General features: G+C 23.7%; 10 protein-coding genes across 19 annotated transcripts; 5 read left to right on the top strand and 5 right to left on the bottom strand.

The window, feature by feature from the left end:
* The first annotated feature begins 69067 nt into the window (after positions 1 to 69067).
* Positions 69068 to 156493, top strand: LOC129605278 (uncharacterized). 2 transcript variants are annotated; one of them, XM_055514931.1, is made up of 8 exons: positions 69068 to 69448; positions 135704 to 135816; positions 146083 to 146231; positions 146322 to 146526; positions 146595 to 146841; positions 147549 to 147657; positions 147856 to 148009; positions 154529 to 156493. In XM_055514931.1, the coding sequence occupies exons 1-8, from the start codon at positions 69163 to 69165 to the stop codon at positions 156152 to 156154; spliced, it is 2889 nt and encodes a 962-aa protein (XP_055370906.1). In that variant the 5' UTR covers positions 69068 to 69162; the 3' UTR covers positions 156155 to 156493. The 2 variants fall into 2 exon arrangements, with proteins under 2 accessions (XP_055370906.1, XP_055370907.1); XM_055514932.1 differs by lacking the exon at positions 69068 to 69448 and adding an exon at positions 135398 to 135529 and having other exon boundaries at positions 154529 to 156492.
* Positions 156494 to 159197: 2704 nt separating this feature from the next.
* Positions 159198 to 162143, top strand: LOC129605321 (ubiquitin carboxyl-terminal hydrolase 30 homolog). The gene is made up of 6 exons (XM_055515005.1): positions 159198 to 159394; positions 159457 to 159490; positions 159947 to 160725; positions 160777 to 161190; positions 161247 to 161530; positions 161595 to 162143. Exons 1-6 carry the CDS (start codon positions 159347 to 159349, stop codon positions 161707 to 161709), a joined length of 1674 nt encoding a protein of 557 aa, XP_055370980.1. The 5' UTR covers positions 159198 to 159346; the 3' UTR covers positions 161710 to 162143.
* Positions 162144 to 163336: 1193 nt separating this feature from the next.
* Positions 163337 to 164918, bottom strand: LOC129605552 (ADP-ribosylation factor-related protein 1). The gene is made up of 4 exons (XM_055515383.1): positions 164684 to 164918; positions 164363 to 164615; positions 163776 to 163947; positions 163337 to 163700 (listed from the first exon to the last, which is right to left on the bottom strand). The coding sequence occupies exons 1-4, from the start codon at positions 164774 to 164776 to the stop codon at positions 163616 to 163618; spliced, it is 603 nt and encodes a 200-aa protein (XP_055371358.1). The 5' UTR covers positions 164777 to 164918; the 3' UTR covers positions 163337 to 163615.
* Positions 164919 to 165681: 763 nt separating this feature from the next.
* LOC129605260 (uncharacterized) lies at positions 165682 to 168848 on the top strand. Its single transcript, XM_055514902.1, has 2 exons — positions 165682 to 167823; positions 167890 to 168848. The coding sequence occupies exons 1-2, from the start codon at positions 165870 to 165872 to the stop codon at positions 168717 to 168719; spliced, it is 2784 nt and encodes a 927-aa protein (XP_055370877.1). The 5' UTR covers positions 165682 to 165869; the 3' UTR covers positions 168720 to 168848.
* On the bottom strand, positions 168832 to 169539 carry LOC129605261 (50S ribosomal protein L27). The gene has a single exon (XM_055514903.1). It carries the CDS (start codon positions 169342 to 169344, stop codon positions 168931 to 168933), a length of 414 nt encoding a protein of 137 aa, XP_055370878.1. The 5' UTR covers positions 169345 to 169539; the 3' UTR covers positions 168832 to 168930.
* A 2263-nt stretch (positions 169540 to 171802) lies between these two features.
* On the bottom strand, positions 171803 to 188100 carry LOC129605651 (uncharacterized). The gene is made up of 4 exons (XM_055515544.1): positions 187781 to 188100; positions 184885 to 187454; positions 178681 to 182343; positions 171803 to 175645 (listed from the first exon to the last, which is right to left on the bottom strand). Exons 1-4 carry the CDS (start codon positions 187995 to 187997, stop codon positions 171971 to 171973), a joined length of 10125 nt encoding a protein of 3374 aa, XP_055371519.1. The 5' UTR covers positions 187998 to 188100; the 3' UTR covers positions 171803 to 171970.
* A 798-nt stretch (positions 188101 to 188898) lies between these two features.
* On the top strand, positions 188899 to 190375 carry LOC129605514 (sugar transporter SWEET1). 2 transcript variants are annotated; one of them, XM_055515317.1, is made up of 4 exons: positions 188899 to 189113; positions 189176 to 189439; positions 189509 to 189914; positions 189975 to 190375. In XM_055515317.1, the coding sequence occupies exons 2-4, from the start codon at positions 189267 to 189269 to the stop codon at positions 190083 to 190085; spliced, it is 690 nt and encodes a 229-aa protein (XP_055371292.1). In that variant the 5' UTR covers positions 188899 to 189113; positions 189176 to 189266; the 3' UTR covers positions 190086 to 190375. The 2 variants fall into 2 exon arrangements, with proteins under 2 accessions (XP_055371292.1, XP_055371291.1); XM_055515316.1 differs by having other exon boundaries at positions 189173 to 189439; positions 189975 to 190374.
* A 2718-nt stretch (positions 190376 to 193093) lies between these two features.
* Positions 193094 to 204737, bottom strand: LOC129605385 (AP-1 complex subunit gamma-1). Of its 8 annotated transcripts, XM_055515109.1 has the most exons (16): positions 202115 to 202347; positions 200923 to 201019; positions 199089 to 199150; positions 198730 to 198871; positions 198475 to 198663; positions 198031 to 198269; positions 197887 to 197963; positions 196781 to 196798; positions 196238 to 196494; positions 195779 to 196163; positions 195498 to 195708; positions 195271 to 195409; positions 194594 to 195215; positions 194386 to 194526; positions 194172 to 194279; positions 193698 to 194070 (listed from the first exon to the last, which is right to left on the bottom strand). In XM_055515109.1, the coding sequence occupies exons 2-16, from the start codon at positions 200937 to 200939 to the stop codon at positions 193969 to 193971; spliced, it is 2709 nt and encodes a 902-aa protein (XP_055371084.1). In that variant the 5' UTR covers positions 200940 to 201019; positions 202115 to 202347; the 3' UTR covers positions 193698 to 193968. The 8 variants fall into 8 exon arrangements, with proteins under 8 accessions (XP_055371082.1, XP_055371084.1, XP_055371088.1 ...); XM_055515107.1 differs by lacking the exons at positions 200923 to 201019; positions 202115 to 202347 and adding an exon at positions 204613 to 204737 and having other exon boundaries at positions 193094 to 194070; XM_055515113.1 differs by lacking the exons at positions 200923 to 201019; positions 202115 to 202347 and adding an exon at positions 202553 to 202628.
* A 1433-nt stretch (positions 204738 to 206170) lies between these two features.
* On the bottom strand, positions 206171 to 208275 carry LOC129605471 (negative elongation factor B). The gene is made up of 4 exons (XM_055515254.1): positions 208054 to 208275; positions 207893 to 207991; positions 206637 to 207836; positions 206171 to 206567 (listed from the first exon to the last, which is right to left on the bottom strand). Exons 1-4 carry the CDS (start codon positions 208174 to 208176, stop codon positions 206220 to 206222), a joined length of 1770 nt encoding a protein of 589 aa, XP_055371229.1. The 5' UTR covers positions 208177 to 208275; the 3' UTR covers positions 206171 to 206219.
* A 620-nt stretch (positions 208276 to 208895) lies between these two features.
* On the top strand, positions 208896 to 210743 carry LOC129605523 (zinc finger protein ubi-d4 A). Its single transcript, XM_055515339.1, has 4 exons — positions 208896 to 209368; positions 209434 to 209488; positions 209543 to 209624; positions 209720 to 210743. Exons 1-4 carry the CDS (start codon positions 209204 to 209206, stop codon positions 210336 to 210338), a joined length of 921 nt encoding a protein of 306 aa, XP_055371314.1. The 5' UTR covers positions 208896 to 209203; the 3' UTR covers positions 210339 to 210743.
* The last annotated feature ends 77615 nt before the right edge of the window (positions 210744 to 288358 follow it).

A 288358-nucleotide genomic window follows, 5' to 3' on the forward strand; every position in this document is an offset into this window, starting at 1 on the left:
TCTGGCGAGGGGAACTGTATTAGAAATTAAGAATATTAACGAGTGTTAATATCTTAATAAAAGCATAAGATTTCAATAACCTTAATGTAGTTTTGCATAATTTATATGTCAACCTGCATACATGGGAGCCACTTTAAGCGAATAAGCAAAATAGAGGGTCAGTTAAAAAACTAACTGAGGCAGGCCAAGGAGCTTCTGGGAAATCATGACATTCTGGGCAAATCGTGATAGGTGGAGAAATTGGAGAAGGCACAATAGATCTACCTCTAGGTGTTGGTCGTCGAATAGATAACTATAACTAACCACATGATTAGCTTAGGCAACTACAAAATTTTCTCATTTTTTTACAAACCTACTAAACATAAAATACACCAAATACATACATATGTATATATTTAAAGTATTTTAATTCATTTGTATACATAATATTACAAGTATATAAAAAATATTATGTATGTACATTAGAATTGCGTTTAAAAAATCAATACACTTTATGTTACATGTAGTAGATAGAGTACAGCTGAGTGTGGGTGGTAAATTATGAGCTACAATTTACTTACTTTACTATTATTTTTTCAAAATAAATAAATTAAAAATAAAAATTTTCAAAAAGTCAAATATTTACAGTATTTTATAAGATAAGAAAAAAGAAAAGCACACACAAAAAAAATTCATTATAAAAATTTTGTTTTTGGTGAATTTTTAATCTATGAAGTCTGGTGCTCTTTAATCAAAATCAAAATTATAATTTAAAAGCCAATTAAAATAAAATAAATGAGAATTTTTTTTTTCGTTTAATATTTTCTATATATGAGCAAACTGCACTGATTTGTAATTAAACATTTATGGCAAGTGAAATGTTTCCAATATTTTTATACATTAATAGTAATTTTATAATGGAAATAGGCAGATATTTGCGCACTCTATTGAATTGCGACTGCAAAATTCTTCCAAAATTTAAGGAAAATCCGATGTATAAATATTCAATTTGAAAGGTGGATTTGCAATCTGACATTTGTTTTAATTTTTTATTTAGTAGAAGAATTAATTGCTAAGATTTCTACGTTCACGGTATTTACAAATTGCTTTTGCTTTGGACGTAATTTGATTATTAAATAAATACTCTGAATATTTTGAATAACATACTTACGACAGCATAATTATAAAACACTAGAAAGGAAATTTGACCCGTCTCTTTTTATACTATAAAATCTAAAATTATATCTACGATGATTGTTTACTTATCAGACTTAAATTATGTAACACAGCTAGAGATGTAATAGAGAAAATCAGTTGATCGCTGATCCAAGCTCCCCCAAAAAATTAGCCGCCATCAGTTAGCCTGATGAGAATAGAATAATTTCTATTATTTACCGTAGGAATAATTCTCATGTCAAATAGTGTTTACATATACAAATTTCATCTGACCCACAATAAATAATAAATTTTCTCGTATTTTTGAACACCACCTAGCATTACTTTTCTAAACTTTTGTGATTTACCATACATTTTTAGCAAAGCAAATAAACATCATTCGATATTAAAAACTCATCCACTTTCATTAGGTATTAAGACCATTCATAAACCACAACACATATTTAGTATATTAAATATGTAAATAAAAAAAAAAGTATATCAGTAGTTAGTTACTAAGTTTAGAAAAATAAAAAAAAAAATTATTTTTGACTTGCACTTTCAAATGAAAAATAAATAGAAAGAAAACCAAAGAAATAATAAACATTTCATTGCATATAAGGAGATTGTAATTGCGACCAATCGAAATATTGAAATAAAATCTATTAGCTGCATATTTGGTAAGAAGTACGTCTTAAAATATAAATTCACTATGAAGCTATGTGCATATACATATATGTTGGAAATGTGAATCTATATATTATGTAGATAGATATGTTTCTTTATTTACAAATCAACATATAAATATAAAAACATACTTATGTTGTTTACAAATTTTATCATTCACTTGTTCAATTCATTAAATTAGTTCGTTTATTCGTTCATAGAGTTCATTCGCTTCTTTTGATCCTTTTTGTTTTTCTTGTGTTTTTGTGTTTGAAGTGAAGGCGAATGTCATTTTAAAAAAGTGAATTGTGGCATGAATAAAAAAAAAAAAGTGAATTTTTATTTAGTTTTGTTTTTCATAAAAATGTCGTAATTGGATTAATTTTTTTTTTTATTTTTTGAATACTTAAAGAGAAAAAATTTTTTTTTCCTAAATTTTTAACCTGTCTAAACTATTTTGTTTTTATCTTTTATCTGTCTGTATATAGTTTTTTCTGTCTTTTCTTTATTTTGACTTGTCAATATTTTTAATAGACTAGATACACGCAAATTTCTTTAAAATCAAATAAAATTTTGATTTTAATTTCGATATTGCAGTTTAAAATTCTTGTTAAGTCTAGTAAATTTTATACATACATACAAATATGATAAAGATTATCTAAAAAGTGAAAATTTACTGTTTTTTCCTTTATAATAAGGCAAATACTTTTTGTCAAATATTTGAAAATCGTCATTTGATCGAAATGAACAAAATAATTTCTAATATTTTACCAAATTAAGTACATATACAAATATACACATATATATCAATATAGAAATAGAAATAACTGCATAAATCATAGACTTATTACAATTAATTGTAATTTGACATTAATTTAAATGTCACTGGTTTGAAAGATCATTTTCATATAAGTTGACGAATTTTAAATATACTTAATTATATTTAAATAATTATTTGGTATTTATTAAAATTATTTAAAAAAATGTTTTAGAACTCGTTTTGGGTATTTCATTTGTAACATTGAATGAATCGATTATAGAGATTTTTTTTGTATAATTAAAAATTAAATGGAAAACATGAGCAAAAATATCAATGACGTTTTAAAAAAATATGAAATAAAATTAGAAAGTGAACGATAAAATTATTGATAAATTTTTTTTAGTGTGCATTAAAGCAATATGCAGTTAGGTATGCGTTTATCTTTTATCATAAATAAATGTTCATTATGTTGATTTCAACTATAGATAATATAGTTGAAATCAACACTAAAATTTTGTGGAATTCATTTTATTAATTCATTTCGTCTGTGTTTAACAGCTCTCATAATAGTTATAGTTTCTCTCATAATATTAACATTCTCTTCAGTTATTATTTGACAAACTGCTTTAATTTATGTCAAGTTTTGCAATCATACATTCAAAATTCTTGTAATTTGAAATAGTATCGGAATTTTCGTTTGTAAATAGTTAGTAAATATGATTGGTTCTATGTAGAAAAATATCGGCTTTGATCAAACGCTTGAATTCTTTGACACTAATAAAAGATGTTCATACCAAGTGGGTACTACGAATTACACGAAATTAAACAAAAATTTATTCTAAACGTCATTTAAATGTCAGACAATTATTTTATGACTTTTATTATTTCATAATTATGATTGATATCTTTAGAATTTTTATAATACCTTTAATATTTTGAATATAAAATTTAAAAAAAAAAACAACAATTTAAATTTTCTCATATAAATAACAAATTAAAAAAAAAAACAAATAAATATTCAGAAAAAAAAATATATAAACAGAAAATAAACAAAATGAAAATTGTTTTCCTAAGCTCTTAAATTCTTTCCTATACTTTTTAAAAATCAATTTTCTTTTCTCTCTCTACATACCTACAAGATAATTTTCGTTTTTTTTTTTTTTTTTATGTGCACATCTTCGCCGAACATTATAAACATGAAATAAACTTTAAAATCGTGTAATTCACTTGAAAATAATTTCACATGTCATTCATTTCAAAATGCCAGTTACTTATCGTTTTAGTTATTTACAATAGTAATGTAACCAACCGTATGCACATTTTACGATAATACTGTGATAATATGAAAAAACATAAAAAATCACAATAGTATAAAAAAGTTTTCAAAATAAAACAAAAATTATTGCTATGTTTAAATTGTAGTTAAAATAAATTCGATTCAACATTTTAAATTTAATTTGATTTAAAGGTAGTAGAAGAGTTTTCAATTCGTTTATGAATTCAAAATAAATTTTATGTCGTTTTGGAAATTAAGTTTTGACATATAATGAAACTAGAAATCATTATCAAAATTTAGTGTTCCGAAAGCCAACTAAGCGTAGAGTTAAAATTCTTCTGTTTAAGATCTTTCTGTTAATTTGTTAAGTGGAATTCTAAGTCGAAATCTACTTCAAATCTAAGAAATTTTCATGTAAAAAAATTCAAATAATTAAATTAAACTTGAAATCTATTTCAATCATATAACGGTGCAGTAAATGTCGAAAAGTTTGACATATAAATGTCATTTTCTTATAAATGAATGAAAAATGATTATCAATCAATCAAAAAGAAAACAGTAAAATCGAATAGATTAATTATTAAAATCTAAATTATAAAAACAGGCAATCTAAAATATCAAAATATGAAAATTAAATGCTATACTAATTATACGTATAGTTCGACTCAATCTCAACTTAATTTCTATTCAAAATTCATACTTCCATAATATGACACTGTAGTAGAAACGCATTGTAGTAGGAATTTTAAATTATAGAAAACAAATTGTAAAAATAATTTCATCTCAATCAAATTCAATGTAATATTAAAGTACATTTGCATATTACACATTTATATTTTATATTACTTTATTAAATTCTATACATTTATGTATGTAAAATTCGATATATGCATGTAAATAATTTGTACGTAATTTTATTTTTACGTACATACATTTTTATTTTTATAAAAATTATTGTGTTGAAAAAAATTATTTTTCAATATAAAAAATAAAATCTTATGTCATGGTCCACAGTTCAATGTGATTATCGATTTTTAAATATTTTAGTCAACTTTAACTCCCACCAAGAATTTTCACAGTCGGTTCTTTTTATAACGAACTATATAAAATAGTGATTCATCACTCAGCTTATAAGAATATTATTTATACGCATGCATAAGTGCATTAGAGGTATTAGAATAAAGCTATGACAATTAATGAAATATTAAAATAGGTTCTATTTAAGCAAAACATATAAGTTACTGGATATTAGTAATTTAAATTGCAAATTATTGAGCATTTGTCTTATGACTAATTGTAACAAACAAGTTTTGAAAGTAAACCAACCAGTAAGTGTGACTGGTTCAAAAGTTCATTACATGTAAAATTAAAAATTAATATTAATTATCAAAATATTTTTCTTAATCTAAAAATAAAAATGGCAACCAGACGGATAAACAAGTAATAAATTGGAAATAATTTTTTAAAATTAAAAATTAATAATCGGTATTGTTATTCAAATATTAAATTGGAGGCTATGGAACTTTGGTAATATATTTTTAAATTTCCAGATTTCAAAATCAAATTTATGCAAATATTGAACCTTATAAAAATAAAAATTTAATTCAAAAGAAATCATAAAATCTAAAGAAAATATTTTAATATTGAAAATTGGCCACCTATATTATAAAGTGACTTTCACTTTCTCAGAATTAATATTAAGAAAATGTTTACTTTATAGAAAATTCTATAGTCACTATTCTCACCAGCTAATAAACGGAATGCTCGTACCACTATTATTAAAAACAGCATCTGTCTAATTAAATAGTTAATTTTTAATAATTAGTAAATATTGAATATTAATTAAGTAATTGAAAAATTAAAAATAAACAATAGACTTAACAATTCTAATATTTTAATGAGGTAATTATAACAAGAAAGAAACAAGTCTGAAAAAAAAAAATTCAGTGTTGCCAACCTATTTTTATTTCGTACATAATCATAGCTCTAAATCGCAAGAATTTGTTTCGAGCTTTGAATAAAGCATAAATTTAGATTTAGAACATTCGAATTTTAAACAAAAGAAAAACTGTCATACTCATTTAGTCAAACTTTTGCTGATATTTTGCTAGAACTTTGTTATATAGCTAATTTTTAAATTTTCCCCAAATACCCAGAGAAATTTGTCAATAGCAAATAGAGCACAAACTTCTTTAAAATCTAAGTATATTACATTGTATAAAAACATTCATTTGTACATGTACTCGTAAAAATCCCGAATTTCTAATTACATATTTAAATTTTCAAACATTTTCTTTCATACTAACAAAAGTGTTTTTCATTAAAAAAATATCTTTGATAATTTCGGTAACTAATCAATTAGATAGACATTATTATTAAAAAATAATAATTTAGTAATAAAATTATAATTCGGTTATATGTATTATACCTGCAATTTGTTCATAAATAACTTGTATTTGTATTAAAGTATATATAAAAGCTTTCTTTCTCTCTTTCTGTCTCTCTCCCTCTCTGTCACTCTATAAAAATAAATCAATTTTAGAGCTATCATAAAATTTTAGATTTTTCATAATGAACACTTTAGTGCTTTAATGAACTGTTAAATGTCAAGTTCATATTATGTCTACAATTTATGTATAAATATATACACGCCTGTTATTGGTATAATTGTGTGTATATTTTTATAGCCTACAAATCTATTTGTATTTTATAATAAAGATTGTGACATTAATGCCAAGCAATTATAATTTAAATTGTTATTATTGAATTTGTTTTTTATATACATACAGACATATAATTACATAGGTATAAATAAAATATAACAAAAATAAATTAAAAGTATTAAAAAATTTATAAAAAAATAATAAACTTTTCGATAACTATAAGTAAGTAAGACCGGGTGTTACGGTCGCTGATTTTATCGTATTATTATGATTATAAAAAATAATTATGAAAATAATTATTATTCTTTGTATTTGTTATTATCATTTTTATTTAAAATTAATAATAATAATAAAAAAAAATTACCTGTGTCATGATAGCATTTTGTGTCAAAAGTTTATTTACACATAGGCATTTTATTGTCATTAAAATAGCATGATATAGTTAAATCAAATTAAACGGTATGATAGAAGTCTTTGCAGTTTGTAAGTATATGGAAAGGAAAAACTATTAGTATGTATATACACATATACTTTTAGTTATAATTACATAAATTTTCAATTAATTATGTTTTCGCTTTATTGATACAAAATGCTAAACAAAAACACCGCCATAATATGGACGATAATGTATGCGTAGATTGTTTGTGTGCAAAAAATTGATAAGCATAACAAATAACATTATTTTATTCAGGTGTAGTGTAGGTAAACATATCGTACGAAAAATAGTCATCAAAATAACTCTTATATAAAAGTGTATGTATATATGTATTTACATGAAATACGAGTATAAGTGCGAACCTGGACCTTGATAGTTCGTTGTCTCAAGCTGAAATACATGCAATAGAGATCTGCCTGAAAGTCAATTTAAAAAGGAGATATAAAAACCGCAGCAAAACCGAACTCCAGTCGGCTCAGATTAAATTCAAGCTGAATTGGGGCAGTGTTCTCGCACTAGTAAACCTGGCATCAACAAACAAAATAACGCTCATTTGGGTGCCGAGGCAAAATTCGAATATCCGATTCGTTCGGGCCGTCCCATTTCCAACATTAAGGACAGACTTAACGTTCTGTTTGAATGGGAATCAAATCTTTGCTAGGGGTTACTTAAGGTTGATATGTCCGGGTGTTTACTTGGAACCAAAATAGAATAAGTGGGATATGGGGACACTACAATAAACCAAGGCTGGTTACGCTGGTCGTAAGAGAGGTGTTCCTTTGCCTATATCTTTCTTCAGTAATCTAAAATTTAAAATCTATTTACAATCTACAACCTATTCAGGATTATAGTTATTATTAGTAGATATTTGTTGGGAAACGTCGAAAATTTCGTTCTGTTGAAAGAGGGGTCACTTTCGAATTTATTTCACTGTCTTTAGTCGGATTAAATTTTAATCCATCGGAAACTTATTGTTTTATTGATAGATAATTGAATGCGTTTTTGATTCTATATTGCATTCAACTTGAATTTGTATGCTACGAACGCTTTGTACAACAGATGAAAAAATTATGAAATGTTAATTGAATTTCTTAACTCACAATTTTTTTTTTTGCAAAAATTATTCATTTTCTTACTTTTTTGTATTTGTAGACTTCTCATATGGCCCTGTATCGCAATTCTAATTAAAATTCCACAAAAATAAACAATTTTTTAATTTAAAACTTGAGATTTTATCTGTTTATTGTCAAACAAATTTCATATTTTCAAATATTTTATTTTGAAATTCCTAAAATTTATTCAAGTTTTTGAAATAAAGATTTTAAAATTCATATTAATTTGTTGCTTATTTACAGGGTTATTTGAAATTTAAATGATTAAAATTTACATAAGCAACATAAAAAGAAAACAAAAACATAAAGCCTTCGTATCACATCATCACTATTACAAATAAAGCTGAAAATAAATTTAGCATTTTTGATTTTCTTCCATTATCTTATGATTCAAATATTCAGAATTCCAAAAGTAAAGTTTTAAATTAAAATTCCAAATATGTTTGCAGCATTTAGAAATATTAATAAGAATACATTAGCGATGACAGTAAAGAAAAAAGGGAATTGATTAAAAAATGAAGTAGAAGGTGAGGTTATGCAAAACAACATTAAGTAAAATATTTTAAAAAAAGCATAGCATAAATAATTGAGATTGTTGACTGCGACATTGAGGTAACTAACAAAAGAAAGGATCTGTTTATTTCAGATCCATATTACGTCTAAAACTTATTCTTCTAACAAATAAGCGTATCTACCAAATGCGCTCGATTTGTCACAGCCCACGACAGTCACCTCTCAAAGGTGCTTTGTTTTTATTAGATTAGCGATTAAATTATCCGCAAACCTCTACAAATCCATAATGTAATAAAAAACTTGTATTATGGAAACATAGTGGAAGAAAACATCATAATTTAGAACTTCAGCTATATAATACCATTCTTAATATTGCAATAAATGTGATAATTTTTCATTCTTTTTTAAAGAACAAAAATATTTAGCATTCTTACATTTTTTTTAAAGTTAAAAACGGACGACACGTCATACGATTAAGAGTGTCTCACCGGATATGCCCAATACGTCTACGTGCCAAATACGTACATCGTGTAAGTATGTTGGTCAAGATCAGTATAACTAAGTCTAATTGCCACGACATACATGTATGTGTGTTCATTTAATTATAAATATGTAAATAAGTTTTACCAACACATTCTAAATGTGATATTATATTTTTAACATGATTTTTTTAACGCTTAAGAAACATAAAAAAGTCATAAATACATAAGTGAATACATGAAATTTGAGTTGGATTTAAAATAATAGATCTGCTTACCATTCAGTAAGCAGATAAAATTTGCAAAAAAAAAAAATATTTTAGTTGTAGATTTTTAGAAATCATTATGAATTTCTTGTGAATTTGAAAAATTCCAAACCAAAATAAAATTTGCAGACATTTGAATCAAGAAAATTAAAGTTGATGACCTTTAATAAAACTCAAATGTTTCTGGGATCGACGTAAAGAATTTTTTATTTTAACATTTTTTTAACGTAGGAACGCACTCTGTACGTACATGCACAGTTACTGTCACAGTATTGCAGTACACAGTAGCAATATTGCTGCATATTGTGACATCGAACCATTTAATTTTCTTACAAATACTCTGTTAGAGGTATCCAAGAATGTATGTACTTTCACACTCACATAAAAAAATTATATAGTAATAGAATATTAAAATAAATATTTAAAGGTAATCAATATTTAAAAAAAAAATCAGCTGACAACAAACAATTTTGACAACAGTTTTTCTATTTTTATTGTATAAAAACACGAACAATGTTGTCAATGTGTGCATTTGTATTGCATTCATGTTATTCACCCTTATAATTCGTATAAAGTGGTATTATATAGTCATAAAAGCATTTTACTTATTTAACAATAATGATGACACTCAAATCCAAATAAATAGAAAGGAAAGAATACAGTAAAGCAAAATAAAAATGTCTCACTTTACAGTTTTAATTATTATGCCATATGTCGCACACATATTTTTTTTCTCTTTCCTTTTTAGTTTATTTTTACATACATACGAATATAATTTGAATAACCGTATGTATTAAATTTTTCATTCGTAATGCTTAAAAATATTTTATATTAGAAATTGATATTAATGTTACTGTTTACTATGAAATTCTAAACCAAATTATTTATAAACAATGTGACTTATGGTGGGATAACTAGCACAGTCTGCATTCCCAGCTTAAAAATGTATATTTTTAAAGATGTGAGTTTTCAATTGATTGCAAAAAGAAAACTCTTTAAATATGCTTAAATACCAAACATATTCTTTAATATCCACGCTAATATTTGCTGGAGTATTCCTCACGGAACCCGACATATTTGGGTCGCAATTAATTTTTTCAAGTTTTTATTTCAATTTTGTTCCCGCCCGATCACAAAAAATTTTTGTGTCCTATTCATGTGTAAGATTATTTCAGGATTCCACACTGATTTCGGATTTTTTATTTCGGATTGGTATATACCACCACCAATTTCACCATGTTTACGTTTGAATCAAATATCAATGTCAATCTCGTCGTTTATTTGCCTCCACAGTCATTGCTCTAATTTTGATTCCATATCTGCATCGTCTTTAGTCTTATCTTTGCTACTACTTTTACTCTGCTGGTGCAGAGTAAAAGTAGTAGATAAGTTATCATTCAGTATAAAGTAAAGGGTTTTTTGAGATATCTTACACTAGAGCCAGTTGCATCGTCGAGCACATTCTTTAAATTTAATTTTTCTTCGTCTTTTATTCATTGTTATTATAATTCATATACAAAAATACATATTTGGTTTGTTGTCAGTTACTCTTCTCACATTTTTAATATATTTTAAATGTTTAATTCATGAAAAAAATTTTTTATATACACATGTACATATGTATATACATATGAAGTGATATCATAATTATACACAAATTTATAGCAAATATATAAACAAATATATACATAAATAGGTACATTTTTTCAACCCCACTAAATTTCAAGGGTCAATATAGAGCTTTAGTGTTCGAGTATTTTGTATATATGTATGTTTGTTTATTATATTTTGTATATATGCTCATCAAAACACATAAAACGAAAAAAAAAACAAATACAGTAATAAATAAATAAAAAAATGACATAAAATAAATAATGACAACAATAAAAAAAAATGATATTATCAAAAAATAATAATAGCAACAACAACGTTGCAGTTAGTTATAATGACAAATGTCACTACCATATGGAGCTGGCTACGTTACACAGTTATTTTTATCGTTTAATATGAACTTTTTTAGTTAGTTTGATCATCGTATTCTTTTCTGAATGCACACCGATACTAAAATTTCGCGTAAAATTTTCTCGCAAAAATTTAAAATTCGGTTATAGTTTTCGGTTTTTAATTTGATGGCTGTCTATTTTGATTTGTTTTTTTTTTTTAATTTTTTAATACTAACAAAAAAGCACAAACTATGCGTAATAAAAGTAAAAATTGTTAATTTTTTTTTTGCCTATTTGACTTTGTTGTTTTATTTTAACAAGTTTTTTTTTTGTGATAAAAGAAATAGATTTTTATGTGAGGAAGGAAGGAAGGAAGTATGGAAGATTTTGTTTTTTAATTAATTATTTTTGGAAATTTTGTGTAATATTTAATTTAATGTTTTGGTTATTTTTTTTTTGCTTTTGTATTGAAAAGTGAAGAAAAAATTTTATTAATTAATTAAAGGTATAGATGGTGATATAAAGACATAATGGAAGAGATTCCAAATTTAAGATTTTATTTGTGCATAAAAAAAAAAGCAAAACAAAACGTTGAATACTTTTTTCGAAAATCGTAAAACTTAATTGAGAAACTTAATTTTGAGATTAACTGCTTCCATGGCTGCAAATTGTCTTAATTTTAACGGTAAATATTTAACCTGTTAAGAGATTATGTCGTATATATGCGTCAATTTGAAAAGTTCATATAGTTAATGTAGTATATGTATGTGCGTGATGCCGAAAAAGAAAATTGCATTTGCTATGAAATTTAAAGTTAAGCAAAAAACGAAAATTTTACTGTTAATAAGATTTTGTAAATACGTGTCTTTGCTTGAAATTAATTCAGCACAGTAAATCGAGCTGTCTAAGAAAAACTAATCGCTTAACAGATTAAGAGCGTTATCCATCGATTTTGTGAGAAGCCACTCTAATATATCTCAATTTCGTTTTCAGCAAGATCGTAAAAAAAATATCATCAAATCTATGTTTAGGGCTGTATCCACTCTATGTCAAGGAAGTATTATACTTTGTGCGCCTCTTCTTACAACTCACTCAGTAATTTTAAAATAAAATTAGATCTAATTAAGAGTTCCTATTATTAACACATAACGTTATTAATTAATCTTTCAATAATATCCCGCAAAAACTATTAAAAAAATTCTTTATTTCAAGTCTTCCAACTCTTCTTAGAAGTTTTCATTGTCCAATATTATTAGCAAGTGGTGAAAGTGAATTTAAAAAAAAAAATAAAATCTTCGAAAATTAATTAGAAAATCACCTTTATGTGATTTATAAAAATTAATTCTCATATAAATGTTGAATCGCTTAACATTATTGTAGAGAGAAAAAACAAAAATGAAAATTAGGAGTCGTAAACAAAGAAAAAACCCTACAAGTAAAAGTGATGATTTTTAATCTGAAATCATAATAGTAGTTATTTAAAAATCTTTTTTTTTTTTCTTCAACAGAATTTGATCTTGATTAATTATATTAAATAAATTGTATCGAAATTTGAAATTGATTTTTGCTTTTAAAATTCGTAGGTGCTTTTCCAAATCATTTACTTTTGATTTTTTTTTCTTTTGTGTTCCATTTCTTTTCATTTAATTAATGAAATAAATATGTGATCAAAGGAAAAAGAGTAATTTACATGTTGTTAAATTGTGAAAGATGATCAGATTTATGTTTTATTATTGAGTTTTTGATTTATGAAAAAAAATGCGAGAAAAAAACGATATGAAAGTGAGATGATATTAGGTGATTGATAACGTTAAAATAACCATTAATACCGTTAGCAATAATGATATTATGTTGAATGAAATAAACATGGAGATTGTTATTTGGATGTTTTACGTATATGTATAGGTATATATGAGTGAATTTTTAATTTCAAATAAAAAATCACCAACATTTTTTGTACTTAAAGTCGTGGATTATCGAGCTGGGGAATCATTATTATATTCAAGTTCCAGTAGCAAGTACTTTTAATTAAAAGATTATCAATATTGCGTAAATCATACTAATTAGAATGCGTCACGAAATTCATTTAACATTAACGTTCTTAAGGGATAATCCAGTTTTTCTGCATGATTCCCTAGCTCGGGCGACATTTTAATCAAACAAATCGCCAATTAATTGCATTTCTGTTAGAAATCGATTGGCATGTGCTTTCCAATCCTTTGCATGTAATATACAATTCAATATAGAGTTCACATTTTATATTATATGTCTTATAAGAAAAACCTAATCTCAGAGGAAAACAAAAAACAGAGATCATCCCACGCATTGAAAGTGAAATGAAGAAAAAAAAATGCAACATCTTAAGAAAATAATTTTTTACATAATATTATATAAATAATAAATAATTTAGAGCTCATTGAACTCTGAAAATTAAAATTGTAATATCAAAAAAAAAAAAAAACAATGAAAAAAAAAATTCTTCACAATTTAAAATTGCATAATATCGCGCATTTAAAATCGCATTTTCAATTTAATTTTGTGATTTTTTTTTCTTGTCTTCACTTAAGTCGTCTAGATTACTTTCGATAAAATTGAAATTTTTTTTCCTTATCTCAAGAAAAGTTTAATATAGAAGAAAAAATTTTAATATAAAAAAAAAATTTATGGCAATTTTCAATTTTTCATTTTTATTTATTGACACTATACAAGTCTCACGTTGCTTCTGAGTCTCTATGCATTAAATAAATGTTTTCATTTTTGTATGTACTTTACATTTCAATTTACATGAAATACAAAAATATATATATATATACATATGTATATGTATTTTAATTTTACCATGAACTTTATGAAATCTTTATAAAAATTTATTCCCGATCCAAATTCAATTTTGAATGGGGACCGGTTTCATTTGAACAAAAAAAAAACATGAATCAGTCGATTGCGTTTTTCTTACAATTTCTTGCATTGTAATATTTTTAATAATGTAGAGTACAAAATACGCGATTCCAGACAAAAATAAAAAATAGAAGCAAAATTATATTTGTAGGAAATTTTCTTTTTTTCGTAATCTATATGCAAATATAATGCAACAAAACACTACAAGTAACAATGAAAGAAAATATTATAATATTAGAATAAATTGTCATAGCAAAATCATAGGGTAACACCAACTTAAAAGTAAACAAAGTAACCTCTCAAAAAAATCGTCGTAGTTTAGAAAAATATGGAAGAATGTTATGAAAATGTAATCTGAGATCATTTCTGAGCAAGAATCCTTATTTAATCTTATATTGCATATCTTTAGGCTAAATGTATGATTTTACACATAAAATTAAAGGTAACAACTTTTACCGTTACATCCAAAATTTACACGTTTATTTTTTAATAGTAACTATAAAAATTTTTTTCAATTTGTGTGTGGGAAAAAAAAGGAGTTCAATAAATTTTGTGTTTTTTTTTTTCTTGCTCCCATTTATTTTTTTTTTGCTTCGGAAAATTTACAATAAAAAGCGAAAGTGATTCTGATCTGTTTTTTAAAATTTTTCAACGAATGTACACAACATGATTTCAAAGTATTAAGAAAAACTCGATTAAAATATAGATTGAGGAAAGTTTTATTCTTTAAAAATTCGAGGGAAAATTTTAAGTTTAAGTAATTTAAGTTTAATGTAAACAAACTTAAAATCTAATGTAACCTGATGATTCTCATAATTATCAAAAAATTTAACTATTTTAAGTGAAAATTACTTAAAATTTTTCCAGAATTTTGTTTATTCCTGAATTATGAAGTCTATTATGAATCATTTGTATTATGACAAAAAATCTGCCATCTGTAACATTGACTTTTTATTTTATGATTGAATGTGTTTACACTGCTTGACATAGAGTTCATTACATACACATACGCGTTTTTAATAATATTTTTTTTATTTATTCAAAATTGCGTTCGGAGTTAAATTTAATTAAATAAATTTATACAAATCTTTTTCTTGTTTAGATTTAATTACAAAAGATGGTAAATTTTAATAAAATTACATTTGAAAAATGAAAAAATTTATAAAATTAAATTCAATAGGATTGGAATATTATAAAAATAAATAAAACACTAATGGGAAAATTACTAAATAAGGTGACTAATTAAATAAAATTTACAAGTTTTAAATGAATGTTTTAAAGTTATAAAACGAAATATTATAAAAAAAAATTTTAATTAAGTATTAAAAAAAAAGAAAAAATATCAGTATTATCTTAAATAAAATATTGTTGATTGCTCCAGTTTGTGTTCTGTGAAAAATTTTGATCTTCACAAAGCCATAAAAAGTGAAAATTTCAGAAAGTCAGTAAAGTGGAATTACCACTAAATAAATATTCACTCATATTACTAGATAACTGATATATAAAGAATAAACTTTGTCTTCTGAACTAATCATGGCTGTTTATAGCAATGAAACATTTTTAACTAGTGGGCCACCCGATGAAGATGAATCCCGATATATGCTTGATGGTAAGATTTAATTTTTATATTTAATTTTCGTTTTTATTTACAAAATGTGACAAAAATTTTATTCTTATAAAATGACTTTCCAATTTCAATAGCATGTAATTTACACACATAAACATTATTTTTCTTATTAAAATACATGATTGCTTGATTGAGATGAAATAGAATTAGAGTATCCAAGAATTTCATATATATAAATTAATATTGTTTTTCCTTATAATTTAGCTTAGATATATACATTCCAGAATTGCTGAATACATATTTTAATATAGAAGTAAGAGTGTAAAGTGTCCTGTGCATTGTGAATATTATAATAAATGTTAAACTATAACTGTAATCATTAATGACAAACTATTAAGATGTTGATGTAAGTGTGACCGTGTAGTTAACAATTATTACTCAATATAATTTAAATATTGATATCATAAAATGGCGAATGTATAGAAGAGAATTATACTAAAACGCCATCTACTCTATAAACAATTGAAAGTTTATCATCGTATATTTTCGTTTACTTCAAATTATTTATTAGTAATTGTCGCAAGTCAACGTCAAATAAAAATAAATTTGCAATTTAAATTAATTGATCCTATTAATTTTAGAAAAAAATATAAATAATAAATTATAAATGAAAAATATTTAAATTTTTTTCATATACATAAAATATTTAAAATATATGAAAAATTATCTAGCATTCATTTATAATATTTCAACGTATAGATCGAATGCATTGCAAAAAAACAAGAGAAGAAAAATTAAAAAAAAAAAAACACTAACTAAATTTAGGAAAAACTCATTATCTTTACTCTAAAACTTTTATTATAAAAGCCTCAAACCATATATAAAAATATTAAAACAATTTATTTTACTTCAAATTTTATCTATATTTCATAAATGATGAAAAACTTTTATGGTATTTATGAAAAACAAAAAAAAAAAAAACAATGAACCTTCAAAAGATTTTCCTCCGATTTGGCCTCCCTTTTCAAAATATTATGCTGGAATATTGCTACCAATCTGTGTAGACTACTAAAATTTCTATAAAATTAAATACAACAAATGCACAATAGGTACGAGAGTGGCATGTAAATTTAATAAAAAAAAGTGAAAAACAAGTAAAGACAAAAAAAAAAATATTGTAAACAAATACTGTTAAACAGTGTTGATCGAATTATGTCGGTCATATGAAATCGTGACGATCTAAACGATTAACAGCAGCCTTTTCTGTTTTTGCTTATTTTTTCTTTGTCGACTTTTATATTCATTCTATATTTTATCTCAATCTTATTTAAATATGTACACATTCATTCGACAACCGGTATTAAATTGTTGTAACTCAAAAATGTAAAATTTTCAGGTTTCGCATTGAAGTAATTAGAGTCACTTCCATTAAATAGATGTAATGAAATAGCTTTAATTCTGCTAGAAGAGAGTATAATAGAGTATAATTTAATTAATATTATAAATTATATGTTCCGTTAATTTTATACATCTTATTCCGTTATACGAGAGAATAATTAAGCCTATAAATTATAATTATTAAAAATTTCAAATTTAACCCCCTAATATATGCAAGAAAAACATTAAAATTTTAAATTCGATTGAATTTTATTACTATATAATATATACTTTCAATAAATTAGATATCAATTTAACCGTGTTAGCATTATTCTATTACCAAAACTACTTATGTAATTATAATAACACGAATTTACTAATCATGGTGTAAATTACGATTAGTTAACCTAGAGACGATTTATTGCATTTTTATGTGAATATCTCGGATAAGTAAGTTAAGATAAGAAGATACATGAATTATTGAAAAATTTGAAACTAGAGCAAAAGAATACAATTTAATTTTTGAAGACACAAGAATTCTTTCTAAAATTGTGCCTAATTTATTTAGAATACGATTATATGATATTCTATTTTTTTAGTTACAACATTTTAATAAACGCCCATGTGCGACATATTTTTTTTACTCTATATGTATACTTAACTTAATCTTACATAATTTTTATAAAAATATTTTGAGTAAATAAAAATAAAAGCATAATGAAAAGATTGCATTATAAAAAAAAATGTATTTTTGTTTGCGCTATGGGAAATCTTGTAAAGCAACAGAGCCGCTCAGCAGCAGCAGCAGAAACAACATATATAGAACTACAAGATAAGTTACACGTTTAATAAATACCAGGTGGAGTTTAATTTTTATTCACACTGTTCATTTCAATTTTTTTTAACCCATTAAATTATAAGATTATTATAATTTTTTTTTTGTCTTGAATGGAATTAAAATGACATAAATACGTTTCACTTCAGATTTAAAAATCTAATTAAAAAACAGAAAAAAGCAGAAAAAAAAAATAAATCCAACTTGGAATTTAAAATATTTTAAAGTTGGTATTTTTTAACTTTTATAAATTATGACTTAAACTTAGTTTGTTTTATTTGTTTTTGTCGATTTGAAGTGCAGTTCTTATATTGAACAAAAAAATTGGGAAAGAGAAAAAATTCTTGTTTAATTTTTGTGAATATTCAGAATTCAACTCAGTAACTTCATTAATAAACCAAAGTATACAAAATTAAAATTTAAAAACAAAAAATGTGGAAAACACTTCATATGCAATGCTGTTAACAATTCTATATATTATAGCTCATAGTTCTATAGTATACTAGTATTTTTTTTGTATATACTTGGGACAATGATATTATATTTGGGAGCGTGGGGAAGCTACAAAGAGTCTGGAATGGCTGCAGTAGCTCGGGGCGTTTTCTCACCCCACTCGGTTCCCTTGAAAACTGCAATTTACAATCTATGTATTGTAGCTTATTGGGAATTGAATTTTGGATTTAGTTTTTACAATATGCGATTTTGTGGCAATAAATAATGAATTTTTACACTTGTTTTCTGCATGTACTTTTCAACTTAATTCAAATTGTAGCAAATACAGCTTAAATAGTATATAAAAACTCAACATCATCTGTTTGAGAACTATTAAAATTTGTTTTTGTTTTCTGTTTCTTCCTTGCATTATTTTCTAGACTAGACAGCATACAACTGCCATATTTTCTTTTCAATTTTCTCTATTTTGTGTCTGTCGTGAAATAGAATCAAGTATTAAGTATTTCATTAAAATCAGCCTACGAATTTCACCCTAGAAATCTTAGCGGTCGTTTTAGAATGTAGCTCCATCCATTTCCATATTGGTTATTGATTTGTTCTTAACCAGATTAATATGTTTGTATGTTAAAGTTTATCAGTTAAAAAAAAGTGGGCCGTCACAGGAAATTTAAAAGATAAAAGCTGACAATAAATAACAACAAGCTTTAGTTGACTGTCGACTTCTCGAATCAAACAAAATATTTTAACAGAAAATGTGATTTTTTGATTTCACAATTAAAAATCAAAAAATTTTTACTATTTTTGCAATCATTTAAACAACCATATAACCACAATAGGGTTAATAAATTTTCATTTACGTAAAAAAATTATGAACAATTTTTTTTTAACTCTTTTTCATAAACAATATCGACGTTGATCTTTCACAAATAATTTTTTGGTATTGTTGTATTATAATTTTTTTTTTTTTTTTATTTAACAACTTTAGACTATCGAGACATTTTAAATTTTTTATTTTTCCAAAAATGATTAAATTTGTTAAAGTTTTTTGAATGTTTTGGTTGTTTTTTTTTTGTTTTATTTTGATTTAGTAGCCATCTATTATCTATTATGTTAATTAATTAAACAAAAACAGTATTCAATGGCGGACAGAAGTTAACAATCTCTTGTTTTAATAAATTTTTGTTTTCATTGTTCAAGTTGAAAAAATTTTCATCGCCAATTTGTTTGATATTGCCATCAAACTGATTTTTATAAAAATTAGATATAAGACATTTAAGTTGAAAGGTGTTTTAATCTATTTCACCCCAAAAAATAATGATTACATTTTTTTATTCATTTATATCAAAAATAATTTTTCTTCTTTTTACGTTATATTATTTATAAAGTGTCTCGGTTATTAGTCGTCAAAGTTAGTTGATATTGCGTTTAATGAAATTTTAAATAAATTATTGACAAAATGTGTACGATTAAGCATACTGCCAGTTTGTAATTCTGAATTCTGAGGAACAGGATTGTAATAAACTAGAAATATGTTATTTTAGTAGTAATATCGATTTCAGGCTAATCGCCTACCTAGTTAAAACTCTATGACGCAATGAAACTGGGACATGAGTACCTATTATACTATGCACTAGCTCTATACTCCTCCTAGGTGTGAAGAAGGAAAAAAATAGTAATTTCCCCAATATAAGTTATTGACATTAAAAAAATTTAAGGCTCAGTTGACTTAACGTAAAACGGGAAAATATTTCAAAAAATTATATTATCACTAAAAGATGTTAGTTTTAAGAAACGACTGTTTACTAAATTCGGATGCTTTAAGTAATTCATTAAGAATCAGAATTCGTTCAATAAATTGCAGTTTAATCTAAACTTTAAACATAAATAATAATTTGACAAATTGGCTAAAAACACCCATAAACATGTCTAAGCATATTAATAACCCCATTATCATAAAATAAACTTAATCACAATATAAAAGTGTCACTAGTGTCAATATTTTTTTTTTAAACTCTAAGAAACTTTTGACAGTTATATAAGTTATGTATGACATATACATTTTATACAATCGTAATACACTACATCCAAAACGTGATACGAGTATGGCAGTCAAATTGTAATTGACTTTATTAACGACAGACCTTGTACTCAGTCGACTAAAATTAACTTCTTGGCGGACAATTGCGTTGCTTTTAATCTTTTTTATTTTATTATAGGGCAAAATATTGTTGTGGCCTTTTCTCGCATATAAAGAAATGCTCAAGAGGTTAATTTGGCAAGTAAAATGTTAGAAAGGAGATTTCAAAAAAAAAAAAAAAAACAAAAACAAAAATTATTAACTTAAATTTTACAAAAACAAGTAAAAATACTTTGAAATTAAAAGCAATTTCTCATTAAATCGATTGGTGAGCGGGAGTTGCCTTATACTTGTAATTTATATTTAGTTTTAGTAAACCTAAATAATCATCTGTTTCATATTTGGTATTGAAAATATTAATCAATATTTTTATGCAATTTTATTTTTGCTTTCATAATCAAGAAGTTTGAAAAAAATGTCTGGGTAAAGATTTTTTGTATTTTTTTTCTTCTTTTTTTTTAATTTAATCTTTGATGACTTTTAATAAATCATAAATGTTTTAAGTTATGAAATCTATTAAAAATATTTGCCAGAAAAGAAGAAATATATGATAAATATGAAAATTAGTACTTTTAGGTGTTAAAGTGTGACAGCTAAAGAATATTTTAATGCGATGAATGAATGAATGGCAAGAATGTCATCATTAAAAATTTAAATTCAATAAATTTTCATACTATTACTTATCGGTGCATATGGCTACTTTTAATTTATCAAAATTAATTGAATTTCTTGTTGACAAACACTACAAAATGGAGAGTTTATTATGTCAAACTAAATCGTTTTTAATTTTTCATTAAAATGGAGACAATTTATATTAGTACTGTATGTCAAGTATGTAGTGACGCTGTTTTACTGAAAGTTATGTGTATAAGATATTTATACGTAACATTTTTACGATTCGGCAACTCGTGTGAGTGTTACTGTTATGCGAGTGCATAATAGAAACTATGCAAAAAATATTCTCTTAATGAAATTTCTCTTTATAGGTGATACTTCTCTTTACATTCGACATTCCTACCGTTCTTGAATCTTAAATTTTATAATTTGGTTATGCCTTTTACTTTTGATAAATTTAAGCAATTTATTAAAATCTTAAATGCTTAAAACTTGTGTTTTCTATGAATTGCTTGATGTCCACTACAGCTATAAGAAATTCAATATATGAACTACAATATAAAGAAGAAATATAATATTAAAATCTTATTCAAAACACAATAATAAAAATTCATGTGGAAAATTTAAAATCTTGATAAAAACTTTTATAATATATTTGACTTCTAATTTTTCACATACTCTTTATATAATCTGTAATTTATTTTATATTTAAAAAAAAAAAAAATAGGAAACTTCCCAACAATTTTTTTTTTTAATATTTTATCATTATAATTTTCATTTTAAAGACGTAGTTTTTATGCATTTCACTTCCTTTCACATTCTTTTAACCAATTGACGGCGCCTTTATGTTTTTTTTTATTATGTTGAATTTGGAAAATTTTTATCTAGAACTTGTAATGTTAAAAGTCAGAACGTTCAAATGTTAAATAAATTACAAATTTTTAAAACATGAAATAAAAATTTTAGTGAAGTGATTATATGCGATTACTATTTATTTATACACGACGACACGAAATTTCATTATTATAAGACGAGAGAACTATAATAATTGACAGTCTAATGACAGTGGTTGATGATTAAATTTCAAATATTTTAAAATTTTCAAGTTTAAAGTTAGCCATTATCATAATTCAATAGAAGAAACACTGAAATATTCATAGTATAAAAACATTTATAACATTCATATCGATTAGATTAGTCTTATAATTATAGGTCTTCCTAATAATTATACTTGAACAACATATTTCTAGATACAAAAACTGCTATACCGCAGTTCCAGCCTATTCACAGCTGTAATTTCGAATATGATCCAAAATAAAAATTATTAACGAATTTTAAAATAATATCACATTTGCATGTCATCCCTCAATGGGTTAAAAATAAAGATGTAAACAACTGATACGTTAAACATATAAAACTTACATTTATTTCTCTCTCTCACTCAACACATTTTGTTGCAAATAAAACAACGATGAAAAACGATTTCTATACATAAAATATTACTTTTTCTTACACAAAAAGTTGAAAAGAAGATCCAATATTTCAAAGATATACAATGTAAGGTACTCATGTAATATAATACACGTGCCAATTCCCATAATATTTTACTGGACACACATACAAAATATGATGATCATAATCTATTTAAGAAAACGTACATTAAATATGGTAGATAACAAGAAAAACATACAAAAACGACTGGAATGTAATTCGATGATTTCAATTCGAAAGAAAGTAATCAAATCCTCATGTAAAAGTTTTCAAAAACATTTCTCTATACGCGCAAGGGATATTTTTGTAACAAGAATGCTTGTAATGATAGCCACAATATCATTTTGTTCACAAGCATTCACAAAACTCTTCTGATTAGGTTGACTGAATTTTAATGTGGGTATTTTTGTTTTTCTTTATTTTCAAATCTAATCAAAAAATATTAAAAGAGAAAAAAAAAAATTATTATTTTTATATGAAAATGTTGAAAATATCTACCGTAACCATAAAAGCATTGTTTTTGGTTTATTTATGAAAAACTTATTATTTTACAACACTATTGTTTTAATGGACAACTTACTGGTAACAGTCATCAAAGAAATAAAAATAACAAATGATAAAAATAGGAGAAAAAATATAAAATAATTTTTTTTGAAATTTTGTAAAATGTAAAATGAGATTTTTTTTAAAGTTTATTTTGTCACGAATGAGAAATCTTTGATGATGTCTTGAGAATTTTACACTGTTATTTAGTGCATTTTATTAACCCATATACAAGAGCTTAATTTCATCGGAATTTCAAAAATAAATGAAATATTAGTACACATACATTTGAACGCATACAATTAACAAGTAAAATGTGACCATTGTTGTCATTTATAAAAAAAAAATACTAAATTTTCCTTTTTGTTGCATTTTTTCTCACGGTGTGTGACATTATGCAGTTTCAAAATGAATTTCTATTATCTAATACATGAGCATGCATATACAAAAAAATTACCGGCTGAAAACTCATAACATGGATAACCTTGGTATATTTTAAAATTATAAATTGTATTTACGCAAATAATAAAAATATTAGTTCTTAAAAAAAAAAAAAAATTTAAAATTATAAACGCAAAATGAAATTAGAATGAAAAAGTGACATCTGTATACAGGAATGTAAATCAGGTGACATCTGTATACTGGGGAAAAAAATTAATTATTACTTGAAGAATTATAAATTCTGATTGCAGAACGAAATTTTAAAAACACCAAATCTGATCAAAGTTGCATGAATGTAGCACTGATAGGTTATCCTGTATAAACTGTAAGTTACGTACTTAAATCGACGACTTATATACAAATTAAATTTTAATAATTTTTATAGCGTTCTTCAATTGTGAATTTATTCAGAATGATTTGATTAAACTAATTTTAGTGATTATAAAACTTATTGGCTGACACTAATTGGTTAATCTATGACAATTACAAATTAGTCGAAATGTATCGTACGTAAATTTACGACTAATTTTCAAATTGAATTTTGACAATTTTGAATATGGATGTTCAATTGTAAATTTTATTTAGATTGGTTTGATTAAACTGATTGGAAATATTAGTAATTATAAAACTGACATTCATAATCGGTCCTAATAAAAACCGATTATAAAAATTAGCGAATTTTGATAGGCTGTTTGACAGCTATAGTCGTTTTGTAAGTTCGAAGTAGGAAAACAGTCTTTATTCACATTATTTAATAGCAAATGTCAAAAATTCCTAATTATTTCTGTAAATATTGAAAGCACAATTTATATATTTTATTATTTCGTAAAAATTAGAATTAATACCATTTTTCTCCCATGAAATTGCAATATTGATCCCAGCAATATTGATTTTTTAATAGACTTACGAATGATTTCATTTTAAAATAATTAAAAACATGTTGAAAAATTATTGAAATTATTTTTTAGTTCAAAAACATTTTTTGCCATTTTCATTTTCGGGTTCAAGTTCGAAAAAATTTGTAAATTTTATATTTGGGTAAAAAAAAAAACAAAATGATTTATTTATTTTTTTGTAGATATTTTTTGTTGTTGTGGTTTTTTTTTATAAATTTTGTAATCGAAATTTCATGTTAATTTTTATTTTATTTTTTTATTCATTGGTTTTTTTTTTTAGTAGAGCTATTGTTGAGTATTGTTTTTCGTTTGAAAACTACAATTAATAAATTTATTAAAAAAAATATAACAAAAAGTATATGTATATTGTAAGACGGACCTAGATTGCAAATTTTAATATGACCAAACCCAAATGCAATAATAATGAAAGATAAACAAGAAAATATAATATGTGTATGTAAGTATGAACATGTATATGTATAAATATTTTATATTGTTTTTTTTTTGTAATATTTGGGAAACAAGCCAACAAACAAAAACTGGCTTAACAAATTTCCATATTAAACTCATATAAATTTCGTTTCGTTTATTCTTTTTTGTTATTCTTGTTTTGTTTGTGATTTTTAATCTTATTTGCTTTTATTTTCATTTGTTATTTTAATATACCGTATACGACAACAATAATCTAGTAGACATCTTGGAGAATTTTGCCACCTGTTTTTCTTTTTTCTGTTAAAGTTCAAATTCGAGCATTTTGACCGTACCTATATAATATGCTTTTATTATCTATTTGCGCGACATCTAGATATTTACATGTGAAATATTTACTTTTATTATTTTTGTTATTTTATTCAAAATAAAAATAAAAAAAGAGATGGGAACCATTGATTTATGAAAAAAATGAAAACGAAAAAAATGTTCAAAACTTTGTATTGTGGGAAAAAAGTCTCTTTTTTTTTAAACTGTTTTTTTAATTTAAACAAACTGACAAATGGTTGTTAAAAGCAAACTGCGCGCTCTTAAAAAAAATTCACTCTTTTTTTTTTTTTTTGGTTTGTTTTTTAATTAATGCATAAAATTTCACTTCTGTTATACAAATTTGTTAATTTGGTAATTGTTTTTTTTTTGTAATGTTGCCCTCGTCCATCTTTAAAAATAATGCGACTAATTTATTATAAAATCGATTTTATATATTTTAGATTGTATATTTTTTGTCATTATCAATATTATAATATGGTATAAGTTAATGTTGAAATATTATGTAAAAAAAAATGTTAATCATAATATAAAATAAAATTTATAATAGTAGTAAACGGTAATCGTTATTATTATTAGTAACACAATTGATTATCATGAATGTTTGTGAATTAAAATAAAATATGGTAATCTGTCAACTGTCAAAACATTTTTTGTTGTTATTGAAATGTTGATTGTATTGTAGAGTAAATAGCTACTTATGCATTCATAAAAATTGAGAATATTACATTTCTCAATTTCATTGTTTTATAGAGTTTAGCCAGAAGAGGAGTGTAAAACTCATATTTAATCGTAATTCTTTGTATAGTACTTTTACAGCTTTGGAGTAAGTTTTCAAAAATTCTTATAAGAAACTTATATGTAAGCCATTATACAGGAAAAGAAAAATTTTAAAAAGTTTTAAAATTTCTCATTTTAGGAATATACTTAATCGTGTTTTGGTGGAGTTTTAAAGAGTTTCGTTATTATAAAACCTTCACCTTTTTTATTTTAGCTGTTCCTTGTTAGCAGTACTACAGTTGTGTTGGTAGAGCTTTGAAAAACTCGTTTATAAAGCTCTTCTCTTATCTATCGCAATTTAGTCAGAAACCTTTTTTTTCTGACCACTCATAAACCCCTGCTTATCAAATTTTTTTAAAATTTTGTTTCAATTTTTATGTCAAAACAAATACTTTATAATTAGTGTATTTTTAAAGTCTTTGGTCAAAATCATATCTTGCTTAAAACTCCTTTGCTAATATTCATGTTTCAAAATCTATAACAATAATTTTTATTGAAAATTTAATGTTATGTAACAATATTGAAATTTTAAGCTTTTCATTCATTAAATTTATCGACTCTCTAATAATATACAACCCCTTATTTAATTGGTATAATAAACTTTAAATAATAAAATTCGATTGCATTTAGAGACGAACAAACTTGCAATAATGATTGAATTTTAATTGCCATTAGAACCAACCCATAATTTATAATTTAAGTATAATTGTTACTCGTATTTTTTTTTTTCAAATTATTACATAGATTTTGAATAGGTACGAAATATAGATTAAAATCATAATTTTTTTTTTCTTTCCATTATTCTTTTTACCATTTTTAAAGAATCTCTTAAATACCCAATTAATAAGGTTATTAAATTAAAGTTTCAAGATCTTTCGTTAAAAAAAGTAGAAATAATTATTAATAAAAAATTTGAAATTTTTTTACTAAATACATTTTAAATGCCATTTTTACTCCTTTCATGAAATGATTAAAGGAGACACCTAAAATGGTTTCGCTTCAACAAAATGAAAAAAAAAAAAATTTTTTAAATGCACGCTACTTAAGAAAATTTTATTGCTGCAATTTTTAAAATGTTCACATCAATCAATTGTTTCGTTATTATTTTTCAAAATCATAATTGGGATCAAGATTACGGACAAAAAAAATACATAATTCTTTGCAGTTCTTAAATGTTTCAATTTTTTTTACACTACATGCAATTTGGGTGCAGAAAATATAACATCAAAACTGTAATTTTGTATCGTAATTTGGAATAGTCACTTTGAAATCAAATATTTGGAATATTAAAAGCAATGTTCTCTATTATACGGAAAGATTGTAAATATGGCACAGAGTTTAAGGTTTGATAGGGAATAGGAAAATACGATCGATTCCAAAATTACATTCATTGACATTTTGACAATTTTGACGTTTCTGCAAAAACAAATTATAAATAATAATAAACTAATGTCCCCATCAAGCAGCAAAGCTCAGTTTTTCAACGAATAACTTAGAATGAATTTCTTATGTTGTTCCTTCAACCATTCTAAAAGGTACACAAATACTGGGTTTAATAAATCGAATGTTGTATGAGAAATAGGAAATCCAACATAACCCCTATATCTGTTATACTGTCTTCTTTATCTTTATTAAGTGAATTCGAGCCAGGAATTTCCTTTAATTAAAAACATCTTGAAGTTCAAGTAGGATCGCTTACCTCATCGCGAAGATTGACTGACTATATAGCTTCTTTGCTGTTCAATTTTTCACTTGATAGAAGCCACCACATCAGACTGCTCTTGCATAAGTAGTGCCTGTCGAAGAGCTTGCGAGAACCATTTATTCTTCTTGAGGTTATCGTTCCTATCTAAAACACAATATATACCAATACAAATATATTATTGTTAGGGATACATTAAAATTGTTATACATTATAGTTATACAACTGCGGACAGTATGCATTCTTTAAAATTAAAAACAAAAAATAAAATCAACCATTCAATGTTTTTAACATTCTTTTTTTTTTAATTTACTGACTTTTAACTTGTATAGATTTTTTTAATCAAAGTTTTATAATCAGCATGATTTCATGCATTCTTTTATACATCCATTAACATTTTAATAGTCGAAAACATTAATAAATAATTTGAAATTTTTTGTCTCTACATAATTTTATTAAAGCTCATAATAATATTGGTATATTGGCTTGTTAAACTTTTGGTACATATCAGCCTACATAATCTATTTTTATTGTTAAATTAAAAGAAAAACAAAAATTAAATTCGGTCAAAAATGCATTAAGGTTTTAATTTCTTAAACTTATAATGTTCTTATATTTTAACTTAAATTTTCGTTCATTAGACTTAGAAGATATTATTCATTCGTATATATGAATATACAATATGTATATATAAATATAAATATAAGTATGTTATTATTATGTTGAAATTTGATCTTATTCGGGCAAAACAAAAATAACAAATAAAATAAAAACAACGCATTAATTTAATCACAATTTCAACTGATTTTAGTGTAACTTTTTTCTGAACTTTATTTACTGCCCACCTTTTTATAATATTTATAAACCAAGAAGCTTAAGATTTAAATTTTATAATATTAAAATAGCTATTCCATTTGTAACACCATGGTAAAAATTAACATATATATAAATTTAAATATTGAATATTTGACATTCAAAATCAGTACAAAAAAATACAGAGTCATTTGCGTCCCTTAAATGGAACGCTAATTAAATGAATGCGACATCTGTTTCTAAGACAGAGTACTATACGATAGACCAATGCAATATATGGTCACAGGTAAACATTTCGGCAAAAACGATTAGATTTGCAAAGGAAGTTTTCAGCGCCTGCTTGTAAATTTAGAAAATGCATCAAAATCTAACATCAGAGTAGAAAAATAACAGATGACTATTGTCGTTAACCACATAAAATTACAAGAATTAACCAGATAAAATTACGTAAATTATGGTCTCATTCTGCATGATTATGAGAGAATATTTGACCACAGACATTCTTAAGGTTATCTTCTAGTTGGCATATTCAGCTTCTCAACTACATTCATTGAATGTATAGTATAAAAACAATTTTATATTTTTTGTGCAACAACAAAATTTATGATCTGAATAGTTGAAAAAAAAAAAATAACGCTCTTTCTTTTAATTTAGATTAAAAGGTATATACATAAGCGACCCACGACAATAAACTATGAAAGATGTCGTGGGAATTAATTCTAATACTATTTCTATATGCTTAATCAAGTACCTAAGTATTCGAGTCAAAAGATGCCCAAAATGGCTTGAGGTTCCTAATTTTTGTTTTTTTATTTTCAATTTCAGTTGTTTTCCTTGATGTTTTTATGCTTTGGTTATTTTGATTGCATTTTATGACGATTTTTATTTTTCTATATTTTTTTCCCCCCTAAAAAAAAAAAAATGTATAACAAAACAATAAATTTAAATTGAGATTTGCAACAATTGTGGAAATCTTTTTCTTTTTAAAAAATTTTATCATAAAAAAATAAATTTAAAACAATTTTCTTTGCTTCAGGACAATTTAAATAAATCATCGAAAAAGAAAAAAATATTTTAGAATTTGAAATATTTTGGAATTTTGAAAAATCTCTTGCATACTAACTGTTGTAAACGTCGTATAGTAAGTTAACTGGACTGGAATAGTTATGGCAGTAGATTTTTTAAGGAAAATTTTGTTTTATTTTTATAATTTATAGTTGTTATTGCTGTTGAAAGGAAATATGTTTTAAAAATATAAATTTTAAATTAAATAAAAAAAGGGAGTTACGTAAAACAAATTATTTTCGTGTAAAGAAAAATAGTAATAAAATTTAAAGCGTGAAAAAAACACGCTGTTCAATTTTTCCTAATCATATTTTCTAATTTTGGAGAAAATGACATTATGCGTTCTACATATTTAAACATAAAAGAAGAGAATGTTAATTCTGTCATATTGGAGAAAAATCTAACTTACAATTGTAAATATAGAAAATTTTTCATTTAATATATATATCTTAACAATATAAGTTAGATTCGTATACTAGAAAAATAATCGCAATCATTTCTTAAATAGGTATAAGATTTTTTTATATTTAGAACAAATACTAGTACTCTTATTTTCTATCCCAGTGAAAATATTGAAACTTTCAACGAATTAGAAAAGTCATAATGCAATAAAGATAAACAAATACAATTTCACAAAATTTCGATGTGACTAAAATTACAAACAACAACACATTGCAATTAAACACATTGCAAAGGTATTCAAAGAACATTCAATTACTCAATTAAAATTTCTTATAATTTTCCCAGGAAATCGTTCTCTCAACGCATCTCAATAATAATAGTAAAAGTGTTCGTACGCTATAAAAATAAAAAAATAATTGAATTATAATGAAAGTGATATGAAAATTTTATTGTTACTTCCGTTCTGTGATCACACGTTAGGAGCAATTTAAACAAAATTTAATTTGTTATTTTTACGAACCTTAATTTCTGGTATTCAAAATAGACGAAGATATTGAGAAATTTTAGTACAGTGCCTGGTATAAATTATACGTTATGAGCAATAAGTGAAAAATTTATTTCTTTTTATTTAAAAATAAAAATTTATTTATTATATATAAATTTATTTATTTTAGACCTTACACTGATCATAGGTGATGTCACATATCTCAAACGGTTTTAGTACAAAAATACATTTTACCATTAGTTACTTAAACTGAAATCTGTGCCCTAATCAAAAATCTTAACTGAAATTTTTATTTTCTACAATAATTGCTGAGATTTCTCAATTTTAACAAAATGTCAACCGCCATCTGAGATTTGTGACAGCATTTTGTTTTAGGAAATTGAGTAATTCAAGAAACCACATCAATATTGCCACTGTGGTAAATTTTATTGCGTCTTGTTAATAGCAAATTTTACAATTACTTTCAACGGGATAAATTAAGCGATTAAAATTTATTTAATATTCTATTTTTTGTAAAATATCAAATATAAATTTTTTTCGGCAAAATCATAGAATGACTTGCGAAAATAATTTGTTTTCGTTTTTTTAGTTTATTAACACACAAGTAAATAATATCGACGTTTAAAAATACAAACTTTAACCATTAATTTAATCTATAAGAACAAAATATTTTACTTGTTTTTTTGGAGTTTTTTTTTAATATCATTTTAGTGTATACATAGTTGGCAATTATGATAACTATTATTTATAAACAATGACATAAAGAATAATATTATAAGAGTCAATAACTGAGTATTAAATTTTAATTTGTTTTTAACCACATTATGGCTAACTTACATTTTTTTTTCTCTTTTTTTTATTTCAGGTAAGTTAATAACATTCAATTTGGTGTTATATAAACAACCGGATATTTGGGATTATAAATTTAATACTTATTTTTTCTCAACATTACATTGTACGTAAGTATGTGCAGTTTATATATACAAAAATATATTTCTCAGACCATATCATAGATAATTGAAATCCAATATATCCAAGTTATTGAAATTCATCCAACTATTCGCGAAATATAAATGCGAATTCATTCCATCTATTTAACACAAGGAAAAAATTATTATACATTCATTTTTTCAATTAAACAAGATATAAATTAATTATACTAAACATATTGCATACATACATATAAATATGAAATAATAACAATAAATATAACAGTAAATTGTAATAATATTACTGATACGTATATTTTTTTGTATATTATGTAAATGACCACTGTGTATAATAAAAATTTTTTTAATTGAATAAATTATATGTGAAAAATAATTGTCAGTTTTCACACAATGATTATTATGTAGTTTATGTATTTATATGTATGGTGGCGTTCGTTGTATTGCCTTTTGGCAATATTTCTATAAAATTATTATCCTGTCTCAATTATTTTTCTATTTTGCATATTTTGATTTTATTTGGAATTTTTAAAATTACATACCTTTTTTTTAATATAAATTTGTATTTTTTCTTTATAACTATTAATAAATTTATGAGATCAGATTAAGAGTAATCGGAGTATAATGGAACTAAATTTATATGAAAGAAAATGACAGTGACAAATGAAATTAATTGAGTGTGTGTTAAAATTTTTAATTGTCTAGAGAATTTTTATTTTGTTTGTGTCTTGAATACTATACGCATATTGTTAAATTTTTAATTTTAAAATTGTGAGAATTTTAAAATGTCATAGAAAATTTATTTTTTTATATTACATGTATACATTATATATGTGCATGTGTACAATTTATTGAAACGAGATATTACGGTATGAAAATTTTGTAATATAATTAAAAAATTTAATTGTACAAGAATTTACTAGAATCGAATTGATTTAAAGTGCTTATTTTTATGTCAGTTTGAATAATATTAGTTTGGTGTAAACATACTTATTATGAGCAATATAAATTACTTGCTACAAAAAAAAACTATTATTTTCTAGTTTTTGACAAATTTCCAAAGAATGTTACCTATTTTTGTTCTGTCCGTTTTTCCGTATGTTTAATTCACTTTTTCTAAAATAATTTTTCTATTTCGTTAAACACAAGTTTTAGTCTGTCGAATTAACATCACAAATTGACATAGAGTTCAAACATGATTTTCTCTAATAAAGCATATTCTGAATGGTCTCAAATTTAAAAATTTTAGAGATATTTTGGCTGATTATTCCTTAAAATTTACAAAATTTCCATGTAAATTTGTGATCTGCTATCTTTTCGATATAGTAAATACTGTCGCAAATACGTAACCGATCGCAAATAAAAGCAAATTCGTAACCGATCGCTTCGACAAAAGTCTACTCTTATACCTTAATCCAAGTTTTATATTAGTGCAGGTTTTCGGAAATGATTCCTTAAGTCTACGATGTTTGTTTAAATATACATATATATATGTTAATATGAGAATTTTTGTAATAGATCATTTTGAATTTTTAGAATTTTGACCTAAAATTATACAAAAATTTGTTCTAGACTAAAAACTCTATATAAAAATAGAAATGTGTATGCCTTTTACAAATGGCATGGGATTGTTTGACTACATTTTAGTTTTTCAATATCTACAATTAGAACTCGGTTATAGCCATAACTTCAATCCACTTAGAACGAAAATTAAAAGCATTCATTCTTACATTAACAAAAGGTTTCCACCGAGATTGGTTCAGGGGTATCATAAGGTTAATTTTTTTTGAAACATGATTTAAACAACTCGATAAGTTTTTTTTATAATAGCACATATTAATGAGACAGAATTTTACACCAAAAGGTGGCGTTTTAATAAACAAATAGAATGTAAGTTTTCAATTTTTTAATACAGGAATTTTATTACAAACTGCGCTTAACTAAGAGGCGCCACTCTTTAAATATTACAAACAAAAACAGAAAAAATTAATTTTTAATTAAGTATAATCTTATTTACCAACAGCATTTCCGAAAGAAAACAACAGCAACAATTTTATTGTTTTTAAACTAAACAACATAATTTAAAAAATTTAAATCTAATTTAAAATCTTATAAAAATATTATGAAAAGGTAACAATGTTATAAAAAAAACAACAACCATTTTTTTTATTTGTAACAAGGTAAGCACCGGATATACTAAAGGAGAGAAAAAAATTCCCAGAGATCAGAGAAGACAAGGTATAAAAAATAATCTTTACACTTTTATAAAATAATACTCGTATTTTAAGTTTACTCAAACACATACAAACGTGTGTGTAGATAAGGAAAGTAAAGTTGCAGCATAGCTATGCAAGTACCTTAATATATGCAACTAAAGTATAAGCGGGAAATGCATCGTTATAAAATGATTACTTATACAATCACGGAGGAAAAAAACAGTTTCATTTTTCTTACTGTTTGCTTATTTTATAATTTTATTTTGCTTTTTTTTTTAAACTAAGGTGTGGGATTTTACCAGGTGAATTGTGTTATACTCAAATAAAACATTTTTTTTTCTTTTTATTTTTTTTTTTGATGAACTGCGCCAATATAAGTTAAGTGTTCCATAATTATGTTTAAGTCCATCATTTTTTTTTTATTATTGTTGGTATATATAAAAAATAAAATCATAATTGTGTATGAATTCTGAATGTGTATGTATGTATGTATTTAAAAAAAATATACGGTAACTTTTTTATTTTTTATTATCATCATAATTAAAAGAAATTGCATTTAAGATATAAGGTAGGTTAAGGTGTAATGTACAAAATAAAAAATGTCAAATGCTTTCCCAGTCAATAATAGGATTCAAATGACAAATGCATACACCAGACTGCAATATCGGAGTTTGACTGTATCAACAAAATTTTTCTAAGAGAATAGTTATACTTACATTCCACATTCAGAAGCAGAAGAACCATTCAGAATATAAATTTCTAAATTTACACACAATTTAATTTTTTTTTCTCATGAAATTCTCTCTCACAAAATGTTAACTCAATAAATGATTTCAAAGAGTGCGACAACTTTTAAAAAAAAGTTCGAAATAATTTCTTATTGTTTAAGTATAACAGCAATTTTAATTTTTCACATTTATTTATTGTTATTATATTATTTTATTAAAGATGTAAGAAAGTCATTTCAGAGAACGCAGCAGTGACAATAGTGTCAAATGTCACCGCACATGATATTTATTTATGTATATTGTAACAAAGTACGTATAGCGATCTCAAACACTAGAATATTCGAACTTCAAACTCGATTAGATAAATGCACAGCTTTGTTATATACATATGCGACATCTATGTTAAGATATCTCAAACTAAATGAGAAAATCATTATTAACAATGATTTCGTATTGAAATAAAGAAGGAAAAATGATTTCCTCATAAAAATATTATTCATCATCAATACAACACAATTTTAACAATTTACAGATAAATAAAAGTTAACTTGCATTTTCTAATTTAAATTCATCATTAAATCGAGACCTAAAACCTAAAATTATAAATAGAGGAAAAACAGAAGAGGATTTTTATTTCTTTTTACATTTTTCTTATTGTTTTTAATTTAATTTTTTAAATTATTTTTAAATTTGATGGATGAACAATCAAACATTTAGTTTGGTACAATAATAATTAAAGATACCCACAACATACAAGTAAAAATTTCATTTGTATCTACATATATGTACAGGTATAAAGCTATGTAAACAATATTAAAAATAATATACACAGATAGATGAAGTTTTAAAGAAAATAGAATTGTTTCACATCAATTTAATAGGTTGTTGAATTAATCATTTTTTTATAACATAAAATTTTACGGCACTTATTGTTTTTCTCATTATGCTCGAAACAAGGCATTTACTCGAATAAGATACTGCATTTTCAATACGGAATTTTTGACAAACCAATTCAACAAAATTATAATGAAAAATAATCACTCACAATGATAGGAGCACAGAAAATTAAATTTTAATTAACAAAGACTTGGATTTTTCTTGCAGGCTATTACATATATGAAAATCGATGATAGTGTTCACATAAGTTGCACTTTTTACGAAAATATATAGATATGTTTATTTAATTTTTTTAGGTCTACAATATAATAAGTACTGAATTTAATAAATACGAGTGAATTAAAGCTTGTCGTTGCTGGCATACATTGGATTTTTCTTAGAAAACAGTTAAGGTTTCTTATTAGTACAAGAAAACAGCACAGATAATAAAAGTCAGTAAATAGTCACAGATAAAGAAATTTGCTTGAAGAACTTTTTTTTTCATATATGTTCTTTTGCTTGCGTCGATTTATATGTTATTTCCGGCGTTATTTTTCGGAATTCACTCAATTTATTTGAGTTCAATTAATCAGAGTTATAAACAACATTTTTTCACTAATGAAATTTCATGTCATTCAAAATAACACTCACTCATGTTTCAAAATCAAAAATTACTGCCAAAGAAATTGTTCGTATTATCTATTAGTTTTAACAGTTCGTATTATCGCCAAGTGATAGCTTACTTTAAACACTTAGTACTGTGCCATAACACATAGTAAAGCGAAAAACCTTAAAGCAAAACGATGGCATATGAGTACAATTCTTTCGTTTGACCGTGGGGTTTACTAAGGATGATCAATTCGGTTATTCCTATGACCAGATATCCAATAGTTGTATTATTCAACTATATACTTATATGTACGTTCATAAAAATTTTCTCTTTCTTTAACATTATTCAATGCGGTATTTTTAATTTTATTTGATGGTATGGTCTAAATGTTAAGATAATAACTGCAATTCTCTTTTTCAATATTTTAATGAAAAAAATTTTGTGTAAAAAGAAGATTTTTGAAATTCCACAAATGCTTATACATACATAACTGCATAATAAAGGAAACTCTTTAAATGTTAAGCACAACACATAATATGTAAAAATAATTTTGTATAACAAGTGAAGTCAAGTGAAATAAGAGTGAAATACACTCGAATATAACACTTGAATAAATGGTGATATACAAAAGCACCATACCATATTTTTTGTTTCATTTTCTCTCTAATGATTAATACAGCTTAAAAAATGCTATTATCATTACTTTTTCTTTTTATTTAAATTAATGCTGTTTTTCTATACTATATAAGAAAAATGTTCACGTTCTTTTGTATGCAAATTTCATTGATAAAACAAAAAAGTTGATTATGATAGCCCGAACTTAATTACAAAATTTTTCCGATATTTTTTAATATACAATTACGAATTAAATTAATTGAATGCAATTTTTGTTGCAAAACTTTTATTTGATTTCTGTTTAACATTCAATTTTAATTTCATTCATTTTTGACTTGATATTCATTTATTGAAGTGACAGTATTGAGTATTCGCGATAATTAACTTTAAATGCTCCAAATGTTTAGTAAATAAATTTGCATATTATAATTTTTGTATTGTAGAAAAAAAAAATATAAATATAAAAAAACATGTTAAATTAAAATAGAAGAAATTCAAAAAGAAGATAAAAAGAAGTGGCAACACTTGTTCACCATTTAAAATTTCAACAATATTGTTATAGTGCATTCATGTTGCATTTTAATAAACGTTAGTGATAGCAGGGATTCGAATTAGAAATTTAATTGAATAAATTTTAAATGGAATACGTAATTGAACAATTAAAGATTTTTACCTGATTTGTGTATGAATTATTTGTCGCAAAAGATGTTATTAAGTAAACCCGGAAGATTTTAACTGCAAGATTAAAAAATGAGCTCAATTCAAATTCGAAAATTTGAAAATACTATTTAGGAATTCTTATTACAGTTTCTTATTACCCAGTTGTTAAGCCTAAATTAGTTGGCTTCATTAAAAAACTTTGTAGTAACTCAGAGTAAAGTAAGTTTGAAGAAACTACGAACGTCTTACAATCAAATAAAGAACTTTCTTAACAATGTTGTGTTCAAAATTCGCACGTATCTAGTGCAGTCTAGTCTTTTGATTAGTCCGATATGTATTTTGTTAATTCAGCATTATTCAAATTTTCTAAAAAAAAAATTTTGTCTAATTTAAAATTCATAATGTAATTTTTTATTTACAATTTCTTAATATTTACAATTATTCCTATTAATACCAAACTCCTGCTGATATTAAATTAACACTAAAATTTTATAGACTTTTGCAAAAAAAAAAAATAAATACCATTTATTATTCATAAAACATCGGGTGTTTATTCACCCAAGAAAATTCATAAGTATTAAACAATATCATGTGTTTATGTTCCAAGAAGGATCAAATGAAAATATTATTGATTATGATTAATAACAGGTTTAAATTATTATTTAAATAATTTAAATAAAAAAAATTTCATAATTGATTAAAAAGCAAGATATTCAAATGGAGAAAAATTTGTATAAACAAGTTAAGTATCTTACTTATATCACTTTCTTATACAAATTTGATAATAAGAATTTGATTGTATGACATGCGATAACAGCAAAAATTATTATAAAAATAATTATAAAATAAAAGGTACACTTTACATTCGATTACAAGATACTTGTTTTTTTAAGTATGCTCGATTGAACTTGAAATTTTAAAATATAAACGCAAAAAATTAAACTAATAAATTTTTTTTTTACTTACTGAAAGATAAGTCGTGCAATTGCAGCAGCATTTTAAAATAATTTATGACATACATACATAATGTATATGTACGTTTGTATGCGTTTATTCGTAAGAGATTGCTTGGAGTTCCTAATTTTGGGCCACCTTCACATATTCCTACATGTAATAATTAAGAAGAGTTAAATCACACGAAAGGAAATTGCTAAATTCATTTCAGAATTGCAAACATCAATCGATATTTACTACCCTCGTGTTGCATATAACACAATCTTCTAGAAAATACATCTTGTTCAGATTAGTGTCACCCATATTTTTAAATAGTACCAAATTAAAGCTTATTTGACAGTTGACTTTGTAAATTTTTTGTAAAACCTTTTACGTTGTAAAATAATCTATTACGGCATTCAATATTTCAATCCTATGTCAATACTTAATTACCATTTAATGTTAACAAATAATTTCAGTTTATTTATTTTTTAACATAGAACAGTAAAACATATAGAATTTAATACCCTAATGTCTGGTGATCGTTATAGCATAAATTTAAAAAATAAAATCTAATTCATACTTATATACAATAAAATATTATATTTCCTGTCTTAGTTGCAAATAAAAAATGTGTAAGATTATTCTTGTAATAATTTACAACACTATTCTTATTATCATTAAGCTTTAAATACTTTTTTGATCCAATATTCTTAATATAAGTCAAACTGTAAAGCAACATAAAAAAAATTATTCTAGACTGAAAAATTCTTGTCTGCGGTTTTTTTAATTCTAATAAAATCACACAATATACACATCGAACGAAATAAGCACGAACGTTAACAAATTCTTAGACATAAGCAAGGTATTAAAAATGCCGTTTATAAACATGTACTCGTATAGTAATATCGTGGATTTTTTGTACAATTTATTGTACATTTATTGTTGAATGTTCATTAATTAATCGATTGTATTCGAGTGGAAACTGAGTAAATTTTTTTTCATTAAAACATGGTGGCATATACAAAAAAGTTTTTCCTATCCTTATTCCAAATATTTAATTCATACTAAAAATATTTAGAAAATTCTTTTAAAATCATGGGGAAACAAAAATAAGAAAAAATAAAATGTGTGCTTGCAAACAATAATGAAGTAGGCACTTCACATTCTTGAGAGTGTGTAAAAGCTTATAGATAAAGATCAAATTTCGTTTCTTCGAGCATAGTATACAAAATACACTAGAGAACATAATTGGATTTATTATTAATACTTATGTGAATTTGGAATACAGGAAAGGAATTTATTATTTAACAAATTTTCATTATTATTTTTATTATTTTTGTACTTTTTATAATAAATAGCTATATTCAGTTTTGTTTTTCATTGTATTTTATATATAAACAACTTGTGCTTTCACGAAAAACCTGCTTTAATAAATAGTGTTAATCTATTTTACTATATTACTTAATATATATTTAAATAATACAAAAGGAAATTGAAATTGCTGATATTCGACGAATAACTTTAAAACTATTGGTATGCACATGTATTGTGTACCTATTTAAAATAAAATTGAAAATTTATTTATAAAAATAAATTATTGTTTCCATTACTTATATAATTGCAATATCTTCTATTAATTCTAGTAATTTGTGCTTATTTATCATGAATTGCTTCCTACTGTATTTAATTTTATGCGTTTTGCTTAAGAATTAACCTCATTTTTTACTTTAATTTTTAATTGTAAATAATTTTTAATCACAATTAAGTAATACAGGAGCACATACCTAAACTAGTAATTCACTATGTAGAAAATAAGAAAGCTAATGTCTAGCAAATTCGGTTGTTTTATTGTTTGCTGCTGCGGAGTGCGAAAAATATTATGAAGTGACAATTTTCGGAAAATTTCTTATTGCAAAAGTTTTACGAGTTTAAAAATTCGATGTAGCCTCACTCACGATCTATCCATGTTTTCTTCCACGCAAACAAGTCTTTAAATACATATATTGTTCTCTAGTTTTCCTCTTAAATTTTTGATTCAAATATTTAATATCAAGAAAAATTTACATTTTTATCTTTTTTATATTTAAAGTCACTACTCAATATGCATAAAAATCTTTAAATAAAAGTAAAAACTTTTTGATAAGAGAAAGTTTGACCCTCATTTATAATCACCATTATTATTATTATTATCTTTTATTATAGCAAAGTCAAAGATATAATTTTCACAGCATCTTCAACGATTCAAATAAGAAAAAAGCCGTTTCCTTCCGATATTCCACTAAAGTAAAAGCCCTATTCAAGAAAACAAACAAAATCGATATATAGATTTTCTCATCAAGATCATTAACATATTATAAAAATTGATCTTAAATCTACACGTAATTAAAATAAGAGAGACCATTCATATACGGATTCTTGTCTAAACAAGTGATAAAATTGGTGAATATGAATTAAAATTTTCAATAATTAGGTGAGTACAGCTATATTCATTATCATGAGCTAATTTATTTAAAAACTCATTAGTATCTTTAGCAAGGCTGCATATCCATCGACCAACCAGTAACGAATGTAATGGAAATAACATCTAAAATTTTAGCATATCAAATTGTTATGCAATTTAGTATAATTACATAATTTTTATACAATATAATTCACTTACAAATATATATGTTTGTGAATTTATTTATGAATCTAACTCTAATAATTATGGAATATAAAAAATATTATATACTTACATATTTTTGTGTTCCGTTTTCATATCAAATCTCGCTACTCCAAAATTTCCATTATGGTCACTTAAAATATGAATGTCTGTATAGTATAGAGTTTTATTGAAAAACGTCTTCTTGTTAAATGTTCATAAAAATGTAATTAAGCAAGTTCCTATACAAAAGGTAAAACATTATACTTTCGTTATCTTTCAACAGCTTGACAAAAAAAACGAAGGCTTCCTCTGAGGTATATCTAGATGTGGTTTTATTCCCGCTCGTATTCATTTTAAAATCTTCATTTTATGACTGCACTTTTATTATGGAAATTTAGTTTTCACATCTTAATTCCACGCACTAACTTTTAAAACAGCAAAAAAATGCCATTGGAAAATACCTACATGATGCAGGTATTTAGGTACAACTTCTCTTTACATTTTGCTTTTTTCCAATTTGTCATCTTTTTTCAAATAGTTTTCGTTAATAAATGATTTGTTTTAGCTTTTTAATTTTCATTTTACATTTGATTTTAATTCGGATTAAATTTTATGCATTTTATTGGCCTTCAGCGGAAATTGCAGCACACAATACAAGATTAAAAAAGCAAAGCAAGTCCAATTTCCCAATGAGAAATTTTATAAGAGTCAACCTCGAAAAAAGTAAAAAAAAAAAAAGTCTATTTAAACGTATTTATGCAAATTTGATGTGAAAAATAAATGATTTTCATTTTTATTACGACATTAAACAAAAAAAAATCACACAATAATGAAGCCAACTTTTCTGTTTTAATTTTTTAAAATGACATATAAATAGGCGCATAAATTTTTTTTTCTTTGAATATCAATTTGGCATATGAATTGTGATAGATCATCGGTGGGTGAATTTTGTATGGAATCTGACTGAGTTTGTTCTGCAGTCAGAATCGTGGGCCTATTAGATTAATTGACTGACGTAACAGAGTCTATCTTTCCTTTTTTCTAATTAGATTTTCTATCTATCTATTTTCCGCAAAAAACATGTTATACTTTAGGAGCTTAGATGGATTTGGAAATTCATTACGTTAGTAAAAAATATGTAGAAATCAGAACAAATTTCTTACAAGAATTTTATAAAATATAAATACAGTTTAATATACATACAGAATTAAAATGATTCTTTTTTCATGAAAATTTGGTAGGTAACTCAGCATTTACACGTACAAGTTACTTGCAAGAAAGTTGCAATACATACAAAAATTTTACTAACACATTGAAATATTTCTACTTGCTTTAATTTGAGCAAGTAATTTGACATATTCAGAAATTCACAAAAAAAAATTTGTTGTTTTGATTTTTTTTTTTTTTTTAATTTAAAATTTTTGAATTTTGTTTTGAAAAAATTAAACTTAGCAAACTTATGGTTTCTAAAATTTATAAACAATTATTATTGCTAGTTGTTTTCTTCTCAAAGACATTTTCAAAAATTAACTTGCTAAACGCCTACGTCATAATAGCAAGTAATTTGACATTTCGAAAAACTAATTGACAATTAATATTATACAAACTTGCTTGCAAGTAACTTGTATGTGTAAATGCTGGGTAAGTATTCTAAGATAATATAAAAATGGGGATTTAACTGTTTTTGTTGTTTTTGGGTAGAAAATATTTAAACATCTTCAACAAAGTAGTATTTATTTTTGTTCTGCGAATTCTTGTCAGAATTTTCAAAAAGCTGGTAGAATTGTTAAAACGTCTGTCATTTTAGTTTGGAAATGTACAATAAAAAATGGAATTGTTTTAATTAATTTTTCTTCTTTTTCCCCGATACAACTATATGTGATTAAGTCAATAGTCTTGAATATAAATGGATTTACAAAAACAGTAAACCTAGTTAAAACAGAAAACATCTAATTATATGAACCTTCTAAATTTCATTCCATATGCATTTATTATGGTATTTGAATGTACCATACATACATACATACTTACACACATAACAGGTTGCTTGCTGTTTCTAAATACAAAGAAAATCACAGCAAGTTAATTTATATTTTATTTTTTTGCGTCTACTACATTTGTTGCATGACATAAAAGATAAATTATTATTATAATATGTATAACGACTTTTTAAAAAGGAAAAATTAGGAAAATTAAAGAAAAATCGATTTTTAATCTATGATTACATTGATTTTCTTTTTATTTAACTATGAAGGGAAAATGAAAAAGCGTAAAAAAACTTAAGCTTTTCCAAGGTGGTCCATTTTTATACTTTCACTTCTTGTGCGTTTAAAATAATCTTTCAAGAAGAAGCATTTTTATATTTGAAATTATCTTGCAGGTATACCTATAAAGTTTTTAACTAGACTGTGTAATGAAAATTGGAATTATTTACTTATGAATAATATTTTCAGTTTATAAGATCGATTTTTTGAAAATTTTTATATCACATTTTCTAATATAAGTATGTATACTTATATACATATTAATGTATGTTATTACTTTAATATCTGCTCTATTTGTAAATGATATTTCTTGAGTATTAAACTGAAACTTTTTTCAATATAAATGTGGTGTACGAAACAATGACGGTTTGCAATAAAAATTGGGTTGTTGAATAAACTTAGTTGACGTTAGATTTCGCTTATTTGCGCGTTTTCGCGCCTAATGGTAACTGAGAATTGGAAAAATTTTGATGAACAATATTGTCTACTACAAATTCTAATGTACTCAAAAATTATTTGGAATTATTTGAATTTTAAACGAAAATTAAAGATAAATTAAAGATTTTGTGTGAATAATCCTATTGTGTGGTCAATTTTAATTTGAAGAAAAGAGAGTGCCAGTAAAAGTAAAAGTAAATTCGATGTGCAAAAATTTGATTATGGCATTTAAATTTAACTACCAAGTAAGTTGTAGTATTTAAGTATTTTTTTAATTACATCACTTTAATTATAATTATTTTAGTACTTAAACAAAAAACTTTTTTTTTTCTCTTTTAGTTCATTTATACTTCCATACATAATATATTAAATATTTCCCATATTTCAAGTAAAAATTTTAATAGATATGGGTCCAATTTATTAAATTTATTGTGATCATTTAAAAATATAAAAATTGCAATTTACGTGCAGTGCAGATATGTTTGAATATTCTTTTGATTAATTGAATAAATTATACACAAAATATTTTTATTACAACTGATCCACGTAATCATAATTATAGTAAATATGTAATTTAATTTAACATTTTAACATAATCATTTATACAGTAATGTAAGTACCAACCTAATTTTTACCTTTTTTTAGATATATTTGGTCTAAACTTAAGTAAATCAAAAATTATTATATAATATGTATGTATATAGCTGTATATAGGATTAACTAAATTTTGAATTCTGAAATTGAATCATTGGATAATTGATATCTTATCCAAGTCATTAAGCGTTTATTAAGTCACTCATATTAGCTTACCAGTAAAATGTTAAAAATTTCTCTTATCGGGTCTTCTTACAATTGCATGCATTGAGCGAATGCACAACACTTTCTTTTATACTTTAACACAGTTCTTCCCATACATAAATTTTATTTTCTAAGAGACCGGATAAAAAGCATAATAGAAGTACATACCACATGTAGAAAGATCCATCCTCAAATGTTATTAAATTTTTTTATATTATGAACCTAATTTTGTCAAAATCAAAAATAATGTAAAAACTTTGACGTTATTTATTATAATTTAATTGTTTATTGCCTTAATTTATGTGGTTACAGTAATGATTTTGAATCACAGACATTGAGATAACAATAATTATCTATAATCTGTATTAATGCATTGAAACATCATTATAAATTTGAGTATTTGCAGCGTTGATTAACACTTTTAAACTATTTCATTTAAATTAAAGAAAACTTTTATAAAAAAAAAAAAACTTATTTAAATTTTAAAAAGATTTCATTTATATTTAAATCCAAAGTGATAAATTTATTTATAGTAGAAAATTTTACACACCTTGTCTTATGTAATAAAAATTTTTCTTCTCACGAAGATTTTACGGAAGATTATGTTAATTTTAAGATTTTGAAATTATATAAAAAAAACTCTAATAGTACAATATTTAAACTGTAATATTGAAATAAAATCTAATTCCAAATTAAAATTTTCTACTAGTTAATTGCAATTAAGAACTATTATTGCGTTAATGAATCATATTTGAATAAAAAATTATGTTCAAACTATTTTTCTAATTAAACCATAATTTCAAAGATGATAATATCTTAAACAGTATCCAATGTTGTTCAATAAATCGTCAGCATAAAATCATTTCTAATCTAATATTAAAATGCATATATTATATACAAGCATTGAAATTTACTGTGTCATAAAATTGGTCTACTTATGTTACGAACTTTTGTTACTGAAGAATTAAGAAAAATAGAATTCTAGGTATATTACAAATTCATTATTGAATTAATTTTGTTTATTTTAAATTTAAATATCAAAGATGACTTTAAAGATAGCAATGTCACTACATTCAAGTTTGAATTGATTTTATCAATACTATCTATGAATCACTAACAAATTATATAAACGAAATATCTAAAAAATTGCATAAATATTTTAATTTAATGCTACAGTTACTAAAGAATCTTAAAATATATTTTCATTTTTGAACTTCACGTTACATCAATGTGGACCTACATTCAAAAAAGACTTTAGCTTTTGAACCTACATGGTTGTTTTTATATTTGCTATCAGTTTCAACCTGGATTGAAGCAAAACTTCATATTATGAACTACAAACAGAAGGAAAATTTTAAAATAGTCTGTTTCAAATGCTATCAATTAAGTTACTTCAAAAGTTAGAACTTCTGAATTCATACGGCTCTATGTGATATAGAATACGGAAAAGAATAAACTCTTTATGGAATGTCAGCGAAAATTCGACATTTTTAATGAAAATATTGATTTTAATAAGTGAACTTAATTCTACAAAAATTAATAGCAATTTTGGCAGAAATGTGACAGAAGTAACACACAAACTTCACGTTATAAAACTCCATATACGTATGTATGTATGCACATGTAGTAAAAAAAGTTTTCATACACTAAATGATTCTATATTTCTAGGTCTAGATCTGAAACCTTTATAATGTAATTATATAACGGTTATATAATTATTAGTTATATTTTTGTTCATATGTCTTGTGAGTTCTAAATTTTCTCAAATAAAATTTTTTTTTTTTTAACTTTTATAATAAAATAATCAATCATCAGTTAACCTTTTGATTTTAATGACATTTTTTAGTTTATATACATCTCAATTTTCTAACGATATAAGAAAATAATTTTAAAATAAAGAGATAATAATATACATACCTATGTACGTAAGTATGTAGATATGTTATGTTCATATATGAAAATAAAGCACAACAATTTATAACTTAATTCATTTTACAATTTTACATATCATTATAAATTGAACCAACATATTATTCTACATTCCAGTTAAATTAACTGTAAAACTAACTTCTATATGTATATATAAAATATTTGAAAATAGAATAAAAGGTAGGTTAAACTCGTGAAAAAAATTTATGACCTAACACGTTTAAGACATTTGCAATGCATCCACATTAATACAATGGCATTCATTCATTGCTCACCTTAAAAATTGTAAAAAATTTCGAAAATGTAAAAAAAAATATCCCACCAAAAAAGAAAAAAAAATTAAATCACATTTGTTTTTCTGATTTGTTTTTTCGATTTTAAATTTCCCGATTGGGTTACATTTAGAATTATCAGAAAATGTGTAGTCTTGTGCGGTAATTTTTTCGTATTAGATTAAGTTGAGAAATTTATAAGTTTTTAAAAATAGCTTCATTTCTTTCTTATATAATAATAGCTCAGAAGATTTTCTTCTAATAAAATAATCCCCTCTATTATGAACATCGGTATCGGCCGATATTTTATCGGCAGTTCTAATCGGTTTTAAGTTTCTTCTGTATTATGAACCGATACCGATAAAAATATTTCAACCGATTAAAAGAAGCTTTTTCATACAAATTTTTGTTTTTGTAAATTGGAGAAAAAGTTTTTTTTTTCTAATGACATTTGTTTTCTTTCAAAAGTTATTTTCAAAAAATTTTTAAAACTATTTTGAATTTGGTTTTGATGTGCTAAAAAGTTGTTGTAAGCAAATTATTTTCTGTTAAATTTGTAAAATAAAAATATACATATATCGGGAAAATGTCGCGTGCATTATATTTTGAAAGTGAAGAAACGGTAGTAAGTGAAGAAACGCAAGCTATTCAAAGACGACATATAAGAGATTCAACTAATCCATTGGATTTAGACAACAAAATGTATGTTTATGTACCTATTTTATTTTATTATTTATATAATATGTACACATTTTTTAGGTTTATCCAGAATTTCAGATTATCATTCCTTGCCAGGTTTAAGTCCTCTTCCATTTTTTCTACTAACCGCGCAATTTGTTTTTTGTTGCTTACGATTTTACTCCTAAATAAAATATATGAATAACATTTTGAAAGAAAATAATTTAGAAAAAATGCTTACATTTTAAAAAAGCAATTAATTACACCAGTTTCCTTGATAAAATGAAGATTTTACAAAAAAAAAAATCTGTCGTCTAAAAATTTGTACCCGCTTTTAAATCGGTGAAAATCCGACAATTTATCGTTTTCATAATACCAGCTAATATGTTTCCTATACAGGAAAAAAAGCTTTCCCGACTCCGATAAAATTTACCGATAAACAATGTTGGTAATACAAACACAAAATTTTGCCGATAAATTATCGTTTATCGGCCGATACCGATATACATAATAGAGGGGAATATATTTTTGCCAATATTTTTAATGTTTTCAAATTTGACATCAAGTCGAATTGTCGTGTTACAAAAACAGTTTTTCAGAAAGTGATCGAAAGCTTAATTTAAGATAGCGGTTAATTTTTAAACGACGAAAACGTCAGTTCAACAACTCAAGATTTATAAATAGTTTTCCATGATAACTCCACTAGCATTGAAGTTGATTCCGTGGAAAAATACTAATGCACTATGAGGTCACAATTGTTTCGTCCTCAATGTTATAGACGTCGTGACGTTTCAATATATCCCTGTAATTATAACTTAATGTTCCTATAATATATAAAAAATATTGCCCTTGTTAAATGATAAGCGGGAATGCAAATCTCACTTAACTTTTCATCTGAGCATTCATAGTTATTTTTAATTTCAATTATTTTAAATCATGAGAGCATAATAAATTCAAGATTTTACACCAAATTTTTGCTAAAATCGTCATCAAATTACATTTTCAGTTTAAAATTTAAGTAGGAATTGAATTTTTTAAATTTTTTAAATATTTTTTGTGTAGATTGGGTTAGTCATTTTGTTGCAAAACAATAACATAATGTTAGTTTTTGCCGTAACAGTAGCATCTTTTCTCGATTTATTTATTGCCCAAGGGTTGCATATTATAAGATACTTGAGAGAGCAAAAATTAAATATGTTGCTCTGCTTTTTTCTTTTCCCTGTTTTTTATTGTTTTGCCATTTTTGGCTTTCTTACGATATTTGAAATGTTTTTCAAATTTATTTGAAACGTCAAACGAAAAATTTTGTATACAAATAAAAAATTCCAAATGATGAATATGATGCAAATAATTTACAGTTATTTAAATGAGTTTAGGTTATAAAAATAAAAGTTAGAAAAAATATTATGTAAAATTTAATGTGGGAGGGGAAAGGTTTAATGATGAGGTAGTCAATTTTTTTTTATATTAAATTACTTGTCAAAATTTGTAATGTATTCATAGAGCATAGCTGAGCAAAATTCAGAGTAAAGGTCACACATTTAAACGATCCAATGTTTAAAATTATTGATGATTGATTAGGTGATATTAAAATATGTACAGAACAGAATAACATTCAAGAAATTACAATAATTTTGTAATTTTTTGTAATATTGTAGAAATATTTATTTTAAACTATCTATTCGAAAATACCTAAAAATTATTCAGAATCTTTTACCGTATTCAGAATGGTGTTGAAAAATGTATGTATGTAATCCAGTGTATATATAATTGTCAAAATTTTCAAAATTTGTCCAATGAATGCAGAAAAACAACGAGTTCCCTTTATTATCTTAAAAAGTGTTACGGGCCGATGTACTCCTCAAATTATTTGTTTCTTAACTTGCATTGAAAAAAAATAATTAAATTACGGAAACGTTAGTTTGATCGTCTGTATTTTTGTAAATTAATTGTCGAAATTAGTACAAGATACAATTTAATTGGAGAATTTAATTGCACTAGTTTCAAAAACGTTTGTAAGAAGTAGTTTTATATTTCAGTCAATTAAATATTGTAACTAAATTACAATAAAATTTCAAGCAGTAAAAATGATTATTACTCATTAACTATTTATTTGTTACAGTATTACAATTACAGTAACTATTTATTTGTTTTGAAAGGCTACTATAGATGTCTCTGCTTTCCATATACACATACAATGTATTATTTCCATATACAATTGCATTTTTTTTTAACAAAAATAAATAGAAAATTTAATTCTTGTTTTTTATCTTTTCAAGATGAATGCATTGCTTCTTCATTTATTTATTTATTATATTTTTCAATTCTTTTTGATTTTTTATTTATGATGCTGCTATTTTATTTGTATATCACTTGTGTTTTTGTTTCCGATCATATAAAATTTTATAAATATGTACTTATACATATTATTTTCAAAAAAATATTAATGCTTGAATTGCTCATGTTATTTTTGCACTTCAACTGCATTACGTTATTGTTATTGAACGTTTTTATTATCTTATATTTTCATTCAACTTACGTCCATATAGAAAAGTAAACAAATAAATAAATAAATAAAAAAGAAGTTTAAGAGCAATTTAATATGAACGGGAAATGTCAAAGTTAAAACTTAACTTGGAAATTTTAATTCATTCATTGATCGTATTTATTATAGGAATGCACCATACCATTTTTAAAATACTTGAAATTGAACATTGACAACACACGTCATAAAAAACAGAAATAGATTAAAATATTTTATATATATTATGTATATGTGTATGTGTATTGTAGTAATATGGAGATGATTAGTTTTATAGCAAATATGACAATCATTAAAAAAAAAATAACTTGTATTATCCGAATATATTTTCATATTATGCGTATTTATATTTTATACAAAAATTATACATACTTTATAATATAAGATAATTTCAATTTCATGACAACACATTCATACTATTAAAGGAATTTTCATCATACATGTCTGTAATGCCATCTATGTGATGAAGATGAAAAGTAAAAATAAGAAAATTACAATGCACAAATTTATAAAAAGAAGAAAAAGAAAAAAGGAAATATCAGTATTTTATTAGATTCTTGTTTTTTTTTTTTTTTTAAATAGGAAAATGCCATCATAAAATTATAGAAAAAAAATTGTTTATATAAAAAGTGATCATACCATTTTACTAAGTATGTAATCGTTCATAATCAAATTTAAGACTTGTAACATGTCTGTAAAACGTACATACATGAAATTATAAAATAATTAAAAAAAAATTGAAAGCGACTTTTTTTTCTTTTTCTTCATTATCTGCAGGGTTCAATTTTTTTTCTATATTTATTTCTATAATTTAAAATAAGAAAAATAATTATATATGTAAATATATAAATTATTTATACGTGATTTAAAGAAGTTACATGATGAAAAACATGTCAAATTATTTGACAGTGACATAAATTATATTTAATTCAAATATAGAAGAGAAAAAATGAGAAAAAAAAGAAAAATGTCACTTATAATTGTACTTTTATAATTATATTGTTAACTGTTAAAACTAACGGTGAAAGTAATAATTTATAAAAATATTAACCAATCAAAAATCAATAACAGAAAAAAAAATGATAATAAATCAAAAATGATAATTGCAATAAATCAGAACATTATTAATTTTTCAGTTTTTTTTTTCTATAACTTTCATTCTTTCTTATCTTTGGCAAGACATTAATTTACTATTCAACTGTATTTACCACTATTTTAACATTTTTGAGCTAACGTTACCACACACTGTACAAATTGGTTTTTATACAAGAATAGAAACAGTCCTCATTGTTCTTAATTTTATTTTTTATGAAAATGAAATTAGAGTTTTCAAAACTCAATCACAAAAAACTATACAGGAATTTATACATTCAAATGAAAATTTTGGTGATCTAGAGCTTTATTATGTAATTCGATTTTCGTAAAACGATTTTCGTATTCCGGAAAATGATAAGGTAGTGCCAATCAATTTGTGTAGTACTACCTTTCCATTTCTGCCAATACGAAAATCGAATTACGTACATATTTTGGAATTGAATTTATTCCACTCGGAATTCATATTAATGACAAATATGCTAATGTTAATTTAAAATTAAAAACAAAGAAGCTTAATAAAATTTATGAATTTTTCAATATAAAATAGTGTAATTACAATAATTTTTTTTTATTAAATACGAAATTTCAAAATAAATCAATCATAATACTTTTATCCCATACTGTTTTCTCTATATAAACAAGAAGTGTATTGACTGTTAATTCTCTTACATTTTGGAGACTTTTCATATATTTTAACAGTTTCTTCATTCTCTTTATGAGTAAATATTTTTAAAAATTGACTCTTTTTAATTTAATTTTTAAAAAATAATTCTCCATTTTTATTATTTTTCTTATACCCACAATAACAACTCACCTGCTAATTTCTTTTACTACATTTACTTTCAATTGCCGTCGCAATTACATTGCATTTCATTTATTCACCAGCCAACTTCTTCTATGTTATATGTACATATATAGGTAAGATTGTTTCATTAAAGTTGAGAAAGAGAGCACAAGTTTACCATCCATATAATAATATGTAATACAAGAAAAAAAGTATATAAAATTAAAAAAACCGGTAATTCTCTATTTATTTTTCATCTTGTTTACACTTGTAGAGTATAGAGCGCAGCACCAGTACACAGGTGATCTAAATTTATGTATAAGTTTTATTCTTTTTCTTATTTTTAAATTATTGTTATTAATTTTAATGTAACGTGTAGAATATATAATTATATGATATACGATTACATGTTTTCTACGTAAATATGCACATATGTGTGTTTACATATGAATTACAGAAGACTGGTGTAAGAACAAGTTCTAAGTTTTCTAGATTGGAAATCATATTTTAAAAGATGTCCAGTTATGAAAATTCAATTTCAGTCAATCTTAATGGCATGTATGTTTGTATGTATGTATTTATGCACATGAAAAAAGTGTGCGTGTTTTGTTTCTGGTTTTTTTTTTTTTTTTTTTTTTTTTTATTAAATTGTTAATGGATTGGGGATGCACTCTGAATATTTTGTGTTTTTTTATTCTGATAAAAATGGATTGTATGTACGTGCATTGAATCTTAAATTTGAAGACTTGTATATCCAGTTTTTATTTTATTTATTTACTTTTTTTTATTTCTTTTTAATTTTTGCGTAATAAAACACCTGAGTTTTTTTTTCATTTTATTTCTATTTTTACTTCAGTTGGTAAATTATAGAGTAGTAAATAATTTTTGTTTTTGTTTTTTTTTTTTTTTTAGAAAGGTATCAATGTAGTTAGGCGCATAACAAAAAGTCATGGAAAATAGGCGCTTTATTAGTTCATACATATAGCACGTTTACACGTTTTGTTCAGTTTAATGAGGTAAAAATGCAAGAAAAATAATGTATAAAATTAATTTATTATTTTTTTAAATTTATGTTAATTTATAAAAAAAAAAGTATTTTTTTTTGGTTTTACAATTTATTAGATATTTATTAGCAATTTCAAAATTTACATAAATTAATTCTTGAATTAGAGTTGTCGTTTTATCATAAAATAACAATATTGCAGCTTTTCATTTTTTTTTTGTTTCCAAAAAATTTTGAAAAAAAATTATTACCTACCTATTAGTTTCATCCTGTCTCCATCTTTCAATCTGCCATATGAGCCTTTGCAAAAGAATAATCGAAGACAAAATTTGTGATATATGTGTGTATGTCAGACTGTCAAGTTTGTTTCATACTTTAATCGTTATTTTTCTTACTGATTTCTTCAAATTTGCGCTATAATTCTTCTTTCAAGCGGCAAGTTCAAACTATTTTATTTAAAATTTTAACAAATAGTAGATGTCAGCAAATACAAAGTTCAATTATTAACAAGAATTATTTTAAATGCATTTTCGATTTCGTGTTGGTACCGGTTAAATTTAGCAAAATTTCAATTTTTTTTTTTAATTTTTCTTAAAAACTTTTAACTTTATCGAAATTCCACTATACAGTGTGATTGTGGCAATAAACCTATTCTTGTCGAAAATAAACTACTCAACTAAAATTAAATTTCTCACCTCCAATCATTGGAGTACTCGTAATACAATAATTGTTATACTAGTAATTGAATATATGTAAATTACAATTTTAAAATTTCATTAAAATGCCCCCTATCGATTAATTAGAATGGATATCCTTTCCACATTTATACTTCCTTCTCCATACGTTTTCTAATGATATAGTTCTAACATTTTTCTGAAATCAAATAAGAAATAACTTACGTTATAATTTTTTGCAAAATATAAATTAATGCGAATTTCTTCGTAAATACACCAAAGTACTTTATAATTACATTTATCAAAGAATTTATCACTAAAATTTGAAAAAAAAACCTTGTAAACCTGCTTTAATAATATTTGTGACTTTTTGTTATCATTCATTCAATTAATTGAGGAAAATTCACCGTTTTTTTTTTTAATAATTGCTACTGCTACTAAATCCAGTAAAAATTATTTTTTTTTTTATTAATAATTGAAAAATAATAAAAAAATGGTACGACTAAATTTTACAATTTAGTTAAAGATAACAATCATAAAGATAAATTATGTCGTACGTAATTCACAGAAGCATATAAAAAAATTTATAGCAATTACTTATAACGAGTAATGTCTGAAGTTTTTATATTTAATAATATTGTATTCCATATAAAATTCATATAAACATTGTATTTTGTATTTATAGTTTTATTCACTCTTGACATATGAAACTAATTCAAAAGTGAGTCAAAGGAGGCATCTTTTTTGATAATTTCAACTTAATGACAGACAAAATAAATTAAATATAGAAATTATTGAATTAAGAACTAAATTTTTTTCAAATTTCAAAATATTTGTAAAATATGTGTAAATATAGAACTAGAATAGAGGCGATACAAATAATCAATCTAATATTATACAAAAGGAAAAAGATGGTTGTTGATTCCTGGGAGTTTTGCAAGAATTAAAACCACTGTAATTTTGAAGTTGTATTTGGTAATTATTTACACAGGTAATTAAGTTGAACGTTTTTCTATTTTTTTTATACTTATTCGATTTTTTAACTATTTTAGGTAAGGAATCAGTCAAAATATCTTCAGTTTTCTTAAGAGTTCCTTTTTTCAATGAGAAATGAATTCAAAGTAGGGATTTTGTGTCTATGGATCCGTTATATTTGTTGCAAATACTATTAGATTAATTTTAAGGCTGCACACATACATACATACATATGTAATTGTAATTGGGAATTCTCAAATTTAAAAGAAAATTCAATTCCGATTAATGCATGAATTATTATTTGTGCATTTCTTTTAGGGCAATTCAAAAACGTCTTCTAAAATCTAAATTCTTGAATTCAACATAGTTGTTCACAAATACATACTGTATGTACATAAATTTAAAAAAATTTAATTTTCCATAGTAAATTTGTAGAATTATTTTAAGAATTACAAATCAACAATTCAAAGAAATTTTTAATTACATCAATAAAAAAAATTCTATATACTTAGAAACTTCCATAAAATCTAAATATAAAAATTAATAAATCTTTATTCCATATTGTTTAGATTTTAAGAATAAATAAATGAAAATTAGTTTTCTACATATTTTGTTTTCTGGAAAATCTCTTAAATTGGAAAAAATAAGACAAGTTTTTTAATATCATTAATAAAAAAAAAAAAATTAAATGAACTGAGAAAAAAAAAATAGCGATAAAACTTCCGGTGTTTATTAGAAAATAAAATGTATGTATAATAACTATATTGTATGTACGTATATAAAATTGTGTATAATATAAAAAAGTATTGAATTTATATAGCAATATTGTATAACAAAAATCATAATTTAATTCTCATGTTCTAGAAAATTTTTATTACAAAGTAGCTACATAGATTTTCTTTTTATTTTTGATTATTAGATGACAAACTTTAAGAGTATAAAGTATATGTGAATAAAATAACGGAAGAAATTCATAGATTCATAGATAGATAATTTTTTTTTTATTAACTGGTATATTAATTATATTTTTTAAGACTTTTCTTAAGATGGTATTGTAAGCATAATCGATATAGGTTTTTTATAAGACTTAGTGGTATTCACGAGGCTGGTCTCAGGTAGAATGAATTCAGGCAAACAAAATTGAAATTTTCTGAAAAACGTCTAATTTAGAAAATTTGATTGAACATCGAAAAATATGGCAAATATAAGAAATTTGATAAACTCACTCTAAATTCAGGCTCCGACAATGTATGTTTAAACAGATGCTGTTTTACTTCATGAATTACATATTTCCAATTGAGTTAAAGACACCTTGTGTATTTAAGCGGATACTGGACGTCTGAGAAAAACAAATTTTATAGCGTTGGAGTTCATATTATGTATATATTTTTCTCGTTAGAGCATTAGTGACAAGTTATGTCAATGTTGTAGCAAATATACATAATATGCACTTAGTTAATATGCGAGTTTTTAAATTTTCATATTAAATATTATAAATTAAATTTTATCTAATATTTCATATGATTTTTTGGTTCTATAATTAGCAAATCATAATTATTGTAATTTAAGTTGTAATTTTAAGCATTGTCCGTCATCTAAAATACTTCGCGCATATAAAATGTGTAATATAACATTATTATCATATTACAACGCTAATAACAACAATATCTAATTTCTGACCTAATTATGCTCTATATGTGTGTAGAAAATAATTACTATACAGAAACTTCTTCTATAATCAATAAGTTAAATAAAAATATGTAATAAAATATGGTTGTGATAAACTTGAAATTTAAAAATTAATGCAATTTTATCATTAACAGTAATATTAGAATTTGCAATTATTAGAACGATTTAAGTACATATGTGTATGTATTTAAATAAATAGCGTGCAACGCGAATATATTACAGGTTTATAAAATAATTCCGGTCATATCGTAAATATCTCATTTACATAGTAATTTGATTAATTATTTTTCTATTAATATTACAATTAATTGTCTGTCTTTTAATTCTAATTCGATTGTTTTACTCATTCAATATGGGCCAAGTTTGTTACTAAGTGAACAAGTTGATCTAAGTAATTGTAGTTTGTTGGATACTGAAAAAGATACCAAATTTCAAATTTATTTATTAATTGACTAAATTAATTTTGATTTTGTTCCATAACCAATATTAATTTACTTTTGGAATTTGGGCATTCATGTCAAAAAAGTTACGATTTTGCGTGTGAATTTCAAATTTCGTTATCACCCTTGTATTTTTTTTTATCTGTATTACAAAATATCAACAATATTTAATTCATTTGATTGATAATTTTTAATGCATATTTCAGTTGCACACACATTCATACCTACATACAATATTATCTCATTTGTACATGTGCTCTATATAAACTTCCCCTATTGCATACTAATTGTAATAAAAAAATAAAAACTTTTCATACCATTTATTATTGTAATCAAGAATTTAATTATAAGAAAGTTTTTTTTTTTATTATTTATTATTCTAAAATTAAAATAATTAAATATAACCTGTGATAAGGAAAAGAAAAAAAAATATGAAGAACTTTGAACTCTCTCACATGGTATTTAAAATTAATTTTAATTTTCTTTTTTTTATTAATTCGCGTATACACGATTTTATTTTTTTTGTAATTAAATTTACGTATAGTCGCTGTGATTCATAAAATAATAAAAATGCAAAAAAAAAGCTTATCATAAGTCAAGAATAAAAATTAAACTCTCCACAAAACTCTTAAAATTTTAAAAGTAAAAAAAAAAGTCTTATTCTCCCGTTTTCAAATCATTTAAATTTTTCTCTTTTCATTTAAAATTTCTCTTAAGTATTTATAAAAAAAAAACGAAAAAGGCGCAAGATATGTAAACAAGCATTGGGAACAGAGATCGTGGTGATTAATAAAATTTGAAAATAAGATAAAAACGGAAATTTTAAAATGAAGTTGCTATAGATTAAATAGAGAATTTTCGATTGAAATTGAATAAATACAAAAGAATATTAAATTTTAAGAGACTAATTAATTTTAAATTTATGAAAATATTTTCTAAAATAACAAAATGTTTAGAGATTGTTGTATTGTATGTATAAAAATTAGTAATTTCTTTCGCGTTTTTTTATTTTCTTAATAAATTCATAATAGGCACTAATGTTAATTGCAAGCACACATATGTATGTTAAACATATGTATGTATATGAATTGAACTTACATATTTCTCTTTGCTGTATATCACGTAACACGTTTACGTTCACTTATTTTATCAAAATATCAATTTACCTTTTATTTTCATTCACCACTTTGTATCTTGTTTTATAAGTGTATGACTGTACAGTGTAAATTTAAAGCGTAGACTATACTGTACATTTAAACGAACTACATTACATTTTACAACAATATGATTTTACTCTTTGCTCTTTGATTTTTCTCTTTGTTTTTCTTTTGCTATATAAAATTAATAAATTTTATTTCTATAATCGTTTTACTGAATTATTCATTTCATACACATTTTATTTTTTTATAATATTGAGAGAATTACTGAGGTGAATTTAAATTTTCTTTGAAAAATTTTCCTCTCCCCTATTGTTTTTGCTCCCCTTAATTAGTTTTGTTTAGTGTTTTTTTTTTTTTTTTTTTTTGCAAAATTCAACTTTTTTCAAACATAAAACGTTGTTTTTTTGTTTTCTCTTTAAAACTTAAAAACTTAAGGCGATATTTTGTTTGTAGAAGAATAGAAAAACACAAAAAAAAAAAGAAAAATAATAAAAACAATAAGAAGAAAAAAATCGTAAAAGTGAACGCTTCGCTCCATTCGCTTTGACTCCACTTTATTTATTTTTTTTTTTGTTTTTTTTTGTAAAAGCATTCTAATAAGTTTAAAGGAAAAAAAACATTCAACAAAAATAATATCGAAAAAATTAAAAGAGAAAGAAAAACAAAATAACCATTCGGTTTCAGTTCGAATGTTTGAAATAATTTTTGTAACCATCATCAGTTGGTAAATTACTGTTCGCTTAGTTGCACGAAATTCGCGGTCTATACTGTAAATGAGAAACTTTTAAAAACCCGAATGGATTTTTTTTTAATTTTTTAATTTTTTTAAGTTTGCATAAATTATAAAATGTAAATAAAATAAAAAATATAAAGAAAAAGTAAAGCAAAAAACTTATTTGAAGTGTTCTGTACGTGTGTAATTTAAATAAAAAGAATAAGAAAAAAAAAGCAAAACAAAAAAACGGTTTAATTTTTAAGATCTTTTAAAAGTATTTAAAAAATTCGAGAATCGAAAATTCTTGCACCACATTTTTGTGTTTTTTTTTTTATTTAGAGTTTTCTTATTAAATTTTTTTTCTTTTCCTAAAAATTCAATAGTTACATAGTTGTATTTAAAATAGATAAATTTTTAAGTAAAAAAAAAAAATTTGATAAAACAAACAGAACTTAAAAAAAATTATGAAAAATAAAGAATAGAACGCGATACTGTTAGAGCGTTTTTTTTTATTGTTACACCATGAAATTCTCTGTTATCTAAGTGCTTATGTGTTATATATGGGCCCCATAATGGATTTTATTTTTTTTTTTGTTTATTATTGGTTTAGGTAGTGTGTTTTGTTAAGACCTTTTGATTGTTCAGAAAACTGAAATTTTCTATTTTATCCACTTGTAATTCACATGTTTTTAATAGCAGCAGTTATCTTTTGTTTCTCGTTACCTTACCTTTATAGTTTAGAACTTTGAAGGTAAAAATATAAAAGATATAAAAACAGAAATTGTACTAGAATAATTCTTCTCTCATAATATAAAAGAAATGCCTCTTTATTAACAGTTTGTAGTTAATCCGAAAAACCATATTTTAATTTTATAACATTTTTGAATTGAATTTTAGTTTTGCATATAACCTATATTTTGTTACTTTATGCTCGAATATTTGGCCGGATTTTTAATTTAAAATTGAAAAGGTAAATGGGCAAAACGGTTAACTAACATTTTTACAAAAATCGAGCTGCCCGGATAGAATATCATTAAATTTCATATATTTTTAACTGTAATTACTCTTATAGCTGGAAACATAATAGAAGAAGAGATTAACAATGCAAATATTAAGATGCAAATATAAGTTAACCCCTTTGTCCACTTACCGCTTCAATTGTTTTTCTATTGCATTGATTTTAAGCGATATTAACAGGTTAATCAACAAGTGTTAACACATTTTTTTTTTTCAATATATTAGATTTTTACAATTTGGCAAAAATTTTATTAATAGGTATAATCGGCAATTGAAAATTTTATTTTCAAGCCAATTAATTTTTTTTTAAAATCATATTAACGTAATGCATGCATTCCTTAATCAGAACTTATTCTATATTGAAAATACATTTGGAAATACTTACTTAATTCAGTATGATACACCCTATATGCACTCATATTATTTTTTCTTTAAAATATTTTCTAAATACAAAAAAATATTAGAACCATTTGAATTAACAAGAAATTGTACATATGTATGTGTACTGTTAATCCAATAATGAATGGCATGGCACTGTTAATCCAATTATAGAAAAAAAAAATTATGATAGTAAAAGTATAATGTTCTAATTAACATTAATGCAATAATAACTTATTGTCACAGTAATATGGACGTACGTTAAATGCAATTTGAATGTGTGTAAATCTTCTTAAATTATGTTGTGCTTTATAAATACTCTTGCCACATTATTGGTTAAAGGTTCTTCTTATTTAAATAAATATTAGAATACAATTTGTAGACAATTTTTCTCAATTTAAGTTTATGATGTTGAAATTTTTTTGATTTATGTGAATTTTATATGCTATTTTATATTTAAAAAATAAAATAGGAAATTTATTGATATTTTAAGAAAATTATTATGATTATTAGGATTTGTGAAATATTTACTAAAGTACAAATTAATTAATGAAATAATAATATTTATGCATAACAAACACTCTGTGACTAATTAATTCAGTTAATAGAGTTAAAAACTATATAAATAAAATATTAAAATTAATTATTTAATTAAAATTCAAAATATTTATTAATAAATTTTTGTAATAGCACCTGCAAAACAATTACCAATTGGCTTACATTTTTAACTTCAATTGAAATTCGAAAATTAAACAAAAATGAAATTTTTAACACACTTAAAAAATTTCCACTCAAAAGAGCTGTAAACTAGACTTTAAAATTAAAAACAAAAACTATAAGTAATTTTTATTTTATTTTTCTTTAAGAACAAAACAAATAAGAACTAAAAGAAAATTTTATAGAAGATTAAATTTAAAAAACAGAAAAACAAAAATTATGTAAGAAAAATAATAAGAATAATTTGTGTGTTTGTGTGTAGATGTAAGATAATACAATAATAATAAAAAAAGCAGCTATTACCATTAAAACTTAGGAAGATATTAATGGTCCAAGGTAACAAAGGTAAAAAAAAAAATAAAAACTATAATAAAATAAAAAAAATAATAATAAAAGAAACAATAATAAAGAACAATAACAGTTGAACTCACATCACAATCACAATTCCCATTAGAAAAGAACTTCTCTATCATCAGAGAAGAGTAGAGCGGAGCAGAATGAAAACACCATTATCTTTTGAGTTTGACTCAGTCAGATGATGGGATTCTTATGTTCTTGTTTTTGATTCTTATTAAAGAAAAAAAGGAGTGATGTTATTGTTGATGATGACGACGACGATGATGATGACGACGAACGTCGTAAAGACGATAACGATGACGATGAAATAAAAGTGCATTGACTTTTTAGGAGGAAAGAAACCTAATAGTTAAAGAAGTTTTTGTGTAAAGAACAAATAATAATAACATTAAAAATAATATATATAAAAAAAGACCTAAAAGGAATTGAAATAAAATTAAATTGTGCGGTTTAAAAAAATTGTTATAAATTTTTATTTATTTAATCTTTTCTATATATTATTACTGTTAATAATGATAGTAAATTATTTAATGCAACTTAAATAAATAAAGGCTAAAATAAAAAATCAAATATAATAGAAAATATTTTAATGATTTTTTTTTTTTTTTGAATTCAAGAATAAAAGTAAAATAACAATCAGAAATTTTAATTGAAAATTGAATTTAAATTGAGAATTTCCTCAAAAAACTAAAAAAATAATAAAGAAATTTAATAATAAAATTTAAATTTGAATTGAAATTATTTTAAATAATTTTAAGGATAATTTTACAAACATAAGTATAAAACATCACAATTTCTTTTTTTAATGAATTTCAAATTCGAAAAGTAAATAGTAAGAATATTATTAGAGTGATTTTGAAAAATTGTAGTGCTTAAATAATAAATTTAAATTAAAATAAAAATATAATAATAATGACAGTATATAATTTGTAGTTATTGCAATTTTAAAATATTTTAAATCGAATTTTCATTTTACTGATTTTTAGTTTAAAATTATAAGTTTTGAATGAATAATGAATTTATTATTATTTTATTAATTAATTAATTTATAGTAAAAATTAATATATACAATTGTTCCCTCGCCCAAATAGGCATTAGTAAGAACTAATAACTTTGTAAAATGAGTAAAAACTAGCACTAATTAGGGAAATAATATATGTATGTCATGAAACCATTACAATTTTCAATTCAAAAAGCAAGTTAAATGAAAAATGACGCACTAAAATTAGATACACTAATACGAGAAATTTATAGCTAAGTAACTTGGCGACAGAGATGAAAGATTTCAATTATTTTTTATAAACAATCAAACTCTGAATAGACTTCAAATCCCTCCTGTAAACTTTTCAACAGCCTTGAATCAGCATTCGAAACTCGTTGAGGTGACATATAGTATTACCAACTCTACAAATATGGATATTGTTTCTAAATCTGGTGTAAAAATGATGAGAGTAGCACTGGATAGAAAAGATATTGAAAAGACCCAACCCTGGAAGTAATTTAAATATAAAATAAAATCTGCTTATTTTTAGTTACATAAATGGAAAATTTTAAAATTAAATCTTAAATATCAAATTTAAATACATTGTAGCTTAATGTTACAGGAAATTGTAGCTTAATATTACCATTACCGAGATTGAAATCATAGAAATATGGTGTAGAAATGTGCCAACTGCCAATGCCTAGGATATTATATACGTTTCCTGTGTATAATAATTCTAATTCTGTTTGTTTTGGTGTTAGTGTTAGCAAGGGTACTCTTAGGTCTATATTTTCTAGTAATTCAAATGACGTTTAGTTAAAAAAATCGCTAAAAGTAGATTAATCCAAATAGTAAGTTCCAAGAATAGACTGGTTAAATTTCCTAATTTAATTAAAATCTGCATATCGTACGGCGTTTTCGGAAATAACGTTCATTTACATAATCAATGTCTTATTTTAACTTGTCAATTTTATTTAATGTAAAATTCAAATTTCTGATAGACGTATAAAATACTTAATTTGTGCATTAAAACTGCACTTCATTCATTATTTAATTATTCTAGACATTTCTCTTAAATAATAAAAATATGACAAAATATTTCAAAAATAATTTACAAATTACTTTTGGTTTTATACACACAAACGTGATTTTATAATTTTTAATTTAAGTGTTATTAAAAAAATAAATAAATAGGAACAATAACAATGTAACGTACTTATCTTGTATATTATGAGAAAAATTTTATATAAAATTCTTTCATTTCAAAATTTACTTAATTTGTAATTATTGTGATAAACCACAAAGATGAGTAACAAATTATAATAATAAAATTAAGATTTCTCACAAATTTTATAAAAATTTTATTGTGACTCTAACAATAATAATTAATTTGTTATTTCCGGAAGAAATTCCAATGTTTTACTATACATACTAATATTTTATATAAAAATAAACTTGTTATCAACTGCTGCTAGTATATACAGTAACAGTAATTGTAAATGATCATCATATTGTTTAAGAGAATTACAAAAGATCGTCACTGATAAAGAGTGTACACCTGTTTTTAATAAAATTTATTTTCTTAACTTTTTAAAATCATTAATCATGTATTTCTGAAATTAATTTTTATATTGGAATTACTTTCATAATTTAATAAGTAAATTAAAATTAATTAGAAAAATTCTATGAACAAAAATTTTTACTGACTTTATTGGGTATTTCAATATTATTCGTGGTTTTTCTTTAAAACTACAGAATTTGAAAAGTTTTGAAGGGCCTTAAAAAATTTATAATATTGTGAACAATATTATAAATGAAAACTGTTATGTCATTGTTATTATTTAAAAAAATTGAATTTGCTCAACAATAATCGATTTAATATGACAAATTTTAAAAATAACTAAGCACATTTATAATAAAAGTTATAAACACTGTTGTGAAAGCAATATTCTCTTAATTCTCTCATTAGTACGCCAGTGAGGATGCCGTTTCATTAATAATAAATGCCACGAAATGCAGGCTTATATTTTTGTCAGTCGAGGGGGACAAAATTAAAGAGTGAGGGTGGCACAAATACTGCAATATTTTCAAACCAAATCTGCGTCAATAATTATTAATTAAATTTATAATAATACTCGTATAAGTATGTTGAGAAAAGCAGTCATTGGGAGTGACAACTGTTGCGGATTCTTTAGAAAAAAGCTGCAATACACCTTGTTACGAGTAATCGAGCATTGAACTATTTGAGAGGGGCAAAAATTGCACCATTTTCTAAAAGATACTAAATGGTGAAACAGAGGCGTGCTTCTCGATGTAATTTTATGTAAGTTTTACGCACACTATAAAACATTTAGTAATCCAATTTTCTAGGCGGTCTAAACGGATGTAAATTTTTTAATTATGGACGTTGCAGCGTTCATCCTGTGTGAAAACTATAATTTACAATTTTTTAAATTAAATATAAAATCAATTCAAAATTTTTATCTCAAAATTTTGTCATTTAGCTCGATTAGTGTTAATGGGCATGTTTCATAAATCATCTAGCTACACATTTTAGTGCAACTGTAAAATGCAAAATAGAAACATTAACATTATTACCGTTGTAATTACTGTAATTGAACGGCTGTATTTAATTACATAACAGTTCTTTGACTTTTATTCATAATTGTTTTATCTCAATGTTAATTTGCTATGCACTCATAGAATATGTGTGTAAGTACATACTTGTAGTCTCTTATGTAATTTTCAACAAATTTTAATTAAAATCATACTAACTGACATTTTTACTTGTATTTTTGTAAAATGTCATCAAATGTAATCATCATAATCTTAAAGAGCAATAAATATATTGCAAGAATTTTTAAAATTATTTTTATCTCTTCCCATTTTTGAGCATCTGTACACACAATAGTAATGAAATGTCATAATAACAGTAATAAAACGTATAAAAAGTTCAATGAACTGTCAAAATTAAATAGGTATGTACTTATAATAGCACTTATATTTTGCTTGTTTATTAACATTATAATAACTTTATTTAATTTAATGGTTATTACAATCTTTAACTCTAGTTAATTAAATTACAAACGATTTTAAAAGTATAAAAAAAAAAATATAGAAAAAATTATTAAAATCTCTTTCGTATACGTCAAAATGTCATAGCATTAGAGAAATTTAAAGTAATAAAGAACAAAAAAAAGAATTTAGAACAAAACGTTTAAATATTACGATTAGGTACTAAAATTATTTTTATGTTAGTTTTATGCTTCTAATGATAGTTATGAACTAAATAATTTTCTTTTTCATAATTTTTTATTTCCTACCATAAAAAATAATCATTAAATTTAATTCACCGCCAGGGGGAAAACTGTAATAAATTTTAAAATTTCTTAATTATTATAAAAATTGGTTTTTTAAGAGTCAATTTCAAAATTAAAATTTTTTAATTAAAATAATAAATGCAGTAATTTAAGAAAATATTGAATTTTTAAAGAAATTAATAAATAATATTATTGATTTTATTTAATAAGTGCGAATGAGTTTTAAGAACGAATGAATTTTATGGTTAGAAATTTTTATTGTGTAAATGTCAACTGAATGACGTTTTTTCTAAATTAATATGAATCTTTTGTCAAATAAATATTGTTTTTTTTTTAATTAGTCAGTATAAATGAATGATTCAAATTTGATAAACACTGGAGGCTACATGACAATCGAATAAAATCCTAACGGCAACACTTTATATATATAATAAAATAATGAATAATTTCAATTTATTGGGCTTTAAGTTCACTATAACTTTGAAATTTAACATATTTCATGTTCGGATATTAATCTAGTTTCTTACACATACAGTTTTAAAAAAAATATTATATTAAGACTTGGGCTTAGAAAGGGCTTCGAATAGTTCAAGTAAGGGTGAGATTCAAGTAGCCGTGTCAACTAACCTTACCTATTGATTTTGTTATAATATTTGATACCGATTTGTTTGGAAATTAATTTTAATTAAATTAAATATAAAAGAGTTTAGGATTTCAGTGATGTAGAATTCAGAGGTGTTAGAATTTTAAATGGGCAGCTTCTATACTTGTCCCTAAACACTATCATTAAAATCAAGCGAGCCGAATACATTGAATCCTAAACTCATGTATGCTTAACATTTTAAATCTGTTTTAATTTTCACATTAAATTTAAAATATTTTTAAATATTAACTAAAATAACTTTTAATTTTCTATACTTATAAAAATAAATAAAAAAAAAATAAAAAAATTCTTCACACTTCTTTAGTATTTAATATTTTGTTAATAATTCATACAAATATAACAAGTGCATATAACTGGGCTTAACTACTTGCTATTAAGCGATTAATTATTCAATTAATTCAGATAATCTTATAAAAAAAAAAGTATAAAATTTTAAAACAAAAAGCATAAAAGTGTTATTAATTTCTTTATTTTTTATAAATTAAAAATAATTAAAAAAAAAACATATTTTTTTTTTCGAACAATTGAGCTAAGATCAAAAATTAGAGATTTGTCTATGTTTTCTTATAATTTTTCCTTTCAAGTGTTAAAATAAAATATTGGTGAATCTTTCCCGGCAGCTTAATAATTTTACAATTTTAATTTTTTAAATAGTTTTCCCAAAAATGTTTATTGTTCAATTAAAATTAAATTTGTGTATAACAGTTAAAAATTAGAAAAAAGATTAGTAGACTATTATTAATTATTTTATAGACAGGGGGATAGGAAATTAATTTTTATAATTATAGTGGTGAATTTCGGAAGAAAATAAATTTCAATTAAAAGTAATTGCATGACAGTAATTAAACTCTGATTATAATTAATTCCAATGTGATTATAATTATTCTTAATCAAGTAATTATAATTATACTCTACATACATATTTTTGTACGTATACCAGTTTAAGTATGTATTACTAAATTATGAGTACACATCAAATTACAAGCTGGAATATGTAACTCTTATTAGAATATTTTAATTTATAATTACAAATTTATACTTACATACCACATATTATTCTGAATTATTTTTATGGCTAGCGTTTTTTTCTATTTATAACAAATTGATAAATTCAAAATTCTGATTCATGTTCCATTCTCTTCATTAAATTCAAAATTCTGTTCCATTCTCATTTTGTTTCATTCCAATTTCCATCTCTTCAAAATTTATTTTCGGTTGATACTCAATAATATTTTCTAACACAATTACTGCGGCGATGTAAAATATATTATGTACATAAACTATTGTCGATGCATGCCGAGAAAATTATAAAAAGTTTTAAAAGATTTTTTTATCATAATTGTAAAAATTGCAATCATTAACTTTTATTATTAGCCTTTTTTTTTCTACTGTTGTTTCTTCTTGTGTCCGAAGATATCGTGTTAATAGTTAAAATTGATGTGGAATTAATTTCAAATAGAAAAAAAAAACAAGAGATAGAAAAGCAAAAAATCTTTTTTAAAAAGAAAACTTTTTTGTATGTTTTTAAATTTTCGCTCTGTTTAATTTTTTTGTTTTATACAAAATGCAACAAGAGTTTTTTTTTTAACATCTATAACACCTCAATCGCGATAACTATATGACTATGACAATAATGATTTTCATGATAGTGATTGTGATGATAGTAATGATGATTTAATGGAATTTGATGCAAATCGACATTTTAAAATTATTTAATTTTTTTTTTATTACAGTAATCAATTAAATATAAGTACATAATTATTTATTGCAAATGTGGAGAATTAGAAAATACAAAAAAACTGAAAAGAAGGGGGAAAGAATTTTTTATTTACAAAAAATACTTAAATGTATTTAAGATGATTTAAATTATTTTTTTTTCTCGGTGTATTATTATTAAAAAATTAATTGAAATAAATTAATTTTAACAGCTTTTCAAATTAAAAAATCGCTACAGGATTTCAATTAAAAAAAAAATAAGAAAATTGTGAGCAATAAACAATTTTTATACGCCAATTAAATAAAATTTTTATAAGAAGTATTATAAATTATTATAATTTTATTGAAATAAAAAAAAAACCTATAGGTGCTAACAGAATGTGAATGTAAAATTTACATTTTATATTCGATTCGACACTATTTCGTATAACATTTATAATATGATGAGCAAAAGTGTTATAACTGTATATATGCTTTCAAAATACTTTTATATTAACACTATAGGGAATTGCATAAAAATTCGTTTTTAATAACATTTTACATTATAATATGGTTTCTTTATAGCTACTTGTAATAACAACTGTTGACGCTATAAAATTTTTAATAATCTATCAGATTTCAATATGAAATTATTACCACAAACTATAAAATTATTATAAAAATTTTTATGTTTTACTAATGAGATAATCAAAATTTCACTATTATCATGTCATTTGATTGTCTTATCACAAATATGAAAAATTAATGTTACAATGAATCTAGAGAGAGTATTTTATGATCTTTTGATTTCAGTACTCTTCTGCAATGGTAAATTTTGTTTGTAACATAATCTAGGCAAATTTAGAGAATTTATTCAATGTTAGAAATAGATACTTTTTGTTTTAGATTAATAAGTTAAGCCCAAACGAATCGCAACTATATTGGCATTATCTTACAAATAAGTTTGTCTCTTTCCTTTATTTCACTTTCATTAATTTATTGACCTTAAAAATTTCACCTCTTTTTATTGACATTAAGAATTTTTATTCTCTGTTCTACCTTTTGATTTTTTTACTCTTGTAGAAATTATGTTGCATATTGAGTCAGAATGAATTGAATTTTGAGTTTCCTATAATTTGAACGACACCATTGAAAAACTGCACGAAATTCTAAATAAATTTAAGAATAGTATTAAAAATCTTTTTAATTTTTGAGGATAGTGTTCTAAATCTAAAGCATTCAAACTATTAAAACAATTGCCAAATTATTTTTGCACTCAATATTCTCTCTACACATTCTCTTAAAAATTGTTTTGTTTTGCTCTTTTTATAATCGTAACAGTAAACTTGAATAAAAAAGTAATTGAATAATTTCGATAGCACTTTATTTACTAAAACCACAAAAATCTAATTAAATAAATTAAATTTTTTTGATTTATTTTTATTAATTAATTTTTTGCTTATTAAATTTCCAGTTAATTTTGTACTATTTTAGTAATAAATGCATTTTTAAATTAATTAAATATTAAATATAAATTTTTACGGAGTGAATTTTGAAAATTAAATTAAAAAAAAAAAATTTGGAAAATGTGACTATTAAAAAAATAACAAGGTTATAATTTTTTTTTTATATTTTAAATTTTAACAATAAAATCATATATTCTATATCAATATTAAATTATTTTTTAAAAAATAATAATAAGTTATAAAAAAAAATAAATGAAAATAAAGTGAACTTGAACGTGAACTTAAAAATTAATTTGTATAACAACAATAATATTATTGTTAGAATAAACGCAAAATAGCAACAAAAAAAAAAAAATGGGTGAACGTTTTCAACATATTGAATTTATAACAAATGATGTTGATGGTGATGATGATTCAACATGTTTATGGAGTTTAACAACAAATGGTAATAGTACACCAAATCATCTTCATCATCATCATCATCATCATATAACAACAAAAACAACAAAATTACCTTTATCATTGCCATCATCTAGCCCATCAAGTGGTTCTAGTACAAATGGTAATACTAGCATGAATTTAAATAGTTTAGATTGTTGGGATTATACAATCGAATTAGAATGTTTAAATGGGCCACAAGGTATGTTTTTATTCATTTATTTATTTTTTCTTTTGTGTTTTGTTCTACTGCTATTAATAGAGATACTGATCAAAAATAATCATAGCAAATGTAATATGTCGATTAATATTTCGAATTTAAAAACTCAACTTCGATCATTTCACTTTCATAAAATTGAATGATAGATATAAAAGATTTTTATTAGTTCCTAAATGTATAGAGTTTTATATATCGTATACTTAAGTATATTTATAATATCAGTATACTTCTAATAACTACTATATTAAGTTCGAGTACTTGAATTTCAGTATAATGAGCCTTATAATAATTGTTGAAATAATGCTACAAATGTCGAAATAGAGTGACAAATATCGAAGTAGAGCTGCAAATTTCGAAGTAGAACGATTTGAATTTGATATTCTAAGTGGTGATGGCAGTAACACTTTTCGAGAAACAGCAAGGAACATGTATTTCAGTCATATAGCGCAGTGAAGCGGCGTTTGTCGAAAAATATATAGCAAGTGAAAACTGATCTAGATATAAAACAATAAATTTTGTGATGTAATACATAAATTATTACATAAAAAATTAAGTAAACGTTAAGTACATTTTCGAGTATTTGTCGCACTCGCGTCAGTCGGATCAGTCGGCAATTGGAATACTACATTCCGAACATTTCGAAATGTTCCGCGTCACATACATTCAAATTCCGAACAACGACAAATGTCAAATATGTATGTAACGCGACAATCAGAATAATTTTCATTGTTTAAAATTTATGATTGAAAATTTAAATAAATTTTTAAATAAGTATCCAAAAACAAGATGTGTGGCAAATTAAATTACAATGTTGCTCGATTAGAGTAAAGATTTATTACCAAAAATTAGCCTTAAAAAATAAATGCATAATGTGACTTTTAAAACTATTGAATTTGAAGCTTCTTATATATTTAATGTTTTAAATTTATTACGACATGTTAACTATGAAAAAACAATTTAAATTAAACAATTTTCATTTAATAGTAGTTTCAAAATATCATCAAAAAGCTCTATACGTTTCATTATTTTTTTTTTCGGAATGTACAATCGCTAAACTTATCGGCATAAAATTGTAAACGACATTAAACACTAAATTATTTTGTTTTTGATTTTTTGTTTACCTTTTTCGTAACTATTAATTAAAAATAGTTACCCATTTTAGTTTGTCATTGAACTATAAATAAAACAATACTGATAACTAGAAAAAAAACCGAGTCAATATTATAGTTTTCTTTTAATTAGAAAAATAATCATAAAATTTTTTATTTGCAAATTAAATATAGCAAAAAGTAAAAACCGATATAAAACTTTTTCTAAAATAAGTATAACAGTTTAAAAAAAAAGATTAGGTATTGTTTTGCTTGCAATTTGTGATCAAAGTGTCACAATTGCGTTATTTTCTTATGGTCCTGAAATTCTATTTGAATATATAAAATGCATAATTTAAGTGTTATACATAATTATAACAGTTTCAATTTTAGTTATTAAATTGATTTAAAAATTTTAGTTAAATTTTTATTTTAATAAATTTTATCACATTTATTGTTTTTATCGTAATTTTATTGAAAAAATTGTCGAAAATATTATTTTACATAATACTAACAATATGTTATATTGCACATTTTCCAAGAATTATTTTCGAAAACATTATTTTTTATTTCAATAATTATCGTATTAATTATTGATACTTGGGAGATCTATGTATAATATATTATCTGACCTATATATAACAGTTATCTGACCTATGTATAACATATTACTACTGATCTATGTATAACATATTATTTTTTGGTGAATGTTATCCCCGGTTGTGACATTTTGTATTTTATTTATTTCTATATTTTTGAAAAAATATTCTACAAAATTTTTGTATTACCCAATGTATTGAAAACTTTACACTTCATTTCACAACTCACATAAGCATTCATTAACACCATATGAAAAGAGTGTCAAAATAGAATGTAAAACAGGAAATTAAACCAAATAATAATTTTTGTTTTTCAAAATTTATAATTACCTTTGAATAAAAATTTTCAAATCTTAATATATTTTTCAATAACATTGTGCTTATCGCAGCATATAAGTGTTATACGAATTTACCCTGTCGTACTTAATTCCTTTTTAACATATTTTCCTTGAATTTCTTGTACTCTGCCCCATTGCACTTTAAATTTCTTAATTTGATCTTCAAAATATTAATTACATTTTAGTTCCGCATCAATTATTTCTTATTAATATCTCACATATTTCTAATTTTAATACCAGTACCAGTGATTAAAAAACCAGTACCTTTCACCTTTCTCTCATCAAAAATCTTTTGATTTTTTATAATCCAATTTGGAAAAACAAAAAATTCTTTTTGTTAATTATAAAAATCTTTTCTAAAGGAAATGATTTTTAAGAAAAATTTTTTTCCAAAAAAAAATCGAATTTCCTTTATCAAACCATATAGTCTCTAAGACACTAAAAGAATAAAACAAAAAAAAAATAGTTAAAAAACAATAAAAGTTCCTTTTACACGCTTTTTAACTGGCTATAAAAATTGAATCTATTACAAATTTTTAATGTTTTTTTTTTATTTGAGGCGTTTTGTAAATTTTAATTTCCAGTCTTCTTTATTTTTTTTTATTGAATAATTAATTAGTTCCGATATAATGAATTTGTGTGTGTGTACCTAAGAGTGGTAAATAAGTAAGAAACATAACAAAAACAAAATTCAGTTTCATTTAATCATTAACGGAAAACAGAAACATAAAAGAATCACCCATCTGAAACTGAGCCGCATTATACTTATGTACTCCCAATAACTGAATTAATAAAATTACCAACGATTATACGTTTTAATTCCAAAATGAATAACATGAGCACAGCATTGCTATATTTAAAATTTGAATTGAACGTTTAAACTATAAAATAATTATGATTTTCTTCTTATTAATTATTTTATCCATAAATTTGTTTTTAAATTATACAGATTTAAGTTTATAAAGTAAATTAAATTGGACTCGGGTACACACATAACAAATTCCTGTGATTCAAAGAAAACGAGGACTGCCTTAATCAATTTATGATATTTTTGAATTTTATTCGAAATTTAACGCTTTTTATAGTTTGACAAAAAAAAATTTAAATTACTAAAATATTTTAACTTTTTTTAAAAATTAAATTTTAACTTCAAATTTGACTTTCCGAACCTGATTTATAAATTATTTAAGAATTAGTTCAAATTTAAATCTGTCAAATTGAGTATTCTGCCAAAACTTGATCAATTAATACAAAGCCAAGACTTTGTAGATTCAACAACACTATCAAAAGGTTTCTAGATTAAAAATTGTTTAAATTTTGCTTTGTCGTCGCTTGAATGCAATTACTTTCAAAAACGTTTTGACATTTTTAAACTTAGCAAGTTTTTTTTTTAAGCCACAGAATCATTAATAATTGCTTAAAAGTTTATTTCTAAATTTAAAAGAATTTGTAAGGTTGATCAAGTATCTCAAATTAATTATTAAATTCAGAGAGAGAGTAAAGAAGAGAGAAAGAAAGAGAATTAATTTGAATTTTAATTTTTATGTTAATAAAGTTCTTTAATTGAAATTGACATAGTAATTTTCGGTTTATTCTAGAGTAAATTGAAAAGTCTCAGTTTTTATTTTTCTCTATTTATTTTAAAATTGGTGATTTGCAGTTAAATAACTATTATTTAGGGAAATTCATTTATTGAATTAATTTCTTTTGTATATTCAATTTTACAACGAACAACTCTTTTTGAGGGGCGCTAGTAACTAGCAAGTTCTTTAATTTTTGAGCGCCACTCAAAAAAAATGAGTTCTATTGTATAATTACAATAATTGTCTTCTGTATGTCACTATAAGCTATATACTGCATTATATTAAGTTATTAAAATAACCTATGTACCTCAATTTTTTCCAATAATTGAGAAATTGTGCATTTCTTTTCTTTTTTCATACTCTGATTTTAATCATAAATTTTGTATGCAATTCTTAAAAAAAAAGAAAAAAAAATTTTTCAACTAAAATCTAGGTTAATTTTTACGGTTATTTTTTGTTTTTTTTTTTTGTATTGTCATGCTTTCATTTTAACACGATGCACTTTATTTTATTCAAGCGCGAAAAACTATTCATTTAATTCTCAAATCTTGAGTAATTGCAAAAAAAAAAAAATTTTTTTTCTACTTTTAAATTTTTTACCCAAAAAAAAAAATTTTTTTATCAATTCGATCAAATTTTCACAATTTGATTTTTTCTTTTTTAATTCGAATCTAAAAATTTAATTTGCATTTTTTTAATTTAAATTAATCATTTTTGATTGTTTTTGAGCAAGAATTAATGACCTTGAACTTTTGAGAGTTTTTTTTAGTATGCCATTTTTAAATTCTCTGAAATTTTTTTTTTTAATTTTCTGTAAGTAGATTTTAATCGATTCTCTTTTATAATTGTTTCTATAAAGGGCATTCAACTATTAATTTCATATCACATACTTGTCACTGTCACTTGCTTGCATATTTGCGCGTAAAATATATATGTATGTATAACAGTTATATTATTTTTTGGTATATGTATAACAATTGTGTTACTAAAGGTTATTGTAAAATAATTTTTTTTTCACTTTCATTTAAAAAAAAGGCATAATATCCAAATTATATAATTAAATTTTTCGGACAATCGTGATCGTGAAAAGAAAGAAAGATTTAAAGAAATTTCAAATTGAAAAAAAAAAAGAAAACAATTTAAACAAGACCACCTATTGTGTGAATTACAGAACAAAAAAAAAACAAAATTTAATTTTAAATTTAAAAAAAATAAGAGAAAAACAAAAAAAAAATTTTTTTATAACACTTTTCGCCTAGATTTTCCGTTTTCATATCACTTTAAAATTTATAATTCGTAACAGATACCTAAAAAATATTGTAACATGCAACATGACTAGTGACTACTTCAAAAAAAAATTATGTTTAAAGTTAAAAAATGAATTACAAAAAAAAAACCAAAAAACATTAATTTTTTTTTTTTATCTCATTGGTAAATCACACATCACAAACCGAAATATTAAATTTTAAAAAAAAAATTATGAGGTAAAAAATTAAGTATGGTTAATTTAACTAGAGCAGGTTAGTTGTACAGAGTAGAGCACAGCACAAGTGAATGAGTGAGTAGCATAAAATAAAAAAAAATAAAAAAAAAGTAGAAGAAAATATGAAAGAAAAGGTGAACTTAGGTTAACCGGCAAGTGATCAAAAAGAGAAATAAAAAAAAAAAGCAACACCAAAAAGAAAAAACACAATTATAGAAGTATAAAAATTTTACAATTGGAATTAAAAAAATTTTTTTTTTGAATCTTATAAGTACTACATAATTTTAAAATATGAGTATGAGTTGATTATTAATAAATTATGTATTAATTTTGTAGTTAGAAAATATAGATTGTATACTTATGCGATTAGACTTGGGTTATGTAATTTATAATATTTTGAGGAAATTGAGTTCAATATGTTTAGTAGCCCTTCTAATGCTGATTACAAAATTTTAATGTTACGTCTCAACTGTAATGAATTGCAGTAATTTAAAAATTTAAAAATATATTTTTATATAAAATTAATATGAGTATTGAAAAAATTATTTCTTAATTTTTCTCTTCAAATTAATATACCTACTTTAAGTTTTTATTTATTAATTGTATTAAGAGATCAATTATTATTAACTCTCTTAATATTATGACAATCATAATATCATCATTCATCAAATGTTAATCTGATGTTGTTCTCATCGATTAATAAAAATTTGTAGACAACATTCAAATTTATTCTCTTATCATTTCTCATTAATTTCCTTTAATAGAATTCTCTTTTAAATAATTATTGAGAATATTAATTGTAAAAATGTATAAAATTTCCTGTAAAAATGTATAAAAATGTATAAAATATTAAAATAAAATTTTCTATTAATGTGAGAGTGATATTTAAATTTTAAAAAGAAAATAATTTGCAGCATGTTTGTATGTACAGGAACTGCTTTAAAATTTAAGTGAAAGTACTGTAGCCTCGCAAATGGTTTTGGAACCACTTACGGTAACACTAAACTAGTCAGTCATAAATTGCAGATAATGGCACTCGGCTTAAAGGCGTTAAAGTGTGCGGTTCGACGAATATTGTAGTTTTATAATATTAATTAATTAATTAATTTAATAATGTTATACTGGATAAATCGTCATAAAGTTAACAAACCACACTTGATTGGAGCTTATTCTTCTTTTTTAATTCAAAAATTTAAAGTTAAATAACAATTTCAATTAAGTAAATTTAAAATTATTTCTTCTCTTGTTAATTTGAAATCGCCATTCACCACTATATGGAATACAATAAAGTCGAATTTATTCAGAATATTTTCATCAGAAATTCAAATTTTTATTAAAATTCGAAGATTTTACTATAATTCAAATGTTAATCATATATAATAAAATTAAGTTTTGAATGTTATTTATTAATTCATTATCATAAGCATAAAAAGTGGTTATTCAAAAGGTGCACCTGATATTTCACCTAGTCTGCTCATTCCGTGATTTTTTTTTCTATTCATTTTAACATACCACATGTGTTTTGTAATTATATATTCAATTTTAAAATATTATAATATGAAAATTGACTACTTTTTGCATAATTTTTAAATAACTTAAAACTGACAATCAACCTAACCTTATTTTTTAAAAATTTTTTGCTTTTTTTTTAGCTTCTTTTTTCTTATTAAAAAAAAAAATAGGTAGCTTATGAATGAAATACTCTTGTATGTATGAATATATTCTGAAATTGGAAAGAAATTTATTTGCACCCTGCAGTTTTCACTATAAAAAATTTTTATTTTTTATAGGTTAAAATTTTCTTAAAATTTATTAAAGAAATTTCCCTCCATCTTTGAATAAAATATAATTAAATTAAGTCGAAAATATTATTTAATCATCATTATATTTTAAGAAATATTGAAGCAGACAAAAACATTAAAGTTGAATTTCTAATAAAATTAACCAAAATATGTCAAAATCAAAAAAAAAGAAAGTAGAATTTGTATTTGAAAAAAATATATTTCAACTAAAATTTTAATAGGATTCTGCTTAATTGGATATCAGTGTGAAAAATTATGAATATTTTTACTATATACCTGGTCATTTGAAAATTAATTGAAAATTTTTGAAATTGCATCTTATTAGGGGTACTTATAGGTACTCTTTGTTTTTTTTCATTTGAGAGCATTCGTTAATTAAATATACATAAAACAAAATTTCAACTATGTGTCAGACTTCATAATATGTATTTTAATAATATTACTAGTATCTCATGAGAACTATCCTCAATAGAGTCATATTTTTATAGTGGCTACGTTTGGTCAGCTCTTGACAATTTTCGAACATACATAGTAACATTTTTATTACAACATCTAAGAGTTTTTATTACAACAACAGAACATTCATCATCCTGTAAAAAGATACTGTAAACACATCTTAATGAAAAACACATAGTAGAAGCAACTAACTTTAAAGCTGAAGAAAGTAATTTGACAGATATTGATTTTTTTCGTCAGTAAAATTATTGAATTTTTATAACTAGCTATTGATTTCATTTGAGTGTTCCTAGTCGAATGTCAAAATGGAATATCATTGTCTTCACGCAAATAATTACAAAATATCAAAACTGACAATAAAAAATTTTAATATTAAACGGCAACTCTAATCTAAATAAAAAAGAAATAGCGGCAAAAACGGTTAATTTTTTCTGATAAGTGAAAACTTCATTTATAAAAAAAAATTCAAATTTAAACATGTTATAAATACACTAATATTTTCAACACCTTTTCACTTAAATAATTGAATCATATATAAAATAATTTAACCTTAATATAACAATAAAAAATCATAGTAACAGTGGTAAACATTAAAGTATTACTAAAATGCAGATCACGATTTAAGGAGTTTTCAAAAAAAAAATTTTTTTTTATTTTTTTTATGTTTTACTTTTATGTGTCTAAATTTCTGTGTTAACACAATTTAAGGTTCAGCCAATCCACCTTGCACTCTTTGTGTATAAGTATACCAAAACAAGTCTATATAGAAAACAAACAATAAAATATAAACGCATATAGTTAAAAAATAAGATTTATTTAATTTTGAATAAAATTGATAATAAAATTTTGATATTATTGGCTATTTATAAAATTTAAAATCTATATATTTTAATTTTTGAAAAAAATTTATGGTGGTTTTTCTTAATTTACAATGAATTTATAGAATTGCACTTATTATAGAATACTGCAAATTGCATGATTTACAATTTCAAAAAGTAAATTGTTAAATGTCACTATTAAACTTCATTGTTTTCATATGTATGTTGCTGCAATACGGGTATGTTGCAAGGTCACGTTTTTTCGTAAACAATCTAGGTTTCTGATGTAATTTATAAGTGACATTTGACATAAAAAAAAAAGTTTATTTTTTTTTGTTCTTAATAATTAATTTTATATTATTAACAATTTTTTATTGTAGTAAATTTGGAATTTCGGAGAATAAACTGTGAGAATATTCTAAATTGGACCATGGGAAATAATTTATAAGTCTTTTTCGAATTAAGAAAAAAATTAATCGGTAATAAAAATCTGATAATATAGAAAAGAAATAATTAAGAGCAAAATTCTTGGAAATATTTTGTATATAAACCATAATTGTCTTCTAATTGGACGATATAATTTGATTATCATTTAGACTTATTAAAATTCAAAATTATGACCGCAAATTATTAACATTTATTTTAAGAAAATTGTACAGTATAAGAAAACTTAAATTTTACAGAAGAGAACAAAAGTTTTCCGCCAAACATTTTCTACAGTTTATTATTAAACTCAATGAAGTTCAAAGATCAACTTATCTACTTATTTTGGACAAAAACCACTTCGGATATAAGGGTGGTTTAAATTTTTTTTGACTACATGACGTCAAAGTTTTCTGTTTAAACAACGAAATTCTTTAAATCAATAAGTTTCTTACAATAATTTCCTTCATATGACCCATTTTATTTAACCTTAAATGATTTATTTCATTATATTAGCAAACATGTGCTAATTAAAATGGTGTACTATACATAAACCAAAAGTACTAATAATGAAATTTCTTTTTAAATTTTAATTTTATTTCATAATATTTTATTATTTATTTTTATTATACAATTTCAAATTATGTAAAAATATAAAAAAAAAATTACAATTGTTTTAGCACATCGCGTGTCAAAATAATACGTAATGTTCGATATTATTACGTATATTAATTACATATTGAAAGTGACTTAAGGGTTAATTCAATTTTATGAATGCTGACGCCAAAGTAACTTTATTTAATTTTAAATTACTTTTAAAATATCGTTATTATATTGTATAGATTATTATTGTATAATAAGTATAAAAAATTACTTTTTTTTTCAGGAAAAAAAAAATGTAATAACTTTTCTGAGCTCGAGGAAAAAAATATTTTATGAAATTCTTTAAAGCACGTAATTTTTTTTCAGCTGCCTTTCTATAAATTTATAGTGTCTAGTCTATACTGTTTGTATTTGCAATATAGTTAATTATTTCCTGTATATTTTTAATTCAATGTATTTTTGGTATTATTTATTGATTATGAGTTTTAAGTACAATAATATAATCTATGTTTGGTTTGCTACATTAACATCTATATTATTGTGAAATGTTGAACAGTTCAGTAACTACAAATTGAATTCAGTAACTATATACATCTAGCACAACTTTCTACGAAAATTTCATGTTACGCATGTGAAGAACACATAGCGTTCGTTTTATTTAAACTATGATGACATTTGCAGTTTCAAATTAAAAAACTATAGTGGGACATGTTATCGAAACTGTTTTATAACATATAAGCAACATTTATGCGATATATAAAACGTTATAGTTATTGCTCTTATATACTGTTATTTTGCTGTACGGTAACACTACCATTAAATCTAATACAAAAATTTAAGCTGAATATTTTGATTTCAAACTGAATTTAGTCAAAATATAGTTACCACATTTCAAATTTAATGGTGTTCTACAGTCTAATTTAGATCTATTTTCATATTACGAAATTCTTACAAATACCACATTCTAATAATTTCATTTCATGTTTTCATTTAATCGCATTTTTGGAATGTTTACGATATTAAGAATTTCAAATCAAATAATATTTAATCACATACTTATTTTTTTATTTATCACTTGCATTGACTTTAAATATAGCAATTGAAATTCATAAAACTCAATTAATCTTAGATTTTTCTCTTTTTATTATTATTATTATTTTTTTCCTTTAATTTATTACCAGTATCCTCCTTCAAATTAATATTTACGGTATTAAAAAATTTGAAATTTTTTTATTATTGTAATTTTTACATTGCATATTTTTTTTACATACATACATATTTTACATTTTGCATTTTTTTTTTTTAATATTTTATTCCTTTACTCTGTAATTTTTTAACATTTTTTATTCAATCGAAACAACATCATGTTTATTGTCAACATGTAACAAGTTAAAAAGCAACCGACAAAATAAAAAAAATTGAAAAAGGAAAAAATTAAAGAAAATGTATTCAACCTCCGCATAAATTCTTTAATGAACCAACCTGCCTCTAATAAGATGCTTTATGTTTGTCTTGTTTTATGTTTTATTTTACTTGCACGTACATCGTACTCATTTATACACATGTACGTATACATAATATGTATGTTTGTTTGTTGAGTATCGAACATGCTTTACAGCAACAAATAAATTGTGTTACAAATACAAAAAAAAAGTTATCAAGTTAGGATTAAAATTAAGAATTTTGTAAAAAGCATATAGCTTATTTTATTTGAAAATTTAGACAAAAGTTTGAAAAAAAATTATGAATGACGTAAGTGCTGCCTCTATGAAAATTGACGGAACACACAATCAATTTTTAGAATAATCTAAGTCCGGCATAAAATATGTTTACCAATATAAATTTAGAAAACCATTAATCGAGTTAATTTAGCTATAATTTACCTATAAAGTTTACAACTTTATCGTTTCATACATGTATCATAGGTATCATCCGTTTCATACATGTGTGCGAACATTCATTTACATATATAACATATTCAAATATACTATCTTATTAAATTTATACGGTTGGAACATTTTATTTACATTAGAACAGAAAATTTTACATTTTCCAATTGAAGTATGCACATACATATATGAAACATTTTTTCGAATAAGGGAACCATAAAACTGATGCAACTGTATGATTGAACGTGAAAATAAAATTCTACCTAGCTTTTGAAATTACATAATATATCAAATTATATTTTTACTATATTTTAATGCAAACTTACATTCAATAAGTTCTAGAATATTATGTAGGTAAAATTAATTGATTCAATAATATAGTCGAAACGGAAATACTGATAATTTTATATTGACAATTTTGAAGAAAAAATTTCAATATTTTAAGAAAAATGAAATTAAAATATGTTAAGATCCAGACACAGTCATCATACCAGTTAGAATCTCGTAAAATGGACTTTGTATCAATTTATTAATTAAAAGGTAATTTTAATTTTAAATCGATACAATATTACTTCGATTTTTAAAGTAATTTAAAAAATTGTGTTAACATCGAATATAACATCGAATAAAAAGTATTGGATCCATCCCTAGTTTCATGTTATAAATATCGATATGAAAAATATCGTTCCCATCCCTACTTTACACAATCGGACAAGTTTAATCAAATAGGTTAGTCACTTAGATTATTTTTTGCTCAAGAAAAAAAGCACAAAATCATTGGAAATTTGTTATGGCATAACATTAAAGTTTCTTACACTGCACTCTACACTACCTTATAATAATAAAGAGTTCAAGAGCTTAAAAACATAAAACATAATAGAAGACAAAAAAAAAATTCAAAATGGACCAGTCCGACAAGTTTAATATAAAAATTTCTTTTGTTATTTCTTTTTTATTTATTTATTTATTTTAAAATAAGGAAAAAAAATAAATATTGAATAAAAATTAAAATAATGAACTAAAACAGAAAAAAAAAATTTTTATACCATAAACAGCTATAAATCTAGAGGCTGTTGGCTTTAAGTTATTGAATTTTTTTGCAAAATATAACTTTGCATACAGACAAACACACAATCATGTTCAATTTTATCAGTGTGCATTAGCGTATATTTACATAAGTAAATTAATTTAACTATGAATATCTACTATATACAGTTATAATAAGTGGGTGCATACCATATACTTAATAATTCCTAAAGAACTTGTTGTCAATAATTGTGCTCAGTGATCTAATCTTATAATTTAATTTATATTAAATATTTATTTAAAAATTTTTATTCACCGATTATTTTCTATGTTATTTATTTGATTTGAAAAATGAACTTAAAATAATGAAAATGCCTAACGGCAACACCTCCTAATGCATACGATAATTATTTTTAAAATAAATTTTTTTTAAATTTTTAGGAAAAACTATTAATTAATTTTAATGAGATTTGCAGTTATTATTATTATTATTGCTGTTATTATTAGTGCAAGAGTTTAATGTACTTGAGTAAAAAATTTTTAGTCTAAGCGGGAATTTAAATCAATGGCACTACATAAGTAATTATAATATTTTTCTTTTTATTAAATTCTTCTCTTAGTCAGTAGAAATTACAATTGAATTGTTTTTTTGACCCTGGACAGCGGTGTTTGGACTAGGATTGTAGACAAACTATTTTTTTTCTCTTTTTCTCTGAGATTTTTGAATGAATTGTTCTAATTTTTTGTGCTCTCATTTCGTTATTGGTCTTTTGTTCTTCAAATACAATATGTTTTCAAGTACAAATTATTTAAGTAATAGCTCAGAGTAAATTAAAACTTATTGCATTTGAAAGCTGAATATTGTGTTCGACTTTGTTACAATTTTTGTATACTCAAACTTCACTCATCGATTAACTCAATACTGTTGTTCTTCACAAGTCCTGAAAAAGAAATAAATTTTACTGTCTTTAGTCATATTAGTGTACAAATTTATATCTGAATGGCTACTTATTCTGAAAGTAACACTTTTGGTATGCTAAGTAAAATGTTAGAGAGAAAATCTGATCTATAATATCTATCTAATGAATAGGATATGGAAATTTCATTAAATTGTTAATTTATATGCTTATAAAAAGTATTACGGCTCACTTTTAAGACTTGATTACCAGCAATGTATTTCATAATCTGTTAGAAAAATCAATTGATATGTATACAAAATGTATATGCATATTTGGGTTATTCTACAAAACATATACTGCAAATTTGTGTCGTATACCCGAATAAACTGTCATACACTGGTTAATTTAGCTCAACAGATTTGAAAGAAATATTTTTTTTCTTAAATTTAAAAATTTTTTTAAGCCGAAAATACTGGTAAAATTTGACAATTTATATAGAAATACGAGGCAATATAGAGAAATACGAGAGAACGCTGGCATACAATTACACATAACGTAACAGTGATAATTTTTACAACATACATATACTTTTTTTGAAAAATTAACTTATTATCAGGCGAAAAATAGAAGTATAATATAAATAATAACGATATTAAAAATGACAGATGAAGAAAATTTCTGATGAGAGTATTTACAAATTTTTGTTGTGTAGTTTAAACCCTTTTTATTTTAATGTTTTTTCGACTTTTTAGGTTCGAGTATACAATAAATACAATTGTCACAATAAATTAGAATTGTCACACAGAATAAACCAAAAAATACTTATAAGTATAATACCTAAACGTGAGTTAATACTGCAAATTCACCTTTAAGCCGCCTATAATACAAAAAAAAATAAATAAAACAAGAAATAAATGACAGAAATTAAGAAGAAAAACCAAAAAATTAAAAATAAATTATGCGTTTAATGCACGCACATTACAATCTCTCTTATAAAGTATCGAATTTCAAATCTTCTGACCATGTGTGTAGAACAGTAAAAATTCACCATAAGCCATAACAGATTAAGAATGAAGTTTTGCTTGTGTGTACACACAACTATATTTCATTTTGGAATTATTTACCATTTTTGCTTATTTTTTTGCATTAAATTCGGTTTTTCGAAATTGGAATTTAAAATATTTCCCGTATTTTTATATATGTATAGTGTATAAATAATCCTGGGTATAAAAATTAAAACTGGTCCAAAAGAATTTATGCATTTGTAATGAGAAAAGAAAAAATTGAAAATGTGAAATTTACAAAAAATATTTTTTTTTTTATATAAAAGGAATTTTTAATAGGTTTGGAGTTGGAAAATTTGTTAACTTGTTATTTTACAACAAAATTTTTAATGATTTTTTCAATTTGTTGGCAATATTAAAATGTAGAAATGTGTTTAAATATGGTAAAATAAAATTTTCTCGAAATATTTTGAATCTAAAAAGAACTTGATTAGAAAAATTTTCTTTTTTTGATTTCTACAAATGGAAAATAAAAATTATGAAATTTCTAATTCATTCATAAAAGTTGGCAATACTTTCACAAAATAATTTATGAATTGCATTTTATTCAATTATGCCAATTATGATGATTTTTCAGTTGCTAACTAGTAAATATTTTTCCTTTTGAATTTAAATATTTAATTTGTTACAGATTATGCAGACTTATTTAGATATAGACGTTTTCTGTGCGTTGTACTTTTTTTATTCAATTGCGTATCAAGCTTATTTTGATAAGAGAACGACAGTTGATATTAATGGTATATCTATATGCATAAAAATATTTGCGGCAATTAGACTAAAATGTTTTAAGTAATTAAAATTAGTTTCGATTGAATCAAAATTTTTTAAGTACATATGTACATTCAAATTCGATGTTTGTTGAGAATTTCGTTCTGCACATTTCGGGTTTACGCATATAAGCTCGTCTCAAAACAATTCAAAGAAAATTCATAATTGATTTATGATTTTAGATAAAAATCATAAATCAATTGTGTGATATTTTTTTTTTTGCTGTCAACATTATTTGTCCAACGCTTATTTTATAATTCACAATAGATTAATCGATTTCGGTTAATGAAGAAAAAAATCACATAAAAATTTATTAGAAAATAACAAGAAAAACATTAATTTTTTATGAGTGCGGTGGAGTCATTACAAATCCCAAAAGTACTTTAATTACAGTAAACTACCTTGCAATCTTGTAATTTTCACTCAAACACTTCTTTTATTACATTTATGTTCTCATGCAAGTTTTTATATGTTATTAATATTATTAAAATATAATTATATTTAATAAACTTCCGTAATGAAAATAATGTTTAAATAATTGAATACAAATAAAATAAAAAAAAAGCAAAAAGTGCCTTTACTGCACAAAAAAAAAATTAAACCAAAAAGTTGCAAGTACAACAACTTTACAATGTAGAGGAAATTAAATGCCGCTGTTGTCAAATTACAACAATGTTTAACCATCTACCACTTATTTTGTTTATTATTTTTTAAATTATTAATAGTACATGTGTGTAAATATCATGGAAGTACCTACTCTCTTACTACATTTATAATATTTCGATTTTTTTTTTCTGTTTTGTCGGTAAAATTTACGATTATTATTTAATTTGTCGGATGGCCTTTAAAATAATTTTTGTTTTGTTCTCTTTGTTTTTAGTCGAAATATGATTTTTTATTTTCTTTGTTTTTTTTTTTTTTAAATTACTTATGGTATTATTGATTTGTACTTCTAAATTTTATGTTTAGTAATTGTGTACTGAAATTGTTTTGAATTTATACTCAGAACAAATTATTATGATATTGGCAGAGTACAGTAGAATCTCTATATATAAGAAACACTTAAGCATTACGAAAATGTTATTTTCAAGAGCAATGTGTTTGACGTCTTTTTTGTGTCATTTTTTTTTCGTTGTTGTGTTAAACAATTTCTAGATTGAAAATTCTCTCTGTCTATAACAAACAGAAGATACAGAATTTTGAGTGCTTATTACACAGAAGTTTTACGGCAAGTCTATCAAATGCTTCTAATTATATTTCTTTTTTAAAATTTAGTAAAAAGGTTTATAACAAAAAATTAATTTTCTTGGATTTTTTAGCAATTTAGTCGTTCCAGATAATTGCTTCATACTTTCTTACACCGTAACCTAATTATGATACAAGGAACTTTTGTTCTACCATTTTTGGCAAAAATATCCTTATGTCCAAAGTATAAAGCCACTATTTGGAATGTGCAGTCCCAAAATTTTTAAACCTGTAAAAGGCCTGAAATTTAAAATCAAAATTTAAAATATAAAATTTTAATACCAAGTAACGATTTCAAGTACTTAGATAACTGAAAATTTACAATGAGTACATAAAATCAAGATCGGGTAAATCTTATACATTAATCTGTAATCAAAAATAAGTTCTTAGTATTTAAAGCTAAAAAATCAAATTGCAATTCTGAAATACACCATAGTTAATTAACTTTATGTCAAAAAATTTAATTAATAACAAGTACTCATCTAAAATGTACTCACTTTTAATTATCAAAAAAAAATGTAGAGTACATTTTCAAATACACCTAAAAAAAAACTTTTATTTTTTCTCTCCATTCAATTTTTATTGTTTAACTTTTTTTTTTGTTATAAAAATAATTTCTTTGAAGAAAAAGAACACAAAAAATTTGTTTTCATGCAAAAAAAAAATTACCGACAAAATAATCACTAAAAGTCATTCGCGGGTACCTATTTTAATCAATTATAAAGTGCACACATTCCAAAACAAACCAAAAAATATTGAATGGCATCGAACATATTGTGTTTAGCAGACTTTTTGTTTTGTTTTACCTATTGAAATTACAACTATATGTTCCGATATGTGTATATGTAGGTAAATAATTATGTACATTGATCACTGCTTTTTTTTCACTACTCAAGTGTGAAAAAACATAAGTAAATTACAAAAACCGTAATGATTTATTTAAGGTTATTTTTGATATTCTTCTTTTCCTTCTATTTAAAAATACTCTTTGAGTTTTTAAGGTTTTTTTGCGCATTTTTATTTAATAAAATGCAAAAAAATAATTAAAATAATAATATTAAATAAAGTAATAATGATAATAATGATGTTAAAATTCATTATTACTGCAAGTTGACTTATAAATAATTGTGAATGAGTAAAAAATATTAAGTTTGTGCGGAATGTTTGTTCGTTGAATGGTTGGTTAGTAATCAATATGTTTTTAAAAATCGATTAAAATAGTGTCGTGACAGTAGAAAAGGAAAACAATTTTTTCTGTTTACATGTTATCAGTGCTTTTTTTTTGTCATTGAATTCATTTTGGATAAAAAAAATATGGGAGCGGAAAATTATTATGACTATTGTAAAATAAATATTATAAAAATATATGTATATTTATGTATGTGTGTATGTATGTACATAAGTAACTATAACTAATTATGGTATGTAGACACGTAATAGAATTATTGTTTCCTATGAAGGAGGAAATTTTGGGGAAATAGTTAAAAATTTTTTTTAATTTTTAGTGACTGAAAATCTTAATTATGAGTACTATAAGTATATAGAATACTATAAGTATATAATAAATAGTTTTTCATATTATGTGGGTATATTCTTTGACAAAATATTAATGAATTTTTTGAAAAAAAAATTCACACTGTAATCATTCTTTATTTGTAAATAATAAATTTAAATTAAAATTAATAATTATTTATTAAAGAAATAATTAAATTTGAATAAATTTTATTTAATTATAATTTTTTTTTTTTTATTTCAGGTAAGTTGGCAACTTTTATTATTCATTTTGGGACATTATAATAGCCTTAAATAGTTTACCCAAATTAAATTGAGAAATTTGTTTATATGTGAGTAATTTATTTTAATATTATATAAGTATATACATTACTTTTAGTACATTGCTATTCTAAATTTGTTGCTAAACTCTCCTTGCAACTTCATGTTCATTTATTTTTCAAATATAATCCGAGTTTTTCTTTAAACTCCAGTGTTACTGTATTCTTTAAAATTGAAATTTATGAGAATTTGTAATAAATTCTCTCTATATACAATTTTAACAAAGAATGGAAATGAAAAACAGAATTCTCTCTATTTTTGATTCAATTTCATAAAAAATTGTAATTAAAGTATGTTCTTATTCTTATGTTTTCTTCTATAATTGAATTCTCTTTAAAATACAAATATATTAAAAAATATACCTTTAAGAAGCAAGTATATTAACGATACAATATTGAGAGCAATTAATGTAGAGAGCGTACAATTGTTTTTAAACTCTTTAAATAATAATACAGCTAATACGAGTGTATTATCTACTACATTATTTCAATTAAGTTCATAAAATTCTTATACAACAGCAACAATAACAAAACACAAGAATTGATGCCACCTAACAGCATCATAATATAATATTTATTTCATCCACATGTACATATATGTAATTAAAATAGGATGCGTACATGTTATTATAAAACATTTAATTTATTTAGATTATTGTGTTTTAAGAACACAACATTCTTACTGGAAAACTTTTGCATAATTTATAATTAAAAAAATTTTTATATTATATAATTATTATTAAAGAAACTATATAATTTTATACTATTAAAATTATTGACTGCCATTAAAGAATGGCAGCCACTTAATGATTATTAGAAATACTGTAATTATAAAATAACATTTGTTCTTACATATACACAACATGCAAAAATTTACGTTTTGAGGTTTTCAATTTGGAAGTTTTATTGTAATATATATTTTTCTTAAACGGATGATTTAAATAAGACCGAGGAGAATATTAAGGAACAATAAAGCCCAGCAGACCTTAAATAATGCAAAGTCCAAAATGACATTTCTTATACAAAGTACGTCTATTTTTTAAATATTTTGTGTTGCGTCAGTGATTTTTAAGGATTCAAAATGTTTAAGTGGAATAAATTTTATAATAGATCTTTAATTTATAATTGATTTCAATTTTAACTAACCCCAATTGCTTAAAAAACAATAATTACCATTTTACACGAAAAATGATAAAATTGCAAAATTTGTGTGCAATTCAATATTACACATTTCTTTTGAGATATTAATGAAATTTATTAAATATATTTTTTATAGTATACATAAGTTTTAACTAAATTTTAATTACAAATTGATTTTTGCGTTAAAAATTCATGCGAATTAAATTTCGAAACTTTTTTTTTGGGAAATTCTTAAACCACAGCCAAAAAAACACAAATCTTAATAACATCATCTTAAACCACGAACGTAAGTTTTGTAACACAACGTATAACATTTATACTCATAATTCACAATTATTTTAATATTTTGAAAATCACGTAATTTTTCTTAACATTTTTTAATGTGAAAAAATAACATCAGTAACTGTGATGATTGTTTACATTAAAAAATATTTTATTCTCTTTTTTAATTTTTTGAGAACAACCTTAATATTTTTAAAAAGAAGAGACAAAATATCTAATCGACAATGTTGTTATAAAAATTCAATTGTGCAAATATTGTTATAATTATGATTAAACAACTAAAATATTTTAACATTTTTTTTTTGTATTTTTGTTGTTTTCTATCAAAAATTACTGTACTAAACGCAATGTAATAATTGCAAATTGCTTGAATGAATACTGTTATACATGCTATTCATCTATAAATTTTATATTCATTTTGAAATATTATTGTTTAAAAATTATGTATGACAGTATAGTTGTTACTGATTACTATTGTGACCAAAGATTTTCTGTTTCGATTTAAAAAGTAAGTTTTGTGTCAATTTTGAAAAAGAGATAAATAAAAATTTTCTGTTATATTGAGAGTGAATTTTATAATACATATTATACATTACATGCAGTATTACAGTAAACGGAATTAAATTAATAAAACTTATTAATAATATGTTATGTCACGAAAAATGTAAATTGCGTCAATGAAATAAAAAAATGAAAAAAATTGCAGTATATTTTACCATAGTACATTTTTTACTTATAATTGAAGCAAAAATTGTACTATGGTAATATTTACAGCAATTTGAGTAAATTTAGTACAATTTGAGCGATTCATTTACTGCAGTTTAGAAAATGGAAACGACAGTATTGTTAAGTAGGTGTAGTATTTATATATAATGTTTATTGCAAATTGTAATTTTAATATGTGAGAAAAATGGAATATATCCGTCATAAGAATACTTCACAGCAGATTTATGCCCTTGTTACTGATTCATTAAAAACAAATTTATAGTTGTTAAATTTTGTAGCTTAATTTTATAGCTAGACCATCAAAGAGCAGAATTGCCAATTTCTAAAAATTTCTGTCTGAAATTTAAATAATAATAATGTCCCAATTATGGCTTAATTTTATCATCGAGAACAATTATTATTATTATATAATTATTATTATAGGCAGTAACATTTTAATACGTATAGACTTGTGAAACACAAATTCTTAATAAATTTTAAACTGTCATATCTATTAAAATTTTTAAAAGTTTTCAAATTATTTTTTTATTTCCGAAATTAGTTTTAAAATTTAAAAACCTAAAACCACTTTTGTAACACCACAACCATCAAAAATTTTATATTTGAAATTTTATAATTAATTAAATTAAATTACAAAGAAAACAAGAAGCAAAAAAATTTGAAGAAATGATTCCAAATCACGAGAGATTTCAAATGAAACCAATCAAAATACAATATAAGAAAATAAATAAAAAAAAAAAAAACTTACGTGTTACTTAAAGTAGGTTTCTAGGTGTGTGAATTAAAATTAATTAGGTATGTACTATGTATACGTATAAGTATGTATGTACACATTGTATAATTATAATCTACAATGTATAACGTGAAATTATTTATTAAGAATTATGATGTAAAAAAGATTTTTTTCATATAAAAAATGAAGATGAGAATGAAAAAAAAAAACAAGTGCCACTTTTTACGCTTTTCCTTTCCTTTAATTTCCTTGTTAAGTGAATCTGAATAAAAGTTATGCACATAACTGCGGCTGTAAATATCTTTGTATCGAACAACTGCACGTACCATTTTATTAACAATTTATATAGTAGGTAATTAATGCTTTTATATTCTATACGTATAACAATTATTATTTTGCACACACATTTGCGACGACATTATAATGCAAACCAGTAGATGTTGCGTTAATCACAATCATGGCAATTTTTTTTATCTTATTATACCCTGCACTTCGTGAAGGGTATATTAACTTTGGTATGGAGTTTGTAACTACTTAAAGGAGTCATCTGCGGTATGGACATATATATATATTCTTGCTCAGCGTAAAATTCTGCGTCGATTTAGACATGTCCGTCCGTCCGTCCGATCGCACGATAACTCAAAAACGAATAATGCAATCGACACCAAACTTTCACAAGTTTTTTCTTTTGTGCCAAGGACGAACCCTATTGTTATTGGACTAAGTCGGACAACGGGTTCGGGTAGCTGCCATACAACTCCAAGAGTTTATTTTAAATATTTCAAAAACTAATAAAGCTATAAATATAAGATTTTGTATACATGTGTCCAATTATATTCTACACATGCTCTAAAGATTATAATGAGATAGCTGCACCGGTTCGGGTGGCTGCCATACAACTCCAACAGCAAATTTTTTATATTCGGCAAAATAATAAAGTCAGATTCATGAAACTTGGCAGTCATGTGTCCAATTATGGGTCAAATATATTTCTGAAGTTTTAGTGGAATTGCTTGACAGGTTCGAGTAGCTCCCATACAAGTCTAAAAGCTTATTCTTAATATTTGGAAAAATAATAAAGTCAGATTCATGAAACTTGGCAATTGTGTGTCCGATTATAGATGAGATATATTTGTGAAGTTTTAGTGGAATTGCTTGACAGGTTCGAGTAGCTCCCATACAAGTCTAAAAGCTTATTTTAAATATTTGGAAAAATAATAAAGTCAAATTCATGAGATTTGGCAGTCGTGTGTCCAATTATAGGTCAGACATATTTCTAAAGTTTTGGTGCGATTGCTTGACAGGTTCGAGTAGCTCCCATACAAGTCTAAAAGCTTATTCTTAATATTTGGAAAAATAATAAAGTCAGATTCATGAAAGTTGGGAGTTGTGTGTCCGATTATAGATAAGATATATTTGTGAAGTTTTAGTGGAATTGCTCAACAGGTTCGGGTACTTGCCATACAACCCCAAAAGCTTTTTTTACATATTTGGAAAAGTAATAAAGTCAGATTCATGAAACTTGGCAGTCGGATGTCCAATTATAGCCAGGATGTCCAGGTCAGACATGTCCGTGAAGTTTCTATAGAATGATTTCACAGGTTCGAGTGATTGCTACACAATAACGAAAGGTGCAGGGTATAATTCAATCGGTTTATACCGACTGAAACGTTTTTACTTGTTTTCTCTTTGAATAGTCATAAAATATTTTTATATGTGAGGAGATAATTATAGAATTCACTTTTATTTCAAGAATGGCATTTAAATAAGTAAAATGTAATTTTTATCTTGTTTTTATAATGATTATACATAAAAAATTATTGAAATAACAATTTACAATAATAATTTTATTGTAATTAGACAATCTAGTTGCACATAAGTATAAAATAAAAAAATTTAAAATATTTGAAAATTTTAAAAGCCTGAGTTTTGTTAGAATGAAAATTATTATAGAAATTTTAATTAACATTCTTCATCTTTTAAGAATATTAAATAAGATTAAGTAATTTTGTAAAAGAATATTTTAAGCTGAAAGTGAAGAAAAATTTCATTCAGTTTATTAGTTAATAGTATATGGACCAAGGACTTTGAGTCAATGGCATGCAATTGATATAAATGGGCGATTCAATCTGGAAAGGAGTTATTGGGGCGTAAGAAATAGCAATCATGACGGACAGTCACGCTACTATTGGATTTTTAAGCTCATACTCGATAGGCTTAATGAGTTAAGCATGCGAAACCGAGTTACATTATACTGGGTGCCATGGCACGTTGGTATAGATGGAAATGAATGACTGATGTCCTAGCGAGTACGACGGCTAATTAAAGAAAATCAGATTCAGAAGATTCTATCTGACAAATATCCATAACAGTTTTGAGAAACTTTTGAAATTAGAATTCAATTGTGAATATTTCGTGAATATTTGTAATCAGGGAAATTAATTGAAAAATTTCTGTATATTTCTATAATTTTTAGTGAATAATAATAATTAACAGATGGAGTTTCTGTGCCATATTATAACGTTAGCTTACTTATATTTTACGAGTTGAGGGCTCTATTACGATTATCGTTGATCAGTGTTTTGTGCTAAAAATGTTATTCTCTCAGAGAAATCAAATCAATCTAATAACGCATGTATCTTAATATTACTTTAAATTTTTATATTGTTCCGATTTCTTATATTATTTTCAATGGCCCCTTTAGCTTAATAACGATATTTTTACTTAGTTACAGCTTTTTTTTTTGTCTTAAAAATTTCTTAAAAACTTGATTAAATTTAAAATTTAATCTTGAATAAATTATTTAACAAAAATATAAATTTTAGAATATTTTTCTATTTATATAACAAGACAAATGCAATTAGATTGAAATTAATTTATATTTTGTTTTTACTTCTGGTTACCCTCAAAATAATCCCCTTAAGGTATCCCATTTTTGAAAGATTTTTAAAAAGCTTTACTATTTTGTACAGCTACTTAGGTATTGAAAAATTCCAAGAACTACAACTTTTAAGTATAGATCTAATGCAAAATTATTATTTAAAATTTTCAGCGTTTTCAGTCTAATGTACATATGTGCATAACATATCTGTGTGAACTTATGAAATAGACCCTTGAAGTATATATGATAATCACCTTAACCTTCATATCTCTTATATTTTTTGAATGGCATCTTTTTTTTTTATGGAGTTTTTTAAGTTTCTGTATCAATATACAAATAAAGTAAAATATATGTACATATAATAAAAATATTTATTTATAATCTGATCATATTGCCTCAAAATAAAAACTTTAAATCGCACTAAGAGAACAAAAACAAAAAGCCTTTCAACTTTAAAAACGCGAATGAAAATAAAGAGAAAAAAATTTTTTTCATAAATTTTTTACTCTTGATCTTCACGACATTTTAATATTCACACTTTATTATCAATGTTTTTGTTTATTATTTTTTTTTTAGTGTATGACCCTGTTAATGTTTTATTATGTGTTTGTATAACTTAAATTTTAAAAATGAAAATAATGCAAATTGAACGTGCCCTGAGTTTTAAACCAAAATTTTAAAATTTAATATTGTATTTTTACCTTTTTAAATCTTTATCTTAAAATTTACATATGTGTGTTTTGTGTACATGCACCTTACAAATGAATCGCCAAAAGATCAAATGCAAAATAGCAGCAACAATAATGAAAAAAAACTTGAAAATTATAAAAGAAAAAGAAATCTAGATGGCTGAAATTTTTAATTCTTAGTTTTAAATTCTTGTTAAATCTTGCATATATGGAGAAAAAAAAATGAATAAATAATTTTTTTTTTTTTTGCGGTGACCTTTTTTATTTTTCTCTCCACAAAATAAAGTAACAAAAATTTTCTTATAGCATACACAAATGACCTAAAAATTTAAGACTAACAACGTTAATTAATAAAGACAAATATGAAAACAGCTTTGAATTCCACGAAAAATTAAAACTTTTGACTTCATTAGAATTCGAGTTTCGATTTTTCGATTTTTTTTTATTATCTGACACAATATTTGTTATAATAAGAAAATATTAAATGTCATTTTTTATAATGCGTTTGCATAAACTTCTCCCAATATCGTTGTTTGAGGTAGATTAATTGAATTTTAAAATTAAACGGTTATTTTTGCTTTATTCATCAAAATTTTTGTGGTGAATTTAATAAGTTCACCACAAATATTATAACTCTAATATTATTTTCACCATATTTTGAATCAAATTATTTAAATTCAATTGAATTGGTTTGAATATTTAAAATAATATTGGATTATAACCATTAAACGATATTTAGGATTGAAAATATTTTATCAATATCTAAAAGGAACAACTCACCACACTTTTTTTTTAAAGATAACTAATCGTAATTTATTTTAATGTTCAACAAGTACAAAATTTAATTTTGGTCGTGAAATCATTAAACAATTTCAAACACTCGCTAAATGAGCTTTCTTTATTGAAATTGCTTTAGAAATCTTCTTCGAAAACTGAAATATGTTATACAAGCTATTTTTGAAAATGTTAATGAAAAAAGTGCTGTAGAGCTTCTCGAATATTTAAGAAGATTTTCGTAATAAAACGCATAATCATATTTTGTTTAATTTTTTTAAGAACATTAAGAACTAGTAATTTGCATGATAGCGAACCGATTTTGCTTATTCGCGATACCGATTTGTGTGCTCAGTAAAAAAAATCGTGTTTTTTTTTTGACATGACTGTTGTCGGAACGATTACTATGGCTAGACCGATTTAGAATTTTAAAAAATCTGTAATTTTTCTTTCTGCCCTTCTTTAAAAAACCAATTGCTTAGAAAATTAACCCTTTGCTGTTTTATTTTTCAATTAATTCTACAAAGCTTTATTTTTAAAACTTTAATTCCCGTAAGTCTATTCTATCTATAATTATTTTTGATTTTCAATTTAAAAAAATTTACCAATTTATTACCCATAGTCAAATAATCCGAATAATTCATTGGTTTGTTTGAAATTTTTAAAAATATAAGTTTTTTTTTATTTTTTGGAATCTTGAATTTAATTCTCAATTAATTTCATTGTTTTCTTCATTTTTTGATTAATTATAATTCTATCATCAGCTTCACAACCCAATTCACAACTCACCATTTACAATATTTAAAAGAGAAAAAGTATTTATTTTAATTCAATGTAAAATATTGTTTTTTTTTTAAGCTCAAGAGTGTTAATTGATTTTTCTTTTATTTAAAATAACCAATGTATAGTAGGGCTTGCATTATTTTGAATAATGTTTTCAATTCAATAGATTTCATTCAACTGTGGGTTTTATACGTTAACAATTTTTTTTTATAATCACAAAGGTCATTTTATTTTTTTTATTTCTATACTCTTATGGTTATTTGGAATAAATACTTATAAATTCTAATTTATAACATTTGTATACTTCGTATATAACAAAATAAATGAATTTGTTATATGCGAAGAAGAGAATAAATTTTTAATTCAATAGGATTTTTCTTTTCAAATATACAAAAACAAGAGGTCTTAAATAATAAATAATGACGCTTAAGCTTAACTATAAGTACATAGTTAATAAAAGGTTATAACTTATGACTTAAGTTTCTTCAATTTTAATTGAAATGTATTCAAAATTTGCAGATAATAAATAATATTCTAAAATATAAAAAGAAATTTACAGTATAAATGATGAAAACTAATATTGCTCTAACAAAAGTATCATAATTAAATCCACGTATGGTCAAAAAGATTAGGTTTTTAATTCATTTTTAGAATAATAAAGGTTAAAAATTATGATTGTCCGTGGTATTGTTAATCTGAAAATAAAGAAGCTAAAAATTATTATTATTAAAAAAGAAATAACACAAGTGTAATTCAAATTAAAAAAATTTTCCTGTAGTTTCTCTAAATTAAATTTAGAAATTCATTTGAGGCTTATTGTCCCTTTTAATTGCTACTTTCTCTCTCTTTAATACTTATAGATAGGCAACATTTTTGCAGTATATTAAAGAACAAAGTTTCTCACTTAAATTTTTCATTTAAATAAATAGGGTTCAAGGTGGCATGTTATTTATGAAGATTTTAGGTTTAACTGTAAATTTGTAATGATAATGGAATAAAAAATATTAAAGCAAAATATTTACAAATATTCCCACAAGTTAAAAGCATTTTACTTTTGAAGGAATGTGCTAGAAAATTACTTCGTCGCAAAAAGGGTTAATTAGCCTTCGAAATTTGAATTATTTAAACACAATTTATTTGAAGGTGAGGCCTACTTTAATTAAAGAGCTTCCTTATTTTTATTACTAATTATATTTCAATTAGGTTGGAGTACCGTTTACTAAGATTAGAAGGTTCTGTACCAACCTGAAGTGCAACAATGAATTTTTTTCGAAACCATAATCTGAACTCAAAATTTAAAGAAAATTTTCAAGCGGCCACCCACATTTTAAAAACAACACTGCAATATTTATTTAGGAACTCAATTGGAAACTCTATTAATTTGGTCAATCGGGTAGTATTTTTTAAAAACGATTTGAATATTGAACACATTTTCAAATTTTTTTGCATTAATTGCATTAATTTATTTGCAGAATTAAATGTCTTATGTTAGAAGCTGTTAAAATGGAAAATTTATCAGTCCAAAAAAAATATAGAAAAGCGTTCCAAATTCATTTCTTTTATCGTAAATTTGGTTTTAAATTTGAAGTGGAAAGCATTCAAAGAGATTGTAAAATGAAATTGTATAAGGCCAGTTCCCACGTCGACCAGCGGGAGTCTGTTATAACTTTCAAATTATAAAGTTTCCATATAGTTCTTATCGAATTTCTGTTTTAAATTCGTTTCTTCAATTGAAGAATTATGAACAAAATTATGTGCACATAAGCAACAAATTTACAATATTTACAATATAACAAATTTACAACATTATTTAAATTATTCTCGTAAATTTTTAACTAAAAAACAAAATGACATTCAAGTAAATTAAATATTAGCACGTGATTATGAATATTAGCACATAATTATTAATTAATAAAACAACGACACTATAACCTACAAATAGAATAAAAAATTCCCTCCATTTTATATAATTAATATGACTAGTAATTTTGACAGAAAATATCAATTTAATAAAATGTCAAACATATCGTTTACACTATACATCAATAATATTAAAATGTCAAAATTTAATTGTTAATTTATGAAAAGATGAATGAAATTTTTTAAATTTCAAAAACCATAGAAAATTAGGTCAAAATTTCACCTAAATAATTCTATTTTAAACAATTATTTGAATAGAAGTGAAAAATTACAAATTATTCCGAAATTACGATCAAAATATTATAAAAAAATTTTAAAGTCCATCAAATAATTTTTTATGACATTAAAAATGACTGCTGCTGCATCATTTACATTATAATTAATTATTTTACAACGTCTATATGACATGCATGTGTGTATGTCAATCAAAATTTACATATACGTATATAAGTGATAATTTAAATAATTATAGACATTTTTTTCTGCTGTGTGCTGTTTTTCTTTTTCTCCACACTTCAAAAACACATTTCATTTGAATTTAAATTTCAAATGATAAAATAAATGTCTAAAATAGAAATTTAAAATTTTTTAAACGATTAAAGAAATTCTTAATTTATCACCTAATCTAACATAACCTAGACGACTCCTAAATTATTATATATTTATTAAGGTATACATTAACTAGATACCAGCATTTTAAATGTCATTTAAGCATAACCTTAAACCTGTAATCAAAGAAACATTAACTTTATTTTTGTTTTCTTCTCTTTCTTCTCATAGTCTCTTTATGTAGACAAAATTAGAGAGTGACAATAATAATAAAAAGTAATAAAAATTATATAGTCATACGTTTTAGTCAATATTTTAACAAAATGCTTTGTAATCTAAATGATCCGTGTATTATTATAATTATAAATGTTATATACGTATACCTGCTAATATAACAGTGATTGAATCGGCTAAAATGACTTTTAATTTTTATTTATTTGCAAAAAAATAAACAAATTTGTTCGTCTTTATTATTCATGCACACAGTGTCCATGTGGTCTAGTAATTAAGCCCTTATTCTAATAAATTTTGTATTTTAACAGCTGGTATGCACATTATTAGAAAGTGGAATATGGAGGAGCATGGAAGCCTACAATGACAAACTAATATTCTGTCTGTATATAATCAATTTAAATATTTAAAATGAAGTTTTGAAGAATATTGCTTAAACAATAAGTTGAAAATTGCTGCGTTATAAAATCAATCTAGATTGGTTTTTAACAGACTGCAAATACAACCTTCACAATTAAAAGCATATTCCACTCAAATAATTTAAAGATTCACTTGTCATACAGAATTCTTTTTGCCTTAACAATTTTGTTGTAAACCTAACATTGTTAATGCGTTCAATCAATCACTCCAACGAATACAATAACGCCACTGTATACACCATAAAATTTACATCTCCCTAAATCTCAAAAACAAAAAAAAAAACTTTTTCTAAAAGTGTTTTAACATTTTGTATACAATTATTATAATCCAATATTAATTTTGATGAATTACAACTTCCGAAATTTTCCATATAATTTCCCCATATAAAAATCACCTTAAAAATATCACCACACTAAAACGTGAATTACATATGACGTCTTTAAAACAAGACAGACGTTGACTAGTTTTCATATTTTTTGTGAAATTTTACATTATTAACGTCGATTTATGCTTTATGTTTATTTTAAATGTTGACCAGATTAACTTCAAATTTTCTCCTAAATTTTTCCAACATGATTTTAAATTTATTACAGTTTATTTTTTTATTTCTTCAAACATGTAACCATAACCATCAATTATTAATCATGTTCCCCTATTCTATTTCAACTCTTCCGTCTTCTAATTTTGAAAGAAAACGTAAGAGAAAAGCAAAAAAAAAAATTATAATTAATTGCCTTAAGCAATAAAAACGTAGCAACATTTTTGAATGTTTATAAACAAAATAAATCATTCATCACGTAGCCAGATATTTATGGAATTTTCTTGTTAAACAAAATCAAATTTAGTTCAGTGTGCCTGTGGTATAATTTCTTGGTTTTCAATTTCTTTCAACCAAAATTATTAAGTATATATAACTGTGTACAAAATGGAAACATTACCAAAAGTAGCAATTATAAAATTTATGATCAGTCAATCCAACTAAAAGGTATTAAACTATAAGGAATATTTTGAAAATTGAATAAATTTGAACCATATTAAAAATATACGATAATTTGGCGAGTTCCTTTAAAGAAATAGATGTAATCCTCCAAGCTACTCCAGAATTTTTGGAAGTGTTTTGTGAATAGAACGTTGTTTTGTACACGAATATTGTTATATTCGTATAGAAGCAAAACTAACTTTTATATTTAAATATTCTCCATATAACAATATAAAGCCACCTACCGGAACAAATGTAAATAATTATCATCTCAATTAGTCCATTGTATTGGCTATAGTGTAGTCGAGAATATTATTACACACCCAGAGTGTATGCAGTATTCTCTCTCTCAGTAACAGTGTGAGTGTGACATATAATAAAAATATATTCGAAATTCGACGTACATTTTCGAAGAGTCTGTAAAAATTTCAAATGTCATTCGTAATGCCTTGCAAATGTATTTATTTCGCGTTCATTCATTTATTAAGGGGCATTAAAATTATTTACAAAATTTGTAAATTTAATTTTTCTTTTTTTTTTTTAGAAAACCATTCAACCATAGAAATTTCACGTGCCGCATTTTCAGAATATCTGAATAATAATTATGTTATGGTTTTAATTTTTTGATATATTATAACTTAAGCTTTACCATTATAGAAACCAAAAAAAAAAATAAGAAAAAGATCATCGTGGCTTTTTGAATTTCGAAAAATTTGGAATTCATGATGAGTAGTAAACTTGAAAAATGTTAAATATATATATGTATATTTATTTATATTGCAGCTTACATATTTATAAACACGGTAAAATGTGAATGAAAGTTTTCATCAGTTTACTCTTTTTTTGTAGTTTTTCATCAACTATTTTTGTTAGTTTTTCGAAAGTACACCTTTAAATAGCAAAGATATTTGTTACTCTATTTGAATTTCAACGATACCACTTTTACCTTTATAAGAATTGATCTTTGAATGAAATTTGTATGCAAACAACATATTTTTGTAAAATTAAATAGTGTTGCTTATAAATTGAAATAAAATGCAGTAGAATTGAGAAATAAAGCTTTATTCTTTCCTGAACATTATTAACAATAATTATTTGTTCAGAAAGAAGTAAACTTATAAATTATTTAAATTTTTGTTCCATTAAGTATTCTGAAGCACATAACATTTTTATTTAGTAGAATCGAAATGAAACAAATTCATTTACTTATTGTTTATACGATTAATTTTATATAAATCAAAGAAATTCACGACTGTTCCGATGTCAAAAATATGAAGTACCTGCCACAAATATAAAATACTTTTTTCACCCCTGTGTATAGCCAATCAAGAGAATTATCGTCAAAAGTCATACTGCGCTCACTTTTTGATCAATATATTCTGGCATATTGATATTAATACCGACTACAATGTGAGCAATACTTCAAAATTGTAGAAAATTAATTTGAATATCAGTCGTGAAACTGTTCGGTTTTTTAATAACAAATCTTTACCTTAACCGGTCTGTTTAATAAATAAAATTGCCTCAAATCGAATAAAGCAAATTTATAAGCCAGCGAAGACTACATTACATGCTGAGAAATGGATACATTTGTTTTATTAAATGCCATTTCTGGTTTCCAACATTTTTGTAGTTATTTTACTACACTTTCTTTCAATTCGGTTATTCTAACATTGTAAATGAATATTTACTTTTCGGCATAAGCATAAACAAACAAATTTTTTTTTTTGAAAATTTTATGTGAATTTTTTTTTTATTATAAAAAAAAATATTCTTCTTTTAAAAATCAATTTGTTTCCATAAAATAATAAAAAAGAAAACAAAAATCAATGAAGATGAGAACGAATTACTAAATATAGAGATGGCAAAAACCCGAAAACAAAAACAAAAAAAAACAAATTCCGTGACCGAAAGGAAATGAAAAAATTTTCACAAATCTCAATTTTTTTTTCTTTCATATTTATTTATTTTTTTACATTATTTAGTGAAAATTTTAAGTGATTTATTTAAAAACATGATTATTAAAATGAAATTCAAATTTCTAGATTTAAAGAAATTTTCTTCTTCATCTTCTCATAAAAAAAAAATGTTTAATTCACTTATCCGTAAAGAAATCATGTATTCATGGTAAAATTTTTTTCTATAAGTAAATTCGTGAAATATTGGGATTTTGTGTTAAAACTAAATGTGAATACTTAATAAAATATTTTTTTTAATCACAAATTCTTTCAATCGAATAAAACAATAAGAAATATCAAAAAAACAAAAAAAAATAATAAAATTTTCTAGTGAAGTTTGTATTGCCAACATTTTTGAAAAATCTTTATTTTTTTTTTTAAATTAATTATTAACAAATCACATTTAAAAGAGAAACAAAACATCAAAACAACTTGTCGTCATCCTAATATTATTAATTTGTTGACATTTGACTGACATACTTAGTACTCGTACATTCCGTTTAATTTGAATTCTTAGGTATTTTTTATTTTAGATTCCAATCGCGAATTTCACTTTCTCAAAATTTTAATGAACATTTGTTTTGTTATTGTTTTATTTCATCTAACTAAGTATACAAAATTAATTAATAGTATAATTGGGATAAAATTAAAAATTATTTGTTAAAAATTAATTATTTTCGAAAAACTTTTTTGAAAATTTTTTACAAAAATAATGTGCGCGAACGCACGAATTTGAGTGTTTTTTTTTTTAGAAAAATTTATTCAAAAAGAAGAAAAAAAAACTAATAAGTGGACGCGGTCCTGTGTACTTTGCGGAAGTATGCTTTCAATGATTCGGAGTTGATACCAATGCATTTGATACCAATAAACAGTTCATCTGATTACCATTAAAATTTGGAAAATTGTTTAGAACAACAGTTCCATGATACTTAAAAAAAACCAATTTGAAAATGGTGGCGGCTTGAATTTTATAGCAAATTGTTTAAGCTCTTTTATGCATATAATAATATCGATGAAGGTGTCTCGTAACAAGACCTACAACTTTTGTTCCGGCAGAATTTAAAAAATCAGTCCAGCGATATGCCACATCCCTATAAAGAAATTCAGAAATGAACAAATCTATGAAATAAAAAATTGAGGTCAGACTCTCTCTATTCGGCTAACAAAACATGCATTATCACATATATCGCCTTACATGGTGTACGTCTAACAATTAATATCATTGTTGTGATTTATTGTCACTGATAATAGCGTGTTCTATCATTGGTAAGAAAATTTACCATTCAAATTAATAATATTTCAAATATTTAAAATATTCACAGTCACTTTATTTTAAACTCAAATATTTTTTTCACACTACAATAATATACATATAAAATAAAATTAATTAATAATTACTTTACTATAATAAACTAAAAACTGAAATTGTATCACAAGTGAATAATGAATTTACATAACTGCCTGACGTTAATTAAACAAAAAAAATTATTTAATTTGTTAAACAACCGTTAATGTCATTAATTTAACTATAATTTACATAAAAAAAAATAAATGACATAAATGTCATGCCATAATAAAAAGATATTAGGTGTAATGCAGCATAATGTCACTCTTATTTTATTTTACGTATGAAAATATGTACGAATACACGTTACACAGTTACACGCATACGTACATATTTAAATTTTGTTCAACTAATTTTACTCTCCTTGTTTAATTTTTAGTCGCCATTTATGATAACCGAAACAAAATGAAATTATATAACAGTACTCGTATAACATAAATGCGCCACTATAAAACATTAATTAATACGTGTATGTGTCGCCCCGCATTTTAATTTCAGTTGATTTAATAAATAAATTTTATTAAAAATGAAACCGTTAAGCACCCAAAATTTGTTACAGTTATTAACAAAAATAAAAATGAATTGTTAATATTTGTTTGGATAAAGAGAGTTTTTTTTTTCTCTTTTTCTCTTAAAAAAATTTAAAATGTTGTTTAATAAATTTTGCACACTTATTTTTTCCCTAAAAATTTTAGTATACAAAAGTTTTGTTACAGTTAACTGTGAATAATGAATTATATATTTTATTATTAATTTTATTTTTAAATGCTTTGCAATATGTCGCATATTGTGTGTGTTTTAGTGTATTCACACTAAAAGTTTTTTTTTTTTAAAATTATTCAAAAGAAAGCGTTTATGTTCATATGTAAATACATTTATTAGACTTTTGGTAAAATTATGCAATTAACAAATTTTTTTAAATAATTTACGATAAATTTGAATAATGTTTTAAATTTAATGTTACACAGTCCACAATGGATTATGTTTGTTAGAATTGTGACATTCTCAGTCATTAACAGTAATGACATATTTTTCTGTCAATGGTATCATGGTCAATAAAATTTTAAACTATGTTTTCTTAAGATTTTATGATGATTAACTTACGATTTACTTCCAACACTTAAAACTATTCTAATTTTGTACTATTCATTATAATTCTACAACTGAATTGCTCTTATAGAAAAGTACTTGAGGTAGTATAGTGAAGCAATTTTATTTTTGAATATACCTACATAGATGCTTAATATTTTTATATAAAAATTAATGTCAAATTTTTGATTTTAATTGCTGTATAACAGTAGACCTACTATTTGTAATTTGTTTTCTATTTGTAATTTGCAAATACAGTTTTCATGTAAGTGAAAGGTAATCCATATACAGATGTGTCGTTTATATACGATAACCACAAATTATAATATCATATGAACACAGAACACTCTACAATAATATTAAATATTTTTGGAATATGGCTACCAATTCTGAAGAATTACTCGAAATCATATATACATATGTATGTATGAGTGTAAATTTAAATATTGTCTAAAATTATACAGAAAACTATTATAAACTTGAAATTTTATTAATATTGTAACTTTTAAATTCTATATATAAAATTTGTTGTATAATAAATTTATACAGAAAAACTAATGTTATGAATGTGTGGTCATCTTAAAATTGATCAGATCCACTTCAATTTTCTTTAATATCAATGTACACTTATGCTTACATCACACATCACAAATATATAAGTATATGTATGTGTGTGTGTACATATGTAAATTTTATTGTGAATTTTTTGATTGTAAATTAAACAAAATTCTTTTGTGTACACTTACCACAGTGCCCGATGTACAGTTATTGTGGTTAAACAATATAAAAACTTTCAAAAAACAAATTTATTTATAAAATTTTGTTTTTATTCATAAACTCATTTATAACTTCTATGATAGATAATTTTTTGTGCTTTTTATTTATTTAAAAAAAAAATATTTTATTTCAAAAATTTACATTTATTTTTTTTTACCCCAATAATAAAATGGCGTCGTCAATATTATCATTTTGATTTCAAATTAAATTTGAACTTGTTGGTTTGTCATATCATATATAAGTATACCCCATCGTACACATTATTTACGAATATATCCGATCGTATACGAATATAAATTTAATATTTGTAATTTTAATCTGATTATATGTAAATATCTTCAACCTGTGATAAATCCAATTAAAAAATTGTAAATCAATAAAAATAAAATATAAAAACTTTTACTTTCACTTTATTATATTAGGTACTTATAGTTGCTCTGCGCTCGCCTATATTATCATCATCATATAATCATCATTAATGGTGCCCCATATTATCTATGCATATCTTCCTATATGTACATATACATACATACATATATAATTCTTTAAATTTAAAATTGATTATAATAAAATACAATAAAATGTAACAAAAAAAAAATATACCAAACCCAGTAGCCAACAATAGTCACCCATTACAAATCCTTTGGAATTAAGTTAAGAGCATTATAAGAAAAGAAAAAGAAATTAAAAACTAAATTTTAAAAATCTTTTTTCTTTTTTTTTAAATTTTTAAATTTTACCCTAAAAAATAATAAGTTTGAACTCTTAAATTATAATTCTCTTCTCAATTCAAATCAAAAAATTTTATTTATATTTTTCTTATATAAATTCTTCCTTTGCAATAAAAAGTTTTAATTTTTTTTTTAATTTTTCAAATTTTTACAGTCAAACTTCGATAAATGGACTTTTTTTTTTGGTTTATTCATATTAAAATAATTATAATGATATTTTAATTTTAATAATATGGAAGGAAATGATCAGAAATTGAAAATGATATAGGGTAAACCTATGTTAACATCCGGGTAGCAAAAATGTAAGAAATAATTAGATAGCTGAATAGCTGGTTAGATAAGAAGCAGAATTCGACGTCAATGAAATGGATTATTTTGTTTTTCCACCACTGTCAGATTTGTTGAGGACTGTCCCTAAAAAGTACGTTAACAACATCAAGTCGAATCAATTTAAAGAAAGTATTTACGAAAAATTTTCAAAATGTTTCAATTTTTTCTAACGCTAAATGATCACGTTCTAGAGACGCTGTCTATATCTGAAAAATTAGAGATTTTAAACTTTTTGAAAGAATTAAAAAATAGAGAGTTTTTCCCTTTAATTTTCTCCATTTCTTTATATTAATTAGAAATGTCAAAATCTAAAAAAATTTTGAGAATCTTTAGTGTGTACGTATGTGGTATTATTACATTTAATTTGAGAGAAAGGGAGGAAAGTGAGTGCACCTTTATCCATATATGTACAATACCTGTCATCTGGGAACTACTTGATTGCGGTTTGATTTATAATCTATTTACTGTTTTATAATATTAATTTATATCTATTAAATTTTCAATATGATAAACTCATATACTTAATATCAAATATACAATAAAAATTATAATAATATTAATATAAATATACAATTATATTCAATTACTTGTTTATATACATACATTAATACATTAATATACACTGTAGGTACTTAACATTTATCATTTTTCTATTGAATTTAATTTTCAATTCAATTGTTGATGATATCAAATAACAAGTTAAAAAGAAAGCAAAATTAAACTATAAAATGAAAATGAAATTGAAATCGAAATGAAAATTCCATCCAGATAAGCACAGGGAGCAGCAGCTCCTTAAAATACCAAAAAAAGAAATAAAAAACTACCAAAAAAGACGCCAAAATGAAACCATACATAAATAAGAAGAAAACGGAACAAATTTTTATATCGAAAATCTACAATCGTTGAAATTTTAAAATGAGAAAAAATGGAAAAGTTAAAAAGAAAAAAAAACTAGTGATATTTGGATACTCACATACATCGTAACTTTTATTTTATAAGCTCTACATAAATTTGATAGTTTAGCATTCACAAATGTAGAAAAAGAAAGTGCAAATTTGATCATTTTTGAAGGAAAACAACTTTTCTTTCTTAAATAAATGAAAACCAAACAACTCGTTAGAAAAATACCAATTTCCAATTTTCCACAGAAAAGAAAATTATAAGGGCTACCAGTATATTTTTTGGTTTTTTTTTTTTTTTAATTCAATAATCAACCACTATTATTAACAAATGGCTCAATATAAAAATTTGTAATTTAAAATGAACACAGAAAAAAAACACCTGATTTATCAGACTATCCTTTTGTATATACGTAGTTAAGAGTTCATGTTTAAAGACCATTTAAAATATGTACGAACAAAATATGTAAAAACTGTAAAATGTTAGACACAGTGTTGCCATAATATTCAGAAAAATTCATATTTTAGACATTTATAATTAGTTTGTTATTCTTTTGAATTTTTCAAATTTTAAAAATTTAATTCAAGTAGTCTGGAATAACATTAGAACTCCATTTTGGTTTTGTACACGTTCCATACATACAGCCCCGGATTTATCATACATGCAAAGTATGCATTTGCAATGGGCGATAAAAAATAGGGGCGCCATTGAAAACTTAAAAAACCCCTAAATTAAAAAAAAAAAAATTTTCACCCAAAAAAAAGGATTCCAAGTTTTTTTTTATACATCAATTTATAGCGAAATTAACTTAATAAAATCTACCTACATGCAAACATAATATTTTGTTCCTACACATATTTTCTATTTGCACCATATAACAAAAAATGTTCATAGAATTAAAATTACTCATACATTTCTTTACTCTACACTACTCTTTCATTCTTATTTTTTATGTAGTGTATATGCCTATAAACACAGAATATTATTTCACACAGCTGTATACATTCAAACGTTCATATATATAAGTGAAATCGTCTCATATAATATACATACATATATAGAAGCAATGTACGCAACAAATAAAAATATTCAAAAATACACATGTACACATAATTTATATTGTCTAATATGAATAAGATCAACACTCATGCGTACACATATAATTATCTCATAAAGCAAAATTTTTATTTTGCTGAGATTGCTCCCTATCAACACTCGCTCGTACACATATAATTATATCACAAAGCAATGTTTTTATTATGCTTAGTGGCTACACTCGTTCGTACACATTATATTTAAATTGTTTCATACATGCAAAATTTTATTTTTGCTTAGTTGGCGCTCACTCACCAAACAAACAAACACATTATTATAATGTATTACGTTTCTGTATACTATTGCATTAGTAAACAACAATAACAAAAAAGAAAAAAAACAAAAATTAAGAATGAGAATAGAAAGAAATTAGAAAAAGAGAATGAGAGCAATATTCTTAAATGATGGAAAGCATAGCTTGATATCAGTGTTCCCACTCGTTAAAAACAAAATGTATCCAATTTCGAGAAAAAAATGTATCCAAAATGTATCCAACCTCTTAAAATAGCATTATTATAATAAGTCGTCTTATTTTGTACAAATTAACCCCTATTTAATATTAATTTTTTTTATTCCACAATATGAGTTTTGTTATTTATAGTAAATTCTTTAAGAAAGCACATACAACTTTTATTACATTTTAAATGTAAAAGTTAAGGAAAGAGAAAACATATGTTTATGTTCTGTGGTTGTTGAACTACTATGCGGTAAAGACGATTCACCATGAAAACGGACAAATTTCAAAAAATATGTACAGCCAATGCATTTTCTATAACACCTAGCTTACACTAAAATATTTCTGGTATGTTCTTGTATAAATGTTAGATTTGAATACAAGAATAGGCGGTTAATAAAATATGTTTTTTACTTTCTTCTAAAAAATTCAGAAACCTGCTTAGAAAAGCTAGCAAATAATATTTTTTGAAAATAAATCAACAATCACGATTAAGTATTAGCAGCATTTTAACTGTTTTGTAATATTTATTTAGTGTTTGTAAAGAAAATGTAGCCATATTTCAGCAAAATTTTCAAATGTAGCCAATTTCGGAATTTTAGCAGATTTGAGTATCTTTGTATCCAAGCTCAAATTTAGAGCAAAAATGTATCCAAATGGATACAATTGTATCCAAGTGGGAACGCTGCTTGATATTGAGATTGTGTATACCAATATTTTGTTTTTGTTTAACAACAAAAAATTTTTAATGAATTTTAAAATTACATGATCGTTATGAATTTCTACTACTATGTTCTGCTTTCGTTTTTGAAAAAACTGTTATCAATCACAGAATTAAATTTTAATTGATAAAATCTACTACTTATATTGAATTGAAAAAATGTTGTTTAATAATCAAGTGAATGTTAAGAATTTTTATGCTGAATTGATGTAGTGTAAGTCATCCAAAAAATAAGAGTAAAATGAAATGGCGCATAATTTGCTTCACACATTTATCTCCAAAATTAAAACAGTTAAGCAAAACGACATTCTGAAATTTCAAAACCACGAGCCTATAAATACCAGTAAATGCATTTATTTTAATAAAATCTAAAAAATATAATGAACAGTATAAAAGCTTATAGCTATGTACATGAAAAGCTTAGTTTTTAAGTCACAAATTTTAGAACGAAACTTTGATTTTCCTTAAATTTTTGAATGCAAGTCGAAACTTTTTTTATACGCTGCTTCATTTCTCAGGCGATTTGTGAAATAAAAAGCCAAATTTTACGAATAAAAATAAAAATAATTATAAAAATAAAAATAAAATTACGAATAAAAATAAAAATAATTTTTTACTTTTTTTCATATTCAAATAAGCTGTGAAAAAGTTCATTTGATATAATTTTCATAGAACCTTTTACAATAAGTTTCACTTACGTCAAAAAGTAAATTTTTTGGTTGTTAAAATCAAAAAATCAAGTTTAAGTGATTGATATAAATCTGATCATAACTTCATAAAAAAACGTACAGTTAAATAAATTACCTTGTTTTTGAATTTATAAAAGAAAAAATTGAAAGTTTAGTTCCAGACTTTAATTCTATAATTCAGCACAATAAGGTTACAAGAAACTGCTTTATGATGCACAATGTGCAATGCCTATTAAATTTTGTTCACAGTAATAAAATAGGTGAAAAGGTTGAAGGGGGGGGGGGGGGCGCACTTTTTAGGAACCGCTTAGGGCGACGAATACATCAGAACCGCGCCTGCATACATACAATCCATCGTACGTTCAAATCAAACTATGTATATGTACATCGAAACAAGGTAACAACTTTCAAATAGTGCGTTTTCTTTGAACTTGACAACATTCGGAAAAAATCAATGTTTTTTCGAACATTGTCAGAACTCATTTAAGACGATATGTTAATTAAATGAAAGAAAATACTTTGTTAATTATAATTAAGTTAGAAACGAATATTTTGTATTCTATGAAAATTTGCGCTGCATATTTGACGAGTTGAAATATTTTTTATATCGTCGAGGGGAATAATTAATCAAGTTAATAATTTGGATAATCGATATTGAATCTTGTTTTAAAGACCATGATTAACATTTATATACGAATGCTGAAAATTAAATATTGATGTGTGCAAGATTGGAAAGAAAATTCTCTCTCCAACATCCCAAAGTAGTGTTGCTAAGATACTACTATTGTCTAAATATTTCCTTTAGAACTTTAGTTCCAAATTCATTGTAATTATTAAAACATGTACGTAGTTTATTGACCAACATCGGATATACAAAATAATATAGGGAAAATTATATTTCAAGTACTCCAAAGCGTATATGTGTAGTCGAATATATCATTAGCTTAAATTTATAAAATGCAATTACTGCTTTAAAACGGTTAGGGAAAAGCGAATAAATGCTTAACTGGAGCTAGATGCGTAACAGTATCAAAATGCGGTAATTTAAAAAAAAAAATTTCTAAATATTTTTTTTTGAATATAATTTTATTTAATTTAATTCACAAAAGATTGACATAATGGATAATAACGTATTTGCATCATTTCATTATGGAATTAGCTCATAGTGGTATGAGCTTAATGTGTCTATGAACTCGTTTTTTTTTTTCACAAGTTTAACAAATCAATTTTACCACCATTAATATTATTCATTAATAATAATTTTATGAATATTAACTAATTACTTGTTACTTAATTATTACGATATACTTACGATATGATTAATATAAATAACAACGAAAGAAATTTTTATAATTTCATTTTTCTTTAGGACACAATAAAAATTTCTATGTTATACATTTGTAATTGTCATCATTATACATAAATATAATGCATATGTAATGTATGAGTGTCTATCGTATAATGCTTGTAATGAGAGTATATGTAATAATGATGTAAGATCATTGAATTTTGTTTTAAAATCGTAATTTATTCAACTATCTTTTACTTCCCAAACTCGTATAGATAGTATAGAAATTTTCATTTCAATGGGTAGGTGGCTCTATTACGATATGCTTTTTTTTTTCTTTTAGATGTAGCTTAAATAAATTATTCATGTCTTGAAAAAATATTTATGAAAAAAATTTTTTTTTTATCTTTTCAATTTTAATATTTAAAAATTGTTTCAATCACATTTTATTTTCTTTTTTCCATTTTAAGTATTGTAAAATTATGCAAAAAAAAAAAATAATTTGTTTTTCATATTGGTATATTATTGTTGAAACAATAACAAAATTCTATAAAGAAAAGTCAGTGATTTTAAAATTTTGCAGTACAGTGAAGAAATATTGCAACTAATTGCTATTCATAAAGAAAAATATTTTCATTATACAATTGCAGAACAGATTCATAACATCAACACTGAAACAAATCTCTGAGAAAGAAAAATTTAAAAAAAAATTTCTCTCCGAACTAGTTTCGAACAAATAATATGTCATTTTTTAGTACGAACGCTCTCATAACTCTAAATTTAGTGTAAATATTGAAAGATTACAAATTTTATTAGTTAACAAGAAATCAGGCTATGATGCTGAATGCAATGAGTTTTAATTCTAATAACTATTCTACTTACGCATTAAACAAAATCTAAATAAGATTTTTTGACACAAAAATATTATAACGATAATTTTTAGCATCACTGTTTAAGCTATTTTTCTTAGTATAATCACTCTACGTGGGTATGTGTATAGCTATTCATTAATATTTCTCATTTTCTGTCTCTTTTTTTTTATGTTTTTCTCAAATTTACATTGTTTTAGATCAATCTTAAAATATACAATAATATAATTGTTCTTCTGTCATATAAAAATTCACGACTTGTCAAAAGGTCATCAAGATAAAAGCGTATAATATTACCGCACAACACCACCACCGGTACACTGTCATGATAATTTCACGAATTGTTTATGTTGCTATTAAAAAATGTATTTGTTTTTTTACGAAAAAAAAAAATTTTACAAAAATCTCAATATTCTTCTTGCGTAATAACGTTATTATTTTCATTTTTTTTTCTGATTGCAATCAAAATCGCACGAAAATTGTGTACTATAACAAATAAAAATTTTCATTTTGCACATAAACTATAAAAATAAAAAAAATCGTACAAAGTATTAAAATTTATAAACAAATAAAATGAAAAGTTATGACAAAAAAAAAAAATGAGTAGAATTTCTATTATAAAAAATGTGTAACTTTTTGTATATTGTATACGAAATGTATTAAATTAAGCATATCGAGGGCTTATGGTATGAAAACAGCCTATTCCACATTTTAAAAATTTTAAGTTTTTTCTATTAATTGCTTAATATTTAAAAACTTTTATGGTAAACAAAGGGTTATTAGCTATAACCCCTTCATGTCCATCAGCATTATTAGCCCAAGCTCATTTTAGGGCTGCTGCAAACATGCAAGTTTTGCAAATACTTCCCTATTTCCCAGTCGCACATAAGAAACAAAATTATTGTCTCAATACAAATCAAGTGTGTCAACTAAAAATTACGGTAAATTTGTAAAAGACTAAAAATAACATGCATGAGAGAATTTTTAGAACATTATTCGGGCTTTTACTCGAAGTGGACTTGTATCATTATAAAAATATATCAAAATATAATTAAAGTAATTATTGTTAGTAAAGGTAAATTTAACTTGATTTTGCAATAAAAATAAATTCATTAAAATTTCAATATTATTTAATATTTTTATTTAATTGTTATTAAAAATAATTTTAGTAATAATTAATTATACGGAATACTGCTTCTTTCCTCTTAAATAATTAAACTTCAATAAAAACTCTGTAAAAAAGTAATAAAAGAACAAGATTTATTTTTATGAAGAACGATACCAAAACTTACCGTCTTCATATTTCTAAAAATATTTCAGTTATTATAAAATTTTTGAATAATTTGTATAAAAATTTTTACAAGTTATTTTGGAATTTCGCTTAATTATGGGAAACTCTTACAAATATTTTCTTTAACTTGTAAATAAATTTCTTTGAAGAAAAATTTTATATGATTTTTGTATGATGCAAAGGCAGAGTATTTTTACATCTTATTGTATTCATAGAATGTGATTGCACATTTTATAAATTTTAAAAATTAAAATTAAAAATTAAATTATAGCTCATAAAATCAAAATAAAATTATAGCTCATTACATAATGATGAATTACACATTATTATTGTCTGATTATTTAAAAAATTTTAGAATTAATTTACTTAATTAATTTCCTAGAAAAATATCTAATAAACTGCAATGGGAAAGGACAATGTTATTTTTTATACTCAATTCTATATGCAATTTTACAAAACTAAAATTAATTCAGAAAAAAATCATATTGTCGTTCTGTCAGTAATGACATTTTAATTTGTGACTTATAATTTCACTGCAAATCAATTCTTCCAATTGTCAAATTCCCCAAATTCACGTGACAGGAATTCCTGATTCGACTTTCTGATATATTTGCAATAACTAATAAAATTATGTAATTATTTTAAAAACAAGCATATTTTAAACAAATATTCACAACAACAAACACGCACAAATCACTTATATATTGTAAACAAATTTACTGCAATTAATTTTAACATATAATAGACGTTTAAAACTTAATCCTGTTCATTTACACCATTAACAATCAACTTATCACACTTCTAGCAATTAATAACAATATTATAAATTTAACTTAAATGTTACATGTACAAATTTTCTTAAATTATAAACAATAGTCGTAGATAATTATCTTAAATGGGATTAAGTATATAAAATATATTGTAAAAATCTAAAAACAATTGAGAAAATTTTTAAAACAATTAATTTTTTCACGCATATAAAATCAAAATTATTTTACACCATTTATGTCTTAATAACACTTAACCTTGAAAAGAAAAGTAAAAAATTAAAAAAACAAAGAAAAAATCAAAACTATTGTACAGGTGAAATTTTTCTCAATTCATTCATTGAATAATAAACGAAGAAAAACGAAAAAAAATCACGCTCATTCGCTCGTTAGCAATCATTTATCGCATTTTACATTGAAATTTATTTACATTTTTTGTACATTTATTGAAAAAAAAGACGCTACTTTAAATCACTACAACGGAACATTTCTTCTGCTACGAGTATTAAAACACTCTCTAAACCATTTGCATATTTTAATGTTTTCTCCACTGTTTTTGTCTCCCTCTAAAGTAATTTAGTTTTGTATATATGTTTGCAGATTAGAATAATGCAACGCAATGACAAAATAACACTTCAAAAAAAAAAATCAGGTCGATAAAGAAAATTTTCAAATTCATTGACAAAATGAAAAATTAGAAATAAATAGTACTCGTATTTGTCAAAATGAAAAAAAAACCAACATAACCTCAATTTAATTCATTTCACTTTCAAGTTCCTCCGCTTCGTCTCTCTCTCTTTTTCTTTTTCTCTACCTTTTCTTTTTACTATAATCCACTCTTTGCCTTCAAAATGCAATTCATACTAGAAAAATGTAATTTTTTTTTTTTTGCTAATTTTAAATTTCCCAATAAGCAAAACTTTTTTACATTGTTATTTTTATTAACCTTAAGGTATTCAAAATTACTTTTAATATGCATTTTCACAGATCGATATAAATTTAAATAGGAAAAATTGCGAAAAAAAATAAGTAAGAAAAAATAAAGAAAAATTTCTAATTGTAATTTTGTAGTCAACTCACTCCGTTAGGCATAAGGTATATAAAAAAAATTATTGTGCGAATACAGAAGAAAGAAATTAAATAAAACTTTTTGGAAAAGTTGTACTAGTATACTGACACCTGACAGCTGTTGTTAACATAGATTTCATTTTTTAAAATTTTTCTTAAGTTTATGAGTTCTTTTTAGATGTTATGAGTTTATGAGTAAATTGTTGTCTTAATTCTCTATAAGTTTGATGAATATATTAGAGCCAAATCAAAATTATTTATACTCTCTCTCACATATTTTAATTGAATAATCTTATATATTAAAATATATTAATTTGACACAAACCCGAAAGGATTGATTGTCAATGTATATTTCGAAAATGTCAAAAGCAGTAACCAAAAGTTATTTTAGAACTTATGGTTTTACACTTTTAAAAAAACATTTGAAAATAATCTCAGTATTCAAAATTAATAGGGGAAAAGTTGTGGTTTTCTTTTCAAACGTTAATTTGTATAAAACACAAAAATTTATCCAATTTATCTGTGTATTAGAAGGAATAAGTATAAAAAAGCCGATAAAAACCTTTAGTATGAAAACATTAAAATTACTGTGACCTTAATTTTTTCTTTTATTTATTTTGTAAATTCAATTTTATTTGATTAGAAATTTAATTTTTTTTTTTTTTTGCTAATTTTCTTTACTTTTAAATCATTGCAAAATTTTATAAAATAAAAAATTGTAAGAAAAATTTTTTTTTGTTTCAACTTACACTTTTCCTCATCTTTTTGGAATTTATTTGTAAAATGTACTTGAATTTTTCAAGGTGACAGTTTTATTATCGTCATTATTTTAAACGACACAATGAAAACGAAATTGTAAAAAATTTTGCAAAAAGAAAAAAAATGGTAGAAAATACAAAATTTTTTTTTGCGTTCTCTATTTGAATACAATTTTTATAGAAAAATAATAGCTCATATAGGCATAAACATACAATTTTTTTCAAGTTATTTGTCTTTAAAAAAAGGTCTAATGCACATTTAAATTAAAAAAAGATTTAAAACTGAAAAAAAAACAAAACTTTTTAAAAAGTAATAATCATAATTAATATTGTCACTTTCTCTCGCCTAGAGATGGCGTAAATTTTACAAGCGTCTCTAACATTTATAAGTACACGATAATAGATTGTAATCTTAAAAGGTGTCATAAAAACAAAAAATGTAATCACTTACAAAAAAAAAAGTAATCACTTAAGTACACAGGAAAATTTTCTTTTTCCTTTATTTTTTTCTTTTCCTATATTTATTTATACTCGTAGAATTGTGAAAGAGGACGATTTTGATAACATATTTTTTGTTTGTAATTTTTCACATCATTTCGAAAGTTTCTGTGAAAATTCTTAAATTATGACATTTATTATTTTGTACTTATTGTAAGTAATTGAATTCTCTGTAAAGTGTCAACTTTCATTAAATATTTTTTTTCTCTCTTAGAAAAATCGTGGTGAACATTTTATGGTTTTGTTTTGGGTTTTTGATTTGCTTATTATTCTATTTTGTTTCTTGTTGTTTTTAATGCCGAAATCTGGGAAAATTAAAAATATACTCTATGGTTTTTTTTCTTTAAATTCGAAATTTCATTTTCGTTTTAGAATGAAAGTAAAAATTTGTAGATGCATATATAAACTTTTCTGTCCTTAATTATTATGTATATATACAAAGGTCAGGTAATTATAGAGTTAAATATTACAACTTAATGACATGATAGATGAATACAAAATAAAATTAATGAAATAAATGAGATGAAATTAAAAAATTATACTGTAATTGTAATTTACCAATATATAACCATAAATTGGAATAGGTCTCAATATTTTACTCAGTTTAAACATCATTGAATGGTGACCGAAAAAATGAAAACTAGAGATAGGGATCCACAAACCAGTGACGTTTATATTGGTCGAAATCAACTTGTATTCGTATATTTTTTGTACTAACATAAGTAAGAGGTTGCTCAATGCCAGACTATACAGTAGCATTGACTTTGTTTAATTTATTTCTAGTTTATGTAACGCTTTCTATTAACTCGCCGTACAGTAGTCCTATACGTTTGGTTTTAGCTGTTTAAATTTTTAATTTACTTATTAATATTGAATTAATCCTAGTATTATTATTTTTTCCTACCCCTTTTTCTTTGCCTTCCCTTTCCATCTATAAATGATGATGGTTGCAATTATAGTCACTGATAGCCACGTTTTCTAGGTAAGTCATGTTTATTTTGCTATACTAAAATGCTTATATTAAGCAATCGTCTGATATTATTATTATTATATTTGCTTAATAATATTACTGTAAGATTATCGCGCAGCTTGGCATTTATCGTAAATTGTAAAAATTAAATCAAGTCAGAAAAATTTAGATTAGATAAAATTAAAAGTAAAAACAAAAGTAAAAGTTAGGAATCTTCATAATTACCTTAATAACGCATAAGCTTCATGATAACCTAGAAAAAAATTAGAGTGTAAATACAAAAATTAAAAATTGTTTGGTCAAAAAGACGTCCAGGATAGGATACTGGGAAATGTTTAAAGGAAATTTGAAGAATTCAAGAACAGTTGCCTTAAACACGAAAGACTTCCAATTCTCCAATATAAATACTAAAACTTCTGCATACCAACAATTTTATGAAGGGATCCACATCAAAATGTTTCAATTTCCTATAAGTATGTACATTTATTTATCAATTTCATATTGTGTTGCAAAAGCTCAGTTTCTACAGAATTTAAGAAAAAAATAATTGTTCAATTAAATAATAATTTAAAAATTTAAGTAGCACAAATTTCTTCAAAAGCAGAACCTTTATTCATACTACTTTATAGATAACAAAATTTAAACAATTTAATCAATTATAAAAAAAATTAAGATATCAAAATCTCATTTAATATCAAATTAATTAGACTGAATTTAGTAACAAACTTTTGTCTATAAAATCAATTCTATACCTTATTAAATTTTATTTTTTTTATAATTTTCAATAATTCATTTTAAAAATTAATTGAGAAATTCTCTTTAACAATATGGAATTCAATTATACAGTTATATCTACTAAATCCACTTCAATATACGCGCGTTTACTATGATATTGATCTTAAAATTAATTGAATAGTACAATATAAAACTGGGTTATAGCCCCTGAAAAATATTTAATAAAATATCACGACTTAAAATTTATTCTTGAAATATTTATATATATATATATATATGTATATATATAAATTATAAGTTTTGAAAATTATATAAAATTCTATATCATAAGGCACTTGTATACCCTTATATTATATATTTTAAAATAACTAAACCTTTTCTACAAAAGTCCGCCAATTATCCTAAAAAAAAAGTACAATTTTTTTTTTCAATACCAAACCTACCTGAACGTTATACTTAAATTCTTTATTTTTTTTTTTTAATTTACATTTAAACAATCAAAACTTTATTTTTTTTTATATTTTTAGAAATTATAAAAAAGAGAAATTTTTTTTACAAAAAATAAAAATTTAAAAATTTCCTTTAAACAGACAGAATTTGTTTGTGTGTGTGTGTATATTTGACCAGAGAAAGAAAAATTTTTGTGTGTTACCAAACCAATCCCCCTTTTTTTCCAGTTTTTTAACCAATAATCAAAAGAATTCCAAAAAAAAAAAAGATTTCTCATTCTGATTAATAACTTACTTTCAACATAACTTAAATAACCTTAAATAATAAACCATTAAAAATTAACCTAAACCAAACTTATATCCAATAAATACTTATAAGTTAAACGTACATACATATACACATGTATACCAACCATAAAGTTAACCGATTATCCAATTTAAATTTAACTATAATAATAATAATAATAATAATAATATATAATATTAAAATCCATAACCTACTTCAACAAATATTTATAAGCAAGTCTTTCATCTCTTAATAATGATTCCATAGTATAATATGAAAACACAAATGAATAATACCATGAAACCTTAAAAAACAAAAATATAAAAATTCACCTGTTCTGTTTTTTTTCTCTTATTTTCATTTATTTTTTTTTCTCTCTGTGTATATGGAAATTACTGAATACTTACTTACCTTTCTACAATATATATACAATTACATGTATACATATATATGTATATCAAGGTATATGTTTTCTTTCAAGAATTTTACAGCACCTTCAAAAAATTATTGTAGAGAAATCCGACAGAAGAAGAAAGTCCATCAGTTCATATTAACTGCAAAAAAATACGACTATTAATCAAAAAAAAAAAAATAGCCTCAGAATCAGAAATTGAAAACATAATATTTTTTAATCTATATATATATGTAGGTACAATATATAACACGAATATACAAATTATAAAACTTTGTAACTAATGAGGAAAAATTTATATACATGTATATACGAGTGCACATAATTACAACATGTCGGTATTTTGTTTAGTATAAAATACATAGGATGTTCAAAAAATATTTTTTTTTGCGTAAATGTAATCTAAAAACGATTATATACATTTATAAAAGTGGAGAAATTTCGACTTTAAATTCAAAATTGGTTCATAATTATTAGACTTTTATAAAAATTATTATAAACTTGAGCTTTTCGGGCAGACATACTCCCATATGTCAATCAAAATAAATGTCACTTTCATTGAATTTATCCCGTCGTTAAATTGTCAAATGTCAACTTGGCAAATAAAATTTTCGAATTTTGTGAATAGTAATTTGACATTTAATGAAACAATTTTTCATTAAAGTATGCGTTATTTTGCAGCTTAAAATTTGAGCTGAAATTTAATGAGTTCATCAAAACGCCGTCTCTGCTATAGTTGGAAGAAAAAACATTGAAAATTGTGTAGTTATTTTGGAAGGCAAATCCACTAAACTTGAATCAAATTTAGTTATTTTTAAACATATTTCAGCCTTAAATATGAAGTTTGACGGTAACATTTTAGTTCCTGAAATGCTATTAGAATTCCTAATATGAAGGAACACAAAATAATGTTAGTTACTTTTGTATTCGTTACCAAATATGATTAAAATCCACCTATGTTAAAAAAAAAAAAAGTATTTTCTTCAAAACTTATCAAATATACTTTGTAACACTTATACCGTATTTAATTATAAAAAAATTTGCCTTATCTAAAACAAAAACATTCCTGAAACAAAAACATTAACTCCGAAATCTCCTCAAAATGAAAGTGTAGTTAATTTTCACCTTAAAAATCAAAAACAAAAACAAAAAATTCATCTTATTGACCAAATGAACTAAAAGCAATTTAAAACTATGAGACAATTATAAGTTTTCTTGCGGCGATATGACAAATTTAATCCCTCGATATACGGGCCACATTGTTATACCTACATATATAAAGGAATACAATCAAAAATACCTGCACAATATTTTGCATGAAAAAGCGCTTTTTAAGTTTTTCACTACAAAAAAAAAATAAAAAAGAGTCACCTTTAAAAAAAATATTTTTAACTTGTTTTTCATATCTGGGCACTAGACCCTCGATTTTAAATGGTAATTTTCTCTCACCTTTGTTATTATGCCTTTTTTTTATTTTTGTTTTTATTTTAAATGAAAGGTACTTTTCATATCTCACTATCATCGCATTATTACATAGGTGTCACTTATAAAAGGAAAAATGCGGTATTCGTTTTTCATCATCTTAAAATTTATTTATTTTTCCCTAGGATCACAAAATTATTATGAACTAAATCAAGGTAAATTTAAATTATTTGGCTACTAATTTCTGTAATAAAATAGGTAACAGAACCTTTGATAATATAGAAGTTATAATGAGTCCAGGGAATTAAAGGAGAAGACAAATTGTATTGGATTTGCAATTAATATAAGTAGACTAAAGTCGTAACAGCTTCGATAAAACATGCCTAACTTCGATTTAATATGCCGAGTTTCGATAAAATATTTGTTACATTTACATTATATATAGCAAATGTAAAGGAACATTTTTTAATTCTTTATATAAAATGCGAAAATTTTGCTTATAAAACTAAACTGAAGAACAACGGCAGCACTGTATTTCATTACATAATAATATTTTGGTCAAATTAAATGTAAGATTATTTATAAAACTTTAAGGATTGTTAACCTTTAATGTTGAAAGAAAAGTATTCCTATACATATACATATGCATGCTGGTGGACATATACACAAAGTATAAGCATGCCTTAATCATTAAGCCGCTTATTCATTTAAATTATCTTTGAATTTATCAATGAAAGGGCTTTTATTATATGGTTACTCGTAATATAAATAAAAATAAAGCGACTATACTGATCCCATATACAATTTCATTTAATTAAATGCTACATTTATAAAAAAAACAAAAGCCTATCCCACTGTAAGCCTATATAATTCAACATTAAAATATTTTCTCATATACTCGTATACATATATTTATGTGAGCATATTTTATGCACATCATGTAACAAATATAAATAATGATGAAAAAAAAGCAGATAACAGAATAATAAACTTAAATTCATTTAAATGTTAATTATGAACGGATACATAAAAGTGAATTGGCATTGTATTTCTTAAATACTTATGCAAACTCAACTCTACATACGCATCAAAAATGTTAATTATTGACTTAAACTAACATGATACCTGACTTAAACTTTTTTTCTCTTTTCCTCTAAAAATGCGAGCCGACATCACATAATAGTGTTTTCAAAACTTCTTGACAAAATAATATTGGAAAATGATTATTAATATTGTCAATTTTAAAAATTCGACATATATCTCCGAAAAAATCATAAGGCTTTTTTGTTTTTTCCTACTCCAATTTGGCGAGCATCATAGAGCTTCAATTTGAATTTTAGTTCTTTACTTCATTTTCATAATTCATTGAGTTAAGTAGTAGAATGATTCTAGCCTGCCGTATTATTTAAGTTATTGACACTTATGTCATTTATTTCTCCTTAATTAATTATATTTAATTTTTTTAATTTTTATTTTATTTATTTATTTATTGTTTAATTTCAGACAATTCATATATAACTGTGTATAATCTATTAAAAAATTAAATATTGATTATCTTCTTCTTCGTCTGCTTATCCACTACTGGATGTTTGCGATTACATTGCTAAAGCTCTCCTTGTTCTGTGCGGTGTGTACTATTTGCCCGATTGTTTGTAGGTCAGTCCATTGTCTGATATTTCGCAGCCACGACATTTGTTTTCGTCCAACACGCCTTTTGCCTTCTATTTTACCTTGTAGGATTAATTACAGAATATGATATTTTTCATTACGCATTAGATGACCTCGTAAATATGCTGTCTTTCTACGTTTAATTGTTAATAACAGCTGGCGGTCAGCATTTATATTGATTATACTGAACATAACTTTTTATAGGGACCTGACTAGAGTTTAAACCCGAAACCCTTTATTTAAGTACTACAGCAATAAGAACTGCTGCATTGGTCAGATAATGATAAATCAATTTAGGAAATGAAATACTATTCATTTTTTATCCGCTCAGTTTGTTATAAAGAAGATTTAATATTTTAATTCTAAATATGAAGAGCTCAACAGTGGTATCTAACATTTCAATTAAATTTCAAAAATTACATAATTTTTAACACGCAAGAGCATTACTAAATCTATTTATTAAGCATTGCAGTAAATTAACTATTTTGCTAAACATAAGAAAAGTATATATCAGAGAGTATATCGAAATATACAGGTCATAAGTCGAAGAGAGAATTTATTACAAATATTTCAAATAAGTATATTAATTAAAATAAGATTAAATGAAAAATATGAAAATATATTGCATAATACTCTGTGGATAAACCTTAATGGAATAAAATAAATAAAAATATTAAAAGAATTTAATTAAAAAGTTTAACTGGCAAATGATTAACTGAAATCATTTTTAAAAATTAAATTAAATTGATATTTTTTTTTTGTTGAAATTTTCCCATATACTAATTTTAAGATTAAATACGTTTTTATTTTCCTTATTTCGCGTTTTAAAAAATCCACTTTTTACTAAAAAATTTTTTGTTTTCATATTTTTATTTAATTAATAGAATCATTAATAAAAATTATTATTTAATCAACTTTTATAACTTGCTTTAAAAAAATTTCGATTTACAAATTAACCTACATATAGTATGCCTGTACAGTTTGAAAGCATACACAATCCATAATGATGATTTATAAAAATATTATGAATTCATTCACTTTTTTATTATTTAGTTGTAAAAAAATTATAAAAAAAATGAATTTCATGATTTATAAAAAGTTAATTGTCCCAATTAAAGTCTAAAAGGCATACAAGAAAAAGACAAAAACTATAAGATATTAAAAGAAAAAAACAAAAAAAAAAAGAAAAAAAATTACTTTTCCTTAAATCCCTAAAAAATTAATCTTCCTCACCAAGATTTGTTTTTTTTTCGCTTTTTTTCAGTAGCAAGAAATAAAAACAGCGGAACTCTTAAGATTGCAATATTTTTCTCAAATCACTCATTTAATTTTTTTTTTGCGCTTTAAATACGCAGCAATAAATAATAACATTTTTGTTATAAAATCGAAAGTATTCAAAAACAAAAAGCAAATTTGTATAAAATTTCAAGAATTTACTTAAAAAATTTATTGAGTATTATAGGAATTGTCAGTTCTTATGTTAAATTTATTTTTGTTTTTAAATCATCGCTCCTTAAATAGTTTGTAATTTTGTTTGTGAGAGAGAGAAAATTTCTTATGGATAATACCCGCAAACATTAATATGAAAATCGCTATACCTAATAATTTGGTGCAACAAAACTGTTAAAATAATATTTGAAAGATCCGAGCTCTTTCATAAAAATACTTGCAATTTATGTAGAGGAAAGTCCATTATACTTAACATATGTAAGTAGCCCAAACACTCATCGGTAGGTACAAACTGTTAGTCTCTTATTCATTTTCTGTAATTGAGCATTCCTAATATAGACCAAGTCAGAATAAAGTTAAATAAGTTTGAAAAAAATTATAATCATTAGTTCACTTCATACATATTTTTTTTACATTTTTTTTCTTTCTTAACCAGATACATATGCATGTTTTTTCCTCTCGCGAATCGAGTCAAATTTTGTGTGACAATAGCCTTAATTGATGTGAATTCAAATATGTATTCGTATGGTAATATTATAGGCAGTCGACTTTAACACATTTGCTTTATTGCCACAGATCGGCAACTGATTTTTTTTAATACTTCGAAGTTAACTAAAATTGAATGCAATTTCGATGACGACCAAACTGTTGTTTTGATTTTTTACAAACTCATTTTAAACTCTTTTATTTAATATACGCTTTATAAAATAAATTAATTGAGATGATAAAGATGAAGCTATGAAAAGAGATTAATTTCATTCAAGATTTTAATCTATTGGAGGAGCTTAAAAAGCGTTTAATCATTTGATTAAGTTATTTTATAAAATTTTCTTTTTTTTTCTCAAAACATTTTTTCTCTTTTCGGTACTTGTTATTGTTTATTAGCCTTTATTTTCCCTATTTTACTTTTTTTTTTTACAAATAACTATTTTATAAGAATAATATAATTATGTATAAATACAAAAAGTTAAAAAAAAAAATCGTTAATAAGCTAAAAAAAAAAAATTTCTTTAAAAAAATTCGCAAAATATTTTTATTTTTATAACAATGAACAAGAAGAAACTGAAAAAAAATTTTTTTTTTCACTTTCATCTTAAATTGAAAGTTTTATTTTTTGTTTTTCTTTTAATCCCTTTCTTTGTGCTTTTAGTTTTATTCATTTATAAGAGCTACAATGAGTTAGTTTAATAGAGTGTTTGCCGATAATCAATCCCAATTAAAATTTGAAATTGAAATTGATCTTGGTTAATTAATTTTATAGCAAATTCAATAGTTTTTCTATTAGATTTATGGTATGATTTGGAATGTGTAAAATATGGGCTAACTTAAGTTACATTTAAAAATTATATAGACAAGTAAAGGTGTCAGCGACTGAAGTTTCAATTTGAATCAAACTGGAGCGCAAGATTTTTCTAGTTGTAGTTGTATTCAAAATTTTGAAAGATTTATTTTTAATTTAAACATATGTACTCGTAAATAGGTTACGAGTACGTAGTTATAAACAAGGTGGAGTTGTAATATAAAAAATAAAAAATTCGAAATCTTGTTCAAAGTTAAAGCCGAAAATTATTGACTCTACTTCCTTTGTCTTACTTAAATTATAATATTTTTAGTTTCTACTTTTGGGCAATTTTTATACCTAAATAAATATTTTTAAAAAAAATTGGAGAATAATTTTTAACAATTTATTTGTTATACTTTGGGAATTTTTAATTTTCTTTAAAAAAGTTTTAAAAACTCTGATTCGTTTTAGATTTTTTGCAATACTATGTAAAATATGTAAAAATATTATGCGAATTATGAATAAAAATATTAATGCTATTAATTTTATCCAAGAGGAAAAAAAAAATAAAAAAAATAATTATTAATTAATTATAAAAATATTTTAAAAAATTGCATATCGTATAACAGAAAAAAAAACAAACATTTTATTGTCAAAGATTTATTTTATTATTAAATCAAGTCACAATAAAATTAATTTCACTATAAAGTGTTAACAAATATTTTGTTACCAAAACAATATGATTGATTGTGAATTAATTCTCTAAGGTATTAAATTTCAAAATGAAATTGATTTGTTTTTTTTTTTCACGCTTACATTTTGTTTGTTGATTATAATCCTGTCTATTAGATGTTATCCTATTAATAATGGTCCTATTAATATTAATAATTGTGAATGTTCGTCACATTTTATGTTAAAATTCATAATAAATTTTAAACGAAACTGAAAAAATTTTCATCTATCATTCGTAACATAACGAAAACAAGTTTTAAGTGAAAAAAAATTTCCGTAATACTTATATAGTAAGAGTACCGTATCAAGCATTTTTTTTAGCATATCGTTTTTTCATATAATATTCTCATTTTTTGTCAAAATATTGATTGAACGCCTTTAAAAACAAAGTGAATGCATAGTGGTTAGATTTTTGGGTACATTTTTTGGAAAATTTTTCTTGGCAAGTCCATAATTAGATCCGAACACGATATAATTATGGACATGCCATTTCTAATTGTAAAATTAATATTAATTTCATTTGATTGAATAAAACTACTTGCTAAATTTATAATTTCAGGGGGAAAGCAATAAATGTCAATAGATTGAATAAAATTTTCTTAATATTCTCAAATGATTTGTGCTTGGAAATATGTACTTGAAAGCAATAAGGTCCTTGTTACAAATTGGAAACCCCTGTTGTTTTATCTATATTTTTGTCAAAATTTGGCTAAAGTACATTGATTTTTCCCGAAATTATTGGCTATAATTTAAAATGTGACAATTTTTCTTTTTAACATTAAATCTAAACATTGAGCTAAAATTATTCGAAACATTGTTTTTTTTTATTAGAAGAAATGTACGTAATTTTAAAAGTAGCATAATAAAATTTTAAAATTATTTTTTAAAAATATCTTGCATAATCCTATAAAATCCATTACATTAAAATTATATAACAAAAACTTTCAGGAAAATCATTTTACTTTTTTTTTTCTTTTTAATAATTTCTCCGTTTTGAATTCAATTTTATTTCAAGCCGTCAAGCGTCTCTATTTCTCTCTCTCTTCACCGATTTCCCGATTTAATTTTTTCAGTAGCTTTTTAATAATTTTGCTTATACATACATACATACATGTTTTTGCCTTAAAAACTAATCTATTGATAACGATATTCAATAATATTTAACAAATCATCACTAATTGTTGTATAATTTACATACACACAAGTTTCATTTTTATAAATTAAATAAAAATATTTTATAGAAATTTTTTTTTAATTATTATCATTTACCTATTGAGCTTAGGTTAACGATCTTTATCACCAGGAGGGTTGTAAATTCATTAATTTCATTTATACCACCGATGATGATGATACAATGAAGAAATCTTTTATATTATAAGTATGTATGCAAAAGTATGTAATAGACAAGAGAAACAGAAAGAAAAGAGAAATAAAATATGTTCAATAGACTAAAGACAAGCAGAGGACAAGCATACATATGTTAAAGAGATGTGATGTTGTATTTATAAATTTAAGAGAATACAATAATAATTGTCTTTAAATAGCTATGATAATAAACTACTAAAAAGGAGTCAATATGTCAATTAACAAATTTATTTATGCACTTACAATAGTTGTATATGTATAGTAATGGTCATGGTGTAACTAACAATATTTAAGATAACAAATCATTTAAAAAAGTACACACGAGTGGAAATTATTAATTCATGTATCACCAAATAAATACTTCATCATCTCTTTATAATAATTAGTTGCATGTATACGTATTTAAAAATGACGAATAAAATCAAACAACAATTTATGATGTAACTAAAATATTTTACAGTATTTACAATATAGGATGCTATTTTTTTTTATATCAAAACAATTAAAATTTAATGAACCTAAAGTTCATTAAAATTTTAATGTGTAATATAAGAGAAATAAGAAAAATTTAATGTCCAATCAAGAAAATCTATTGAAATTATTTATAAAATTTCATACTTATTAGGTGCAGTTTTTTTTAATTATATACATATTAACTAATTGATTACATACATATATATATATATATATACATATATAAAACTTTCACTTTCGAATTTGTTTAATTGATTCAATTTGCTGCATTAAAATGTTGATAAAAATTTTTAAATAAAAAAAATTAAATTATTTAAGAATTTCTTTTATAAAATATTTCTATGGTTTAATCTGTTTTGACAAATTTAACAAATGTCATTCGAATTAATTTTTCTTCTTCCTAACAAATTCTTTCTCAGTTCAGTATTCTCTCTTAATCAATTTGTCGCATGACCATAAACAATTTTCAAGTACCTGCAGAACATTTAAAGTGAGTAAAGTAAAGTTGATTAGGTGAACATAGAGATCCAAAAAACACAAAAAAATACCGCCTTAAACAAATTTTATTAATCTCCCTTTTTTTTGTACAAAATTCTATATGAGATTTTTCAAAAATATTGCAAAAAAATTACAAGAAAAAACATAAATATAAAATTTAATTTTAAAATATCAAATTTTACATTACTTTATTAAAGGGAAGTTAAAAAAGTATCAAGTAGGAATATGTATGTATGTATGTATACTGAAGACTTATCAAACTAATTATAATTTACAAGGAAATAACATGATGGCGTGATTGTTGATGTCAAATTTTTGAATTAAACTAAAATTGCTTAGCATAATTTTTTATGAAAATTTTCAAAATTAAAAGTGTTATTTTTCACAGAATTAAATGGAATACAGAAATGTTAGCAATGAATATATGTTCAATAAAATTAACATTCTTAATTTCTACTTAATTTTATTTTTAAATAGAGAAAATGAGAAATGATTAGCAAATTTTTTCATTGGCATAAAGATTTTAATTATTATTCCACAATTACATTATTCTTTCCATTTTTATAGCATAATATGAAATGACCTGCTATAATAATTTCTTATACATTATTTAATTTAATTGAAAGTCTAATTTAATATTCGGAAATATTATTGTATGTTAATTTTGAGCATGCCATTTCCACTTTTCTCTATAATATAGAAATGGTTTTAAGATTTTATTGTTATGGCTTTAGAATTTATTTTAATTGAAATTTTGCTATGATATATAATTAATGAATATCAGTCAATTTAAAAGAAAACATAAAAACAAGCAACAACAAAAGACCATGTTTTACAAAATTAAAAATCTTTACAACTTAATTAAAATTTGCATGCTATTTTTAAAAATAAAAATTATTTTCACACTAAGTTTTTTTTTTTTTTTTATATTCTGGTATTTTAAAAATGATAAATTTACTGTGTAATTAAAAGAATTACTTTGAAATCATCACCATGCCATTTGTAATAAAATGGAAAAGAAATATAAAAGATTTTTATGCAAAAATTTTTTATTTTGTTGTTAAAAATGTCTGATTTTTTTTTTCTGTTTCTTAATTAAAAGAAATTTAATCGTGCATAAACAAAATGCAAAAATTTTTTATACACGAATATTTCTTTTATTTTTAAATAGCATATTTTAAAAAATATTCGCGTAATATCAAAATTTTGAGCTGTTTACAACTTTTGTCTAAAATCTTTTAATAAACTCAAAATTAAGATATTATGGCAATACCATAAAAATTTAAGAAAATAATCACAATACTTTAGTCTTGAGTTTTCTTTAAATAATACTGTTAAATTAATATGCTTTTTTAATAGAAGAAAATATCCTAGGAATAACCAAAGGTAGATTGGCAACAATTTCAAAATGTGTAAAATATGAATTTTTAAAAATGCTTTTATTCTCATCTCTCATGCATTTTGGTATTATATAAACACTGAAAACCAAACTGATACGTCAATTAGCCAGGCTTTTTTAACATTTAGTTGGTAAGATATTCTGCCATAGTTCCCTAACGCTTAGGAAACCCTGTCCAAAATAATTGCGACACCGGACAGCAACAACATAAAACAATGATCAAATTTAATTATTATTGAAGCGAATCCATAACTCAGCTTTTACAATTACTGAGCTTTACTTTTGATACGACAATATAATAATTGGATGTGGGTAATTGGGCCTCCACTTGGTCCTTATTTCTTTTCATTCTTATGTAATCAAATTTAATAAATCCGTATAATGGCTGTACACATCAATTTAAAAATCAATGACAGAACAATAAAAACATTTGACTATGCTTCCATTTTACTGAATACAATCGAAATAAATTCTATTTTAAATATTAATAATGGAGTAATTTAAATATATTGCTAATTAACACAAAAATATGAAAAATGAAGAAATAATTTTTACACACGATTCTATATTTATGCATTTATAAAGATTCATTAAGAAATTCAACAACTCTAACCGGTTGCTATATACTTAACATTTTCTTATAATTTTTTAACTTTTCATAATTTTAATAGCTTGCTTCTTCAAACTTCCATTTTATTAATTAACTCAAAATTTTGTTTACAAACAAATTCAAATTTACCTTGGACTATTTAAAAAATTTCAATATAGAAAATTTGTTTAAGTTAGTCGTTAACACTTTACAAATATCATTTCATAAGTGTACTTTAGCAAGTCCGTATTTGTTAAGGAATATTGCAAGTTTTGTAATCAGTCTGTCTACATATACATATGCATATGGTAAACGTTCTGGGCAATTAACACTCTTTAACTGTTAATTTTTTGTATGCTAATTTAATCTCAATGTTTTGTCTTTTTATCTTTTTCATTTGCAATCAAATTATTCAAATTTTTTATTTCTCTTTTCATCTTGTTGTCAGCTCTAATTAGATACATTTTAGATTGGATATTGAGAAAAACGAGATAGTAATAATGCAAAATAACAGAAATTACAATTTTTAATGTGCATTTAAGAAATTGAAGTAACAAGATCTTCAAAGTCTATTATTTTTTTAAGGAAATTTTTGACAGCTAATTTATTTATTGAAAATTCATTAACTTAAAATTTTAGATATTATAAAATTAATGCGTATTTTAAATGCAAATAATACGAGCTCTAATAATATTTGTTTGCTTTCAAAATATTGCAAAAATTATGAAGTCTATAATATAATCGCATAAATACATACCTACTTGTACTGCGTCCAAACTCATACAAGACTCTTGAATCAATGGTGTAACGCAAGACAATTTTAAGAAAATTTACTAAACATGGACAATTGTCTTATTGCAATTAAGTATTAAATTTGATATCAAGATTCAAGAGATATACATACACTATTCGAAAGAAAATAATCATTATCTGATTTTTGATTTTATTTAATTTAATTCATACCAATTTATTATATTTAAATCTAAAAGTAAATCAAACACATTTTTAAATTAGTTTCAATTATAATAGTGCCAAGAAATGATTAATTTGTTTTTGTATGATAATAAGATTCACTCGCTACCGGAATCTTTAAGATACAAATTAATTAAATTTTATTTCGAAATTGTTGGAAAATGTTAAAGTGCTTTCTATAAATCCCAAATACATTTCATTTACAAAATTTTTATTTTAATTGTTTATGCTCATAGTCTCATAATAACGCTCACTTTAATTTAATAATATACTTACGACGATGAGCAATTATTTGATCATACCGCTGCATTGTGTATGGAAATGAGAAAAAATTAAAATTAATTTTAAGGCAGCAAAAATATTAATGTAAAATTTTTATGATATCATCATGTATATTGGAAAACTGCCAAATTTTAGCAAAATTTTGAATCAGGCTCGTAAATTGTTTTTATATTTTTGCATTTATTACTAGATTTATTCAATAACGTTCAACATTTTCCATTATTTCTTCTTAAAATTACCAATAATATAAAAATTTCAAGATACTATTATTTGAAAAACAATAGGATTTAGATTATATATGTAGATAACGCGCATATGTATATACACATCAAATCTCCGGCAAAATGTTTCAATTAGTCCTAAATTAGATCCTAAATCAATCACCTTGAGCATTTTTCAATAAAAGATGTTACGAGTACAATTACTATATTATTGCATTCATATAATCTACGATAAAAAAAAATCGGGTTTAATTTAAGTAATTCTAAGCTGGTCTTCTAAATCAAAGTGAAAAAAAAACACTTCGAAACTTTAAATGCTATGAATTCCAAAAATCAGATTAGAATATTTTCTTAACCAAATAAAAGGCGAACTTTTAACTAAATAGGTAAGCTGTATAAACTGAGCTTTAATTAATTCAATTTCTCCAAAAATCTTTTTAATTGATTCGAAATTATTAATTCGAATATAGCCATTTTTTTCCTGGTTCCCACAAAAATAATTCGTTCGCCATAATACAAAAGAGAAAATTAAGTAACTCGATTTCTTCTCTTAAATAACACTGTAATAAAAATATACATACATAGTTTTTAATCTTAAATTAATCTTAAATCTCAACAATAAATTTAAACTACTTTTTTTTTTTCCTTTCCAATAAAATTTTATTCTTTTATCAGTTAGCGGACTCGTACGTAACATAATTTACATTTTTGTTTTACCTATACCTTATACAATACATATTGTACCTTATCAATGTATGTAAATAAAGAGAATATTAAAATGTTGATTAACGAAAAGAGAATTGAAGGGAGATATTATAAATATTTTATTTTGTAAATTCACAATTCACATCATTTGAATACAAATAAAATCACAATTTAAAATATTTTCAATAGTCAGACACATCGGCATTAACAATCTTTACTAAAATATACCTAAAATCTCTATATAATATATTAAACTAGACAATGATTGTTATTGCAGTAGCGTGGCAGTATAACTTATAAAAACTATAAAAATGTAAATGAATGAATTTTTTGTTTTTTTTAATCATTAAATTTATTAGGTGCGTGAGATCAATTGTTTTCATCTCAATAAAACATACACTAATGTTATATCAACATTCTATAGATACATATATACATCAATATACAACATAATATACAATAGTTAAAAGTAGAGTAGTTATACCTACAAATGTATAACAATAATACAGTATTATAAATTTTATTTTTGACTGAGTCAGATAATCTGTTAAACACTGTATTATAAAAATATTTATTATATATGCTCCTGTAATAATATTTACAAATCAGATAACATATTTACAGGTACATACATACATTTATTATGGTGTAATTTAAATGAAATAACCTGTAAATTTAGGCGTAATCTTAAATAAATTTTCATTTTTTTTTTTCTTGAGTATAATTAATGTAGTTTTGTTGCGTATTAATTGTTGTTGCTGCTGTTATTAATATTGTAGTTTAAAATATAACATGTTTGCATTTGATTTCTTTACTCTTTTATCTTTAATATTAATATTTAAAATGGATGTACGTACGGCTCTCAAAAGTTTTATTTACGTAACATTTTCAATACATGTTATATTTTAACCGTATTTTATAATATGCATGTAATATTCTTTTAGGTTATCTTAATTTATAATTAAAACATAAATAATGTAAAAAAAGAAAAGAAAAACAAAAAAAAATAAAAATAAACAAAAATAATGAAAATTTTTAAAAGAGCGTCATCGAGTTTACACAAGAAAAGCATATTTTAAATAAACTTAAGTACATATGTACGTACTTACGAACATGGTGTATAATAAAACAACACAGGTGGCTGCTGCGGTTACTCTAAGTCATAATAACTACAGTAGTTTTTGAAATATTAACGTGGATTTTATAATTTAATGCATATAGATTTTAGATACTTATAAATATTGAAGCTGCATGTCTAAAAAAATAACATTAAGAAATTCTTATAAAATCACAATAATAAAATTGTGACGACAACACTAATCAAAAAAAAATCATGTGAATATTTCTGAATTAAAATTTAAAATTTTTAATATTTTGAGAATTATTTTTGGTTTTGTTTAATTGAAAATTTGTATACCTAAATAATTTTAATCATTTTTGAATTTGAGTAAAATTATAAAATAATAAAATTGTTTTACATGTTATTAATTAATGAAACATTAATAATAATTTTAAAATTTCTCAATCAGCATCGTCAAATACAAGTAAACAATCAATTTTTTGTATAAAATGATCTGAAATAAAATAATCTCAAATAAATTACTTAGCACTAATAATCGACGCCATTTCATAAGATTCGATTGTTATACACATACTTCCTTCAAAAACAAACCATTTAATTACAGTGTGTTGCCTAAATTTTAAAATTTCTATCAAATTAATTACATATATTATTTGTTCTGAACTGTTTTTTACCTATGTATTTGCACTAATATTTTTACTAATATGGTCCTGTACGTCTTCCATCATAATTGAAATGTCTGTTTAACCCAAAAAAAAATTATTTATCATTTATATTCAATTATAATTAAAAAATTTAATTTATAATTAGTCTAAGGGATGAAATGTGATGTCCGATTAATTCATATTGAATTTTAAATAAATTAAATATGTCTAAATCCATTTATTACCATTTATCAAATCTTTAGAATATTTTAAAAATTTCCAAGAATTGAAATTACCCTTACTCTTACTACTACGCTACCTGTATATTTGTTTGCAATTTTAAAATATTATATTGCACCCGAGTCTTTGGATTTACCAGTAGATTTTCAGCTACCTGTGTTAATTTTTTTGTTTTTAAATTTTTTTAACTTATAACTTAACTTTTAAGTTGTTTTTTTTCTGAAACCAATGAGATTCAACAAGGATTATGTTTGTTGACTACAACATAAATATATGTATCTACTTATGTTGAAACGAATATGAAAATGACAAAATAATGTGATAAACAAGGAAATGTTTCAGCTTATAATAGGGTATATGAATTTCTTATAATTAATGGCATAACACATTGACACTATAAACAAAATTATGCTATTGAGGCTCAAGAAATTTTCCTATTGTTCGCACAAACATTAATCACGTTTAAAGCGATCTCTCGAAAGCTATCCTTTCGATAAATTCCCGTATCTCGGACCTTCAACCAGCCCGGAGCTCTTTAGTCACCCTATCGTAAGAAGATCATAGAATCAACAATTTTTTTGCTTTAAAAGCTACGTTAACATTCTCACTTGTTTGTTATCCATTCTTAATATTTTCTTATAACAATTTTGTTAAAAAACTAGGAACTTCTTGTTGTGCCACAACGCAAGACGGTCTTGCAATAATTTCATTAATATCTTATAATTTCAACATATTATAGCAACATTGAATATTTTAATTGAATATCTTAATTTTTACCTCCTTCACTGACAAACACCGAAAGATGGAGTTATGTAACAGATGCCTAATGTTATTTAAATTCCCATTTTCGTCAAAGTATTCACTTAACTCCTTCATTTATTAACACCTTCGACTACTACAATTTCTTTGAAACAAGATATAAATATCCAGAACTCTTTTTGCTTGTCAATTACTATTTTAAATAATGTCAAAACAGTCACTGTTATTTATATTATTCGCCAATTGTTCGTTCCAAGCGTTAACTGAATTCAATAATGTTTCTTCAATTTTAATGTTACTTATATGCTTTATAGAACCACAGGTATACAGAAATTTTGCAATTTAACCGAATTTTATTCACATTTTATAGCTTCTTAAGAAATTCTTTTTCTTTTTATAATGGGATTTTTGTTTTTAAAAACAAAACAAAAACATATTACTTTTAAAATATCATAAAAAAAAATTTTCTTTTTAATTTTCAAAAATTCTAATTAAGTTCTGAGATATTTTTAAAATTTGAATTTAGTTGAAGGCGAACAATCAATGTGATTACAGTGGATTCAAAAAATCTTTTTCATAATTTTTTTTTTTATGAATTTTGTGTGGTTCTTTAAAATTATTTAATTTAAAAATTGAAATATTTATTGCAAAAATTTTGACATAATGGTTTTAGAACTTATTGAATTAAGAAATTCAAGTGATTTTATAAATGAATTAATTTATGGTGATGTAGATGATATAGATGATTCAAATGATTCAAATATATTTGATGAAATAAGTGAGTCTTTGAAAGGATTTTAGTTCTACTTTTTTTTTTAAATTAATTTTTGAATAATCATGACTTCTTATCATACTTAATAAAATAAGAATAATTAAGAAAACAAATAAAAACAAATAATTTTTTATTAAATTACAATTAAATATAATTTATTTTTTTTTTAATATTTTTCAGATTTACAATTGGCAGCTGAACTTGGTAAAACACTTTTAGAAAGAAATAAAGAATTGGAAACAAAAGTCAGATATTTAGAGGGTGTTATTGATGATAAAGTCCAAGAAAATGAGGTAAGTGTATCATAATTGAAATTTACATAAAATTTTAATTTAATTAATGATTTTGATTAAGTGAACTTGGTCATAAAAGTGATATTCTCGAATATCTTATTATTTTTAGTTTTATATTGTCATGGTGATCCTTAAAAATCCGTTTTCACAATAGACAAGTGCTGTTATAATAATGTTAATGATAGTAATATTAAAGTTACAAAGCTGAAATATTTTAGAAATATTCCAATCATATCATTTTATTTAAAGAATTAATATTTGAAATTTAAAGTAAAAAATATTGTGGGGTAAATAATTTAAAAATTCTTAAGCTCAATGTTCAGTGGTTCAGTAGTGAAAAAAGGTGATTGCACTTTAAGTATTAACAGAAAAATTAAACAAAATTTAAAAATGCTTTTCAGTTTGATCATATTTTTTTACGATAACAAAGAATATGTGACTTATTGTAAATACTTATTGTATTCACTTATCTTCAGTGAAAGCTGACTTGAACACATTAGCGTGTAGTCGTCCCCATCACTCATTAAACTCACTCATTTTTTAAGAATAATTTGTCAAAATATTAAAATGTTTAATATCTCATCAAATATTCAAATTTATTTGTAATATACAAAACCGAATGTTGTCATATTACGTTCAAATATTCATTCAACTTTGGCTTAAATTCATTTTTATCAAATATTCTTATTCATAAATGCGATTTAATTATTTTTTGAATTTTATAATTCTAATTCAAATTATAAGAACGATTATTCCAAGTCATCTGTCAAATTTGAAAAATCATTTACTGGAATTCATAATTTCTTTAGAATATTAAAAAGCAATTTAATATTAAATTAAATATAGAAATTTAAACATTAATTATTAATTAGAAATTCAAAACTTCTAATACAATTATTTGAAAATTTTCTCTATCTTTCAATTCATTCTGCAATATCTCAAATCGTATTATAAAATACACTAAATTACTTGTTTTTTTATGATAATGAAAAATTCAAATTCATTAAAATTTTTTTTTTTTCACTAATTTGGAAAAAATTCTAGTTATTCGGGCGCTGCAAAGGTCAAGCTTAAAGAAAAACTCTGTAAAAGAATATTATGCTATTCTATGAATTTTTCCTCTGGGTTAAATTTCAAATAATTTAAAAAAACAGAATTTTTTCTTCCATTTCTTGCACTTTTACAAACACCATTTCGATTTTATTACAATTCCATTATGGTATGAAACGAACTTGATTTCTTTTAAACTTAAAAAAAATTAAAGAATTTTTTCAAAAGATCCAAGATCATTGCCTTTTCTCTTTTTTTTTTTTTGACAAATTCCGCATTTTATGCATGATGTACTTAAAATTTTTATATTATTTTTTATAAAAAATTTCTCTATAGAATATTCAAAGGGAAATATTATTATATACACACATTTATATAACTACATATAAATATATAAAAAAAATGCATATGCACAATATTTTACACAAACTGCTATGTGTTTTTTTCAATGGCAATGCACGAGAATATCATGATGTAATAAATATTATGAAGATTTGATATAACAGGAATTTTATTATAATATACAATAGATTCTGGCATGCATCTACAATCGTTCTATTCAATCAAGGAAGAAAAAATGCTGAAATAAAAAAATGCTTCGTGGTCAAAAACATAATAACAAATTATATGTGCTTATGTGTATACATGTATGTATATATACACACGTATGTGAAAAATAAAACAAAATTTACAGTATGAACATCATGTTTCTAACAATCTACAATCATACAATTTGAAGGTATTAATACTAAATCTCTGACTCATTTAATTACCTCACTACTATACACCGATATTTTACATTATTATAAATTAAATCATGTTAATCATGATAATCATGTTAATTAATATACATACTAATACAAATATTAGGAAATGTCAGATATAGTGTACACAATTTGATTTCCTTAATAGGAATTTTCTAACGCTTACAAATATTTCGATTATTTTCCAAATTTAATTTCGATTATTCGAATATTGTGTGCCTATACATTCTGAATTACGTTATAACATTGAGAATTAAGAGAATAATCTCATAATTATTTCATTTGTAAAATATTGAGTAAGAGTTTAGAAATCAAATATTTTACAGTGATCTTGGGTCACATTTAAAACCTTATTCAAATTTTAATCGAATCAAGCAAAATGTTTGAACAATGTTTGATGTGTTATTTCAAAAAACTCAATTTATATACGTCTACTCTTCCTTCACGACATTACAGACTAAATAAGAAATTAATTATTACAACTTTTGGAAACAACATTAAGCAAAATATAATTTGAAAAGAATTTAATATTCTCGTAAATAAAAAAAAGAAATTCATTCAATGTAATTTCCAATTCATTCTTAAAATACAATGCACTCAAATCAATAACGTTAATGATAATGATGATTCATTGTATTGCTTTTTTGCAAACTTAAAGAATTTTATTATTCAACGTTCTTATGGTCGACTATAATATTTCTATACAATTATGTAGTTAGTTATAAGCTAATAAAGATCTCACAATTTTATTCTTAATACAAATCTCACATTTTGAATTAGGTATAATTGTTTTTGAAAGAATTTTCAATATAACAGATTGTATGTTAATATGAATTCAATTGTATAACGGTATAACTGACATAATTTATTGTGTTATAATACATGCAAGCATATACGTATTTGGTTTGAAACTTTATTAATTTTATAATATAATGTTAATTTTTAAACATTCTTGGATACCTATTTGGCACACTATCTGGGCAATTTTAAAGGTTTGATCAGAGAGAAAATATTTGATTAATTGTAATAAATGTAATAATATATAATACGTACACAAGAAGGTTAAGTAAATATTATACAAATTACATTAATTATGAATTTGACATTTTGTAATTGGATTTCAGCTTTCAAAATTCATTAATTTTTGAATAATTTATTTAAAGTTCGAAATTACCTAGTTATTTCTTAAACTAATACCCTTAAGATGCGTTTTATTGTAGATGTATCATTTCACAGCAGTGCAGTCGAAAATGTTTCGATCAGTCGATTTTCCTCCGTTTTAAAATTTGTACTGGTCTGTTCCTCAATTCAATAAAATCGTACGTTATTACGCTTTTACTTCTTATAATTTAGAATTTTAGAATTTTTTAGTTTAAGAATTTAATTTATAAAAAATTCGCTCTGCCTCCCTAACTACTCGACCATATTTTTAATTATATACAGTTAGTATACGAAGTGTACGTTTAAGAATTTTACATTATAAAGATTTAAATAAAAAAATTTGACCTAAAAATTTTATCTAACAATTAAATTACTTAAATTTTAAGATCAAAGAGTTTTCTTTAATGAATTGAATTGCAATTCTTTTATTCGTATATTAGTGTGTATGTATACATTCTTACATATAAATACTCATACTTTTTATCACATTTTTTAAATCATCTTTAATCGCAATTATTCAAACCAATTTGATATGTCTATTCGATTACAGTCTTGTAATTTAAAATTTTTAACATTTTTTTTTATTATGCATTTAAAAATCATCAATATTATATGATTAAAAATTATCTATAAATGCACACACATATATACATATAAATATAATGTATGGGTAGGACCATTGAACATGATGAAAATATTTAAAAAATATTGAAGTTCAATGGCAGTTATAAGTTCGTTCAAAATACTTTACCATACACCAAAACGAATTGATTGATTATACTACTAAGATAGCTATCTAGCAATAATTTTGTTTTCTTCGTTCAAATTATATTGAATTTTATACAATATGTACTGAACATACATAACTATGAATTCTTATAATAATTATTAAATTTTTTTACACGTTTGTATTGTACTCATATATGAACATGTATATTATTAACCCTATATAGCTCTATACACTTATAAAACTCTAATAATGAAAATTATAAATGAAGTTTGAAAAATATTCGTTTAATATTCAAGGTGTGTTTTTATGTTAAAAGTAGTTTAATAACAGCGGTCTATATGCCAAATTTTTTCCTAATAAATTAAAAAATGTAAACGTTTACGTATACATATGTAGATGCTAGAAGTATAAGCAAGTATTATAGCATGAAGCGGCTGTATATGCTTATGTGTTTACATATAAAACGATAGTGACAGTCTGTAATTTTAATTATGATTGAGTATTTCATTTAATAATTTTTTGTTTTTCATTTACCTTTGACTAATGTTATTATAGAGCGTACACGGATAAAATTGATTGGATTGGGTTAAAAATATAATTTACAAAATCATAATTGAATTAATTTGAATACAAGTGAATGTTGAAATTTTTATTTGTTCTTTAATCTGTCATTTATAAATTTCTTCTTCTATAATCTTTTTGAACTACTGAATGGGAAAAAGACAATTTGAATTAAAATTTTTTGTTTTACTTTTTTGTTATAGTTTATTTAGAATTTGGCACATAAGTTTTTAGAATTAAAAAAAGATTTTTGCTTCGTATTCTAATAATAAAACGTAAAATAACTCCAACTGTGTTTCAACTGTTAACCCACTTAGTTATATTATGCATACATGTTTTGACGTTTAATGCATTGTACAAAAATTTTCAACTAGAAACTTGAATAAAAAGGTATTTTGTTTACGTTGTTTTTGAAAAGAGATGCAATTCGAGAGAATTAAGGGAGAAAAAATGTACATTTTCAATAATTCCTCTCATTTTCGATGAATTTCGTGATTGTCATCTTAAAAATTCAATAAATATTATGTTTCGTTGACCATTTGCAAAGAAGAGTTCAAAAATCGCATACGTATGTATGTATGTATATAAGTGACAGAAATAAACATGTTCTCACTGTTTATAAAAATAAATGTCAATAAATTTTTTTTAAAGAAAAATTTTATTTGTAGAAGTTTTCAAAAGAGAGTCACTTATTTGCATTTTTTGACAATTTTTTCACGAAAATTATTTTGTCAAAAATTTTTGTATGTAAATCTTTTGTAAATCCTATTATTCAAATTCGTATTTATTGAATTCACCACCTTTAACTTACAAAATTTTTGCAATTTATTGTTAATAAAAATCCAAATATGTACCTGTCGCACTTTTTCTTTATTTTACCCATTTTTCTCGCAAATATTCTCATTTAAACTTAAAAAAATTTACGAGGGTTTATTGGCCTTATTATTCTATTTGTTTTTCTACGTATGTATGTTTGTATGTACACTTGTATTTTTCCTCATTATTTTAAAGAGATTAAAAATGTTCGTATTTGTTTTTCACTGAAAATATTTTCACTTTATTTTTATTTGTAATTCTATTTTTTTTTGTAGGAAACGTGCTCTGAATACACTTTAAAAACAAGAAAATTAAAGAATAAAATTTTAAAGTTCTTAATAAAAATTCAAAAAAAAAAGCTGAAAAGAAAAATCAGCTTTCTTCTTCTCTTTCCTCTGTACTATTTAAACGTTAAATTGTTTTACCTAGCATAACATAATTGATTTTGTATGGTATATAGGTGAGGAGAAGTTAAAATTTAATGGGTAAAATAAAATTGATACCTACGTAAAATTATTGGATACAAAAAAAAATTTAAAAAACACACAAGACAAAAAGTTGTTTGTGGTAAAGTTTAATTTCTAAATTATAACATTAATAACATTTAGTGGGCAAACAAGATCGCACAATCATAATAAAATTCGAATAAATGTATAAATTTATAAATGTAGATGTGTGTATATTTTTAATTTTATTCCAACACAACTTATGTATAAAAACACTATGTTGCTTCTTTTTGAAAAGTTAGTTTGCAACTCACACAAAAATTATACAAACCCTATTTAGATGATCCAGATCAGCTGTCGGTAAACTTTTGTGGGCTATGGGCAAATATGTACTATGTGTGAGCATAGTACATATTTCCAGTCGATTCCATACTTCCAAGTATGGTCCAGTCGAGTTTCTTACATTACCTATACTTACAAGAAAAATGATTGATTGTTTTGTTTTGACAAATAATAAATTTGTATGGATTTTTATGTTCCTATATCTAAAATTAAATTCTCAAAATTTTTTTGAAAAATTTTAACGCAATCGAATATGTTTTTCTTTTGCAAGCAGTATGATGAGCCACATTGTGAAGTTGAATGGGCCACACTTTGCCGACGGCTGATCTAAATTATATTGTTTTGCAAACATCTTGTGGTTATAAAAAAATTGCCCTTCATTAAACGTTTCCAATGGGTCACTAAATGATTTCCCAGTTTAAAAAAAAAAGAAAATTAAGTTCTAAACAAAAAATTTTTCTAATACCGCAAAATACAATTGTTACTTTCTTTTCTTTTAAATCAACACATTTTTTAAAATAATTGAGTTAAAAAATAATTAAATTTTCAAATATAATGCTCATACTCGCAAGAATTAATGCTGATAATCGAAAATTAAGAGTCTCCAACACCACATACTAACATACATTACAATTTTACTTGGTTCTTTTTTTCTCGCCATTCAATTAACTTTTATTATTTTTTGAACTACATATATAAATGGATTGAATTTAAACAGTTTATAGACCATTACATATGATTTGGTATTTATTTTTTGTTTGTTGATAAATTCTAAAAGTACTGTGCAATTTAAACATTATTATAGCGGCACAAAAAAAAAACACTAGTGTACATGTAGAAAAAGCCACTAAATTCAACTAAAATGTAATCATTTTTATAGGTCACCATAAAAAATTAAGTTCTTTAAAATTGTAAATAGAAATTTTAACGAGACAATTGAAAATTTAAGAAAATGTAAAAGGAATTTGTATTTGAAAAATAAATGAGAAACAAAAATTGTAGACGATTATCTAAATTAAATTCTAATCATTATTAAATTAAAAATTATGAAAAAAGTGAAGTTAATTTTAATTTGGTTTCCTGCTAGATTAACCAAATAAAATAAAAAATTTCAGAGAGACTATTTAATCAATGCGAAAACCGAGGATGGGAGGTAGTTCATTCTTCATAGAATACGGTACAAGATGGAATAAAGATGGGAATGGAGAGGGTCGAGTCGGAGCACTGACAATATTTTTCGGGGCTCCGACAAACTAAATATCTTTTGGCAGATCATAATCAGACATCTTTTTAAGAAAATTATTGAAACCAAGTGAAAATACTCAGGGTTGATTTGTCAGGGGATTGAGAGAACTCCCAAGGAGCCTGCGATTGCAACCGATTGCATTTTGTAAATTTTTTTTAAAGGTACAAACACGAGTACAATTTTTCTTTGTGGGTTGCGGTGCATTTTTACAACAATACAAAACCTACAACCAGTTCAAAAAAGTAAGCGTGAATTAATTGTACCTTTTAGTGAGGCCTGTAAAACAAAAATTTAAGAATAAGAAATGAAACATTATTCTAAGTTACGGCATAATTTAAGAATGTAATTTACAAAACAAAATTATTAAAAATTACATAAGTACAAAAACATTCAATTTTCATTCAACTTTTGAATTAGAGAGGGTTTATTAACTTGTCAACAAAAAAAAAAAATTAACTAAATTACACAATACCTTAAAAACATTTTATTTCTACTTAAGAAGGTTAACTGTATTTTACAAAAACATTTTTAAAATTCATATGAAAAATTAATGAAGAAGAAAATTTATTAAAGTCACGTTCCTCTCTCTCACTTATAACAAAGGTGCAAACAAATTTATATTCATAGCCCTTTTTATTATTTAACTTGTTACTAGCAATACGACAAGTTTAAGAGCATATTTTCAGTTATACGCATAGCATATTTTCATTTTTGCATAGAAATCTTTATGTTTGTAAACAAAAATGCTAAAGCATCTCAAATGTGTGCTTATAAATGCTTTCTATATCAATATGAAGTTTAAATTCAATTTCATGTAGTACAAGTGTAACAAAGTCTTGCAGCATATTATCATTTAACTGGTTTAGTCTTTATTAACTTGATTACCGTTTCTTAAACTTGCATTGCCTATGCATGAAATTAGTTAAATCGTGTATACCTATTATTTCGACAGCCATGTCTTCTATGAAATTTTCTGTATTAAAAGTTGCTCGATATAATCTGGGTTATATTATGTAGATTGCCAGTAACATATTGATCACATATTACGCTTATATTGATTTGTTTTTCTTTTGATAATATAACGGTCTCTAATTTTGTGTTAATTAGTATTCAATGTAGCACTTCTTTTACAAAATTCAATATTTTATTAAACGAATTGTTGAACTTTAATAATAGAAGCAAAAAAAATGAATAAATTTCATGACTAATTTTTATTTTATGAATTTTTTAACTGTTAAAGTGTTTAATTAAATTTTAAATAGAGTTTATTGTAATATTTTGTTTGTTTAAGTAAAAAGTTGGTCTAGTTACACAAATTTTTCATACATACAACACAATAAATTATTATAAAAATTTAATATGTTGAATACCAGTTCTTTAAAAGTAAATCGACGTACTCGTCAAAATAATGCTCTCGAAACCTTGTTGTTTTATGGTTGAAATGAAGTTTATTTTATTTATGTATCGATATTGCTCTTTAATTTTGGCAACAATTTACGCACTATATATAAACCCATATTTTCTCTTTCTACTAATTTTGCTAATTTTTTAGCGCAAAAATTAATTTCTGAAATATTTTGAATTTTACATTTCAATAACTTTATACAATTGTATTAAAAATGAATGAGATTCTCTTAACCTAAAATCATTATACCATAACAGCCTAGTTCCAGAATAAAAATTATGATTGAATTACAATATTTTACGTATGATTGAAATTTAATGATTCATAACCTTATTTGGAATACAAACAGAGGCAATATAGATACTTAGATAAATAATCAAAATTTAAATAGAACTTTCTAATATTATTAAAGTTTTGTATTATATTATTTAAAATTGCTTCTTTTAGTCACTTTAATTTAATCATATATTAAACAATCACTTTGCATCATACATACTACAACTTAAAAGAAAATTTCTTTTTGGAATTTGCAAAAACACAAAAATTTACAAAACAATGGAGGAAATATATTTGGTTTTTTTTCTTCTAAAATCAATCAAATATAATAAGAAAGAAAGAAAAAATAAATATTTTACTAAAATAGAATTGAATCATTTATTGAACCGCGAAAATTTCCGCAATGTTACTAATTTACAATACCAAATTATTTTAACAATTTTATACACACTGAATAAAGTGAAAAAATATATGTATGAATTTACCCAAATGATAATAAATAATTTCTTTTCTTTAAATAATCTTTACAAAAATAAAATTTAGAATTTTCCAAAAAATTACTCTGGTCTTCGTTTTTTTAAAGCGTTTGTAATGCAATTTGGATTTTCTTAAGTGATTTGGTTATTTGAAATTGAAATTAATTACTACTTATGTACTATGTAAGTATATAAATTTCCTTGCCTTGAAAGAGAAATTAAGAGGTCTTGTGGTAGCCTCCTATCATGAAAAATTATAATTACGAGTACAATTTAAAATTTTGATGGCTCACTTCAATATTTTAAATAATACTTTTGACTCTTTGAAGAAACTAATTCTCTCATTTGTAGATAAAAGAGCTCAAACACTTTCTAAAAAAAATTTTGCAATTACGAAGTCTATTTCAATAATTTTTTTCTTTCTAGGGTTTCAGTTTAGGCTTCTTGAGAAACTTAGTCCTTTTTCGCAAAAATTTAAAAAAATCTTGGAAAAAAAGAGACCTACATTATTGAGGCATAATCGAATATAATTAATCTATTATTAATTTAATTATCTGTTATTTAAACTTTTGAATTTGCCCTGGTTCCTAGGATCATTATGAAATTTGCGCATAAATCTCTTCTCTATTATACTCTGTTTGACGTTTCATAATTCGCATTCCCCACATAACAATTGAAACGATCGTATACGAGCACAATTATTGTTCTATAGTTGCCAATAATAACTAGGAATTTATTTTAGCTTCTTTTGTTTTTAATTTCCAATATAATTTTTCCCTATTTCCCTATATTTATTGCATTTAATCGATAATAACTGTATTTTATAAATTTATTTTTAGAACAATTTAATTTTTTTTGTTTTCTGCAATCAGAGATATTTTTGATTAAAACAATTTGCGTGAAATTATTCACGCATAGTTTAAAGAAAATTACATAATTGTTTTTTTTTTTTTAATTTTATTTTAATATTTATTTTTGTTTTTTATTTTGCAGCATCTTCAAAAACAGAACAATGCACTTAGAGAAGTTAATGATGCCAGACTGCATTGTTATGAAACATTAGACATTTCAATACAAGACTTGGAAAGGAAAAATGAAAAATTAAATAAGGAAAATATTAAATTACAAAATAAAAATAAGGCGTAAGTATTTTTAAAAAAATCCATAATTATAAAAAATTTTTTTAAATATAATAAATTTATTAATAAATTATTTATTTATTTTAATTATAGAATCACTGAGGCTCATGAATTATTGGAAAGAGAACGTGATGAATCGCTCAAAAATATTGAAGACTTAAAAAAATCTTTACATTCAGAACGTAAACGTATTGAAAAATTATTAGAAGAAAAAAATAATAAAAGCGATGAAAATCAAGTTAATTTACGGCCAAATGTATTTACATCATCATCTGAATATAATGATGATGAAGCTGATGTAAGTCTTATTAAAAATATTATAAAATTTTATATATTAATAATTAATAATTTTTTTTTTTATTTTAGGGATTTAATCCAAATACAACACAACCAGAAAATTGTAGTTTTGCATTCCAATCACCTGGTCATCATGATAAAAATTCAACTGATATTAGTGATAGAGTTAATAATGAATTATTGGAATCTCTTAGTTTAAGTCATATTACATCTGATGAAAATGAAGAGATTATAAGAGAATTGGATTCAACTAAAAAAGCGTATCGTGCTGAACAACAAAAAGTTTTAGAATTAGAAGATCAAATATTCACTTTAAGTAAGTTGAAAATTATACACACAAATAGCGGCATTTGGAAAATTTCTATACAGTGTAATATCTCAAGAATATAATATGCACGATGTGTTCCTTAATTTCAAAATCTATGAGAAATATCTAAAAGTAATAAAAATTTTAAATTTTGAATCACTTAGATATATTATAAACATAATATGTTTATAATCATCAATCCAAATGGACTTAAAATTAAGTAATTCAACTTTTAAATCAATCAAAAGAAATTTCATGCCAAGGCAATAAAAAAACAATCTTTTGCTGTTCAAATTGTTTGTTCAAAATATGAAAAAGAAAATTATGGCTCATTGTCCAGATCAAAGAATTCAATATTCAAGATCAAAGATTTTAATATTTTGTAGCCCCAATAATTTTCGTTCTAAATATCAAAATCTATTTTTCTCTTCACTTTCATATTTAAAAGAATGAATTTCACTTTATAAAATTTGATAAATTTTCAACATTTTGTAGATTTTCAGGATGTAAATGTTAATTTAAAATACAAGAAAGAAACTTCTTTTGTAAATTTTTACAGGGAACGATTTTCCTAAACTTCAATACTATTCATATTTATACATTTTTTAATATTTATTTATTTAAAAAAAAACCTAACTGATCTCATGCATAACACATCTATTAATTTTTAAAATTTTTTTAATTAATTTTACAATTATTTTTTTTTTAAATTTTAGTTCGAGAAAATCAGTCATTACAAGGAAAACTTGCTCAAAGTAATGTTAATGAAGACTTAAAATCTTTACAATCGGTCCAAGATGAACTTTCCATTTTGGATGAAGTTCGGTAAGTTAAAATTGTTCAATTTTGTGATCATTTGCATTTTCCTAATGTTAAGTTAATATTAATTTTGAATTAAATTCTAATTTAATAAATAATTAATTGTATTAAACATTTTAAAACTACAGTCTAATTATACAAATTACAATAATCGAATAAAATTTTTGCTAATTATGTTTCTTTTTGTTTATTTTTTTTTTTTAGACAAGGTCGAATGTGTACCAGATGTTTACGTTCTGTTGATGAACGTACAAATATGGATGAAGCGTCATCAATTGCTCCAACAGAAGATGATGATGATCGAAGCCTTTTAGACTTAGAACAAGAACGTATTTATCATTCCGCTTTAACAGTGAAGGTATGGAGATTTTCTTTAGTTATCTTATTAAAAATGTTAAATAATATTTCTTGAGCAAAATTTATTTTTGCTTTTATATACTTTTAATTGTATAAGTAAAAATTTATTTTGTATAATTAAAATTTAAAACTTGAAAAATAATTACTTAATAAAAGATCATATAAAACAACCAAAAATTTTATTACATTAAAATTTCAGGATTTTTTTTCCTTAATTACAAGACATTTTACATAATTTTATAAAACTTTAAAATTTACTATACTGTAACCTGACTAGAGTTAAAAAATATATGATCTTTTATTTAGTAGTTCAATAAAATATTGTACATAAAATTTTACAAGTAAGAAATTTGTACAAAGTTCATTAAAATTTAAAATAGTTAACAGCTTATATAGCACATTATTTTTGGTAATTTCTTAGAGACATTAATATTTTTTGTATATAGAAACATAAACATATTGTAATGAATATGTAAATAGAATACTAAAATACTTAAATTACTAGAAAGTTCAATACTAAATATAATTTACTAAAACATAAAAGAATTAAAAATTTAATTAAAAACTTAATTTTAATCAAATTATTGCATGTATTTTGTGGTTTTAATTAGTAGCAAAATTAAAAATTTAGATTTTAAATATGGCATGAAAAAATTATTTTATTACTTTAAAAATAATATTTTTACTATCTATTTAAAATGTTGTTAAAAACAAAAAACACATAATTTTGTCTTAAGAATTATAATTGCAATATGAAATTTTTTTGCCACATTGTTGAGGATTATTATGAGAAAAGAATCATATAGTTTTAAAATGACGTTTATTGTCAAAAATTAGATACATACATATTTTTATTGCAAACATAAACCAAACAATTTAATTAAGCAAATTTATGTTTACAATAAATTTTTTAAAATTTTTACGATAAATATCAATAATACTTCTCCAAATTAAGCCCCATTATTATAAAAAATTATTGTTTTATATTATATTATATAGAAATTTATAATATTAAGAAAATTTAAATTAGTATTATAAATCACAACAAACTAGCACTGATATGAAGTAGATAATGGAGAGGGGTATGAACAGCTAAACTCTTCATGCAAGAGAAAGGGCTATAACATACATAAATGAAAGTTTTTTGGGAGAAATTTAAGTGTTAATTAACATAAATTTCTAATTATATAATATTAAAGCATGTTAGGGTTTATAGTTAATATATTCAAGTTTTTGAAGATATTAGCTATTAAATATGAAAGACCTCTAAGATACTGAATCATTTATTATAACTTATTTGATAACTTATTTGAGTAAATATTTAAAAATATCAAAAACCTTTTCATAAAAGTTCAAATAACAATAATTCAAATTTAATAACATAAATTATTTATAACATATTTAATACAATTATGTTATTTGATCCCCCTATTTAAACAAAATATAAAAATTTAAAAGATTTCATATATTTACAGTAATGTTCAATATAAAAATATTTATTTCATGATTTGTCATAAATTTATTATGAATCTTAACTTTAACAATTTTATTTAATTTTTACCATTTAATTACTTTTACATAACATAATTTTTTTTTAATTTCATTTTGAAGCTTTGTTTTCGTTCTTCCATGAAATTGCGATCAAAAATTAATAATTATTAATTATTTAAAATTGTACAAATACAAAATGTAGATTATTTTTGACACTATTTAAAAATTTAATATTAAATATAAAAAAGTAATAAGCTGCTAAACACTTTATTGTCTGCGTAGAATTCAATTAAATTTGAAAATTTCAAAACATACTAATTTCAAAGTACAATATTACATCATAATACAACAAAATAATTAAATAAAACTTATTAAAAATAAATAACTATTTTGTTTTTTAAATTATTAATAAAAAAAATACATTCAGAGATTTGAAATTCAAAATAACACCAAATTCATATAAAAGTTAAAATTTACCAATTGCTATTAAGGTGCTACACTGTGTAGAGTTATCCTTAATATTCATTTAGATTCTGTTCAAAGCTAAGCTCTAAGATCAATAATTTAAGATGCATACTTCGCAATCACTTTCAAAATAAAATCTTTTAAATTTATTTTCCTCCTTTTATTTAAGAATTAACATTTATCAATTTTTATATTCAACTATTTTTTAATTAAATTTATTATTAATGAGTTATTAATTAAATCTAGATTATTAATAAACTAAAATTTCACATTATTTGATTATCTTTAGTCTCTCTAGTTACGAGTATGTAGTCTTTCTTATTTTTAGTTATGTAAAAAATAATTGGAAGAGCATAAAATCATATGCACTATTATTAATTTGCAAAAAAAAATTCACTTGATTTTTATCAAAATTATTAATGTTTTTTACATTCAAACATTTCTAATTTTTGACAACAAAATTCTATTTTTTTTTTCGTAAGGTGCCGTTTACATATTCAATAAAACATAAGATTAAATCTAATGACTGTCTAACATACTCGTACATATCAATCAGACTATACGTCAAAATTATAACCAAAAAAAAAATCAGCTAATCGCTGTTCAAAACTCACATTTGAAATTGGTTGTCGCCGTTTTACTTTTAAAAAATCTTTCAATAAATTTGATAGAGTAATTTGTATTATTTGCCGCCAGACAAAGTTTGATATCAGAAAATGTTTACACATACGACTTTTATCTGACTCTGATTAAATCTTAGGTTTTGTCGTTTAAAAATATAAATTCATAAAAAATAAAATTATCTAAAATTTTTTAGTACGAAACCAAATAGGTTCTACAATTCAAATTTCTGAATATATTTTAATTTTTATTTTTTATTAAAAATTTTCATCAAATACTTCTAATACACTATACTGGCAACAATAGAAAAAGAAAAACAAAATTCAAATTAAACAAACATTCAAAAATACAAATTATTAATATTTTTTTTTTTTGAAATGAACTAATAAAGAAAAATAATAATTTTAGGAAAATTAAATTAAAATCCTAATTATTGTTTTTGAATCAAATTAAATTTTATTAATTAATAATAATATTAATAAAGAAAATTAAATTAAGATTAAAATACAAAAAAAATAAAAATTAAAAAAGAAAATATATTATTATGTAATACCTAACCTATAATATTATTATAGGCGGAATGTGTGATTTGTTCAAAAACAACAAAGTACCTGCATGAGTTGCCTATACAATTAGATCAAATAGTGATTGATTTATGGAAGAAATTCAAAAATATACCATTATTGCGATGGATCTTGAAAATCTTACAATGGCCAGCATTAGTCATTTATCGTATGATTAGTTTACCACAAGATGATTATTTTAGTTTTATGTAGAATACTTTTATTTTTTTTTTAATAATTTTTATTTGTTTTTTTTTTTTTTGTTCTCTCTCTCTCTTTCTCTTTATAGTAGAAAAATTATTATTTTAAAATTATTAAATTTTGATTTTTTTTTTTAATTGTATTATTAATTGTTATATTAATACTAAAAAATATAATATAAAAAAAAAAATATAAATTTTCTGTTTAAAAGAAAATAATTAACGAAAAAAAAGAATCACAAAATATGAAAAATGTGAAAATTTAATTAATTTAAATTTATTACAAAAAAAAAAGAAATAACAATCATAAAAATTCAATTGCCTCAAAACTTGTTAAAATTTCATTTTGTTAAATATTAAAGTTTTTTTACGCATACAATATTAAATAATTTAAATCAGCGGTTCTCTTGATTAGCAGAAAACAAAGCGAAACAAAATTAATTTTCAAAAATTTTCTATCTGATATCTATTTGAATTGCCAATATAGTCTACACTGTAAAAAAAATTTTATTAGAAACTATTATAATATAATTGAATATTATATGTGAATTACTTCTTTTACTGTAATCCCAATTTCAACCAATTTTTTTTTAATAAAATACATTTGTTATTCAATTATTTTTCTGAATTAATAAAATTAATTTTTAATTAAATGTAATTATTAATTATTATTTATTTAGTATAAATAAAAATGAAGTCTTCATTTTTTATTTTCTGTTATATTTTTTATAATAATTTTAAAATTTCCATTCAGTAATCATTGGATTACAATTAATTAAAAATTACAGTACAAAATTACAAATGAATATTTACCAAAAATACCATGTAATAAAATATGTACCATTTCTTGCTACAATATTCAAATGCATATAGTATACATACTTAATATTTAATTTGAGTTTCCTTAAGCCATTAAAAAATTAATATCATTGTTACATTACTATCAAGTAATTCAAATACATATAAAGTTTGTATTGAAAAAATATTTAGTAGCAACCCCCAAACATTTAAATTTTCAAATAACAAAATTGTATGCAATAAAAAAAAATTTAATTTACAAATTTAATTTTCATTGTTTTTTTTTTCAATTTTATTTCAAAAATTGTTAATAATATTATTTAGTCATTTAGAACATTAGGTATTTAAAAAAAAAAAACAAAAAATAAGTAGTTTTGAAAACTAATTTTATTTTTTACTTTTAATTTGAATGTTATTAAAATTATTTGATTATTTACAAAAAAATTAATTAATTTTAATTAAAATTTCAATTATTATTTAACTGTTTTTTTTGTAATATATATTTTTTTTTCTAAGTTTACAAAAAAAAAGGAATTTATTTATTTATAATTTATAAGAAAAGAAGAAAAAAAAAACAAAAATAAATGACAATAAAAAGACATTTTTTTATATTAATTTATATGAAGTTTTGTTTATTTGTTTTTTTTTTTTTTTAATTTTTCATTCATAATACACACATTTTTAATCATTTTCATTCATATATCGCAATTCTTATCCTAATGTCCGAGACACAAACGTATCTTCTTATTATTATTATACCCTTAAATCAAAAATGATTTTTGCTGGCTTATTGTGCAGTTTATGTTTTCCCTCTGTGTATATGCATATAAATATTAATTAAAAAAAACAAAAGTAAAAATTTGTTTTTTATGATAATGTTATATTTATTTTTAAATTTCATTTCTATTAACTAATTATATTTATTAAGTAATATTTGAAATTTTACTATTATTTTGTATTTTGTAAAAATTTTCATTATAAATTGCATGATATTTTTACTGTATTTAAAGTATTCTTGTACGTGAGTGGATTATTTTTTGTTTCAGTGTTTTTATTTCGTTTATAAAAATATAGTATATTGTATTGTGATATACATATAATAATTATTATGTACAATAATTATTTTAAATATATTCATAGTTTTAAGTTTGGCGAAATGGAATGGTAATGGGGAAAATTTTTATATCTATACCTTATTTTTATTTAATTAAAAATCTAAAAATCCAAGAAAATATTTATAAAAGAAAATGTACAAGTATATACAAACAGAAAAAAATATAAGAAAATATCAAAGTGTAATTTTCTTATAATTTTTAACTATTTAAAATTTTGATTACAACATGAACTGTAATAATTGACATTTTACTTTTATGTCAAAATTCATTTAGAATTCACTAAAATTTTTTCTAAAACTCTTTATTTCAGTATAAATACTGTAATCATATTCAAATCATATTACAAAAATTCGATTCCACTGTTGTTAAAATATTTGAAAAATATTAATAAATGATTTTTTGTGATTATTTCAAATTAATTTTATTTCATTTCAATGCCACTGCTTTTTTTAAACTGCACTATATTAGTCTTATAAAACAGTTTATTAAAATGAGCGTATGTAGTATAAATTTAGTGCAGTTAACTATTTTAATAATTATTTAATAACATTTATTTAACAATATTTGAAATTATAAATAAAATAGAAATTTTTCTCATTATTTTAAATAAATAAATTTATTACTTATTTATTTAAAAATAAATTGATGGTAGAAATATTTAAATGTATTTTCTATGTAAATTAAAACAGTGTTAATTTTTTTTTAAATTTATGAAGTCAGTACATAATTTGATAATTTAAAAAAAAACAACAAATAGGACATAAAATAAACTGATAATAAAACTTGATACAAAGTCGATTATAATGACAGCTTCACATATGTAGTAGAGTAAATGAATGCATTTGACAGTATTATTCAGTTAAAAGAACACATACAAAATAATTTTTTATTTGAGTAATTTTATAATACGTAAAACAATACAGCAAATGAAATCTAAACCATAATCTTTAATTATATTTATCATTCGCAACATACATTAAGTATACGCCATGTATGTCATTAAATTTATAACATTAATAAGTCACTGTTAAAATTACTTACCCCTGAATTCCCGTTCCTATGTACATGTACATACATATATACGTATGTTAGTCAATTTTATTGTAGAGTATGTATTCAAAATTTTTGTAATATACATACATACATACATATTAAATAATATTACAAAAATTAATATCACTTTCCTAAAGTGATTTTAATATTTTTATATATTTGATTTTAATTTTTTTCTTATATAGACATATATTAAATGAAATTTATTTTTCAGTTGTCTTCATCACAAAAGGGCAGCTCAATTGATTTGCATGCTGATTGCGATAGCCCAAATCCATATCGTGAACTTTTAGAAAAATATGAAGCACTTGTTGAAATTCAAAGTCGGGGAGTTTTTCGTAAAAATTTCAATAATTTAACTGAAAATGATCAACAACCATCATTATCTGATGAACTACAATCATGCGGTTTCATTTGCCCAAATATTATACCAATTGTTCCGGTTACAACATCAGCATCAGATAATGAAAACTATATTGATGAAAATCAATTACAACAAAATGCCATATTAAATGATGCTGCTAGTTGTAATGGTAGCACAACAAATGAAACATTATCACAAGGTCGTACTAGTAGCAATGGTGGTATATTAAATGAAAACTCAAAAATAGGAAAATCACGTTCTACTCCAACTGAAATTTTTTCAGAAGCAGAAACATCAAGTTCCGGTTTTTCGGATGAAACGAGCAATAAAAGTACACAAACTGATGATCGTCCTGGTTATTTCTTATGCTCAATTGGTGATGGTGAAGATTGTAAATTTAGTATTTATGATGATGTTAGTCCCGTTGATTCCCGTTTCCGTAATCGTCCTGAATATCGTGAATTATTTAAAGAAATATTTGCTGTATTACGTAAAGCAGCTAAAAATAAAGAAGAAGGTGAAAAATTACCTCTCCTTGATGACACAAACCCGTCTACAAAACAGCTAGATGTAAATGCATCTACAGAAACAGATAAAGTACCACCAGTTACTCCATCAAATGAAGAATTACCAGATTTTGGAGATGATACCCAATCAGTTGTATCATCAGTTATGTCAGAACAATCTGTTGCCATGTCTGAATGTATCACAAAAACAGAACGTAAATCTGCTAAGAAACACATAATCAATCAAGAAGTTAAATCATCATGTTCATCATACAATAAGCAACAAATAATTACAGAAAATGGACTTATTTTAACACCGTTAAAACGTGAACCATTAGAATATGTTGCTGTTGGTGTTGGTATAAAAAAGAAAAATCGTAAGAAAAATCGTAATTTTAATTCGGATCGTTCTGAATCACCGGTAGGCTTACCATCACCGCCCCGAATCTATTTTAGTGGTAAAAAACGACGTGACATGAGACCGTTAAACGTTAGTCCACTTGCAACTCATAGTGGACCAGAACGAAATAATCAAAATATGTATGCAGAATGGAATGGTACATCTATGGTAATTTATAATCGTAATCATGCACAATCTCCGACCCCACATTGTAATAAAAATAACATTATTACCAGTAATACCGATAGTAAGGAACAAAATATTATTGAAGAAGAAGTTGATCAACAACAACAACAACAAAAACAACAACAACATCATCACCATCATCATCATACCAATCAACATAAACCTTTAGATATGACTCGTGGTCAATATAGACCAAGTCAAGCATCACAAGATTTACATAAACTAAAAAAATTGGAATTATCGTACGCTGAAGTATTAAGACGAGCTGATGCATGTAAACACAATCATAATCAGCATCCAAATCCACATCATTCACCAAATTTTCATCATAACCATCATCAAAATCATCAAAATCATCATAATTATCATCACAGAAGAAAATAAATAAATAAATAATTAAAAAAAACAATTCTATAAGTAAATAATTATTATTAATTTATATAAGTATGTATGTATGTAGGGTTCTAGCTATTGTTTTTAAAATTTTCCTATTTTTTTTTTTGTTCTTCGCAAAACTCAACTTGTAAAACTAAAGCTCAAAAATTTGAAAAAATATATAAATGGAAGTTAAAGAAAATAAATATAAAAATAAAAATGATGTACTTATACAAAACATTCTATTTAATTTAAGTATTAATATTTAATAATATAATGAAAATGATATAAATTTAAAATGCATGTAATGTCATTTTATGTCATAATCAAATCGTAAAAATAATTATTAATTAAAATTATATTCAAGTGCCAAACTTCGTAAATATTTATAAATTTATATTCGAAAACTCAAATAAAAATTTTATTTAGATTATTTATTTATGATAATCGATTAATATATACAATATAGATTTAAATGATCGTAGTTAAATTCAAATTAATATTCCAAATTATTCCAACAATATATTAATTTTTGTGAAAATATAATCGTGTTTTTTAGATTAATACAAACTAAACTAAATATTAATAAATTAAAATTTTATATCATATTATAGCAAATATTAAACCTATTTGTTAAATAAACTCTAAAACTAGAAAAAAAAAATAAACAATTCCCTTGTACATTTATATAAATTCTAAAAATATTACGACAATTTGTTTATATAATACTCAATAAATTGATTTCCATTCTAACATTACCTATGTTATAAAGTATTAAATTAATTAATTAAAAAATCCAACTAACACGAAAAATTGTTTTAAATATAAGAAAATGCAACGAATTTTGATCAAACAGTATAGAATTTTTTTTTATTCAAATTTTTTAGTCCTAATTTGCTTATGGCAGTAACAATAAGGGATGTGTTCCATTTTTTTTTTGTTATTTTAATGTGTAAAAAATAATTTGAATTTTTTAAATGTATAAAAAATATAAATATAATAAAAATAAAACGTATTGGTTTTGAAAAGCACAAAAATTTCAAATTGTTTTTAAAAAATTTTCTATTTTCGTATATTGTCGATTTTAATATATTCTCGAAACACATAAAGCATAAAATTCCATTTTAAACCTTTCTTAACAATAATTTATGAATTTTTTATATACTTAACTAGTTGGATCTTTAAATTTAATGTTTATAATAAAAGTTAATTAACCCAATGATAAAAGTTTTATTAATGGTAAATAATATTATACAATGATTTTAAGAATATAATTATAATAATTATAATACCATTGAAAATTCAAAATAGTATTCGGTTTTTTAAATCAATAATAAGAACAATAACAAATTTAAGATAATTAAAAACTAAATATGTATGGCATAATATTATAAAAAGCTCAAAAATTCCAATTACAATGTTATTGTATTGACAAAAGCATGACATTCATGCATTAAATTGAACAAGAAACAAACCAATTCTTTAAATTATTAAATTTCTTCATATCAAAATAAAATAATAAATTAAAAATTTTTCATTAAAAAATCATTTGCAATAATTTATAGCCTATTTTATTTATTTTTAATTTCACTAATCCTACATACATTTAATGAATGTGTCATTTCGCTTACAAAACGTTTATTATAAAATTAAGAGAATACACCCTAATTCCATTTAAATATTTGAATAAAATATTTAATAATAATAATAATATTATAAAATTATAAAAATGAAATTCTGAAAATTCTTTAAAAGGCGGCAATAATATTATAATATAATAAAATTAAAATAATAAAAAATATGCTTACTTATTATTTAAAAAAGAAAGTGTAATTATTTAACATTAATGTGCCAAAAATATTAGGTAAGTACCTATAAAAATTTATTATTAAAAAAAATTTTTCTATCACATTTTTTACTTACTTCCAAACGAATTTTTTCTTTGACTGTTATTTAAATATTTAAACTACTATGCAGTTCCCAGTATAAAACTTTTTTACACATTAAGATTGTGAAAGGCGTAAGTTTTCGTTTATGTACCTGCAAAACAAAATATTAATTGATTTTACTATATGAAAGTAAGGAAATTCTTTTTTTTTTGCTTAAAATATATTCCAAATCTTAGTGGTCTTTCTCTTGAAATTGGAAACTCAACTAACAAAAATAATTTTTATCTATTGCAATTTTTAATCTCTTAATATAAAAAAGTATTTTGAAATACCTTCAACGGTATTAAGATGATTTTTAAAATATTTTGAAACTTTCATACTATGCAAATTTTTTTTAAGAAAAATGTCAACTTCAAAAGATCAAAATTTGTATCCCGGAAAAAAACTATATTAAATCCACAATAGTAGCTGGTAACTGTTTACATATCAGTCTAAAATTACCTGATAGACTTCAGATTTTACGTCAAAATTTTATCAAAAATTATAACCAAAATAAAAATCAGCTGATCGCTGTTCCAAATTTCCACAAAAAATTAATTGTCTGATCTAATAAGAACAGAGTAATTTGAATTATTTGCTATCAAACAAAATCGATGTCAAACAGTGTTCACTTCGTAGACATATCTTAGACATATAAACAGTAACAAATTTTAAAGGCGATTTCAAAATTTTGTTTTAACAACACATACTGTCTTTTGCAATTCCAAATACTTATCACATTTGAGTCAATTTCAGATCAATTTATACTGCAAATACAAATAAAAAAAACCATTTACCCCTAAATATTTTCCTTGGACAATTGCCAATTTTTGTTTGGTTATATATTTGGCAACTGTTCTAATTAAATGAAGTGATTGTAATTAAATGAAGTGATTGAATTTATGTAATAAAAGCCGCTATCATTCTTTTAAAATATGTTTACATGTAAAAACTTTATAGTTTCATAAAAACCTAAAAATAAGAAAGAAGAACACTGTGGAAACACGAAATAATTTTTGTTTATTGGGTCGCACTAATATAGTATTATGGTATGGTCCCTTTAAATATGATTTCTTCAAAATGTCAAAAGTCATATTTAGTTTTTCTTATTTTGACAACTTAAAATGATTACAAGTTATAAGAATTTTCTATAATTAAAGAAAAGTTTTTTTTTGTAAATGTATAATGGGCTGAATAGCTCATTGAAAAAAATATTAAATAATAAACTAAAAATTACCTACACTTTAAAATTATATAAAAAGCATTGGTAAAAATGGAAGGAGAAAAAATTTTGATGGCAGCTGGTGTTACTGCTGCTATGGTTAGTATAGTGCATTCATTTTTAGAGAAATCAATTGAACATAATTTACAATATTTTTTTAGGTTGTTGGTGCTTTTGTATTTTGGGGACCTTCCGGTAAGTTGATTTTTTTTAAATAATTTTCCATAATCTATATAATAGACAATGTCATGGTGCCTACCTATTAAAACGAAAAAAAACTAAATTTTTTATTATCCTTGGTCAGTAATATTGTACATATTTATTATGTATACACATTTGCACCTCAAAAAATTATGGGACTATATTTTTGTATGTAATGCTAAACTTAATGCATATTGAAAAAATTAATAACATTCCGTCCCTTATTTTATAATTATCTGTTAGCAATTAAAGTGAAATTAATTACCTAATACGAAATACAAATGTGTAGGTAACCTACCAAGTAGATTAACATACAAATTAAACATTAAATTCTTTTCTTTGTTAAATAGAAAATATACCTACATTACATATGTGCATTATACGTACAGAATTTGAGAAAAATTGCATTTGATTTTAAATTAAATTATATTAGTAATATTTTATCTTCAGGATCATCAAGATTACGTCAAAGACGTGGTCAAATAGCAGGTTTACATAATTTTGGTCGTACATGTTTTCTTAATACATTACTTCAAGCATTAGCAGCATGTCCTCAATTTATTGCATGGTTACAGTTACATAATGGTGCGTCAGACAAAAAAAGTCTGATAGCTTCTTTACTTAATACATTAGAAGTAATCAATGGTACACATCCAACTCTACGTGGTGATCCATACTCACCTGGCGCTGTAATCCGTGCTCTAAATTCATTAGGTTGGATTATACCGCCGGATGAGCATGATGCCCACGAGTTATTACATGTCATATTAACATCTTTAGAAGAGGAGGCTATTCGACCTCCTAAAACGGTTGGATGTTTATCAGATGCTTTGAATAGTCAACAACAATGTAAAGGACTAACTGAAAGACCTTCAAGTGCAATGTTATCTGATTTTATGAATGCTGAAGAATATAGTGAATCATCTAATTTAAATATAATGCGGCAAGTTCGCTCTGAAGCTCATACTCCTGATTCTCCCTCATCTGTTTGTGACGAAAATGAAGAAGTGGCTTCAATAATGGATAATTGTGATCCGACAATGTCTCCAAATTTAAGTTTGCAATCGAGAAGATCCAGAACTTTGCAAGGATATGGAAGGAATAATATAATGATGGGAAATGGGGCAACTGGAGATGTTAGAGATTTGGGGAATAACCCTTTAAGTAAAAAAAATTCGATGTCTTGTAGATCTTTGGAAAGATTGAGCAGGGGCCCAGGAAGAGTTTCGGTAGTAAATAATAGTTTCATTAAAATTATTGTTTTAAATTTTAAATTTTAGATTTGGTCAGATCGAGGCCCTACTCAAGTACCACATCCTTTTCAAGGTGCAATGGGAAGTCAATTGGTTTGCAGTGGTTGTGGTTATAAATCGCCAGTGCGTTATGACAAATTTGATAGCATTTCTCTCAATTTACCAGAAGACAAGCGAACCGGGCTGAGCTTGGCGCATTTATTAAGTGAATATATTACTCCAGAAAATATAAATGATGTTCAATGCGAATCATGTAATGAAACAACTAATCATACAAAATCTGTTACATTTGCCAAATTACCTTCATGTCTGTGCATACATATTCAAAGAACTATTTGGTCGCCCACTGGAAAGACTTGTAAAAGATTAGATTATGTTCATTTTCCGGAGAGCCTTTCAATGGCTCCATACAGTTTTGTTCAACCACATTTGAATAGTCAGGTAAATTGAAATAAAATCATCTATGATTATTGTTCTATTGATATTATTCTTTTTAGGCGAATACCCCTTTTGGATCAACGTTATCTTTATTTTCTGGAAGTCTTCCGACAAATGGAGATTTTCCATTTGGCGGAAGTTTTGGTAGTGGATTTGGTAGCGGTTTTGGCAGTGGATTCGGAAGTGCATTTGGTGGTGCAAGTGGAAATGGTGGTCCATATAGTTTTGGGCCAATGTTTCCACGCAATTTATATAGATTATTAGCAGTTGTTGTCCATTCCGGTGAGGTTAACAGCGGGCATTTTGTGACATACAGAAGAGGAGCTTTACGAAATTCCCATAGGTAAAACTGAAATTATGTTTTATTTAAATTTAATTTTTAATTGATTATAATATTAAATTTGAAGGTGGTATTATACATCAGATACAATTGTTAAAGAAGTTTCAATAGATGAAGTTTTAAGTATTCCTGCTTATATGTTATTTTATGATCGTGGACCACAAAAAATGGGAATGAAATAAGATCTCGCATTTATTTAAGCAAAATAATATTACTCAAATATTTGTACACATTAAAAACCAAAAACCAAGCTGATTTTTTTTTTTTTTTTTTTTGATTATAAGCTGTAAAATTTTTTTTGTTCTTTATCGACGTCAAATGATTTAATAATTTCAATTGATTCATTTAATTTTTTTATTTGATTTTTTTTTTTTAAGTCACATTTCATTAACAATCATTTAAAATATAAGTTAAATATTTATATGCAATAATTTTTATACTTTTATTATCTAGGCCAGTCATTTTTTATGAAATTGATTTTGAATTATTATGATTTTTAATAGATTTTATTAAAATTAAAAAGTAGTATTTATTTTCATTAATAAAAAAGGAAAAAAAAAAAAAAACAGAAAATTAATTGTTACCAATTTTCTTATGATATAATAAAATGAATGACCTTTTATTATAAAATGAGGGACTGCTTGTAAAAAGAAGTTCATTTTTGAGTTGTAAATTAATTCTTAATTAAAATTAAAAGTTGATTTTAATTGCGTCTATTTTTATGCTGAATATATATTATGTATGTACTTAAATTAACAAAAAAAAAAAACCATTCAACAAGGTTCTTTTCATTTACCGATTTTTGCATTATTTTATCATATTCAATGCTTGTAAGAGCTGGTTTTTTTTTTTGAAAGTAGTATAAGTCCACTTTTTAAAAAGGCTAAGTTATTGATGATTTTGATGAGCTATAGACACCTTATCTCCACAATTACAAGCACAATTTCAATAGAGTTCTGCTTAAACATAAAACAAACAAAATATGTTATTATGGTCAATGATACTTTTAAATTGATTCAAATGCAAAATCTTAAATATCTCAATATATAAAAAAATGAACTTGTAACACTTTAAAAAAACCAGCTCGTATAATTGAAATAAAACCATAAAAAACGTAAATTACTAAACAAATCTGACCCATATTTCATTTAGCTCCCCCCATATGGAAAATGTATTCTATGTAAAAATTTCGATTTATTCAAATTTTTATCGAGTAAAATGCTTATAAAATTTTTTTTATATAAACTAAAAAGTATACCAGTCTAACGATCTAAAATTAGGAAATTTAACTATTAAAATAAAAATTTTGCATTAATTGCACATTAAAACAAGAAACTTAAAAATTTTCATGCAAAATTTATTTCAATTTATTGGATATTTTTATGAAATTTTGATTATTTTTTGATTTTTAAACTTATTTAGTAAATCAACAATGTAATAATGTATAATATTATGTACATAATATGTTTAAAAGGAAATTTAAAGTTACATATTTCAATTTGTCTGAATTTGCAGACATGCATGAAAAATTAGAAATCAAAAATAAACAAGGAATTTGCTTAAAAAAACCTTATTAAAATCATAATTAAAAATCTTATTTAAATTGACATAAAAAAGAAAACAAAAAAAACTATTTAATCTATAAGTAAACTTAATTAACATAAATTGTATATTTTTTTTTGTCTTAAAAACGAAATACATTAGAATATAAAATTACAAAATAAAAATTTTAATTTCTTTATTGTTGTCAATTTTAATCTGAAAAAGTAAAGTTTTACATAAAACAAAAATCTCCTTTTATATAAAAATATTAATATTTATTTCTTATTATTTGTATAATTGCTGTTTTTTATTTTTTTTGTTTGATTTTATAGCCTTTTTTTTTAGTTTAAGACAAAAATACGATGGTAGACAGGACACTAAATCAAATAATTTTTCGTGTTTTTTTTTGTTTTTTTTGTAATAAATTAAAATAATATTATATAAATGGAATTTATTTCAATATACAATTAGTTTAATTTTTTAAAAGAAATATTTTTTTTTAATAAAAACTCATAATAATAATTTGCCAATTTCTATATACTATTACTAATCATTCTCTCTCGGCGGTCTCATTAATGAATTTCTTTTAATAGCATGAACTAGCCAAGTTATTCCTTCATCAACTCCTTCTCTATGGTAAAAAAAATAAATAAAAATGTATATATGGAAAATGTATGAAATTTGATGAGTTTAGTTGAAAGGTTACCCTGTTAAAGCTGATATTGGTATTGTTAAGCAATCTCTTCTTCCAATTTCAGCTCCAGAATGTTGAAAAACTGGTTTTATATCTCTTACACCCATTACATCTGGTAGATCTTGTTTATTAGCTAAAATTAATAAAGGTACTCCATCCAGAAGATGATTTTTTATCATTTTATCTACCAACAAAAAAAAAATAATAATAATAATAATCTTTTCATTAATCGTATATAATTAAATAAGTGGTAAGAGGTTTCGAAAATGCAGTTTCCGAATTAATTCGTAGATTAGAATGTTTATATATATATAATTATCCAGTTTTTCTAACACAGCACTTGTATTGGGGTATAACAAAATAATGCATATTTTTGTAATTCTAAAGAAACTGCTAAAAAATTAACATTTATCAAATATTCTACGTTGACATTTTAAGATTTTCTAGTTGTAAGCTTGAGTTTCAGAAAATTTTTTAAGAATTAAAATAGACAACATCCATAGTAATTTAAATTTACAATACACTACAACTGAATTTTCGAAAATCTACCATATTTTTTTATGTAAAAATGTTTTTAAATACAAAATCTTTTATATTACCAAATATTTGCCTCGATTCTTCCATTCTATCACGATCATTTGAATCTATGACATATATAACCGCATGTGACTCCTGATAATATTTATCCCAAAGTGATTGTAATTCCATTTGGCCACCTAAATCCCAAAAATTTAATTTAATACCTTGTACAGTTATTGTACCTATATTTAATCCAACTGTTGTAGTAATTTTTGCTGGATTCATTCCTTTATAATTTTTTGTAAATTTTGTTTTAGCTGCTTCTAAATAAGTCTTTGAATATTTTCGAAAAAACTTAAATTAGATTTAATTTTTATGGTACAAATATTAGAGTATCTTACAGTTTTTCCAGCATTATCAAGACCCAAAATAAGGACACAATATTCTTCTTTTCGAGTCAAATATTTATAAAATCCATAAAGTAAGGTATACATCACAAAATCCTGTCGTCTAAATTGAAATTTTGAATTTCGAATTAATATTATTGAATATTAAACAAAATGACGATAAAATATTTCTTGTTTTCGTTTTAAAAATGTTTTGACGTCTACAAAATCTGACATTCTGTTATTACCACATATGTAGTTCAATATTTAAAAATTTTGAAGTACATAGCTGACAAAAATATACATATGACCTACAGCAACTAACAAATGTGTTCCCACTAAGCTAATTATTATCAAAAAATTTTTTTGTAAAAATTTTTTGAATTTTGAATATGAATTCAAGTCTCTTCACTAATTTATTCTTGAATATAGTATTATGAAAAATGTTTTACTATAAGTTTTAAATAAGAAATTCTGCCAAAGTAAAGTTGGATTCATTAGTTCGTCAGTTTTACGATGAGCTGATGTATTTTGTATGGAGGTTTTTATAAACGTCAATTGAAATGATAAAAAGAAACAAACGTTCAGTGGTTTTTTTTAATTAATTTAGGACGGTAAAATAAAAAATTATATACAAAAAATGTTAAATAATGTGACACATGAAAAAAACGCTTGCTCAAATTGAAAACAAATTTCTAAAAATTTGACATTAAAAAATTAAAATTGGGAAAAGTCAATTTGCTATCCCTAAAAACAATTTTAATAAAAAATTGTTTTAAATTGGTCTGTCTAAACGTAGTAGCTACCTTTAAAAAATAACTGTTTTTTAATTGATAAGGTCCATTCACAAGAAGTAACTTTGTCTCGAGACGACTCTTAATATAAATTTGCGTCAAAGTATATGCTCAAATTAATTCGAAAAAATTAAAAAATAAAGTCAAAATATTAAATTAAGGAAATAAAATTAAAAAATTTAATAATAGAATCCCACACGAGACCGTATTTGATTTTAATTAATAATTTTTTGAGTCACTCAAAATCGACGAACTGTCAATTTTGTCGAAATTTATCGATATTTTCGTTTTATGAAACTATAAGACTAAGATAATGTGCATTTATTTCTGCATACAGTCCCAACTCTATAAAATAGGGATATCGATATTCATATGTAAATAAAATTTGCATTGTTTTCTCGATAAATATGTCTTTGAAAATAGAACCGATAACAAAAAAAAAGACTAGTATAAAAGGAAATCAAATTTTGTCGAGTAAAAAAACTGGTACTTTTGAACATGTGTACAAATTTTTACAAAAAACCGGGTTTTCCTCAAAACTTAAGAAACCTTGTTCCAAAAGGACTTGTGATACAAAAGAACTTCAATGCAGACAAATCTTGCAGGAACAACGAAATTTAATCAACCACCAATTCTGGATTGAAATGAATCCAAATGAACGTTTAAACTATATTATCAAAAATACTACACTTTTAAATCCAGACATTGAACCATACTTTTCAACAAATCTGACAATAACAGGTCAATGTTATGCTGTATGCAAAAAAATGTTTCTCTCAACTTTGTCACTTATTGAAAAAAATGTGATGCAAATATTATTTGATGATTTTCAAAAAAATGAATGCAGTAGAAAAGAAAAATCTAGTAAAACAGAAACAAACACCCCCAAAATAAAGCCTTTGAAGAAAAATGTTTCTAATACAAAAAAGAGACCACATAAATCACCAAGATCAAGTGAAGATGAAGCAAGCAATCAGTTCTTTGTACCGAAAATAGAGTACGTGGAAGTTGAAGCAGAGCTCGTTGACGAAGATATTTCAGAAATGGAGCTTGATTTTGAAGACAAAATTGAAGAGGCAAGTTTGAAAAAAACTGTGGAAAAACCAAACCGCAAAAAACGTGTGACCGCAAAAAAAGAACGAGTGAAAAACAAAAAAGAAACCCGCAAATGGAGAGTTTCAATGGACTCAGCTTCGGAAAATGAATTTTTAGAGAGTTCCGATGAGTCGTGGAAAGAGGATGTTCATAGTAATTCTCCTGTTAGTGGTTCAGATGTGGATGATTCAGAAGGAGTTGTGATTGAAGCTCCCACTATAAAAACCGAAAAGCGTTCCAAAAGAGCTTCAAAAAAAGATACATCTGCTCCAGCTTATAATAGAGATATATCCACTCCAGTATCTTTAAAAAAGCCCAAAATCGAACCACAATCTGATTTAGAAAACATTAATTCTTCTAGTGAAGACGATAATTTCAGTAATGTTGAAGATACTGATGATTCAGATAATGAAGAAATTAATAAAACACAAACGCAAATAATTCAAGATGAAGGCGATGAGTATTCTGATGGGATATCACTTCCAGAAAAAATGGGGCCACCTTGTACATCAGAATTATGTGCGAAACTTAAAAATAGAAGCTGCAAAAATATAAAAGAGTTACAACGCGAAGAACTTTTCCATGAATTTTGGAATGAGAAATCATATACTGATCGAAAATTTTACGTTAAACAAAATGTGGAAATATTAGAACAAAAAGGCCGCCCAAAGAATATTACACCGTTAATATATAATATTACAATCGATAGTAAAAAATTAGAAGTTTGTCAAAAATTGTTTCATTCAACATTTGCGTTACGCGTCTCTTGCGTTTTAAATTGGGTTCATGATCGTAACTCAAGTGATTTTTATAACGCCAATGACGTCAAAAACTTTTTAGATCCATTGGATACTCCAAAAACGTTAAAAGCCAGAAAAAGATTTGAAAATTACGCTGAAAAACTACAATTACTTGAAGATTTTTTAAATTCTTTAGAAAAAATGCCACCAAAATCTTTTCCGCAACAAAAATCTCATAAATTTTATTTAACGGAAGAAATCGAGGGTCTTCGAAATTTGCAGAGACTGTACAAAAATGTAATGATATCTGAAGGCATAAAAAATCCATTACCAGTAAAAATTTTAAAAAAAGTATTTTGTGCTAAGCATTATACTTTTTACACTGGATATAAAAAAAGAAATGCTAAATTCAAAACTATCGATGATAGTGAAATTACGCCGGAAGTTGAAGAAGCTATGAAAAGAGACCAACAGGAAAGACAAAGAGATAAAATTTTAACTAAGAGACCAGGTTCATATATAACAGGTAACAATTTCAAAATCAAACACACTATTGTATTTTGCTGCCGTTATTATATTCGAATTGTTTCAGTTTTAGATATTGATACTTGTGATGGAAAAGTTTCTCCAAATTGGAATGGTGATGGAGAAGAATCAGATACAAATTCAAGACTTTGTTGTTTTAATTTAACAATTTCAAATGTCATAACCCTTCATACTTATAATTACTGGTTTTGTGAAATAGATGCACTAGATACCACTCCGTCAAGTTTTATTACATGTTTAATGGATTATTTTACAAATTTTTGTAAAACTGCTAAGCAAATAATCATTTATTGTCGCATTGGTGATAATCGTTTCAAAAGTATTGATATGACAAATGGATTATTAGATTATGCTATTACCAACAAATTAACAATAACGCAAAAGTTCTATATACCCCGGAAACATTTATACAAAGATGAAACTGAATGTCAATCTGTTTATAGATCTCTGTATCGCAAATTGAGGAGATTCGAAATTAACCTACCTAGTGATTACGTTACAGCTACAATTGATTGTAAAAGGGAACCCATGGAAGCAAAATGGGTTCATTTCAATCAATTTCGAGATTATTCATTTAATAGTAAAAAACACCGTTACTATAATCTGACAAACGATCCTGACGAATTTAATAACATTAAGTCTATTTTATGCAAGCAAGATGGAACCGTTTCAATTAAAATGGATTTCGATGATACATGGGTTTTATTATCTGATAATTTGAAATGCAAGTCAATAACATCAAAAGCAGAATGGCCCCAATTGTATTGCGATAGAAGAAAAATATCAGCAGTAAAATACCAGCTCTTGCAGTCTTTAAAAGTTAAGTTACCAAAAGATTGTCATTTTTTTTATGATTATTTAACCATTGAAATATAAATCGCATTTATAAATACATACACACATAGCATTTATAACTATGTGTGCATATAGTTAGATACTATGTACGCAAAGTACACAATTTACTTAGTTACACATTAAATGAGTAAAATAAGTTTACACATTCAGAAAAATTATTATTAATAAAAAGTAAATTTAAACCACATCTGATTAGTTCTTCTATTTTATGACTTTTTTGTGTAAAGCACATTTATTCTACTAATTTAAAACGGTTATGTTGTGGTTCCGGGACAACATTAAAATATTTTTTATAAATAATTTGGTTTTCTCGGCCAGCATAGTTGCGTTGAACCCACGAATGATCCCAATTTAAGTCTACTTTCTCGCATGTTATGTACACTTTCCCATGTTCCATAGCGAATAAAGTACCATTACGACCAAATCCAACATTCAATCCAGGGTGAAATCTGGTAGATAATTGAGTAACTAAGAGTGTCCCCTTACTAACATAATGTCCATCGTTAACTTTCCACCCTCTATGTTTAGGTCTAGCATGACCTTTTCTATTTCGTGTGCTCCCACCAGCTTTCTTACTAGCACTTCTCGTTATATTTAATAAAGTAGATTTTAGATCTCCTAATAGAGTATTTATTCCAAGATTCATTTTATGAATTTCAAACTATCGATAAATATGTTACTATTTTTCTACACACAATATGTTACATATGTTCTTCATATATGTCATAATATCAAAACACAAGTGCAGCCCTGCACTTTTGGCCTTTTAATAAAATAAAAACAGGGCTGAGCCGGAATATTTCTTTATTGCATTTAATTCTTAAATCTACCTGCTGTGTAGTATTCTAAAAAATAATATTTTTGTAGAGCTTAAATTTTAATTTAAAAAAAAAAATTTTATTTTTATCTTCGAGTGCGCACATTCGATTATAAAGTTAGTATTTATGTAGAGTATCAGCAAAGTTACATAAAATTGATAAGTAATATTTTATACTTAAAATATTAATTTTATTATTCATTAAATAAATTTTAACTGAAAAAACATCTTTGTTTTTTCAGTTAAAATTTATTATTCGCTATCTCATTTTGACAGATTTGTATGTAGCAGTGTTTTAGCTAAAAATCAAGATTAAATTAGAGATGCAGTGTATATACACCAGTAAACAAGGCCGAAAGTAAAACTGAAATACGAAATTATATTAAACGCGTTGAAAAATACGTTGATCAACATAGTCACACACACTTTAACATTATTTCAATTTTTTTCAGACTACAGCTGATTTAGTTTCATACAACACAAGGACCTTACCATTTTGTCCAACCAAGTTTTAACTATCAAACGGTAGATCAATTACTAGTCCGCTAACCATTCAATATATGGAAATCATCTGTTTTCAATGTGTTGAGTTGAGGGTCCAAGTTGAAGTGTGGATGAGCTACATTAGAGACGGATGTAATCGGAAAGTAATCTAAAATGTGTATTAATGCATCGTTGATGCAAAAAAAGTTGCTGATGCTATATCGATGTGATGCGTTTATCTTGGTGATGCAATATCGTTTTGATATGTTTTAATATTTTGACATGTTTCTATATATTTTGAAAAGATTTGATAATTTTAAAAGTTTTAAACAACTGAAAATCTATTAAAAAAAAGTTTTTAATTTTAATTAAGCTTTGAAGACTTCAATATAATGGAACATTTAAAGATATTAATACCCCGCATAAAGAAATAATTAATTTTATTAGTTATTGAGTTAAAATAATTAATTTATTACTTCTCAGCTTCCATTTAAAAAAATTTGCATCAATACAAAATCACAAAAAAAAAATTGATGCACAGCTAATATTAAATGATGCGAATACGATGCGTATTTTTGAAATTTTTGGACACCAAAGTACTACCGTATTGATGGATTTTCGTACATGACTTTTACATAACCACTTTCCGATTATACCCGATGTGTCGGTATATATTTATTGAATAATTTAATATATCCTTGAAATTTTTATTTGAATTTATGTAGTTTTGATATTCCATCGAAGAAAATCTACTAACTTTTAATTAATTTAGAAAATTACTTTTTATAAAAATAGAAAATACTGCTAATTTTCTGACTCGTCATAAAAATGTAATATTTTTGAGTGGGGAAAATTTCTTTTGGCGATAAAATATTCTGGTAAAAAATCTAAAAATTTAAATCCAACTGCTTTACAATTTGGCTTCACACGTCTATTCTATATATCTATAAGTACCCATGCTTTTACGTTGAGATGCGAAAATTTTGCATGAACCAAATACATACATATACAGGGTGTTTGCCATAACTTGACAAATAACTTCAGGTATGATTTCAGATCCCTGAAATTATTTGCCACCTTATGCGAAACACCTTCTATATACATATACGTACCTGGATTTTATACACTATGTAAGTTTTCTTTTCCAGCTTTAATTTTTTTTCTTAGACACGTTTTTATAATAAATTTTTATAATTAACTACACAACGAACTAGAAATACTAAAGGAAGGAGAATCTTTGTTTCTAGATCGCTTACACTCCCTAAAAAATCGCATCTTGAAAAAAAAGCATATTGAAGTCGAAAACTTCAGGTAAGTCTCTTTCTTTGCTCTAAAAATTTCAAAGTGAAATTAGCATTAAATGCCAAATGTTGTTTTTTTTTTTTTCGAAGAAGCAAAGAAAAAGCAAAGAAGATTAGATTTACTTTTTAAGGAATGTAAGCCAGATAGAAATAAAGATGCTCCTTCCTTTAGTATTTCTAATTCATTGAATAAAATATATACGGTCTTTTTTACGACTTTGACAATGCTCGAAGCAAATAGACAACTAGAAAAAATTTGGTTTCTTGTTTTTTCAAGATGTTTCTTTTAGTATTTCTAATTCGTTGGAAAAATTTTACACTGGATTGGATGTCCTTTAAATATATGGCGTCTTGGTTCAAATTGATTATTATTAGAACATGCATTAAATTTCGTAGTTCTGTCATTATTCCTTATCCAACCCAGATATGTTTTATTATTTTTTTGTATTAAGTTTTTAAATTTTAAAGTTTGAAATTTTTATATAAATATGTGCATGTGTATATATGTTTTTTGAAATTATTTATTCATATAAACGAATCTAAAAATCTTAACTACAGATTTGAAATTTTATGAATTTACTTTAGTGATTCATCCTAAATTGTTGCAGATCTGTCGTCCGGAAATTTGTTTTTCATTGATTTTATATTTTCATAATTTTTATAAATTTGGTTTAGGCAGGTTTCCCAATATGATCAACACGTTTAATATTGTTAAAGGGGTTCGGATTATTTTTACTTAAATGAGCAAATGGGGCATCAACACCCGGTACATTTTCATAATGTCCACGTGTTTTACGGTGTGTTTCAAGAAGTGTTTTTTGAATAAAACGATCACCACAAATTCCACATGTATATGGTTTCTCACCGGTATGTCTGCGTATGTGAATTGTTAAATCATTCGATTGAGCGAAAGCTCGATCACAGTAAGTACATTTAAAAGGGCGCTCCCCAGTATGAGTACGCATATGTCTTCTCAATTGATATGCTCTCGAACATCCTTTACCACAAATGCCACATTTATGAGGCTTCTCTCCCGTATGAGTTCGTCTGTGTTCGTGCAAACATGAAGATCTTGGAAATGCTTTATCACATAAATCACATTTAAATGGTTTTTCTCCAGTATGACGCCTCGTATGAACAACAAGAGTAGACGAATTACGAAATTTACGACCACAAAATACGCAAAGAAAATGTTTACCTTCTTCCAAACGTTTTTCATCGTGAAGGTCCATATGTAAACGCAAACCTGTTTTTGTAGTAAATTTTTTTTTACATTTCGGACACTCAAACTTTTTTTCTCGTTGAATATTTGTCTTTAAATGTCGTTTTAATAAATCTGGCTTAGTTGATGCTGCAGTACTACTGTGATGAATTGTAATATGTTTTTCTATATTAGCTTTCCACATAAATTTCATCTGGCAAACATCACATGTATACGATTTTTCATCGTTATAACATTGGCTCTTTTTATGATATTCGAGCAAATCTTCAGAAACATATCGCATATGACATAAATCACATTCGTATTTATGTTCCTTTAATGGATGAACATACCGTTGATGTCTCAATATTTTATAACGACGATCAAATGTTTCAGAACAATTTTGGCATGTGTATAAACGAGATAAAGTTACAGTCTCGCTATTAGTTTCGTCTACATCAGTTTCTGAATCACTGATATTTAACTCATTACCTATCAAGTTTGTCCCAGAATAAAATTTATGAAAATGTCCCTTTCGCACTTCTTCACTTATAAAATTTATTATTTTTTGAATATCTTCTCTGTTATCAGGAATAAGGCTTTTCAAATGATTGCTTTTTTCTACAAAGTCGGGATCTATAGTTTCTATTTCGCCGTGGCCAATTAAATGTCGCCTTAATAAAAATATTTTGTCAAATTTTAAATCACATATTTTACATTCTAAGTATTTTGTTTCGTGAGGCATACAATTATTTTTGTCCAAATCTATACCATCAATGTCAACACCAAAAGTATTATGAGTTCTTTCGTGCAATTTCAGCTTTTTTCTAGTTTGAAACTTTTTTCCGCAATTAGAACATTTAAACTCAGAATGCGATCGGAAATGATTCTGTAAATTTCGATTACTCACAAAATATTGATCACACCACTCACAGTAAAACTTTTTTTCTGAATGAGCTCTTTTATGGCATTTCAACTGAATAAGAGTAGAGAACTTAGCAGAACAATTTATGCAACTATAATGGGTTTTATAGTTCGAATTTGGTTTTAATGGTAAAGGTTCTGCAACGGTTATGGCTTGAACAACAGTTTTCTTTTCCAAATGACTTTTTCGATGTTGTTCTAAATTTTTGGATGTTGTTCCACACTTTACTTTTTCTTCAGAATGCAATAATAAATGCCTCTGCAAATTTCGATTGTTTACAAAAAATCTATCACACGATTCGCAGTAGAAATTCTTTCCCGAATGAGCTTTCATATGAAATTTCAACTGATCGAGATTAGGAAGCTTAGCTGAACATTTTGCGCAATCATACAGAAATGGCCTAGTAATGACTTTGACATCACTTTTCCTTTTGTCTTTTTCTTGTCTTTCATGTGTCGTTTTTGGTTTTGATGGTGGGGATTCCGGAACTTCTATAACTTTAACACCACTTTTCTCTTTGCAATTTTCTTGTCTTTTAAATTCGACTTGTTGATTTAGTGGTTCGACATCTATTTTCTCTAAATTTTTATTTAAAACTTCACAATAAGACTTGGAGGACTCTTTCCCATCGGTTTCAACATGTTCATCAAGTTCTAATTTAATTGGGAGTTCCAAATTGCATTGAGTGCCGGTTAAATTTTCAGTAACTTTTTTGCTGACTAACGAAAAATTTTCATTATGTTTCTCTTTAACTTCATCTCCTCTTATAGATTCTTTTCTTTGTCCATCTTGTTCATCTAAATATATTGTTTCATTTGGCCCACAACTATTTTTGTCTAAGTTTATACCATCAATGTTCCCTTGCCTTTCAAATGTCGTTTTTGGCTTTATTGATAAAAATCCCGAATCTGCTATAACTTTGACTTCACTTTTTTTTTTGTTTTTCTGTTGTCTTTTAAATGAGTTTTTTGGTTTAAGTGTTAAGGATTCCGTAACGCCTACAGTGTCGACATCACCTTTCTTTTCCAAATGCGTTTTCGAATGTCGCTCTAAATTTTTGTTCGATACAAAACATTTATTGCAAACTTCACAATAAAGCTTGGCAGATTTCTTCTCAATCTCATGAGTTTTAATATGCTTATCAAATTCCAGTTTATTTGCAGATTCCAAATTGCATTGATTGCAAGTTAAATTTTCAGTAACTTTTTTGCTGACTAATGGAAAATTGTCATTATTTTCCTGTTCAATTTCATTTTCTCTTGTAGATTCTCCATGTTCATCTACATATATAACTTCCTGTGGTCTACAACTAATTTTGTCTATACCATCAATGTCAACAATTAAATTATTTTGGCTTTTTTCTTGCAATTTCAATTTTATTTCGGGTTTAGACAATTTTTTGCTACTAGGAGATTCGAATTCTTCTTTTCCAATAGAATGCAAATTGTAAAGATGTCTCTGTAAATTCCGATTGTTTACAAAAAATCTTTCACACAATTCGCAATAGAACCTTTTTCCTGAATGAGCTTTCATATGAAATTGCAACTGAGTGGGAGTAGAAAGCTTAGCTGAACACTTTGTGCAACCAAAAAGTCTTTCAAAAGTTGTATTTCGTTTTGATGGTAAAGATTTTGGAACTTCTATAGTTTCGACATCAATTTTCTTTTTGTCGTTCCCTTGTCCTTCAAATAATGTTTGTGGTTTTGATGGCAAAGGTTCCGGAACTGCTATAGGTTTAACATTACCTTTGTTTTCTAAATGATTTTTTAAATGTTGTTCAAAATTTTTAATTAAGGCAAAATTTTTATTGCAAACTTTACAATTAAACTTGGAAGACTTCTTTTCATGGATTTTAACATGTTCATCAAATCCTGATTTAGTTGTAAATTCTAAATTGCATTGATTGCAGATTAAACTTTCAGAAACTTTTTTGCTGACTAACAAAACATTGTCATAATTCTCCTCCACAAATTCATCTTCCCTTATAGAATCTTTTTTCTGTCCATCTTGTTCACTATTAAAATTTTTATCAACATCTGAATCTGAATCAATATTGACAGGTTCTGAGTTAAAAATTTCGTCAAAATCAGTGTTTTCATGTTGGAAATCCTTAATTTCAATTGAATTACAACCTGAATTTTCAACAGCTTCTGCAGAGTTTAATCGACGTAAATAATCAAATAGAGCTTTTTCACTTTCTTCAGTTTTAATTTTAAAATTGTAGGCTGAAATTAAAATTAAAATTATTTACTAAATTTCATGCTCAGAATTGACCAATTTAAAATTTAATATTCTAATGCAACTAATTTTAGTATTTGCCATAGTTCCTTCATAAGATAATATATATATACATACATAATTGTATTCATATTACGTGTTGCGTAAGTAACAATATAAAATTAAAAATGATTGCCATTTTTTTTTTAAATTTATTTTAGATTATTCATTGTTTTAGAACACAAAAACGATACATAATTTCCTTCCATTTCGTCTGCATTTGTGTTTTATAGAATAATGTTACCACTATAAATATGTAGACATACATTTTAATATTATGTGAAGTTACATATGTCCATATGTTTGTATATTGGTCTCATTGGTTTAAACTACATATTATGTACATATGGAAGTACAATCGTAACACATGCATATAACATAATTAAAACAAAATATGTTGTATGTTATGTTTTTATGAAATTACAAATTATTTAAATTTTTGGAAAAATTTCATATATGCTGGCATTATTATTTTTATAAATTATTTGTACTTTTACCCAGTAACACCAATCCTCGCAATTTATGGACCCTACTTTATATTTTTATATCCAACTTTTTAATTATTTATCTGGTTCTCCTAAAATTTTGTGCATTTCTTAATGTATGTTTTTCCCAACCTCTCCCAGCCTCTAGTGAAGATAATATAATTTGGGTTGTAAGTTTCTGTTGCAACATAAATGCCATAAATTAACACATAAATCAGAATTTAGTATTCCTATTAATAGTACGCCTACTATAAAATTCGACTTATTTAATTAATAAACTTAATTTAACCCAATAGTGTGAACGTAAGTTGTTTTTCACTAATTTTAATAACAAAATGTAAATGTTTTCAATTTTTTTGTTGTTCTTTAACAACAAAAAAATTGTTTTTTTGTTTGTATTTTTCAAGTGTTTTCAATCATCATTTTGGTATAAGAAATTAGTTTTTAAGAAAATCAGCTTTGATAAAGTGCGTATGTAACGCACGAAATATATTAGCAAAAAATAAAAAAAAAGTATTTCATTCCGAATAAAAGGAAGTTTTCTTTTCATACCAATAAAAAAAAAAGAATTATATTTCGGAAAAATTATCAACCATTGAAAAAAAAAATTTTTTGAAGTTTGCCATGTTCTTCTGTAAAATTTAGAAACACATTTAAGTATAAAATTTAACAATGTTACTTTAAGTAGCTGCTTTAACTTGCGCCGCAAAAAATTACGAAACAAATAAAATACGCAAAGAAAACACAAGTGTTCCAGGGACTAGTATTAATATATCCGTATTCAACGTGTACATTCAGTCAAACTCATTGTTATAAGAACTTGTTTTTTTAAGTTTTTAAAATTTAAAGTTTGATTTTTATTACAGGAGTAATTCGAAGTAAAACTTGGCAGACTCCATCTTAATCTCACGAATTTAATTTGCTCATCAGATTCTAAATTAGCCTCAAATTCTAAATTGCGTTGCGTAGTTTAAATTCTCAGTAACTTTTTTGATTACTAAAAAATTTTCATCATCTTGCAATTCAAATTCTTCTTCCCTTACAGAATTTTTGTTTTGCCCTCCTTTTTCATCATAAAAATTTTTACTAATACATAAATTTGAATCGACATTGATAGGTTCTGAGCTAAAAATATCATCAAAGTTAGTGTCTTCATGTTTTTTGTCTTTAATTTTCATTAAATTATAATCTGATTTTTCTTCTTGAAATTTTTATTTGAATTTACATATATAGTTTTGATATTCCATCGAAGAAAATCTACTAACTTTTAATTAATTTAGAAAATTACTTTTTATAAAAATAGAAAATACTGCTAATTTTCTGACTCGTCATAAAAATGTAATATTTTTGAGTGAGGAAAACTTCTTTTGGCGATAAAATATTCTGGTAAAAAATCTAAAAATTTAAATCCTAAACTTTACAATTTGGCTTCACACGTCTATTCTATATATCTATAAGTACCCATGCTTTTACGTTGAGATGCGAAAATTTTGCATGAACCAAATACATACATATACAGGGTGTTTGCCATAAGGTGACAAATAACTTCAGGTATGATTTCAGATCCCTGAAATTATTTGCCACCTTATGCGAAACACCTTCTATATACATATACGTACCTGGATTTTATACACTATGTAAGTTTTCTTTTCCAGCTTTAATTTTTTTTCTTAGACACGTTTTTATAATAAATTTTTATAATTAACTACACAACGAACTAGAAATACTAAAGGAAGGAGAATCTTTGTTTCTAGATCGCTTACACTCCCTAAAAAATCGCATCTTGAAAAAAAAGCATATTGAAGTCGAAAACTTCAGGTAAGTCTCTTTCTTTGCTCTAAAAATTTCAAAGTGAAATTAGCATTAAATGCAAAATGTTGTTTTTTTTTTTCGAAGAAGCAAAGAAAAAGCAAAGAAGATTAGATTTACTTTTTAAGGAATGTAAGCCAGATAGAAATAAAGATGCTCCTTCCTTTAGTATTTCTAATTCATTGAATAAAATATATACGGTCTTTTTTACGACTTTGACAATGCTCGAAGCAAATAGACAACTAGAAAAAATTTGGCTTCTTGTTTTTTCAAGATGTTTCTTTTAGTATTTCTAATTCGTTGGAAAAATTTTACACTGGATTGGATGTCCTTTAAATATATGGCGTCTTGGTTCAAATTGATTATTATTAGAACATGCATTAAATTTCGTAGTTCGTTGTAGAGCTGTCATTATTCCTTATCCAACCCAGATATGTTTTATTATTTTTTTGTATTAAGTTTTTAAATTTTAAAGTTTGAAATTTTTATATAAATATGTGCATGTGTATATATGTTTTTTGAAATTATTTATTCATATAAACGAATCTAAAAATCTTAACTACAGATTTGAAATTTTATGAATTTACTTTAGTGATTCATCCTAAATTGTTGCAGATCCGTCGTCCGGAAATTTGTTTTTCATTGATTTTATATTTTCATAATTTTTATAAATTTGGTTTAGGCAGGTATCCCAATATGATCAACACGATTAATATTGTTAAAGGGGTTCGGATTATTTTTACTTAAATGAGCAAATGGGGCATCAACACCCGGTACATTTTCATAATGTCCACGTGTTTTACGGTGTGTTTCAAGAAGTGTTTTTTGAATAAAACGATCACCACAAATTCCACATGCATATGGTTTCTCTCCGGTATGTCTACGAATGTGAATTTTTAAATCATTGTCTTGAGCGAAAGCTCGATCACAGTAAGTACATTTAAAAGGGCGCTCCCCAGTATGAGTACGCATATGTCTTCTCAATTTATATGCTCTCGAACATCCTTTACCACAAATGCCACATTTATGAGGCTTCTCTCCCGTATGAGTTCGTCTGTGTTCGTGCAAACATGAAGATCTTGGAAATGCTTTATCACATAAATCACATTTAAATGGTTTTTCTCCAGTATGACGCCTCGTATGAACAACAAGAGCAGACGAATTACGAAATTTACGACCACAAAATACGCAAAGAAAATGTTTACCTTCTTCCGAACGTTTTTCATCGTGAAGGTCCATATGTAAACGCAAACCTGTTTTTGTAGTAAATTTTTTTTTACATTTCGGACACTCAAACTTTTTTTCTCGTTGAATATTTGTCTTTAAATGTCGTTTTAATAAATCTGGCTTAGTTGATGCTGCAGTACTACTGTGATGAATTGCAATATGTTTTTCTATATTAGCTTTCCACATAAATTTCATCTGGCAAACATCACATGTATACGATTTTTCATCGTTATAACATTGGCTCTTTTTATGATATTCGAGCAAATCTTCAGAAACATATCGCATATGACATAAATCACATTCGTATTTATGTTCCTTTAATGGATGAACATACCGTTGATGTCTCAATATTTTATAACGACGATCAAATGTTTCAGAACAATTTTGGCATGTGTATAAACGAGATAAAGTTACAGTCTCGCTATTAGTTTCGTCTACATCAGTTTCTGAATCACTGATATTTAACTCATTACCTATCAAGTTTGTCCCAGAATAAAATTTATGAAAATGTCCGTTTCGCACTTCTTCACTTATAAAATTTATTATTTTTTGAATATCTTCTCTATTATCAGGAATAAGGCTTTTCAAATGATTGCTTTTTTCTACAAAGTCGGGATCTATAGTTTCTATTTCGCCGTGGCCAATTAAATGTCGCCTTAATAAAAATATTTTGTCAAATTTTAAATCACATATTTTACATTCTAAGTATTTTGTTTCGTGAGGCATACAATTATTTTTGTCCAAATCTATACCATCAATGTCAACACCAAAAGTATTATGAGTTCTTTCGTGCAATTTCAGCTTTTTTTTAGTTTGAAACTTTTTTTCGCAATTAGAACATTTAAACTCAGAATGCGATCGGAAATGATTCTGTAAATTTCGATTACTCACAAAATATTGATCACACCACTCACAGTAAAACTTTTTTTCTGAATGAGCTCTTTTATGGCATTTCAACTGAATAAGAGTAGAGAACTTAGCAGAACAATTTATGCAACTATAATGGGTTTTATAGTTCGAATTTGGTTTTAATGTTAAAGGTTCTGCAACGGTTATGGCTTGAACAACAGTTTTCTTTTCCAAATGACTTTTTCGATGTTGGTCTAAATTTTTGGATGTTGTTCCACACTTTACTTTTTCTTCAGAATGCAATAATAAATGCCTCTGCAAATTTCGATTGTTTACAAAAAATCTATCACACGATTCGCAGTAGAAATTCTTTCCCGAATGAGCTTTCATATGAAATTTCAACTGATCGAGATTAGGAAGCTTAGCTGAACATTTTGCGCAATCATACAGAAATGGCCTAGTAATAACTTTGACATCACTTTTCGTTTTGTCTTTTTCTTGTCTTTCATGTGTCGTTTTTGGTTTTGATGGTGGGGATTCCGGAACTTCTATAACTTTAACACCACTTTTCTCTTTGCAATTTTCTTGTCTTTTAAATTCGACTTGTTGATTTAGTGGTTCGACATCTATTTTCTCTAAATTTTTATTTAAAACTTCACAATAAGACTTGGAGGACTCTTTCCCATCGGTTTCAACATGTTCATCAAGTTCTAATTTAATTGGAAGTTCCAAATTGCATTGAGTGCCGGTTAAATTTTCAGTAACTTTTTTGCTGACTAACGAAAAATTTTCATTATGTTTCTCTTTAACTTCATCTTCTCTTATAGATTCTTTTCTTTGTCCATCTTGTTCATCTAAATATATTGTTTCATTTGGCCCACAACTATTTTTGTCTAAGTTTATACCATCAATGTTCCCTTGCCTTTCAAATGTCGTTTTTGGCTTTATTGATAAAAATCCCGAATCTGCTATAACTTTGACTTCACTTTTTTTTTTGTTTTTCTGTTGTCTTTTAAATGAGTTTTTTGGTTTAAGTGTTAAGGATTCCGTAACGCCTACAGTGTCGACATCACCTTTCTTTTCCAAATGCGTTTTCGAATGTCGCTCTAAATTTTTGTTCGATACAAAACATTTATTGCAAACTTCGCAATAAAACTTGGCAGATTTCTTCTCAATCTCATGAGTTTTAATATGCTTATCAAATTCCAGTTTATTTGCAGATTCCAAATTGCATTGATTGCAAGTTAAATTTTCAGTAACTTTTTTGCTGACTAATGGAAAATTGTCATTATTTTCCTGTTCAATTTCATTTTCTCTTGTAGATTCTCCATGTTCATCTACATATATAACTTCCTGTGGTCTACAACTAATTTTGTCTATACCATCAATGTCAACAATTAAATTATTTTGGCTTTTTTCTTGCAATTTCAATTTTATTTCGGGTTTAGACAATTTTTTGCTACTAGGAGATTCGAATTCTTCTTTTCCAATAGAATGCAAATTGTAAAGATGTCTCTGTAAATTCCGATTGTTTACAAAAAATCTTTCACACAATTCGCAATAGAACCTTTTTCCTGAATGAGCTTTCATATGAAATTGCAACTGAGTGGGAGTAGAAAGCTTAGCTGAACACTTTGTGCAACCAAAAAGTCTTTCAAAAGTTGTATTTCGTTTTGATGGTAAAGATTTTGGAACTTCTATAGTTTCGACATCAATTTTCTTTTTGTCGTTCCCTTGTCCTTCAAATAATGTTTGTGGTTTTGATGGCAAAGGTTCCGGAACTGCTATAGGTTTAACATTAAATTTGTTTTCTAAATGATTTTTTAAATGTTGTTCAAAATTTTTAATTAAGGCAAAATTTTTATTGCAAACTTTACAAATAAACTTGGAAGACTTCTTTTCATGGATTTTAACATGTTCATCAAATCCTGATTTAGTTGTAAATTCTAAATTGCATTGATTGCAGATTAAACTTTCAGAAACTTTTTTGCTGACTAACAAAACATTGTCATAATTCTCCTCCACAAATTCATCTTCCCTTATAGAATCTTTTTTCTGTCCATCTTGTTCACTATTAAAATTTTTATCAATATCTGAATCTGAATCAATATTGACAGGTTCTGAGTTAAAAATTTCGTCAAAATCAGTGTTTTCATGTTGGAAATCATTAATTTCAATTGAATTACAATCTGAATTTTCAACAGCTTCTGCAGAGTTTAATCGACGTAAATAATCAAATAGATCTTTTTCACTTTCTTCAGTTTTAATTTTAAAATTGTAGGCTGAAATTAAAATTAAAATTATTTACTAAATTTCATGCTCAGAATTGACCAATTTAAAATTTAATATTCTAATGCAACTAATTTTAGTATTTGCCATAGTTCCTTCATAAGATAATATATATATGTACATACATAATTGTATTCATATTACGTGTTGCGTAAGTAACAATATAAAATTAAAAATGATTGCCATTTTTTTTTTTAATTTATTTTAAATTATTCATTGTTTTAGAACACAAAAACGATACATAATTTCCTTCCATTTCGTCTGCATTTGTGTTTTATAGAATAATGTTACCACTATAAATATGTAGACATACATTTTAATCTTATGTGAAGTTACATATGTCCATATGTTTGTATATTGGTCTCATTGGTTTAAACTACATATTATGTACATATGGAAGTACAATCGTAACACATGCATATAACATAATTAAAACAAAATATGTTGTATGTTATGTTTTTATGAAATTACAAATTATTTAAATTTTTGGAAAAATTTCATATATGCTGGCATTATTATTTTTATAAATTATTTGTACTTTTACCCAGTAACACCAATCCTCGCAATTTATGGGCCCTACTTTATATTTTTATATCCAACTTTTTAATCATTTATCTGGTTCTCCTAAAATTTTAAAAGATAATATAATTTGGGTTGTAAGTTTCTGTTGCAACATAAATGCCATAAATTAACACATAAATCAGAATTTAGTATTCCTATTAATAGTACGCCTACTATAAAATTCGACTTATTTAATTAATAAACTTAATTTAACCCAATAGTGTGAACGTAAGTTGTTTTTCACTAATTTTAATAACAAAATGTAAATGTTTTCAATTTTTTTGTTGTTCTTTAACAACAAAAAAATTGTTTTTTTGTTTGTATTTTTCAAGTGTTTTCAATCATCATTTTGGTATAAGAAATTAGTTTTTAAGAAAATCAGCTTTGATAAAGTGCGTATGTAACGCACGAAATATATTAGCAAAAAATAAAAAAAAAGTATTTCATTCCGAATAAAAGGAAGTTTTCTTTTCATACCAATAAAAAAAAAAGAATTATATTTCGGAAAAATTATCAACCATTGAAAAAAAAAATTTTTTGAAGTTTGCCATGTTCTTCTGTAAATTTAGAAACACATTTAAGTATAAAATTTAACAATGTTACTTTAAGTAGCTGCTTTAACTTGCGCCGCAAAAAATTACGAAACAAATAAAATACGCAAAGAAAACACAAGTGTTCCAGGGACTAGTATTAATATATCCGTATTCAACGTGTACATTCAGTCAAACTCATTGTTATAAGAACTTGTTTTTTTAAGTTTTTAAAATTTAAAGTTTGATTTTTATTACAGGAGTAATTCGAAGTAAAACTTGGCAGACTCCATCTTAATCTCACGAATTTAATTTGCTCATCAGATTCTAAATTAGCCTCAAATTCTAAATTGCGTTGCGTAGTTTAAATTCTCAGTAACTTTTTTGATTACTAAAAAATTTTCATCATCTTGCAATTCAAATTCTTCTTCCTTTTTTTAAATTCTTTAATTTTTCTCTTTCTCCGATGTTCATCATAAAATTTTATATCAGAATATGAATGTGAACCTTCCATTAAGGTAAGTTCTGACTTAAAAATTTCATCAAAGTTAGCAATTTTTAATTTTTTCTTCTTTAAGTAATCTTCATTTTTTTCGTCTTTAACTTTCATTAAATTATAATTCAATATTTCAACAGCACCAGCAGAACTAAATGGCTTATTTTGACATAAATAATGAAGAAGAGTATTTTCATTTTCTTCAGATTTAATTTAAAAATTGTAGACTGCAATTGAAATTAACATTATTTACTAAATTTCATGCTCAGAGTCGTCCAATTTTAAATTTAATATTCTAATGTAAAAGTAACTTTTATAAAACTGTTTAACAGTGGTACTCAATTTATGCGGCAGTATCCATTTGATATTTCCATTTAAATCATATGTATGTACATTTAAGTATTGGTCATACGTTGATTCCTTCAATATATTCTTAATTTTAATCATATTATGAGTTGCGTGGTATGAATACCAATGTAAAATTAATAACTATTGCTTTTATTTAAGTTTTATTTTACATTATTCATTGCTTTAGAACAACAAAATAATACATGATTTTCTTATATTTTATCTAATTTTTACAATAATATATACCTACTGTAAATTTAGGGATCAATATATATTGTATAAATATCTATATTGGCTTCTAAGACCTACACAATGTACAATTTTTGCTTGTATAAAAAATTAGAACACAAAATAAGTTGTACGTTTTTTTATGAAAATTATAAATTACTTAATTTACGGAAAAATTTCATTGATATTATTTTGTTGACTCAAGTTATTTTCTAGTTAGAAATAATGGAAATTTCAGTCGAAACAAATTAAAGAACCATCCTAATAGCTTTTTAAATTAGTTTCCAGAATAATTTCTGCCAGTGTTATGATTTTTACATACATATAATTTGTACTTTATGTAATATATTTTATTCAGTTAGAATCATTGTTATAAGAACTTGTTTCAGATTCTAATATTGTGTAATTCGTCGCACATAAAGAACCTCCATTATGGGGAGTATTGCTTATAACAGAAGTACTTTGCAATAAAGGCAATGTTAACGGATTACATTGTATATAAGGATGATGCGCCTGAGCACCTGTTACAAAACTTGAGATGTCTTTATAATTGAATGAGGAATTTCCAATTCCTACATCAGAGTCAGGGTTACGATCTACAATATGTTGAGGCAGGCTATTAACTTTATTAATTGAATTCTTTACTTTTCCTAGATGTGATTCCATAGTGACATTTTCATCGTCCGGCAATTCATTTTTCATGGGTTTTGTATCTTCATTATTTTTTAACGAATTCGGTTTAGGCAGTCCAATTTGATCAACACGACCAGCATTGTTTAAAGGGTTCGGATTATTTTGACTTAAATGAGCAAATGGAACATCAACACCCGCGACATCTTCATAATGTCCACGAGTTTTACGGTGTGTTTGAAGCGCTGTCCCTTGAATGAAACGTTCGCCACAAATACCACATGTATATGGTTTCTCACCGGTATGTCGGCGTATGTGAATTGTTAAATCATTCGATTGAGTGAAAGCCCGATCACAGTAAGTACATTTATAAGGTCGATCCCCAGTATGAATACGCATATGTCTTGTCAATTTATTTGATCTTGAAAATCCTTTGCCACAAGTGTTACATAGATGAGGTTTTTCTCCTGTATGTGTACGTCGGTGTGTTCGTAAATCTGAAGATCTTGGAAATCCCTTATCACAAAAATCACATTTAAATGGCTTCTCTCCTGTATGGCGTCTTGTGTGAACAACAAGATTAGACGAATTACGAAATTTTCGACCACAAAATACGCAAAGGAAATGTTTACCTTCATCTCCTATATCTGTACGTTTTTCATCATGCACTTTCATATGACAACGTAAATTATCTTTTCTACTAAATTTTTTTTTACATTTTGGGCATTCAAACTTTTTTTCTGCTGGATTATGTGTTCGTAAATGACGTTCTAAATGCTCTGGTCTTGAAAATTTTTTGTAACATATTTCACAATCTAGCTTACACTTAGATGAATATTTTCGAATAAGCTTTTGTGGTGCTCTAGTTCTACTATGATGAATTCTAATATGTTCTTCTATATTAGCTTTCCACATAAATTTCATCTGGCAAACATCACATGTATACGATTTTTCATCGTTATAACATTGGCTCTTTTTATGATATTCGAGCAAATCTTCAGAAACATATCGCATATGACATAAATCACATTCGTATTTATGTTCCTCTAACGAATGAACATACCGTTGGTGTCTTAATATTTTATAACGACGATCAAATATCTCAAAACAATTTTCGCATGTGTATAAACGAGATAAAGTTACTGTCTCGCTATTAGTTTCGTCTACATCAGTTTCTGAATCGCTGAAATTTAACTCATTACCTATCAAATTTGTCCCAGAATAAAATTTATGAAAATGTCCGTTTCGCACTTCTTCACTTATAAAATTTATTATTCTTTGAATATCTTCTCTACTATCAGGAATAAGGCTTTTCAAATAATAACTTTTTTCTACAAAGTTGGGATCTATAGTTTCTATTTCGCTGTGGCCAATTAAATGTCGCCTTAATAAAAATATTTTGTCAAATTTTAAATCACATATTTTACATTCTAAGTATTTTGTTTCGTGAGGCATACAATTATTTTTGTCCAAATCTATACCATCAATGTCAACACCAAAAGTATTATGAGTTCTTTCGTGTAATTTCAATTTTAATTTAGTTTCAAAATTTTTTTCGCAATTTGAACATTTAAACTCTTCCTTTTCCTCAGAATGCAATTTTAAGTGCCTCTGCAAATTTCGATTGTTTACAAAAAATCTATCACACAATTCGCAGTAGAAGCTCTTCCCCGTATGAGCTTTCATGTGACATTTTAATTGTACAGGACTAGAAAACTTAGCTGAACAACTCGTACAACCATAATGTCTATCAATTGCCATTTTTAATTTTGATGGTACAAACTCCGGAACTTCTAGAACTTTGACATCACTTTTCTTTTTCAAATGCTTTTTTGAATGCCGTTCTAAATTTTTGTTCGATACAAAATTTTTATTGCAAACTTCGCAATAAAACCTGGCAGACTCCTTTTCATTCTCATGAGTTTTAATATGCTCATCAAATTCTAATTTAACAGCAAATTCTATATTACATTGGTTGCAGATTAAATTCTCAGTAACTTTTTTGATTAAAAAATATTCATCATTTTGCTGTTCAAATTCTTCTTCCCTTACAGAATTTTTGTTTTGCCCTCCTTTTTCATCATAAAAATTTTTACTAATACATAAATTTGAATCGACATTTATAGGTTCTGAGCTAAAAATATCATCAAAGTTAGTGTCTTCATGTTTTTCGTCTTTAATTTTCATTAAATTATAATCTGATTTTTCAATAGCATCAGCAGAGTTAAATAGTTCATTTCGACGTAAATAATCAACTAGAGCATTTTCACTTTCTTCAGTTTTAATTTTAAAATTGTAGGCTGAAATTAAAATTAAAATTATTTACTAAATTTAATGCTCAGCAGCGAGCAAATTTTAATTTAATTTTTCTAATGCAACTAAGTTGTACCACAGAAATGGTATTTAACGAAGTATAAAGTTTTTTAAAAATGGTCACTTGAGACATATTCTCATACAGCAGTGTTTTAAGATATTTTCTTGCACCGCATTTAAATCATGTATGTATATTTGTCAATTATTATTATTCAATTGGATGGATATAAATTCATATTATATGTTTGATCTAGCATTATGCTGTCATGACTAGTTATAAATGTGGAGAATTAAAAAAAAGTCAAGTACGTACCTGTAATTAGTTCTTGTTGGCAGGAGTCACAAATTTTTGTTGGTAATTCCACAGATTCGTTCCATTTAACTTGAAAAAGTTTTAACAGAATATCACCCAATGAAAGCGGTGAATGGAATGTTTCAGCAACAGAATATAAGGATGTTAAAGTATCGCACTCAGCCAAACATGATCGACATGTAATATCAATATTTAGATTTTGTATTATCTTAGGCATTTTGTACAAATTATATCTACGATATTAGTAGATCTATGTATATATATATTTATTTTATAAAGCACACATTAAACAAATATGGATGTAATAAAATTTACTACAGCTCTTACTAATTTGTTAAATTATTAACTATTAATGACGTTTAAAACCAAATTAAGGGATGAACAGAAAAGTATTAAATAGATCAGAATGTGTTCTGAAATTAAACATATTGACGTCGAAAATGCAGGGGTGATATCGCGTAACTTAATAGTAATTGTTTTACCAGTTTTGAAAATTAGCATCTTTTACTTGTTCAAACTACTCATGAACTTTATTATGCAACTTGTGAATGGAACAGCCTTGTTCTGTATATATGTAAGTAAAACATAATTTTAATTTTTTTGGCATAACCTTTTTTTTTTTTAGCTAGCTTTTTCTTTTATTATTCAAATGCCAATTACAAAGGAAAAGACGTTAAGTATTATAAACCAATATCAAAATAACTCCGAAAATACACAATCGATTTGTTTTGAGTCAAAAATGCTATATCCATCTACTAGAAACAAATAACGTAATTGAACAGATCATTTACGCGTTAGTTCGTGGTAATGTAGTTGGGGTCAATTTTTGCTAACCATGAATTGTTAGAACATATAAAATACATATATACACATATATTCTGTATGTTATATATATGTTATATACATATATTATTATTTGTTATTCATTATACATAATATTATATATTTTTCAGTGAGAATTTAAAAAATTAAAATTTTCCAGAATATAAAGATAGGTCACATCCCTTAATTATTATACCAAACTCTCTCAATTTGTTAAAGCGAATTGACAATTGACACATAAATATTTAAGTAATTTATCTTATCAAAATTTACATTAAAACTATGTCCACAGTTTTATTATCAAAGTTGACATAAACTAATACAAGTTTATTGAAAACTTTATTCTACTCTTCAACCCATTTAACCAAAGTTTAATTATTTTTAATTAAATAATATTATGTACTATAATTAACGTAGTGTGAAAACTTGTTACCGTAGTGTAATGCAAAAGGTAACGAATTCAAGTTTAGTATGTGCAAATTTTTAAAAGCTAATAGACGTTACTTACCTGGTGAGATATAAAGAATTTTATTGTAGTAAGCGAATTAATTTTATTTTTTTTTTTTACAGTAGACAATCGATTATTTTGTGACCTTGGAAATTATTTTCAATTGAGTTTTTAATTCATTTTGTTTTTATTTAAGTTTTTATTATATAGAGAAGAATGATCAAGTCAATAGGATTATCATTGGTACCTTATTCAAATATTCTAGCAAAAATTGCTGGAACTTTAACTTCACTTCAATTTTTATCTGGATTCTTTTTCTTAAATGATATTCGTAAAAAAAATTCAACAATTGGTTTTCCCGTATGGCCTTTTTTGGGTGGTATTGTTTTGTAAGTTTTACATAAATTTTAAAATTAGCTATGTATATCGAAATTTGATTTATTTTAAATAATTTTTAGGTGTGCAATTAGTTTAAAATTTGGGGTTATTATACGTGATGATGCTATGATAAAAGTTAATTTTTTGGGTTTTGCTTTAAATATTGTATTTATGATGGTTTTTTATTATTTTACTCCAAATGAAAATAAATTGAAACTTTGGGGTCAAATAGGCTTAAGTGGATTATTTACAGCTGGTTGTTTTGCTTATGCAGATTGGGAAAATCCAAATTTAGTTGAATTTCGTCTTGGAATGTTAATTACTATTGTTTTAGTATTTTTAGTAGGATCACCACTATTAAGTTTAGGTGATATAATGAAAAAAAGAAGTACAGAAGGATTACCATTTGCAATGATATTCTCCGGAACACTTGTATCAGCTTCTTGGATGTTATACGGTTTTTCCATTTTAAATGATCTTATGGTGGTATGATTTTCAATATTTTTAAACAATCAAACTTTTTCTCTTATTTACTTTTTTTTTTAGTTCCAAAATGCATTCCTCCTATTTCTCAGTGGAATACAATTATCATTATTTGCTATTTACCCGTCAAGCGCTAATAAAAATGACAATATTAGAGATAAGAAAACCAAATAACTACTAATTATTTTAACATTTCTAATCTATTAAATGGATAAGATAAAGATTGTGATGATACATTTTCCTGTGGTAAAATTTTGACAATAATAGTTTTGTAAAATACAAAAATAGGACAAATGATTGCAATACAATACCGTTTTTGTTATTTAATCACTAAAAAATTTATTTGGAAAAGTTAGTTAGGAAATAATTATTGATTGTATATACATACATACATACAAATATATTGTTAAAAATCAGAGCTATTTTTTTGAAGAATTGTTAATAAAGTTAATTGTTATAGATAGTATAAAATTATAATGATTTTTATTTTATTGATTTTAGTCAAGTAGGTAACTACATAGTTTTAAAATTTATGGGTATTCTTCTGTATTCAACACAGGTTATACACAATATAATAATTTAATCAATTTGAATTTTCTTATATGGAGAAAATGAAATTTTTAAATTAATTAAAAAACATCGATTTTAATTTGTACAGTAACTCACTCGAAGACATTGAAGACAAAAGAAGCTACAAAATAATCTAATTCAAAGCTTTAATATGGAAAGATGAAACACTTGTTATGTCCAAAAGTACTATAGTATCCATAGCATAACATATTAAAGATAAATAGAAGCAGTTATCTACCGGCGAGATACACATGATACCAGAAATGTTATAGAATAGACTGATAAATAGTTGCTCATTCCAAATTAAATCTTAACATTTTAAAAAAATAAAAATGCATAATAGTATTTTATTAAATATATTTCTTTTTTTTTTAAATATTTATATATATATATATATTTTTTTTCCATTATCATCTGATTTCTATACATATTTAATATTTCTTACCGTCTTCAATCATAATTTAATTTTATTTTGTTAAGTACACAATTTTAGTTACGTTTTTTTTTTTATGAAAAACTGAAATTAAAAACCAAAAAAAAAAAATTAGTTGTAATATATATGCATGGTTTTCTTAAAATCATTTTTTTGAAAATTTATTCCCTTATAATTATTTTAAACTTTTTTTAAGCTCAAATAAAAGTTGTCTTTGATTTTGTTTAATTTAAATTTCAATAACCTGAATGTATAAAAAGAAATTTTAAATAAACTCATCTTGTTTTTTCAAAATTAACAACATAATATATTAAATTATATAATAATATTTATATATATATATAAATATACTGCATATTTAATATAATTATTAAATAATTTATGTATGTAAAATACAAATAACTCATATTTTGTACAATACATAAATAAATAATATATGCATGCATATAATTACAATTGTTTGCTATAGTTAATATAATATATTTTGTTTTTTATTTAATTATGATATTCTTAGAATAATTTTTTAATTTTTAAAATTCACATATACATTAATTAACTGGAAAATTAAAATTATAATGAAATTATTTAACATATTAATTGGTATTATACCAATTTTTTTTTTTTAAATATTTTATGGATTATAATAAATTTTTCGATAACTTTTTAAAATTTTGATAGCCTAATTACATTAAAACAATTCAAGAGGAAAAATGAAATAAATATTAAATAGTTTCATAATTATTATTTTTTCAAATTTAATTAAAAAATTTTATTAAATTAAAATTATAAAAAAGTGAAAATATTCCTCATTTTTTGTCGAAAAATATAATTTGAATAAATTACAAATAATTCGCAATATTTTGTAGAAAAATAATTTATTTTATAAGTGGATTTAGGCTTATGTTAAGCAATAAAAATTTATCATACTAAAATCTTAATATTTCAAAATACGCTTTCCATATTTGTTCAAGTGATTCCTAAATGTGTTTTATTTTTTCTTGAAAATTCTCTAAAAATAAAATATAATAGGTAGTTGACGTAATTTAATGAGCAATACGGGACGTTAATCAATAATTAATTTTGTAGGAATAATTAATAAAAATTAATAACTCAATACCAATATCAACTGGAAACTTTTTTTTAAATGACTGAAAAATATTTATTATGCATTTATACAGCTTTTATTTTAACTTTCATCAAATTGTCAAAATACTTATTTATAATACTGTAAAAATCATGAATATATAAAATTTTGGGTATTTTTTTTTCCTAATATATACTGCATTTACAAACTTAAAAATATTTATTTAAATTATTTTGGTGTTATTATTTTTTTTTTTGAAACCGGAAATAAAGAAATTTACATAATTATGTTTATAATTATATATAAAACATTTCGGCGGGAATTTTATTTATTTGGCTTGCTTATATCAATAGTATCTGAAAGAAATTGCAAAAGAATATATTTTAATTTAAAATTGATTTAAAAAAAGTGGATTAATATAATAATAAGATTAATTTTAAAAATGCTTAAAGAAGCCACTACTCGAATACGAGTAGAACCAAATTTTATTTTAAAAATTTAGTAAATCTTTTCAAATTATAATTTCCATAGTAGAGAAAATATTTTCACAGTGATTTTAATTTTACATCAAATAATATGAAACTGAAATTACAAAATGAGTTTAACTATTTTTTTTCTATTTTGCTTTTGTTCTTAATTTTCGAATTTAATTCAATGTAATTTAGTATAACAATAAATATTACAATATCCTTAATTTCCTTTCATTTTTGTATTTTGTTATTTAATTTTTACTTTTTTTTGTAGATTTTAATTGTTATTTTTCAATATATTTTTATGAGTGGCTGCCTGTTTTAATTAAAATTTTCGATTTTTCTTAAATCTTCTTTTTTCTTATTAAATTTTTATTTGATTTTATTCTCATTTAAAAATTTTATCTATTTTTTTTTAGTGTTTAAATCAATTTTCTTTTATTAAAAATTATTTATTTTGTTTTGTTTGTTTTATTTCACATTCTAAAATATGAAATAATATTATAAATAATAAAATCATAACACATATTATAGAAGTTTTTAAATTTTTATAAATTAATTTAAAAAAAAATATTAAATGTTAAAAAGAATTAATTATTTATTTAAATTTTTTATAAAATTTTGAGGTATTGAAAAGATTCAATAAATAAAAAGCATTTTTTCATTTATAATTTTTTTTTTTTTTTGGGTAATAATGTTACTAGCTATGATTGAACATTTAGTTTTTCCCACCCTACATTAATAATAAAATTAAAATATGTAATATGATTTTATTATATAAAATTTTATTTCATATTATTTTTATATCTATAGCTAATGTTAGTTTTTTTTTTTTTTTTTTGAATCACCTTTCTGTTATTTTTCATATTGTATATTTTAAGCTATTTGATTTTAATTTTAATTAATATTCATGAATTTCATGTTAAAGTATCAGCGACGTTTTCTTTATATATAAATACATATGTATTTTGTAATAATAATAAAAAAAAAACTGAAAATTAATATATTTATCTAACAAAATACTTTTTTCTTATTTCTTGCTTGTGTTGTTTATTTTTATATTTATTTATTGTGATTCAGCTTCTTTGAAAATTTTTATATTTAAATTTAATTTAAATTTAATTAATATACTTTTTTTTTTATAACAATTTATTTTAGTATAAAAATTCTAATATTTTCTTTTTTAAATTACTTTTATTTTAATTCAAATTTTTATAATTATATTGTTTTGTCTTTATTAATTTTTTATAATATATCCAATAAAATGTTGCGAAAATTAACATTTTTATAAAAAAAAAAAAAAACTCAATGAAATAAAATTAATAATTTGACTTTATATAGTTTTAATATTGAAATATATTATAATAAATGAGAAGAATACATGTATTAAAAATATATGCATTTACATATCGTATATACATATAATATTTATAAATAATGAAAATATAAATGACAAAAAAAAAACTATATAATTATATTAATTTTAATGAACGGACAGATTTATTCGAAAGAGTTTTCAGGAAAACCACTAACTTCCGTTTGTTCGAGAATTGGTTGGCCATCAATTACATATGATATGCGTAGTCTCATTCGTAAAACAGTCTAAAAAAAAATTACAAAAAAAAATAAATAATTAATTTATAATACATAAATTGCTTGTAAGTTTAAAAAAAAATATACAAAAAGTTTTTAATTAAAATTACCTTGGACGTACTGACAATTCGCATTTCTTGTGTAATAATACCACCAGGTGTTAGTAATGAGCCTGAGGGTGATAACATTTGTAATGTAAAACTCTTAGGAACTGCAGCCTAAAACAAAAAATTAAAAAAAAATTGATATTTACATATTTGTATCAATCATTGTTTTCTAATTCTCAAAAAACCATCGTAAGAGGTTTTAAAATGTTTTATTTACTTGAAACAAAAATTGTTCTACGTTTGTTGCAGAATTATTAGTAGCTGTCATAAAAACTTGTAGACAATCGCTGCCCTTCGAGGGACATAATTGTACTAATAATCCATTTTTATCTAACGCTGTCATTTTAGGGCCTTCGGACTACAAGAAAGAAATAAATAACATTTTTAAATAAAGTAATAAATTATATTTTTATTTAACAACTTACCTGAATTTGATTTTGAATTAAATTATTTGATAACATACTAGATTCTAAAATATTCATATTATTTAAACTGGTTAATGCTGGATTAAGTGCTAAATTCGCAACTAAATCTCCATCACCATTTGTTGTTGGAATTGTGTTTATATTATTTAATATATGGTTTTCTATATTTGTTGATGTTATTTGTTGTGGCTGTTGAGAGTTTGATGTTGTTAAATCTAAACCACCTAATAAATCTAATAAATCTTGATTGTTTGTTGTTGGGGTTTGTAATTCCGATGATATTGTATTCGCGTTTTTAGAATTTTTTCTTTGTAAGGTAACGTCTGATGGACTTATATCTGTACCGCACAATAAATCTAATAATGCATTTGATTGGTCTCCTTGATTATGTTGTTCACTTTCTTCTAAACCATTTTCAATTAATTCAGATCCGTTTTCTTCATATGAATTGTTTGAATTGTTTTGTGGTGAAGAACGATTAACTTGTAACGGCGGCATTTTTTCTAATAAGGGCGGCCTTAAATGTTGATGCGAATTAAATAGTTGAGTAAATTCGACACCACGTTGCTGTAAATCTACATTCAAATGTGTACCAAATGTCTCTATTAATGCTTTAATTTCCCTAAAATTATAACAAATAAATTTTTTTCCCCTTTATTTTGTTAATTTTTTCTTACTCTTGACCACTTTGTAGCCTTGTGCTTAATTTAACTAGTGAAACGAGAGCGTATTGCTTACTTGTTGTTGATACTTGAGCAGAAGTTAAAAATTTATTGTAAAGTGCAATCAATTCAGTTTCGGGAGGTTTTTCAAATTCTGCCGAAAGAAAAATTTTTTTAACTTATTCATTAATTTCCTATATGATGTAATGAATCAAATATATTATAATAACTAATTAAATTACCTTCAGGATTTTCGCCATACATAAATAAATCACCATATTCACCTATTGCCCAAACAGCAACTTGAAGTAAAGGCTGTTTATCTTCACAATGATTATTTACTTGAATTGATTCCCATAAACGACTTGTTATATATGTTTGTTCTGGTACAGAACTTCCTGATATTAATTGAATAGTGGATGAAACAACATCATCTCGAACATAATTACCAGCCTTAAAAAAATTGAATAAAATTTTCAAAATAATAAAGTTGTTTTTAAAAGAATAAAAGTATAAAACTAACAGCTATTAAGACACTTAATAAAGTATCTAAATGCCAGCGCGGTGATGGTGCATAGCGTTCAGCGGCCAAAATCATGCCAGAACTACAATGTGCCTTAAATTCTGGATCAGCTTTCTCCAAAAATAATAATAATTCCTTGGTCATAGTACGAATATTTTGTGAATTTATTAAAGCAAATGATAATTCCATAGCACGCCTACGTATTGATACATCAGGATCCTTTAAGCATTCCAAAATAGTTGTTCTATGCCTTTGTACAGCTGATGTATCGGCATGCACGGTTCTTAATAAGGTATTTAAAGCAACATAACGTATATTTTTATCGCTATTTAATAAAAATCGGCCTAAAATATTAACAGCCAAAACACGCAAACCACCTTCCGAACTAAAAATATACAAAAAAGAAAATTAAATTAGATGTTTTTTTATTACAATATTAAATAGTAATATTAATGTTACCGTATATCCATAATTGATAAAACAGTTTCATATAATATTGTATTGCCAACGTTTTTACTAGTCTCAGTATTTGTTGCAACTTGAGCTAAAATATCATTCATTGCTTCTGATGCATCTGGATCATTATGACCCAAAATTCTTAATAGCCTTAAGATTTTTACTTGAAGGAATGGATCACTAACACCACTAACATCATGTTCTGGAGAATAACCAGCCAATATTAAATTCTTTAAAATTCTTACTAAATTTGGGACGATCTAAAATAATAACATGCAAAAAAATAACTTTAATTTCTAATCCGATTCTTCTGATAATTTCATAAAATCATACATAAAAAATATAATATAATTATATGTAATTATAACAAAAAATTTTTAACATTTACTTAATGTATAGTACATAATGTATATATGTATGTATGTTAAAATTCAACTTAAAATAAATTATTTTATAATATTTTAATTATTATACATTAAATTAAAAAAAAAAATAATTAAATAAAATTTTTCACAGCCATATTTTCATTTATAGCGTTTTGCATACCTCTCGATTTCCACTATCCTGGCATAGCAATAACATAAAAAATATGTAATATAGAAACCATTTTTTAATTCATATTAAAAATCAAAATTCAAATTTGGTGCAAATTGGTTTGTATAAATAGATCAAATCAAAAATAATATTGGTATTAAATTTTAAAATTAAAAAAAAAAAAGTGTTTCAACAAGGAAAAAAAGTGAAATGAAAATTAACAACTAAAAACTTAATTGCCGGCGCAATTAAGACAGTTTTTTCGATTTTAAATATTTTGCAAACTTCAAGGAAAATTTGTAAAATAATAAATTTGCTAAACAATATTTTAAAAAATGATTTTACGGCGTTAGTATTCAAAATGAAATTCATGATAGCTAGATGTTTTAATACATATGTAGGTTATTTAATAAATTTTAATGTTCTTTAATGAATGCTTCTATACGCATATATGATTGAAAATAGGTTTTAGAAATTAGAATATTTTTGTTTTCAATAGGACTGCCTAAAGATATATGCTTTTTTCGGCAAGTTTTAAAGTTTATTTCTTAAAAACAAAATAATGCTTTGACAAATTAAAGTGATTTATAACAGAAAGCTTTTTTTTAAAATATTTTTTAAAAAATCTAGCTACTTTCCGCTCTTACTGAATACATAATTAAATTTTAGTTGAACTAAAAGAAAAATACAAAAACTATTAATAATTTTGATCTATGGAATGCTATTTAAAAATTAGAAATATTATTATAAAATAATGTCAATAATTAATAAAAATAATAAGTAATAAGAGGAAACTATTTTTTTACGAAAATAATAAAAATAAAAATTTTTTCATTAATATTCAATTCACTACTTGTAATTATTATGAAAAACATTTTTAAAACATGTGCATTAATATTAGCCTAGGCTATTAATCTTAATACTTTGTGTTTTTGTTTATAAATTACTTTCAAAAATAAATTATTTAAATTTAATTAGATTAAATATTTAAATTCTACATAACACATCAAATTAATAAAATAATTTAGCAATGCTTTAGCTTTCTAAACTAAATTAAAAAAAAAATTAATATAAATTAATTAGTGTTCTTTTTCCCGTGTAAAACATTAAATAATTACCTTTTTAAAATGATTTAAAGTATCCACGCTATTTTCACACATTTCGGTTATTAAAGTTACTCCAGTAATTAAAATACCTAAAATATTATAAAAAAAAAATTAATTATTTTCATACATAAAAAAAATATTATTATGAATATTTACCATGATTCTTTTCACTTAAAAGAGATCTTGTTGCTGGCAAAAAAATTTCCATTAATTCCGGTACACGCCTTATAACACGAAACGCACATAATGCCGCTTTTTTACGTATATAAGTGTTTGGTGATTTCATTAATCTTTCAACTTCACTTGCTAAATCTCTTGCCATTTCTGGTGAAGCAATTGCACCTAATGTACATAGCGCCAAACCGACGACAAATTGTGTTGAACTGTTTAAATCACTACAAATTGAAATAGAAAAAAAAACATTATAGTTAAGTAAAACAAAAAATTATATAAACATTTTTTTTTTTGTATAAAATTTCAAACGAAAATAAGAACTATTTTAGAAATGTTAAAATAATTTAAAAATTTTTAATTTAAATAATTTAGATGTATTTTGAAATATGTAAAAATTATTTATCATTTTAATTTTAAGCTATATACTTCTTTAAGCAGTTTGTTATTAATAAATGAACATCTTGTCTTTCATCTAATAACAACATTGCACCTAAATAACCAATTCGTTTGTCTGTAAAACGTGGACTTGCTGTTAACTTTAAACATTCTAGTTGACCAAAATGTGCTGGATATCCTAACATATGTATGTAAAGTAATTTTGCAATATTTCTACACCTAAAATTAAAAAAAAAAAAACGAATAAATTGATTATTCCTTTTTTTTTTTCGTAAATATTTTTACCTCCAAACAGAATCTTCTTCACGAAACGTGCTACGTATATAGGCACATTCTTTATTAACTACAGCTCTTTCTTCAGCTGCTGTACGCGCTGCACGAATTTGTCTAATTAAATCTCTTAATCTTGTAGGTGTGGGCATTCTCACTACAAAAAAAAAATAATAATAATAAATTAATTAATTACATAATTACATATTTTAAATTGAGAATTATAAAAATAATCAGAAACAAGAAAAGAAACACAATGAAAACAAAAATTACTATATTATGTAGTATAGTAATAAATATACATATATATAAAATTAATTATTTACAAATAATATTTTTTAAAGACAAATGTTAAGTATATATAAAATTATTACCCCTTTCGACAGCTTCATTAAATGCTTGGCGTATTGTAGCCATATTAAATGCTGGATTAAACCTAAAAAAAATTAATAAATCGCATACAAAAGAAAATATTTTTGTTAATTACTTAATATCAGTCATGCAAAAAGAATTTTTTTTTTCTTTTAAATTAAATATTAATTTATGTAATAAAAGAAATTTATGTCAGCAAAATGTTTTTAATTTATAGAATTAAAAATACTTATATAATTGAAAAATAAAAATTTAAATCAACTTAATAAATTGCTTAACAAAATATTGTGCAGCGAAGATACAACATATTTTTTTATTATTGCATAAATTTTTTATTCTTAATTTCAAATTTCTGTAGTATTTTCTTAATACTAAATTTCAGGGAATATATTACTATTTTTTAAGTTAACTATTACTTTCCTAATTTATATTATAGTGCTTTAAAATATATGAGTATAACATCACTTTTAAATTTAAATAATAAAACTTAATTATAAATTCAATCAACTAATAATTATTATCAAGTTAATGCAGATCAAGTTTTTTATTTGATGCGAAAATGCAATTGAGTTATTAAATTAATAACAAAAATAAAATATTAAAAAAAAACCTGATTGCTAAATTCTACATAAATTAGTTTTTAAAAAAAAAACTTATTACTCATGCATGATATTTTAAGGAATCTCGGGTAAGTATAAAAAATTTGTTTTATTTGAAAATTATTGTTTTAATAAATATTTTCCCTTTTGAAAATATTTTTCCTAATAAGTATGACATTAAACATTTTGAAAATGTAAAATTTTTTTACATTTTTAGGTCAGAACTATTTTTAACATTTGATTTATTAGAAGTAAATTTAAAAAATTAAAAAAATTTTGCCAAAACAAAAATAATAAAAATTAAGATAAATTAACAAAAAATAAACCTGGTACCTATCCACCTACTTACCCATTTAATTTAGTAAATAACATTTTCAATAAAATAAAAGGATTCTTAATTAATAAATGGCAAAATCCTATTTCTTTTTTGAATTCATCAATTATATTAAATATAATTTTAAGATATATTATAAAATTATCGCATTGCTTTGAGTTACAATGAACAAATCTATAAATGTGTCCTACATGCCTACAATATGTAGATCGATGATTATGTGATGATGACTACTCAACATAATTTAAGTGGCGCAGTATGTTTTGAAAAATCTTATAAGAAATCTTATAAGAAACAAAATTGAAAAAAAAAAAATTTATTGCCCAATTACAATTACCTATATTGAGAAAGGATAACTATATTATAAATTTATCAAAATTTTATGTAAGTAAATATTTTAAATTATTACTAATATTTCAAATATTATTCTAATTGAGATATTTAATTAATGTATATAATTATGTGGTTAAATAAAATCTTGTTAACGATTTCAAATATTCTAAATTTGTCTTACAAAACCTATCAATCTCTCTTTTGATTATCAGCCCTATTATCATAATTAATAAATAAATAATTAAAGCATATTTAAATGAGCCATTACTTAGATGATTACTAGAAATATTCATCGGTAAGTAGGTAGTAAGGTATAAGTAGGTAGATAGGTAAGTACCAAATTGCCTACACAAATAAATCTTCTATCTTCAAATAAAGTTCAAGAATTGAGAGACTCAAAATTTTGTCACTCACTAATGAAACCCTAATTTTTTGAAATCAATCAAAAACATTAATGATAAATGAATTTATATAAATTGTAATATCTAAACAATAAAAAAAAAAATAAAAGAACGGATAATTATCAAATAATAATAAAAAAGAAAATAAACGAAAAAAAAAATCAATTACCCATGTTCTGAATTCATTTTGTCACAGATTTTTTATCGTCAAAATTTTTTTTCGGATTTTTTCTTTAATTTTTATTTCTTATTTTATTTTTGCCTTCCTACGAAAAAAATATTGAAGCTTTTTTGTTTTTTTATTTTTTTATAATAAATTCGATTACGTGTATTAATTACTAAGTAATTTGACTTTTATTTTATTTATTTACTTATAGGTAAATAAGTATATGTAGGTATATAAGTATAAAAAAATTTTAAATTGTTTAGGTTTTTCTTTTTTTATCTTATAGAAAAGTGGAGCTAATTTTATCCTGACATTAAAAAAAAATATATTTAATTACATTTAATTTTTTAGCGCTTTTTTTTCTATTGAAATTTTTTTTAAACATGGTCATAAATTTTAAATTATTCTCAATGAATTTGAGGAATGAATTGTTGTGGCAACTTGAATACAGGTAGATACGAGTATATCAATATATTTACATTGACATAGGTAGACAGGTGTACCCTGCCTACAATGTATCTAGATATTAATATGAATTTCATGTACAATTAAATTTTATTACTAGTATATGGCTGTATTATACTTTCGTGTAAAATTAAAAATTTAAGAATCTCTACTTGAAGGTTGGCATAGATTATAGGTTAGAGTTTAGTATGATGTTGAAGAACAGTCAAGACATTTAGTTTTATTAACTACTTTTTGAATATTCTTGTTTCTTTTATTAATAATGTATTATTATATTGTTATTTAGTATAATATTTAGATATTGAAATTGAGATAAATTAAAAGAATTAAATTAAAAAAAAAATATGGCTTTTTGTAAGAAATAAGTAGGTATACTACATAAAAATCAAACAGTGACAATATTAAATTTCAATTTTCATTCCTTTTTTTTTTAGAAAAGTCTATATCACAACAATAATATTAAAATTATATAAAAAAAAATTTTTAGTTTCTCTCTAAAATCTTGCATAATGAAAAATTTAAAATTCACATCTCTTTTTTTTCTTTGTTTTTTTTTTTTCTTAATACAAAATTTTTTATTTTAAAAAGCAGCAGGACGTGCATCTCTTTTAAATTTTCTAAAACTTAAAAAAACATACTAGGTACCTAGATTTGTAGGCTTTTTAGGTATCAAATACAATAATCGAATTTAGAAATTAAAAAAAACTATTTTTTTTTAATTCAAACATACTTCTCCTTGTTTTTTTTTTTTTTTGCTTTTGTGATAACTACAATATTTTCAACAAAAAAAAATATTGTTAAGGCAGGATGAATTCATCTACATACAATGAAACAATAAGATTCATATGCAAATAAATATTATTTTTAAGAAAAAAACAAGATCCAAATGAAAAAAAAATATTTATATACAGCAGATTACAAAAAAAAAAAATCACTCTTTCATTTCTTTTTATTAAAAAAGTTGTATGATGGTTAAAACACTTGTTTTAATGGTACAATATATTCAAATAAATATGCAATTAAAAAAAAAAAATTCACTTATTTACACGGAATGTGCACTCTTTTCTTTTTTTTTTTGTTCTATTAGAAAAAATTATATAAAATAAATAACATTTAAATTAAAATTCATACAAATAATACTATTTAAATTTAGAACAAGATAATTTACAAGAACTTTATTTTATTCTCTAGTTTTTCTTTTTTATATTTTGTATAAAATACTTTAAACACACAATTTCCTTTTTTTTTTTTTATTAAACTTATAAAACTTGGAATGTCCAACACATAGGTTAAAATGACGATGAATAATAATGACATTTAGTAATAAGAAAAACAAAGATAAATATATATTTTTTTAAAAAATATATAATTGTAATTCATTCATACTTATGCGACAAAAATTAAAATTTGACATTGATGACGTTTTAAATTTTGTAGAGATTTTGTAAACCTTTTTATTTTTACCCAGTAAACAATATGTTATTATTTTTGAATCCAGTAAACAATGAAATTGCATTATTTAATTTAATTTTGATTGGAAAAAATTTATAGCACAATAATATTATAAAAATTTATATTATAGCATCATACTAAACGTAAAAAAAAATTTAACGAAGAAGATACATACTTGGTGTAAAAAGAAAAAAATGTTAGAATATTAAAAATTATTTAAAAAAATATTAAAATCATCGAAAATAAAAGTTGAATGGTAATCTTAGAAATGCACAATATATCGTAAACGAAATAATTTTAGTTTTTTCTAACTCTATATGGTAAAATAGAGAATTTATATACTTTATTTGGCACAGAAAGTAAAGAAATCATTAAATATTAAATTTCTTTAAATTTTTCTCACAAATTTTTTGTAATAAAAATCAACTAGAAAGAAATTATTATTTTTTAAAATAAAATTAAATTGATAACAAAAAAAGACAGTGTTATCAAACTAAATAAAATTAAAAACAATTAAAATTTAATATTTTAACTACAAACCAATATGCATACATATCCACATATGTGGTTCAAATCTATAATGAATTAAAAAAAAAAAAAAAAAACAGAATTAATTTTTACGATAAATATCACGTAAGTATAAGTTAAACATATTTGAGAATGTAAACAAGTATTTATTTTAAAAATTTATTGAGTAAGTGAACTATTTAATTATCAATTTATTTCAGAATTCACATCATATCCTCACTTCAAATTCCCTCAAGTTGAATGTCATTTTGAATCTGATTTTTGATGCTATAAAGGATTTAAATCCACAAGTATTTATTGCGACTTATTTTGACTTCCGACTATCGAGTATTGATTACTGAAGATCAATTGCAGGGATTGTATTAATGTATGGTCAAACCAATTCTGACAAATGATTCGTGTCCATAATAAAATTTTTGAAACTAGTTTGAATCTGTTAGAATTTGAAATACTAATAAATTTTTAAAAATTTTGAATATTTATGGCTTTCATTTTCTTTTTTCAATAGTTTTCTTTTCAATGTTAAAAATATTGATACACTATTCAGATATTAATTTAGATCGTTTGAACATTAAACTCAGAAAAATTATTATTATTACAATTAAATTTAACATTTTCCTGTTGCATTTTAAAATATACTGTTAAGATTTGCAATTTAATATTATATTTTTGTTAAAATTACATTTTACATTTACCTGCATTTACCAATAACACGTCATTATATTTTTTGAAAACAACAAGATGCGTACGATAAAAATAGTAACTTAAGATATTAATATCTAGGTTTTTACTCATGTGAAAATTAAAAATGCTTGTTATTGTATACCCGTAGATACATAAGGTGTTATCTATTATTTATGATATTAGCGCAACAACTACATATAAAATTAAATTTATTATTGATGTATACAGAATTTGTATTATCAAAATGAGTTAAAATTTGCTTAAAGAAAATAATATTATTTTATTTTTTTAATTTTTGTAGGAATAAAGAATAGTTTTTTTCTTTTATAAATGTCTTTTAATCCTAGTATTTGTTATCAAAAATGCTTACGATCGCAGTATTAACAAATTTTTGGTTATTTTTTTGTCATTACGATAACAATTTTGAGGGGGTGTATTTCTAATATATAGGTCAAGTCAATCCTCATAAAAACTTTAATTTTCAAACAAATTTCATCATATTTTTTAGAAATTCGTAATTTAATCAAATGTACGCATTTATAATATAATTATGAATGAACCTACCTTCGATTTTGATCTGGTGGCAAAACGCTCCAATCTTGATCATAATAAGGATATGTGTTATCAACCATTTTTAAAAACTATCAATTTTTTTCTAAATTATATTAAATATTAATATTTCTTTTTATTTTATTTTTTTTTTACTTTAAATATATAATCTATATTTTAATAACAAAATTATTTTATTATAATTTTTTTAATTATATTCACTAAAATTATGACACATTATTAATGCAAAGATTAATTTTTTATATTACAGAGAACAATTAAGAATAACTAAATTGAAAAAAAAATGTTAATAAAATCACGACGTTTATACATACTTCTGATTTATATTAAAGGCACATACATCCATAATTGTCTATATTTTCGAAGTTCTTACTACACATATGTAAGTTATTCATTTTTTTTTTTGTTGTTCAGTTTAATCTTATCAGATTTTTTTCCAGAAAATTATGAACATTTAGATATGTACATATACCTATCAGTATACACTTAATAATATACATACGAATGCTCATACTGTTATCGCAAGTAAATTTTTATCAAAACGAATAAAATATTAATGATAAAAAAATTGATATTACAGAGTAGTTAAATAAGCGACTTTATTACCTTTTACTCAAAAGCGAACGAGCCAATTTAAACAAGGTACATTGCAAATTATTGATCTAAACTAGCTACTGATGAAAACTTTAGAATTTTTTTAAAAATATAAATGAAAATATTAATTATTATTTTAACTTTCGTTTTTTTTTTAAAAATGAAAATAATGAAAACCGTTTCTAAAAACTCAATTCAAATATAAAATGTTAATTAATTTTGTTAACACGCTGTTTGTACATGTGTACATACATATTTAAAAATAACATAACACCGCTTTAAATTGTTAGCAGGTGTGTGTTTGCATACTGTTTCAATACATATTATGTTATAGTTATGTTATGTAGGTACAGTCAGATAAGTACAGTCAGAAGTATTGCCATTAAATTTTTACAATTAATTATACATTGAATATTATAATATATATTATAAGTAGGAATATTGGTGGTTTTGAGTAATAGATTTTAAATTGATTTAATATTATTTTAAATTTGATTATAGTAGTGAATTTAATCAATAAGAGCTTAAAATTCAATTACTTGTAGAACGCTACAAGTATTGTTTTTGAGAGAAAGTTACCAAATTATGAACAGCATAGATTACAGTATAAACGGTAACATTGCTAAAAAAAATGGACGTGCGAACATTTGCAATATTCATATTTGCAACGATTATTTAATATTATTTAATATATTTTGCGAAAATTTCAGAAATTTTGGATAAAAACCAAACAAATTAAATTTGTGGTTTTTAAATACTTCTTTAATTTAATTTGTATTTAATTTGTATAATAAATTTTAAGCTTAATTTTTAATGTCTTTACGGTTTATCCGTATTTGATATAAGAGGCACTTAAAAAGAATAAGTGAGCCATATTAAAACTTCTCTCACAACCTAACATATTCGAATTAAAATGAAGATTTTAATAATTTTATTAAACTAATTTTATTTGTCTATATCTGTATAACTATATCTAATTTTGTTTTTTTTTTCAAAAATTCAAAATTTTACTGCATATAATGAGGTCCTGGGGTGGGTACACTTTTTAATGGAGAATCAAAATCAGTTTCTGGTGGTTCAGCTGCAGGCGTTTCTTGTGTTTGAACACCAATTCGTTCTTGTAAACTATCATATAATTTATGAACATTTTCGTGATGTTGGGCGGTTGGTTGCATCGTTTTCATTAAACTGGCTAAACGTGCTGAAGGTAGTTTTCCATGAACATACCATAATAGTTTAAGCATATGTCTTGTTACATTATCTCTTGTTAGTCCAGCAAATAAGAATTCATCGAATAAAGTTGTACAAAAATCTTCAGTACTGAATTCATCGCTCATAGGAATCAATAGGGCAATCTAAAAAAAAAATATTTTATTATTTAATGCAAATTGCTGAACAAAATATAAAATTTTAATATAATTTACCAACGAATGTAAAAAGGGATCTTCATACGCTCGATCATCTTTACATGAAGCCAATATAGCCAAAACTCTTAATATTCCCACTCTATCTTTTAATCTTGCAGTATGTAAGGTATAATACATAGCTAAAATGCTAGCAACAGCACTTTCCTGAATATAGGCTTCGACTGCATCAGGAGCAGGTCCTGAATGTTCGATTGTTGTAAGAGCACTTTCTCTTTCATCTGGAGGTAACTTGGAATGTAAGCTTCTACATTGATCATCAACCATCAATGACATTAAAGCTGGTAAAAATTTAGTAACAACTTGACTATCTAATTTAGGTTCTTTAAATTCTTGTGAATCAATCATGACCCAAGCACTCAAACCAAGTGCTAGCATACGTAGTAATAAAATTAATATTTGATTATCTCTTGGCATACCTTCGTTATTGATTAAATGGTGAAGAATTTTTATAGCTGAAGTTGCCAAAAAGTTTATGGCATATGGATCACATAATGTCATAGATAAATCTCCCAAAACCTGTTCTTGCCCCCTTTTTATATTATCTAAGAACCCTTGCAGTTCCCTTGACCTTTTTATATCCACATTTTTTTCACGGATACATGCATCCAAACACCAAGTAAATTTGTGACAGGGATCTACTGAAATAATATCTTGAACTTCTAAATCATGCAAAGCCATTAATAATTCTGCTCTAAGAGTACAATAATGAACATTTCGAGTTCTAAGAAATAGGGTACGCAAAAATTGAAGTACCATATCATATAACTTAACACTTGTACCAATCATATGAGCTAATTTTTGAACAACTTCCCCTTGACGCCTTACTTTTGGAGATGGATTAAAAAAAAGATTATTTAAGTTGGTATGATCAAAAAGAACATGCTCCTTTTCCCGAATATATTGTGATAAAAGAGGTGAAACTTCGTCTCCAAACAATGACTGATTATCTCTCCATATCTGTCGTTTTACTTCAGTATCTGTGTCAGAATATAATTCCCGATCTCTAACTAAAATTCTTAAATATTTGTCGTCAATGTGAGTTGTGTTTCTCAAAATGCACATTACAACTGGCCTTAAAGCTTTAACACGTACTACCGGAAAACTTTTTACCAATAATTCTTTTAGTTTCTTATCCCTTTCTTTTGTATCTTTCTTGCCTAATTCGTTTATGTATTCAATCAGTTTGTCACGTAATTCCTATAAAATGTAAACTATTAGCACAAATACATTATTCTTATTTTAATAATAATCACTTCTAAAACAGAGTTATGAAAATCAAGTCTTCTAACGCCATGAAGATCAAGCAGCGGCAACATTGGACGTAATGATGGCAACAATATTCCATTTTCAAGCTAAAATTTACAATATGCACATTTTAACCAGTAATACATTAATTTTAATATTTATTACATGCCTGAAAACTTTCAATTGCTTTGAGCGGATCAGTACAAGATGTAAGAGCCTCCTGTAAATATTCTTGTCCTGGTATGTTTACTTCTTCAAGTCCAGTACCAGGAAATTTTGGCGGATTAGCCATTATTTACAATTTTTATTATATTTTACTTTTAATATATCTAATTAAAAAAAATTTTCTCTTATTTACTTGTATAGTTGTTATACACAAGCGAATTAGAAAACAAGCACAACTCCAGTATGTCAAATCAAAAATATAAACATTTGTTTCTACTCTCCTTCTGTGTTGAATAAATTCTGACATTAGATCAGTAAATTTTTCCAATCTAACGCATAAAGCGAGATCTAGTGAGAGAAGTTTAAAAAAATTACGGTATTAACTTTGCAATTTTTGTTTTTGCAGGCGTAACATAAAAAACTTGCACTAGATTTAATTTTTCTATATATAATTGGAATAATTTTTAAAAATGATTATCTCAGACAAAAAACTTCTTACTGGTTGACCTTGTTCTATAATTCTTTTATGAGCAAAAGGCCAAATAGGTAAAATTCTTTTAGCAGCAAATTTAATTTTAAGATAAGAATTAAAGCAAATTTAGTAACACATATAATATTTAAAGAACCAGAGATTTATATAATCTTGTTCACAAATTTGAATATGAAAATTTTGTTCATATGGTAAAAAGTTTAGATAGAAACAAAAAAATTGAAAAAGGGTTTGTGTTTAACCCCAGCTATGAGGGGAATTAACAATTTTTTTTTTTTTAAATATTGTTTTATGGGTTGTGAATTCTTTGCATAAATTTGTTATATGGGCAAGCGGCTAATGTCAATTTTTTTTTTCACCAAACTTAATTCAAGTCCTTTTCAAAAATTTAATTTGTGGAATAAAATTCATAAAAAGTGATAATATCCAATATATGGATACTTTAAAAATTAAATATTAATTAAAAATATTTAAATTATTCGGGTTCGAAATGACCGTAAATACAGTAATTTTGTATAATCAATTCGTAATTTTGACATTCTGAATAGCCATCACATCACAATCATATAGAGCTACATCATCCTTCAAAGTTTATCAGATAATTTTCGAAAAAAAAATCAAGAAAAACAGAAGAATAATTTTCCCATTTATTCAACTGATAAAGATGTCTTCGGCTGTTGATATACAAATTGTTAGTCCCCCAAATTTAGCAAGAATTGAAAGTTATCTGAATGATTATACATACCGGGAACAAATAGAATTTAGTGCAAATTTTAATAAGAGATTAATGTATGAAAGAAAAAGTAGACAGCCATTCCTTGATACGCAGGTGATTTTAATATTTTATAAATATTTTCTCAAATGAGAATTAAAAAAAAATTTTTATAATTGTAGACGGGTGTTGCACAAAATAATACACAATTAATGAATAAAAGAAATCGAATGCCTGGTAAGTTGAATAGTACGTAAATAAAGACAGCTGTATAAAAAATGAAAATTTCAGGTTTCAAACAAGGTCAAGTATACACATATTGTTCAGCTAGATGGAGAAAAAGTCGTCGTCAATATTTGACAAAATCAATAAGGTATTTTATTTATAGTTGCCAATTTCTCGCACACATTTCTTTACTTATAGCCTTATTAAACATTTTCATATCATTCATTTTCATTTTCTTTTTAGCAATAGTTATACGCGTTATTGCTATGATAGACCATTTCAAACACAAAAAAAAGAATTAGTTCCAGTAGATGAAACAACAGTTAATTCTGATTTAAATGGAACAATATTAGATGAATCATCATCATTAGGTATTGGTGGTGATACATCAGATAGTAAAGATAGCCAAAATCAACAACAGCAATTAAAAGATGATTTACCAAAAGAATGGTTTTATGATGATATAGAATTAAATGATATTGATCCAATAGAAGAACCAAAATCACCAGCTGATGATGAATATGATTATGATCCGCGTTATGGTAATAAAAAAAGAAAAAAAAGACGTCCCGGTAAGAGAGCATCTATATTACCGCCAGAAAATAAAAAAAGTAAAAGTACGGGCGCAAGTGGTACTGGTGTTGGTCGTGGTCGTGGTCGTCGTAAACCACGCGGTGAAAATACAGGTCGAGGACATAATAAAACGGTAAGTCCAACGATTGTAGATAGTACAGTTGAACCACCATCATTTGAAATGGCAGCAGCAGCTGCTGCTGCATCAGCTACTGGGAATAAAATTTCAAGTGGTGATACTACTAATACAACAACAGATAATGACAAACCTTATCAAAAGTACCTGTAATATATTTAAAAAATAAAAGAAAGATAAAATTTTAATTTAAAAAAAAAGAAAAATTTTATATAATATTTTTATTTTCTATTTAATAATTATTTTTTTTTATTCATAAACGGTTCTTTGTTTTTCGGTTATTCGGAGGCAAAAAAAAAAATTAAATTAAATATGGGCACTAATAATTTTTTGTGAATAATTTTTTTTTTATAAATTAGAATTAGAAAATAGAGTAGCTACCTATATTTGTAAAACCGTAAAATTATCTTAAAAGCAGGGCGTTAAATTTTTCTTACTATGATTTCGTGTTTTTTTTTTTTTGAGAAAAAACAAGTTTTAAATTAATTCAAGTAATTTTAATTAATAGTTTTTATTTATTTTGAATTGTAAATAATTTAAAAAAAAAAACAAAATTTATTAATTGCTAAACATTCAATTAAAATTTTATCATTAATTTTGCTTTGAAATTTCATGTTCTTCTTTAATGAAATGAAAAATATTAAAACTTTTTATAAAAAAAATCTTTGCTTATTCAAAAGAACTTAATTGAAAAGTTGTAGGATCTCATTAATAAAATTTCTTTTAAATGGCTTGAAAAGCTGTTCAATAATAATAGCAACCTATAACACTATTCAATTTATAAAAAAAAAAAAACGAAAAATCATCAAAATAAACTAATTTTATTTTATTTTTATTTAATTTGTTTCAATTTTAAGAATAAGTTAAAACTTGTACTTTTTTATAAGAAAGTGTTGTTTTATTATTTTATAAATTTAATGTGAAAAATTAGATTTTGAATAGTGTATTTTATAGTTATTACAACAAAAATTATTTAACATTTATTTATTAAAAAATAAATATGAAAATGACACACAATTTTTTCCATGAATTCCGTAAATAAATTATTTTAATTAGAATTTTTCAATTCCATAGAATATTCTTTAAAAAAAAAATTTTTATAAATTAGATATTTGAAAATAATTAATTAATTGTTTTTATTTTGATAATAATCATCCATATTCAGTCAGATTCATTACTTAAATTGATGGGTTATTTATTAAAAGTAATGAGATTTTCAGAATAGAATTTCAAATTTTGAAATCAGATTTTATTTAGAAAATTGCATAATTTTTGAATAAATAATCTTATTACTTCAAGAGATGCGTCTGATAGAAAATATGTATGTGAATAATTAAAAAGTGATAAATAAATTAATATCTATTATAATTTTAAATATACATACCTATTTATATAATATGTATAACATATATATTTTAAAATATAAATTGTTTCTGCAGAATTTTAATTTTCATTAAAAAACAAAAAAAAAAAAACAAATATATAATTTATTTATAAAACCTTTTATCTTTAAAAACACTTATGTTAAAAATAAACTATTTAAATTCAAGAGTATTTGTTCCTCAATAGATGTGTTTAAATTCTTAAAATTATATTTAAATGAAAATAATTTATAAAAATAATAATATTATTAACAATTAAAATAGAAACAAAACAGAAAAGAAATATAAAAGGAAAATACAATACAAAATCATGCATATGAAAATGTGAAAATTCATAAATAAAAATTTTAATATAAAATTTTATGTATTATTTATTTAATTAATTGTAATTAAAAATTTAAATTCATAAATAAAGTCTACATACTTGAATATTACAAATAAAAAACTAAATAAAATAAAATAAAGTACATAAATATTAAAATTAACCCATTTCTTGCCAATATGCAATTCAAAGTGTCTGCCAATATTGGTATATGGGGACAAAAAAAGTGTTAATTTGTTTTTTAAAATACAAATTTAATGAAATAAAACATTTTCACAAGGAAAAACATTTTTTTCAATTGTGCATGAATTTTATATGTATGTAAAATTTTTTTTTTTATAAATAATAATAAACATAAAGAAATTTAATTATGTTAAAATAGAAAATTTTATTTATTAACTATGTATTTTGTTACAGAACTTAAAAAAAAAAAAGCAAATAATTACATGATAACATAAAAATTAAATATACACGTATTATTGTAATTACAAATATATTTTAAAATATTTTTTTTTTTTGCAAAATTATATATAATATTGTTCGTAAGAGGCACCCCACTTATGTATAATCTATTAAATATATATATAAGTATATATATTTTTCATTTTAAATTACAATTTTTAACTGGCTTGTAAAATTTTAATCTTTTTTTTTTTATTTTTATTTTAAATTAATTTATATTTTTTATTAAAATATAAATATATAGGAACATATGATTATTAATATATTTTTTTTTTGTGTAATTATTATTTGGAAATTCTATCATATAGATCAAGTTATAATAGTTATAAACAATTTTATTAAAAAAAAAATATTAAAAAAAAAAAAATTGAAAATAAAAAAAAAAAAAACAAATAAATAAATAAAGAAAACAGACAAATATTTTTATCATTTCGTTAAAAATTATTTAAAAACACAAATAAGAAACAAAAAAAATTCGTAAAAAAATTAAATGAAACAAAATATTTTAAAAATAAATAAATTTTAGTTTTTAAGATAATTGGAAATAATAAAAAAAAAATTGTAATATAATTCTAATATTATTATACATATATACTTATATAAAGAAGACGAGAAGAAACAAAAAGAAAAAAAAAACCAAGAAAATCAAAATTTAATTGTATTTTAATTCCTTCAACCATAAATGTATTAAATATTTCAGGACACAATAACTATTTGTAAGACTTCTTTTTAGAGATTTTAAAATTTTAGGTTATAATGCAAATTTCCAGGAAATTAAGACTTTTGAAAATCCAGTTCTAATTTAGATCTTAATATAAAGAGACTGTTCAATAAAATTTAAACTACAAAATTTTCAAAGATAGCACGTTTGATACTATTCCGAGATCGTGACATGTTTTTTCTTAAAAGCTGCAAAAATATTTCAATTTTGATAAAATGTAAGATATTAAAAATCTGAAAAAGTAAACAAGTTAGTTCTTGTGTTTTAATTACGACTTTAAGTTCATGTATGAATAATTGAAAATCCCCAATATTTCGTTAACAAAATTTTTTATCATATGAATGCCTCCAATATAAAAATGTTTTTTTTTTATAGAAAAAGTTCAAATTTTAATTTAACATTCAAACCATGTTGAAACGCTAGATTTGTGTAATGAAGAAAGAGATTTAAGAAAAATTTGTTTTTTCCTGAAATTTATTTTCAGTTTTGAAGAATTAAAAAAGATTTCCTGTAGAAAAATTTTTAAATTATTTGGAAAATTGGGTATTATTGGCCATGAAAATTATTGCAATAAAAATGTTTTTATTCAAATTATTATTGCACATTATCGCAGCCATTTAATAAAAATATTGCAAATCAAATTAATATTAAAGAATATCAATAAATTAAATTTTTACAGTTCGAATCACAACTGATCTGACAGGTTAATACATTTTTGATACATAAAACTTAAAAGTCTGCTTAGAAAAATTGGAGCCTTGAAGAATTGAGCTTAATACCAACAATATCAAGTTTTGAAAAATTATGAAAAAATTTAATTTTTTTTTTACTAAAGGTATTTATTAGCAATTTATTCATAATTGTTTTATCTAAAATTTATTGCATGATATATATATATATATACTATATAAGAATTAAATTTGTTTACAAAATAACCTTAAATTTTGAGATCTTTCAGAGGAACTGGGATGAAATTAAGTTTTTTTAATGCATTTTATAATGAAAATATTTTTATATTCTTAAACTCTTTTATATTTTTCATTAAATATTAAAGGTTTCATTTTAAAAAACATTAAAAAAATCTTATCACTGAACACATTAGACTATTAGAGTGTCTTCTATATCATTTACATTAGTCTTCTATAAACATTATATATGACCCACTATTATTTATTAGTTTTTATTGCTTATAGTTGGAAATTATGAACAAATTTCTTTCTTATGAATCACCCACAGCTATAATACGTACATATGTATATATGTATACATTGTTTAATATTATGTAGATTTCTAAAATTCCGAGATTCCCCTTTACAAAAAACAAAAAAAATACAAAAATTAAAATCTTATGAGTTTTCATCTTAAGAAAAATAGAAAAATTTTATAAAAAAAATTATCATAGCTTTTGATATCTTCTGTTTTCCTTATCTATATATTTACATATTTTATTTTATAATAATAAATAAATGAATGCGACTAGTATATACTTATTTACTCATACATACATGCTACGTGAATGCATTTACCTACTTTGTTTGTCACCTTTTTTATTCAATTTTGTGTATTTTAATTTTTTATTTATTTATTTATGAAATGAGAAAACTAATTTTCTCTCAATCCAATGGATAAGAATGAAAACTAATAATAATATGAAAACTACGGTATATGAATCATTGTATACATACATACTATGTATATCTATGTTGCATAGCATTGTTTTTTAAAACGTAGAGTAGATGATCGTAACATTTTTGAAAGAATTTTGCTACAATATTTGGTTGGAGTTGTGTTATTGTCGCCACCATTGTCATAATGTCATCGTTGTCACAAGAAATTCCAATATGTTTATTTAAGTTATTGTGTATGTAGCATATTTATATATGAAAATATAAGTGCATATCTAGAGTTACATATAGTTACATACAATATGATGAATTTTTCACATTATAAATAAATAAAACATAAAAATAATGTCAACCTAAATATGAATATAAGTTCTTGTATATAAATATATATATATATATATATATACATATATATATATACATATATATATATAAATTTTTCATGCTCAATGACGTGATTTTATCGAATGGAAAATAACGATCTTAAATAAAGTTTCCCTCAAAAGTTTGTTAGAAAGAAAGTAAGGACTTTACTTTATTACCGTAAACTTTACGTATACTATTTACTGAGGCGATTTGACCGTTATGATACTGCTGGAGTGCTGGATCTACAGATCTCACCCTTTATACAAACAAGCTTGAGGTTTTTGAGAAACCGATTTGAAGCCTTGGCGTTCAACAAAAATAGATAAGTGACTATTCCTATCACTTTGTAGTAAGTTTTGTTCTGTTTGAAATTTCTTAACAAAATTCGATTTTTTTTAGCAAAATGCCTAAAAATATGCAAATTTTATTTTTTTAAGCTTACATAATATGTATGGCCTATAAAATGGAACAGAAGAACGAAGAAAACAAAAAAGTAAATAAGAAAAATTTCAAACGATCTTTTGTATAAAAAGGTTCTTTCTACTTTTAAAATTAAATCGACTAACTACAAAATAAATAAGATGAAAACGTCAATTTCGAGTTGCGTTGCTCTCATTTACTATATTTTCTTGTTCTTCACATAGCGTTATTTTAATAGGACGTATTATATTTTACGTTCTCAATATTCTGACCATGTTCTCTAATAAATATGTAAAATGCATTGTATTATACGTAGCTCGTAAGTTTTAAAGCTTTAATCATAGACTTTATAGAGAGATTAGAAAAATTCAAAAATATTTACAAAACAAAAGTGCAAAGTAAAAATTTTATAATTTTTTTCTCCTTTTACAAATTTTTGAATTTTAGTAAATCTTATAATCTCCAGTGACAACCCATATATTATTAACTTTATATTACACACTCAGTTATCTATGTATAGTTCAATGTATACCTATATTACATATCTATATATATTACAATGTCTTATAAGATTAAAAAGCGTGAACTATGGTGATGATCACCATTAAATTGATAATACCAAAAATTATAACAAAAATCACAAAACCAAAATATTACAAAAAAACAAGAAAAAATAAAAAATCTAAATTTGTCCATCCAAATAAAGCAATGCAAAAGATAAGAGAAACATAGAAAATTCAAAATACACAAATAAAATATTAAAAAAAAAAAAAACAAAAAAGAAAAAAAAATTTAATAATATGCAATAGTTCTGCACTTTTTTTCATCTTTGTTTTTAAAGAATAGTATGATTTTCCTATAATATGAACCATGTGAATTTTGGTCCCCTCCCCATGAATTCAATAGTATGTCCTCTATATAATGTAATATGCATAATGTGGAACAAATAAAAAATTTGTATATAAAAAAAATTGTGGTTTATTTAATGATCTGATAGTACAAAACCCTTAATACACAACTCAATTTTTAAAGAAATTTTGAGGAAGTTGGGAGTCCGAAAACAACGAAGTTCTTAATAAGTTCTTCCATAATAAATGAAATTTGTAATAAAATACAATATAGTCTACAATTTAAGAAGGCAATTTTGTTTAAGGCATATGATGTCATTTTTAATGTATAATTGAATCAAAACTAAATAAGTTTTCAGTATATTCTATATTGTAGATTATTGAAGATATTCTATTGTATAATCCTGTAAGTGTACTACAAAATATATTTATTAAAATATATGTATATAACACCATATTCCTTAATTCGCATTTTTTTACAAATTCGAAGCTTACGGTTTCAAAATTCATTTTGCAATATAGGTAGGTGCACTATGTAATGAAATTTTTAGAGTAATTTCTTTAGAACTATTATATCGATCTGTTATATATGGCAACAAAACTTTTTATACTGCAAAATCTAAAGTATATATAGTATAAGCGTGCATTTTAATCAAATAACTAGAACGGCGACAGGGCATTTCTAACAGCTTTGAATTATATTGCAGCTTTTTTAAGATTAAGAACTAAATTTAAACAATTATACGTACATATAATTTTGTTGCCAAACTTTTATAAAAAAATAAATTCTAATACTCTAGGCCAGAAATTCACACTAAACTATTCTAGAAGAAATTATAACAGTTTATAATATAGAAGATATTATATAACACTTACAGTTATTATATTAACAGTTTTATTAATATAACAATATTCATTATATTAACAGTTTATAGAAGATATAAAACTTATATAACAATAATATGTAGAAAATGTAAGTAATATAAAATTTATTAAAATATTAAAATTAAAAACGAAAAATCGAATCACAATTATTCTCTCTTGAAGTCCCTAAAATCAACAATGAGCTCTTGCATTCTTATATAAAGGAATGCTTATGCATATCATATGTGTATATTGTATGTATCTGTATAAAAGCATAAAATTTTGACGGATTAAGATGAATTCTTTCCCTAATTCAATTAGGAAAGCATCATTCTAATCATATACATACACTCACACCGAATATTTACATTTTGTATTTATAAAAGTATTAAAACTTACTCAATATATTTTTATTTTGGATTGCTATTTTTAATTCTTCTATAAATCAGCGAAGAAAAAAAAAAAAATAACATTTTCTTTTTATTTTTAATTTTAAGAATTAAAAATAAATTCTTTAAAAATTATTTGTGTATATAATAATGATGAAAGGAAAAAATAAAAAAAATAGGTATAAAATAATGAAGGTACCATCGGGGGAAAAAAACAAACTGTGAAAGAGCACAAGATGGATGAAAAAGATGAAGAAGATGAAGAAGATGGAAAAACACAAGAACAAAAAGAAAATATGAGAAGATGTTGCTAATATTGTGAATTTCTACTCTATCTAGTACTCGTATTTCTTATATTTTGTTTTGATTTGTTTGTTTTTGTTATACAGGAATTCTTTAAATTCCTTGTATGCAAAATAAAATCGTACGTGTATTAAAAATAGTGTTAGTCATTCGTATATTTCGATTTTTCTTTTATGCACACACTTAAATTTATTTATGTACATATGTACATATATTATATAACACATGATTTGTAAAAAGAAAATATAATCGAAAACAAAAACTATTCATATCTAATATGTATTTGATTATAAGGAATTAGCCAGTTAATTCAGCACCAGGTGTTGGCAGCGAACGGCTCGTAAACTTTTTTCTCTATAAAACCAAAAATGTAATTGTATATTTTTGAGAATTATCAGAAATTATTAAAAAAATTATCAAATATGAAAGAAAACAGAAGGTGTCTGCTATCAACAATTTTTCAAATGTTTTGTTGACTCCCATATTAAACCTCATTTCATACTCCATTTCTTAGGCTGAAAAGGCTTACATTTCTTCATTAATTATCATCTGAAAAATTCGAACAATACCTTGAATTTTTATGTTACTTTTTATTGTGGTCCATAAAGGTTACACAAATCTGCAAAATATAGCACGGGAACTCTTGGACTTGAACATTATATTTAAGAAAATATGTGGACATGTTCTGTATGTGCATAAAATATTTAAACTTATATTTGGATACACAAATTCATGTACATACTTACATTTCTTTATTTTTACTCCTCTACCTCATTCCCAAGTCGACACCATCACATATTTTTTTTTTCTTTTTTGTTTTTAGCTTTCTTTTGATATTTTAAAGATGCGTCGCCGTCATCATCATTTTCATCGTCGCCATCAGTGTACAAATTTAAAGATATATTTTGTATATATGCACTTAAATACTTAAAAAAATTTGTTATACATACCTATATGTACAAAGAGAGAGAGAGGGAGAGAGAGAGAGAGATATTTAATGTAGTTCCTATTGGAAATAGGAATAAATAATATTATTAAGATATTCTACGTTTTATATAGAAATAATGCATGTACATTCATACATACAAATAGAAATATTTCAGAAATTGATTATTGATGATGATAATGAATCAAGTTCTGAATATTAATATAATGGATATGATCTTCATGGTTAATAAAAATTGGTATACCAACATAGTTTGAGTGTATATACATAACGTCTGTGCATGCATTTTGTAACATACATTGTTATAATTTATATAACAGTTACGTTTATATAATAATACTGCATTAAAAATTATTAAAATTTTGTAATATGAATCATTATTATTAGAATATAACAATTAATACCATCATCATTTGTAAAGAATAATCTGCTATGATATGTAGATTCCACTAGGATCATTTCGTAAAATGTTCTCTTATAAAAATTTAAATGAACTTTGATAGAAGTTCACAATGTAACTTGTAAAGTTTTCAACTCGAACACCAGTATATAAAGAGCTGTAAACATTTTTTTAAAATCTTAATATCACATACATTACAAAATATGTGAATCAATATTTTATTTTGTATATTTTTAGGGGCTATATTAATTTTCTTAAAACAAGTATAGCCGAACAATCCCTCATGGTACATATTTTTGTACATCACATGGAAAAACATCCAAAGGGTTACTGATTTTAAGAGGATTGTGAAAATATTCAATGAGTTTGGGATCTAGTTCAAAGAATTTAAAATAGTGTCCGCGATATTTTGTTTAATATACATACTTAGTTCGATACAATCGATACAATTTGCGTATGTATGTACTCTTATATATTATTAAAATTTTATATTTTCCTTCCTTACTCCTAGGAGGAGCATAAGGTTAGTGCATAATTTCATAGATGCCAAGCGTTTTAAACTACGCTTATTTTTTTTAGTTTAATATCGAATATTATGGATATATGAAAATTACTTATATAATAATTTTTTATTTTATAAATAATGTCACCAAGATGTCACCAATTATTTTGTTTAATTTATGAAATATGTATAAACATATTGTTATGAAATTGACGGATATAATAACCAGGTCCGGTTCTGACTTGCTTAGCAGTCGGTGCTGTTTCCAAAAAGTGCATACCTCTCCCTTCCCCCCGCTTTTAAAATATAATAAACAAAATAATTTTCTAAAAAATTATTAAATTATGGTACTGGCCAATTTTGCTACATGCATTACCGTTAAAATTTTTCTTATTCATTATTTCTGTTCCATTTTCTATATTAAATTCAATACCAAAAAGAAAAAAAAATTACTATGTGAAGTTCTTCTTTTTTTTTTATTAAATAATTTAAAATATTTCAAAATAATCTATTCGAATTCATTTTTATAAAATATTTTAAATGCATACAGCATAAATTGTAATACATTTTTAATGAAAAAATAAATGTGACACCCATAATGAATAAAAATTAAAAAACAAAAAAAAAAAAATTTGATATAAAAAATAAATTTTTTTGTATAAATGTAAAAATAAAATGTTCTAAATTTTTTAGCAATTTTTTTTTATTTTATTATAAATTAAGTTGATTCCAATGTGTTTATCTATAAATATTATGTACAATATAAAAAAAAATAATTAAATGCATTTGAAAAACAAAAAAATATGTCAAAAAAAAAACAAATAAATACACCATGTTCAGCTTATTATGTGTTGAAAAATTAAATGAAATATTTTGGTGAATTATGGTGCGGGTTAATAAGAGAGAGAGAAATATTAAGAACTGTCAAATAAAAATATAAATATTTTGTTTTCTCTATATATTTCAATCAAATTAATTAAATTGTTTTTTTTTTTTCTATTTTGCATTTTATTTTAAGAATTTTTAATAAAAAAAAAAACGAAATTCTTTAACATTTTACGAAAACTATTTTAATAATAATGATATTATCATTAGTATAACAGATTTGTTATTAAAAAACATATTTTTTCAATTATTACTGTCATACCTATAACACTTAGTCATACTTTCTAGCTATTTCATTAACTGTTATTTATTTTTAAATATTATGCAATACTGATACCTATAACCAGTGTTGGGGTTTTAGAATTTGTAATGTTAAATTCGGTAGATTATGTGAAGCGTATTTTTGTCATAATATTCTGTCACATATTTTTTATATAATATGTGACAGAAAAAAGTTTGACGCGTAAAATTGATAAATAAATGAAATAAATGGATAAAATTTAACAATAATTGCTAAATAATTTTCATATAAAAATTATGAATGAAAAATTGCATACTAAATTACAGGTAATTAATACTTCATATAATAATATGACCCTCTATTTAAATTTAAGTAGTAGATGCATTATTTTTTTTTTGTTCCTCTTTTAGAATTTGAATCCTTATTCATCCGAAAAATGAATTCCTTTTGAAATTTTATAAAATTCGTCAAAAATCAAGAATTCCGCCATCATTTTTTCGAATTTTTGATCTCGATAATCTAAGAATCCGCCATCTATTTTACTCAAATTAAATTCTTTAAGTTTTGTTACGAGTATTGTGAGTTTTTCTGTTAAATTTGAAATTTGAATTTTTTCTTTTTATGTAATAACGCATAATATATATATATATACATAAATATAATTATGTAGAATTTTTTTTTATGTTTTTGTTGTTTTTGATATAACAAAAATTATATTTTTATTTTTAAATGCATTTTATTTAAAAATTTATTTGGTTCTTGCCTATTTTAGTTGTTGAAAAAAATTTTAATTATTTCTGGCGTTGCAAAATGCTTTTTTATGATATTTTTGATTTTGGTCTGCTTTTTTTTTGTCTGTTTTTTTGTGTTCTTCTATTTCTACATATTTTTTTTTTTATTTTTTTTTTTTGGTTCTTTATCTTAAATATTTGCTCATTTTAAAGAATATTTTTATTTTGAGAATGTTATAAATTAAAATCATCTATTTCCCATTTGCCTTAACCTTTGTAGAATTTTAACATAAATAGAAAGAAAAATAAAATGAAAGTTAGAAAAATAAATAAATAAACGAAAAAAGAAAATTATTTTCGAAAAATAAGAAACAATAAAAACAAAAATAAAGAACAACGAATCGGAAGAAATGTAAAAGGGCGCGTAATAAAATTTTTTTTTCATTGCTTTTTTTTTTTTGCACTGGAATTTCTTTAACGTTAAGAAAAAGTTCAAATTAGTTTTTTTGGTAACAATACTTTCAATTGAAAAATTTCTAAAAATATTTAGAATTTTCAATTATTTGGAAAAGATAACTATTTCGAATTTTATTTAAATCAAATTAATTGAGAAATACCTACGGCAGGCTAGTCAACTACCTAGTTAACTCTATAACGCTATGAAACTAGAGCATGACATTATGCACTAGCCCTATGCTCCTCCTAGGAGTGAGGAAGGAAAAAAAAATGAGAAATATTAGAACACCTCGTGCTAAAATTTGAATTTTATTTTTAAAATTATGAAAATAGTGCTTCGTGTCACTATATGACGTTGTAGAAATTCATAAATTTAACAATAGTTGTATAAAAATAAAATACACTTGAAAAATTAAAAAAATGCAAATTTTTCATAACAAATAATTTTTCCTTACCTAAAATAAATAATAATAATAATAATACTAATAATAATAATAACTAATACACTTAGCCTTAGCAAATACTATCCCCCTCTTTTAATTTTTCAATTTTAATTTCAAAGCATCAACATTTAATCCCTAAAATACAACAAGTAAAATTTTTCACAGTTAAATAATACCAAATTTGTAACAAAAAAAATTTTGTTTATTCACATAAGTGACATCTCTATTTCCGAGTGAGTATCAAAGATTCCAAAAAGTTTGAATTAATACAGAAATATTATATTGTTTGATTCAACTTGACGTTAGTTTTTATATATACATATATGTATTTTTGGAATAAAATTTTAATCGTACATTTGTATGAACTGTTAATAATAAAATATCATAGCCTTTAATGTTATTTCATATTTTTTTATTTAAAATGTTAACAAGTACAAGCAACAAATTAAATTCAAAATTATTGCATTGGGTTTTATTTATTTTTTTTCTTTTCATTTTAACAGTAAAAAAAAACAAAAACACAGAAAAAATTAAAGAGTAACATTTAAAATAAAAAAAAAAAAAATAAAATATTTTCAAGTCCACTCAGTCGTCAATACTCAGCAGCTAGCTAAACAAAATCAAGTCAGCTCAATTAAAAATTACATAAACTGAATAAAGCTGAACTGTTAAATTTTATAAAACAGCCATTATGAGCCATGGCTGGTTAGAGTAGAGAAGAATTGAATTGAAAGAAAAGAAAATGTGTTTGTTTTTTTTTTTTCTTTCTCATTCAAAAAAAAAAAACTCTCTTTGACATTTTTATAAATTTTTGTTTGTGCTCAATAAAAAATATTAAAAATGTAAAAATTCAGTTCTCTCTTAAAGGCCGAATGTTAAAGACGTGTTAAAGTGAAATCGCAGCGCATTGAATTTTTTCATTTTTGCACATTTTATCCCAAACAGTTTTTTCTTTTTTTTTTTGAAATTCTTTGGGAGTAAATTTTATTAAAAATAAAAGGGTATAAATCCTTTAGTATAAATGAAAATTGAAAAAAAAAATAAAATTTAAGAAAATAATTAAATTTTTTTTTAATTAAATTAAACGTGCGGGCGTGAATTTATAATAAGTAAATTTGTGTGAAAATTAAAGAAAAAAAATATATATACAAATGTGCTTATGTATATAATTTAAAAAGTTGAGTTTTTTTTTCTGTTAACTAATAAAAAAAAAAGGTTTTGAAAAGTAAAAAAGAAAAAAAAAAAACAAAATTTTATTTAAATTAAAAAAATATTTGTTAAGAATTCTTAGTTTTGAATAATAAATAAATTTTAACATTATATTGTGCTTACATCTACATAAATGCATATATAAGTAAATGTGCATATAATATCCGGGGATTATATTATTCTTATTAACACAATATATATATATTGTATGTATATATAAAAGTATATTATAAAAAATTGCAAATCTATATAGAGTAAAATTTTGTGTAATTATATATGTATACATATAATACGTTCTTTCATATCTACAATATTAAGTTTCATATAAAATAAATATTGTGTGCATAAATATATATATACGTATATACTTATAGGCATTATGAATGTGTTGCATTATAGTGAGCTACAATTGTAAATAAATGACCTACCACTGTGGTGTAATGTTAAAATGAAATAAGAAAAATATTGTCAAACAAAAAAAGTTTTTTTTAACACTTTTCAAGCAACAAAAAAAAAATTATTATTAAAAAAAGAAACCTTGATCAAATTTATTTAAAAATAATTAAATTTATAATTTTCAAAAAAAATTTATTTCACTTCAATTTATATACCTTTAAAAGGTAAAAAATTTATTGTTAAAAAAAAAAAACGCCAGGGCCTGGTGAAACTTGCAAGAAAATTTATAATTCTCTCATTTCAACTTCAACTTGAATTTTAAAATAAATGAAATGTTTCAAAATAATAATAAAATTAATGAAATTGTCAATTATCGTGCCTTAACTTAAATATTTAAAAAAAAAAAGAGAAAAATAAAATTTTGTAATTCAATAAAAAAAATATTGAAAAAAAAAAACTATTAAGTCACTTAGCAGTAAAAACTAATAAGTAATTATTGTGAGACAAGATTTTTTTGAGAGAAGAATATCCCTATTAAGTTCATATATAACTTAGTAGGAATTAAATAAAAAAAAAAAAGGAAATTTAAATTAATTAAAAGATTGTATTAAAAATTTTTGTTATTTGTTTAATTTTGCTTTAAATTTGAATTTTGAAAATTTTTAAATTTAAAAAAAACAAAAATTCAAATATGTTGCCTGAAGGAATTATATTAAGCAGTGACGGATTACTTGATATTACTGAAGAACGTCTTAATGGATTATTGGTACAAGATGACATCAATGAAATATATGATGTTGAACAAACACCATTTGCAAGGTATGTGTAACCTCCAGTACTTCTATACTATGCAAGTTTTATTTAGTAAGAAGCAATAATATGCAATAAATAGGCATACAGCTTATTCGGAATAATTTTACAAATGTTTTATGGAATCATTTTGTAGTGTGTACTTTGTTTATCTAAAAATGGATTTGTTATTTTTGAAAATTTTCAAGTTACCTATACGAAATTACATTGATTCCATTTTTGCTTACATTTATAAATATTTGTACACATATTTGAATTTTATTGAGTAGGATATCTGAACCTTTAAAATAGGACATAAGGATATTTGAACCTTTAAAATTTTTAGTTCACTTTCTCAGTTCACTTTATTTCTAATGTGCGTATACAGTACATGTTCGTGGCCAAATAAAATTATACAAATTTTTCAAACTTTGTTTAAGTAATGAATTTAAATTTGAAAGTTATAGTTATGAGGAGACTAAATTCTTAATACTCACAACTTTTTTATAACTACTCTAGCGTACATATTTTCTTACATCCAAAAAAAATTAAAGCAAATTTTAAATTTTTTAAGTATCAGAATTTTTATTCAGTCAAAAAAAAGCAGATTTTAGTGTTGTCTAAATAGGAGTAATTTAATAAAATTTCCTTTTAAGAAGACCTTTTCATTACAAGACTAAAACTTATTTAATCAAAATAGCTTGTGTAAGTATATTTTATTGAGACTGGAATACAGGATATTCCTTTTTAACAATAACCAACTTTAATTTTTTATCATGGAATTCAAAAATTCTTGCTTGTACATTAATAATTTCATGTTAATTAAAAAAAAAGCAAGTGTGTTTATAGTTCTCTTCTAACAGTTGGGATATAAATTAGTAAAACAGTTAAAAAAGAATATTTATAAATAATTTCACTGAAAAATAATGAATTTTCATTAAATATTTGCTTGTGGTGGCCATAAAAGAAACTTTTCTCTGATTATTATTAAATTTTTTTGCATTTTGTCTTGTTTTTTCTTACTTGATTGGTACTAAAAACTGAATACATATTTGAAACTGAGTGATTGTTAATTTTTTCCCCCTCGATATTTTTATGCACAGCTACTTTTTTTATTCATCTAATTCCAGTCAAACAACTTTATTTTTTTTTCTTGCAATTAATTTTTATTGTTATTTTTACAAACACATTTATATTATATTTTGTCTCGTATAGAAAAAAAAAGTAAGCGTAAAAACCTTAAAGTCAAAATTGAAGTTGCTATAAAACCAAGAGAAATAAATAAATATGTATGTATATAGGTATATATATATATTTTTTGACAGCTTCACAATTTTAGCAACAAACAATACAAGACACAATCTAAATTTAATATATCAGTTAAAATAGAAATTATACATTAAATAATTTGAGTTGAATTGAAATTAAATTATCGAATGATTTCATGAAAAAGAGTATTTATTGAAAGTAAGAGAATAAAAAACATAATTTGTAAGTTGCTATAAGTGAATTTTGAGTTTTAATATCTAATACAGTTTCTGTCTGGTTGGATTGTTAATAAATTGCATTCATTTTTATATTAAAGTATGAAAATATAGCAGAAAAAAAAATTTTTTATATTTTTATTTTAAAAACAATAAATGAGAATTCAGTACATTTTATTTTGACTGTGTGTCTACAGTCTACGATACAACAACAATTTACAACCCAGAAACAATCAACATAAAAAATGCAAAGGTTTTTTTTTGGTGTAGTTATTATTTTCCTTCCCTTTCACTTATAGTAAAAAAAATGTATTAAATAAATTACCGCTCACTCACTTCACCATCACTCTCATTATCTGTCTTTATAAAAGATGGCCTCTCCCTCTCTTTCTCTATTAAGTTATCTTCTGCAGTTCTGCTTCTGCATACTTACATAAACATATCCAGATTTCAGTGTTGCAAGAATTATGCCAATAATATTTTTGATTTTCTAATTAAAACAACGAATAATATTGATTTCTACAGTTTCATAAATAATTTTCCGTGTTCATTTCAAATTAATGAAAGTTGAAATTAATCAGAAATTGTACAAATAGAACAAAACTAGGTAGTTAAAACTAATTAGTTTAATATAAATAAATGTATGTTTGAGCTCCAATCCTACCTTACATAAAAAAATGCTTACCATTGGAAACACTGTAGTAATAACAACGTCATGTTCATGTTTTATTTAATTTCACTCTCTGTCTTCGAATTCATCTCAAGCATACCACAGTTTTGTTTTTTTTTTCATATAGCTACATAAAGAAATAAATTCTGTGGAAGCTAGAGCTATTAGCTGCTTGTAAAAGTTAAAGATTCAGCCGTGATTTAACATAAATATTTTCATCGAGTTGATATTACGTTGCATGCAGTCGGCTTAACTTTATACTTGGCTTTAAAAATTTCATGTAACTTTTGAATTAATTACCTACCTAAAATTGTTTGAATTAAAAAAAAAAAAGGAACTGTTATTTTTGTGAGAAAAATTGAAGAGAGAACACAAATTCTCATAAAATGAGAATTGAGAAGTAAGATTTAAGAATTGGAAAATTTACTTTTTAAAAGAGATGATATAAAATGTAAGCTTAAATTAAAATTTTATCATGCCTAATAGCCTAATCAGCCATCATACAAAGAGACGGCTGGCTATTTGAAATGCTTAGCCATGAATTTTCATTATGATAAATTATAAATATATCTATATACATACATATGTGCATATGATAAATACCTTACCAACAATGTTAGATAATTGGAATAGTTAAACGGGTGATTGTGCAGGTCCAGAACTTATTTACTTGATAATGAGGAAGTAAACCGGGTTAAAAAAAAATAATTTAAACATTTTTGATTGTTTGTTAGAAAATATGTGACTTCTTTTCACAAAATTTGATCAATAAATCTTTAGACTTACGCCTTTGAATGAAGCGCTACACTCTTCATAAGTAAAAAACAAAAATGTTTTACTTCTTTGCACTATTACGGAGTTGAATTTAAAACATAACTAAATTACTTATTCAGAAAATAAAAAGATAATAAACACAATCATAAGTCATAACCATATGTAGACAGTTTGGCCAATATTAATTCGTTCGCATAGTTACATTTAAAAAATATTGCTGGCTTGTTTTATTTTCTCTTTAAAACAAAACCAAAAACAAAAACCAAGTCTTAACTGAATTAACTAAAAACAGTTTTATGTGTGGGTGACTAGAAATTTTTTTTTTGAAACGTTGACAAAAAAAAATTATGCATAAATTATTTATTTTTTTTTTTTAATTTTAAGAAAACCAGAATTAAAATTATAAAATATAGAACAGTAAATAAATAATAAAAAAAAATCTTAAGTAAGATTTTTGTTTTTCAAATTTGAGAATTTTTAATTTTAAAATTATCTTCTGATCTCAGATATTTCAGAATGTTTTACAAAAGAATATTTAATATTTTTTTATTTAACATTCGAAAATTGGCTTAGAAATAGTGAGTTATTGTATGACAGTATGTATTGTCATTAAAAGTATTATTATTTCTCACTATTTTTCTACTATTTATTTGTTTCACAAATCTTTTCAGCTATAAAATTAAGCAAGTCACAAAAAAACTCAGAAATTTGAAGTTGAGCTTCTTTTTCATATTTTCAATTTAAAAAATATTCCAACAATTACCGAGTTATAATACCGAATTACCGAAAAAATCTAATACAATTTTCTTAAAATGTAAAAATTGCTATGTAAAAATTGTTACTGACTCGTGTAAGTTAAAAAATTGAATGCATGTAATATTTAATTTGTGTTTATTTCAAATTATGGAAGATTTTTTTGATTGTCACGGGTATCGTTTCGTTTAATGAAAATATTTTGAATTCCCTTAATAAAATATGGAATTACTCGTATAATTAAGTATAAGCAATCTTAAGTTCAATAATTTAATGATATTATTTTAAAATTTAATTCAGCTTCGACATAAATTTCTGTATCTATTTTTTTTTAATATAGGATTTAAAAAACCGTGCTACAGAATTGTTAAATTTACAGCAATTTTATCTACATAATACTGAACACAGTTTATTTTGAAAATATAAAATTTTTTATGTTAGTACTTAAATAATTTTTCCAACTATTGATTTTAAGGGTTATTTTTTCATACAGATATGCATTTACCACTGTCAGCACTCTTTAATAACATCAATCAATTGTGAAAATTTAATATTCAATTTTGTATTTACAATATATTTATTAAAAAACACAATATACAGACACATAAGTATATTATGCAATTCATTTAATTTAATTTCACTCTCAATTAAAGAGTATTTTACGTAGTACAAAAATTACTCTGTTTACAAATTATAAGTATGAGTATCAGTGTTTAAATTTTTTTCCTTTTTTTTTCATTGTTATTGAAATTATTAGTTCGATGCAATCTTATAAGGGAATAATAAAAATTTTATCAAAAAACCCTTGAAGACAAAAAAAAATTGGTATTTAAGTAACATACTTACGGCTAAAATACCAGTTAAATTTGGTATATTTAAACATAAAATAATCTTAAATGGAGCCAAATTTTATTTACAAAATATAAAAGGTAAATATTGGTAATTTAACAGGAAAAAAAATCTTATTAACTTTTTAGAGGGTTAACGTTCGTTCCAATCATTGATTAATAAAAAAAAATGTAACTACCTTTGTGTAACATGAATGTGCTTAAATGTTCTTTATATTTTTGTTGCTTTTTTTTTAATATTTGACTTCTTTTAGCAAATAATAAGTAGTAGTACATTGTGACAACAAGCAGTTCACTTAAAAAAAAAAGACAACACAAAAAGAGTAGAGAGAGACTAAATGGGCTCATATTGACCCAATCGATTCATAATTTTCCTTTTTATTATTATTATTTTTTTTTTTACCTTTCTTTTCTCCCCTTTTGGTTGATCGAACTTTTATTTTTTTTTCTCTGCTTATTTTTTTTTTTTTTTGTACTTTTCCATTTCGATTCATCCTAAGGATATAATAAAAAAATAATAAAAATCAAAAATTATTAAAACGTTGCTGTAGGTATGATAAAATATATTGATGTATGTGTGTATGTATTCAGTAGGCTGAAATGTACTTAATTTTTTTTAGTTAGGTTAGGTTATCTTTTATCAGTTATGATGATGGGTAATGGTTCATATATAATATGTATGGATGTGTGTGTGTATTGAGGAAAAGCAATGTCACGTTCGGTCATTCATTGTCAAGAATAATCGAATGATACAATAATAGCCCTTTTATTGATATTTAATTTTATTTTTTGTATGATTTGTCTTTTATCGATTCGTTCTACCATAAGTCCTGTTGGTCGAAATTTTTGATAATAAAATTATGTGGTAGGTTGATTCTTGTACCATTACTTATTTGTAAATTGTTACATATTTATATACATGTGTGTCATAGTGTATAAAACGTTAATGCGTATTCGTTCGTTGACCATTTGAAATTTATAGCAAAAATTTCATTAACCTTTTTCATTTTTAAATAAAAAATCTTTAAATATTTTTTATGAAAAGAAAAAAAATTGAGTAACAACAGTAGTTAATTGGTATATGAAAGAGAAATTTTTCAATAGAAATTTTGCTTAAAAAGGTTTACGTTCTGAAAGTTCTTTGTTTTTTTTTTGGAAACAAAGTGAAACAATTAAAAAAGGAAATCAGAAATTTTTCGAAATTTTAATCAAATTCGCATTTGATATGAAATTGGTTACAAAACACCAAAATTGTTAAACTTTATTTTTCTTTATGTGAATTATTTTAGAATTTATGTGATTTGTAAATTTTAATTTTAAGTTGCAAATTTTGTTATACATATATTCGAATATATCGTAATCAAATTGAATAAGATTAATAAATTATCATTTATAAAAAAAATTAATTTCCTTTAAGAAAACAATAAAATTTCACTTAATTTTTTGGTCTAGTTTTCTAATATGACTATTTTTGGTAAATTAAGAATTAGGTGTTTAACATATTAACATACGTATACATATATAAATGAATAAGAAATGCATAAGTATACAAACTTATTTAATTTAAATTTTCATATATAGGCGTTCTCAAAATTATAGTTAATTTTAATTTATTAAATAAGTTGAGTGTTAAATAAGGTATGATATGTCAAATACATAAATTAATAATTAAAATATTGAAAATTATGTTTGACTAAATTAAGTAATAATTATTGGCTAAAACGATTTGGTCTCAAAATTATTTTCTAATACTCACCTAATTTATTTTTTAATAATTTGACATATTTTTTTCGCTTCGATGATGTTAATTTCTTGACATATTTAACGCACACTTACTATCTTTTACTTATTACAATTCTTGTATTTCCTGAGTCATTTAATATTGTGAATAGAGTACAATTTTTAGAAAGATCAATTCTGAGATACAGAAACTTGAGCAAGAAGCTGAAAAATGACTAGTCTAATATTTAATTCGCCTATTATTTATTTTTCAATTTTATTTGGGATCATTATGTAGTCTCAAACATACAATTCAAAGTTGTTGTATATTTTACGGGATAAAAAAGTGAAAAATCTAATTTTAAATCACTATTTAAGAATAATTATTCAAGTATTCCATGCTACCCTTTAAGTATTCCACAAAAATAATTGATTTTTTATAAAAATAATTTTAATAATATTACTTTGCCTTTAGTGTTTATTTTTGTAAGAACCGTAATCAAATCTAAAATATCAAGTGTTTGATTAAAAAAATATAATACAAGAGCACATTAAGTGTACACAATATGTACATATGTGGTGTATATACACACGCAAGCACTTACAAGGTACTATGTATCTATCATATCACATATAAATTAATCATCAAATTAGAATTTAAGTAATTTTACGGCTTTTTATATACACGCATAACAGTTTTTTTTTTGTAAGAAGTCAAAAACCCCCTTCTCATTTTCTCTCTTTATTAAATATTTACATAAACCATAATGTTCACTCAACTCAATATTCTATAAAAGAAAAAAAAATGTAACAAAATAAATTATTGTTATCATTTTCCTTTTATTCATACACAAACATTATACATATGTGTGTTTAGTTATCGAACATTATGTGGTGACTGATACGTATACTTGTATATGAATATAAGAGTAAAGATTTATAACAAAAAGTAACATTCTAGTGTTTGTATGTTAATGTAACATATCCTTATTACCTATCTTAATTTATCATCTTAATAAATTATTCATAAAATTTATTTCTATACATACACAACACTTATTATCACAATATCATTTTTAAAAAGAATTTCCAAAAAAAAAGATGAGAATTTTTTATTATAATAAAGAGAATGAAAATAGAAAGAGATTCTTTAATCTCCTCATTGGGGTACTATTATAAGTACATGTTATTTTGTATTATACAAAATATAATGTCAATTTTAATAATTATTTTCTTTTTTCCCCTTTTATATATTTTTAAAGCTTCTCGTGCCTGACATTTGGTATATTTTCTTATTACATATATATTAACTTGTAGAGTTGCCGATAATAGAAAATGAAATTAAATTTGTATTAAAAGTTTTACCTAATAAAAAAAAGTATACTAAAAAATTAAAAATGTAAAATTTTAAAATAAAAATTTAAAAAAATTGAATTTTAGAAAAGTATAATAATTTCTGCTAAAAATAGCTATTTTAATTAAAATTAAATGTGACTTAGCAAAATATAAAAAAACAAAAAAAATCTAATTTAATTTTCATTCCAATATTAAAATATTAGACTGGTAACACTCTTTACTTATTAAATAAGTACTTCCTATCCTTTATACAAATACAAAATGGGAAAGTTTATGTTATCCTACTTCAATGTTATATGAGTGATAGGAAAAAAAAGATAACATCTGCATTATTACTATGTATTCGAAGCTCGAAATATTTTATACGTATATGCATGTTATATACAAATTGTATGCCTTTGAAATTAGTATATTACATACATATATATATATATATATATATTTTAAAAATGAAATAATTCTAATGATACTGCCAGATATTTGAAATATTTGTAATATTTGAATATGTGAGGAAATTTAGTTCATTAACAAGAACTACATATACGGAATATTTCTAAGTAGTATTATTGAACTAGATTTCTAATATCTGAACTTGTAACTTACAATTATAATAATCAAGAATATAAATTTTAACAAAATGTATTTTAATTGATTTTAATTAAAATAAACTGAGATAAGATTAAATTAATAAGTTATTAAATTTTTTAAAATTATTATTTTAATTTTGGAATAATAAGCCTCTAAAAATTAAAAATTTCGATAAGCTGTCTAATACCAAATTCATTCTTACTACTTTTATGCTTGAATATTTGATAAATTTTAATGTTATTGAAAGTGCTTACATTCTCTCATTCAATTTTTGTACTTGACTTGAACCTAATTTTCATTGATATTTAAATTTTTTTTTTGTTATTCATCCTTTTACACATACATATACATAAACTCGCATCTTAGCTACCAAATTCTTTTCATTATTTTACGTTATCCCTACATCTCTTTATTTTTTAATATTAAATAGAATAGAAGAGAAAAATTTTCAATTTCCTTGGTAATTTCCACAATATTTTTGTATTTTATTTTTAGGAAATTTTTCATATACTTACGTAGTTTTTAATCTTAACCTTTTAAAATTATTTTTTTCCTCTATTTATTTAAATATTCTTCCTTTTTTACTGATTGTTATTATTGCTGCGTTATTATAATTGTTATAGGCCTAAAGGCCTAATAAATACTTTAAAAATGAATGAAAGAAATAAAATTGAAAAAATACATGAATTTATAAGTATATGGGGGCCATAGAGGGCGTATAAAGCATTGCGTTTTCTCTTTTAATACATCTTTACACTTTTTTTGTTTTTGTTGTATCAAGTTTTTATTAGAACACTTATATATTTGTAATATAAATTTAAAACATCTTAACAGTTTTTGAATTGGCATAAGTAAAGTAAATGTCTAAGTGATTAAATTTTGATTTTTCATCAACTCGAATATTGTGCTTATGAAAAATTTTCCTATAAAGATAAGAAACTGGAATAATATAAAATACTTACTTAAATTTAAATGTGTGTATATCTAAAAATAAGTATATTACATAGTTATTTATAAATGGAACTGCGTAAAGGTATCTCTATGCGTATATATGAACATTATGTATAAGAAATGGTATAAATAAACCATTTAAAATAAATGTATATAAAATTATGCTAGGTTGGAAGTATCAAAACTTTTTTAAGAATGTTTACTTTATTTTTTGTTAAATAAAAACTTGAATTTGTTTATTTTATGTATAAACATGAGAAGGGTAGAACATGAGAAATTACAGGATGAGGAAAAAGATTGGAGAGGATTTTTTTTCAATATTTTATAATGACATACAAATATATATATATATAGATATATATATATAAATTTTATTAGGGAATCTAAATTTGGTGTTAAATTTACAAGTATAAAAATAAATGTGTATAATAAGAGTGTGGCTATAAATTTTTATTGAGAGGGTATTTTTGATGTCATTTTGTACAATTTTTGATTTTACGTTCTTTTAACATATATATATATATAAATGATGTTATAAATAATAGAATTTTAAAAATACTCATAAATTTTTTGATAATTTCTAATAAAAATGAAATCCCTTATACATTCATACTTAAATTTGGATTAAATAAATTGATGTGTATGTATATTGAATGAATAATGTATTTTTTAAGAAATTGATCTTTTAAATTTTAAAAATTAAAACTGGTTTGTACTTAAAACGAATTCGTTTATATATCTCTGTGCAATATAATAAACAAATTTCGTTTTAGGTTTAATATTAGAAGCAAATTATATGTAAATATTGCCTTTAATATTTAAATAAACAAATATGTTTTCTTAAAATTTGCAATTCTATGGAACTAGTTTTATGAAATTCACTATTTATTAGGAAAAGAACGTAAAATTTTGTAATTGTTTACATTTTAGAAAGGTTGAAGTTTAAACAAATTTAAAATACATCAACAATGTCCCTATATATAAGTGTTAGTATATTTTTTTTATTTCCGGAAATTTTAATAAAATCTAGCAAACAGGAAATAAATGCTTGTTAACTAAATTTCAAATTTCAAGATATATAAATTTCTAAATAAATTCAAAATATTTAACAATTAGAAATATAATCAGAATCGCCCATATTCTTTTAGTAGCATCATTTTTGGTGATGGAATTGAAATTGTGAAATTGATTTTATTCTGAAAAACTTTAAATAACAACCCATGACGTCAAGTGATTGTGACTAACAGAGTATGAGTGATTGTGTACATACATACATAACTACTTTGAAATTTCTCATTAATCTTAAGATTTATTTACCGTTTCTTACAAACTAAAGAGCTGCATAATTACAATAACCATTTCTGTTCAAAAATATTTGCGGGTTTCGAAAATATCATTCGGGATTTTATAGTTCATTTCCAAAATATGCATTTGGAGTTCGATATTCTTTAAATTTGTAGAAATTGATTTTTCAATAAATAAAATATATTCATAGTTCTACATTATAGTTTTTTTTTTCCACCCGTCTCTTTCATGGAATATTTTACAATTAATAATGATGATGCAGCATTTTAATAAAATTTATGAATTGAAAATAAGTACACAAAAATTTTTTACCTTTTTTTGAATGCCATATTTATATTTCTTTCTCTTTCATTTTCGATGCTATGCAGTATGCTATGAAATAAAAATAGAAACTAAAGGGCAAACATAAAACCTTTAAAATAACAGTGTTAGAAAAAGAGAGAGTAAAAGAGAGCAAAAGAAGAAAAAAACAAGAGATACATTTATAAATATTTTTTTTTTGCTTTTATTAATGAATGGAATTTTAATGTTTCCGCTTTTTAAATAATAAAAAAAAAAACAAAAAAAAAAAAATTACAAAATGTTAAAATAACAAAACAAAGAAAAAAAAAAGTGTAAATATTTTATTTTTGTTAAAAAATGATAATAAGAAAAAAAAATTTTTGTTTTCAAATTATTGAAAAATAAGGGCTAAAGAGCTATAACAGAAAGAAAAATCTTAAAATATCATACCAAAAAGGAATTCTGATGACGTCGATTTTCTTCTTATTCCATTTATAAAGCATTTCCACCCATCACCCCAACTTGTGGAGTGATTGTATGTATATATACTTATGTACATACATACATGAGTACAAAGTATTAAAATAATAATTTTTGATTCATTTCATATATTTTCTCTCTTTTATCACTGTAAAATATTCCCCTATATTTTGAGGGAAACAAGAATTTATTAGAAAAATGGGGGGACTCTCATATGCGACTCATCTTTAAAAATTTAATACAATTTATAAGAATTATTATATATTATCTTAGAAATATATGTATATATACATACATATAGGTATAATAGTAATTAAAATTTAAAAAGAATTATGGCGAGTGACGTGGTAAACTTACTCCTCTTAATATTATGCGTAATTGTTGAAAGGGGTTTTAAAAATAGGGAATGGAATGTGAAAATTGATTACATTTAAGTATAAAAAAAATCAAAATTTCAAAAATAAAAGTCTATAAACTTAAATGGATAAATTTAGAAAAAAAAAAAGCAAAAAAATAAAATTATTTTAATTAAATTTTTATAAAGAATTCAAGGCCTTGTCTATAAAAAATATAATATTAAAAATACTTACAATGTAGTTCAAAAAATGATGTGGTTTGAAAGAAATTCTTTTAGTATTTCTTGCAAAGAAATTTTTAGTAAGTAAATTGTTTAAGGGTACGTGCCAGTATTAATGTTACTTAAGTAGAATTGTTAGGTATTTGAATTTGTAAATTTATAGGCGATCCGTGAAATACTTGAAACTTTTATTAAGTATTGTAAGTAAGTTTGTTTTTAAAAATTTTATGATAAATGAATGTATTCACTAGTTTTTCACATACTGATATAAGCGTATATATATATCTAATAAGGTTGCCGAGTCATTTCAACAAAATTTCTAGCTGTTACTCCGATTCCAGGTAAATTTCAAATGACGCTGTGACTTCGATTTTCATTTTAAACTATAACAAGAAACTTTTCTAATTTTCAAATATGATCTGTAGTCTTTCTCAATAACAAAATCAATAATCACAAACTTAAATTTCATACAGCTGTGGTTTGAATTATATAGTTTATAAGAACCAGATATTAGTGAGTGCTAAGCTTGCTCAGGTGAAGTGCTGAGTTTGTTTTAAGGACATTATAAGATTTTCATTTCTCGTACAAAATATTTCTGCATTTTGAATCTTTATTTTAAAATGTACTGAAACCGTAAATATAAAAAACGCATAAAATAAGTATGTGCAAAAATAAAAAAAATTCGTACATTGACCTTTATATACTTTAAAACAACAAGTTTTTACTAAATGAAACCTTTATACTTGCTCTTGCACTTAGGCAAAAAAAAAACACATTTTGATTTTATAAACACCTGTTGTACATACAATTTTGTTCAACTCATTAACATTTTAAAGGTTCCTCATAATAAATTTAAAAAAAAATGACAACAAAATTTATATAAAAATTTTTTTTTGCTAGCTTTCTTTTTGATTTATCAACAATTTTTTTGCTTTACTTTTTTGCTCTCATGACGTCACCTGAAAATCATTAAAATTATACCAGATGGTATCAATTGTATCGAATTTCACATTATATTCGATATTTTAATAATTAAAATAAATTTGATACGTTTTTTTTATCTGCCTACCACCATTTTGATAAATCTATTATTGAAATTTACTTACTTACTTTTAGTCTTTTACAATAATTTTCATTTCTTTTTAATTTTTACTTATTGTAAGTTTACACTGAACTTTCTTAAATATTATTATTATATCGGCCCCCACAATCATTATAGGTACATCATAACATAATTTATACACTCACCTACATTACATGGGTATATATTTTTGTATATATAAATATATATATACAATGGTAACCACAATTTCACTTTATATTAAAACAAAAAAAAATTTAAGAGAAAAAGTAACACGGATTTCTGATACTTTTAATTCTTAATAAAATAATAAAAAAAATAAAAATTTTGAAATGAAAATAAAATTCGCTCCTCTATTGTTTAATTTGATTGGCGATGAAATCAAATATCAAAAAGTCGTAGCAGTGAAAATTTAAACTATAAAAGAGCTTCGAAAAGTGTGTACACTTATAATATTAGTAATAGAGTAATATTAATTATTATATTAAAATATGTATGTGTAGTTATAACAGCTGCGGTTAATTTATTTTTATTAGAGAAGAGTGTAACTTGAGTGTTTTTTTAAAACTAAATTAAAAATTTTGTAACCTTAGAATTTATCCTTAATAATTTGATACAGTCGTACAGACTTATTTTGCAATAAGCATGTTTAAACCGAAACCGTTTGGAATAATGCATTTTTCGCCCACCTGAAATTTTTCTAATCATGTACTTATATCGAGAACTAACCATTTGAAGTATTGTTATATGATAAGCAAACTATAGTCTTTCCGAGAATATTCGTAATAGATCGCTGTTTCCTAATCTAATTTTATAGTTTACTTAATTAGTTTCATACTAAATGAAATGGGAATTAAAAGCTTACATTAAAATTTCTTTATTATTTTCTTAGCATTTTATTAATATTACGAACTTTAATTCAAATAACTTTTTTTTACAAAATACATTGCAATTCTGATCAAATAATGAAGTTAAAATAAGGGCCAAGTTGCATGATGATCTAAACACGCTCTATCATCTTGTAAGATTTATAAATTTACAAATAATTTACAGATTTTATATAATTAAATATAAAAATTATTTAAGTACTTATATTAAATTCAAAAAAACAAAGCGTAAAAATATTTACATTGTAAATTTTATGATAGCGTGAGCCTTTATTCCGGTTATCTAAGATATATTTGAGAAGTTTTTCATTTTATAATCTGGAGAAAATAAAAGAATTAATTTTATTAAATTAATTTTTTTGTTATTTTTTACAATTAAAATTTCTTTTATTTCTTTTTAAAGGTTTTCTTTTGATATTTTTTCTCAAAGTACAAAATGATATCTTGCTGAGTTTTCTTCCCTTAAGTTTTAAATGGAAAAATTAGGCTCATGCAGATTTCACACATACATTAATTTATACTTTGTGATTTCATATATTATGATGAAGCAAAAACAAAATCGTTTTCTAGTACATTTGGTGATTTGACCAAAAATATCAAGAATATGCTTTAAAGATAAAGTTTTATATTGTACTTATACTTGATAGAAACAGTAGTATTGTACTTATACTTGATGATGACAGTAGTCAATCAAATTTTAGAAATTTGGTGTTTTGGAATAATGCTTGTTTTTTGAGTTACTTGTCCCACTGTAGACTACATGACTTCACAAAATATGAATCAATTTCCGGAAGAGTATTTACAATATCTAGAAAACCTAAAATCCCCATAACTTAGTATTAGGTATTTTAATTTTGTAGCAATATATATTATGAGATTTTCAAATTTTTTTTAAAATTTATAAGATTAGTGGTGCATATCATGCGTTTATATTATTTTATTTTAGTAAAAATCTGTAAAAGCAATTGTACTTTAATTGTGTGGCTATCTCAAAATCAAAATAAAATATTAAGTTCTATGTTGTCAGATTTATGCATGACAGTAATTTGAGAATATGTGACAACAAACAACCATAAGTAGTTCAATAAATAATTTTAACGAAAAAAAAACTTAAAATAATATATTCATAAATTTTCAAATCTTACTAAAACTATAAAAATGTACTAAAAGTACATTTACAATTTTGTACTTTTTAAATTATAATTAATTAATCACTTGCTTTTAAATTTTTATGTTTATAAACAAAATTGTAACAATATTATTATTTTTTTTCATTCATGCCTAGTTTACATTTTGATTTTGAATTGATTAATAATTTTCGCTTAAAAAAAGAAACAATAAAAAAATAAAGAAAGTCATAAAAAAAGAGAGGAAAAAAAATGATCCAAATAAAATTCATTGTACTTTCTGTCTATGTTTATAAGTTTCTCGATCGTCTCATCTCCTCTTCTTGATTTTGAATAATGAATTAAAATAAAATATAATACCACTAATAACGCTAAGTATAGTGTAAAAAATAGAAAGCAAAGAAACAAAAAAAAAAAAAGACATTTAGCATAATAATGGTTAAAACTAGATTTTATAATTTTTCCGGTAATTGTTTTACGACTTACGATGTTTTTATTTTTATGAAATCAAAAATATGAAGAAATTTATTTCATTTTTTTTGTAACTTTTATAAAATACAAATCATAATTTATGTACATACCTACTTACAAAAGAAAGAAAAAGAGGAAAAATTTGTGGTGTTATAAAAACTTTCTAAATCAATTCTATTTTATAATTTGAATATTTAATTTCTTGTTTATCTTTAGAGATGAAATAAACATAGACGCCTGCTCCTTCCCGCCTCATTTGATTTTTCGAAAGATAACTAGTAAAAATACTGATAATAGAAGAAATTACGTTTGATGCCAACAATAAAAAGTTTTTGCTTATATCATAAGTTTGTAAGAAATTGTTGATTGATAACATGCTGCTTTGGATCAAATAATAGTTATTAATATAAATACTTAATAGCGATTCCATAATATGTATATGCGATTATTCGGGATGCAAGGCCCTTACACGGAAACTATTGTAATTATTACACAACCTGTGAATTGATCAGAGAACGAAACATATTTTCCTAGTTTTAGAAATTTTCTATAATTTCTAACCCTAAAGTATACATTTCCATTTCAATTATCGCTAGTAGATTGTAAAAAAGACGATACGTAGTTGATTAAGATTAATACTTAATTATAATTATTATTATAACACGAGTATTTACGAATATAATATTCGAAAATTTTAAATTTTCATATATTTTTTGACTATTTATAGACTTTTGTTTTTCTAAAATATTGTAGTGAATTAAGAAATCATTACTTAAAAGTTATTTTATTAAGTACATACATCATTTACTCATTGTATATACTTGAAATTTTGAATGCATTTTAAATAATAATTAAAAATATTTTTGAATAAAAATAAGTATACCAATTTTAAACTAAATTTTAGAATTTGCATATTGGTATGATTCGCAAAGTGTTCTTACATTTTATGAATTTGTGCATTTAACTAAGTGTGGCTGAAATGTTTAATGTTTAAATGGTGGCATATTGATTACAACATGTTTTAATTCGTGATTTTAAGTTTTCTTCTCGAAATGTTATGTGTTAACTGGAACTCTAAAATTAAAATATAATAAAACACATTTTAGTAATTTTCATTGCTGATTAACAATTTTGATTAAGTAGTACTGCAAAAATATTTACTTTATATAACAATTTTTTTTATTAATGAGTTCTTTTACAGTTACTTTGGAAAAAAAATATATTAATTTAATCATTGAGCATTAAATTTAAGTTGAATATTAAATTTTAAAATGTTTCATAAGATTTTCGTAACTTTGTGAATTTACTTAAAATTTATTCACTGTAAAAATTATTTATGTATGAGATTAAGGTACTTTATTTTAATAAAAAAAAAAAAAAAAAAAAACGAAAATCATATTCTGGCAACATTCAATGAAAAAAAAAAATAATATGTAAACAGGTAGTTGGTTTTTCGTATTATACTGTTTTTAATAAATTCCAAAATGTCAAAATGAAATGCCATACACATACACACACAGAAAAAAAATGCCATAGGCTACTTAATTTTTAAAAGAATTATTAATAACAGTATAATAACATTTTTACCTATCTACCTACTTATATACACATAGACGCATTCTTATAATAATTAATGTTAAATGTAATTAAGCCGTTTATTAAAATATAGAATTTTTATAAAAAAAAAAATAAATTTGGCTTAAGAGTTTTAAGGAAGAAAACCAAAAAAAAAATATTAAATATTACTTAAAATGTCTTTAATAAAATTTACCGGAAGACAAAAACAAGAAAAGAATTAAAAAATTATTAACTACCTGATGAAAATTTAAATGTGATCTGTTTTTTTTTTTGGTATGTGTGTGTTTTTTGTTTAAATTGCAAATTTGATGACCTACCTGTAATATTTTACTTGATTTTATTTTTTTCTGCGTGGTGATCTGTGATAATAAATATTATTTTTCATAAAGATTACTTAACTACTTAATTTATTAATATATTTATTTAATAAAAATAAATAATTTGAATTTATACAGTCGAATAATTTTTAAATTTTAGTTATATAAAATAATAAATTATTACTATTTAGGTAAGAAGAAAAGTAACTGTTTACTTGTTACATTTGAAGTACTTGCAATTAAAAAGAGAAAGGAATTTTTAATTTAAATTAAATTATAAAAACTTTATAATTTCAATGTGTTACAATTAATTACGATAAAACTTGAAAATAATTCAAAATCGAATATTACAAATTACGATCATAAAATGGAATAAATATTGAGCAACACACCTTTTAATGTTAATTAATTTGCAGACAATGAATTAAAATCATACAATTTAACACATTATACAATACAAAATGAAATTTAAAAAGTTTTTTGAAGCTTGACAATGTTGCTTAAAACTGCAATTGAAATTTTGTAGTGTTCCGTATAAAAATTTGAGAGAAACATTCTCTTTCTTTCTTAAATATCGAGATTTGTCAATTTTTAATTGATTTTAAATATTGTACTTATACTACTTATATTGAAAACAGTAACAACGACATACCATATACGCTTCATTAATTAAATCTTTTGTAATTTGAAAATTATTTAAAATGAAGTACAAAATTCAATTATTTTCAATTAAGCACTTAAATATTAATTTTGATTTTATATGTATAGCTGTCTCAGTAATAAAATATATCAGTAGCAATTTGCATACGTCACTTTTTGAACCAATTTTAGTTTACATCGAAATTTTAGTAAAAACTCTTAAATACTTGCTGAATCGAAACTTTTGGAGGCTAATTTAAAAAAAATTGATAGAACATATTTAAAAAATTGCTATATTTAGGTAGGCATTCAAAACTTTTTTTAGAAATTATGTCGGGTTTTAGCAAATTTCCAGGGGTATAAAATTCGACTGCGCATAAGTTCTTATGGTCCTTTTCTTTTTTAATAAAATATTGATTAAAAAATTTGAATATTTTAGATATTGAAAATATTCAAAAAAAAAATTATTTTTTATCGCAAATTCAAGGATTTTTCAAAAAATTATTAGATTTTTATGATTTTAGAATTTTGTGTAAAAAGAAAAAATATTTTTTTTTTTTATTAATCTACTTACTTTATTTTTGAAGGCGGAAATTCATTTTTAAAGTATAACATTATATTTTCATAAACTGAAATTTATTTTTTTTTTAAATTGAATAAGTTTAAAGTGGTTGGATAAGTATCAAATACTTAATTGTTAATGTACTCTTTTAAATAAGTAACAAAAATCAAATTTTGAGCCAAAGATACGTCATAATTAACCTATTAAAACAGAATTAAGGGGAGAAAAAAGTTTTAAACAATGAAGAATTAGGTAATTTATGAGAAACTGAAAAAAAAACTTAACACTTAGTATTAAGTGTTTTTGTTTTTTTCTTCTCTGTCCAATTGAAGGACATTAAATTAAGTACTTGTTGCGGTTGTATGATTTTTATATTATTACTTTTGCATATTATACTTGAAAATTACATTTAATTAAGTAGCTTTGTTAAAGATAAATTTAAAATAATTAACAAAAATTATATTTTTTGTTTAAATATTAGGAAGCTGTCAAAAGTAAAAAAATATACTTATAAATATTTAAATAAATACATATACATATATTGACTTAACTGAGTATTAAAAGTACATATACGACAAATTTGTAAGTACTTATGTATATTTAGGTATAGTTTGATTTTCTAAGGTATTTTTAAAAATAAATCATATTGCTGAACGCGAAGCATTTCACCTAATTAAATAAGCTCTTATATAATTAATAATGACAAATGTGCCAATAAACACATGGGTCTTAAAGGGTTAAATATTTCTAGTTTGAAGATTTTTCTTAAAATAATTCAAATTTAGTTTAATTTACTTAGGGATTAACAGTTAGAATTTAAAACCATTGTTTGTTGAGAATTTCAACATGGCGATCATCTCGTTCTATTTTCTCCACCAAATAAAATGTATAATCGCCTAAACTTTCAGCTTTTACGAAATTTTAATTAAATCAAACAATATTTATACACAATTTTGTTTGATGGTGTTTGATTGACTTTCTTAAAAGTTTGATTCTAGGTTTTATATGCCAATTTTCTTTTCGTTCATGTTACTTCGGAAATTCAAAGTAAATACTTTAATCATAGGGATTTCAATGTAGTGGTTTGGTCATTTTATTAACTTATCTTTATAAATTTTTAAATTAGGTAAAACAAAAGTTAAGAAAAGTTACTTACGTACTTTATGGATCCAAAACATCCTTTTTCCCAAAAAAATGTTAACATAAAGTTAAAAAAACTTTTTTTTTTTAAATGATTAAGTACAAATTTTTTTTTTTTTTGCTGATTCAAATCAGGAAGAAAATGACGGAGCCAAAAAACAAAATAACAAAATTAATACAAACAACAAAACAATAGAAGCTAGCGCCGCACATCGCTACATCAAAAAATTGTCGTGATGATGTCGACTGTCTGTCATAATAATAAAATAAAAATGCACACCATGTTTTCTCTGTTGTAAAAAAAGAAACTCAAATAATGAGGATAAAAATGAATTGTCTTGTGTTTTCTTGTAATTTTTTTACATAGTTTAATTTTTTTGATTTTTCAGTAAAATCCGGCAAGTAATCCACCGCGGTTTTATTTTATTATTAATGTATAAAGTATTTGTCATTTTATTATATGTACTTTCCTAATATTATTGTTAGTTGTAAGTTTGGAGTAGACAAGGAAGGGTTTATGTTGTCTAATTAATTTATTTAACTGTAAGTACATAGTATACATATAATGTACTTTCTTGTGACGCGACATCATGTAGTGTTCCAATATTTGTTTCTATATATACATATGTATATATTAATATATGCATTTACGTGGTTTTTGGTCCATTAAAATGTGATGAAAGCAGCAAATATGTAATTCAACGAACTAATTTTTTAACAGGTTCTAGGCCTTAATAAATAACTCATATCGTTAAGATGAATTTTTTTCTAATTTCTCCGACATCTCGAGCCAGTACCTCTTAACTAAATTCTTTAAAACTGTGAACTTAATTAAATTTCTACAGAAGCAAGTAATTAATTCAATCTAAAATACAATGTAAAATACAGTTGAATTTTTTTTTTTTTTTCAAACAAAAGTTAATTGAAGAGTTTTAAAAACTTATTTATTTGAAAATATTGTAAGAGCGTTTGAAAATTTATCCTATTCTTCTTAAAATAATGCCAAAATATATGGTACATTTGGTAAGGCCTTTATGAATTTGGTATTTACCATGTATTGTAAAAAACCTTTACAATTACAAATTGAAATTTAATACGCGTATTTTTTGCTCTTCAGCAAATTGATTAATTTTTGTTTGTTGAAAAAAAAGTGCGTGTTTGAGGAAAAAGTGAAAAAGAAACGCAACTTTTCACGACTGTTACTTTAATTACAGTTTCTGTTATCAATGTAGTTGTAGTTAAATGTTACTCTTCTTTTGTAGAAAAAATTTACTTTTTTTCCATTTTATACTGACAAAACTTTTGTATCGTGTTAAAAACAAAAAATTTTTTTTTACTTGGCGTTTTCACATTTTTCCTGTGCTTTGCATCACTTTTTACTTAATTTTTTTCTTGTTCACACACAGACATACTTACGGGTATTATTTGTTTTAAAGCGGTTGTTACATTGAAAATTAGATTGAAAATTACATTGAAAAATATTTTTTTTTTAAAGTTCATGGAGCTGGTTTTCATTAAGAGATCATTTAATCAAATCAATTAAGAAAGCGTTTATTTGATGAGCAAGCTCTAATAGAACTGAGCAATAATAAAAATATTTTAAGGTCAATTGTTCTCTTCGAGTTAAGTGAGAATTTAGTAAACAAAATAGAAGAGTGTGTATATGAATACGAATATATGATATTCGTTCATTTTCTTACAAGGTAAGTTCGAAGACAATATACGTAACTAGGTCCTTGTTTTTGTTTAGTATTGGTTGTGTTCTTTAATACATATATTATAACAGAAAACCATTTATTACTTTTTATACTTTTGTGATTTTGTGTTTCGAATAGTGTAATACAACACTATCCCCATTTCATTCCTCTACCCCAATGGCATTTTGAGAACGTGAACGGGAAATTATTTTCAGAAAGCTTCTTTGTACCAATCTAAATAGAAATGCTTCTCTTTACAACTTCTCGTTGACTCATAACTTACGACGTGTGCATCATTAAGGTTTTGACAGCTTTTATATATATTAAATTATAGTTGTAATTTGTACTCAATGTAGCATCACTCTAATTTTATTTCTGTTTATTAATATTGTTATTGTTTTTATTGTTATCTATTTTTATTTTTATCTTTAATGGTTGAGTGTTTAATATTATTCTTCTTCTTTTGACTCTCTCTCTTTCTCTCGTTCTTTCTCTTTCTCTCGCATTATTGTAAATTCATGATGGGTGCATAATATTATGTATATATGTAATTATGTAGTATGTGATTGTTGTTTTTTTATTACTATGCAGCAGACCAACTCATCTTCTTCTTCTTTATCTTTTTCCGCTGTTATTTTTTTTTGTGTTTGTGCTTATTGTTGTACTCCGTATCGTATTGTATTGCGTTGTTTTCTTGTTTTTGTTTTTTTTTTATTATTTGATATTTTGATTTTATTTTACTTTAATGTCTGTGAAGGTCGTTCGCTTTTATGGAAACGCGAGTTTTTCTTTTTTTTCCTTTTTTGTTTTTATTGTTTTATTTTGATTTTATTTTTTGTTTTTCTTTAAATTTTTTTCTTGGTATGTATTTCTTGTGTTGCTAATAATTTTTGTACCATGTTTGTTATGTTGTGATTGTTTGATGTCTGCTAAAAAAAAACAACAGTACACCACAGCATTGTCAGATTTTTTCTCTTTTCGTACCTATTTTTTTTGTTGTTGTTGCTGATATTAATGTTCTGTTTAGTTTGATGATTTTTTTTTTGTTGTTTTGATTTCATTGTTCAATTTTATTTTATGTACACACATAGATACATCCGTACTTATCAATATCCAAGCACGTTAATGTACACGTACGTATTTATTTTTACTTCCTTCTTTAATTTTTTTTCTCAATTTTGTTTTTTAATTTTTTCTTACAATTTTTATTTTTTTCTCTTACCTTCATTTGTTTCTCATCCAATTCACTTACCTTAATGGTGAGTTAATTTGTGCAATATTATACCTATTAAAGGTAGTAATAAAGTTGTACCTACATACATACTTATGTATGTATAAAATAATAATAGTAATTATAATAATAATAATAGTGGAATGAATGTTAATATGCATATGTATGTACGTACGGGATGAGTGTGAATGTAGAAGATTAATAATATAGTTATAAAAATAGTGCACACATTCTGGCATATAAAATAAATTTCAACATAGAAAAATATGTAAAATAATAGCAAAAAATTAAATTGAAAAAAGATGAGATGAGTAAACATATTAAAGTGAAATAATAGAAAAAATAAATTTAAATAAAAAAAAAAAATATTCACATGTATTCATATGAGTGTATGTATGTATGTATAAAAGTTACATATGAAATTAAAGTAAAAAGGGCTTGAAAAATAACTATTCGTAATGGAAACTGAGATTTTGATATTTACTTACATACTTACATATAACGAAAAAAATCAAAAATAAAACAAGAAAAATCTTAATAAAAAAGATTAAAAGTTTCTATTGAATACTCGTTTGAAGGTGATTTTAAATGTCTAAATACATTTGTTATACATATACATTAATAGATTAATATGTATATAAATACATATATATGTATGTACATTCTTTAGTATATAAATAAACCTTATAGTATTCGACCATCCAACTGTGCATTTAACGAGTTTATTAACTATGATCTATGAAGGTTATTGTATTGTTATATTTTTAATTAAAAAAAAAATATTTTTAGTAAATAAAATATAGAATATTAAAAAAATGTGATGTGATATCCACTTATTAACACATGAAATAAGGATGTTATAAAATTTTATCTTCCATAAAGGTTTCTTTTTACTATTTATTTTCATTTTTGAAGGATTTTTTTTAAACCAACTAGGTACTGCTTATGTAAGAATTAGAATAAATTGATTTTTTTGGTTTGAGTTTATTATTAATGTACTTACGTACGTACTTACAATATTATATTAATTTATCAATTAAATTTTAAATCCAAACAGAAATTTGAAATATTTTTATTAACATAAGTGTACTACAATTCATATAATATAATCGGGAGCAGGTTAAGGTGTAATTTGGGTGCCGAAAAATCATGTGAGAATTCTCATGGGTTTCCTGTCGGGACATTGTAGGCTTAGGAAACATCTAAGTCAACATGTTTTAAGAACTGGTGGTTCTTGAAGTAATTGTAAGGAAGATGCCAATGTACTTTTTCAGTGAGTATGGAGTGTTGATCAATAAGAGAAAGAAGCTATTCTAGGGGGACGGGGCCACAATAGGTCTTTTAAGTTGTGGTAAATCATCAGTCCACTCTGAAATCTACAATTTACAATACTGTAATTCAATGGGGCATACATATATGCATGCATACTTATAATACTATAATTTAAAATTCAATCAATAAAATTCCAGACTGAATTGTTATAATAAAATAAAATTTTCTATTCATAGTTAATATTGAAAGAAAAAATAGCAAAAAATAAAAAGTAACTGAGTTTATTTTAATAATTTCAATATCGCAAAATGTAAAACAATATTTGATATTTGAATTTTTATATTTGAAAGAGCAGATAGATACGATTTTCATTAAATAAAAATCCATTAAAAAAACACCAATCAGTTATGAAAATTTTCAAAAGATATCCACAGTAAATGAGTTTTTGTATTTTTTTGTTTGTTATTGAAAATAGTAAATGGTTATTCAAGGTTATTTAAATTTTCCATTGAATTAAAATGGAAGTTATGTATGAGCATATTTGTGTGCATAATATGACAAATAATAATGCTTTTTGAAAATATCAAAAACTAGAATATAAGAATGAACAATATGAAGAAATGAATATGAAAGTAAATAATACGAATTTCAATTCTACCCTCTTGGGTTGGTCGAAATTTTGAAATTTATGTACTTTTTTAAAGAACTATTAATTAACGGAATACGTAAGTACTCAACTCTCAATTAATAAACTATACTATGAATTACTTCTTTAAAACTACGTAACTATTATGATTTAGTTGAAACTGTTATAATCGTACCCGAATGAAACTATCAAATAAAATATATGCATATATTTTAAATATAAGCAAAAATTATCTCTAATTTTTTTTTTAATTATTGTGTAACGTGTTTTAATTATAAACTAGTACTCACTACCTTTTAATGAAAATATAGTTAAATAGGATATTTAATAAAATTTAAAAATTTCTTTATATAAGTAAACATAGTAACAAAACATTGGCAACTATTAATACAACAAAATCAAGTGACAAGTTACTGTTAACTGGCCGTTAAATATTGCATATGAGTTGGTAATTAAGTAAGTAAGTAAGCAAGTAATGTATATACATATGTACTTAAATGCAGAATACTTATACAACTTTAGGAATACATCTATTTTCGAGCATAAGCTGAAAAGCAAGTTAAATCATTTAAACAACAAAAAAAAAAAAAAAAACACGCAAGTCTGTTTTTTTCCTGCCATTTCTTATTAATTTTTTCACTAGAGCAACAACATTTTAATAAAATAAAAATAATATAAAATTAAAAACCTGATTGTTAAAAAAAAAAAAACCTAGTAACCCCTTCGCGTTCAATGTACTTAAATTTAAAAATTTCTCAACTAACTACTTACTTACTTATTTTATTATTTCTCTTATTTTTATTCTTCTGTTTTTTTCATACTTATTTTTTTAAATTTTTACTAAACGTTTTCAAGTTAACGAAGAAAAAAAAAAAACTTTTCCCGTTTACAAATTATTGAAGATCTACACTGTATTTCATATGTGGCTCATATAAATTATTAAATATTCTTTAAGTTCTTCAGTATTTTTAAAAGATATGGTGTTGAAACTCTCAATTTAAGTATAATAAGAAGGAAAGAGAATTTCAAGTACCTTTTCATCAAAAATTTTGAGTTACTCCTGAAGTGAATTGTCTTCCAAAATGATCGTCAAAGAATCCATAAAATAATTTTACTTTATTGATAATATTAACGAACAAGAAATCGTTTCTTATTTGTGCTATTAAAGTCAAATGTCAAATCATACAGAAAAATATAAATGTCAAACATTCGTTCTTGTTAAAAAATACCAAAAGTAAATGCTTGATATTTTTCTATATGCATGACCGTATGAGGTGTAAGTAGATTTTTATCTCTAGTTGAGATCGTTAAAAGTAATTTTGCCAAATTTTTCAGCTTCTTCATTTTACGTAGAATTTTATTTGAAAAGATTTTAGTAAAATAGAGGATTTTTCTTAAAATTATTTCTTATGATTTACACAATTAAGCTATTTTGCATATTTTAGGTTTATGTCTTGACTAATAACGGACATCCCAACTCATGGTTGAACAGCTTATGCCGACGGTGAAGAGTGCTAAATTCAATTTAAATTCAGTACTTCTCTCTTGTAATCATAGAAATTTTTTTTAAGTTTGGTTTCACTCTTGAGCATATAACAAAAAAAAAAATTATTTTCTTTCTCGTTTTAATGCTTTTGTGTGTTCCTTTTTGCTTGCTAGAGTTATATTGTTAAAAAAAAAAAACAATTTCTAGTGAAAAAAAATCTTTTCTTTTTTTAACTAAAAATTCCTCTATACTTAGAGTTTAGGTTAAAATTTAATGAATGTTACGCTTATTGTGCAGCACCAGTAATTCTATATTGATTGTAAGATTGCAAATATTTTTTTGTTATACTATTATTATTAAGTACAAGCTATTTGTTTATATTTGTTTGTATATGTTTGCAATATAATAAGTTATAAATATATAGTGCCGGTTCGGTCATCATCACCGTTTTTCCTTTGAGTTATGGTGTTATTTTAGCGGTTGATCATTTTATTACTTTTATTTTTTTTTGTATGTTTGTATATCTATTTATATATAAGTATAGAAAACTTGAAATATAAATAAAAAATATGAAAAATATTGTGAAAGAATTTGTGAGACGGATGAGCATTTATAAAGGATTTACTAAAGTAATGGAAGTAATTTGAGTACAAACTAAAATAAAACCAAAAAAAAAAGGTATAAAAATGAATAATTGAAGAAATACATACTTACTTACTTATATACTTACTTAAATTTAAGTATATATGTATGTACGTGTGTGAATAATTATAGTAAGATGAAACATAAAACTTGATTTTTAAAAGTTAAAAATCTCTTGAAATTCAGTCACTCCTGTTGAATGGTTAGATATTTTCTATTTTCGTTGGTTTTTGTGATTTTACAAGTTATAATAGAAAATTTCAAGTTTTTTTTTAGGATTCAAATATTAGATAAGTATAAAAATTAAAATAAATTTGCAATGAGAAATTGGAAAAGAGAGGGAGAATGAAATTTTCTTATTGCATTGCAGTTTGTATTTTTTTCTTATTATTTCTATTGTTAAGCCATTACAAGAAAATTTATATAAAACTAGTATTTTCTATTTTTAAAATTTTAATAATTTTTTATAATAAATTATATTCAGTAATAAAAATATTAAAAAAAAAAATAATTTAATATTTAAAATTCAACATTTTTTTTGTACGATTAAAGCGTTTGGTTTACTTTCAAAAAATTATAATTGAATTTATGGTACCTTATTTATAGTGAGTAGAAATAAAATAAATGAGTAATTGTGTGAATGGTTAAATGAGAGAGAGAGAGAGAAGGAGTGCTCTTTCTATTAATTAAAAAAGAAAATAATAATTTTTATAACTATTCCCATTTTTTTTATTTGATTGTTTATTGACCAGTTTTTTTTTAATTATTTAATTAAAAATTTTTTTAAAAATAAAGGAAGTGTTATTTACCTAAATGTATTTTTTTTTTAATTGTTTATAAGTTTACTAACTTTACTTAGAGTTGAGGATATTAGAGTATAAAGAGGAGTTGCCGGAGAGAGGTTTTGACTGCTATGAATAAAATTGAACTTGTTAACTTTTTAATAATTAACGGTAGTACAAAATTAACTTGGTAGTCCATCCATTGCCCATCATCGGGTGCTATCACAAAGATCACAGTTATAAATTGCGATTTCTTAATTGCAAAGAAAAACAAATTAGACTACTTCTTGTTTTCACGTACATAAAATTTAACAAAAAATTAAAAATTTAATGAAAAGCGAAAATAACCTAAATTCCGAAATGAAAAATCAATTTTACCATCCCATAAAAATCTTTTCAAAAGAAAAAGTGATTGAATGATTGTGTCGCGTCCTCACTTAATAAAATCATATTGTATATGTATAATAAAAGCCGATTCAATACAATGAAACATTTTTAATTTTCAAAATTTCTTGATCAGGTAATTGAAACCAGAATTTCTTTTCTTTCAATTGATCCTCTTTTTTCGTTGTTTTTTTTTTTTTTACTTTTGTTATTTTATTCTCTCGTCATATGACATACCGTAACCCCTTTCTTTTAAGAATTGATGTTATTATAAGGTGCGACAACAACGTCACAATAATGGACGCTGCGGATAATTTTTTTTTTCACTTTTCGTTTTTTGACCTTTTCTGTTTTCGATTATTTTGGACACTGTAAAATTATTGTTTTTCTTTTTTTTCGGATTGGGTTGGTACTTTTTTGAACTTTTAATAAACTTATTCTGGTTGTTATCAAAAAAACGGGATGGAAAAAATAATTAAATGTGTCAAGGTACAACAAAAAACAAAAAGATGGTGAAAAGCATGAAAAAGGCAAGTTAAACAAAAATGTTCCGGAACTTACTTAATATTAAGTATGCTAAAGTATTGTAAGATTCAAATAAAATTTTAATGATTTGCTTTACAAGAAGTAGAGGTAGACCCAGAATGAGATGGTTGGATTCTGTATTCGAAGATTTAAAAGCAATGAACGTGAGCACCTACATAACATTCGCAAAGAATCGAGACGTTTGGAAGGGTATAGTAAAGGAAACTTTGGTTTATATTTGATTCATGGATCAACTATCAGTTAATTTTCTTAGTTTTTTTAAAAGTTACTAAAAATTTCATTTATAAGCTACCTAATATGTATGAAGGTTGCATGATTTACCCCGTTCAAATCATTCAATCAATTTATATTCTAATTTAGTTACTTTTGAAAATTAGGAATCATATAGATAATTTTTATAAGAGCAAATTTTATTGATTTTTTGATCTTAATTCAATATTATTTTTAATTTATTTAATTACAAAATATTAACAAATTGTTTTTTTTTCCTTTCAGGTAAATTAATGGAACTAATTGATTTTAAATTTTCTAAAGGATGGTATACTTAATAAAAATTTTTGGAATTGTTTTTTTTATTACCGTTCTTTTATAGAGGAAAATAATGCAGAAATTGTCATATTTAACTATTTAAAATGGCATGTATTTGATTTGTTACAATTTTTAGTAATCAAATCATATCGAGTACATCGAATAAGTACAACAAATAATATTCAACAAAAATTCATATCAAAAACTTTGAGTATTTTTAGTAATAATAACTTAAGAAGGAATACTTGCTATAAGAACTACTTATAATATACTAAGAATAGATACTAGGCTTGCATTTCAAGAATTCTTAAACTATACTTAAAAATTGCAACATTTTAGTTTAATATTATGAAATTCATATAATATTTTTAATATTTCATCACAGCCTTTGCTTAGAGCAATAATTTTTTTTATTAAATTTTTTCTTCTCTTGTACCCAATTAGAGGTTCATTTATTATAATCATTCGAAAATAGCAATTTTTTTTTTCTTGAATAATAACTAATTACATTTAAACATGAAAACTATTTATTTTATTTCAATTGCAAAGACATAGCAAAAAAAAGGGAAATTTTATTTTGTAAATGAAAAAAAAAACACATTTTTAAACTTCAATTCTCCATCATTTCCAATTCAATCAGTCAATCTTAAAGAAGCAAAAAAAAAAATACAAAAATCCTATCGCATTACACTCCAATTTACTAAAATTAAATTAAACTTAATTTCAAAATGTTAAAGAGAGGAAGAGGAAGGCAAAATAGAGAAGAAAGAAGGATGAAAATTTAAAAAAAAAACTATTTAAATATTTTTTGCAATGCACAAATTGTAAGAAATAAAAGGCTTTTTTTTTACAATGCAATCAATCGGTTTCTTGTCTGTGCAATGGCCCCATAAAATAAAATGCATTTTTTTTTTTGTAATACAATTATATTTATTGTTTGAATTTAAATTTTGTGCTTTAAGGATATTATTAACAAAGACAGAAATCATTTATGTATATATATCTACTTATAATTTAATTTAACCACCCACCAACCCAACCAATTTGTTCATTTAACGTTTTTGAAGAAAATTAAGTGTTTTGTTTTTTTTTTTGCTTTAGTTTCAATTTGATTTTTAGTTTATACTTTTTCATTTGAGAAAATAAATTTTGCAATCTAAAAATCCTGATATGTCCAATGGACATATCACAGAAGAGAGAAAAAAAAAACTCAATTGTCTAAAATTGCGTGTCACCTTTAAGCGATATGGTTTTTTTTTTCTTCTTCTTGATTTTTGAGGGGAAATTTTTTCCAACTGTATATTTTAATTGTGTTATAAATTTGTAGTTCGATATTTAATATGTTTTAAAAGAGAATATTATAAAGTTTGACAAATAATGGAATGAAAATTGAAATTTCACTTGTTTAGAGAAATTACACAGAGGAAAATTGCCTTATTGTCAACATGTTTATAAGATTATAACAAAATTTATAATAAAATAAATTGTCGTAGATTAAATTTTGAGGTTTTTTCGAATGACAAACTAATTAAATAAAAGTGCGTAATTAAGCCACAAAGATGTAAATGTACTTTAATTGTAACAATGGTTTAAGTCTACTTGCCTACATGCTGGCAAATTAACTATGGCATATTAACATGTTGACAGTTGAGCACGAATCAAATTTTCACTGAATCACAATAACCGAATTCATAAATCTGGTAATGTTATGGCTTCCATTCAAAACAAATTCTAAGTGAGTTTCATTAAATTTTAGAATTCATGTCGAAACGTAGGTTTGATTCGATTTAATTTTGGTAATACCGTAGTAATTGCTAGTCTAACATTAGAAGAAAATCAGCTTTGATAAAGTGCGTATGTAGCGCACGAAATATATTAGCGAAAAATAAAAGTATTTTATTCCGAATAAAAGCTAGTCTAACGTTATTCATACCCGTCTTGTTTTAAATATAGCTATAGTAAGTATGAAAATCTTATTATTTTTGGGAACTAATTTTGTTTTTAGTTTTACTTTTAAAATTGAACAATTGAAAAACAATTATTTTCGTTTTTTATTTTTCAATTTCTTCTTTTACCTAATTTTTCATTTTGATTTAATTTGTGCAGATCTTTTTTCTTTTTGTTGTCATAGACATTTCGTGGTTTGTTACAATTATTGTATGTATAAAATGATCATGATAACGATTTGGTGGTCTTTTAAATAAAAATAATATAATAAATAATCAAAGTTGAGGCATCAATTTTCATGTCAATTCAATAAAATCGTAATATTTTTTCTGTACTTTTTTTACTTTCTTTCGGTTTTCTTTAAATTAAATTTGATTTAAATTTTTTATAATGGGATTTAAAAAAAAAGGGTACAAATTTTTATAAAAATTAAAATAAGTAAATTGCAAATTTATCACCTGCATTTGTCTAATTAATTTGGACGCTGGTAATAATAATTGTATTTCGATTTGATTTTTGGAATTTTATTTAATTGTATTATAGAGCTTAGTATGATTCTTAAAATTTTAATTGGAATTTTAAACAATTTGATGTAGATTTAAATCGAATTCCAAAACTTGTATTTTCAATTCATTATCAAATTTTTAATCTTAATTGGGATATTGTTCTTTTAAATGGCAAAATGACTAGTCAACGTTAAAACAATTAAGTTTTTTTAATTAAATTAAAATAATATTGAATATAGGCTCTTTTGAAAATGATATTAAACAATGAACAAATTTTTTTTTTTAAAAGCGGAATTTGTTATACTTATGATTTCAAATGTTATTAAACTTAGGAGTTTAAATTAAATTTAAACAATTTAATAAGGTTTATTAAGCAAGGTACAATATAAATTTAAAAAATTCTTGAAAATCTAAAATAAGTTTTCTAAATAATTAAAACTTTATATTTTCTTATTTTAAGAAAATTGCATTTCACAGCCCAAACCTACTTAAATTCAATTTTATTAGTATTCCGAAATATTTGAATAGAATAAGGAAAATTATTAGAGTTATAGAAGAAATAATATTAAATTAAAAGAGAAAAAAAAACGTGATTTAATTCCTTGAAAAATCATCATTCCAGTCATCATCATCAACATCATTCATTATTGGTCATTTCTATAAAGACAATGTGTAACCATAATCTTAGCTAATAATCATCACTGAACAAAGTATTCATACACGCACATATTATTAAAAAAAAAAATTGTTAAAAAAAAGAAGATAAATTTTCTCTTTTTTTATTTTATTATTGTTATTATTTTTTTTTTCTTATTGTTTTTAATTTCTGTTGCACCCATTATAGATTTTGCACTCTTTTTAACTCTTTCTTTCATTTTCTTCCATAATGCATGTTGCACTTTATTAAAAAAAATTTTGAGATACTCAATTTTTATTTGAATATAATTATGTATGCTTGTATGTATGTGTGTATGTGTGTTAAAACATCGTTTTACTTTACTTAGATTTCAGTATTTTAAAATACGTACTGCTTATGTTTCGTGTTTTTTTTGCTGATATTTTTGTTTGGACGGCTATACACCATATGTATGTCTCGCTGTAAGAAATTCTCACCCTCTCCTCAATTTATTTTTCTTAATTTTCTTTTTATATTTTTTATTTTTTTTTATTTTATAAAAATGTGAAAATGTTGATTTTCAAGAAAAAATGAATCATTTGCATTGCATGCATATACAAAAATGTTTTGTATATAAGGAAATGTTCGTGCATCTCTCTATCTTTCTCTCTTCATCTCTCACATTTCTTCACTTTTTTCACTTTTGTTTTTCTTGAAAAATGTTTGTTATCTTTTTTTTTTTTTTGTGTTGTCGAATTCATTGTGATGCGAGTGAAATGACTATCGAGTTCAAAACAGAAATTTTTTTAAGTAAAGAAAGTTTTTGTTGTACAAAATTTTTGTATTGAAGTTCTCGAATCTTGGTCTGTAAAATACAAGAAATGAATTGAAAAGAATTCCAAAAAAAAAAACAAATTATTCAATATGGAACTACAAAGTAAAAAAAAAATAAATTCGTGTGTGTGAGAGAGAGATAGACAGAAGGAATAATTGAAATAAGATGAAGTGGGAAATGAAGGTAAGAAATGGAAAGTTGATTTAATTTAGTTTGACAAGTCTGGTGTTGTTTTTTTGTTTTTTGTTTCTTTTGAATTTTGATAACATTCAAAATACAAAATAAAAACAAACAATAAAAGAAGGATAATTATAATGTGTCCATTTCAATTGTATTGGCAGATTTGAATTTTAAATTACAAAAGAAATTCAGGAAAATTATTTGGAAATTTTACTGCAATTTTTCCTTGGTTTTACTTGCAACATTTTCATATAAATGCAATAAGTTGATGGCATTTATCTGGCAAAATTTTTTTCATAAAATCAGATTGATATTTTTAATAATAACATTTTTGTTTAATTTTAATTAGATTCAAATAAAGCTATATTTTTTTTTAAATTAAAATATAAAAGCATAAAATGTTCAAAATTTTGATTTATAAAGTTGGTGCGTTAAAAAAAGATTTCCATTCATTCCAAGATAATGAAATTTCTTTCACTTTTTTTAGGACTTTTTATTAAAATTTTTCTTTTTTTATGAAAATTGTATTCCAAAAAGAATGGAAGAAAAAAAAACCTGTTCCATTACAAACCAAAAAATATTCAAATTTTTCTTACTCGACCAAGTTCGTATATATATATACATTTGCGTTACTTAAATATTATACGACTATATAGCGTAGAGTCAGTCAGTTGTCTTATCTTTTAATGTTCAATAAGAAGAAAAAAAGTAACATTGACCTAAATTTTATTTTAAAAAATGAAAAATTTTACTGTCATTTTCACTTTATAATAATAATGGTAATTTTTGTTTTTTTTTTAATAATTGTTTTAAATAATGGAGACAGTTTATAATTTTAATTAAATAAAAATAATTAATTTATGAATATTTTCTTTTAAAAATTTATTGACAATTTCTAACAAATTGATTAGATGCGTGTTGGTTATAACCAGATTGATATTTACATACTTATATATGCCCAGCTAAGTTAGAAAAAAATAAACAAAACTTGATTATAGAAAAAAATGTCAAATCTTGCCCTAATAATAAAGTAATTTAAATGTTGACGTTTTAATTTTTGTTATTTTCTTTTTTACTGTTGTTTGATTTTGTTACGCCTTTTTGTCATATTTTTAAATTGTGTACATATGGTAACTATATAAAATATGACATCTATTGCCAATGGGATATAATAAATTAATTTATGACTTTTATTAATTAAATTGTTGCAATATTAAAAGAAAAATCTTCGAATCCAATATTTTTTTTTATAATTGAGTTTGATTAAGGCAAATTTCCGAACTAATAGGACTGAGGTTTTAGTTAAAACATTATTTACTATAATGAATGTTAGATTATAAAATTATTTGTTCAAATAACCTATTATTTCAATCATATATGGCAATTCGGATTAGTTTCAAATTGGTAGCCAAAATTATTAGGTAATTATTGAGCAATCTCCTCCTTCGCCAAATATTTATTACGACAACGTACAAGCTTTTAAGAATGCAAATTTCCTAATCAACTTTTATAAAAGTGAAAATTTAACAGTAACGCACTTAAAATTCAATTCAATAATTAAGTTCTTAGTCTAATATTACACTTTGATTATATTCGAAATAAAGGTTCTTTTTCAAATATTATTTTCTTCATACTTACCATGTTCAATACATTTTCGTATAATTTGCAAAAATATCTTTTCAAATTCAATATGCACTTTTATTAGAGATACAAAGTGTCAAATTCATTAAACCAAACCACCACATATTTTTGAGTAAATGAATAAAAGTAAAACAATAATCAATAAAGTATTACTTATTTTTTTCAAATGATATTCACCATACACATGTACATATGTATATAAAATGTATAGCTAGCAGTATAATTACAAATAACCAGCCAAACAACCAAACCAATTCAACTAATCAACTATATAACCAACCCACTGGCGCTTATATTAATTTAAAAAGCAAAGCAAGTTTTCTCCATTACAAAAAAAAAAAATACTTAATAGCGCTTAAGAAATTAACCATCAGAGAGTCTAAAATTGTTTTCTTTTTGTTTTATTTGCATTTAGTATTCGACCACATGAACACATACATACACACATTTACACATACTTTTTTTTTCTTCTCAATTTAACAATATAGATGCAAGTTAATGTGTATGTGTTTGTGTATAATTGTTTTATATGTTTAAATATGCATTAAAATACAAAAAAAAAAAAAATTTGTAATAAATTCATAAAAATTGAGCGTTGAATACTTTGTTAGCTGGCAACTTTTACATGATTATAAAAGCGTTTAAATAGGTTTTTCTTTTATTTTTCCTCATATATTTTTTTTATTGAATGCGCTTCTGTTTCCGAATGTGCCGTAAACCTATATAATGTATAAAATGTTATGATAAAATAATTTTTTTTTTCTTACTGTCTTTTTGTAAATGTTTTATTCTTATTACTATTTTACTTGCATTTTATTTATTTCATATATATTAATTAATTCATAACTAGTATTTTATAAAATAGATATATAAGTAATGTTTTCTATTTATATTGAGGTTGTTGGTTGGTAATATTTTTGCCGCTCTATGTTGTGACAATCAAATAATATCCGAAAAGGATTTTATAACCATTTTAAGAAAGTTGGTAAAGTTTCTATTTTCGTTTTGTTTTATAATCATTTATTATTTTCCATTCGTTTTGCTGTATGTATTGTTTATGTATATGTATATTAATATTATTTGTATTTGATTTCTTGTATAATTGCAAAACTCAATCATTATCTACTTGCTTACTTACTTACTTACTTACTTACTTAGTTATTACATGTGTAGACTATATACATATTTAATAATAATATAAAAATATGTTATAGATGGTAATAACGCGGTAAAATGCTTTTGATCTATTTTATATTATTGAATGTATAAGAATACAGAAGAATCGCAATAAATTCTATATTTTACAATTTATGATATTTCTAAAAATTTCGTTTGAGGAATCGCAACAAAATTTTAAACTTTTCAAAATAAACGAGCTTATTTATCAATTATTAAATTTGAAATATTGATATCATTAAGTACAGCTGACCAAATCTTTAAGGGATATACAGGTACAAACACCATTAAACCTAATTTTAATGCCATTACACCGTTTTTGACACACGTACATTATATTTAATAATAAGTATAATTTAAATCGACTGAACTATAACTCATAATTTTCTATTTTCAGAACTGCCTCCTTTCAAATGTGTAATTTACTTAATTTGCAAAGCATATTTTCATTTTAGTGAACTTAATGTAGGGCCCTGTGGCATCAATCACTTGTTACTTTTTTTAATCAATTAATCAAAAATTTTGCAAAATTTCTGCTTCTGCAAGAAGCATTACTGAACTATACTTACTAATGAACTTTACTTACTAATGACTTACTAATGAACGAACAACATTAATGAACTATACTTACTAATAAAAAAAGCATTTGTTTTTAAAGTTAAAAGGTGAAAGCAAAAGTGGTTGCTGAAATAGGGCCATCTTGATTTCTAACGAAAATATTTAATAAATATTTCAAAACAAATTCGTGAAAATCATTTCGTATATCTTCGTGAGATATATATACATATATATATATTCAGAACAGAATGTGTAATTTGCAATATTTCTTTGGTTTACTGTAATATTGCGTTACTTTTTTAAAAATTTAAAACAAAACCTTAAAAATATTTTCTTTTATCTAAACAGTTTTTTCTTAAGTAAATTTTTCTATATTTTTATTTTAATTAATAACCATTTATTAATCATTATAATTATTATTTATTATTGTTATTACATTTTAGAATTAGAATATTTAATTTAAATCTACATTTATTGCTTGCTTATACTTTTACTAATTTTTTTTTATTACAGTTCAAAAAATAGTTTGTACAATAATTGTCGTTGTCGGCCTACTGAATTCATTCTTTTTCTTTCTAAAACTTGAGTTACAAAACTATTTAGTTTTATTTTTTGTCTTGTAAAACTAATGGAACTTGTTCTATGTAATTTTATTGAGTAAATTTATTATTCAGCAATTGAAAATACAACAAAAGTACAAAAAAAAGGTGTAGATTCATTTAAAATTCAATTAAGTAGATTAAATTATCTAAGTTTTATTTAAGTTTTTTCCACATATTTATTTATTATATAAATTTGTTTTTTTTTTTTGCATATTTTACATTTAATTTTAATACAAGTGAATGTAATGTGTATATATATATACAAATATGTGTAACCATATTAAAATTTATGGTTGTGCGCACATAAGCCAATTATGCATATATAATTATATTCCAGTATAATACATACGTTCATAAATGAAAAATTTGCAACTTATTGTTATTCTTAATCTTGATTAAAATTCTACAATAGTTAATATATTTTTTTTTTTTTTATTAAGTATTAAGTAACTGAGTTTATTTTGTATAATTTGAAAAATAAATACTTAAATGAATATTGTAAATTTGATTAATTTATTGAGTAAAGTTTTTATTTTAACTCAATAAATTTTATAGTGCATATTTAATAGAAAAATATAATTGTGCCTTAATTGATAAGGAGTAATTTTTAATTATAGATTATAGTTTTAAATTAATTGTTTATAATAATTTTAACACACGTATTTGTGTGTATATTAAATGTTCATTAATGTTTACAAATAGTTGCATTAATATATTAAACTAGTAAATTTTCTTTTTGTTCACTCAACCGGTAGACGGCCAATAATTATAGACTAAATTTCTCCCTTTTATTGGAGAAAGTCATTTATAACCTCTTTTATTTTCTATACACTAAAGCTAAAAACGAAACTTGAAATTTTTCCTTGTAATCGCACCATAGATTATTTGAACAGTCTGGAGGACAATACATAAATTAAATATTTTGTAATAAAATTTTAAATTTGTTAATCAATTATATGAAGGAATTAATTTGTTATTCAGGCGAGTAATATTCTATGAAAAATTTGGTATCACCATGTATAACACATTGATTTTATTAGACATACTTAATTTTCAGGTCCCTTTAACTTTAATAATGTATTAAATAAATAAAGTTTAAATAATTATTAAATAATATTCTTTAAAATTTTTTTTTATTTTACCTAATTTTAAAAATCTCAAAATATCACATTTTTTTTTAATATGAGTACAACTGATAAGTACCATAATAATTGACATACTTGTACGTATACTTAATATTTTATCAATAATTAATAAATTTTTTTTATCAATGCTAAATTAATTTCATTCTATTGCTTTATAATTATTAATTACATAATGCATTAGTCATTAAATTTATTAAGTTTTTAAAATATTTTGAAAGTACTTGAATGTAATTCATGACTAAGTATACATAGCCATTTTTTATAAATTTTTAGATTAAAAATTAATCAATAATATTTTTTTTCTACAATTAAATTCTTATATTAAATACATTATTAAAAGTTTCTGGATGAAATCGAATTAGTTCTCAACATATTTTAATATATGTTTTTTAATTTATTGCTCTATTGTGAATATTAATTTAATTACATATTCATGAAATTTAAATATAGATGAATTTGTGTGTATGTTTGTAAATAAATGTCATATTTTTTTCTTAATCAATATGAACTTGACACTTTTATACTTAAGAAACAAAACTCTTTTATTATACTTATGACAGAATATTGAAATCGCTCTGTCATAAGCCTCTAAAATAAATTTTAATGTAAGTAATAATTATAATTTTGTATTATTTTTCTTTTATATATGTTAGCTTTTTAATTAAATAAAAATTATTTACAAAAAAAATTATAATTGTCCGTGTCATCCCAACATTCTTTAAGTACTTATAGTTGTATTATTAAAATAGAATTTTATTTAATCATGAAGTTTCTGTCATCAGTATAATTATGTAATGATAATTTATCATACTCATTATTATTATTATACATATTATGATTATCGTGATTTTTTCATCATTATCATCAACTATATTAAGATATAGTTCATCATCACCATACTATTAAAATGAGATAGAATAATATTTGAAATTTAATTAGTTTTAGGGTACTCATCTGAAATTTTGACAGTATTTTTGAAATTTTTGTAAGTTAACGGTAAAAGAGCCTTAATTATTGTAAGTGTGGAATATTATAAAATTTTAACGTTAAAAAATACACAAGTGATTAATAAATTATCAACTATAATATAAACAACTATATTACCCCCTATATTACCCCATGATTGCCGATTCCAAAGCCAATATATAGGATATAATGCAAATATTTTCAGGTTCTGCATGGAATGACAATTCAACAACATCACCATAACTTGCTTATAGTAATTCTACTTTAATATATATAAACTTATAAGCTGAAACTGAAACAAAACTGATCTGATAGTTTTATAGTACAAAAAAAACTCAATTCACTGTCAAAAGAATTAATTAAATTCTCTCTTTCTAACGAACTAAAATTTTTTCAATTTACAAGAAAAAAAATTATTAATATTTGTTTACTTAGTTTGTTAATAATACGAGTAAAGTACGTACGTATAAATTTTTTTCTCTGTTCTTTCTATCATTTAGAGAAAAGAAACTTATGTTATAAATGTTAGACATTTACAAAAAGGAAAATATAAAAATCTATAAAATATTTTGTATAGGAAATGTTTTCATATTTTTGATTATGATGAATTAAAATATCATAATAGATTCAACTTGTTCTTTTAGAAAAATTAAAAAAAAATCGTCTAAAACAATAAATCCCAGCAAAACACCCTGAAAAGTTTCCTTTATTTTCACATTAAGCGAGAGCACTTACAGAGCTTACAATGCACGACCTCTATTGCAACAATATTTTGATAATCCGCACATTTTTGAATGTAAGAAAATATATGAGTATTCATTACTCACTGTTTTAACTAACTAATTAAGAAACTAAGCTTTTACCGCCTTAAAGTATTTTTATTAAAACGTCTTCTTGATATTCTAATATTTGCCAATTACATACTACTAAGCCCTTGAAAATAAATTACATAAATTGTTCTATTTGTTAAAAATTTGTTTCTTAACCTATAATAAGGCTTTTTCGGTTCAAAGAAGTTTATCCAATTATATTTTATCGATCCAATAAAAGTTAAGGAAATTTTGTCACAATTTCCAATAGTTTAGCAAACCATATAAGTAATACTAAAATTCGCCAAATTTCATCAATACATAATAAATTTAGGTAAAAAAGCAAAATATAAAAAAAAGTTAAGTAATTATTGAAAATAATTTACCAATAAAATAAAGCTGCTTAAATTTTTATCATAACTGAAATACTCTTCATCAATTTCATATGTATACATACGTTCTTTTACTAAAGTTATATGCTAAGTTTTTATACGTGTACTTAAAATGGCATAATATCATAGTAACATACTTATTTTTAGAAAAAAATTTATGAAAAATTTACTGGATACAAAACAAAATAAAAAAATCCTATTATTCTTAATAACTATTTTTATAATTTAATAAGTACTCAAATAACTAAAATTCCATATAAGAAAAATAAAAGAACTCCCAAGTCTAAGTCTTTTTCTATGTAAGCCTTAAGTTAAACATAGAAATTTTTATAAAGAATGTACGTGTGTACCTCTAATTCTTTTATAATTCTAAAGATTTTTATATTTTTGCAGACATTCTCTTTTTTTTTGTGTGTCAAAAATTTATTAAATATTAGTAAAATACTTTAAGAAATTAACAAAGATGATGAAATTTTTAAGTTGGTCAAACACATCTAAGGTACCTACTAATTACTTTCTACAAATACAAGTCTTTCATGACAACACTTTGAAATAACTTTTACCACTATTGTCATGCTTAATTCTACTGCAATGTCATTGTAGAATATGATCTGTCAAATTACTTTTCTTCTGGTATATACGAACGTGACAATTTCAGTGACATAAGTAATTACAAGAAAATTGATAAGAATATAAAAATTTGAAGTAAATTAAATAAACTATAAAAATTAGAAAATAACAAAAACATTAGAAAAGATATTTCAATCTATATAAAGAAAACAACTAGAAAAGCCGAAAAAAACGCTATCTGTCAAATCATTTATGTTATCATCTGTCAAATTAAAGAATTCACTGAACGGCTTCTTTTGTTCGCTTGCAATTAGAGTAGTCAATTAAGTATTTTATGAAAATATTCAAAGTTTGTGCGCAAGAACTTGCGATTATTCGCTTGCATCCATTTGCTGAGTACGAAAACAAATTTATAAAATATAGAATAAAACTAATTATAAAAGCCAATATAGAATAAACGATAACACTAATCGCATTTTATAATATAAATTTTACTCAATTGAATAAACTAAAATTATATTGAAGAAGGGTATTTTAAACCCATTTAGAAAACAATAATACTCATATTATTCTTTTGTCCAAAAGCACGTTTTGTCTAAAATATTACAAAAAAAAAAACTAATATCATCATGAGTTCATACATATATACTAGCACTTAACGTTAAAAAACAAGAATCTAAAATAATTTCTTAGCACTTTCTGACAACATTCCTTTTAATTATTTATACAAAAAGTTTTTATTTTTTTCGTATATAAATATAAGAAATTCTTAAATTCAATTTAATATTTAATATTCCTTTTGATATTTGCCGAGAAATATTTAGAATTTATTTATTTAATTTTATTAGTTCTATACGTATGTATGTAGGTTCGTCTCTATACTTTAAACGGACCGCTGTTTCCCTTTCAAATTCTTAATACATGCATGAATGTGCATGTTGAAAGTCTAGTTTTTATATAAAAAAGTATAGTTTTGCTTTTATTTTCCTGTCTACGTCTCTTATATATTGTCTGTCTATCTTCTATTGATTTACATTTTATAATAGGCTATTTTTAATTTTTGTATTTAAAGTGTCTACACACAAACCTTATGTATATGACAATTAAATGTCAATTTAGTTTGGTTGAAAAAGAAAAAAAATTATGTTTATCATTTATCAATTATTTTGATTATAACTAGGTATTCATTTATAGCACAAGCTATTATAAGTACATAGGTCAACGCTACAACAGACAAACAATTATTTTTATAAAATCATTGAATTTTTGCTTTTATTGTTGAAAATTTTAGAATTTAATTTTTTTATTCGATATTAAATTAGTGCCTATTGGGCATATTTTAATGTCATGATTTTAAAATTTTAAAGTTTGAAATACTTAGTAATGTTTTTTTTCAAAAATTAATTAGTAATAGAACTTTTTTAATTTAAAAGTGATATGGCTATTAATAACGTTAAATGAGTGATAATGAGCGTTAATAAGTGAGGTTTTACGTTTATTAGTCTTATTAAATACCTCTTAAATTATTTAATTTTAATTTATTCTCAGGAATTCTGAGATCAGAGCATATTAGCAATGTATTACAGATATAATGCTAAATTGCAGATTATTCGAACGTAACCACATATAAAATTCTAATTTTTTTTTTATAAAGGACACTTATTAAATATACTACGTTACTTCTATAACTAAAAATGTCTGGGATATTTATTGGATCAATTCTATGTAACTCTATATAATTGCTCCACAACTTCCATTTAGTAAGCATAATTCCAGAATTTTCACAAATCTATAGAAGCGGTGCCTTATCAAACAGTCTTATATTGCTTTGCAAAAAATTTATATTGCTTACAATTTGAATTTTGGATCATAATTCTGGATAAGATTTTAAATTGGAATAATTTTGAAATAACATTACTACTCCTGCAAAACACATTGGTTGCCTTGAATAAAACTGTCAAATTCTTTGACACTGCGACAATTGAAGATAATGCAAACACAAAGAATTTAATTGGGCTATGGACAATTTTCTTGCATCTACAAAACATAAACTTCACAACTTGGAAGTGTTATGATATTACTTAACAAAAATTGCAAGTTTGATCATGTGACATTATTAGTTTTATATTTTATTTGCATAATATTTGACAAGGCTTCCCTGTCACAGCACCTTCACTGTATTTATCAAAAATTAATATTACGAAAAATATGGGAATTCTTACTTAATTAATTATGACAATTCCAGTTTTAAAAATACAAAATACAAATTTTTAATAGCATATTTTTAGGAATACCACAATTGTATACTGTCGTCTATTACCCATCCCTCATTATTGAACGTTTATTTACTACAAAAAAAATCGGTAATTAAGTTTTGCAAAAAAAAAATGACGATGATACGAAAAAATAAAAGTTTTTGTTTGAATTTCTACTATAAAAATAATGTAAAATTGTTGAGAATAACATTTTTTTATACATTTTCAATTAAGTATTTCGAATAATTTAGCGTCACCTTTCAATTTATTGAGAATCATAGGTCTGATGGCATTTAATTATATTTTTTGTTTTTCTAATTATTCTTTTTTTATTTTCTTCTTGAAATCTAATATAAATTAAATAAAAGAATTATTTAAGTAACTGGTATTTGTAGAAATCAATTAAAGAAAAAAATTAATAAAAAGAAGGAAAAAAAAAATTAAATTTATTAGATTTCCAGACTAAGTATGACAAAGTAAAAACAATTTTTATAATTACAAATATTTAAAAACAAATAAATTTTCTTCTCATTTAGAATTAGAAATCATTAAGAATTTTATTTTATTGAAATTATAATAAAGTATAAGCATTAAACGCTGGTGTGATAATTAACCCTGATATGGTTAAGCTTTTATTGTGTGTGCGGGTTCCTACACGCCACTTACACTGTCATTTTTATTATTTTGAACTACGAAATCAAATTGAGCTTTTAAGAAAATAAAAAATAGCAAAATAACGAAGATTGTGTTTATGTGACGGCTAACATTATTTACATTTTGGGAACAAATATAACACAATAAAAAAATTAATGGGGTATCAGTGGACCTCCATTTCACTTTAAGGTTAAAAAAATATACGACATACGATATGATATTCAAATTAAAAAAATTTTCTTTTCAATTTTGTTTTTAATTTTCTAATTTATAGATATAATGTACTTACTTGCATTTAAATACGGAAATAATGGAAAATTTTTTTTGTATTGTAATTTTTGTGTTTGTTGTGATTGTTTTAATATATGTATTTTATTACGTTATACAAATGGATTTTATTACTTAAAATTAAATTATGTTAAAAAAAAATTATTGAAATACTTAGTTATACTACTTACTTATAAAGTAATTAAAAAATAATATAAAAATGGTGTGTAAATAATTTTATAATGTAATCAATTTGCTAGAAACGTAATTATATTAAATTTTAATGGACACTTTAATAATTCAATTATCATAAATATTTCTTGTTAGTTTACATTAAAAATTAAAAAATATATTTTCAAATTTATTAAAAAAATTTATGTATTTTATTAATTAAACACTACAGAAAATTGAATTTTTACACAGTATTATTCAGTTAATTAACAGTTATTGAACAAGTGAAAATGATCAATGTCAATATCAGTTCGAAAATTAGAAAATTTTCTTAATAAAAATATAAAATATTTTTCTTCAAAATAATATTTAACTAAAGCTATTCATTTTATTGGTGTAACAAAAAGTAATTATTTAAATAAATGAAAAATAATAGCAAATGAGTGGCAATGAGTGGAATAATGAGTGATCACTGAGTAGTAGAATATGAGAAAATTAGTGATGAAAATTGGTTAAAATTAAACCTTGACTGGTATAAAACTGAAAACCTAGATATTATAAAATAAATAAATATAGACCCTTTTTAATTTAAATTAAATGGTAAGATTTTAAAGCACCCTGAGTCACCTAAGGGTTAATATTCCTTTATTTTAAAAATTGATTATTTCTTCTAGTCGAATTTAAATATCAAATAATTTGATAATGTGATCTATATCTGAATTTTTATTCACATGTCAAAAGTTTAAAAGCAGCAAAAAGTTAGAAAATTTCCATTGTATGATTTTTCGACCACCTTTTAATATTTGGCCATTTCTATAGAAGCTATTTTTTTATTCTATGGTAAAAGCTATTGAATCTAAAAATTTTATAGCATTGCTAATTAATTTTTTTCAATATTATTTAAAGTGATTATTTTAAAGATTCTTTTAATTTATAAAAAGCAAAACAAAGGTTTGCTAAGTACATTACAACTACGAAATACATTTAATTTTTATTTATTTAATTATTTTTATTATTTCTTAAATATTTAATTTAAAAATTCTTAAGTGTATACGATAAGATAAAAAAAAATCTTATTTTTTTCTTTGTAAGTGTTTATTTATTACTTAAAGTCGTAATTTGTTATTTCTTACTTTTAAAGATCAGCAACATTTAATTTTTTATAATTTAATCCGTTTTAGCTTTTGAATATGTACAATTGCACAATATGATTTGTGCACCCTTTCACATTTTCTTAAAAAATAATATTTACCTGCTACATAAATATATATATATACATATATTAATGTGTATTAATAATTCTTTGTGTAATTAACAATAAATTAATAAATAAAATGGAAAATAACCGTAAAAATTAAATAAAGATTTAAAATAATGAAAGTTTATAAAATTATAGTAGTATGAGTGGATGAGAGTCATATGAAATTGTTTTGATAATAAAATACCTTTGAACTATAAACATATAAATATAATTAATTACCTGAGTATGACCACATTTTTTTTTTAATTTATTTATAAATCACGTTATAAAATTACATTATGCATGATAACAAATAGTACAAGAAAAAAAAAATTGTGAGTCAATATTTTTACTATATATAACAGGAACTAAAAATTACGATAAAACGACTAAAATTAGGAGAATTTTCCAAATATTCGGTAGAGGGGGTGGGATAAAATCGTTCATATTCTAGCATATTCAAATTGTAATTATGCTTATTTGGTTTTCTTTTTTAAATGGTAATTTTATAAAAGAATCCTTTTGGTGCAAAATTTTTGTTTTCAATATTATTAGTATTTCTTATTATCTTTAAAACAAGGGTCTAATGGTTACTCTATATTGTACGACTTCGAAGTTATTAGCATTTATTAGCGAAGTTATTCGGGAATCGATTTATTTCAATAGTCTGCAGCTCGAAAACGAGTATATTCGAAATCATTTGAAATTTTATATGAAATACTCTCTATATAACGGTTCAAATCAAATTTTTCTTACCTTTTCCAAAAAAACATATTTGTGAGAGAAATTTCAAATTACAAAATCCGTTCAATTTCATTCAGCTAGAAGTGTAGACCGAAAAAAATTCAAGTGAGAATTTTCAGAAGTTCAAGTTTTATTTATATTACCTTATGGTAACAAAAACACTGAAAGAGTTAATATACCTTGAGTTAAATGGCGTTCTATTATTGCATATAAACAAAAAAAACCACTGGCTTTTGTTTTAACTTTTGATGAATTTTTTGAGTTAATGGCTGGCCAAATTTTTTGAGAAATTTAAAATTTCTCAAAAAATTTTAAATTTCCCAAAAAATACTTGATATTTTATAATATACGAGTAACAATTGTTATTATTGTGCTAAAAGTTAAAATTAACTTTTAAAGAATAAGTATATTCATATGTGTACACACATACATATATAAAAATATTAAAGAATATTATCGGGAATCGTAAATAATTGTTATTATCAAAGTAATTCAAATTTATCATTCTGCTTTCTAACATAATAGGTAACATTCTTTGTTTTCTAATTGCAAAGTTTGTGTTCATTATTTGTTGGTGGAAATTCTTTGTTAGCCAAACTCGCAGCTAATTCTAACAATTGATTTTACAATATTAATTTAATTTTTTAAGAATTTCATCGAAAATTCCACTTTTAATTCAATTACTCATATATCAACTTTTACTTAATTTTAAGTTCTATATGTGTAATAATATCATAAAATTCTGTATAAATAAAAGTAAAGAAAAATATACGTTCACATGAGTTTAACATGTGCACATTTATAATAATACAATGAATGTGTACGTGTATGTAATTAATTTTTATTAAGGATACTAAAAAAAAGAGAAAAAAATTCTGTGTCTACGGGCATATTTAACCGCATTATAAGATCTGCTTTTTTTTTGCATTACTGTTGTGTTTTCTTCTGTAAACAATAACTCAATATATTTACAACATATTTTCATAACCTGTAAAAGGAACTTTAAAAAATAACCATAATAAAAAAAAAAAGAAACACCATAAATTTTATAATGCATTCCAGTAAAAATTTTTTTCCCGAAAGATTATCAAAATAAAGATAGAGAGATTCGAAGATAACCAATAAAAAAAATGGAAAATATAAGAGAAAATTTCAAATAAGAGATCGCATGCAATATTTTTCCTTTTTCGCATGCAATGCAATTCTTTTTTTTTTCTTTGCCTTTGTTTATTTCTTTTTCCTTGATGCATAAAAGTGACAGGTGCGACATAGATTCAATTCATATTATACACATTTCCTCTCATATCTGTGTTTCTCCTCTTCTCTTCACATATTTTTTTTTTCTCATATTTAATGCAATAAAAACTGTGTTTTGTACTATTAAAAGCATTATGTATAAAAAAACACTGTTTTGTGTGACTGCGTTGTGTTTGTCGTCTATAAGTATATACCAATTGAAAATGTAAGTTTGAATTGTTATTGTCCGTATGGAGTTTTTTTTTTTATTCATTGCATTTTTTGTAAACGATAATGACACGATTCCGATTCTTTTTTTAATTTTACTGCTATGTACATTTTATGTTGCGTAGTAAATATTTTTATTGTTGATTTTTTTATTTGTTGTTGTTTTGATGTTGAATATATGTAGTTATTTCTTATTTTTATTTATTTATTTATTTATACTTTTCTTTTCTTAATGTTATTTTATCATAATTTATTTATGCATTATACAAATGAATACATAATTTTAATATACTTATGTATATAAGTACTGCATCTAAAAAATTGAGCTAAATTATGAATTCATAAATACATACGGTATATATGTATGTATGTGGAGAGGAAAATTTATTGTGTGAAAGTAAAGAGAAATATCAAGTGGCGAGTTTGTTTTTGATTTTTTTTCTTAATAATCTGATAAAATCATGAGATCCTCAATGCATTTTATTTATTTTTGTTCCTTTTATTTTCTGTTTGTTTTACATTTTATATGATCATGAGTGTTGCCATTTTGTTGAAAATTGCATCAATTTTGGAAATTTTTTTATAGATTGCTGAGCAATTTTTCAATTATAACTTTTTGAATTTATTGTTATAATTTCATTATAGTATTTTTAAAATAATGAAATTATAACAATATAGAAAATAAAGAATGAAATATGAGCTTTTAAACTGTCGATTGCCATAAAAATTTGTTCTAAATTATTTGATGCGGACTATTTGGTATTGTAATAAAACTACCGAGTTTTGTGAATTATAATGACAAATCAATTAAACAACTAAGAGATTATTTGGTTCAAAAATCAAAACTAGTGGTCAAAAATAAAAAATTACAGGAAAATTTCCAAAATCACATTTAAACTAACGTTTTCCTAATTTTCTATCTAGTTTTCTAGAAATTTTCTTTTTTAGATCCTTTTCATTCTTTAAGGGGGCTCACCTGTAAAAATATTCTAAAATGAAAATTAATATATATAAGCTCAACTTAGCTCGGTAGAAAACTATGACAAATAGTTTAGATTTTAAATACGTAAAATCCATCAGATTCTTAAAAAAATTGAATTTTGGTAATGTTGCGTACACTTTCTTCAAATCAAAATGTAATTATTCGGTTTTATTACCTACTTTGTGCAACAAGTTTTAAAAAAAAAGTGTAAAATGAAAAATTAGAAATATTTATTTAATAAAAATAGAAATGTTTATATAATTAGATTGCTTATGGTCGCCTCATTGCCGTAAATGTCCTAATATACACAATTCAACTGAGTTGTGAGAGTATGAACTGTAATTTGCTTAATTGCTTTTAGTTATGCAATTGTAATACTTGGTGATATGCATTTTGATAAATTTAAGAATTCATTTGCTTTTAATCTTAAAGCTGTGTGTAGTCATAATGTTAATTATTTTATTTAAAAGAATTGAATATAATACTGCTTTTCTCCTCATTAAGTCATCTCTTCATTTCTCTCATTCACTTAAATTTATCTCTCTCGGAATAAAATTTGCGATTTCTCATAGTTACTTACAATTTTAATTATAAGTACGTATAAGTAATTAAAATTAAATCAAAATTGTTGATTTGAAATACTATAGACTTACTTACTTATATCAGTCAAGTAACTTTAATTAAACCGCATTCAATTCAATAACAATAATTTATGTACGAGCGTATATAAGTATTGGTAAATTAAGATAATGAAAAATATTCTATTACTTTATCATAACGAACTTGAAATGTCAAAGAAAAGCATAAAATGAAAAAAAATTTTTTTTTTATGAAATAACACAAAACCAAAGGTCGTCTCCTCAAGAGTTAATCTGTAAAACAAAACATAAATTATTAAAACAGTATAACACAACAGCTATATATGTAAGTAAAATTATTAAATTAAGAAATAGTGGGGGAATATTGCTGTAGTATCAAGTTACAATTTACTTTATTTGTAATAAGTATTGCACATTGTACATACATAAACGCCATCTGTACTTAATTTTTTCTGTTTTTTTTTTTTTGTTTTTTTTTTTTTTCACTTGAAGTAGGCTTGTTGATTTTTATTTTCTTTTTAAGTTTTTCTCATATTTAAGTTAAAATATAGATATACAATATGAGTAATTGAGCCACTAATATAAATTACGATCGCGGATGTAATAAGTATATATGTAATATATGTATACAGATAAGTAATATGAAATATTTTCGCAATGTAATACTTAATTGTATTTCAATGAATTTTCGCTTGTTTATTGTATCCCGTTAAATAAAATTTACTCGTAAATTTAAAATGAGCCTAGTTTTTGGTTTTTTTGTAAGTTGTTTGGAAACTGTAGTTAAAGGAATAAGAAAATCTTCATTAAATGAAATAAGTGTACTTCACTAAGTACACGTATTTTTGTGATTCATAAAATAATTAAAAAGTGTGCTGAGAAATAAGTGCAAAACACTTTTATAGTTTGTTTTTAACTTGTGCTTAGGTACTTACTTTAATTATTTTCGGAATTATTATTAAAAAAAAATAATAATTTCTAATATTCGTTGCTACCGCAAATAATTATATCAAATTCAATTTAAGGCATAAGTCACGTTTTTGATATTTGTTTAATTTTGTGAGGTAAAATTCCCCTTCTTAAATTTTGTGCGATTAAAAAATAATTGGGTTTTATATTTATTCATATTCATAAATTGAGAATATTCTTAAGAACAATTTTCTCTCATTTTTAGTTTTTATTCTCAATTTTTTTTTACTATTATCAAAACAAAACATCATTTTGTACGCTCTCTTTTCACAAATTAAAAAGTCAATGACCCGAAATATCAAAAAAACAAAAAAAAAACAAACTGTGTTAGATTTTGAGAATTTTTTTGACAATGCAATGTCAAAAGAGAAAATAAATCACAACAAAATGCAATGATATTTTGTTTGTTTTTTTTTTCTTTTTTAAATCGAAAATGGAAAAGATATCGTAAAAGCAGTTGCCTTAGTCTGTCGTTTGATGCCGCTCTGCAATAATTTTATGTGAAATTCTGGTGTTATAAAAAATCGTTTCAATTTTAAAAAATGTACTTGTGAATTTTGCCTATGTACATATGTATATATGCCCAATTTTCAATACCAGTTTTGAAAATATATTCTTACCGTTAACTACGTCGCAAATAAGATTGACAAGATAAGAGAGTCAAACACAAAAATTGATATAATTCAATTTACTACTAGACACAATATTCTCTTAAACAGTTTTACTTTTCTCTCTGTATGAAAAATTCGAATATATGTACATATACGAGTATGTATGCGAACACACATACACTGTTTAAATGCGTAATGCCTTTTTATGCAAGTAAGTTAATGCATTTAAACAATAAAAGAAAATAAACTTCTCCCCCTATATAAGCAAAATACAAAATATTTAAAATTTTTGAATACCTACTTACAAAAAAGAAAAACAAAATCAAATAAATTAAATAAATATGTAATAATCATAATAATATACTTATATAAGTAATGTAAATAATCTGAAAATTTATTATCTACATTTTAAATAATAAATAAATAAATAATATAGTTAAGTATATGTATATAGCAATAAATACATTATTTATGTAATGAATAATATTTTACGAGAATTTTTTTTTGTGTAAATACGTATGTATACATGTAATAATATCTTAATTCTGCAGCTGAATTTTTATTCCGTATAAGAAAATTAATTCAAAAAAAACAAAAATATATTGGTGTTACCAGATTTTTGCATTAACTCATTTATACCTTATATTTGATGTACATATATACGATAATTGTGATTTCAAAAATTCGTAGAGATCTAGTAATATCTAGTTAATAAACTACTATACAAAATTTTATGAATTTATCATAACATCACGAACTATTAACAGAGAATTACGTATTTAGAAAATTAAATTTTTATGGGAAAATTAGATTTATAAATGAGAAGAGAAGTAGTGAGATAAATCGTTACATCAAGTAGAATTGTTAAAAAAATATTGTTGCACATTTTGGACTTACGAAAACGGAGACTTAAATTAATAAAGTAAATTTTTTAGTGATACTGGTAACTCTATAATAATGCAAATGCAAACAAAATGATTTTTTACTTATGCTGATAAAAATGAGAAGAAAAACAAAAACAAAACAACAAAATTAGAGTAAAAGGGAAATAAAAGAAACAATTCACATTTTCCGGTTTATTTTATTTATTTTTTCATGTTTTTTTTTTTTATTTTTCTATATAAAAATAATATTGCACGCCTTTACACTATTTTTTTTTAACGTTGAATTGAAAATAATAATATGTCACTTAATACTTACATCCATACATCGTACTTGACAAAACTTTGGCTGAATTTGCGCTCTCAAATGTCAATAAAAAGCAAATTTAATAAAAAAAAAATTTTTAGGTTTTCTTGTTTTTATTTTAAAATTTTATAATAAAAAAAATAAATAAAAAAAAATATCATTAACATTATTTTGATTGAATGACCATCAGACGATGGTAACCTTCTGAGTTTAAATTTTTTTTTCTCTGTCGCATCTCTTCCCTACATATAAATTTCCTAAACAGAAATATGTATGTCTACAGAAGAAATTTTTAAAACCGAATCATCAAAAAAAAAAAAAAAATATTGTACTTATTCATTCATTTTTACACTGCATTCAAATACAAATTAATAAAAAGAGAAAAATAAAGAAAACTAAATCCAAAATTGGGGAAATAATTATTTTTCCTGTATTGGATTAATATGCATTTAATATGAAAGTTATTGCAGTATATCATAGGATATTCTATGGGATTTTTTTTTTGAAAATTTTTCAAAACGTTTAGTCAGCAGAAAGTTTAAATGGTAATGGAAGACTGAAAATATCAATTTGGACTTAGGAATAACAGTATAAATTAGAAGGGGGGGGGGGGGGGGGGGCGGGATACCTGGCCACCTAAGTGAAACTCATGCACTACGTCAACAAGAAGGCTCTTCGGCAATTTTCGGCCTATGTTCTGCCAACTGTTTATCATCAAACAAACTGACATCTCAAGTACATTTACCGCTGCCTATAAACTAAATGTTAAAGTTCGTATTTGTTCTATAATATTTGAGTAATTGGAGTAGAAAATATTAATTTAAATGATTTTACTGAATTTACATAATGACTGCGCATCATAGTTAAACACATGTTCTGTATAAAATTCATTCTAAAATTTTCATCAATGACATTAGTGTATATTTTACTCACTATTTTTGTATTCTGTTGCTCGAAGCTTTCATCAACACATCTCTTTTCTGCTAGAGCTATTATAATTTTATAATATTGTCTTTTTAAATACATTTTTATTTTATTTTTTTATTTGACAATTAAAATGTTATTTCTAATATTTTTATTTTTATTATTGTTTTCTTTATATTAAATTTATTATACTCTACTTCACGGTATTATTAAATTTCAAAGTTGTCTACATTATGTCTGTATTGAAAATTTAAAAGTTCTTTAAAATAAATAGCACAGATTAATTTCAAAAAATCTTAAAAAAAAATGTTGTCCTTTTAATTCATTTTCACTCATATGTAAACATATAATAATATTCTTATTGTATACGTAATTTTAGTATATGTAATTAAAAGAAAATAGGGGAAGGGGGATAGCGATTAAGAATATAAGAGGAAAGAAAAACCGTATTGTATTTACATACATACTGTATGTCTATATGTAAATAAAAGATAAGCATTGTTACATACAAAATAAACACAGGTATTATACTTAAATGTGTTACCGTTAAATTTTGTAAGCCATTGCCGATTTTTGATATTTTAAAGCAAATATTTAGAAGCAACTTAAAGCTTTGCTACAAAGGCATGTGTATCCTTTTCAGGATTCTTGGTTGGAGTATTTCAGGTTATATAAAGAGTAAGGTGAATTCTCAAATTTTAAGTTTCGAGATTTTTAAATAATTTTTAACAACACCTCTTAAAATTTTAAAAGCAGTGATCTACTTTAAAATCAAAATTAAATTTACCGTATATTATCTATGGGCTAAGATCAACAGATTCAATATTGTTAAGTTGTGCTTATCTGCTCTAATATAATATAAACATATATACATCTATTAGGTAAACAATACAAAATCCAATTGCATTTTATGGAGAAACTAAATATGAATAACATTCTAACTAAATATTAAACCTACTACTCGGTTTCTAAAAATACTCTGTATTTTTCTTAAATATTTTCATTTTACATTGGCATACTCTGTATAATTTACTGTCTTATTATGTAAATAATGTAATAAAAAAAAACTACTTAATGTAATCGGTAGTATTAAAATTGCATATAAAGCATTAAAATAATGATTGCATTAAAAAAAGGAAAGAATAGAACAGAAAAAAAAAACAAAGAAATTCTATATTCACCTGGATTAAAATATAAAAATAGAAAATTACATAGTATTAAATGAACTTCCATATGCAAGTACATACAATAAATAAGAACATATACAAAGGAAGATAAAGAATTAAAGACTTGGAAGTAGAAAACAGCAAACAAATAAAAATTGAAGAAATTTAATTCACACAGTCAAAGTCAAATTGTTTTGCTTGATATTGTTGTTATTATTATTTTTTTTTTATTAAATGGTAATTGAAGTTCTTAAATTACCATTTTATACTGTTGATTTTGAAATGACTGTCAAAGAACGAGAGTGAGAAAGAGAGAGAGGTGGAGTTGCAAAACGGGGAAATTAATTCTAAGTTGTGTATTTTTCCATTTATTTCAGTCAGTTAATTTTTAAATTATGACAATGAATTGGTGTTTTGTTTTTTTAAATTTAACATTGTATCCACTTACTTACATTTTTTTCTTTAACACAAAATATAAATAATTATTTATGTATATAATTAACTTAAAATTTGTAGAAACTTGGTAAAGAGGTCAGGAATATAGAAAAATTCGCCTATATTTTCTTTAATATTTTCGTTTATATTTTAGAATAAAAAGTTATATAATTAGTATCTGATCAACTATATGTACATACAAAAGAATTATAATTTGTAATTCCTTTAGGGCTCAGGCAGACATGCAATTTTCAGTTTTGCAACTGTTGCTTATTTGTATTCCATAACCTTTTATTCAAGCACACACATATGCAAGTATTAAATTCAATTTAATAACTTCCAATACGAGTTTAGTTGCTTAAGTGTTTGAGCAATTAATTTCCAATCAAACTGTAATTGCAAAACTAAAAATTGCATGTCTACTAGAACTCTTAAAACAGTGTTTAAATATTAAAAATTGTACACTAATTTTATTCGACGATAGTTTAACAGAGTCTAATCTTTTCAATCAAACTAATTATTTACATGATCGTTGTACATAGAGCTTTTATTAAACTAATATCAAATCAAACAAATATAATGTTTGACATAATGTAAACATAACATTTGATTTTTATAAATTTAATCTAGATGTTGATTATTTCGAAAAGAATTATTTTTTATTCGCAATTATTTGACGTACATTTTTTATATTTTAAATTTTCATAAAATTTATTGCAGTGATTAAATTACTGATTTTTAAATTTTTATTTTAGAAGTAATAAAAAACAATAATTAAAAAAATTGAATAAGTGCTTATTTTTGGAAAATGCAATAAAATTTAACTTAGGATGTTTTGATGATGTCAACATTTGTACTCTTAAGAAAATTACGTTAATTTAATTAAAAATATTTTATACTGGTTTATATATAGCATATATATAACCTATTATATATAGGTTATATATTCTATAGGAGGTATACTTGTATATTCGATATGCCACAATACAGGAAATATTTGCAATACAATAAGCAATATGCTTTCACTTAGAATCGTATTCCACATCGATTAAACTATATCCGTTAGTATGTTGTTAAACAGCCCATTTGAGAAATGAAATTGATCAATAAGAAGGGCAAATGAGCAAAATTGGCAACCTAATTTGGGTACCACACACATACAAGATCCCGGAAAAAATTTCGAACAATTCTGAAAATATGATTATGTGGCATACTATTGAAAAACTCTTGAAAATTTTAAGCTCACCATATTAATAAGACGCAAATTATGAAAAAAACATTTGGGTTAATAATTTTCTAACAAAATTTAATTTTTAGATAAAAAAAAAAAGTTGACAAACTCATTAACTAAAATTTCTACCAGCATTTTTCACTAACTAATAAATTTTCTCACTAAATGAAAGTTTAATATTTAAAATCTATATAAATATTAAATAAAATTATGAGAATTATTTGAAATATATTAATCTTATACACATCTTACATAATATAACACAATAATTTTTCTTTAATGATATCATCATTAGCGGATACACAAAATATATATAACGTATGTATGTAGGTATGTGTAATCATTTAATTTTTTATATGAAATATTACAGAAGAGAAAAAACTCAATGATTTCTTCTTAACGATAATAAAGAAGAAAAAAAATTTAAATACCCTTAGAATGCGTCATTTTTAACTCACCATAATTTCATAAAAGAAATTAAAATGATATAATGAAATTAACTTGTCCGAATACAAAATTAGTAAATTAAATGAATACCAAGGTAATAAGACTGAAAGAGAGAAAAAAATTTTCAAACTTTTATCAAGAAAGATTTATTAATTATACACCTAGCTATAAAATTATTAACCTTTTTACTTTGTGCTTAATTATAAAATTAAGTTATGTAAAAATAAATAAAAAGGAAAAGAAGAGAAATCTTGACAGTAGTTGTTGTAAAAGAGTACAATGAGAAAATTTCCTAAAGAATTTTTGTTAAAAAAAGTGGTGTGCTGAAAAAAAAATTTCTTTTTCTCTCGTAATATTTATTCTAAATGAGAATTTCATGAAAATTTTTTAGAAGAAAACAGTTAGTGAAATTACCCTAGTTTTAGGTATTTAAAGAAACACGTAACCTACTTTTTCTCAGTATACATACTTAATTGGAATTTCTTGAAGGACTTTTATTCTATGCAAATAAATTTGTAAAGCTAGAATTTGTGCTACAATTGGATCGCTAGAAAAAATTGGGTTAATAAATTTTTGTATGATATTGATGATCTTAATAGCAATAGTTCTATCTTAATAGTAAGTGTATTAATTAGTATGCAGTATATAAAAAGCATGTAAACATTTCATTTTATGTTGTTTGTTGGTCTTAGATTATTGGATTCAGTTTTAATCTAATGCGAATTTCTTTATTTAAGCATTTTTGTGATCGTAATTTGTCTTATGAATAGAGGCAGAGTAAAATATTTTTATATAACTGGAAAAAAATAAATAATTTTTCATTTTTCATAAAAAAGATTTAAAAGATAGGAGGGAGTTCTTTTGTTTCATATGAAATTCTTTTTTTGTTTGTACACTAAAATTGTAAACAAAATTTTAAATTCTAGATAACCAAACAACAAACCAGCACCAAATTCTCTTGTTCTTTTCTTTTTTTTGTATTGTTTTATTTAAACTCCGTTTTGTTTTCTTATCTGTTTTATTTATTTTATTTCTCAGTGTATATTAAAAAATTTGCATAATATGACGACGGTATTTTATAGTTTAATATAATGTAGAAGAAATAGAAGGAACGCACAATTTTAACGGATATTTATTTTGTTTTCTTACTCTTTTCAATCTTCTTCAAGGTTTATTTTTTGTTGTTGTTATTTCTTATCTTCAAATTAAAACCTTACATCGTTACGCTTTTAAATAAATTAAAATACTTAGCTTTATGAATATATTTATGAATATAGCGTTATTATATAGTGTTGCTTGTGTGTGCATTGCATACATAACGTCAGCTTAGGGAAAAAATATTACCGTATACAAATAAATTATGATTTGTTTGATTGGCTAAAGTGATCGGACTGACTAACACCACAATTAACACGGCCGGAGAATTTTCGAGATTTGACCAACGACTGATATTCGACCAACGATCAATAAGCGATATTTCACCAACGGTCAATTTTCGATCAATGACCGATAATCGTCCAAGTAACAGTATTTGACCGATGTCTAATATCAAATGTATACGCTTAAAGTTACGTCGTTTTTGAGTTTTCAGTTATTATAAGTCTTCAACTTCAGCCATATTTTGTTTTGTTTTGTATGTTAATTATCAAAATTTTTGTTAAAGCAAAAATCAAACATTTGGTCGTAAGCCGTAAATTACAATTTGTTTAAAATAGAATGTGTTGTCTTATAATATTTTAAAAAAATATGTAGGTAATGTAGAATGAAGGTTGCAATTAGTTTTCCTTCAAGAATTAAGAAAAAGTGAAAACTAGAATTTCTCAAATGCTGTTTTAGGATGTTGCGCTTTTTTCTTGTATCGTAAAAAATCTGTTAAATATTTCAGTTGGAAATAGTTGCGTTCAGTTACTACACTCGGCTGCAATCGTTCGCTAATCGTATAAGTGTTATGACTAATTTTTAAGCTTTGGTTCAATAATTGATTTCTATGTAATGTTTTGGATTTATTTTGATGTTTATCTCTAATTTTTATTTATTATAAATTATTCAAAATACTAATAATATTTTTTTTTTTTTTTATTTTCAGGTGAGTTAGAAATATAAGTTAAGCTTATCGTCAAAGGAGGAATGTGAGTCGATCATTTTTCAAAATCAATTGGTTTTTTTGTTTTTTTTTTTATTAAAATATATAATTTACTTTTATTGGATTTAAAATCATTTTTTCTATAAAAATTACATCATAGGTCAATAAAGTATCTAAGAATTTATTGAACTCGTATTTAAGATTAACTAAAATTAAAAATTTTCGACACAAGAAAATTTCAATCAAATTCAAGTTAGCGCTTTTATTTATAAGATTAAAAACTTATGTATAGTCCACGTGCCTCATATATTCACATTTCGCAACTCAGTTAGATTATTGTACATTCTAAAATACAACACTTAATCTACATACACTCATACATACCCATAAAACACACTATCATTTTATTTGAATTGGTTGTTAAGGTGTGTATTCGTGTCAAGTATTTAGAAGAAAAAATTAAACAAAAAAATATCTTAAATTATGGTAAAATGAAAATAACAAAAGATAAAAACAAAAACAGAAAACAAAAAAATAAAGTAATTCTTAAGAACAAACAAGATTAAACATGCTAAAAAATTTAAAATTTAAAAATATTTCTGTTATTTTTTTTTTTTTTTGCTTACAGCAGTTTATTTTTTATTTTATGAAGAATTTTATTTTATAAAATTAACGTTGATATCTTGATTCACCACTATTCTTAAATAAAATGGGATTGTTTATTACAAAATCTTAATGAAGTTAGGAATTACAATTTTGTGTTATTTTCTCGGAGTACTCCGGCGGAAATAGAATAGGATGCTGAGTTGTCTTGGTAAAATTCAAGTTCTTATCAACAAATATTAGGAAATTATTTTGCACAATTTTTAGATTATCTGGAAGCAGGCCGAAATGATCGAACAAAGGAAATTTAAATTCCAGATTTCTTCTCAATAGAGGAGAAGTAAGAAGTTTACGTTACGGCACCTTTCATCAGAAGAAATGTAAGCAATATCTAAAAATAGGGTTCAAATTTTGTATATCGGTAAAATTTTGTATTTTAAAATACTCGTTTTACACGAGAAAGAATTATGCAAATAAATTAAAGAATTCGATCATCATTTGATCAGACGGGGTTGCCTTTAAGTACAATCTGGTTTTCTCAATTGCTTTAATTTTAAAAGTAAATAATTTAAACAATAATAAATACGAAACTATTACGGATAATTGTTACTGAAAGTTTAGAACTTGACAAAAATTGTTTAGCATCTTTGTAAAGTTTTGACATTTTCAATTTTGACAATACATATTTGTAGGAAAAATACCGCTTTTTATCGCACCATGCAAACAATCTCAATCGAAACGGGAAAGCAATCAAAAAAAAAAAACTAAAAGATATCTACACACATATGTATGTAAGTTTTTTTTTTGTTTTGTTTCCTTTTAAAAATAACTGTTATTTTATTTGAAAATAAAACAAAACCACTTTAATAAATTTTTTAAAATCTTATCAAAATAAATCAATCATTCAGAATTTTAACAAAAACAAAAGCAAGAAAAAAAAATATGTTTTTGCTTACAAAACTTCATTCATAACCAAATACAGAAATTGTAAAAATATTAGTACCAACATCAGGGGAGAAGCCGTAACAAATATTTTACTGATTATGGCAAATACTACAATACTACATACTACACAATAATAATTGTTACCATCGTTGTTGGATTAAAGAATTTGTGTACATTTTATTTATTTTTGGTTCTTTTCGAAAGTTTTTTGCCGATCTATTGATTTGTTGCGGAATTATTAAGATTATAGTAATCACTCCCTCTTTGAATATGAAGTGGAATTAAATACCTTATAATTCCCATAGTTATTTAAATATCACAGAGTACCGAAAACTTCTGAATTTATTCCGTTTGTATAATTAAAATTTTGTTATCATTTTTTTTTGTTTTTTCACTTATTCTTTCATTCATAATATTTTTCTTATAAGATTGATTAAAGGTTAAAAATCTTTAAAAATAAAAATCCCAAAATAGGAGTGTGTAAATTAAAGTAAGAATTTAAATTTTAAAATTGAGAGAGAAAGAGACAAGGAATTTTTTTTCCGATTTTTAATTAACTTTGTAAATGAAAGGAATATTATGGGTGATTGACTTTTCAAAAATATTTTGTTATCTGCAGTATTGTTTTTATTCTTTTGCGCACTAGCGCACCACAGCACCGCATATCTGAATGATTATGCTCATGAAAATTATGTACATGAGTTGTCGTTATCTTCTTCTTTAAGTGTGTGATTTACTCAATTTAATTGAATTTTCATTCTTCTTATTTTTTTTTTATAAATTTTCGATTATTATTTTTGAGTACATTTTGTATTTATACTTGTTAAATACACAATTACACACTTGTTGTATAACAGATTTAGTATTTGGCAGCACTATATAATTAATAATATATTTTTATTTTAAGAATTTCTTATTATACATACTACATATATTCGGTTCAACTTTGATTTATAAGTATAATTACGTAAATATTGGATTAATTTTTATATACTTGAACGTACTTATTTGATTTATGGCGGTGCCATAAGATCAAAATATATAATATTTAATTTTTAGTTTATTTTATTATTAAGTATTTTAGTTGTATGTAAAAGTGAAAAATGTTTTTAGAGTATATTGCATGATCCTGGATTAAATTAATTAAGTGTTAAATGATTTTCAAAAGATTTTCATTAAGTACACACGAAGCGGCAATTATTTATTTATGTTAATAACAAAGTTAATAAATTTTAATATGTTAAAAAAAAAATTATATGTACTTATATAAAAACTACATTTTGTTTGTATGTGCGTATGCTTATATATTATTTGTATGACAGTAAATTATTTACGGAACTTTTTGTGCGTGTTTTGTAATTTTGTTTTAATTTTTTATGTAGAATTTTTTGAAAAATGCTTTTACATACATGTTTTTATTAAATAAATTCATAAATAATTATTATAAGATTTGTTGTGATTATTACAATAATCTTTTAATCAAAATTTTACAAAAAAAAATTGTAAAGTTTGATTTAAGTGAATTTGGGTTTGTGGCTTAGTTAAAATTTATTATAGAACGAGAAATTTGTGTATTGTAATAATTACTTATTTGATTTCTAATTAAGAAGCAGCAGATAAAAATGAAAATTTTAATTGTTTTGTGTTGTTAATTAAAATTTTTGTTTTGTAGTCGAAATGATAAGAAAATAAATTGAAAAAGAAAGTCAATTTTAAATCTGTTGTTTTTGATCTTGTATTTCTGGGAATTACAGGAATATATAAAAAAACCAAATAATGATACTAATTAAGACATACATATCTCAGTGGCTTTCAGGGACGCAATCAGTACTATGCTAGGCAGTCAAGTCTTTATCAGAGTATTATGTTCGTAATAATTGTTATAAGAACGCTGTGGGGTAATAAAGGACTATTTAACATTTAAGAGGTTTAATAATCTTAGTTATTTACATTAGGAAGTGATTAATGTTGAACTGGATCCCAGAGAGTTTTACAAGATCTCGGGAAAGTAGTTGAAAGGCCTAAAAGTCTATAAGCCTTTCTGTGGAACTGTTATATTTAAAAACTGAATATAATAAGCAAACAAATTCTCTATAATTTCTTAATTAAAATTTTTTGTGATCCCTATTGCATACGGGACAACTGTAACACAACTGATATTTTAGGTTTGCGATTAGGTATTTAAAATTATTTGAATATTGTGCAATTTTTTTTTTGCTTTTCTTCTAGTTTTCTATTATATTTTTATTTGCATATAATAAGCAATGTATAATAAGTTTTTTCTTTATTTTTGACTTTTATAGTATCATAATCTGTCGCGACAGTCTATTACATAAAATTGAAATATTGAAGCAAGAAAAGTGCTTACCTTATTACTCTTACATTTCATTTTTGGCATTATTACACACGTTAGTATATTTTTAATATACGTACATAAAATATAAACATGTGCTTTTTCGTAAAATTTTACTTAAATGCGTTTATTTGTGTATTATGCTTAGACATATGTATACGTGTATCTACATATGAGCGTTTAATTTTATTTAATGAAAAATAAAAGAGTCAAGTTTTATTTAATGAAAATTAAATTATGTTAAAGTTCAAAGAAGAAAATAAAGAAGGGAAAATAGAGAAAGAAAAAAAAAAACAACATTTGCAATAATTTTCACTTTACAAAACAAAAAAATATCAATTACCATACCTTCGTTGAAAACCACACTTTAGATATCACTTAACAATTAACAGAGTACAAATAGTATCTAAAGCCCTATGCAAAACAGAAAAAAATTGTTTTCCTTAAGTTTATTTTCTTTCTCTCTACAATTTTCTCCTTCTATCCTTGGATTTTGTCCCTTTCTCTATCTTTTTTCGCCTTTTCTGTTTAATTTTTCAAACCATTATGGTGATCAGTGGCGTTTTCAAAAAGCATTCAGTGAATTTTAATGTTAAATTTATGTATGAATAGAAATAGAATAACTTTTAACAAAGTTAATATGAAATAAAACAATAATTTTTGTTAATTTGGACTCGCGTATTAGCCAAGTTTTTGAAATTCAGAAAATCGCCAAAATTTGGTTTAATATTTAACATAATTGGTTTGATATTTTAGCTCTTTTGCGACCAGATTGTTTTTAGAAATTAAATTTTATTTTGTTGTTATGATAACGGGGTCTTAAAAACATATTTCCAGAAATATACAGCATTTTAAGTTTTTTGCCTGAAAATATGCTTTGGCAAGGAAGAGGTTAGTTGGTCGAAATTCATGAGTACCACTTTCTGTTCTTCAAAAACCCTTAAAATTAGGAAGGGTAGAAAATTTTTTATTTATAGCTAAAAGAATAACAAATTTTTTATTTATAAGTAAAAGATAAGGTTAAAGGTTTTTTAAAAAAAAATGCATATATCTTGGCTACTTGTATATATATTTTACCCTCTCGCTTTTAGATATTTTAAATAAGTTTTGCTAATCACACTCATCTGTTTCACAAAGTTTCTTCACACACACAAAATTTTTTGTATAAAAACAAATTATTCTTCATAATTTTCCATTCCATTTAGACATCAAACACAATGCTCATATAACTTGTACGATTGAAACGACACTGAAGTCTTATAAAAAGAAAAAATGAAGAAAGAAAGGCACTCAATTTTCAGTGTTGTGCAATTTTAATGTTAACGGATATTATTACCAATTTCTAAATGATAATTAATAATTCTTCTTGTTTTCTTTCAAATTTCTTTTATTTATT

This window comes from Condylostylus longicornis, unplaced genomic scaffold (genome assembly GCF_029603195.1).
Source record: "Condylostylus longicornis isolate FDR11 unplaced genomic scaffold, ASM2960319v2 ptg000013l, whole genome shotgun sequence".
Classification (NCBI taxonomy): Eukaryota; Metazoa; Arthropoda; class Insecta; order Diptera; family Dolichopodidae; genus Condylostylus; species Condylostylus longicornis.

What these genes read in the sequence shown, in the direction of transcription:
- LOC129605261 (XM_055514903.1), bottom strand. Translation starts at nt 169,344, where the DNA reads ATGAATCTTGGAATAAATACTCTATTAGGAGATCTAAAATCTACTTTA.
- LOC129605651 (XM_055515544.1), bottom strand. Translation starts at nt 187,997, where the DNA reads ATGCCTAAGATAATACAAAATCTAAATATTGATATTACATGTCGATCA. An exon ending in CCAACAAGAACTAATTACAG is followed by an intron (nt 187,455 to 187,780) that starts GTACGTACTTGA and finishes TTTTAATTTCAG; the next exon opens with CCTACAATTTTAAAATTAAA. An exon ending in GTTCTTATAACAATGATTCT is followed by an intron (nt 182,344 to 184,884) that starts AACTGAATAAAA and finishes GCCTACAATTTT; the next exon opens with AAAATTAAAACTGAAGAAAG.
- LOC129605278 (XM_055514931.1), top strand. Translation starts at nt 69,163, where the DNA reads ATGGGTGAACGTTTTCAACATATTGAATTTATAACAAATGATGTTGAT. An exon ending in ATAATGATGATGAAGCTGAT is followed by an intron (nt 146,527 to 146,594) that starts GTAAGTCTTATT and finishes TTTTTATTTTAG; the next exon opens with GGATTTAATCCAAATACAAC. An exon ending in AGATCAAATATTCACTTTAA is followed by an intron (nt 146,842 to 147,548) that starts GTAAGTTGAAAA and finishes TTTAAATTTTAG; the next exon opens with TTCGAGAAAATCAGTCATTA.
- LOC129605523 (XM_055515339.1), top strand. Translation starts at nt 209,204, where the DNA reads ATGTCTTCGGCTGTTGATATACAAATTGTTAGTCCCCCAAATTTAGCA. An exon ending in AGCCATTCCTTGATACGCAG is followed by an intron (nt 209,369 to 209,433) that starts GTGATTTTAATA and finishes TTATAATTGTAG; the next exon opens with ACGGGTGTTGCACAAAATAA. An exon ending in TATTTGACAAAATCAATAAG is followed by an intron (nt 209,625 to 209,719) that starts GTATTTTATTTA and finishes TTTTCTTTTTAG; the next exon opens with CAATAGTTATACGCGTTATT.
- LOC129605385 (XM_055515107.1), bottom strand. Translation starts at nt 204,680, where the DNA reads ATGGTTGATAACACATATCCTTATTATGATCAAGATTGGAGCGTTTTG. An exon ending in CCACCAGATCAAAATCGAAG is followed by an intron (nt 199,151 to 204,612) that starts GTAGGTTCATTC and finishes AATTTTTTTTAG; the next exon opens with GTTTAATCCAGCATTTAATA. An exon ending in TAATGAAGCTGTCGAAAGGG is followed by an intron (nt 198,872 to 199,088) that starts GTAATAATTTTA and finishes TTTTTTTTGTAG; the next exon opens with TGAGAATGCCCACACCTACA.
- LOC129605552 (XM_055515383.1), bottom strand. Translation starts at nt 164,776, where the DNA reads ATGTATACCTTACTTTATGGATTTTATAAATATTTGACTCGAAAAGAA. An exon ending in TTGATAATGCTGGAAAAACT is followed by an intron (nt 164,616 to 164,683) that starts GTAAGATACTCT and finishes AAATATTCAAAG; the next exon opens with ACTTATTTAGAAGCAGCTAA. An exon ending in AGAATCGAGGCAAATATTTG is followed by an intron (nt 163,948 to 164,362) that starts GTAATATAAAAG and finishes TTTTGTTGGTAG; the next exon opens with ATAAAATGATAAAAAATCAT.
- LOC129605321 (XM_055515005.1), top strand. Translation starts at nt 159,347, where the DNA reads ATGGAAGGAGAAAAAATTTTGATGGCAGCTGGTGTTACTGCTGCTATG. An exon ending in TGTATTTTGGGGACCTTCCG is followed by an intron (nt 159,491 to 159,946) that starts GTAAGTTGATTT and finishes TTTTATCTTCAG; the next exon opens with GATCATCAAGATTACGTCAA. An exon ending in GCTTTACGAAATTCCCATAG is followed by an intron (nt 161,531 to 161,594) that starts GTAAAACTGAAA and finishes TTAAATTTGAAG; the next exon opens with GTGGTATTATACATCAGATA.
- LOC129605471 (XM_055515254.1), bottom strand. Translation starts at nt 208,176, where the DNA reads ATGGCTAATCCGCCAAAATTTCCTGGTACTGGACTTGAAGAAGTAAAC. An exon ending in AAGCAATTGAAAGTTTTCAG is followed by an intron (nt 207,992 to 208,053) that starts GCATGTAATAAA and finishes TGTAAATTTTAG; the next exon opens with CTTGAAAATGGAATATTGTT. An exon ending in TTCATAACTCTGTTTTAGAA is followed by an intron (nt 207,837 to 207,892) that starts GTGATTATTATT and finishes TACATTTTATAG; the next exon opens with GAATTACGTGACAAACTGAT.
- LOC129605260 (XM_055514902.1), top strand. Translation starts at nt 165,870, where the DNA reads ATGTCTTTGAAAATAGAACCGATAACAAAAAAAAAGACTAGTATAAAA. An exon ending in ACCAGGTTCATATATAACAG is followed by an intron (nt 167,824 to 167,889) that starts GTAACAATTTCA and finishes GAATTGTTTCAG; the next exon opens with TTTTAGATATTGATACTTGT.
- LOC129605514 (XM_055515317.1), top strand. Translation starts at nt 189,267, where the DNA reads ATGATCAAGTCAATAGGATTATCATTGGTACCTTATTCAAATATTCTA. An exon ending in TTTTTGGGTGGTATTGTTTT is followed by an intron (nt 189,440 to 189,508) that starts GTAAGTTTTACA and finishes AATAATTTTTAG; the next exon opens with GTGTGCAATTAGTTTAAAAT. An exon ending in TTTTAAATGATCTTATGGTG is followed by an intron (nt 189,915 to 189,974) that starts GTATGATTTTCA and finishes TTTTTTTTTTAG; the next exon opens with TTCCAAAATGCATTCCTCCT.